This window comes from Eutrigla gurnardus (assembly GCF_963514095.1).
Source record: "Eutrigla gurnardus genome assembly, chromosome: 15".
NCBI lineage: Eukaryota > Metazoa > Chordata > Actinopteri > Perciformes > Triglidae > Eutrigla > Eutrigla gurnardus.
Window position 1 is genome coordinate 2,155,984 of NC_139938.1, and position 221,201 is coordinate 2,377,184.

At 42.4% G+C, this 221,201-nt stretch overlaps 16 protein-coding genes and 1 long non-coding RNA gene across 30 annotated transcripts; 6 read left to right on the forward strand and 11 right to left on the reverse strand.

The window, feature by feature from the left end:
* Positions 1-17,543: 17,543 nt before the first annotated feature.
* slc25a35 (solute carrier family 25 member 35) lies at positions 17,544-21,611 on the forward strand. The gene is made up of 5 exons (XM_084029458.1): positions 17,544-18,024; positions 18,131-18,196; positions 18,273-18,425; positions 19,454-19,588; positions 20,350-21,611. The coding sequence occupies exons 1-5, from the start codon at positions 17,653-17,655 to the stop codon at positions 20,518-20,520; spliced, it is 897 nt and encodes a 298-aa protein (XP_083885584.1). The 5' UTR covers positions 17,544-17,652; the 3' UTR covers positions 20,521-21,611.
* Positions 21,612-23,609: 1,998 nt separating this feature from the next.
* Positions 23,610-27,248, reverse strand: LOC311025602 (mannose-P-dolichol utilization defect 1 protein-like; the record flags this gene model as incomplete). The annotated part of the gene is made up of 7 exons (XM_084028575.1): positions 23,610-24,781; positions 24,860-24,970; positions 25,106-25,221; positions 25,869-25,954; positions 26,130-26,262; positions 26,971-27,036; positions 27,161-27,248. 7 exons carry the CDS (start codon positions 27,246-27,248, stop codon positions 24,659-24,661), a joined length of 723 nt encoding a protein of 240 aa, XP_083884701.1. The 3' UTR covers positions 23,610-24,658.
* A 1,035-nt stretch (positions 27,249-28,283) lies between these two features.
* LOC311025415 (transmembrane 4 L6 family member 1-like) lies at positions 28,284-31,525 on the forward strand. The gene is made up of 5 exons (XM_084028305.1): positions 28,284-28,349; positions 29,212-29,800; positions 30,360-30,425; positions 30,718-30,851; positions 30,939-31,525. The coding sequence occupies exons 2-5, from the start codon at positions 29,627-29,629 to the stop codon at positions 31,144-31,146; spliced, it is 582 nt and encodes a 193-aa protein (XP_083884431.1). The 5' UTR covers positions 28,284-28,349; positions 29,212-29,626; the 3' UTR covers positions 31,147-31,525.
* Positions 29,832-33,517, reverse strand: LOC311025417. Its single transcript, XR_014598376.1, has 5 exons — positions 32,591-33,517; positions 31,241-31,300; positions 30,952-31,109; positions 30,692-30,838; positions 29,832-30,455 (listed from the first exon to the last, which is right to left on the reverse strand). It is a non-coding gene; the product is annotated as an uncharacterized lncRNA (long non-coding RNA).
* A 137-nt stretch (positions 33,518-33,654) lies between these two features.
* Positions 33,655-36,610, forward strand: tm4sf21a (transmembrane 4 L six family member 21a). The gene is made up of 5 exons (XM_084028306.1): positions 33,655-33,970; positions 34,618-34,683; positions 35,383-35,516; positions 35,610-35,796; positions 35,877-36,610. Exons 1-5 carry the CDS (start codon positions 33,794-33,796, stop codon positions 35,883-35,885), a joined length of 573 nt encoding a protein of 190 aa, XP_083884432.1. The 5' UTR covers positions 33,655-33,793; the 3' UTR covers positions 35,886-36,610.
* A 136-nt stretch (positions 36,611-36,746) lies between these two features.
* slc25a15b (solute carrier family 25 member 15b) lies at positions 36,747-40,702 on the reverse strand. 2 transcript variants are annotated; one of them, XM_084028304.1, is made up of 7 exons: positions 40,442-40,702; positions 39,683-39,779; positions 39,137-39,395; positions 38,890-39,027; positions 38,048-38,223; positions 37,696-37,854; positions 36,747-37,581 (listed from the first exon to the last, which is right to left on the reverse strand). In XM_084028304.1, the coding sequence occupies exons 2-7, from the start codon at positions 39,735-39,737 to the stop codon at positions 37,460-37,462; spliced, it is 909 nt and encodes a 302-aa protein (XP_083884430.1). In that variant the 5' UTR covers positions 39,738-39,779; positions 40,442-40,702; the 3' UTR covers positions 36,747-37,459. The 2 variants fall into 2 exon arrangements, with proteins under 2 accessions (XP_083884430.1, XP_083884429.1); XM_084028303.1 differs by having other exon boundaries at positions 39,683-39,783.
* Positions 40,703-49,875: 9,173 nt separating this feature from the next.
* LOC311025290 (insulin receptor substrate 1-B) lies at positions 49,876-55,557 on the reverse strand (the record flags this gene model as incomplete). The annotated part of the gene is made up of 3 exons (XM_084028141.1): positions 55,180-55,557; positions 50,495-53,644; positions 49,876-49,886 (listed from the first exon to the last, which is right to left on the reverse strand). The coding sequence occupies exons 1-3, from the start codon at positions 55,526-55,528 to the stop codon at positions 49,876-49,878; spliced, it is 3,510 nt and encodes a 1,169-aa protein (XP_083884267.1). The 5' UTR covers positions 55,529-55,557.
* Positions 55,558-57,287: 1,730 nt separating this feature from the next.
* On the reverse strand, positions 57,288-68,713 carry gucy2d (guanylate cyclase 2D, retinal). Of its 3 annotated transcripts, none has more exons than XM_084029884.1 (19): positions 68,398-68,713; positions 66,354-67,358; positions 65,954-66,255; positions 65,462-65,834; positions 65,286-65,370; positions 65,073-65,181; positions 64,849-64,968; positions 64,657-64,737; positions 64,338-64,514; positions 64,098-64,254; positions 63,844-63,993; positions 63,290-63,438; positions 63,030-63,193; positions 62,125-62,317; positions 61,776-61,950; positions 61,128-61,226; positions 59,574-59,668; positions 59,402-59,484; positions 57,288-59,226 (listed from the first exon to the last, which is right to left on the reverse strand). In XM_084029884.1, exons 2-19 carry the CDS (start codon positions 67,192-67,194, stop codon positions 59,142-59,144), a joined length of 3,438 nt encoding a protein of 1,145 aa, XP_083886010.1. In that variant the 5' UTR covers positions 67,195-67,358; positions 68,398-68,713; the 3' UTR covers positions 57,288-59,141. The 3 variants fall into 3 exon arrangements, with proteins under 3 accessions (XP_083886010.1, XP_083886008.1, XP_083886009.1); XM_084029882.1 differs by having other exon boundaries at positions 65,073-65,184; positions 68,398-68,712; XM_084029883.1 differs by lacking the exon at positions 68,398-68,713 and adding an exon at positions 68,247-68,346 and having other exon boundaries at positions 65,073-65,184.
* A 17,576-nt stretch (positions 68,714-86,289) lies between these two features.
* hsd20b2 (hydroxysteroid (20-beta) dehydrogenase 2) lies at positions 86,290-184,647 on the forward strand. The gene is made up of 12 exons (XM_084029411.1): positions 86,290-86,468; positions 87,343-87,389; positions 87,569-87,644; positions 87,762-87,872; positions 88,566-88,633; positions 88,766-88,810; positions 88,950-88,984; positions 89,081-89,162; positions 89,293-89,358; positions 90,190-90,339; positions 90,430-90,533; positions 183,178-184,647. The coding sequence occupies exons 1-12, from the start codon at positions 86,318-86,320 to the stop codon at positions 183,200-183,202; spliced, it is 960 nt and encodes a 319-aa protein (XP_083885537.1). The 5' UTR covers positions 86,290-86,317; the 3' UTR covers positions 183,203-184,647.
* Positions 90,847-99,326, reverse strand: slc12a9 (solute carrier family 12 member 9). 3 transcript variants are annotated; one of them, XM_084029409.1, is made up of 15 exons: positions 99,092-99,326; positions 97,008-97,247; positions 96,731-96,865; positions 96,505-96,642; positions 96,111-96,413; positions 95,905-96,012; positions 95,604-95,715; positions 95,353-95,510; positions 95,195-95,277; positions 94,670-94,794; positions 94,062-94,254; positions 93,790-93,964; positions 92,925-93,071; positions 91,968-92,838; positions 90,847-91,450 (listed from the first exon to the last, which is right to left on the reverse strand). In XM_084029409.1, the coding sequence occupies exons 2-14, from the start codon at positions 97,210-97,212 to the stop codon at positions 91,997-91,999; spliced, it is 2,724 nt and encodes a 907-aa protein (XP_083885535.1). In that variant the 5' UTR covers positions 97,213-97,247; positions 99,092-99,326; the 3' UTR covers positions 90,847-91,450; positions 91,968-91,996. The 3 variants fall into 3 exon arrangements, with proteins under 3 accessions (XP_083885535.1, XP_083885534.1, XP_083885536.1); XM_084029408.1 differs by having other exon boundaries at positions 90,847-92,838; XM_084029410.1 differs by having other exon boundaries at positions 90,847-92,838; positions 97,008-97,178; positions 99,092-99,325.
* On the forward strand, positions 100,948-109,606 carry gnb2 (guanine nucleotide binding protein (G protein), beta polypeptide 2). The gene is made up of 10 exons (XM_084028354.1): positions 100,948-101,571; positions 103,338-103,417; positions 103,505-103,543; positions 104,638-104,744; positions 105,321-105,384; positions 105,596-105,758; positions 106,678-106,744; positions 106,821-107,022; positions 107,733-107,949; positions 108,397-109,606. Exons 2-10 carry the CDS (start codon positions 103,361-103,363, stop codon positions 108,501-108,503), a joined length of 1,023 nt encoding a protein of 340 aa, XP_083884480.1. The 5' UTR covers positions 100,948-101,571; positions 103,338-103,360; the 3' UTR covers positions 108,504-109,606.
* mink1 (misshapen-like kinase 1) lies at positions 113,242-144,707 on the reverse strand. 4 transcript variants are annotated; one of them, XM_084029198.1, is made up of 33 exons: positions 143,462-144,707; positions 136,628-136,693; positions 136,143-136,325; positions 135,939-136,049; positions 135,759-135,849; positions 135,523-135,653; positions 135,378-135,432; positions 134,092-134,170; positions 132,075-132,250; positions 131,919-131,988; positions 131,598-131,808; positions 127,235-127,342; positions 126,557-126,643; positions 124,580-124,618; positions 124,239-124,415; positions 123,968-124,138; positions 123,376-123,642; positions 122,853-122,932; positions 122,646-122,749; positions 122,459-122,550; positions 122,182-122,205; positions 121,544-121,695; positions 121,250-121,367; positions 119,698-119,814; positions 119,329-119,440; positions 118,831-118,980; positions 117,968-118,111; positions 117,409-117,543; positions 117,188-117,288; positions 116,913-117,062; positions 116,681-116,840; positions 116,435-116,574; positions 113,242-116,346 (listed from the first exon to the last, which is right to left on the reverse strand). In XM_084029198.1, the coding sequence occupies exons 1-33, from the start codon at positions 143,516-143,518 to the stop codon at positions 116,263-116,265; spliced, it is 3,942 nt and encodes a 1,313-aa protein (XP_083885324.1). In that variant the 5' UTR covers positions 143,519-144,707; the 3' UTR covers positions 113,242-116,262. The 4 variants fall into 4 exon arrangements, with proteins under 4 accessions (XP_083885324.1, XP_083885325.1, XP_083885326.1 ...); XM_084029199.1 differs by lacking the exon at positions 124,580-124,618 and having other exon boundaries at positions 143,462-144,705; XM_084029200.1 differs by lacking the exons at positions 122,182-122,205; positions 124,580-124,618 and having other exon boundaries at positions 143,462-144,705.
* Positions 145,262-161,372, reverse strand: pld2 (phospholipase D2). 4 transcript variants are annotated; one of them, XM_084029720.1, is made up of 24 exons: positions 161,250-161,372; positions 156,844-157,003; positions 156,629-156,756; positions 155,868-156,010; positions 155,653-155,746; positions 154,961-155,026; positions 154,819-154,877; positions 154,495-154,740; positions 154,242-154,385; positions 154,068-154,151; positions 153,887-153,965; positions 153,668-153,778; positions 153,365-153,574; positions 153,120-153,276; positions 152,907-153,025; positions 152,356-152,469; positions 150,531-150,635; positions 150,091-150,179; positions 149,837-149,950; positions 149,271-149,317; positions 148,884-149,018; positions 148,195-148,348; positions 147,821-147,938; positions 145,262-147,713 (listed from the first exon to the last, which is right to left on the reverse strand). In XM_084029720.1, the coding sequence occupies exons 2-24, from the start codon at positions 156,971-156,973 to the stop codon at positions 147,489-147,491; spliced, it is 2,871 nt and encodes a 956-aa protein (XP_083885846.1). In that variant the 5' UTR covers positions 156,974-157,003; positions 161,250-161,372; the 3' UTR covers positions 145,262-147,488. The 4 variants fall into 4 exon arrangements, with proteins under 4 accessions (XP_083885846.1, XP_083885845.1, XP_083885844.1 ...); XM_084029719.1 differs by lacking the exon at positions 161,250-161,372 and adding an exon at positions 160,621-160,778; XM_084029718.1 differs by lacking the exon at positions 161,250-161,372 and adding an exon at positions 160,617-160,755.
* chrne (cholinergic receptor, nicotinic, epsilon) lies at positions 162,855-170,377 on the reverse strand. The gene is made up of 12 exons (XM_084028839.1): positions 170,273-170,377; positions 166,726-166,859; positions 166,556-166,600; positions 166,285-166,394; positions 166,018-166,173; positions 165,765-165,865; positions 165,487-165,687; positions 164,918-165,032; positions 164,694-164,808; positions 164,412-164,619; positions 163,822-163,955; positions 162,855-163,698 (listed from the first exon to the last, which is right to left on the reverse strand). Exons 1-12 carry the CDS (start codon positions 170,337-170,339, stop codon positions 163,531-163,533), a joined length of 1,554 nt encoding a protein of 517 aa, XP_083884965.1. The 5' UTR covers positions 170,340-170,377; the 3' UTR covers positions 162,855-163,530.
* Positions 173,285-178,426, forward strand: gltpd2b (glycolipid transfer protein domain containing 2b). Its single transcript, XM_084028558.1, has 4 exons — positions 173,285-173,838; positions 176,324-176,382; positions 176,560-176,738; positions 176,859-178,426. Exons 1-4 carry the CDS (start codon positions 173,769-173,771, stop codon positions 177,478-177,480), a joined length of 930 nt encoding a protein of 309 aa, XP_083884684.1. The 5' UTR covers positions 173,285-173,768; the 3' UTR covers positions 177,481-178,426.
* A 103-nt stretch (positions 184,648-184,750) lies between the features above and the next one.
* On the reverse strand, positions 184,751-191,683 carry atp1b2b (ATPase Na+/K+ transporting subunit beta 2b). 2 transcript variants are annotated; one of them, XM_084029412.1, is made up of 8 exons: positions 191,333-191,683; positions 187,292-187,420; positions 187,090-187,197; positions 186,692-186,897; positions 186,366-186,425; positions 186,094-186,120; positions 185,777-185,872; positions 184,751-185,649 (listed from the first exon to the last, which is right to left on the reverse strand). In XM_084029412.1, exons 1-8 carry the CDS (start codon positions 191,418-191,420, stop codon positions 185,485-185,487), a joined length of 879 nt encoding a protein of 292 aa, XP_083885538.1. In that variant the 5' UTR covers positions 191,421-191,683; the 3' UTR covers positions 184,751-185,484. The 2 variants fall into 2 exon arrangements, with proteins under 2 accessions (XP_083885538.1, XP_083885539.1); XM_084029413.1 differs by lacking the exon at positions 186,094-186,120.
* Positions 191,684-192,554: 871 nt separating this feature from the next.
* On the reverse strand, positions 192,555-220,628 carry nyap1 (neuronal tyrosine phosphorylated phosphoinositide-3-kinase adaptor 1). 2 transcript variants are annotated; one of them, XM_084029402.1, is made up of 7 exons: positions 220,299-220,628; positions 205,594-205,841; positions 199,287-199,654; positions 197,274-199,208; positions 196,910-197,152; positions 195,846-195,952; positions 192,555-195,252 (listed from the first exon to the last, which is right to left on the reverse strand). In XM_084029402.1, the coding sequence occupies exons 2-7, from the start codon at positions 205,779-205,781 to the stop codon at positions 194,821-194,823; spliced, it is 3,273 nt and encodes a 1,090-aa protein (XP_083885528.1). In that variant the 5' UTR covers positions 205,782-205,841; positions 220,299-220,628; the 3' UTR covers positions 192,555-194,820. The 2 variants fall into 2 exon arrangements, with proteins under 2 accessions (XP_083885528.1, XP_083885529.1); XM_084029403.1 differs by lacking the exon at positions 220,299-220,628 and adding an exon at positions 219,504-219,608.
* Between the last annotated feature and the right edge of the window lie 573 nt (positions 220,629-221,201).

The window sequence follows — 221,201 nt, forward strand, 5'->3', positions numbered from 1 at the left end:
ATTGAACGCTTGGGAGTATTGATGGTTCCTCAATTCATACAGTTAAAGGGATGTTAATCCTATAGTTCAGCTGACGGCAGCAGGAAAGTAAATCTTAGATTCAAATTTAATTAGTCTGAATATATTTCCTATACATCACACCTCAAATGGGTTCTCTGTAAATTATTTAATTCCATTGTTTAAAAACACATCACTACTGCACATGGCCAGACAGATTCTGTCCTTAGTATTAGGCACTGGATCTATATTAAGATTAAAGCCCCAATCCACCCACCAGAGAGACCCATTAACTGACTGAGACCATTTGTTTAAGAGCATTGCACAGATTAATTGACAAGGTTGAGTAGTCAGTTTACTAATACCTGTTGTGACTTTATCTTTTGTTGTGTCTAGTAGCTGTGGCTGACTTGTATGATAGAAAAATGCTGGGGTTTTGTGAGGAGGTATTTTTAAGTATGACTGAAAACTGTTAAACCTGTTGTTTGGTTAAATTCATTAATTTAACGCAAAGAAACTGCTGTTCTCAAACGTTGGTCATATATGCTCTCTCCATCATGTCTGTCATGATAAATTTAGGTTAGTCTAGGTTAGATTACGTTACTACAGTGAGCGGCTAGAAGGAAGAGACTGTAGCAACAAACAAAGTGGTGCTCTGGAGGAGCAGGAATAAGTAGGCCAGCTATGCAACACATCGCACACTAATGAGGCAATGTATTCATTCTCAGTTCTATTCCTTGAGGTGTGATTGAAAAACAAGATACCAGCTGCAGACAGAGAATCATCTTTTTGAATGTAAGGCAGTAATGTGTCTGCTAGGACCATTTTTGGACTCGTCATGTCATGAAAGTCAGTACATCCTCTAAATCAAACCTGGAGATCGATAACAGACAGCTGCCAGAACCGATACCTATCAATACTGCACACTGCCAGTGTCCAGCAAGGTTGAGCCCATATAAATCCCCTGCATCATTAAATGCAAGAAACATAATAGATAGGCAACAGCACCGTTGAGCATAGGGTTAAAGAGTGGGAACAAGGTGGTGCAGATATAAAAAGCCTAAATCCATTTGCAGCACTGTTAGTTATTCTGTCTTGCAAGAATAGAATTCAGTCATAGTAATTATCTATCACAGGGGCAAGTTAATGAGTGACTCAGCATATTATTTGGCTTTATTGTGTTGTTGTGATGAGATGCAACAAAGGTCTAAAGCCACAATCGAACCAGGCGTGCTGTAAGTGGCATGCAATTTTAATCTCTTATTAGAGACCTCCAGGATGCACTGAGCTTTGTTTTCAAATATGATTTTACCAACCAGAGAAGCTGAGATGTTGTTAAAGTCAAACATAGATAATTCTGCTACGCAAAACAGCTATTTGAACATTATTACACTATGTAAAATGTACAATAAATTGTCTTTCACACAGAAATACATGTACTACACATACTAGTTTACATGTAGACTTTGGCATCAAATTTCTCAAATTTCACTGACTGCTTCGGATTTTAAATCATCAAAGCATCACAATCTCCATTATCCAAACCTTACAGTACACCATACTATTGTTAAAACAAGTCAACCAACCACACACATTCTAGTGATAAAAAATAAAACAAAAGCTTGGTGAATCCTATTAGTGGCAGATTAAGAAGCGGCTGGGAATAGAAACTAAATGCAGGGATTAGAGAAGAAGGCAGCAGAGCACTTCCACACTGCCCCCCAACCCGTCACCTCCCCACTCACTGGCACCCCAGGACCTGGCTAATGCCTTGACCCCCCCGAGAGTGCGTGTCAGTATGTGTGTGTGTGTAGTCAGTATGTATATTCTCTGGCTCCTTATTTATATGTTGAATACTCTATAAGACAATAGTCACATCCATTGTGGCACTCCCACCCTTTTCACCCTCAACATCTGTCAAATTATGGGGTGTTTAAATTTAAAGGAAATAAACACAGACAGGCCGACACCATGTGACCGATTGTGGTGTTGTATTGCTGACAAAGTGGTTAGATTTCCATGCAGTTTAAATAACCAAAATGTCATAGAATGGAAGCAGGAGCCACAAAGGGGTCTCGCCATCCAGGACAGGCATGGCAGCAATGTAGTCGATGACAATCTGTCTGTGGGAGTGGACAAGGGTGGGGGCTGGAGGGGGCAGGACCAGTGATGTCACAAGAGTCTGACAGTGGCAAATCGAGGGCAATCCTCCCCTTATTGTCGGTAGGAAGAGGCTCGGCTCAGTGTCTAATCGCCCCTCAATGGATCAGACAAACAATCCCCTGACCTACTATGATACAACCTACTGTACTCATCCTCCACATACACACACCCACGCACACACTAAAACACACTTGCAAGCTGAGCTGACCTACACCCCCACCAGCACCAACACCAACCTCACACACACACACCTCCACAGTGCTTTAAATGCCACACATACAAATCCACCCACTCACCGTGTGCATCTCAGTATTCAGCACACAAAATGGGTTGGTTGAACACCTACACTTAACTAGCCCGAGTGACGTACAATTGCCTTCCAGAGAGAAACCAAAACGGAGACAGAAAATAGGGAGCCTTTTGAGTCAAATGTTTTCCATACTCACACCTTCTACATGTATCAGATGTTCGCTCCAAATAGACTGCATTCAAACCTCCAACAAAACTGCTCATACAGTATCAGTAAAATAGGCAGGCAGACAGTGGGACAGATGTGGCACTATCTCCTCAAGGGTTAATCCACAAATACATGACAAAGAACAAACATTAATACCATGAATGATTTATATCCGTCATGCAGCCTTCATATTTTGACATGCATTACTCTCTGAAAACTAGTGCGATCAACAAAACCCAATACAACAGTGCTGCTGTTACGATCAGGATATTATTGCAATAGCTGGGCAACATAGCAGGGTTGTGTGGACACAACGAAAAGTGGAGTCAACGCAGATTTAATTATAGTATGTCAAATATTGGTATAAAAGATCCTCTGGATGTGTAACAAGGTATGACCTACATGGAGTGTAACCTTTTCAAACATGACAGCATGCTTTCTCTTAACTCAAAATAGGAAAGCAGGACATGGCAAGTGTGACAGTCCAGAAGAATAGAGCTTCTGAAAAAGGTTACAGTGAAAGGGAAGCATGAAAGTGGGGCACTGAGAAATGCCTCAAGGCAAAACCCCAGTTTCTTACTGAGCAGCGACACACATAAGTCAATCGCTCACTGCAGAGTGACACCGATGAAAATGGCAGGGCAGAGCCAGCAGCATGATAGGCAGCACCACCATCTCTTTCCGTCTCCGCCATCGCTCCTCCCCCTCATCATCCCCTCCCAGACGTGCTTCCCTTCACCCAGCTGGTCTGTTTGTCACAGCACCCATTAATCAGAGTGAGAGGAAAAGAGAAATAGAGCCCACAATCAGTGACCCGCAGAGAATTAAGCCTGTGCACATTAGCCAGACACACTGCCACCGTGCACCAGGGGAGTAGGGTAGACGCACACACAACCACACCCTGTAATGCCAAACAAAGGAGCCATCAGGCTTGCCATACTCTTGTCAAAAGTCACAGTATAATACATATTTACATAGTTTGGACAGGCTCCTCCAGTCCGCATGTCGAAGAGTCCTTGGGCAAGTCACTGAACCCCAATTTGTGTGAATGTGCATGAATGCGTTAGTTAGATCCTGCTGGGCAGGTGGCACCTTGCACAGCGGCCTCCGCCATCAGTGTGAATGTGTGTGTGAATGGGTGACAGTTGTGTACAACCCTTTGGTTTGGTCTGAAGACTAGAAAGGCACTATATAAATGCAAGTCCATTCATCTTTTAGCATTTCATTATGACTGTAAAGCAGCCAAGAGCTTCACATAAACAATTTTTAGTGGGTTCAAGCTGAGGTGGCACCTCTGTGTTGACTGCCTGTCGTACTCAGACGAATCAGGAGGGTGGGGAGGTAGATCCCAAAATGTATCGCACAAAGCCTGCGCCGCTAAACTGGCTGCATACAATGGAGGAGTCAGCAGAGAGTTGAGGCCAGCCGTTGGAGCCTTTCCTGTTTGCAGAGATGAGGCAGCCAGAAGCGTATATGCATCAGAGGCCCCTCCACAGGCTGCTGATCCTGGCCTGAATGCCCTGCTGAATAGGACAGCAGAGGTCCTTTGTTGACCTGTAGCATCACATTCATCAAATACTCGTGCTGCAAGCATGCCCTCCACACATGTACATAGAGATGTTACTTCGGTTTAAGGCACCAGTCCTTTATACCAAACAATGGTACACAATAAATGTCAAAGTATACACCTTATTTACATACAATCTGTAGAATACAACAATCACGGCAGATGTACCATTCCCTTCTGAAATTCATAGATATCTCTATATTCTTGGATAATTATTCAAAATCTGTTAAAATGTACAACTTTCTCATGAGTCAAAGAATGAGAAAAGCAGGATACATCACACCGAGGTACTACTATAGCCTTTGGCTACTCCACAATGAAGGAGCTTCTGATTTGTAACCAATATTCACTCTCCACATCATGTCCAAGCTGCACTTGAGCTGATTTATGAAATAGAAATTGAAATACTCCAGATACATAATTATCTTTTTTTTTCTACTGGCAATTCTGGCCCACCCACAGCATTAGCCTATTTGTAGTAGTTTTTTATCACCTTAAGATTCAGAATTGCCACATCGTGGACAAAGAATGGCAACCGTTATAGTGGTTGCTGCTCCTGTCTTTTCTCTATTGCTGAATGAGTCCTGAGCTTAGCCTATGCTTTGAAGTACATTTGGCTGGAAGTCAAAGGCGGCAGCATCAATCTCCAGGGCTGCCAGAAACCCAAATTAAAAACATCAGTGAATGAAATATTCATGCAGATCAGGCTAATCCACGTGGATTGATTCTTGCCATTTCAAAACTCACAAGAACAAGTGCAAACATCAGCACTGTCAGCATCCCTACAGGTCTGCTAGTGTGTGTGGTGATGCTGATGCATGGTTGATCAAAAGGCTACCTCAAACCATCTGTTGATCCCAACAAATCTAGCAACCCAACAAAGTCTATGTGCAGGTTTTTGACCTTTGTATAAGAGATGCTTTATTCTGGGTTTTTACTTCTTTTTTCCCCTTAGACTGTATCTGCCTTGCTGCTGGGGTTTGACATAGTGAATCAATATTGTTAATGCCATTTTGAGATAATTGGCATCAGCCAATTAACAATAAATGTATGCAGATACAGCCTTTTCAGTGTAGATGCTGTGGACATACAGTGGAGTTTTGCTGTCAATGTTTTTCTCTCTCAAAAACAAGGAGATGCTGCTATCTGCTGACAAATGCTGTTAAGTGCACTAAAACTGAACTGAATTGTGACTTAGGAGCGTTTATTTGGTCTTGAACACTAAAATACTGTAGTTAACAAATTTAAATTCAGTGTAGTCTATTGCAAAAGGGTTTAGATGCACCATACAACATACTGTACTTACTGAATAGTACATGAAGTATATAAGTAAATAAATCATATATGAAAACCGAACATGCTTCACAGTTGGTTGCTTGGCTATGTCCAACGCCTGGCTGCTGCCATTTGTGCCATTGCAATGCCCTTAGTATGTATCCCTCTCTACTTTTATGACATTATTAAAAAATGAGATGGCTGGACTGTCCTCTCCCTGAACCATTGAGCATTTAGCTGTGTGTGCAATTCCAACTTTGTATCACAATGTGCACTACTTCAATAATGATTATCAGGGAAAGCTGGACACACGCAATTTAAAGTATAGTATCCAAAAATAGTATGACAGAAACCTACATACCAACTATTTTTTCTGTGTGTATTTCTTTATGTTTCTATGGAATGTAAATGTTAAAGTATTTTTTTTAATGTTGATCATTGGCTGCTGTTTCATTATAGATGCAAGGTGATTTGACATTTATATTAATGACACAGCTGTCCTAAAAAAATGCATGCAGATGATTTGAAAGTTGTCTGGGACAGTTCAACTTATTTGACCTCAATTGGTTTTTAGATAAAAAAAATATATATAATTTTATATTACACAAAATATGCTATGTTTTTGATAGGAGTCATTTTGATGATCTACATACTGTGTTTCCTAGTTGATTTAAAGATGTTGTAATATTCATGCTGATGACCTACTTTTCTTTTTAAATAAATACTGCAGTATTGTCTAGTGAATGAAAATTTCTCCAGAATGTCAACTTCATATCTTGACAAACATATCTGAATTGATCCAACTTGTCCAAAATATTTGATAAACCCCACGGGTTGTAGTATTTTTGCTCCCCTTGAAGAACATGTTTTACAGAATAGTAAAAAAAGTTGTGTCCATTTTCTGTTCAAGAGTTAAAGCTCTCACACAGTTAAGGAAGGAGTGCAAAGTGCTTCCTCAATTGTTTATTTTTTTTTACACAGCACAGGGTACTCGTGCTAAAAGCACTGCTTTCAGGGGGTTTGCATTTAAAACAACTGTATGTGATGGAATGGTTAAATAATCGCAGGAAACTTTGCACTTTACTCCACAGACCTAAAAACAACATGAAATGAAGAACTGCACATGAAAAAGCAGCACTAGTTCAACAAGGCATATGCTGGGTTAGTGATATGGTTCATTGCAGCACAATGAAAGTGTGAATGGCAGGAACTGAAAAAAAAGGCTTGTTCAAGAGGGATTTTGAGAATCAGCACTATGGGGGGCCCACATTTAGAGCCCCATTCCATTGTTGAATGCTGTTCATCTAGCCAGCCAGCTAACAGCCATATCTCATCCGTCTATCATCACAACCCGTCTGTCTCGCCATCAAAAGGCTCCAGTTATTATCAACAAACACACTATATGCAGTGTAATACAAGGTTGTTGAGGCATTTATCGAGTTTGTTTATGTACATGTCCTTCCTGGAAACACCGTGCAGTGCTAACTGGATCAATACGCATTTTCTAATTATATAACACCCTGCAAATGAGTGCATATCTTCTAAAGCTGCAATGAATAACCATACAACCATACAAAACAAATGTAGTAGTGTTAATTCTGATTGGCCAGTATGAAAAACACCAAGCCACAGTTCCATGGAGAGCACCATGAACTGATAACAGGGATATATATATATATATATAGATATATATATATATATATATATATATATATATATATATATATAGATAGATAGATAGATAGATAGATAGATAGATAGATAGATAGATAGATAGATAGATAGATAGATAGATAGATAGGCAGATATTATCAGTTTGTTTGTCAAACACAATTAAATTTGTATTACTCCTCACAGGCAGATATAGTTTTGTGTGCGTGGCAGAATGTCCACATTGTCCTCATGTCTGATGTCTGGGTAAGTCATGAAAGAGACAAAGAAACACAAGAACTGCACAATAGCTAATAAATAATTTCAGTACACCGTATCTTTTTATGCACAATTACACAATGTTTCTTAGTAATCTCCCCATTTGGTATTTAGTCATATCACAGCAGGCCTCTGCAGCTAGAGTTCAGCCACAGCTCCTAAGGGACGTCATACATTATTAAACATACTGTTTATGGCCTGCTTCAACACCTTATGCTGCCTGCAGACAATGCTCCATGTGTATCATTTCAACAAGGTGAACAGAAAGGGGAAATTCATTGAGTCGCCCTCTGGTGGCACTCTCTCAAGCTTAATGAAACCAGACCTGGTTTCTCTGGGGGTTCTCTTCACACATGTTTAAAGTTCACCTACATGTGTGTTACTTTATTAAAAATGGCTGAACTGCGAATTATTTGAAAAAAGATATGTCCAATATATAATAGCATCTACTTTACAATGATTGTGACATGCAGTATGAGCAGGTGACATTGAAACAAGAATAATCAAAAACTCATTACTGCTGTGACAAAAATGTGGGGTTTACATTATACTCAATCTAATAACATAAGTAATATATAGAAATGATGTCACTTTTTAGCAGTAATCCAGCCTGTAACATCAGAAAAGGTAAAGATTTTATCTTTTATCCTGGCCTCAAAGGAAATGAGGAGGCATGGGGAGAAGGAGGAGGAATGAAACCTTGGCTTTCTAACTCTCGATGACTGTGATTTATTGCATTCAGCTTGCAATCAATGTGTAAATCAGTCACTGAATACATAGTTGGTTGACTGTACCGAGAAGCACTGACATAGGATGGCCATCCTGGGATGGAGAGGCCATAGGTGTAGGTCCACAGCCAAAGGTCTTACCAATAAACACTGATGCAAGTCAGTAAACCCTTCCACTTGGTGTTAGCCAGTGTATCCCTCTACTCCTTCACTACTGTACAGTTTTCTAGAATACAACCACTGCAAATAACGAAAATACATCATGGATGGTACATGCAATCGTTTACACAAAAACCTCAAATTCCAAACGACTCATCGAGTATAATGCTTTAAATTTAATTTCACTGCTATGCATGTGTTTCTGTCCCGTCATGATAACGTTTCAATGGGCAGATGTCTCCATGAAACATGTTTTTTCTACACGTGGTATCCGGCAAATGACAGATCTCAATATTGGTTAAATGCAGGAGGTATCGTCTTAAATTGCTTTATGTGGATGTAGCAAACCTTACACTTTTCAAAACAACTTGTTCACTGGCCTTCGCTCTCATTGACCTTTTTGCTTGTAAGCCAACCTTTAATATACTTTTTACTGATGCATCCCTGCTATGACTCACAGCCGAGGCCAGGCAGGCACGCAGTATAAATCTCAGTTCTATCATAACAGTGCCATATCTACATACAAAACACTGCAGCTTTACAAGAGGCCACCCTTAATGCTACCACTCTTCTCTTGGGTGAAATGCACATGGTGACCTGGCTAGCGGGCAGGCAACACACATCGGTTGGTTTAATACCAGATGTTGAGTCAAAGCTCCACCGCCTGCTTACAGAGCACGCAGATGAAATGTGGCTGCGTTTGACATCGGTTCAAACAAAGGCAAGAAGACACACGCAGAGGGATGGGTCCCAGGAACTTACGTGAGGGGCTGCAGTCGGATCCACTTATCCGACAGGCAGCTAACATGCCGGAATGATACACGAGTTTATTTGGATCAGGATCTCTTTCAGAATTTCAAAAATGGTATCGCCTACGAGGCGATAACGTGCGTTGTCTGTCGGCGTGATCAGCTAATAGCAGTGGCAAGCTAACAGCAGTCACCTGAATATCAGACTCCCATCTCCCATTAGCTTTGTTATTGGTGGGGTAGCCTACTGGTGGGGGGAATTAAAAAAAGACAACAAAAATAAAGTCACGCTTACCCCTTAGTTTGTCTTCTGTTGCCGAGGCTGTGGATAATATTACTACCGCGTCGCTATGTGCGATATTTCACCAGACATGGACGATATCTTCCTTTGCTAGCGTCGCGCGCGACTAAGCGAATTCGAATTTTAACCGTTAAAAAAATCCAGGTAAAACAGACAACGTCTTTCCGTCAAATCCGCATCCTCGGAAAAAATACCCCTTCCTCCGCGCTGCTACCGGTGCAGCGCGTTACGAAACCAACCCGGGCTTTTATATCTCGCTTTTACACACAAAAAAACGGTCGGTGGGGAAGAAGAAAAAGCGGCGACGAAGAGAGCCCGTTCAGAGGCAGGTACGAGACGGATATCCGCAGCAGCTTCTTCCCCCCGTGGCCGAGCATCCGAAGGGCCGTCCGTGCCTCACTCACACCCGCTCCCTGCACTCCCGTTCAACAGGGAGAAGAAAGGAAAAAAGTGGACGTGGTGGTGGTAGTTAGGGGGTGTGCGTAGGGAGGGTGTGTGGGTGGGTGGGTGTGTGGGTTTGGGTGCTGACCCTCCACGGTCACATGAGAAACGCGGTGCACATTTTCAGTATTCCCAACAATAACCGCACGGCTGAGAGAAGAAGATGCTCAGCCTCTCCTCTGTCTCTGGTGCTGTCCCTGGTGCTAAATCTGAAACCTCCACATACTGTTTGTATCTCAAAACGAGATTTTCCCTGCAACCAGTTATTTTATCTAATGAAGAAATTCCACAAATGCAAGTATGGGTAAATTCTAGCGTCCATTGAATGCATCACCATCAGCCCACATGGGGCTGCAGACCGCATTGAGCATCACGAGCAGCAGTCTCTGGTCCCCATAGCTGCACATTCTCCAATTAGCCCCTTTGTAACTGGCGAGGATACATTAAAATTGAATTAAAATGAATTTCCCCTGGTAGTTTATACAAATATATAGTGTATATCCTACTATATCCATACACCATACTACAGGATAACATGAAACACCTCACCCATATCAGCCCTGTTTACTGTTTAGTGACAAATCCTTTCTAGAAATCAAAAACCCACAAACACCACCATCTCAGTGTATTTTTCTTTCAGGTTTTTCTCCATTCATTTTAGCATTTTACCTCTGAGTACTGCCGTGGCACTAAATTATTCCTGAGACACCGTGCAGCACCTGGTTGGTGTGACATCAAGGAAGTCGTTGTGTTCTGGGTTATTTATAAAGCCCCAGAAGATTGTGATGCCAGAGACCCTCGAGACCAGTATTCTCCACTGTGCTTTTCTCTGTTGCACGGTATAGTAACGTGAGCACCGATTCGATGGTTCTTGCAGTCGAGTTAGAAAACATGCACAGCCTCTAGAGAGGGACTCATTCATGCGGGTGGTCTCTTGACAGGCACAAAGAAAGGCACCTAAACTCCAACACCTAAATTATATTTGTAGGCCTATTCGCTGTCTGCACTGTGTCCGTCTCTCTGTAGGGTGTGTATCTGTGAACATGGGTGGTGCTGAACCAACAAAGTGGAAGTGGCAAGGCTTTATGGGACGATGGGTCTCATAGACGGCTGAGCAGCTTGGAAAATAGCATGCTACTCATTATAAGCAGTTAGTGGTAATGAAAAAGCTCTGCTGTGTTGTTAGTGTGGTTCCAGTATTTTGCATTTTTGCTGCGGGTGTATTATTGTAGTTGAAGCTTTCCGGGTGGGCAGGATCTTTCCTATGCAGTTATGGCATCAACAGTTGATATTGATTTGCACTATAACACATTTGAGCAGATTTGTCACTGCTCAAAAATTTGTATTGGACTTGGACTGAGCACCTGAGTCAACAGTAAATTCAGTGGGGCTGTTGGACAGGTGAACTAAGTTGAGGGACCTTGTGCCTCAACGAGTACAGTCTTAGCGGTTATATTTACAAAAAACCTGATGTCTCTGATGAAGAGCTGTGGAGCAAGATCATTGCCAGCAATGCTGCTTAGTGGCCAGCAGATCAGGGTCGTTATGGGCATGTGAACGGGAGAAACTGTGGCTTTCCTAAAAGAGAATTGTGCTTAAAGAAACAACCCTGATTAAGCACCACCATGTTCACTGATTAAGTTAAGGTTGAGTAACGTCTTCAAAATATTTTTTAATTATACACCAACATGAGGCTTTGGGGATTTTGTTTTAAAGGACATTAATGACTTGTTTATACTGTCGTATGCATATGTATGTAACAACACTTTTCTTTTACCTTCATAACTTGGGGAGCTAATAACATTAATCAAGCCCTATTGTTCGAAACAATTGCCAGTTCTGTTCTTGTAAATGATTCATTGAAATCTGTAAAAACATCACGTACTAAGGGTATACTGACTTTCAACTATTGGCTGTCATAACCCTCCAACATAAGGTGATATAACCCAAACTTAAATCTTAAATCCAAACAACGCACTTAAAAAGTGGAAGATATTGCGACTATTATTTGTTAGCAAACAAGCACATTTGATTGTTATGGAGACCATACTCAGCAATATTTTGTTTAGTTGTTGGTATCATGATACATTTTGATAATACTTTTTTAACAAATTAATATAAAATTAGATTTATCTTTCATAATAATATTTGAAATGGGGACATCTCAAGATTATTTATAATTTACTTTTCAGTGAGACAGATTTTAATTCATGGCTGATATTTTATTTATGTAATTGTCTCATACCGTTATTTGATTGGCAGCCTCTAGCAAGACTGTCCAATAAAAGCCCTGTAGAATATTATCATGAGCGATTAAAATGAAAAACTCTACTCTTCAAAAGACATTTCCCTGACTTATGTTGGTCTGTAACAATCCCTTCTTTTTGGAATTGACTCAACTTCAGGTGGATTTAGATATGACTTTGTTTTAATGGTTAAGTGTAAAACCATCTACACAGGTGCATTACACCAGTGTTTAAGGTTAAACGAGAGACCCCAGGGATCCCTACATTTAGCTGTGGGTATATGTGATAGCGTGGACACACAACCTGTTTACGCCCTCGGCCCCTGTCCCCGGTCCCCATGTCCCCATGTCCCCAGTCCCACTGTCCCCTGTCCCTTGTCCACCTGCCCCCTGTCCCCAGTCCCCTGTCCCCTGGTCCTGTGTCCCCAGTGTCCCCCGTGTCCCCCTGTCCCCTGCCCCCAGTCCCCCTGTCCCCGGTCCCCAGCCCTGCTTACAGACCCACACCCCAGCAGAGAGCTCATCCACATTCCACCCTGACAAAGGGAAAGAGCTGAGTGAGGATATAAGGCTGCCACTGGCTGCCAGAGTGTGTCCAGCACAGTACTTTCTGCAGATTGCAGCAGTTTGAGCTAAACCCCCTCTCTGTCTGCTCACTATAGACAGGACCCGGGTGGGTGGGGTCACCATCAGTGTGTGCAGTGACCAGGGTGGAGTCGTGGGGGGCTTGTGTTTGGTAAAGTTGGTGTGACTTTATAGCTTCACAGCTGGGTGGACATGATCTCTATTATTTTCCCCCCCAAGCTCAATGTGACTGATATTCCCAGCTTTAAATCTGGATCGCATGACTCCAACCTGGGTAAACAAGGGGTTTCTGTTCCGACCTTCAATAAACCAGGGACGGACCCAAATGGAGAGAAGCACAATTCACAATGAACGTACATTAGCACTGGCATTCCTCCGATAGCTTTTACAGTTGCAGCCCCAAAGTTAAAGTTCGCTGCACTTCAAAGATGTACTTATTACCACAGGGTATATTACTTTAGATATGAACCCTGTTACAAAGAGCATAATTCATTCTGACATGCTTCACTGGAGCAGATGTGCTTCTACCCTGTAGTGCTGCCCTGATGGGTTTGTTTCCTTATTAGCAACAGCTCTGACGATGCTCTGATAGCAATTCCTTTTCCAAATTTGGCCAGGCATGGAAATCTTCCTTCTCTAATGCAGATGAGCTTTGCCTCTAATTGGCCTCAGAGAAGATGATTGTTGGAATTGTTTGTGACACTTAATCAGTGGATAAATCTTAAAACGGAAGAAACGTGTTATCAGCTGTATGCGGCCTATTTGTGCAGCACTGGCTCATGTAGAAAATCTCTAGATTTATTTGATCCATCAACCTGTATATCCAGGACTCCACAGAAACTGGTCAAAAGGCTTCCCAAGCACAAAGACAAAAGGACCTGTGAGAAAATGCTTTCCCTTTTCTGAATTCAACAGCAAACTATAGACTCAATTCAATCTTTATATGTGAAATATGCAAGTCATTACAAAATGTCATCCTTATCACCTATGTCATGTTTCTCCCCCAACTTCTAAAGTCAACCTAAGCTGTGTTCGCCCAATAAAAAAGAAGGTTTCCTAGCTGCAGCCAACAGCCACTGTGGGTCATCGTTGGGCCAATGCGACCTACTAAAAGATATTTATATCCCCCCAAACATTTTTTGAGTCATCTCCCAAGGACAACTAGGCTATTTCTGCATCAGTTCTTGCTCATCCTCTCTCTCTCTCCCTCTCTATCGTCCTTTTCTTATCTCTTCTTTTCCCTAAACTAGTTGCTGGAGGTCACCCCGTTTAAATTGATATAATAATTTGACAGAATGAAACCAGGACAGTGAGGCGCTGCGGTGCCAATACGGTGCAACGTGACTCCCTGAGCTCACGGGATGAGGATCATCTATCGAGGGAGACAGACAGCTTTGTGAGTGATTCTCTGGATGAGCACATCAGATCAGATGTTGCACATGCCGTTAACACGGATCACATGATAGCATGGTGGCCTCGTGAACATGTTGCATTGGAGCATTTGCAGGTGGAATATAATCAGCTTAAAAAAACACAACAGGTGTGGTAGCCAATCCACACACCTGCATGTAATTGTAATGGCTTAAAGCTCATTAATTGAGGCCACTGGGCTTTGTTTGCTGCTTTTTCATCCGTTTTGCACATTGCACAGTGCTGTGAGTGAACACGGTGTGGCGAAGATGCTCACTGACTTCATGAGATCTGTGTATATAGAGTATTATAGAATACATACAGTGCCTTCTGCAACGCCGCCCCCTCCAACTGAAACACATCACAGGCTGCACCAATCTGTCCACATTAAAAACACGTCTTAAAACTCACCTTTTAAGATCTGCTTTTGAAGTGTGACCAATGCTGCGTTTTTGTCTATTGCAAATTTGAGTACTATGAAAAATGCTCTATCAATAAAATTTGTTATTATTATTATTATCATATAAATATATATATATATATATATATATATATATATATATATATATAAATATGTCTGTGAATATGTGATATGATAAAACAGGTGGTCGTGTTGGAAAGGTCCGGAACATTTAATCCGTAATGGTTCTAGCTTTACAAAAAGGAACATCAGCACATTGGACCCCAACGATTAACCCCTAAAGGCATTTGCTTTTTAATACACGGATAAAACGTCTACTGTTCCTCCACAGCTTTGAAATAAAGAAAATGAGCATGGATTAGATGAGATTAGATTCAAATTCAGTACTGCACATGTACAAGCAGCTCCCTCTAGTGGCAGATCTTCTGCATCATTACACTCTTACATAGTGCTATGTGACTATTGATTTGTTTACGTGTGTGTTAGAAAATGTCAATGAGCATTTCTTGTGTAAAAGACACTGTAACGGTGCAGCAGGTTTATGTGTACTTGACAAACGGCCTGTGCTCACACAGCTATAATGTCTCCTCGTTGGCAATTTCCTTCTAATCTCAATTATGCTCCAATGGGCCGCAAAAACAGGCAGTTGAACAGGTTTATTGCTGTTTTAGGAATGATGCGTGCACACTGATGTCTAATTGGAAGGACATTGCAATAGTAAATGTTCTTCTTTTATCATCTTCAGTTCGCTTTCTAATCTTTCTAGAAGATGCGTGTAGGAGTTACATCGGCAACGATCATAAAACTACCCCATCATCCAAGAGTGGGTGAGGAACAAACCATCGCCGTCTCTGACTACCAGCAGGCAAAAACAGTGTTGTGTTCGATGAGTCCCATCTGAGACACAGATAAATGCCTCACTGTGTCATGGCTCATGGACTGTCTCAGCTGGAGTGTGAGCTCATCTGTTTTCTCCCGTGCCTTTTTATGGCCTTGTTTAGGGATAATTTGTTGATCCCAAACTATTTCTAATTCTATTGTGGATGTGATGAAATAATGAGGAACTGGAGAAAGAAGAAAGGGGTAAGAATACATTTATCTTTTTGTAGTATTATGTATACATGAGGCTGTCTTTCAATTCATGATAAAGAAACCCAATTGTCATTCATTTGCATATAAATAACCAGTTTGGTAGTACTTTCTATGACGACCATGTCAATAATGCATTACAAACATGTTCTAAAGCGTTATAATCAGCTCATAGCAGTAATGATTTATAACAACAATCATTACACATCATTCAGCATTTTATAATACGGTCAAGTATCATAATATCTCATAATTGCTGGTCACTTTTTTATTGCAAGGATGAATTTATAGTTCCCATTGTTTTAATAGGTTATACTCTTGTAATAATGCATTACAATCACGGCTGCATTATAATGTATATTGAATGAAAATTAAATGAATGTTATCAGCAGTCTGATCAAGAGGTCAGACGTATTCTGAATAATTTAAAGAATGTTACACATTATTGAAACAAAAATAATATAATGACAAAAAATGAATGTCTTCATATTTTGTATCAAATTCCAATATCTTTTCTTCCTGAAAAACAAAACTGACCCTTTGTGCTCTCATGTGCCACAACGTGACATTAAACAACTTTAACAAGCTTGGCAAAGGTTAGGAGAAATGTTAAAATGTTCATTTGTCCATATCACAGTTGTAGCTCTGGTGTGACAGCACATCCTTTAACCAGAAGGTTGTCAGTTCAATCCCTGGTTCCTGTCTGCATGTCTAAGTATCCTTAAGTGAGGTCAAATGTCATGCTTGTACCTGAATGTATGACTTGATATAAAGGTGTTTTTTTTTATTTATTTGCTATATATGCCCATAAAAAGGCAAACCGATCTCCATCATGGTTATCATTTTTTTGTAAAATAGTCAGTAGCGCTTAAATTGTTTATATGCTTATTCTAAATACACTCTAAGAAATAATAGATTTATTATTAATTAAATTCAGAATTTCTCATTTTCTTTAGTATTTGTGTTGGTGGACTTCATGACTGGTGTCATAACTAACACACTTAGAAACACTGAATCCTATGCAAAATAGGATGAACCATTAAAAAGCATACATTCTGTATTTATGAAACTCACATGTCAATACTGCAGGTTGCTCAGCGAATCAAACATGTTATCTTACATATTGAATGAACCACTCGGATTCCACTATGATGATCTGATAAAAAAGAAAAAGAAAAAAGAAATTGGCAATATGGCCGGCCATTCTTTTGTAGGCTACCATTGGCTAAGAAGACCAGCGTCAAACTACGTAACACGCTGTGGTACCAGTCTCCAAGGTGAGACGTTTACGGGACTGATAGAGAGTACGTCAAATACCAATATCGCCACACTACCGCGTGTAAATTATTCTTTACGTTGATATTTTATAAAAGTTTGAAAGAAAATGCTAAATTAAATGGCATGTCACACTTTATGATGTAGTGGTTGTTTTGGGAGGTTTAAGAGTTTCTGATAAATGTTTAAATCGTTGTTTCTAATGTGAAAATGATCAATAGCTCAGGGGAAGGTGACGTTACAAAAATAAAGCAATAGATAAAAACTGTCTAGTCATTTCCAGTTTCCTCTATTATCCACAACTGAGTGGAAAGCTGAGTTGGGATAACACACGTTGGAATATGGATACAAAGCGCTGGTGATATTAGAAACTCTGAACAATGCAATTGTTGCAATGGCATTTAAAGAGCAATGTCGGCTACGTCCTTACAACATTAGAAAACAATTTAAAAAATAGCTCAATTAAAAAATATGCCAATTTTCACACAGAGAAAAAATATCAATACACACATTAATAAATCAACTCCTATGAATGTTTCTGTCTTGATTCATTCGTATAGTACACCACCATTTTAACAGGCATGTAACGCTTACCAAAATGTTTCGTAATAACGAGTTTACGAGGAGCGTTTGAAGTACTCCAATGAGGCTGCGTCGTGATGCGTCGCGTCTCGTGTGTGTGTGTGTGTGTGTGTGTGTGTGTGTGTGTGTGTGTGTGTGTGTGTGTGTGTGTGTGTGTGTGTGTGTTCGTGTGTGTCTAGAATGTGGGAGGAGGAAAACCATTGGCAGGATTCCTCCAGTATGAGGACCGGGTCTGGCCGGTAGACCCGCAGCGGGCCTGAGTCTCCCTCGCCGGACAGTCGGATGGATTTCGTGCTGAGCGGGGCGGCGGCGTGCGGAGCCTGCCTGTTCACCAACCCACTGGAGGTCGTCAAAACGCGCATGCAGCTTCAGGGGGAGCTCAAGAGCCGGGGCTCCTACCAGGTCTACTACCGCAACGTGTTCCACGCTTTCTACACCATCGCTAAAGTGGACGGACTCGCCGGCTTACAGAAAGGACTGGCACCCGGACTCGTGTACCAGTTCGTCATGAACGGAGTCCGGCTCGGCTCGTACGCCGTCATCGAGTCGTCCGGATACATCCACACCAACGGGAGGGTCAACGCGGCCAAAACCACGTTAGCGGGGGCCGCGGCCGGAGTGGTGGGAGCCGTGATGGGGAGTCCTGTGTACTTGGTCAGTAGCTGGCTTGACGTCGTTTCCTTTGTACTGGTCCTTTAATGAAGCGTCACACCTCAAGGTGAGCTGTCAAAGTAAGCACAATGTCCCGTTTGATTGACAGGTGAAGACCCATCTGCAGAGTCAGGCTGCCTCCTCCATTGCAGTCGGACACCAGCACAAACACCAGGTAAGAGACGACCCTGGGCACGGGTTGACTGTGAGCAGAGCCATCCATGCCTTACATGTCTTCCTCTTCCTGCCAGGGGATGACCCACGCTCTGACGGCCATCTACAAGCAGCACGGCATTATGGGACTGTGGAGGGGCTCCAGTGCTGCTGTGCCCAGGGTCAGCGTGGGGTCGGCCGCTCAACTCTCCACCTTCTCCTCCTCCAAGGAGCTTGTGATCGACCTGCAGGTTGGTTTTCTTTACTGCTCCCAGAGAGGGTTGGCTGAGGTTTAAAATCAACATAAAATCATAGATTTAGTGGCAACGAATGGAAACGGCTGTTTCTCAGTCTTCCACTCCACATGCACGACAAGGCCCGCACTGTTAAATAATAAACATCTGCTTCGGAGGTGTGGCAAAACTCACATAGAGCTGCTATGATTGGTTGAGTTGAGTGAGTTGAGCTTTTCCTTGGCTTGTATGATAGTAAGCTGAATATGTTTGGGTTAAGCATAAAACAGGCAGTCCGAAGAAGTCACATTGGACTCTGAACCCGCGACTTGATCCAGATTCCAGACAATCTGATTGATTGAGAAAATCCCCAGCAGTTTCATCATGAAAACAATCATTAGTTGCACAGTAGAAGGGATCAATTGTAGTCAGTAGCTGCACACAGATTACAAAAGCACTGAAAGTCATTGTGGCGCTGAAAAAGCCTAGAAATCCGACACCTTTCATTGCCCCCCCCCCCCCCCCCCGTCTGGAAACATAGAACTAGTGCAGCAGTTAACAGCGTGACGGTGCTGCTGATCCAGCTCTCGTCAGAAAAAGTCTTTCATACTGAAAGCCAGAACTGTAACACATCATTGAACTGTATTCAATTGACTGGTCTGCAAAAGGTCTCTGGCTTAGTATCCGACCGGTTTGGAAATATTTAAACTGGCCCAACACTATGGGTGAGTGCAAGTAAAAAGTGCTTTGCTTTGTTTGATCTTTTTATGATTATTTATTGACGTATTACCATCCCTATGAATTCCTCCTCAGTGCTTATTAAAGTTTTTTTTTTTGTATACTTCGGTGTTCATCAGGTTCATATAGAAAACAGCTCTGACTGTAGCTACTGGAGAGCGTGTGTGTGTGTGTGTGTGAACACTAATAATAGTCATTCTTCCGTTCATCTGCATGTAGGACAGAGTTAGTGTGCTACATCCTTTCATTTCTTTCATACTGTATGGAGCCTCACATGTTGTTATGGTCCGGTATGTTCTTCCCCCAAGGTGTTCCCAAAGAACAGCTGGCTGGTGCCACTGAGCGCCGGCATGATCAGCAGTGTGGTGGTGGTGATGGCCATGACACCTTTTGATGTAGTGAGCACACGACTCTACAACCAGCCCGTGGATCATTTGGGCAAGGTGAGGAGAGAGACTGTGTGTGTGTGTGTGTGTGTGTGTGTGTGTGTGTGTGTGTGTGTGTGTGTCTTGTCTATTGGCTTCGGTGAGAGTTTGACTAACAGATGACTCACCCAGTCACCAGACAAGTTCTGGTTCATTCCTTTAAGGTGCCTGCCCATTGTCAAAAAGTCTCCAATGACTGCATCTCAGATGGCGTGTCAGATTAGTCTGAACTTGCTGCTCTGACTGTATGGTAGTTTTCATTGGGACTGGCGGGGTCCGCCATTGTTGACTGTATTTATCAAAACAACACCAAAGGTGTCGGCGTAAAATATGCAGTGTGGTCGCACTGGAGCCCGTAGAGAGAGCTATTCCCAATACAATATCTCATTTGAGGGTAAAACATGTATACACCTATGGTTTGAGTGTGTGCCTATTCACTAGCAACTAGTGCGTAACTTCCCAATCTTAGGCCACTGCCCGAAGCTCTGACCAAATTATCGGGGATCGGGTTGCATTGTGGGTAATGTAGGCACCAGATTTTAACAATGGAGAAGAATGAATGTGATAAAAAAAAAATATCAGTTTTGATCGTTTTCTTTTAAACGGTCTGTCTTGAGTCAAAGTGATAGAAGTGCACTGCTACAGCGACGGGGTATTCTTTAAGGATTATACCTCATAAGTAGCGACCGATAACAAAGAAGAGCTCAAACACTCATCATATCCAGCTGTGACAGTCAGCTGACCAATTCCAGGCTGAATGTCCTCATTTTATCTCATAGGGGCAGCTTTATAAAGGATTCCCTGACTGCTTCACCAAGACAATGAGGAAGGAGGGCTTGGTAGGACTCTACAAAGGTCTGGGAGCCTCTTATTTCCGGCTCGGCCCACACACCATTCTGTCTTTGTTCTTCTGGGATGAACTGCGCAAACTGTACCAGCAGGGCAGATAACACCTGGAAAATGGGGGACTCATTAAGCTCCTGAGTGCGTAGGTTAAATGAGTCTTCATTAAATAAGGATGCTATTGTGAGGTCAAAGAGAAAATAGGAGATAGCCTTATTTCTTAGTGGGAGAGAGACAGAGCAAAGGTAACATTTTTACACTCCAATAAGACAACTGTACATTCAGAAGGGTCATATGTGCACAGGTCGGATAATAATCTACACAGGGGTTTAGACAACCTTCGGGAGAAAGCATCCGTTGTGGATTGTGCCAACAGCAGAAATAAACGTAAATGACACTGGCAATAAAATTGCCCTCTGACTGTATTCACAGATTAGACTACCTCTGTGTTCTTCATGATTTTTGTTTGTAGCTTTTAAACAGGAGTACTGACACGTATGCTGGTACTTCAATGCATCTTAATTCCTTTATAACGCTATTTGTGTGTATAAAATAGATGAATAAAAATACAATTAGTCCTGAAAATGTTAACGTCCACGTAGTATTTCACTAGAGCCAAGTTTCCCCGGGTCTTTGAGCACCTTGTGGAGACAAGAAGCATATTAACATTACACAGGTGTGTTTAAAATTGCCTCCAAGAAATGAGGATTTGATTACAAATACATGTATTTTATGTCGCTGGTGGTTAACTAGCATCTGTTTCTGTTATATGAGATATGTTACGTTAAACCTACTTAAACTAAATAGTTTGTCATGACACACATGGTGAATGTACTGCAGCTTTAAGAACACATGTAACTTCCATAACACAACTCAGGAGACCTTCCGTACATTACTTTGCATTATGAAATTGTTTTCCTCTCCCCATATTGTTTTCATACTTTCAGAGCACCTTTTGTTTTCTTGAAGTTATGACACCTATTTGTACTGTGAACAATGTATGCAGTTATTTCTAGGAGTATTCTAGGGCACTGTACTGAACGGCAGTATCAACTGAAGCATTCATACTTTGAGAGAGATGGATCATAATTAAGGTGGATCAGACTAGATTACAATAGTTTTCCCCATATGACACTATGAGACATTATGTGAAAAGTTGCCGCGTTGAAATAAAAGCTCAAGCACTTCTAAACACAAATGACCTCATGACCCCTTGTTCACATCAAGCCAGACACCAAAAAGTACTACATACTGACTGAAACGCGAACCAGATTAGAAACCACACTGTGAGCAATTACAGATTAGAAGGACCCCTCAATCACATTCGTAATCAGAGGTGAAAAACATCAGCAGTTGCATTGTGCGAGCAACAGGCCCAGGAAACAGGAAATTGCTCGGTTCATTTGCATACGTTTCCAATGTAACGTCTCTGAGAATCTGTGTAGCATGAAACTGCATGACAGTTCTGGGAGTTGAGCTGTAATAATGACTGTTTCATCAATGTGTGACAGAATGCACTTCCTGTTATGGGTCGCTCATATTACTGTGCAATGACCCTGAAGGGCAAGCCTCAGACTTATGATTGAAACACATTGTGGCGTTACCTTGTTTCATATGAGCTGAATTGAATATGAAATAAAATCATTTTCTATCATATTATAATCAAACTTTAGTACTGAATCCTGCAGCTATTTGAATATTATTTTAGGCAGATGTGGTTTAGGTTCATTTCCTTAAGTTTACAAGAATTCAAAACAGACAGTTAGAGAACTGAAAGTGCAGCACTCCTGTGTTCTTGCAGAAGGATTTGAAAGTGCAGTTAAATATTGAAACAAGATTAAGAGCCTACAGTCATGTTGGCGGCTATATTTGTGCAAGTGAAGTACTCAACATGCTCACAATGACAACGCCCACACCTTGATGTTAAGTGATGCCATTGGCTATACATTATTGGAGCCCTAGCATGGCTAAAAATGAGATTATTCAAAGGTTAATACAATAACCCTTTACTTAAACCTGTATTTTGAGAAACTAGCTGTACATGGACGATAATTGTTCATTTTTAATGGCTAAATTTGTAGGTTGAATAAGCTTTCCTGAGATTGGGATTTTCTCTCTGTAGGAAGCAGGCATGTCTCGTGTTAGTGGGGCTATTATAGCACGGCCTGAGGCATGTGCACCTCCCATGCTGAACCGGTGAGCTGTGTGAGAATATAAACATCAACATAGCCTCTCAGGAGGAAATGGAGGAGTGTTGTGTGTTTCATGTACACACAGATAATGAGCAACTGTGCCGAAGGCCTTTTACAAGGTGACCTAAGCCGACGGCTTGTTCATTCATTTATTTTATCAACGTTTAGAGACAATAATTCACAGCATCATTCAATTCAGTTCACAGTGCAGTTCAACAGGTATTAAAACTGAGTAAATCCAAAAATGTGGAACAGGAAAAACCCACAAAGACATTTTTATTACAGCTGCTGAGCCATATCGCCGGTGTCTGTGTTAAATTGGGCAGAAACAACTATGAAACTGCCAGAACAAACAAGGTTAATGTGTCATTGGTGCACACGCTGTGCACCAGTCACCTCTGTGAAATGTTACCGAGCAACACTACGCTTTGTTCACGGCGGCTGGCATCGCTTGGTCTTATTGTGCACGGTGGAGGTGTGTTAAATACTAACGTCAAACACCTGGATGCTTGAGGAAGTTTAAAATGAAGTTACACTTTCTACACTCAGGTCCCAAAACAGTCCCTTTCATAAAGTGTAATAAAAATGTAATATATCCTATATATTTTTTTTTATATACTTTCACCGCATCAAATCTTTTTAACAACTTCAGACCTAATCATAGATACAACGTTCTTTATTATTTTCTAATATTTTTTTATGTTTTTATGCCCTTTTTGTCATAAGAACCCCTGATTTTTTTAATGGGAAAAAAACACAAAATATGCAATTTTTTCCAATAATGAGGTGCAAAGTGAAATATTTGGGATGGGGTTATTACAGCCTTGATTTGCCCGATAATTGATAGCAATATTGATTGATTATTTTCAATGAGAGTTTATTCACAAAAACTTACACTTGCTACCCTTCAGTCTCATAAAAATGTAATACATAAATATTTTTTTAAATTTTCACCGCATCAAATCTTTTCAACAACTTCACACCTAACCATAGATATGAAGTTCTGTTTTCCCTGTATTTTGAAGGCAGAGGCTTAGATCTATTTGGCATTCAAAGCATTAAAAAAGCATTATAATATGTCAGGAATACAGTACATGAAAAATAAGTGGTTATAATGGGAGTCAATGGTAGACGATAAAGAGTGTAGGCATTATGCATATCTCCTATTCTCTACCTTGCAAGAGAGGGGATCATGGAATTTGAAAAATAATAATAACAAACAAATCCTGACCAAGTTTCATACAATTAGCCTTAAAACTGACCAATATATTGAGAATCAAAGACATAAAATGAGCAGAATGTACACGTCAAGGGTTAAACACCTTCTATTTGGATGTTTGTACAACTCAACATGGTTTCACTACAAAACGTGTTGATTGAGCTTAATGTGGACGGGACTAGTTTGTCAGCCCAACTATTTATTCTAAATTGAAGGAACTTAGATTTATGTGCAAACAACTTAAGTTTCTAAGCCTAACGCCTAACGAAGATTTTACAGTAGACAGGTTACAAATTATTTTAAGTTGAGCCAGTTTCTTTTAAAGGCCTGAACCCTCAGGGACTAAACTAACGTTACCCGATAAAAGCTTTAACCAGCTTGTATCAGAACTGAGCAACTCCAAGGTTTCTGTGTAAATGTCAGAGTAACAAACAGGGTGTCAGGCTGTCATGCTCAGTAAACCTGAACCTCATCAAAACCCTGGATTAGAGATCTAGAATAATTCTGTCTGAAATTTAAGGAAGAATGATATGGCAGCTAACACCTGCAAGTGGCAAGTGACGTTGTGCTACCTCTGAGGCTTTAGTTATTCTTATTATACGAAATATTTTTTTATTCCCTTATAATATTAATGGGAAACAAACTGCAGATATGACGTTTAAAATAATTCAAAGGTGACAACAAGAGTTCACATGGTGTGTTTCAAAGTACAGCACACTGGCATATTTGTACAAAAAGACGCTGTAAACATTTCCTGCCGTGTCGCAGCTGTATGTAAGTTATTGATACGCCAACATTTTGCGCTGAGTGTTCGTTTGTCACCGTCCTCCGCCTCTACTCACTCTTCTTCTTAGCGGAGGCGGCGCTGCTCCCGTATCCGAGGACCTGGACCAGGAGGACACAGCTGAGGCCGGCCGACAGTGTGTGTGACAGAGGGGTGACCAAGCCTCCGGTCTCCTACGAGACAAGAAGCAGTTAGTCAAGTGCAAAATGTGCAGCTTTGTCTATGCTTGTGTGGAGCTCCTGACTGCATACCTGGAGAGACACAAAGGCAACACCTAGAGATCCTGCCCACGACAGCAACACGGACAGAGTGGACAGTTGACCCGTGTGGCCGCTACGGTAGTTAGTTCCAGCCTGGAGAGCCTGGAAACGACAAAGCCACCACATAAAACCTCTGTCCTCTGATAGATCTGCACTATTATCACCTCACAGCTCACATATCTTTGATTCATTGGAGAACAGCGGAGAAATGGCACAGATGAGTCACTGAGTTACTACCTTGCTTGCAATTAAAGCTGCCAAACTAGAAGCCTGCATCAGTGAGACGACTGCTGGGGCGGCATAGGAACCCAGAAGGAACATCACACCCCCGTAAGCCAGGAGGAACAGCATTCCTGCAGCATACGCATCAACACAAATGGATTCATTAGGAATTTTCTCTTTGAATAATCTCAACCTATATAATTATTAAACATCTATCAATGGGTTTCAACAGAAGCTTTTTGCCTCTGTGAGAAGTTTATGAGTTGAGAGGTAAAACACCACGGTGGTGTTTGACCAAAAATAGATGTGGAAGTGTCATTAGCTGATAAATCATTCTTTAGTTTAGTTTACAGTCGAGACATGAAGGAACGGAAATCGTTACCCAGGTCCAGCAGCCCGGAGAATAAATAACATTGCAGTGTCATAGCCAACAATAGACCTTGTAAATAGATAACAAATAACCTAAAGTCTAAATAAATAGAACATAGTTGAGAACCCAGCAGCATGTCCAAATTAAAGTGGAACTGTTTAAGGATTTGCCCTCTCAGCAGAGAGAAAAGGGGGAAGTGAACGTCATTTAGAGACATTGTCTTGGTCTTTTCATCGGACTTAATTCCTGTTGAGATGCTGTGTTACGACCTCAGAAACGTTGGATTGCAGTTGTGTGGGCCAAGAAGAAAAAAAAAAAAGGAAGGGGGCAAATACTTTTTCACAGCTCTGTATAAACATGATTTGGTACGTGAATTTGGGAAACAAATCTACAAGTATGTGTACAAACCTTTGAGGGTATCGCCACGATAATGCAGGATGAGGAAGATGATGGCTGCTGTCTGGGCCAAGGTGAAGAACCTCTCACACCAGGCGCTGTAGAGCAGGTCATGTAAAACACAAGCACACGTCTACTGTATCTGTATCTACTGTATGATCACAGAGAGTGTTGGCTGGGAAACAGAAGACTCAGTTACTACATCCCAAATCAAGAAGTACTGGGATTATGTAATATTATGAGGTAAAAAAGGATTCATGGTCTTATACGTACAAGAGCGGGAAGTTGTTGGCCACAGCGTAGACAACCGGACACGAGAAGGCATACAGCTGCAGCAGCACCGAGGTCAGACTCAGGCCGTCTGCTCTCCTTCTCCACAGGATCTTCAACAGCTGAGGTAGCTGTGCTGCAGCCGGGACACAACACGGTGTGAGTGGTTCAGATTAGCAACATGTAAACAATACGAGAAAAACACTGCACTTATAACCCACATGAAACTGTGTCATCTAGTTCACAAATCGTCCACAGAGTTACAGCAGGGCCTTCCCAACATTATTTGATCCCAAACTTTTTCTTCCAAAGTTTTAAATATGTCCAAAAATACACATTAATACAACATCTACTAAGCACAAATTATGTTCATTGTTGTGTCAATGTGAAATTGTGAAGTAGAAATGCCAATATAGAATCACAATATGTTCTATAAATATATGAATCTGTCAACAATTATTTTAATGACTTAGCATTGTAAATACAAAGTACCGTTATACATGGCACTATAAGCTGCACTACACATTATCACTGACCGGTTTAATAAGCAACACAATGTTATATGAGATGTTATAGGGGGTCCTTGGCCTGAAAGACGTTGAAGACCTCTGATCTGGTTCATTGACCTGCAGCAGAATGCAGATGTTTTGTGATCTCATCACTGGGCCTGGTGTTGCCATGGTGATCTTAAGTAGTCTACCCGCAGCACTTTAAAGTTCATCCTTTGATTACGTGGCTCACTCTGTTGTGCAGTGATCCAATCAATAATGATCAATCATTTGTGAGTGTTTCCTTGCTGCTGCTGTCACGTGATCAAAGCAGACGAAAGGTTCAGGCTTCTTACCCAGAAAAGCGTCCAGTAAGATCCAAATCCCGACGATCCGGTTCATGACAAACTTCATGCAAGGCACTGCGACACAAATTAACACTATTAAAACACGGACGTGTGCAAAAACCTGCAGCGAAGTAGCGCAGAGCACCATATCCCCCCGCACATCTGGAAATCTTCGTGCACGTTTACTCCACAAACTCACCGTGCATGTGGAAGCTGACGAAGATCTCTTGGTAACATTTTTCTGGCATGAAGGTGACCAGGAAGTCTCTGACCGGAGACGTGGCCATGGCGGGTCAGCTGTAGTGAGGAACAGGGGGAGTGGTTCCCCCATTTATACTGGAGGGTCGTCCTGTGATCTCTGTGGACCGGAAGTCCACCTAGTCTCTTTATTCTTTGTTGATAAATATATATATATATATATATATATATATATATATATATATATATATATATATATATATATATCGTTCCCCCCTTGGATTTTTTTAACGCAAATACTACACTAATACATTTTGGGGAGGAAAGTTATTCTAGTTATTTGTGTCTTTCTAAAAGTTTCATTCAAGTTAAAAAAAAAAAAAAAAAAAACTTTTTTAAATTAATCTTCCCAAGGATAAATCCCTCCAGAGCCAGGCCCAGGAGCCCAAAGTGCCAGGGCCCTGCACAGGCCGTCACCTACAAGGTGTCACTCAAAGAGACCAGGAAGAGACTCAAGATGACAACAAAGAAGCATAGAACAACTACAAAGAGACCCAAAAGGACTACGAACAGAAGAAAAACAACCACAAGGAGATTCAAAGCAGCTGCAAAGAGACTCACAACTATAAATACGGGGCTACAATCACACAAAGAGTCACAAAATGATTACGAAGTGACAAAAAAATCCCACAAAGAAACATCAAACCAATATAAAGAGATGTGAAATACTCCGTCCCCCTGTGGGGGCAAGTCATCATATCTGATGATGATACGCGCTGATGTGTGAAACTTTGTGCAGCAGGTGTGAAACGCTGCACGTCAATGACTTGCACTGAGAAATGTAAATATCAGAGGAAGGGAGTTTTAAAAAAACATGCAACAAATTCATATACTGTACTTCGGTGACGGTCTATTGAACTCATTATACCTCATTTTGAATGGGACTAGGGTTTGTAATTATTCGTTTTCAGATTCAGATTCCTTTATTAGTCCCCGAGGGCCAATTCAGTTTTACAGCCACTCCATCATTAAGGGTTAAAATGCATTAGTGTACAATGTTAAACAGTTAAAAAGTAATAAACAAACAGATAAGTAAGAGTAGCAGTCATTCATCACCCTGTATACAGATCTCTCTCTCTCTCTGTCATATAGCATCCCACACATGACCCAATCATCACTCACTCACTGCTGTGGTTATGTATTATATTCACTTCTGGTGTTGATTTCACAGTCTTACAGCAGAGGGAATAAATGGTATTCCATTTGTTTTCTGGACACCCCGTGTTTCCAGAGGGAACAGAGATTTTTGAGCAGACTCTTTTTGTCTTTCACAGATATTCCATTAAACAATTATATGAAAGAAAATGTGAACATACTCTCAATGAAGGTTTGATCAAATGTGCACAGAACTGTTTTACAGACACCAGAAGCGTTGAGCTTCCTCAGTAGGAATATTCTTTGGTTTGCTGGCTTGATAATGCTGTCAGTGTTCTCACTGGATTTAAGTTGTGGGTCAAACCCTGTGCCTAGGTAATTATGTGTTTGGACTATTTGAACATCTTCATTGTGTATTACACTAGGTTTTTGTTCATCGCTGTGTTTTCTTAAGTCTATAATTCATTATTTGGTTTTGGACCCATTTAAATCAAAGAGGCTGTCATCACACCATCTGTCAAATTCCATGAGGGCACTGTTATGGTCAGATTGGTTGCCCTGGAGGAGAGACAACAGGGCTGTGTCATCTGAAACTTCACCAGATAGTACAATGAAGAGCTTTGCTTCTTCTTCACGTTTTTAAAGGTCTGATGTAGTCTCATTACCATTCATGGTCTTCTTTTAATTACTTTTATCCTTGTGAAGTACTCTGTGATCTTGTTCAATGGAAGGTGCTATATCAAATTAACTTTACATAAACAGATGACAATTTCCATCTTTTAACAAGCTTAGTTAACAACCAGTTATTGAAGTCATTGATTTTCTTTCATGTGCGTTTCATGAATTTATTGCCAGTTTGATAAAATGTAAATGTAGACACCTTATTGAAATAGGTAGGTTCAGGAGTACTTCAGGTTTCAAATGATTGAAACACGTTTTCATGGTTTTTCGTGTGTCAATTGTGGCAACAAGTTAGATAAAAAGTGATGAAGTTATTGAAGTCCTTTATTGTCTCCTAGTTTAATGCATGATGAACAGTCAGATAAATTTAGACAGAGTAAAATGAGGCATACATACAGTATTGATTTATTCTCCCGCCTACTCAAGCAAGAGTAGAAAGTATGTTGGATTTAAATGACTCCATCATTTATAATTTACACCAAAGAAGTGACTCAGCATGTGTAACAAAGCTACATGTAACACCAGTTCACTCTGACGGAGGGGCTCCTCTGAGAAACAGGAAGGATGTGAGTAAAAACCAGATGAACAGTCAGACAGAGCTCAGTTTGTTCCTTTGCACTCAGACAGCAACATGTGTCCTGGAAAGTGTGCCCGCTGCATCGCTGCTGTTCTGCTGCCGTTGGCGCTCATATCCATCATCTGTAACATCGCGTTGTTCTTTCCTGGAGGGAACATCAAGTATGCCAAAGATGGACACATCACCGAGGAGGTGAAATACATGGGAGGACTCGTCGGAGGTTTCATGGTGAGTTGACTTTTACTGAAAGTTTATTGGGCTTCGAGTGCTCATCTCTTCTGTGTTGGGTCCTAATTGTTTGCTGTTGTTTTTTTTGCTTCAGTGGTAAAGATCTGTGATTCTCTTTATATAAAACACTTGCAATTGCAATATAAATCCAGTGTATTATTCATCAGTGCAGATTTGCACATTTGTAGATAAAGAAAAATCCCACACCATAAACCAAAAATGTTACAAAATGAGAGTAAAAGTAAATCCAAACAAAAGATAACTCAGTTTTTGTTTTCTTTTCTGTTGTCTTAATTACTGTGCTCCCTGCTGCCACCGACTGGCATGGGGGAGTATTACACCGGCGCTTAACAATTATGAATTATGTGCAGTGGCTATGTTTTTTTTTACCTATTAAGTGAAATTGAATAATTTAAAAAGAAAATCACTGCATAGTGTCATCACCACAAAATTGACACTCTTTCATCCGCCTGAAGCAAAAACTGAATGCTGAATTGTATAATTAGCTTTGAACATGTTTTACATCCAATTCCCTGTCATCTAATGTGTGCCGACGCAGGTGTTGGCCCCGGCAATTTACCTCAACTTCATTGTAGAGCGGGGCTGCTGTGGAAATCGCTTTGGGGTGAGTCCAATCAGACACTTCAGGTGCTCACTGAAAGATAATGGGAAAAGTAACAAGCAAGTCAGAGCACTGTTAGTTAAGATGATTTAGTCGAACTCTTATTTCTAAGGTCAAGATGAGAATGACAAAAAGGAAATATGTTGCATAACCGACATTGACTCTTGGGATAGGTATAATAATGGTTAGTTCTATAAAAAAAAAAAGATGAACCATGAACCAACGATATAAATTACCATCTAAAAAGATTTAACATCAAAATATCTGACCTTTGCTCATCCTCTCCCTTCTCCAGATGCTCATATCCATTGTGTTCGCTGCAGTGGGCGTGGCCGGGGCCCTGTACAGCATCTGTGTGTCACTGCTCGGCCTGCAGAACGGGCCCCTCTGCAAAGTGGTCCTGATTTGGACGACACCTTTTAAAAACAGGTGAAGCAGAGTAACTGTGTGGTGAGCTTTGTGTTTGTAAAGTCCTGAGCTGTCAGTCACACGCCTCCTCCTCCTCCTCCTCTGCAGAGACCACAGTTACCTGACCAACAACTCCTGGTGGGGAACATGCACGGAGCCCAAGAACATTGTGCAGTTCAACATCGGCTTGTTTGCTACTCTGCTGGCCACCAGCGGCCTGCAGCTGATTCTCTGTGCCTTCCAGATGATCAACGGGCTCTTCGGCTGCCTGTGTGGAACCTGCAGCAACAAAGGGGAAGGACGAGTTACAGCATGACTGTAGAGGTGGAAACAATCCTCACACAAGCTGGGCTGGTTCAGAGAATGTCAACTTTTCTTACCTTATTTCTTTTTTTTTTTTTTTTACTTACAGCTGTGAGCTCCTGACAGTTGACTGGCGCCCCCTGTTGGAGGACAGAGTAGTCTTCCTCCTGCATAAAATATTCACTTTGAAACGGTAGCTTTTTATATTTTTTGTGTGTATTTCATATTAATGCTGCATTCTAAACCAACACGGATATTTGAAATGTTTGCAATATATTAGGGTTTGTAACAGTGACACAATACAGAACAATAAAAGTTAAACATTTACAAAAAGAGTCCAAAAAGAGTGAATGAGTCCTTAAATCACAAGGAGTGGAATATAATATAAACAGCTGGCTGTGTTTGTTTCTGTTGAAATCTAAAGCTGCTGACTCTGAGAACTAGGGAAATGTTTTCAGTTTTGTAAGTAATCCCAATGAATTAGTGTATGCCACTTCACAATTTTAAAGTAGACGAGAAAATAAAAAGTCCCAGAAAAAATTACTTTCTGTCTATTTGTCCGTAAATATCTGTGGAAACAAAAATCAGAATACTTAAGTAATCCCTCGGGAAATTATACAGCTGCAGTTGCTCCATAACAGTCAGGAAGGAAAGAAAGAAAGAAAGAAAGAAAGAAAGAAAGAAAGAAAGAAAGAAAGAAAAGGCAAGGAAAAGAAAGAAAGAAAGAAAATAAAGAATAATGTTCTCATAAATAGATAAAGGGCCTATAGAAATAGTAATGTGCTGATACACATAAGTTAAGTCAAATAAGTACAAAAAGATTAAATAATGACACCAAATATATGCCTGTACATAATGTATTTATATAGAAACACTATACGGTACAGTAGTGAATCTGCTGTTGAGGTAGTAGTAGTATGTGTGTGTGTGTATATATATATAGAGAGAGAGAGAGAGAGAGAGAGAGAGAGAGAGAGAGAGAGAGAGAGAGAGAGAGAGTTTTCTTTACCTTACAGGAACCATAAGTTTCCAGTTAGGAGGATTATGACACCTGAAGAGTTGACTGGCGCCCCCTGTTGGAAGACTGGCAGGCTGCATCTGCATGAAACATTCACTTTGAGGTTGTTGTCTCTCTTAACAGATAGGAAGAATAAGAGTAGTACATACTAATACAATAGTAATACATAGTTATGATATACTATACATTGCTGATCCACTGACAAAGACCTGCGTCAGGCTTCATTATCTTTAATGTTGATTGTGAATGATCCGACATATGAATATCTGGCTGTTAGCAGGAAAGCCAACATGTTAGATGTTTGGAAGCTTCCATGTTATACATTCACCAGTTAACCATTTAGACCCTACAGGCCAGGAGAGAGCAAAGTATAGGCTGCCATGTACCGTCACAATCACGGCCCACATGCAGGGCAACAGGGTAAAAGCAGGATGCTTACCGCTACAGAATGCCCCGGCTTCCAGAAAGTGATCACCTTGGAGACGGGAGTCGTACGGCAGACTTTCTCTCAGCACCCAGAGCACCCACTTCTGTGGAAGGAACAGAAGTGAGTCAAACAAGTGTGCTGATGCATTCATTTTTAAAAAAGAACAATAACTTGCTCTGCTTGCAGTGGCATTTTATAATAAAAGTGTATTACCTGTTTATGTTGTTTTTGTTTAATCCTCACACAAGCCAATGCAGAATTAAATGTCTCATTATCCGGATTTGTTTGGGGGTAAAAGAAAATAGCACTAAAGAGAAATCCACATCCAGATGGGAACTTTTCCACATAATGTATTCTACATAAAATCATACACTGCTTTAAAATATCCTGTATCCTCCTACCTTACCACAGCATGTTTGAAATGGTTGAGAACCTGAGATCCACATGAAATAAAAAAAGGACATACTCTAAGTTATTCCAGAAGTGATGACTGAGGAGGATCGCTGCCTCGCCCCAGTTAAAAAAAATGATCATATTTTCTTTCAACATACTGTTATGTCAACATAAGCACGGTGAACAGCTCACTGGACAAAAATGTAGCCGGCTGTGTTTCATTGTCCACACTGTGGTCATTTACCAGTGTTATGTGGTCCATGTCAATGACACACTGTTCTTGCTTAATGCGCTGCCACAGGTCTGAAGTCCAACCGCTGTGATCCTGGAGCCACAATGTCAACACATCACCAGCATACAATAGGAGGCTGAAACACATCCCTCACAGTAGAGCTCTGCTTTCTCACAATCCATACCAACACGCTTTCACAGCACTTACTAATATTTCCACAGCAACCTACGAGAAGCTGATTTTGTTGGGCCCAGTCACTAAAGCAAACAAGTAGGCCAGAGAGATGTGACCATCAATAATTTGACTCAGATGACCTAAACCCAATCACATCTCAACAACACAAGCGTTGTCTCTCAAAGACACCACGGAATGAGTCACGTTGTTCCTCGGCCTATCACTCGGCTCTGTTTAAGCACGTTATCAGCTTGCCATTACACCTCCCACACCCTAACATCACTCTGTGCTTAGTTTCTGTTCCCTGTGCAAATACATTCCAGGTGCAACTTCTCCCTGAAAACAGGAAGGATCTGAGCTCAAACGCGCTGAAGAAGTGTTTTTTTCAGCAGTTTGTCAGGTTTCACTCCGACAGCATGTGTACTGGAAAGTGTTCCCGTTGCATTGCTGTTGCTCTCTACCCGTTGGCGCTCATATCCATCATCTGTAACATCGTGTTGTTCTTTCCTGGAGGGGACATCAAGTACGCCAAAGATGGACACATCACCGAGGAGGTGAAATACATGGGAGGACTCGTCGGAGGAGGTTTCATGGTGAGTGGTCTGTTATCTGTTCTCGATGGGTGTAACTCTGGACGCCGCTGTTTTTTCCTCAGAACAATGTTAGAAATGTGGTGTGAAATGTTGTATTTCAGTTTGTGGGATGATCTTGTGGAATGGTTTAAATTGTGAGATCAAACTAAGACGTAGCATTTTACAAAAAAAAAAAAAAAAAAAAAAAAAAAAAAAAAAAGGTACAAGAAAACAATATTTGACCAAGATAGAGGAGGACAACTGAGCCTGATTATTGGTCAAACAAAACCACAGAGAAATGTTGTAGGTAAATTATAGAATTGTACTGTTAATGTATTCAAGCAAACCTATTTGTTTTTGTTTTTTTATGACATGATGTAGAGTAGGGGCAGGATTTTATAAGCATTTTACTTCTGTCTGATCAATGTATTGGATTTATGAATCTGATTTATGTTTGTACTTCTTTTCTTTGACATTATGTTGAATGCTTGAGATAAATAAATAATAATGGTCATCTAATGACTTTAATAGCACTTGAAGAGGCATTCTGACTTAAGACTAATGTTTCCTGTCTTTTAACATATTCTACAAGCTTTCAGTCATCAAGACGACGTGACTGAATTGTTTTGACTAAATGTAATTGAATATTAACGACTGCATCGACACAGGTGCTGGTCCCAGCGCTGTACATCCACTGGACAGGGAAGCAGGGCTGCTGTGGGAATCGCTGTGGGGTGAGCCAGTCTGAACTACACATGCAAATGTTTCTGGTGCTCCGTGAAAGTCGAGGGCCGGTCTGGATGTAAATGATTAACATTGTTAGCTGCACAATTAAATTATCTACATCATTATCTACAGACAAACACTTCTCCATCGAAAGTTCATTTGAACTTCCTAAGTGGTCCGTAAACTGTAGAAATAGCAAGATAAAATAGAAACTTTTTTTCCCCTACACAGCATATGCCACAGTGTCTCATAATTAATACCGCAATAAAAGACGACATTAAAAAAATGGATTTTAGTTACATTCATATGCATGGTGCTGCATTTTTAAACCACTGTGCAACACATACAGTAGGTTATCTTTAGACAGATAAACTGCACTGTGCTAAATGATGACACCATCAACAGTGCACCTCTGGTTCTGCAGGAAATAAACACGCCTGACATTGAACAGGCTAGTTTGGTTTAGTCTGTAATAGGTTTTGTTAGTGTTGGGAAAACAGATCGACGGATGAAATGTGAGGAATTTTGAGGTGAAACAAATGACCCTGTCCCTCCTTAAATTCAAAATACCTCGTTTATCAACAGCATGACAAAAATGTACGTGGGAGGAGGGTAAGCATGGGCATGAATTCAGCATGAATGAATGATGTGTTCATCTGGGATGACAGAGATTTTTCTGACCTTTGCTCATCCTCTCCCTTCTCCAGATGTTCATATCCATTGTGTTCGCTGTAGTGGGCGTGGCCGGGGCCCTGTACAGCTTCATCGTGGCGGTGCTCGGCCTGCAGAACGGGCCCCTCTGCAAAGTGTTCCTGATTTGGAACACACCTTTTAAAAACGGGTGAAGCACGAGAGTAACTGTGTGGTGAGCTTTGTGTTTGTAAAGTCCTGAGCTGTCAGTCACACACCACCTCCTCCTCCTCCTCCTCTGCAGAGACCACAGTTACCTGACCAACAACACCTGGTGGGGAACATGCACGGAGCCCAAGAACATTGTGCAGTTCAACATCGGCTTGTTTGCTACTCTGCTGGCCACCAGCGGCCTGCAGCTGATTCTCTGTGCCGTCCAGATGATCAACGGGCTCTTCGGCTGCCTGTGTGGAACCTGCAGCAACAAAGGGGTAGGATGAGTTACAGCATCACTGTAGAGGTGGAAACAATCCTCACACAAGCCGTTTCATTTTCACGTTTTTACTTACAGGTGCTGTGACATCCTGACAGTAGACTGGCGCCCCCTGCTGGAGGACAGAGTAGTCTTCCTGCTGCATAAAAGAATCACTTTGAAACGGTAGATTTTTATACTTTGTGTGTATTTCATATTAATGCTTCATGCTGCAGTCTAAAACACAGATATCTGAAATGTTTGCAATGTATTATGGCATGTTGTAAAAATGGCACATTATTTGCAATAATTCATGCTAATTAGATGGCTAATTTGAAATAAATTGATTCTAAATATAATATGCTCATCCAGTTCCGTCATGTGACATGATATCTGGCTTAACACAATAATATTAACCTTTCGCTTTAATGTACGTTTCAGTTAAAATAATTGACCCCATGGGATAGACAGTAAAACAAAAAGCAGGCCAATGTATTTCTTCAATGACACCTTTAATGTAGGTTGTATTATGCAAATCATTCTGTGATAGACATCTATACAAACGGTTCAGTATTCAACTTGCTATCATTTTAAATTACCTACATTTCTCCATTAACATAGAAGGAATATGACAGGTTTCTGAATTGCCAACTACTAAGCACTTAAACATCTCTGCACGTGGAATGCAGCGTGCAAATGGCACATTTGATGAGGCAATTGATCCCATTGACTTTTACAGAACAATAAAAGTTACACATTCAAAAGAAAGCAAAATGTAGTAATTTCAAAGGCAGTCCGAATATAACATGTATACAAAAACAGTCAGTATGATCAAACAGCTGGTGGCTGTGTTTGTTTCCGTTGACTTCACTTAAGGCTGTTGAAAACTAAAGCTACTTACTCTGAGAACTAGGGAAATGTTTTCACTCTTTTTTTTTGTTTTGAATCACATTTTTTTTATTTTTTAAATCACTTAACGGAAACAAATTAAGATCCAGAACGGAGTTGCATACTTAGCTGCGAATGATTTTGTAACTGAAAACACAAGTAATCACATTTAATTAGTATATTCTACTTCACATCTAAATAAAATCTCCATGCATGGAGCTAAAATAAGGTTTTAAAGGAATAGTGTGATGGATTACACAGGGGAATACCCTTCCACTCACTCCTTCCTTTCCATGCCTGCAGGCAAATCCGTGGTAATGCCTTGCTCAGAGGCCATCCTCACCAAACCATGATTTTTGGAGCAGCTGGTGGTACCACGGCTTTGGTACACGCTGGCCCTTTAAGATTGTGCGCATTAAAACTAACCTTACAACCTTATGGAGTGTACCGTTTTGTTGAGGTAGACATAAAACAGTTAAGTGGAGTGTTAAAATGCCTCATAAAGAGGCGGGTAAAGGTTGCTCAATAGTGTGCTGCACATATATTCTTCTCATACATGTTGCATGTTGGCGTAGCATATTTTGGAGAGTTAAAAACAAACTATATCTAACTCTAAAAAATAAATTAATACAAGGATTTAAACGATGTCAGAGGTGTTGGTTAAAAACAGATGGAGTGTGGCAGTTTTGTGGGAAGATCCCACGCATGAAAAACTTCAACTGGAGTTTTGATGAGGTCATATGGCTACAATACTTCACTTCCAGTTCACCGCTCCTCCATTCATTGTGCATATTTTAGCTGTCAAACTGCTTCATCATGAGCTTACGGCTGACCTCATAACCCAGGAACAGCGCTCCGTTAGCGGGGAAGGTACGGACCATGGTGGGCGTCAGACCGGAGTAGAGCGCCCTCACGCCTAAACAAAGGAAGCAACAAAGATTAAGGTTCAGAGCAGGAATCTTGATTCCAAAGGCCAAACATCTCGGCTATAAACGATACAACAAAGGTAACGTCAAACTCTTGGACCTACCTTCAGTACGAGAGATGGTCATGAAGGTCTTGAAAAACCCTGCCTGTTTTCCCGTCATAGACATGACCTGGATACGAGACTTGACGCAGTCCATGGGATAGACAACCAGCCACAGACATGCCCCCCCGAAACCCCCGCTGAACACGATTGGAGCCACACCTTCAACATAAACAGTAACACAATCATCCATTACACCAGACGTGTGGGGGCGGGTGAAGGCAAATATACGTATAAATACATGAATGAAGAGGATTTGCTTATGTGTCAGACATCTTCAGTCGTAGCTGCTAAACCATATTTCCTTATTGAGGGGATGCTTTGTGATGGCGCAGGCAGAACATTGTACCAGTACCTATGTCATCTCTGTGACATTTCATGTAGTCTGCAAAGGTGGTGCGGCAGAGTTCATAGGCACCAAAGAAGCAGAAGTAACCAGGGACTTCTCTGGCGATGGTGGTGGTCAGGCCCTGGAAGAAGCCCTGCGCCCCCTCGTTCTTCATGATGGATCTCACCACCGACCACACTGTACTGCAAACAGAGAGGAGAGGGATAACAAAATCAGCTTTGGACTTGCACAGGCAAGCATTTATGTGGAAGTGTTTTAAATAGTAAGTTTTAAGCAAAGATGCATGTTTGGAAAGCCTATAATTACATCTATAAGACTTGGATGATATTGCACATATGAGAGTTTGTAAACCGATGTTTTGATATAATTTGTTTTTAAAACGTGGTCTCCAATTACTTCAATTCATCAAGAAGTTTTTTGATTCTCCATTAGCCATGGAGGCATGTGAGAAGGGCATGGGATCATATGAACATTTCATTAAATTATTATTAAATATTATTCTGGCCAAAAGGACTGCGATTCCAGATAGTCACAAAAATATGCCTAAAAAGCTTCAAATGCAAAACATAATGGAATCACATTTATTTAAGAAACTATTTTTTATTCACACACTAAGAGAAGAGGCTAAAAGAAACAGGTTACACAGAATGTTATAAAAGATCATTCCACATCTCAGAATCGAAAATCAATTCTCCCTTTTTCTTTTATAAGCAAAGATTAATGTAAAAAAATAATAAAAGATGATTGCAAATAGGTAGGTGACAAACAAAATTAATTTTGAGCTATCTGAATGTCATATAGAGAAAATTGCCCATACATTACCAAAAAATAATTTAAAAAACACTTACTTCTGGCTCTTAGCAATTTTGCCCGATGCCTCCATTTCATACATGGCTTGCAGCCGACACTTGACAAGCTCGGTGGGACAAAGTACTAGCGAGGAGAATATGGATGCAATGGAGCCAGCACAGGCTTTCTGCGTGTCACTGAGACGGGGGGGAAGGATGCACAGAAGACAGTGAGAGATCTTACATGTAGTCTCAGGGCAACGCTGGCGTCGTGTTCACAGGAAGGACATCCCAGCTATCTTCCTACCTCAGCGCAGCGTCGCTGTGCAGTCCAGCCGTGAAGCGGATGACCTGCTGGCAGAAGCCGTAGCTCATGAAGAGCACGGAGTTCTCAGCGATGTTGGCCATCAGCGCCGGCGTGGTGCCCTGATAGAGGCCACGCACACCCACTTGTTTGTATGTGGAGGAAACGCAGTGGATGAAGCCTCGGTACAGCGTAGGAAAGGTCTGCATCTTGACCTTTGCCGTGTCTAGAGGCTGTCCACTAAACACACATGCAGCTCCCCCTTGGAGGAAGACAGAGAGAAAATCAGTAATCCATAAAAACAGAGTCTGTCTGTTGCACAAAACTACAGGAAAATCAAAGCGAGGGCACGAAATATGAGCTACAAAGAGAAAAAAGAGGCTTGATGGGGGGCTGCACTCAGCTGAGCGGGATAAAGAGCCTGTGCAAACAGAGAGAAATGAGCCGGAAAAACACAGGGGTCATCAAAATCCCCTGCTCTCTTTGGTTAGTGGTGGGGGGAAATCAGTGCGATCGTATCATAGTGATTAGACATGATTTGATAGTTACCTATGGCTCCTGCAGAGAGGTCAATGAAGGCCTGGACGGCCGGGTGTGGGGCCATGGTGTCAGGGAAGGTTTCAGAAGAGCTTTCGGTTCGTCTCAGCTGCCTGGTAAAAAAAGACATTAATAAATGTCACTTTAACTCCCAACTCCACTCACAACATACACGGCTTCATTTTTAGAGTACTTTAATAACTGCACAGATACATAGAACATAATCAGTCAGAGGTTTCTTTAAATGCTACCCTGACACAGTGATGTGTCTTTTTCCACAACTCGGTTATAAAGTTCACGACAATAAAATGCATTTATGGCTACAGCAATGTGCAAGGGAAAGGTGTAGTTTCACTACAACTGACAATTGCAGTAACAGAAATTTAAAAAAGGGCAGCATTTTTAATTTTTAATAATTAAGAAAGCCATAATAATTAAAAGCAATGTATTGGGGCATTTTCAATATTTTTGACAATAGTGTCCTCAAAAACAATGTTTTCCCGTCTAAAAGCTCGGAGCTTTAGATGTTGTCAACTTCATTATACTTTAAACATATTTTAGACACCAATTAGGCTGACAGACATACACGCTCTAAGGCCGAAGTATAATGCAAGTTTCCCTTTGTGAGGAACATCAATTCACAATAGTCCTGAGAAAGTTAAAGTTACCAAAGTCACCCTTTCCTATAGGCGAATAATAGCGTATGCTTGTAAGCGCAAATGCTGACATGGATAAACAGGCAGTTATACATTCCAAAACACAAACCGTTACCGGGGTCGACGAGGTCACCTCGGCGCATCAATGTGTTGCTGCCGGTGAGGTTACCGTTGGAGTCCGTGTGCAACGTTAACGTACGCAACGTTGTCGAAAAGTAACGTCAACCGAGCGAGCTGCTGACCGAAGCTAACGTCGTCCCCGGCTGACCGCATGCTGACGTACGCCCCCCGGACCAAACATCCAGCGTTTATCGGGCTTTTATCTCATCACGGCGGCCGTGTTGACCGGCCATCGGCGATAATGGCGGCGCTGGGGAGGAGAAAGCGGAGAGGGTTTATTAGACACCCGTGAGGAAGAGCTCTCACTCCGCGCACGATCTAGATATGAAAACCACACTCGCGTCTCCACTCAGCCATCCTGCTCTGAACACTGGTGCCCAATATTGATGATCATCCTTTAGGCTTGAATTGACGCAACACTACACATTTAATAACATCTGTATATTGTGAGTAAGAAATCAGAAAACGTTGCAGTCAACCCCCCCCCCCCCCCAGAGTGATGCTCACAATATAGGATCTATGATACGAAGACGCTTCCGGTTCACGTTCAAAATAAGCTCTCCTCAGGCGATACACTGCTCCCTGCTGGTTGTTGTTGTTGTTGTTGTTAATTCATTCATTAGAAATATTTTAAACAACTTTGGACACAATACTGGAAATCATGTGTTGGTTTGTTGCTTTTAATATCGTGCGACTTTTTCACGCTTTTAAACACCTTCTCAAAATAATGACTTATTATTTCATATTAATGACTTATTATCTAATAATAATGATTAGTATCTCATAATAATGACTAAGTATCTCATAATAAAGGCTTATTATCTCAAAATAATGACTTATTATCTCATAATAATAACTTATTGCATAATAATGACTTAGTATCTCATAATAATGAGTTATTATCTCACAATAATGACTTAGTATCTCATAATAATGAAAAAATATCTCATAATAATGACTTAGTATCTCATAATAATGAGTTATTATCTCACAATAATGACTTAGTATCTCATAATAATGACTAAGTATCTCATAATAATGACTAATCTTTGCATAATGACTAAGTATCTCATAATAATGACTAATCTTTTCATAATGACTAAGTATCTCATACTTATGACTTATTATCTCATAATAATGACTTATTATCTCACAATAATGACTTAGTATCTCATATTAATGACTAAGTATCTCATAACAATGACTTAGTATCTCATAATAATGACAAAGTATCTCATAATGAGTTATTATCTCATATTAATTTTACTAATTATCTCAAAATAATGACTTATCTCATAATAATGACTTAGTATCTTCTAATAATGACTTACTTTCTCATAATAATGACTTAGTATCTCATAATAATGACTTAGTATCTCATAATAATGACAAAGTATCTCATAATGAGTTATTATCTCATATTAATTACTAATTATCTCAAAAATAATGACTTATCTCATAATAATGACTTAGTATCTCATAATAATTTCTTAGTATTTTATAATAATTACTTAGTATCTCAGAATAATTATTTAGTATCTCAGAATGACATACTACAGTGATTATTTTGAGGTATTAAGTCATTATTTTGAGAAAGTTTCTCATTATTTTGAGATACTAAGTCATTATTTTGAGAAGGTTTCTCTTTATTTTCTGACAGTGGCGGAAATGGGCTTCCATACCTGCCCCCTACAACAATCAGGAAAAAAACGTTGCTCCATAATGCATTTGGTTGAGTTTATAGTGAGCATGATTGTCTAACATTACTGTGCTGCAGGTTTAAATGCAGGTTAAAGGCCAGATTTGCTGATATCGATACCCATACTTTTTATAAGAAGCGACTTGTGTACGTAAGGGAGAGCGGTGTTTCATAATTTATCAGGGAATACTTAACCAGTTAGCTAAACCACACTACATCTTCATGAAAGGTGAAAGGTTTTTGAAGACATTTCACCCATCTGTCTAAATGCGTGTGCATGGTAGATCGTTCAGGGCTTGTGCCCTTTTCTTTCCATAAATCAGCATTTGGTTTGGAGCCATGAGAGGAGCCAAGTGACAGCATGGTTCTAACCAAGTGGGAAGTTCAGGTAGTTAACTTCTTGTAGGCTTGTTAATACTGTGGGGTCCTGAACTATTCACATGGGTGTGAATGGGCCCAGTTTAAGTTATATACTGTACAAACACCACCACAGGTTGATACCCATATTTTATATATAAAATAAAATAGGGTAGTCAAACAACACAAATATTACAAACCACCAAGTATGTTTTTGTTATTCACCTCTGAAATTAAATGCTGCCAAAATACCATCTGTTTAAACCGAGTGGCCTGGGATTAAATACATGTGCCCTCTGTCCACAGGCTTATCCTTAAAAACTCTGACCAGCGATGGCTTACAACAGTCTAGACTCACTTGACCACACGCTGCAACTTCTCATCGACGTGGACTTTTGAGTTCGACTTGCAGTCAATAAAAGACGCACACATTTCAATTTTCATATCACTTTGCCTTTTATCAAAAAAAAACATTGACGTTGTCTACATCACAGACAAGAATCATCAATATTCTGTTTTAAACAATTTCGCCATGAACAGAATGAACCCCATGCCCATCCCTCCCCTGGAGCAAACTCCTCTATACACAGTATACTTTACATACCTATAGTTCCTGTTCAGTCTTTTTGCATTTTTATCAAAGTAGTATCAATAGCTTTAAAATACATACAATACTCTTTCCATTGTAATTATAATCGCTATCCTGATTGTACATACAGTATCATTTCCCACAGTTAGAGTCTGACGAGCAATTTATGTGCCTCATTTTCCACACGTCGTCACAAAATATTCCAAAGAGACAACACAAGTCCCCGCGTTTTGTTCAACTTAAAAAAGGCTTGGCAGAGTTCGGATGATTTGTACAAGAGAAGCATTACCGTTCAGCCGCAAGCCATGAGAATGGAAACGCCTCAGAGCGCCTCACTTTTGAATTCACGATACATGAAATGATATTTACCCAAATCCAAGGCTTTGATTCATGCGCTCTTCCCGTCTGACGTCATTAATATCCTGAACCCTTCTCAGACTCTCCGAGGGGGCTTTACTGCCAACTGTTACGTCTGCCCAAAATCGAGATTATGAGGTACAGTCAGAGAATCTCAGTAATCCCCAATTAGAAGAGTTGCACTGAAGGAATAACAAAGAGATTATAAAAAAGATCACTTCAACAAAAGAGTAACACAAGTTACAAAAGTGGAACAAGTCCGTGTCGTTGTCTGGATCCGTTATACAAGAGTTTGGTAATAAAGGTCTCGGTGTTGAGCACAAGCTGTTGGCAGTAGTGGGCTGCGCTCAATCAACAGACACTTTTCATTTCACAGGATTAAAAACGGTGACCGATAAAATGAATTTTGTACAAAAACCAATTGAAACTTTGTATTAGTTTGGTGTCGCAGGTCAGAGATCACCGTAGACACTCCAGAAACACATCCTCTGTTCAGGAAATGTGGGCGGGAATCAGATACTAAAGAAACGCGTGGAAGACTTTTCCAGGAACTGTTTTTTAATTTCCAAGCAAACTCAAACATAAGCGACTGATGACGGGGAACCGGTAATGACAGCCAGGCACTTGAGTGTCCTCTCAGGTGTGAGGTCAGAGCAAATATCCAAACCTTTATACCTCTGGGTTTAAAACACTCAAATGTGTTGTTTTTTTATGTGCATCAGCGTGAGAGTGCATTTAAACATTGAATTTCTGCCGTAGGGTCAAAATGATTTAGTGAGCTAAATGAAAAACTCAATCTAAATGTGGGAAATCTACCAGTGTCATAAACAGACAAGAAAGCCGTCTCCGTTTGTACCCTGTATACACACACGTCCTGATTCCACGTAGTGATGTCACAGCGTGGCCAAACTCCAGTCAGAAACTACAAGTCCCACTATCTGAAGAAAAACACTTTCTTTTGGCCCCGTGGCCGTCCAAGTGAAAACGTTTCTTTTTCTTCTTTTTAAATCAGTCCTGTGACTGAATTTGTGTCTACTCTTTGAAACATATCTCTATAGTAGACGTTTGAATTGTTGTCAGACCTTTTTGTTTTTTTGGCAATTCGTTTGACAGCAGCAGAACGTTATCAGTAGAATGAATGAGAAAGTAACAAGCGCAAGCAGGATCCGTCTCATCGTTTCCACCGAGAGGAAGAGGAGAGAGACGAAGCCACTTATTCACCCCGTCTGGGCAATCTAATAAGATACTGTCAATACTGTTTGAGCCCCGGATCAGCTGTCACTGACCAGCATCTCCTTTCATGAGTGTGTTGGGGTTCAAAATACACTGCGACAAATTTTGTTTTCTGTCTAACACTGAGTAAGAAGTAGACAACTTATTTTATGTACAAGTCACTGGCAACGACTGGTTTCTTCTCGGCGTAAAAACAGGGAAAGTCGTTAAAAATAGGATTTGGCATTAAAATCTATACAACGTAGAATCCTCTTTGTTACATTTCAGTCTGCAAGCAATCTGCTGCAGTGTCCACTCATATTCAGCTCCAGACGGACGATGTCCAGTGGCAGGTTGTAAAAAAAAAGAAAAGAGAGAAGGTAGGGCCTGAAGTGGATCGGGGTCCCGGGGTGTGAAACGACCCAGAGAAAGAGAGCGTTTCTTTTTTGGCCAAGCCTCAGCTTGATGAAGCCAAACCAAAGAGCGAGGGAGTGCTTACATTGTGGCTGAAGTGTTAGGCACTGCAAAAAAATAAAACAAGATTTTGTTTTCCTCTTCTTGTTTCTGATCAACACAGTAAGGCAAATTGATTATGGCTGACTGAGAGCAATATAAGTGTCCGGTCCGTCTTCTGTAAAGTTCAACATATTCACAATTTAGACTCAGGAGAGAAACAACACTTCTTTTTTTCTTCTTTTTTTTCTATTTTCACAGCCCATTTTAAGATTACCTGTGTAAAAACAGCTACAATCAAAAATGAGGCACTTTATAAAAGAGTATATAGATATCTAGGCTATATAGTATGAATCATTATATGTATACTGTATATTTTATATACCATTTGAATGTGTCACTATATATTAGAATTGTGTTAACTGTTATGCAAATGAGGAGAACAGACTACAGTATGTACTATAGTTTCTGTCATTCTACTTGTGTACTGTAGTATATACTCTAGTATAATATACAGTTATTATAAAGCTCAGTTGCCAAAAAAAAGGGTTTATGCTTTGACGCAACGTTTCAAAATGCATTCATTTTAGATCTTATTTGGTCAGCATCAACTCAAACATTTATGTTGTCAATTATACAGGTCAAGTTTTAAAATTAAAATTAAATAAAAAAAATTGTTTATTATAGGGTAATTTGTATCCTATAATCTTAACACCAAATATTTGTGATTTCATATATGGGCTTTAGTTGGGGACTGTATTAGAGTGGTGGTGTAAATAGAGTTATACATAAAGAGTGGATAGAATATTCACTATTTTGGTGCGGTTGCCAAAAATATGTACATTATTCTGAGATACGAGTGGAGTGGAATTTTACTTTTTCATAAAATTAACAAATAACATTCAGCCCCCTCCCCAGCCCCGATAAGCTGTTTAAAAATGTTTCTTTTCCAAATGCAGCTTCTTACCAGGTCCCCTCAGCACATATCAGCGAGGACATTTACATACATACAATCTAATTATTGTCCTCACTGCGCGTTGGAGGCCAATTTGATTAAGCTGTTTACATGCACAGCGGAAGAATATTATGTTAATTTGGCCATTTTTATGCAATGTTGCATACTGTGATTCCTGAATTAATGCATTGTTGTTAAATGCACCTGCTTTGATCCAATGATTTCTCTTCTTTCTATTAAGTGCAGTTACTGAAGGGTTGAAGTGTTAGTGTATATGTAAATATGGCCATAATGTTAACAGAGGGGAGAGATGACTTTAAACTGCATTCACTGAATATCCTCAAATACCACTGAGATGCATCCACTGCTCCACTTGAGAATCAGCTGCTGGACGTGACCAGACATGTTTAGTTTGTGTGAAATCAAAGCTGGGGCTGAATAAACATGTATCCTGTGTAAAGCTTCAGGGATAAAACGTCTGTGTGTTCTGTGTAGGAAAATAAGGACAATATCCAACGGATAGAAAGAAAGCCATTGTTCTCGTCCCTCAACGACAACCTGCAGTGTGATGTCGCTTGCAGTGTGAAAATTAAATTGTAATCCTCCGACATCCTTTTAATGCACTTTTACACTCCTGTGGGATTCATAAAGATTGCAGAAGATGTGTGGGATTTACAAGCAACCACGTTCTTCTTGTGTGAAAACGTAAATATCGTTGTTAAATCCATAAACTGTACCTCAGAAATAAAACACATTTGAAGTCTGTCAGCAGCTCAAGAAAATAGGTCAAGAAGCATAAAGGCTTATTATTTTGGCAACTGTACATAATAAATGAAACATGTTAGCAGTGACAGCATATATGAGTGTATGGAAACTCTGCCGAGCTGCATTTTCTCCCATTTTGAGTCAAAATGACACCTGATGATCATTTAACTTAACACATTTTGGACAAAGGATGATTGTATAAAAACACAAACCTCAAAAGATTCAAGTTTGGGACCCAATAAGTAAAACGCTCCAGAATGGGGCGGAGATTGATTTACGGACCGATCAGTAGATTGGCTCATGCACCAAATCACGATTAAATTAAGATGCACAGATGGACATTTTATTGCCACGATGGCCACCTGAGAAGTCACGCACGTATCAAATTCTCATCCTTTACCGCCGTTAAGTTAAAGATGATCAAATGTCATCTTTGTTCAAAACTTTCCTCTTACCCTGTACGTGTGTGTGTGTGTGTGTGTGTGTGTGTGTGTGTGTGTGTGTGTGTGTGTGTGTGGCACACATTTGGTTGACAGAAAACAGCTGACGGGATGTGATGGGGTTTTCCAGGGTTTTCCAGGGTTTTCCAGGGTTTTCAGTGTTCAGTTGTGTTGTGGGAATAGATCGGGCCGCAATCTGGAATCAACAATCTGGAAGAAAAGAATCAAAAGCAGAGAGGATTTGAAATCACACACATAAAAATGTTCCCACCTCCTGGTAACAATACTTTGTGTTTTTTAAAAAGCTTTATCCATGATAACAGTTTACATGTGAATGTAATCATGCTTTGGCCTCCTGCTGGCTGCTTGGGGAGGATGTGACAGATTGGAGTCTCACCTACATGTTGCACATGCCAATATAATGTGTGTTTGCATCAGACTTATCAGTTCCTAGGAAGCAAACACTGCTGTAGTTCTGATCGTGTCAGCAAAATGAAGTAAATATCTGGCGTGTGATCAGTACCGCTGCTAGCCATTTTGGGGCCCTAGGATAATTCCTTTATGAGACTGTTTATATATATTAGGCAAAAACAGTTCATTTGCACAAATTGAGTCATGGGTACACATTTTTTAACAGAAAACGACGGGCCTGTTTATAACTTATTCATATATTCTTTGCAATTTAATAATGTAGTAATCATCATGACATTTTTTAATCAATCTTAATTTTGGAGGCCCCCGCCAGGTAGTTGGGGCCCTACACACTCTGCGTATGCAGAGCGGCGGCCCTGCGTGTGATCATCAGCTTGGAAGTACAACGATATGTATTTTCTCTTGGGGGTCTTCTCAGATGAGAAGGAAACTTTAATAAAGACCATCATTTGTACATAACGGGAAGCTCTGACTCAGGTGTTGATAAATCAGTGAGTCAGTCTGACCACTCCGTCCACTTTCAGAGTCTATTGATTGTCTGCGACCTCAACACAGTTCATAATGCTGTGTAAAAAAACAAGACATTTCCTTCAGTGTGTTCTTTGGTTTTTCGTGCAGATAAACATTATGACAATTTGATGCTGTTTCAAAGAGAGAAAAGATGCAGGCGGCCTGCTTCGCCTTCCTGCAGGAAGCTCATCAATAACTACTTATACTTCTCTTAGTGGCTGAAATAAAGCTAATTAACCATTTACAAACATCTGGGAACATCCTGTTACATCAGCGAATCACATCGCCGAGACAATAAAGTGCGTCAGGAGAGCCATGAAGTCTTCAGCCACATTTTTCACACGAACACTTTGCTCGTAACACAGATGTGACAAGGCAGCAATTAAAGCGCGGGGCGCAAATAAACATCTTTATCTAAATCCGGTATCCTAATAAACATTTTATTTGAGCGTCTAATTAAAAAGGGAATAAAACAGGTGGAGTAATGTAATAATAGCAATAATTATTTGAGTGTTAATTGGACATTCGAGAAGCCTGTTTATTTGCGGTTTCCTGTGCTGCAGTGCAGCAACAATCCTCCCTATATCAGGTTTCATGTGTTGAGATTAATTATTACAATATGGATGTGTGAGCAATGACATGACAGAGTAATGAGACTGTCAACGGAATGTAACAGAATGTCAACCGAGCCTCCTTTTGCTTCCTGTGCATGTTAAATGCATACATAAGCTATACTCAATTTAAATAATTAGGCAATTATTATGATTACACATGTGCATGTAGCGAGCGAGTAGCATAGCTGGATCAATCATTCAAATTTCGCATCGCCACTTCGAATAAATATGCTGCACAAGTTGTTTCTTCCATTTCATCCCCTGATTAATATTTATATTTATCTGTATTTACATTTGAAAAATATCCTGCTTTTTGCAGCTTTTATTTCTTGCCATGTGGATCTCTTCAGCGTCCACCCATCAAACAGTTTTACTTTAAACATGAAATCATGGTCACCTCGCCTGTGCGATGGAAGGGAAGCCTCGGCGTGTGAAGCCCTGCAGCCGACAGCGCACCCACCCACACATAAGCATAAACACCTGGCCCGTGTTCTCTCCCCTCCACCTCCATTTATGTGAAATGGCTCATTACCAGCAGACAAATCAATTGGCTTTGCCCTCTGAACACCCACTTGTGACAATAAGAGACTCTACAGAAACCCACAGCCTGCACACACAGCGCTGCCCTCAGCTCACAGCGAAGGGACGCGGCAGGATGAAAGGCGAAGGAGTGACTAAGACTCAGACATCAGTCTGTCTGTGGATTATGCACATCACATCAGCCAGACGACCAGGAATTATGTCCTCGTTATGTCCTTTCACATATTTATTTCACATTCACTTGTGCTTTTGAAATGATTGACAATTAGGGCCACATCTAATCATTATCTTCATTATCTATTAATCAGCTGACTATTTTATTAATTCAATTCATATAAGCCACAAATAATCTGTTTAGTATCAGGTTAAGAAAATCAGCAAATATTAGCAAATGAATCAATTTTTTTAATTCTCTGCTCGACAACTAATCGATACTAAAAATACAAATTATTTTAGCTCTAATGACATCACATGTTGAATTCATTCAATTCAATCAAATGAGGATTTTATGGAAATCCTAAGGGGGGATAGAGGGGATCAGAGAAGGGGGGAAACATCTCAATCGATTCAAATATCTCAATATTCAAATATTTCTTTTAGAATTTATGTCTAAGGAGGCATCGTCAAATCCCTCCCGTTGTATTAGACCATCAGTCCAAAAGCTGAAACTAGACCGTTGTTTGGCATTTTTGTTTGAAAAATAACTGAAATGATCATAAAATATTTGGAGATTAATTTCCCATCTATCAACTAATCACTGAAAATGTGCAATTTCCACACAAAGTAACGATGCAAACCCAACTGTCTCCAAATAGTCAAGAGTCAAACCGTCCAAAGTTAATCATGCTACTGAATGAAGACGAGGAATATAAGACATGCGAGTCCTTTCTGGTTGTGGACACCTGGGTGTTTCTTTACTTATGGAAATGTTCAATCTGAGAAATCAATAATTCTATCATTGTCTCCTAGTTGCGAAGCCCGAACTGACCCTACAACCCGATTGTCTACGAGCAGAATGAATGAAGGTGCGCCCTCATACCAGATGTCACAAACTATAATAGCATCTTGATATCTGAGAATGTTTGCTAGAGTAGATATTATAAGATGAGATGGGTTTGCACTCACCCTGCCCATCCTTTCTACTGCTCTGGTGTGCTCTCAGTTCTTCTGACTTGTAAAAATCAATACTGGCATACGTGTTGAGGCTGGAGCCCGCACTGCTGCCCATTGCGCTTCCTCCGATGTTGTAGCCGGTGGCGGCGGCGCCACGCTCCACTCCAGGTGGAGGGCTCTCCTTAAGGGCCAGGTCAAGGTCAATGTAGTTAAGGCCTTGTTCGGCAGATGAGGTGGAGGCTTGCGGCGGAGTTGTGGCAGGTAGACTAGCTGCCTGCCTGCTCTCCCACAGTGAGCAATCTAAACCGTGCCGATGGCTCGCTGCCTGGCTGCCCTCTGGGAAGATGGAGGTAGAGGAGGGTGGGTGGCGTGGTCGGGAGGGAGGGGAGTTAAACGTCTCTGAGCGGTGGCTCTGCCGTCCCTGCGGGTCCCCTCGGGCCAATCGGCCACTCCGCTCGGGAGACTTGAAGGACTTGACCGGGGAAAAAGCCAAGCCCGTCGCCTGCTCCATGGACAAGGGTTGACCGGGGTGGATGGCAGGCCTTGTTGAAATACTGGGATCTGAACCTTTGTTGTCCATAAATGGAGTAGCAGGGTCTGTTGACATTGCCGCCATCTTGACTTTTACTCTGTACCCGGCATTATTCCCCTCGGCTGCCAGAGGGGAGGACGTGCTGTGTTCATGCCGGGCCTTGGGGGCAACAGCTGGTGGGCTCTGTGGGGTGCTGAATGTGGATCTAAGGGGAGTCAGGGGCGTCGAGGTCTTCCCTAAATCCATGCTGACGTATTCGGCGGAGGTGGACAACGGAGCAGAGAAGCTGCGAGGAAGGTTGGCGGGATTATCGTGGCAGAGAATTGGTTGATTGATACGCCGGAGGGTTCCGTGGATCACGGGTTGCCCACGCTCGGAGCCTGAGCATCGACCGCCGCCGTACTTGTTGTCATCCTTGTACACAATACTGACATACTCACCGACGTTCTGGGACACCGATGGCAGCAGGGTCTCCTTCACCCTGGGCAGGGTGTTTGCTTTCGTCATGTCCGAAGACACGCTGAGGGGACGACCCCTCCGTTGTTGCTTCGGGCTCTTGCTACTGGATCCACGTTTCTGATGACGCCCTTCTTTTGTGCCCCCAAACTTGTATTCTGCCCCGGTCCTTACTAAACTCAACCCTCTCCCCACCGACATGGACTTGTCCTCCAGGCTCTCACTGCTGGCCGAGCTGGAGGAGAAGGAAGAGGAGGACATGGAGAGTTGACAGCCTCCTGCAGAGCCTGCTGCAGTCTTGTTCCTCTTGCTGTATCCCACTCCCCCTCCCCTCCCGGCACTGTCGTGCCCGCCGCTCTCCTTTCTTCCTTCCCCTTTGTTTAAGTCCTCCTCGAAGCGAGTATAGAGGGTGTGTTGATAAGCTCGCGGCAGGGAGAAGTAGGAGTTGAACATTTTTGGTTGCAGTTGGTGCTGTTCGGGGTGGGAGGGCGGTGTGCCGCAGGCGGAGCGGCTGCAGTCGGGCGAGATGTTCATGTAGTCGCTGGTGGCCCGGCTCTCCACGCTGGCCCCGCTGTCCCACATGGCCAGCGCGTGCAGGTCTGTGGAGCTGCTGCTGTTGGGGGACATGACCATGTAGCCCTCTGTGCTGGGCTGGCGGATGTGCTGCGGGGGGGACACGCTGTTGTTGGGGGTCATGGCCATGTACTCGTCATCTGCCCCGGGTTTAGCACTGGCGTCAGACATACCTATGGCGAGAGAGAGTGAGACAGGAGGAGACGTGACTCCAGGCAACATGGACATGTAGCCACTATCCACAGGTGCTCCACCCTCCACTTCTCTCTTGCTCTTGTCAGCCCTCTTCCTGTTTTTCCCTCCTGCATCAAGCTGCCCACCCCCAACCACAGGACCCCCTGAGCCACGGTGCTCGGCTCTCACTCGGTGAGCACTCTGCGACATGATTGCGTACTCTTCGTCTTCTTCATCATCTTCATCTTTTCTATGTGGGGTCAGTCGTTCGTGGGCAGCCAAAGGCAGGGAGGCCCTCTTACTCAACAGTCTGCGTTCTGCCTCTGACTCCCTGCTGGAGGAGCGGCGCAGGATGCGTCGGCCTTTTGGGCGATGATGAGAACCCAGGAGACCCTCCCGCTGTCCCATCACTATGTAGCTGGAGGAGCCTTCTCCGTGCGCGTGGTGTCCGGACAGACTGGGCACGAGCAGGGAGTGCTCCCCGGGACTGGAGCCATATTCGTCCGAGGAGCCGTAGTCACTCGGCGAACCCGAAACCGAAACTCTCTGAGAAACACGAGGGTAGGAGCAGATCGCCATCCCCCCCACCGCGGCCCCCACCAGTCCACACTCTGAGCCGTGGCCGGAGCTAGAGGACAGACTGGGCGCGGGGGAGGGGGCGGGGTTGGGCGTGTACCGTGCCAGGCTGAGGGTGATCTTAGCAGGAGTCGGGGCCCTGGTGGGTTTGGGCCTCAGCGTCGGCGTAGTCGAGCAGGACCCGTTGAGACTGGGGCTGGAGCTGGCCCACGTGCCTTTGGCACTAGCCCCGCCCTCCTCCGACCTGGCCCCGATGCTGGCGGTCCGCGCCCTCGGGAACCCGTGGCGTGACGTGGGCGACGTGCTCGTGCTGCTGCCCCCCGTCCCGGGCGTCTCCGTGCGGGCGCGCCTGGAGAAGCCCACCTGGCTCGGCGGCAGGTTCGGGTGATGTCGTCGGCTCGGGACGCTGATGGGGTTCGAGGCGGTGCCGCCTCCGCACGACGTCCCCACGGACTGGGACTTGCTGCGCTGTCGGAACTCCTCGCTGAGGGCCTTCATGGCCTCCAGCAGGGTCTCGTGCATGTGCTGGGCCACCACGGAGTCGTCCACCTGCATCCAGAACTCCCCGGGGCCCGTGATCGCCGATCGACCCACCTCGATGAAGAAGAAGTTCTCCGAGTGGCCGCAGCGGCGGACGTTCATCAGCTGCAGCACCACGGACGCCACGTCGGAGTTGAGCTTGACGAAGTTGACCGTCTTGTCGGTGAGGCACAGCCGGTAGATGCCCACGAGGTTCCGGGCGTGTCCGAGACCTTTGGGCCAGACCTTGACCTGCCACACTTCCTTGAAGGTCGGAACAGGAGACGGGGAGCTGCACTCTCCGCTGCTGCCATAGTCCTCCGGGGTTTTACCTGGAGACGAGAAGGAATACACAAATCAACAATTAATGCATTTGATAATGCTCCGTAAATCCACGTAAACACATGACCTGTTGGCATCAAAGCCAAAATGACAAACCTAGTGACACTAATAATAGTGATATCTCGCGTCACCAGATTGCCACACGCGTCTCCGCGGTGTCTGCCAAGCAACAGCGCCGCAGCTCATTCATCACCATCACTTTTAAGCGACACAGCTCCATAATTAATTACGTCGCGGGCGCTATAGAATACATCTACCGAAAAGCAGCGTGCTCCATTGTAAAATAATGAATCACGGTTCACTCCGAAGCCATTCACATGACAAATGAACACATTATAATTGTGCTTTCTCTCTCTCTCTCCACACAGTCACTGTTCTCTTCACTGTCGTGGTTTTTCTCCCATCCACAAGAATAATATGTCATTTTCTTTAGAGAAGACCAGCAATGAAAGCACTAGAATCTGATTTATGAATGTGTTTCAATCCCCATCTGTGTGTCCATAACAGGTTTACAGTCCAATGAAAGCACATTAGGCACCGTGTTTCTTTTTTACTGTGGCTATCCCTGCACATACAATCTCAACAAAATGGGGGTCTGTGTGCATCTACTCGGGGCTCCACAAATGAAAAAGCTGGGGCAAGCCCTTCAGTCTCCACTACCCGGGACGTAAAGGATCACAGAGGGTTGGGGGTGGTGGGGTGCTCGGCTCCCAGCGTTAAAGCAGAACAACGTAAACAACGAGGAGAACCAACAGAAACGCGCTTTGCAGCGAGAGCGCGCCGACGGTGCCTTCTCCTCCCCGACCAGCAGCGGGGACGCGGATGTAGGTTAGGCGGACGGCAGCCGGAGCCGTGCAGGAAAAACAAAAACACGGGCTCCGGCGGAGCGCAGCGCGATAGGCTACTACTATATGATGCATCCCTCGGATGGTTGCTATATGCCCACTGCGCCATGCAAGGAAAAAATACACACACACGCACACACACGGTCGCATGAAACGGAGGGCTGCATTTCACCCAGAAAAAAAGGGGCGATCGTCTAAATGTGATCACAGATGCGATGTAAATGCATTCTGCTGATGGGGAAATGATCCTGCAGCTCCTGACTGTATTAAACCGACGCGCATTGAGATTGTGCAGCACACAAACACAGCACATGCCGCCCATAGCAGGTCTATACCCCATCACTCTGATCCACCTGCCTCTTGGTTATAAAACACACACACCGTCCACATTGACTGATTTGTTTCAATGAAATGGCTGAAAAAAATGGAGCTGCAGCAACAAAAATACATATATGTATACACACACACACACACACACACACACACACACACACACACACACACACACACACACACACACACACACACACACACACACACACACACAATTGCAGCCAGTGATGTGCAATGAGCAAACCATGGCCGAGCCAAACAGTGTATGGAGAACAAACAGCCTCCAGGCAGGAGAGGCCCGATGCACAAGCAGACAGCGGGGATCACAGCACACTTCTCCGGCTTACAGTTGCACTGGAGGTCCAGCATCGCCTGGTACCACTCGTCCTGGACCTCCTCGCTGTCCGCAGCGATGGCAAAGCTCTCGCTGCGGGTGTAGAGGACGATCATGTGCTTGTTCTTGGAATCTGCCCGCTTGTTGATGTTGAAGCAAGTCTCCAGGCTCAGGACTTTCTTGGGCACAGGTGATTTACTGCGGAATTTCTTCTCGTTCTCGTAGTACTCGAGCCGAGCGGGACCGTGCTCCGAGGCCGCCCTCAGCACGAAGAACCGCCGGTGCATTGATTTATGCTTGCGGAGATAGCCGCTTTTCTGCACATCCTCGTAGTTCTGCGGCTCGGCTGCTTGGTTCTCCATGGCCGAGACAGGGCGATGAATATAAGCAACACTGATCTCAGGAGGAAAAAAAGCCCATGCGTGCTCCTTCGTTAATCCATTGCAACTACATCCCTCGTCCTCCCCGTGTCCACATTGAAGTATCCAGCATGTGTGCGACGGCTCGGGATGGGGAGAATCGGCCAAAACGCATGTTCTTGGTCTGGGATCATACTGTGAGTCCAGCAGCTGCCGGAGGAGGATCCGCGCACCGAGCGCGCACAGCGTCCACCGCTGCTGGTCCCGCAGCCCAGCCCAGTGCTGCCCGATCAGGTCCGACCACGGTGCGGTTAGTCTCCTCCACCTGTCTGAGGTTGCCCACACTCAGGCTATACCCAGCACCGCCAAGCTGGAGGGGAATAAACAGACAACTTCCGGTGAGGTTTTTCAAACTAAAACCAGTGGTTTGTGAGGGGGGGGGGGGGGTCTCAAGTCTCAATCCTCCTCCCTCACCGTGCTCCTCTAACGGCAGAGAGATATAACAGTTCACTTATGTTACAATCAACCCTGTAAACAACCATGCCCTGATATAAATCACACACACACATGGTAATGTAGTCACACACACACACACACACACACACACACACACACATACACATGGTAATGCATTTAGTTGGTTTATCTTTGATGCGAGTGGTTGTGGCACTTCAATGTAAAACGTAGTCTAATAGCCTCGGTTGTTCCTTATTATCAACCGCAGCTCCATGAGGTCACAATAAAACAATAAAAAAAACCCGAGGACACTAAGGTGTTTTGTTGCGACCGCTGTGCTTTTATTGTGAAAGCCAAGCTGCTGTTTCCGGTGTGCGCCTGCCTCTCTCTGGCTGACTTGACTGAGCTTCTGCTAGACTGGCACCTCCAGGCCAGTGCCAGTCAGATGCCAGGGGGGCTTCAGGACTGATGGGGTACACAGAGGAACACGGTGTTCACTTCGTCTGCGGTCACGTGGGCGATGGCCACCACGTTGTTTAATTCCGCGTTTATTTGGGAGGATTCAGCCCAGTGACTGTAGGAGACAGCAGGACAACTGCAGAACACAACATGCTGTAAGGTCAGGGCTTATGCAGCTATAGACCACCTAGGGTGGTAGCCTCCTGTTCAATGCATGCAGACATTAAACGCAGATATTTTACTCGTTTATTGGTTAACCTTTTAATGTGGACTGAGGTTTTATGATAATGTATGAGCCATATATAATATTCACTGACACATACTTATAAATAATAAAATAATGTATACCCCAAGCAAGAAAACACAACTGAAAACGGCGTTTCGAAGGAAAGTCTCTCCGCCTGTGGTTAAATCCCAGGGGTGTGATTGCACCACCAAAGTGCCAGAAAAGGTTTGGCATAGCAACCTGTCAAACTGATCAAATTGTTCTCATAGCAACCCCTTGTTATTGGCAGAAATAAGAATTGCTTTTTAGCTGGTCCACAAGGCACTGATGTCACTTGTAGATATTCCTGTTAGCAATACAGGCATGAACTGCATGATTGGGATAAAAATCATTTTAATCATTTTACAAATATTATCTGATCGCTGCACAGCTAAGACGTATGAAAAGTTTGAGAAAGGATCTTTTAGAGATATCATGAGCTAAAGAAGGACATCTGACACCAAAGGAAAACTATAATCTTATTTGACTTTATATATAAAAGTTAGTGTAAGATACACGGTGCAACTTAAATGGAACGAAAATAGCCTCATTACACATAGACTCAACATACACAATCTTCACTAAAACCATCATTTATTTACAGAAACACATTAAACAATACAATGCATTCAATTTTGTTGGCAAATTGATTAAGAATCTAGCAAATGTAGGTCCTACCTATTCAACAGAATAACTCCTTTTGTTCTTTAGATACCCATCAAAGAAGCACTCAGACAGATTTCCCAACCGTGTCTTTCATCTCGACCCAAAATCCTGCATTTCCTCATCATCAGCGGTTTAATGGCGCTCAAAGAGCGTGATGAACGTTTAATGGTGTGAAAGAATACACCGCAAGCAACCTGATAATCAAGTCTTCAGATGTCCATTTTTTTGGGTCTATGTTAGAAGGGGCGAGCAAGTGAGCTCCCAGGGAGAAAATGTCTGCAGACTGAAACGTTGGAGAAACATCACATCCTGACAATGCTTCGATATCGGTGCTGCAGCAGACAATTAGCGAGCCGACAGAGAGCGAGTGAACAATGCTGCTGTTCGCTTTTTTGAATGCACTGTGATTAAATCCTTGTTTGTTGCCATCTCCTTTTGTGTCATGGGCTTAGGGAACCCAAGGAGAAAGAAAAGCTCCACTAAAAAAGTCCCTAACCCTGCAGGACACAAAGACAAACTAACTATGTACACATTTACAGAATATACACATCCCCAAGCCAAAGAGAAGTGACTCAGAAGCCTCTGTCCTCCCCTTTTATAAGCATGCTTCCCCCATATGTTCTGTTAAATCCCCTGAGGTTGGGCATGGGAATGACTTAGAGAACATTTGTTCTCAGAGGACCTTCAGATACAGCCACTGTTTGGGCTCCCGGAGAGCCCAAAGAGAAAAATAATGGCTGAAAAACTCAGACACGGCCAGAAGTCTGCGATGCACACGGAAAGGCTGAAATCTGCTGAAACAAATCATCGGAGATAATAATTTCAGTCAATCGACTCAGACATTCTGCATATCGGCAGATATAATGTGCATCACAGAAATCAGGTCTTCTCATTGCCGTCCTATTAAGACCTTGTTAAGCACACAGCTGGACAGGACCTCCAGCCAGGCATGTAGCATGTTCCAGTAATAGGCTGCATGTCGTGGAGTCGTTAGTGAGCAGTAGTTTGGGTCTTGTTTGCATGTTGCATACATCTTCATGATTTGGTAGAAAATGTCAGCAAAGCAATACACACATTGTTAAAAAACAATATCAACGATATGATATATGTATCATGACATCACGAGGGAGAGAAACAGAACTGTAGATGCACATCATAAGTCGATCTTTCAAAGAACAATATCTTGTGGGTCCTTTGGCATTTTTCTGAAAATTATGCATCATTAAATGTTGGAATTGATTCATTATTTCCAGTTTTGCAGACGTTTTGGCCCAGATCATTTCCAGTACTCATCTTTATAATTACCACTGGAACAAGTCATCTCACCTACAATTTAGAGCATTTTTTTGTCTTTAAATACATTTAATGGAACTGAGTTAGAATGAAATAGACCTATCAGTCAAACCAACTCAAATAAGCCTATCACAGAAATGGTGATAAAATGTTGAGACCCAGAAGTCTAAATGATAAAAAAAAAAAAAAAAAGATTTATCTAATATTAAATGAACAGACGAGATGCCTTGTTTGATATATTTTGACCAATTTTTGGATCACATGGCTTCATTCATCAAATTTGTGACTAATGCTGCAGCATGAGCCACATCAGAGCTACTGAGCGTAAAAACAAATCAGGGTATTTTGTGATTGTTGCATGTTCAACTTTTCCTTGATGTACCTGTGTATTATTTCACTGGAAAAACAACGTTGATCTAGAAAGCATCACATTTTATCCTGGGACATCAGTAAAAAACAAACAAACAAAACAACAGCCTAGCCCATCTTCTTCTGCCGATCCAGGAATTTTTGTCTTCTGTCAGGAGGAATCTCGTCTAAAGCGATACCATGGTTGCCTCCCCTGTAATAGGAAATACAGTCGTTTATGTGCCGAGGCTCGAGCAGAACACGACATGCCCTTCATAAAGTCACTTGATTAACTAGAGTTGTGCAACAGTATGAATGAAGTGCAAACATTGAAATGGTGCAAATCTCACTTGTGCCTATGTTAAGGAGCAACAAAAGCATTCTCTTACCCATGAATGTCTGGAGGAATAGGCAGGGGCTTGTCGAAATCCTCTCTTCCTACCAACCAGAATGTGTTCTCAATCCCTTTTCCCTAAAAGTGAAGAACAATTCGCATTCATTAGCTATTACTACCATGCCACTGCTACTGTGGGCACATCATGGAGTTTTTATTAATTTTACCTTTAACTCTGTCATGCCTCTGGTTTGAATTTTGTATCCAAGCTTCAAGCTGTTCAGGACATCAACTGTGCTTTGGTTGACATGGATTCTGTAAGCTACGATAGAAAATACAGATAATCCTCAATCTCACACTGAAATGGCTTCACACGTGTAAAATCTGTGGCTTTGGAAGATTCTAAGGTTTAAAATGAGTGTATTGGGAAAGTCAGGCTGTCATTTTGGGATAAAGCCACTTGGTGGCAGTAGACTCTCCATTAATGCTGTGCTGCTAACAGCAAAAATAGCAAAAATACAGTAAATATGTGATTGTTCTACTTCGTAGAAGTATTTAGATGAGTTCCATAAAAATCCACACTGTGACAACATATTTATTATACCAGAATAGAAAGTAAACCTTCTCAGTGCAGTCAAATGTTCCTCGTCAGGGGTATACTAGTAGTTTTTTTAATGAATAATAATACTGCATCAATGTGTACGTCACATTTGAATCCTGTGGATGTTAAATGTTGTGATCATTTAAATCTTTAAGTTAAGTCACTTAACATTAGTATCTCAACATATTAAAGAACAATTCATGCTAAAAATCATCAGAAATATTCATTGTCAAAATCATCACATTTTGTAAAGTTTGTAAAAACTAAACACGGACCCATAGTGATGTTGGATATCAGTCTGATACCGACTCAAACAGCTGGATCAGGTATCGGTGACAATGTGCCAATCTGGTATATGTATGTATGTTATCTGGTAGATAACATTATTTTAATAAATAACAATTATAGAACATTTATGTATTTATTTGTTCCATTTCACAAAGTTAAGAGAGCAATGTTTAAGTCAAGCTTGAGGTTGCTTACACATAAGACAATGATCCATAAGAGATGATTATTAATTAAACATTGGTATCGGATCACACTTGGTATCGGTCTCTTCCTTAAGCCCAGGTAACGGATCAGGACTGAAAAAGTCGGATCAGCGCGTCCTGAGAAAAAACTAGTCACGAAAGCTGTCAGAAAAGTGTGGTGGAGTAAAAAGAAATATTTTCTTTAGAGACAAAGTGGAGTAGAACTATAACGATGCATAAAATGGAGATACTCTATGTAATACTATTGTACTTCAGTACAGTACTTAAGAGTACTTGGTTACATTTCACCATTGTAGTTTAGAAATAGCAAATCGGATTCCACTGATGAGTTTAAAGGTGGATGATTATTTTATTACAGCACGATCTCCGGTGAGCTCCGTCATGTGTGTCATTGTTAAACATAAGTAACGTGTACTTGGAAGTAAATACTTAAGTTCATACTTAATTTATACAGCAGGCAAACCTGGTTATTGATGTTGACTTTTACACTGAAACTTCAAATTGGCCTCTAATTCTGCTGATAGTCTTAAAGGATTAGTGAGGACTGCTCACTTAATGCCCTGTTGAGACTCAGCAGCATGCACATAAACTACACCTGTACACTCAAGCACTGTGTTGGTTGAAAACCCTTTGGAAAAAGGAGGAGAGGAGATGGTCGTGGTCTACGTTATGATGTGTTAGACACTCACGCAGCCCCGTGGACTCCATTCGAGATGCTGTGTTGACAGTGTCTCCAAACAGACAGTATCGAGGCATCGTGAGACCCACGACTCCGGCCACCACTGGGCCTGCAAACATAGCAAGCAAATACACACGTGTACACAACTATGACGCAACAATATTTCACAACATCATCCATTTTGTGTTAGATTTTGACATTGTGACATGTGACTGACTTTGAAGCTTCCTTCTCTTTCTAATTGACACATAATCTTTTTTCATTTCAGTAAACGTATGCATCATCATTCTACCAAAACGAGACATTGCCATTAGCACTTCTGTGTGCATAAAGAATTTCACTGAATAGAGTTAGAAATCCAAAGAATGCAGTGTGGTAATTGGATGACAGCGTTCTAAGTGGATAGCGTTTCACTGTTCCAGGAATAAGTTCCAGACAAGGATGAAGGAGGTAAAAATACCTCCTTACCTCAGCAGCTTGGGCTCCTGTATTCCTATTCCTCTGTGACACATTAACTTTTTATTTACATTTATTTCATGCCATATTACTCATTACACGTGTACATGACTCTTAATGTAAAGGACTTTCTGTTTGCAACAATACTAACATATACTGTATATCTAAATACGTAGAGAGCATTACAGCACAGAAAGCTCACCAGAGTGCAGGCCAATACGGATTCTGACCCTGAGTTCAGGCATGTGCCTCATCTTGAAGGTCCCAATGCAGTGGAGGATGTCCAGAGACATGTTGGCCATCTCAGCTGCATGACGGTTGCCGTTCCTGGTCGGGACCCCGGAGGCTACCATGTAGGCATCTCCGATAGTTTCCACCTAAATACAATGAAACACACAACACAATGTAAATGTGAAAATACCTAAAGACACAACCAATTTCAAAAATACAACAAGGGGTTATAAATGAGTAAAATAATACCTACCAGTGATGATGAACACGGTGTACCTACATAGAGGTGTTCATCATCACTGTTACAGAACAACACTCACCTTGTAGACATCATGCAGTCCAATGATAGCATCAAAGAGCGTGTAGAGGTCGTTGAGGAGGTCGACCACCTCGATGGGGTCGCTGAGAGCCGAGATGGTGGTGAAGCCCACGATGTCACTGAAGTACAGAGTGACCTCGCTGAAATGCTCGGGTTTGACGGGCTTGCCCGTCTTCAGCGCCTGAGCCACAGACCTGGAGGAGCAAGATGATGAGTGGAGGACACCGCTGAGGGGCTAAAGCAGAAACGGTAATCTTACCATTTCTTGGATTTCCTTTTTTCGGCGCAAACAAGATTTACAGGCTTTTAACTGCTGTCCCTTTTCTCAGCCCGTGAAAATGTTTGCCTCCCAAACTAATAATTACTGACATTACCACCAAGCAGGACATGGTGGCGAGCCAGATCTAAAGAAGGTTACAGTGTTGGTGGCTGCTGCAGGGGTGGTTAGGTTTGACTGCATCCACATTGTTGGTTTATCACACCAAATGTTCCCCAAAACGCTGAATGGCCATGTTTGGTGGAAAAAAATGAGACATGGTGAAATAAAGATGTAGATGAAAAATAAAGACTTTTTTTTTTGACTACTTGTGTTTCCCTGCTCAAGAGATGGCAACACTATTCGATAAGAATGAAGAACTTTTTCTCTGTGGCCTTCATTCACCTGCATTTTGGTCTCTACGTTTCCAGAGAATTATTAAGTTAAATCCTTGCTGAAGACCACATGCCACTACAGTAAGTCAGGGAGTCCCTGTCCATGACCTTTGACCTCCCTGAAGTAGTAAGAAGGAGCATCATTTAAGTATAATTTCCTGTTGCAATTGTGCTGCTCTACCAGCCTCCTGATGCTCTGACTAACAGCATCTCAGTTTCATTCCGACTCTCCTGTGTCAGATGCTGGACACTCACTTGGGCAACATCTGAGCCACCAGTTTGTCAGTCTTCTTCCTCTCCACCTCCAGCTCCTCGGTCCTCTCTCTAATCAGATCCTCCAAGTTGGAGGAGTACTGCTCCAACATGCGCAGCATAGAGTCAATGATGTTGGTCTTCTTCCCCTTGGTGATGTTCTTGAACTGTCAGGTGAAATGAACGGAGCGGGGATGTCATTTTTCAGGACAACATGTACGAAGGAGTTGATGTGGACCAACGCTGGTTTTCAGCATTTATACCTGTTTGAAGACTTCCTCAAAGGTTGGCCTCTTCTCTGGCTCTTCACTCCAGGACTGTTTCAAAACCTGTGTCACCTCCAGCGGGGACTCATCCAACGACAGCACAGGCCGACACAACGGAGGAGGATCTCTGACCTTGTTGATAATCTCTGATGTGTAGGCATACAGAAAAAGCAGACAAGATACTTTGGAATGAAAATGCATTTGTCTCTAATGTGATTTTGTCCACCCAATTTTGTCAAATAAACAGGTCAGTCATCAAAAAACCACACCTAGTGGAGAATTTTGAGCAATAATCCTAATATTTTTCATTTTATTCTCAGCTCAGCATGAACTGTTTTGGATTGAAAGTGGAGCGGAGAGCAAAAATAAATAGCTTATTATTTATCTTTACAGCATAAAGGACAGGATGGACGTATCAAAAAGCACCCGTGCAGATTAACAAAATAAAATAATAGATGAATAGATCTTTTGCACATGGCACGACATATTTCACTACATCAGTTTCCTTTCATGTTACCATCCTTCGGGGTTACTTATCCAATATCACTCACCCTTGGGAGGCATGTCCAGCATGCAGAAAGGTGAAGAACGAGAGATGACCTCCTGCCCAATGATGGAGAAGCTGTAGACATCTCCAGAGAAAGTGCCCCTCCTTCTCAGACTGGGGCTTCTCAGCAGCTCAGGAGCCGTCCAAAGTAGATCTTCATTTTTTTTTTTTAAAGTTGCACAACGATTAAATAATCAAATAATATTGATATGTACGAGCAAAGTCTCTAAATGAGTATGTGGATACACATGAACTCACCTTCTGGCTTTCCCCCCTCAGTATCAATGCCTTGGGCAATCAATAATTCATTGAACCCATAATCTGTCACCTTCAATACAAATCGCCCGTCCACCACACAGTTACGGGATTTGAGTCGTCCGTGGATGACGTCCCGATTGTGCAGGTACTTCATTCCCTGGTAAGTTTGAGGGAAAACACGTGAGCAAAGAGGAAAAGTGACAAGATGTGAAATGAAACGTGTCATATTGTCTCTCTTACCCGAATCAGATCCATTAACAGGGAAGACTTGAACATCCAGTCAAGACGCACTTCCTCGTTGGAGAGCAGATCCTCCAAGCTGCCCCTAGAGCAGTGCTCAGTCACGACAGCAAGGATCCCAGAGTCGCAGAACAGTCCCAGGAACAGATTGAGGTTCTCGTGCCTCATGTCTCTGAGCTGATTGGAAGACAATGGAAGCATCAAGGAACTTTATGTTGGAAGAGGAACATCAGTCAGGAACCAGACCAGTTTGTCTTTTGCATTTTCTGGGAACAATGGTAAGTCAGTGATTTTAATAATGACGCACACATTCACTTACCTTGACAAAGACAAACTCAGAGCTTCCATTGACACCCGATACAGATCCACCGGGGGCTTTCTTCAACCAAACCCAGTCACCCTGGGGCGTACGCAAACGAAACACAAAACAAACAGTCCTCGTGAAATCAGAAACCAAAAAAAAAAAAAAAATACAAACAGGAGATTAACAAACACGTCAGACTCGTCTCACCTCAAAAACAGCAACATTGGAGCTGTCCGGTGAGGAGGCCATGTAGCTTCGACCGGACACTGAGTGATGAGGCGTCTTCATATCGAGCTGGCTTTTCAGGATGCTCTCATCATTGATCTTCTGCTCACACACACAGTTCAATGAGGACACCTCCGTTTAAGAGTAGATCATCTTTTACAGGTCAAAAACATTCATACATCACATACTTGGCACACAGAACTGACCCGTTTGCTGATTTGAGTGTTGATGAAGACCAGGTCATCCAGGGTTAGCACTACCTTGGTTGTTCCACTGCTACCACCACCTCCAAAGCTGAACCCAATCCTGCCACTCCTCCTGGAACAAACAAAAACAAAGGAAAACAATGAATCTTTTTGAATGATCACACATGACTGCACTGGATGAGATATGATTCTTTGATACTCTGCTGTACATACTTTAAATTAATAAAGAAGTGAGCTCCAAATGCAATGAATGCAAACAACCCAAGGAGAAGGAAGAGCAACGTGACTGTATCCAGGCCTTTGGGATGGGAAGAAAAACACAAGGACAGTTTGAATGCACTGAATTATTCAGCGAGTCTATCTTTTTTTCCTGCAATGATTCTACTCACCTCCAGTACAGGCAAAGTATGGGCTAAACCAGCAGCTTGAGTCTGTGTAGGGCGTGCTGCCCGCAAAATGGATCGATTGGCCGAGGTATTTCAAGGTCCCGATCCCGCCAGATGTATGAGCGCCATCCAGAGTATGAGTGGGGTAGAGGGAGCTCCCAATGCCACTGTAGTCCAGCACTACATAGTGAGCCTGCATGCCTTCACCGTTCCTGCCGGCCCTCAAGGGCTGATTAAAGCCTTCGAATTCAAAGCCGCCCTTGTTGCTGCCCAAGATGTGACCAGTTACCCAGCGGCCTCCATTAGCGCGGACCTGCTCAGTAGCCATAGCTGTGTAGTACATCATGTTATAGATGGTGCCAAAGAATGGAGAAACCTAACAGAAGAGACAGTGATGTGATGATTTCATTCAAATGTTTATATAAGTGGCTTTTTTCTACACTTCTTTCAGATTTCTATTATGATTTATTATTGCAACACACGATAGAGTCTCACCTGCTCTGGTGGAGTGCTGCTGCGGATTTCATAGCTGTCCTGAGCGTCTTTGAAGGCCTCGTTGAAATTGCGTTCTCCGGAGTCCATAGTGATGGTGAGGACTCCGTCATAGGCTTTGCGCAGCTTGGTGTCATTGCCTAGTGAATAGTAGGTTGCATCCTTGTAGGGTAGTGAGTAGAGAAGGGTGTCGTAAGGGATGAACACGTAGCCACGGTCAATCATACGCATGGCCAAGGCTGTAGTCAGAAGCTGGTACTGGGCATGGCCACCAATCAGGACAGAAGGCATGCACATAATGATCACTGTGGAAAAAGGAGGGATTTAAATCAAATTCATTTGCATCATTGATGTGGAACAAAACAGTTCACATTTGTTGTTTTTGAACAGTCTTTGCTCTCACCTCTGACCCGGTCTGCCTCCCGCACTTTTATCAGGGCTCTACCAGGCCCATCCTTGTCGGGCTCCATAGTGACCACAGGGGTGACGGGCAGACCCAGGGCCCTCAGAGACGAGGCCAGCTCCTGTCCTGTTGCTTCCCACAAATCTGTCCCCTCTGAGATGATGGCCACATGGGCCCAACCAAAGTAGCGCAACACAGAGAAAAGTACATGGGAGGACAGTGGCAGCGGCCGCAGGAAGGTGGAATACATCTCTCCTTTATTCATGTTGGGTTTGAGGCAAGCCCAGGAGAGAATCCCAACATCCCACTCTTTTGCATACAAAGCAGCGGAGGAGCAGTAGCCTGGGTTGGCAGGGCCCAGGAAAACAGCACCATAACCATCCAGCTCAGCAAAGCGAGCGAGGGCGCGGGATGACTTGCAGTCCTCATTGATCAGCGTGTAGTCATACCAGTAGCCTTTATTGAGGTAGGGGTCCTTGTTTATGCGAGCAATAGCAAGGCGGGCTGCTAAGTCAGGGAGGGCTTTGGAGTATAAGATGTCACATGTCCAGGGTCCAACTAGAGCCACCTTGAAAGTGGTCGCCCAGGTTTGATAGGGCAGAAATGAGAGTATGAGTAAGGGCAGAAGAAGCCCACTCCCACACCAGCTCCTGGAGCGTTGCACACAGGACGATGGCAACTGTGGTTTGAATGATGAAGATTTAAACAGACTATATCTACTGCAACTGTTTGCAGCCACTGTCCGGGCATGTCCTTTTCTCTTCACTTTCACTGCGTCGTGCTGCCATCGTGGGTGGTAGGACAGGTTATGCAGAAAGCGAGGGTCTCTGTGACTCGCCATTCTCCTCACACAGCTATTCTGACGCTTCAGACACAGCAGGGGAGCAGAGCGTTAACGTGATTAGCGTGACAGTGAGTGTGTCCTTGGATAGGACTTTCCCTCTTGGCACCGAGCAGGCCTCTAGTCCAAAACTGGACGGACTACGAGACGACCCCAAGCCATCACTGTCTCCGGAAAATAAGAAAAAAAAGTTGAATTAGTGCGATCTGCTTCTGTGTTACAAGCAAGGGCACCTGGGCCCTTAATACGATCTCCAGGGTACAGACCCTGAGCTGAACTTGTATCTTCCTGAGCTGTATGGTTTAAGGGAATGTGATGTTGAATCTTATCAGCATCCATCTGTCTCACCGAGGACATGGTGATCACAGTGCCAGTGCTGTTCCTCGAAGAATTAATGGCATGTGTGTGGGAAGCTGATAAGCTCTGCCAGGTCCAGTTTAAAAATTCAAGTGCCAGGTGACACGGAGATCAATCTGGCCTTGGTGTCTCCATTTACTCCTCTCTCTCTATGTTCCCTGCTATTCTTTTCTGGATGATTCAGTCCTCTGACATCTAAACTTGTACTCGCTGCTGGAAATCTCAATTTTACGCCAGCTTTTTAAGGTTAAATTAGAAAAGACTGTGTTTCAGACAATTTTTTGGATCGTCAATTCTGACTTGGACTAACTTTAAAAATATTAAACATTAAAGTGCTTTAGACACCAAGATCTAAGCCTGGCAATATTTGCACAATCTTAAATGTGTTATATCCTACATGTAAACTTCCTGTGGCTTTGATTGCTTGCCTTCAAGCTGAAATGCAGCAGACATGCAGCGACCAACAAGCCCTCTGATGTGCCTAATACTGTCATTGGCTTATCAGTTTGTAATAGGTTAAGAGCAGCACTCACTAATATGTTAGCCTTGTTCTAAGACGCTGCTGAGAATAAGAAATTCATCAAACTATGATAATCCATCAAGACGCTTTTTACATTTCATGAACAGAACATTTTTTTCAAAAAACCTTTAAATGTATTCAGGACTTGGATAATCCTGTTATCCAACAGTCTCACCTTCACTGAGTAGCTCTGCTGGAAACCGATTTGAAGGAGGCTACAACGACACTGTATTATGGATGAATTGTTCACATTAACAAAAACTATATAACCCTTAATAGCGGTTAATAAATGGCAAAAAATAGGTTTAATGAAAAACAGCTCTGACCTGGAGCAGTTTGTCTACATTCTGTTGGAGCCTGTCGTTGAATCGCGCCATCCAAACTCCAGTCGGATTAAGTATACAGAAGTATACAGCAGGAGCAGTGGTCGGTGTCCTTTTATTGGGAAGCAATATCATGAGTAATCCAAATAGCATGGAAAATAAAAACAAATAAAAATCTAATTATGTCCTCTTGCATCCACGTCCTTAAAGACATGACTGAAAATTAAAGATCTCTTCATTTCCAGTCGTTGCTTTAGCTCTTGCTGGCCCTGTTTTGGACTGGGACCCACCCCAAACCACAGAGTAAGGGACAGAGAATGAGAAGAGGTGGCACCGCGGTCCAGCGTCTGGATTAGAAAAAAAGCTGGCAGAGCTGTGGAGAGGGTAACAGGTAAAAGAAAGGTAATGGGGGGAAGGACGGGCAAGCTTTGACTTCTCAGCCCTCTTTATCTTTTAATCCACACAAGTGTGGGAAGAGTGTGTGTGGGGGGAAGGGCTGGATGAGAAGAGGTATTCACTCTGGATCATTTACACAAAGTGCTGATGTAGCTTAGAACGTTTTTAAATGGCCTTAAACAAAAAGCTGAGCACCATAAGAAACGTAAAAAGCATACTATCTTGTGAGGAACTCATGGTTCATTTGCTGGTGTGACGGCTGAAGGTCATGGGAATAATTGATTGTGCCAGAACAGGAACACTTCACTCATCAAAACCCATGAACTTTGCCTTTGAAAGAACATCCCTCGGTCTCATGAAGTAATCAATAAACCGCCTCAAGTAAAACAGAACAAAGAGCAGCTTTGCAATGTTATTAATTGCACACGTCTCACCAATGGCTACCTTAAATTATACAATTGCATATACTGTATAATGACTTGAGTTTAGAATCCGGTGCAGTGATTAAGTCACCTGCATCTGTAGCCCCACATAACCCTGCTGCTGCAGCGCAAATCCTTCTGAGCCGTTCATTTATGCTCTTTGTTGTTCCCCTAGTCTTACTAGAGTAGCAAAAGATGCTAACTCTCTTCACATCTACACACACACATTAAAGCTTAGAGTGTAAGAATTTATTTTCCTCAATAAAACCTCACCAAGGATAAAACTATTCATGGTAAATAACAGTTATCTCACAGTGGCTTTAATTCCCCAGGTCGTTTCTTGATGCATCTGCTTCGTTTCCTCCCTCCCTGAATTTAGGCTTCAAATTCAGGACAAGACAAAAGTCACAGAGCAAAGGCATCTTACATACGGGGAGCAATCCTAATAAAGAAGTAAGACCTAGGAGCCGGAGACGAGGTTTGAAAATATCTTGTGATAAACTACTGAAAGTCTGCTGTTGCTCTTTTGACCTGGCAGCATATACAGTTCACTACAGCTGGAATGTAAGCCTATGGGGGGAGGGGGGTTAGGGTTGGAGATGTTTCTGGATTGGTTTTATGTTTTTATGTCATAAACCATACAGCAAACACATCCAGCATAGCTTCAGTTGAGCTTTAAGAAGATGGTCCCCAACATTTGGAAGTGTGACGATGTTTTTTTTTTGTTGACCAGTCTTGCACATTGATAGCGGCCTCGTTGAGGTAATCTGATTAGTCAGGTGAGGTTATACTAAACTGATCTGCTGCCTGCAAGCCTCTTAGTGACATGGCTAACGGCACTGACAGAGATCACTTCAAAGCAAGGTCAGACACATAGTTGAACCGGTTCAGCAAAGAACCAGCAACTGCAGAGGCAGCGACACTGCACAATACTGCCAGGAGGCCAGCTAGGACCTGTGACTTCTTCCAGGTTATTTATTCCTAAATGTGACTGACATATAGTCCAAACCAACAACCAGTCATGTAGGCAACACATGCAAAGTTAACTAGTCTTCAGTGTGTTTTTTCTAATCTCAATCTTTCCAAATGGACTAACTACATTTTAATATGACACACCGTCTTCAGAAGACAGTGTCATAGTCATAGACATGTGCTTGATCACATGACTCCACGATTTCTAAGTACATCTCTCCTGGAATTCTTTACTTTCTTTGGAAAAGCTACTTGTCGCAATTCATTAATCAAATAGTGAAAAAAAAACGTGGGCGGAGCGATAGAGAAGCTTAGACATCTGCCTCCTCCATGACCCCACTTAATTGATCAGGTGAATTCATTTGGCCGACATCACTCAGTCTTTCCAGGATCCATGTTCAGAGCTGAAGAAAGCAGCGAATCTTCCTTGAAAAGATAGGAAGTGTTATTTAAAGTTGCTTCAACTGTAAATTGTGTGTAAAACTGAGGCCACTATATGAACGACATAAGCATTTGGTATTTTGCACTACACTTTGGCACTTTATTTACATTCAAAGCACGTCTTAATCATTGAATCTAAACAGATGCATTATGAATTGTGATGTTAAAAGTATCAGTAGTTCATCTTTTGACTATAAATAGCAACTTTGGCAGACTCTGGATTTTCCGTTAACTGGGACAAGAGTGAGTTAATGCCAATCTCTATCGAAGTTGATATGACATATATACAGTTTACTCCTTTTAAAAACCTTCTACAAAAGAATTGGCATACTAAAGTTGAGCAACTTAAAAAAGTATACATTTTTGGAAGACTCTTCCTATTTCTCTTGTAGGAAATTAATGCAATTAAGATGATTGCGCTGCCACGCTTCCTACATCTTTTTCAGTCTCTTCCATGTTACATTGCCCAGTATTACTTTAAACAATTAGATTCAATTATTGTACCTTTTCTTTTGAACTACTAAGCCATCAGGAGCTCCATAAAACACCTGTGTAAACCTAAAAATGCTGGTGGCTTTGCTTTACCAAACTTTATAATGTATTGCTGGGCGGCTCATCTGTCTATACTTGCTTGGTGGAGGAAAGGCCCCCTGTCCTCTTCACACGCCTGCCTGCCTGGTTATGCTTAGAACGATCGCTATGTAACAAGACCTCCTTGCTAGCATTGCTCAACAGCTCCACCAAAATAAGGAAGGCACAGTCTAATAACAGCTTTGTAATCAATGGTACTATACGCACATGGGAGCTGATAAAACTACATATCAAAGCCCCGAGTGTATATATTGATACTCAAATCTGTGAAAATCACGCTTTCATACCTGGCCTAAATGATATTGCTTTTTCTGCTTGGAAACAGAAAGGGATTAATAACATAAATGATTGTATATGAGGGAAATTTTGCCTCATTCACACAGCTACAAGCCAAATATGGAATACCTGCCTCGGGTTTTTTCAGGTTTTTACAGATTACAGATTTTGTTAAAAATGTACCAAACTTTGAAGTTTTGAATAAACACAATGGTCTAGAGACTATTAATAGTCTGGACCCGGGCACTTGTGGGGCAATCTCTGTTTTCTATTGAATGCTTCATGATGGAGCTCCAGTGAATTCAGAAACTTATAAAAAAGCATGGGCAGACGAGTTGAATATGGAAATAACTGATGAGATTTGGGAAGATTGTCTACGAAATGTACAAAAGTGTTCAGTTAACACCAGACACAACCTAAAGTGCTCCACAGACTCCATTACTCGCAAGAAAAGCTACATAAATTTTACCCGGATGTCCCACCAACATGTAACCAATGTAAATCCTCGATAGGTACTCTAGCACATTCATTCTGGGCATGTAGTAAACTTCATTTATTTTGGAAATTTATTTTTCAAGGCTTTTGGTAAAAATCTGGCACCCAACCCTCTGGCTATTGTACAAAGTCTCACAAACAAGAATATGATCTTGTACCACTACCTACCGACCTATTTATTTTACTATTATTATTATATATTATTTCTGCTCTTCAATTCTGTCTATAGATACTCATTTTATGACCATGACATGTCGTTGTAATGCTTGATGTTCTTCTTCTACTTTCTTTTCTCTCTTCATTTTATGTATTTTTTTTTCTTTTTTCTCTTCATTGAAAATCAATAAACATATTTAAAAATAAAAGTATAGTAGTTGTTACTAATTAATATTATATTAGTATTACATTTCCATTTTATCTAGTATTTTATCATACTGGGCTGCACGGTGGTGTAGTGGGTAGCACTCTCGCCTCACAGCAAGAGGGTCCTGGGTTCGATTCCCGGGTCGGCCCGGGTTCCTTCTGTGTGGAGTTTGCATGTTCTCCCCGTGTAAGCGTGGGTTCTCTCCGGGTTCTCCGGCTTCCTCCCACAGTCCAAAGACATGCAGGATGGGGATAGGTTAATTGGTGACTCTAAATTGCCCGTAGGTGTGAATGTGAGTGTGAATGGTTGTTTGTCTCTACATGTTGGCCCTGTGATAGACTGGCGTCCTGTCCAGGGTGTACCCTGCCTTCGCCCAATGACAGCTGGGATCGGCTCCAGCCCCCCCGTGACCCTAAATACAGGATAAGCGGTAGAAAATGGATGGATGGATGGATTTTATCATACTTCAACACCAGTCAGAGAGTAATATTGTACTTTTTACTGCACTAAATGAATCTAAAACTTTGGGTTACTTTAAAGATTCAGATAAATACAAAATATACATTATATTAAATCATATTAAGTATTGATTAAACTACCCAGCAGTATATAGTCATTAAAATTAACTCCACCGTTACCAACAGTAACATTAAAGTGACACATTAAAGGTTAAAAAGGTGATTTTATTCAGAAACCCTTCCTGTTATATTACTTGAAATCCTTGTAACATACCGATAGCCATGAATAAATTAAATGCTCTGACATAAAACAATTAAAAAATGTAATCTGAAGCCGTGGCTGTAAAAACCCCGTCCAATCAAAAAAAGGCGGGCTGGAGAAAATGGCTGTGTCCGAAATCACTCCCTACTCCTTATAGAGTGCACTATGTAGGGAGTTCACTATTTTGTCCGATATTCATGTGTAGTGAGCATTTCTATTCCCGATATAGTGCACTCAAAGTTTCCCACAATGCATCGTGAAAAGTAGTTTACAACTGATGTTCTCTCGCCGAGCAAATTTTACCATCATGCATTGCGCTGAAGGGGAAATGGCAAATGGGGCGGAGAGAGCGGCCAAATGTGTTGTAAAAATGTAAGTAATTTATTAGTTTAACTTTTTTCAAAACGCTAGTTCATGTTAACAACATTGACCTAACTGGACACAGCTAGCGCTGCTGCTGGAGGGCCTTCGCTACCAGTTTTAGTCAGAAATTAACAAAGCAAAGTGCCGTTTGGAAGTATTTAGCATACAATCTCATATGCTAACGATGCTAAAGTAGTGGCGGAAAAAGGCGAGTTGCCAACGTGACCTGGTTACCAAAGTGGTGAAGCATCTTAAAGACCGACACCCTTCATGTCTTCATGCGTACATTCGAGAGTCAGTAAGGCTCCCGTTTCAACAACATTGAAGTTTAACGGTTAAGTATGTTAGGCTATCATGCGGCCACACGCTAGCGGCTGACGGCTAAAACCAGTAACGTAATGACGGAGCTGGGCAGCTAACGCCACCAGTCCTGTCCAGCTAATGTTAAGAGACGTTAATTTAACAAGATTGAACAATAACGTGTGTCTGAAAACTTAACCAGCTACTAAACAGAACCACATGCAGCCTGCTCTACCAACTCTGTTATTATGGTGCCATGACATCAGAAACACAGGAAATACACAGGACTGTAGCTGAATACATATAATATAAATTATATGTAAACACACCCCAAGTTATGTTACCGTGTTTTCTTTTTTACATGGATGAGGACTTTTTAAAAAAGTGTTATTGATGCTGTTTGTATTGTTCAAATATTTATTTAAAAAAAACTGCCTCTTCATTTCATTAATTTTCTCCCAGTGGTATCGAGTATTTTCCTAGGTATTGGTATCAACTTTCAAATTCTAGTATTGTGACAACCCTAGATGGGACACACATTTGTCAAAGTCCTATGTAGCTAGATTACATAAGTGTGACACATTAATAGTTGATAAATGTCAATTGTCAATGTCTTTTAATCTCTTAAGGGACCGACGACGATGACGGACGCCTGATCTGCCTGAGGAGAGAGAGGGATCACCTCTTCTCAGGGAAGCCGTTTGCCACTTCAGCTGGATGGGAGTGAGTCGTATCAAATTATTGAGATGGGGGAACTTATTTTGATGTGTATTCATAACGGCACTTTATCAGTTGACTACATTGCCGTCTATGGTCATTGTCAATGTTACAGATATATTCGTTGTTTTTCAGTATACTTCCTTCTTTTGACATTTTGTAGAGCTGTGCTGAAAGAGATGGGCCTTGCCAGCCTGGTAACTCCTGCTTGGGGGGCAAAGCAGTGGGAGAATCTCAAGAAAACATACAAGGTTTGGATCAACTGTAATTTTCACTATAGTCCTAGTTATTAGAAGCATATATGGAAGATCAGTTACTGCTCTCTTTGAGTATTTCCTTTACTGTATTCAGCTTGTGAAATGAAAACTACATGAGTTGTGCACTGAAAGTATTTTGTGTAAATTGCAATGTGTGCAGGAGCTCAGGAAGCCACCTAAAGGCAGTGGCACTGAATCAGGGGAGCCCACTGCTGGTTCATGGAAGTGATTCTCTCTTATGGATGAGGCAATAGGTGATAGGCCATCTATTCAGCCTCTGTGCCTCATTGCCTCAGCCTGGGGAGAGAACACTTCCATCAGTCAACCAGCATCCCCTGATTCAGTGCCATCAGAACCAGAGAGTCAGACCCCAGAACCAGGGAATCTACACTCACCGGCGACTTTATTAGGTACACCTTGCTAGTACCGAGTTGGACCCCCTTTTGCCTTCAGAACTGCCTTAATCCTTCGTGGCATAGATTCAACAAGGTACTGGAAACATACCTCAGAGAGTTTGGTCCATATTGACATGATAACACCACGCAGTTGCTGCAGATTTGTCGGCTGCACATCCATGATGCAAATCTCCCGTTCCACCACATCCCAAAGGTGCTCTATTGGATTGAAATCTGGTGAGTGGAGGCCATTTGAGTACAGTGAAATCATTGTCATGTTCAAGAAAACAGTCTGAGATGATTCTCACTTTATGACATGGTGCGTTATCCTGCTGGAAGTAGCCATCAGAAGATGGGTACACTGTGGTCATAAAGGGATGGACATGGTCAGCAACAATACTCAGGTAGGCTGTGGCGTTGACACAATGCTCAATTGGTACTAATGAGCCCAAAGTGTGCCAAGAAAATATCCCCCACACCATTACACCACCACCACCAGCCTGAACCGTTGATACAAGGCAGGATGGATCCATGCTTTCATGTTGTTGTGGTTATTTGAGTTACTGTTGCCTTTCTATCAGCTCGAACCAGTCTGGCCATTCTCCTCTGACCTCTGGCATCAACAAGGCATTTGCGCCCACAGAACTGCCGCTCACTGGATATTTTCTCTTTTTCAGACCATTCTCTGTAAACCCTAGAGATGGTTGTGCGTGAAAATCCCAGTAGATCAGCAGTTTCTGAAATACTCAGACCAGCCCGTCTGGCACCAACAACCATGCCACGTTCAAAGTCACTTAAATCACCTTTCTTCCCCATTCTGATGCTCGGTTTGAACTGCAGCAGAACGTCTTGACCATGTCTACATGCCTAAATGCATTGAGTTGCTGCCATGTGATTGGCTGATTAGAAATTTGCGTTAACGAGCAGTTGGACAGGTGTACAGTGCCTTGAAAAAGTATTCATACCCCTTGAACTTTTTCACATTTTGTCACTCTACAACCACAAACTTAAATGTATTTTATTGAGATTTTATGTGATAGACCAACACAAAGTAACACATAATTGTGAAATGGAACGAAAATGATACATGGTTTACAAAAATTTAAGCAAATAAAAATCTGAAAAGTGTGGTGTGCATTTGTATTCAGCCCCCTCTACTCTGATACCCCTAAATAAAATGCAGTCCAATCAGTTGCCTTCAGAAGTCACCTAATTAGTTAATAGAGTCCACCTGTGTGTAATTTAGTATCAGTATAAATACAACTGTTCTGTGAAGGCCTCAGTGCTTTGTTAGAGAACACTAGTCAACAAAGAGCATCATGAAGACCAAGGAACTCACCAGACAGGTCAGGGAAAAAGTTGTGGAGAAGTTTAAAGCAGGGTTAGGTTATAAAAAAATATCCAAAGCTTTGAACATCTCAAGGAGCACTGTTCAATCCATCATCCAAAAATGGAAGAAGTATGCCACAACTGCTAACCTACCAAGACATGGCCGTCCACCTAAACTGACAGACTGAGCGAGGAGAGCACTGGTGAGAGAAGCTGCCAAGAGGCCCATGTTCACTCTGGAGGAGTTGCAGAAATCCACAGCTCAGGTGGGAGAATCTGTCCACAGGACAACTATAAGTTGTGTACTCCACAAATCTGGCCTTTATGGAAGAGTAGCAAGAAGAAAGCCATTGTTGAAAAACAGACATAAGAAGTCCCGTTTGCAATTTGCCACAAGCCATGTTGGGGACACAGCAAACATGTGGAAGAAGTTGCTCTGGTCAGACGAGACCAAAGTTAAACTTTTTGGCCTGAATGCAAAGCGCTATGTGTGGCGGAAAAGTAACACTGCTCATCACCCTGAACACACCATCCCCACTGTGAAACATGGTGGTGGCAGCCTCATGCTGTGGGGATGCTTTTCTTCAGCAGGGACAGGGAAGCTGGTCAGAGTTGATGGGAGGATGGATGGAGCTAAATACAGGGCAATCCTGGAAGAAAACCTGTTGGAGGCTGCAAAAGACTTGAGACTGGGAAGGAGATTCACCTTCCAGCAAGACAATGACCCTAAACATACAGCCAGAGCTACAATGGAATGGTTTAGATCAAAGAATATTCATGTGTTAGAATGGCCCAGTCAAAGTCCGGACCTAAATCCAATTGAGAATCTCTGCAAGACTTGAAAGTTTCTGTTCACAGATGCTCTCCATCCAATCTGGTTGAGCTTGAGCTATTTTGCAAAGAAGAATGGGCAAAAAATTCAGTCTCTAGATGTGCAAAGCTGGTAGAGACATACCCCAAAAGACTTGCAGCTGTAATTGCAGCGAAAGGTGGCTCTACAAAGTATTGACACAGTTGGGATGAATACAAATGCACACCACACTTTTCAGATTTTTATTTGCTTAAATTTTTGTAAACCATGTATCATTTTCGTTCCACTTCACAATTATGTGTTACTTTGTGTTGGTCTATCACATAAAATCTCAATAAAATGCATTTAAGTTTGTGGTTGTAGAGTGACAAAATGTGAAGAAGTTCAAGGGGTATGAATACTTTTTCAAGGCACTATACCTAATAAAGTGGCCGGTGAGTGTAGGTCAGATGAGCCAGGGCCAGCAAAGAGGCAACGGCGTGATGCCGTGCTGGAGCTGTTGGAGAGGGCAGAGGAGAAGGCAGAAGAGAGGGCCAGGCGTGATGAGGCCAGGATACCTCAATTTATTAGAAAAGATTGTGGAGAAAATGTAAAAAAAAAAAAAAAGGAGAGAAATTTGATTGGTTGATGAATAAATGTTTTATGAAAAATGATCTGGGAGGACAAACTACTTTATCTATTTATATAGAAATTATACATGTCAACAATAACAATTACAACATTCTTAACTAACTAAATATACTATTTACAATGAAAGAAACTTAACCTGTGTGTGTGTGTGTAAAATTTAGAAAATGATCAATTATTGTGCTCCTGGAGAGCTTGAGGAGTGCTCGTAGATGCCAATAGCGCAGCTGCCATGCGCCCACGCAGCCGTTCCCCACACTGTGGGTCTGCCTGGACCTGACCCTCGCTGTCATTGGGCCCCAGCACCTCCTCCGTTGGCTCAAGGGTGTCCCCATCCCTGAGGCAGAAGTTGTGCAGAATGGCACAGCAAGCCACCACCTTGACAGCGAACTCGGGGCGCACTTCCAGGACTTTGAAGAACACCGATCGCCACCTGGTCTTCATCATGCCGAAGGCCCGTTCAATGACCTAGCGGGCCTTTGTGTGGTGCCTGTTGAACTGGGCTGCCACAGCACTCCTCACTGGCTCCTGGTATGGTGTAATGAGGGAGATGGGCTGCAGCATACATGGATATCCACCATCCCCCAGAATGCAGAAGCCCTCAGGTGGGTACAGTTGCTGTGTACAGTGGGCTGTTTTTCAGGACCCTGGAATCATGAAGTGATCCAGGGTACCCTACAAACAAATCTAGAAATATACACTTGTGGTCACATACGGCCTGCATTTGGATGGAATAAAATAATTTGCGATTAATATAACACTGGGCTTCTTCACTCAGGGGCTTGATCCGTACATGGCATCCATCGATGCTGCCCACGACCCTGGAAAACGCTGTAGAACCAGCCAGAGAAAAGCCAGCACCAGTTGCTTCGAGGTCATCTGGTGGTGAAAAGTGGATGACCCTGTTTTTGAGGTGAAGCACTCTCCCAGTGACCCGTGGGATGGCGAACACTCGAGCGACAAAGATGTTGCACTTGCCAGTCAAAATAAAAACACCAAGACCTCCAGATCATGACCCCAGCCATGATCAAAGGGAGAGCGCAGGATGGTCATCAGATGGCCAATGATGGGCCTGGAGAGGCGGAAGTCAGGTCGCAGGTCACTGTGGTCATCAAAATACATGACCAAGACGGGAACTTGGCAGTTCAATGAACAGTACCTGATAGGTGTGCCCACTGTAAATAAAGTGTATAAACAAATCAATAAAGATATTCAAACTGATAACATGTTGTGTGACTTAAAGCTATGTACAATATATCAAATCTCTGTTTTAATCATTTACTGTCAAGATTTTGCGATGTGTAAATAGCCCCAGTAGGGGGTGTAGTCTGACACAATTAACCATTAACAGAGTTCAGAAACATGTATGTTCATATGTATTATAAATTTAAATACTAGGATCATCTTCATCTATTCACGTACACTTTGACGAGGTCTTGCTACTCTAGCAAGAGCTAGATGCCTCACATTTCTCTCTCTGGCCCTCCACTATGGAGTTAGATTTGTGTCTTTATTACATGCGAGAAAATAAATGATCTGAGAGAAAAAAAAATTTTGAGAGAAAAAATTATCACACTGATAGCAAAAAAGCATTTGATGAGAGAAAAAAAAATATTTGAGAGAAAAAGTTTTCATACCAATAGCAAAAGATAATATTTGAGACTAAAAAAAGTTTTGAGAAAAAGTATTTTCTCATAGAACATAAAAAAAATATACATTTTTAAAATTATTTCTGAGAAAAAAAAAATCTCTCTCAAAATATTTTTTTTTGCTATCAGTGTGAACACATTTTCTCTCAAAACGTTTTTCTTCTTGCTCTCAAAACCTTTGCTCTCGAAGCAAATTCTTACTCTCGTGTCAGGATTTTGCTATCGTGTCAGGATTTTGCTCTGGCCGTGAAAATGATGTCAGGGGCGGGGCCATGTTCCTATTGGCCGGTCGGGTGAGCCCCGTCTTGGGAGTGAACTGAATCATTACGCCATTGTCGATTCACAGGCATGGGCTGTGTTTGAAATGCCATACTAAAGTACTGCCTACTACATACTCAACGTGTATGTACTGCATACTGCCTACTAAATGAACGTTTGAGTATGCTGCTGTTCACATGGAAGTTTACACATATCATACTACATTTTTTTTAGTTTTTTAACTTTATTGACATCTCGTCCTCATCTTCTCTCATGTGACTGAATCGATTACATTAGCGGTTCTAGCTCCCGTTTAATGGAAAGTACTTATCAAAATATAAAGCATGATTATTATTACACTTAATTAAATATTTCTAAATATTTTTAAGTCAAATTACAATTGTCAAATGTTTTCTACAGTTTATATGCGCGCTCCCATGCTTTCCCTCTTTCTTCCTCTTACCTGAGTAGCTTCTTCACTCGCCATCGATCGCGACTATTAAGCAGCTTTTATCGATCATTAATCGTCCGTTCGTATTATACCTCTGACCACGGAACACCAGCAACCTTCACTGCGGAGACGACGGAGGTAATCTGCCCGTCGGAGGAGCTACATTATTCACATGCACATGGAATTTGGATTTCCCTCTGAAGTAAGTAATATGACTTATCTGGTTTAAATACGTTCCTTTATTATTTGATTATCAATAGATGTGCATATGCATGCATGAACAAATGTAGGCTACATGTAGGCTAATATAAGTGGTTTTAATAATATCATGTATGAGTTTGGTGTGATTAAAAATAAACAAGTACAAGCAAGTGGGATATTAGTGAATAATTTATTAGACAAATAATCCATGTTATATATACAGGTTGTAATACGTGTATGAAAAGAATAAGTAGTTTATCAACAAATGAATAGGAAAGCATTCAGAATAAATGTAATATCTGATGTTTTCTGTTACAGGTTGGTGCCAGACGGCTGTACTGCAGGTCAATCCTCCTGTTCCCCCGATGGGCCTCTACTTCGGGAAGGGGATTTAAGGAAGGACTTCTGTCTTTCAAGGTGTTCCACGGAGAACCTCGACCACTGCTTACTCCTGGGACATCCTCAGAGGCTCGTAGCTGCAGTGTCTGCTCCAAATGTCCAGATCCCTGTGTTGCAGGAACATGATTATTGTTGAGGTTTTATTTGTGTTTATCAGTAGTGCAGTTTATAAGTAATACCACACAGTAGTTCTTACAGACAAATGTTAAATGTTTTACGATTATTAGGTTGTGTACAAATCTAAATAATAAATATCTGAATATATATACGATTGTTGACTCCTGTTTTGGCCTGCAGGTCTATTTCCCTCCTGCTCTGGAGGAGAGACCCTGCTGCAGTGGTTGGCATCATGGCTGAGGAGATGGGGTGTAGTGGAGTAATAGCAGGTCTTTGCTCCATCACCTCATCCATGACAGCAAACACTTCCAGTGTGCAGCAGTGACCTCTCCTCCCTCAGTGCTGACACCGTCAGTTCCTATAAACATCAAATACATACATACAAACACTTATTGTAATCATTGTTTAGATCAACTATTAACCACTAGTCATATATTAGAATATGGACAGTAATACTGTTCCACATGGGATAAACTTAATGGACTCTGATGTTTTAACACATTGTAGATATTACCCAGCACTGACTTTGCCTGATTATTAATAAGAAAGACAACTTCATTCATGTTCAACAGAACGTTTCAGGTAGACATCTCAGGAAAGCAGTACATCTCCCATCTATATACGCTGGTGTTCAACCTTATATCATTGAGTAGCTAAATATGCACCAGTAGTAGTTAAGCCCTGCATATGAGAATTATAACATTTAACACCACATTTTTTAAGTGAAGCCTCTCAGAGCAGCATTCCTCCTGCCGGTGAACGTCTCCTCATCGTTCCCTCCACTGAATGAGGCGCTCGGTGCCTGCATCCGTCCCTTTAACGAACGGTGCACCGCGTTATTTACCACCGTTAGTAAATATATAACCACGGTTTAACATAAGCACTATATTCTTAGTTAACGTCGGTAAAAACGGCACATTTGCCGCTTTGGTTACGCTCGCTAACCTCTATGGTAAATTACCGTCTGTAGGCTAGCCGGCTGGCAGGACCTTCGATTCGTAACGTTAACGTACAATTCCAACAACAATAAAGTAACGTTCATTATCAATACGATTTAAAAGTCAGCTGGAAACATAAAAATCGTGTTACAGTATACTTACATGTGTACGCGGTTTGTGTCGGGCTGTCGCCAGAATCACCGCAATCGTCCGCCATTATCCAAAACTTTTCAGAAGTCAGACGAGCCGCAATGCATTTTGGGGAAGTTGAGTAGATCTCCCAAGACGGGGCTCACCCGACCGGCCAATAGGAACATGGCCCCGCCCCTGACATCATTTTCACGGCCAGAGCAAAATCCTGACACGATAGCAAAATCCTGACACGAGAGCAAGAAATTGCTTCGAGAGCAAAGGTTTTGAGAGCGAGAAGAAAAACGTTTTGAGAAAAAATGTGTTCACACTGATAGCAAAAAAAAAATATTTTGAGAGAGATTTTTTTTTTCTCAGAAATAATTTTAAAAAATTATATTTTTTTATGTTCTATGAGAAAATACTTTCTCTCAAAACTTTTTTTAGTCTCAAATATTATTATCTTTTGCTATTGGTATGAAAACTTTTTCTCTCAAATATTTTTTTTTCTCTCATCAAATGCTTTTTTGCTATCAGTGTGATAATTTTTTCTCTCAAACCTTTTTTTTCTCTCTCAGATCATTTATTTTCTCGCATGTAATAAAGACACAAATCTAACTCCATACTCCTCAACAACGGTCAGAACAAAAAAAGGTCACAATTATTTTTGGATCCATTATAGATCAAAACGCTCGAAAGAGGTTGAATGAATCCTTTGTTTATGTTGGCGGGGACGTACAGTGGGATCTGACACGTATTAATTACGCGTCAAGAATGACGTCAAAGGCGCCGAAAGAAATGCGAGTAGTGTCCGAAAGTGTTTTTTCATTTTGCCGATGAGTCCACTATAGTGTCCTACATAGAACTCCCATATAGGGAGTAGGGAATGATTTCGGACACAGCAAATATTTGGACAGCCAACATGTCTCTAAACATTAACTTCCAGATTGCCACACTCTGCTGCTCTTGGGCACTCGTTTGGCGTTCTGGGTGAGCAGCTTTGAACAGAGGAACGAAAAGGGCGGGACTTTTTTAGTTCTGCGATGCGTTCAAAGTCAAAGTCTCTGTGGTTTCCTACTCAACCTTTAATGCGTCAATAATTATAACACAATAATATAATATATATTTTCCTCAGTGTTTATTTTTACATTTAGAATTTTAATTTTATTTTGATAATTGCCTTAATTTTGTACTTTTACTTGAGTGATATTTTGAATGCAGGACTTACTTTTTAGATGTCTCTTTCTCTCTCTCTCCCTTGTCCACCTACAACCATGATAAAGAGAAATGTAGCCAACAATCCAAAAGGATTATTTTTTCCCACCTGGACCTTTTCACTCTCCCCATTAACCCTCTTCTCTTCCCGCTGTGCCCGTCGGTCCTCAGCACTAACCCTCAGTGCTGAGTGACTCTCAGGCACTCAGAGGCATCTTGAGTAACCAGGTCACGATTTCTGGAAAGAGACATTGCTGTTGAGCTTTTTCAGCTACACGGCTCCATTATATTTGAGAGAAGGCGCACATCTCTACGGTCGATATCTCCGGCCATCGGTAACTCACACCAAAACAATCTTATTGATCAACAGAACTACAGGTAAGAATTTTGATTTTGGGATGAACTGACCCTTTTAGTTGTACTTCATATTGTCTGTGGAATTTATGCTCACCCGAATACTAGAATGCTCTCAAATGTTTTGACATTTAAATATGGATAAAGGAAAAACCACAAATGCAGAATTACGTTTGCACATTAACTCAACTGAGAAGGTATCCCATCGTAGATATTGTATCCGTCTCTCAAATCCTGGTCCAGCTGTGGCCTTTTAGGGGGCTGCAGCACCATCTGGTGGTTGATCCGATACCCGAACAACAGAGAGAAAGACGACTTATTGACTGCAGGCACTAATTTGTACGACCTTTTATGCTCACGTATCCATTTATTCTAAGCTTGCAGTAGCAGCTGGCTGTGAAGAAGGAAAGTCATCAGAAAAAACTTAAAATGCTTGCGAGTGCAATTTTAACAACAATAATAAAAGGCATTCAAACTAGATTTGGGATGTTTCCCCATTGGTCATCTAGTCTTAGAATAATCCCTCTCTGCCTCTCCTGGTTAATACGAGTGAAATATTGTGTCATCTATACAGTCATATTTTGTTACTTAGAGAGCATCTTGCATTGGGATCACACCCAGCACAATACCAAATTGAACCAGGGGCATAAAGTAGTAGTATCAGACAGAGAGACTGATAAGCTGAAAACAATTCACCAACAAAAAAAGTATAGGATTCTGAAGTGAAGCAGGGATCACTATATACAGAAGAAATATATAATTAATGTAAATATATTGTAAATTTTATCATTTCACCCCAGATTGACATTTACCTAAATGCTATGTGAATATACAAATTGAGGTCTAATTGGTCCGTTAGGAACAAGGAATATTAGGCCACCGTTTTCACATATAATCCAAACTATAAGAGCTTATTTACATCTGCTGGGCAAATCAGAGGCTTGGCGAATGTCTTATGTCTCTTCTTCAATTCACCAGCAAAATTCAGAGTGAATTTAGCTTTAATTAAAGTAAATATTTAGTCAGTCAATCAGTCAGTGGTATAACGGAGTGCTCCACTAAGTTTGTGAGTGCAGCTCTACTTAATCTTCCACCTACAGTGAACCACAATGAATAGTAAAATATTTACTTTTTTCGAAAGATAAGCAGCTTTCTCCCATCACTTGGTTAACAGGGTCAAACATGCATCTACAACTGGAATATGAGGACTATCTAAAACATTTATCGCTCAGACATTTAATCAAAAGCATTTACAATTTATCCATGTATGGACGCAGATTTTACATGAATGGGTAAGACTGTTTCTGCTGACGTTGAGGCCAGACAGATTGTAGCTGCAGCAAATACACAACTATTTGTTTTATCTCTGCTGTAACTACTAGAGGGGTCAAAGTTTTGTTTTGGACTTTTGTGATAAAATGCAAATGCTATTTCTATGACATATTATTTTGATTGATTGCAACATGACCCAGTTCTTAAAAGGAGCGCTCCACCATATAATCACTCTCGAGGGAGCTCTCCAAAGCCTGAGAAAATAATCTTGATGATGTCATCAGGGTTATATCATCTTGGGCTTGTAGACTATACTGTAAATTCATAATCTCAACACAGTTTTACAAACTGGGGCAATGGAGTTACAAGATACAATAATTTATCAGAAAGGAAGGGTTTAACGAAAGACTTTATCAAGATGCATTATGGGAAGCGCTTCATTAGCTGTTCTAAAACTTAATAAAAGCTTTTAGAACGTACTGCTGTGTTTTATTATATTGTAAAAGAATAAATGATATCAACCTCATCTCTGCAAATAATTCAACAATTCCGTCAATTGTTTGTACTTATAGTGATAAATTATTGGCATTTGAGTAAAAACCCCTTTATATTGAGACTGAGTCCAGGTTCGGTTAACTTTTCCCTGATTTCAGGCTGGTGCCCCGTTTTTATTAATTATATTAATAATCCTATTTATGTCAATAGTTCTTTTGATATTAATAATGATCTATTAATAACCGAATCTGCTCCTGCTAGCACCCCAACAAAAAATTCTGTCTCTCTTGAACTGTCAAACGTGCTTAAATCGCTGGAGTATCATTTAAAAAGTAAATTTCTTGTTTTGGTGATTCTTTTTATTAAATATGCATGCAGGAATATTTGGAACTGCCAATAGTCTAGAAATCATATATTAGGCAATTTCTTAACTTGCATTGAGTTTAAGTTTTGACTAATCTGAGGAAGACGAGCATTGTTTTCCAGGCAAACGAAAGTTATAACAACTGTACAGAATACCTGAGAAAAAGCCCTCATAATAATAATAATAATAATAATAATAATAATAATAATAATCATCATCATCATCTGAACACAATACATTGTATAACATACAAAGTTCTCAGATGATCACAAAGTAGCAACACTGGGAGCAGTAGACGTGGACCTTTCTGCAACATTTTTTAACAGAAAATGATGCTCCATCTTTGACTTTTTGTCAATTTTTAAAAAATTGTTCCCTCAGTTCTGTCTGCAAGGAGTTTTGAAAGCTTCAGGTGCATCATGCAGCTCCAGGGTAGGCCTATTTGTTGTCTGCCAAGTTTACAGCAGTCTAACAGCAGCACAGGGTGGAGCAGTGTGGGAGGAGTATAGTACATAAACACATTTCTAATTTGCTCACATAAAAGACTAACCTTATAAAATGTGTCTGTCAAGGAAACCGCATTCAGTCAAGAGCTCTGCTGCAAAATGTCATTCACTGGTGTGCTGGCCATTGTTGGGGGATTAACGGTCGTCTACCACCTGCTGAAACTGGCCTGGAGATGTTGGGGTGGATTCAGACAGTTCTTTTTGTCGGAGCTTTGGCATGTGAATTTAAGGACATATGGGCAATGGGCAGGTAATGTAAAAGGAAATGTACTTGTTTTTATACAAGTTGCTTTTATAGATTAACAAAATGTTTACAGCGTCAGAATTACAGTTTAAGATGACTTATTTGTCAATTCACCACACATGGTTGCATGATGACATGTATTGTATAGTAAGTTGTATAGTAACTTGTATTAAACACAGGCTGAACTACTTTCAACTTACAGCTAATGAAGCTTTCACTGACTACATATGTTCAGTTCTGATGCAGGTGGAGGATATAAATCGTATTAAAGAATGTAATTTAGTGTGCAACAGAGTGCAGACAGTTAAGATGTGGGAATAGTTGGACTTTCTAGCAACACTAACTTCCGTCAGTAGCACTTGGATTCCTTTCTGTGATGCAGTTTGATAAGGGACGTGATAAGTTGTCGCATTCCTACATAATGGTACATTTCTGTAGCTTTGCTGCAAACATTTCAATCATCTATATACACATCAACTTCAAGTCAATGTCCCATATCCTGTTAAGTTTATGCAGTTTTCTGTCCACTCATGACACTCTGGATTCCAAAAATTATACACAAAGGAAGAAGAAAAGAAGCTCCTTTGAACAGAAAGCTCTATTGTTGGGCCAGGGTGTCGGTGGGCCACGACGTTTCCTCTGAGCAGGGACCTTCTCTCTCAAATGGGAGGGGAGGTCGTTTATCCATGCCAAGAGCTATGACAGCTACATGCCATGCAAGTGTTGAGAGGTCCAATTCAGCAGCTATGGGTCTGCCCCAAAATTTTGTCATGACTTGATAACTGTGTGAAACAAATGGACATAGATTTTAATAATTCTAAAATTATGTAAAATATCAAATTGATTCACCTTACATATCTGTGCTTTCTCCTTTGTGCAGTTGTCACGGGTGCCACATCTGGCATTGGCAAAGCTTATGCCTGTGAGGTGAGTCTCCAATTTCCTTCTACAACAATATCTCTCCATTTTGGGGTCCAAATTTCAAGTGGGGGGCAAGACCGTAGATATTTGTTGAGCTGGTTTAGATTAAGGGTTTCTGATCTCACCAAATGCTGCTGTTGGTTAAAAGAGAAACAAACCTGTGTGTCTTGCTTGTCTCCTCCTAGCTGGCGCACAGAGGTCTGGATGTTGTTTTGGTTAGCAGATCTGATGACAAGCTTCAAAAGATTGCAAAAGAGATAGGTGAGTGAAGCGGAAATAATACTGTTTAACTACTGCCGTTTTCCAATTTCAGAGAAAACACATTTGTCTTTTCATGTGCATATCCAGAAATAATAATGTATTCCTCTGCTTCTTCAGAGGATGAGTATGGACGAAAGACTCGCACCATCCAAGTTGACTTCACAGAAGGTCAAAGTATCTACTCTGCTATAGCTGAAGAACTACGGGGACTGGAGATTGGGATTCTGGGTAAGCACAAGCAAGGCACTGGGAAGTTATTCAGATACTTTATAAATGAGAAATATTGCCACCAATTTTTGTAGAAAAGTCTAGCAACTTGAAAAAAAAAGGTGGCTTGTGGCACTGTGTGATTACAGAAACAGTTCACCATTGTGCAAGAGTTAGATGAGAAGAAAGATAACATTCTCATGTTTGTATAGTAAATATGAAGCTACAGCTAAAGACGGCTTAGTTTGGCATACAAACTAGAAACAGGAGGAACCAGCTAGTCTAGATCTGTCCAAAGTTAAAAGTATAATAATAATCCACCTACCCGCCCAATCACCACATGCAGATGTCTGCCACGCCAAAGCGTAGCAAAAGTCATACGTAGAAAGACAGCCAATTGAGAGTCCTGCCGAGTTGTAAGTGATGTCTGTATTTCCAGCTCTTTGAGGAAAATACATTTTAGTCATTAATATCTATGTAGGTATCTACAGATTTGTTATATATTGACAAATATATGTAAGAATTTACAGATCTATGTATGCCCTTACATTTGTTTACGCATGCAAATTTCTCCTGAACCTTGCCAGACCAAAATGAGCAATGCAGAAAATATGTGCAGACTCTGATGGGCCAAATAGTTTCAGGGAAAAAGAGTTAACCATTGACATAATACAATATTAACAAAGGTTGTTTGTGCCTTTGTAACCCACACAGTTAACAATGTAGGAATGACCTATTCCGATCATTTTGCCTATTTCTTGGATATACCAGATGCTGAACAGGTAATACTTGGATCTTAAATGTCATTTTCTGAGGGCAATGGATGTCATATTTTTACTAACTCAGGGCGTTTGAGGTCCTGCTTATCGCCAATGTACACCTCACAGTTTGCCTTTTGTGTTTCTTCTGACTAGAAAATCACTCAGATTATCAACTGTAACATGCTGTCAGTCACTCAGGTAAATTATCTATGGGATTATTTAATGTCTGGTTGTGTGATTATGAAGTCACCTTTTCCACTTTATTGGAACACAGTTTTGTATTTTTTGTTAATTGCTACTGCTGCATAAAATCATGATGTATATTTTCTTCACTCAGATGACCAGAGTGGTTCTTCAAGGAATGGTTGAAAGGTATTATCACAAACATCTAGAGGTTAATGGTTAATATAAGTAATGAAAATATAGGATGCCGTCATGGATGTCTGTCTTCTTTTATCTCCTTCCTAGAGGGACAGGGCTGATCATCAATATCTCCTCTGAAGTGGGCACCCGTCCGCATCCTTTGCTGTCCCTTTATTCTGCCACTAAGGTACTTTCTCATCCATTTGTTCAAAACCACCCTGACCGCTCACATGGTCACCGAATAGTGCACCATTTCATGGCAGCTACCACCACACACACTGCTTGTTTTGTGACTTTACCTTTCTTGTTTATTTCAGATTTTTGTGATATATTTCTCCAAGTGTCTGCATGCTGAGTACAAGTCGAAGGGAATTAGTGTTCAGGTAAAGTATGTGCTACTTGAGTTATTCACTTGTACTGCTACAAAAACGGATCTTATAAAGTCAATGTTGTCTATCAGTTAGCCCTCAAAGTCATTGTTTTAAATAATCCCGCTGGGCACATACCTGTCCTCCTCAGTTTGTTCTGCGCCATCCAGTAGCCATGTTTGCTCTGCGAAGGAAGCCACGTTGTCCTGCTGCTTTTGTATTTGTTGATCCTCTCAGGAATATGCCTGAAATCCTGAAACCCTGCTCTTCTTGATTAAGTAACGACATCCCGTCCGAATAACGCACACCGGACGTAGAAGACGCAAAAGCAGCGTTGTCTCTGGCAAGTTAACGTAGCAGTTAGCCACTTCCGCCCAGGGACAACCACTTACCTTATTACGTTTTCTGTTTTTTTAACAGAATTTTGGTCAATGTCAGTAGCGTCTGGTGGGCGTTATCTTCTTTAAAAACACCAGAAACCTCTGCCAACTGCTAGCAAAGTAGCAAACACCCGATCAAATCGCAGCGCGAGCGCGTCGATCGGCGCATGCGCGTTGTAGTTTTCCCACACGGAGCACTTGACGTTGGAAACTGACGTTAAATAAAAAAAAACCCCATCAACAACCGAGGATGCCATGCAAACATCCAGAGTAATTAATTTATAAATTATTCATTTCTGCTGCAGCACATGATGCTTTGATCTCTTACCGCTGTGAAAGAAAGATGCAATCAAGGTTTCTGTGTGTGCGGCCAAAGAAAGTGTGTTTTATTGGTTGACCAAACAGGCAGGAATGTTTTTCAGAATCAATGCTCAACGCATAATCACTTTGCCCCCCCCCCCCCCAGTGCGTGGCCCCCCACTTGGTGTCCACCAACATGACGAAGAACATGTCAGTCAACTGGTTTGTGAAGAGGGCTTCGGAGTTCGCCCATGAGGCCTTGAACACTGTGGGTCACTCTAGCTACACCAGCGGCTGTCTGTCCCACGCGCTGCAGGTCAGAGGGGTCAGCATCCATGATCTTTTACAAACTGTCAGCTGCTGCCACATCTTAACGTCTCTCCTTCTCTTTCCTGTCATCTTACAGAACGTGGCTCTCACAGTACTCCTGCCGGACTGGTTTCGAATGTCACCATTCTTACTAAGAAAGATGCGAAACATGGCAAAAGCCAGTCCATTTGATACAAGTGTGTGCAAGACAAAGGAGAAGCTTTGTCAAAAGGAGGAGTAATGAGCCTGCATCTGCACAGAAGCTGAAGTTCTTACGGACAATGAATGTCGACTTTTACAGCTGAATGTAGGCTTTATCATAGATTATCTCCACTGCTCAGATACCTTAAATGTGTTTAATATAGCGAAATCATTGCTCTATTTTGCACGTTTTCTCATTTGCTTGAATTTTGTATTTATTTATGTTTAATCTATGTAGCTATTCGGCATAACAGTTTCTTTATATAGTGTCTATTAATAATTGTACTATTAAACATGACACATACAGACAATATGTATTGCATTTATGCACTCTTTTAAATACAGATTTTCTGTTAAGATTTTACAATATTACAAAGATACTGATGCACATTACATTTGGCATACATTTTCAACTATGACACACAGCAGTTTAATATGTATATCTGCAGCAATGGTCGCTAGCATCCCTTCAGGCTTTTCAATGACACAACTCAAGATGAAACACGCCAAAAGGTCCATGTGAGTGCTGCAAAACTATAAAACAAAACATGACAAGAAAGCAATAATATTATAATCTGCATTTTGTGCTATAAATATGGTGAATGACTGCAATTGGTCCGAACTGAGACCAGATTAGAGTGGACCTCTATAGTAACCACCAGTATAACCATTTTTGGCACCCTTTTAACAGTCTGCATTATATAGCATATAATCCCAGTATATATTTTTCAAGTCAGCACGTACAACAGCAACACATGCTGTTCATCATTCTGAGGTCAAATGTAAACTATTCCATTTGTGAAGACGAGATGTACATTTAACAGAAAAAAAGTTTGTGCATGGTAAACAAAAGTCAGAAGTCAATTAGGCTCAGAAACAAAACAAAAAGTCTTTGGATAACCTGGTCCAACAGATATCTGAAAATGTAGGAAAAAGAAAGCAGAACTTTAACACAAAACCATTTGGAAACTGTACCTTGAAAATATGTTTTACCGTGGTCAATTGTCATCACAAAACCATCATTTCTTCCCTGAAATTATAAATAGACATTTCTATATTCAATGTCCTAGAAAACCCGTATTGCTCCAAACAAATTGTGTTGTTATTTTTGACATTTTAATTTCTGTCTCATGTGAAAGGCCTAAAGATAATGCAGAGCTTATATCAACATAAATCACAAAAGTCTGTATTTCCCCCATTTCTTGGCTCAATCAACAAGCCAGCTCAAGTGTATGCAAATAGGAAAATATCCTATTTAAATGCAAAAACGGCGTATGCACTCGACTGTGGTCCTTTGTTAGCTTGAGTAAAACAATAAAAGAAGCTTAATTTCGGTGAATATCTAGTAACTGGTGCTACATACTGTAACTTAGCATCCACTTTTCTTTATGTGAGGTGTTATTTTTTTTAAATGTAACCAGAGATTAAACTTACACAGATAAGACTGCTGCACCTACACATGCTCACAGATCAGTGTACGTGACCGGGGTAACACCGTGAATCAGGAGCGTTGGCCCCAAACTGTTGGTCACTGCCTCCACCTGAGCCAAGTACTGCTGAGCCTGGCTGCAGTGAGCAGTGGGTCGAGGTAAATACAGGAAGCGGACAGCGGCTTGCGCGCTGTGCTCCATCAACATAGAGTTAACTGCGGACAAGAAGCCCTCGGACAGGGCTTGTGTTGGCTCTGCAGGAGGCTCCCCGTCTGGCTGGACGTGATGCTGCACCACAGAGTCCCACGGCACAATCTTTATCGAAGCCCTGATCCTCAGCTTCCTCAGCAGCTCTCGGAACGATTCTTCGTTCACCACCCAGCCCTGGTCGCTGGACTCGGTCTCCACATTCAGGAAGATCCTCATTCTCGCATGGCGCCATCTGTTGGACATGTTGAGCACACAGGCCATCTGCAGCAGGAAGAGGCTGCACACATCCTCATAATCCCGGCTGCCCGGCTGGAGCAGGTTGAGAGGCCACACGTCTATTGTCCGCTCCGACCCGTCCACCTTGCTATCTTTACCCTCTCCCTCTAACTGGAAGAAATAGCGGGCAAGGCACACGTTCTTATTCATTTTAATGGCATCAGAAAGGATCCCTACATACTCCTCTGGTGATAGCCAGCGTGGGCTCTCAACGTGTCGGACTGGGGGGAAATGGGCTTGTAGTGAAGGCAAATCCACCCCAAAATTATATTCGCCTTCGCTCCCCTGTCCCACGGAAGAGTCACAGAATGCAGAATCTTGTAGGAAGAAGTCCTCAGGGGTGCAGCTGTCATAGAAACCCAGGATCAGTGTGTTGGGCTTCATGCCGCCTTGTGGAGGGAAACAGAAGTGCAGATAAAGCAACCATCATCATGGTGAATGTGGGCATGTCGGGATGAGAGAAACCAGAACATACCCAGGCCTGTGATGCGCAGCAGATGCTGTGTTCCCTGTCTGACGGAGGGAGACAGGGTCAGGTCTACAAAGGCCTTCACCCCAAGTTTGTCAACTAGGCTCAACCAGAAGTTGTACTGCTGCTGAATCGGGTCTGATGGCAGAGAGTCTGGAACACAGGAGGGTACAGTTTAGAACGAAAAAGAACTAACTTCAGCTGTCAGATGTATACGATCAGATAGAATGCAGTACGTAAAACTACAATATTTTACTTTCAACAACACAAATAAATTATCTAATCGCATTGTTTGTAGACTTTGCAATGTATCCTAATGGTCACCGAGGTCAGTGAATGAAAGAAAGAATATGTCGGCATCCGCCGTTCTATCTACTTTGGGTACATCACACAATATATTTTCCCACAGTTTGAAAAGGAGATGTGCATATTTGGCTAAATACCCAAGGAACTAGACTTTTGGTGGAATTAGATAATGTCTGGTTTATACTCGCAGGACCGATGCAACAATGATACAGAGGAAACTTATTATCTTATTAAAAATGCAAGAGGAGCAGCAGATGGAAAGTGAAAGCCCCTGAGCTAGTCTTCCATGATAGTGCCTGTGGACTTCAGGGAGGCCTTTCAGATATGTTACACAACTACAATGATATGCAACCTACTTTAATATTTCCTGCTCACTCTGTTCATGTGCTCGCAGATGAAACGAGGAAAATAAACCCCATGATACCACGTTGATTGAAAACGTGGGTTAAAAAGGTGTCCAAACGCATGAAAGGCCAAAAGGTGAGTTTCACGTGGCTACACAAAGATAAGAATAATGTAATACTGTTAGCTGCAGATGGCCATCACAGACCATCCAGAGAATTACCCAGATCTCCCAGCTGCACGTGGCCCAGCACGTACAGCCCGCCCTTCTTCAGCTGGTTGACAAACAGGATGAGCTGACAGGAGGAGCGAGGGTTGGCCACCATTAACAACATCTGCGGCCTCCAGAACTTCACGTGCTCTTTCCTCACGTCCAGCATCAACAGATACTTGCGCACCTAAACCCAAAGGAAGACGATATTGATGACACACTATAGCGCTGTCTCTTTATGTGTGTGTGTGTGTGTGTGTGTGTGTGCGTGTGTGTCCAGCTACCTGGTGGAAAATGAGAGCCTGGCTAATGTAGCCCCAGCTGCTGGTGGACGATCTGTAGTGGAGGAAAAGCAGCAGCACTAACAGCAGGACGATGCTGCCTGAGGAGTACACAGGGTTAATGACGAACATCATCACCAAACAGCTCAGGATGCCCAGCAGGCAGGTGTGCCAGGAGAAGAGCTGGAAGGTCGGTCTGGTAAAACACAGAGACAAAGATATGAGGCTGCCGGACACGTGAGAAACATAAGCAGAGACAATAAAATACATGATGGTAATAAATCAAAGTGAGGCAGATAAGGTTTTTAATCTGTATGGTGGTAATTGCCTGTACTCTCTAAAAGAAGACACTGAACTGCCATTGAGCAATTTCAGATTTTTTTCTTACTTCACGGGTCTGAAATTACAGCAACACTCAATGATGACACTGTGGATAATTAACAACTATTTCAGCACTGAAAGCCTAAAACATGTCCTTCTTAGGCAGCATTTAAACTGTGATATTTTATTGCAACAGTAAGGGTTTTCATTTGCAGTTTTATTCTGAAAGTTTCCACTTCAATTTTTGGATTTCTTAAATTTTCCTTTAGTAGCGATTGATCTTTTACTACCTGAAATTTGGTGCCGACGCCCACTCAAGAGCCAAACAGGCCAGGTCAACCGCAGCGTAGGCAAGCAAGTAGAAAACAGTCACCAAACTTGCTATAGCATTGAGCTGGCCTGCAAAAACCACACACTGAAACACAGACAGATAGAGAAGCAGTGATACCGATATCAGAAATCAGTCCAATGATGCCACAAATAGCTGGATCGTATCATTAACAACAGGCCGATCTGGTATCGGATACCATCATTTTAATAAAAAAAAACAATTCTGTCATTTTCTATGGGTGTTTTAATTGTTACCGTTTGTTTTACAAAGTTAGGAAAGCAATAGTTAAGTCAAACCTGATGTTGCCTTACACATAAACAAATGATCCCAGTCACTTCCACACACTGAGGCATACAGATTATTAATTGAACACCAGTGTCTGATCAGTATTGGTACTGGGACTGAAAAAGGGGGGTCAGTGCATTCCTGCTTAGGACATTCATTCTGAAAATATGAGACTGCACGCCGCAATAACTCTGCTCACCTGTGCCAGAGCCCAGGTGTACAGCACGGCCACCCACGGATTCCCTGAGCTTGATGTGATGGTAGCTGGGGCCAATGGCAAACCTGTGAGGGAAAATCAAGTTTCTTAGAAAACAACTGAAGAAGACAGTGATATGATGAGAGAAAAAGAGGCCCTACCAAAGAGGTGATCCAGAGCAAGAGCATGGAGGATGCGGGACGCTCCGATCATGGTGCACATCGCAGCCGACAGAGAGGCGCAGAAGATCCCGATGGTGACAAACGGCGGCCAGATGTTTATTCTCTGGAGGAACCCATAATCCTGAATCAGTAAGGTCCTAAAGAAAAACAAACAAAAGGGCAACTTATTTGTTTTTTGATCTCTATGCAAGTATTCATATCAGCCAACACTATTAGGGACCATTCCAGACCTGTCACACATAGCGCTGACCAAGATGAAGAGGAGGACGTAGACTGTGAAAGAGTAAAAGACGGCGGCGATGGTGCCTTTAGGGATGGCGATGCTCGGCGCCTTCAGATCCCCTTCAGATCAGACATGTGCAGTGAGAAACAAACATCAGGTTTCGCATGTTTGTGTGCATGAACACATCTCTTGTTTGTCATCGTTCTGCATAACAACATGCAAATCAAAGGTAAAAGTAGCAGGGGCATTATGGGACAGCAACTTTGCTCCAATATGATCACACATGCAGGACAAAAGGCTTTTTTCACCTGACATGTTGGCTCCGGCCATAACCCCAGTGCAGCTGGTGAACAGGATGGCGAACACGCTGGAAAAAGTCATGACGGTGTTGGTGCTGTAGTCCAAAGAGTAACCAGCTGCAACGACAGAAATGTGGAATAGCAAAACTTTTTAATAGATTTGCTTGCAAATATACTTTCACATCCTGTCTAACACCAAACGCTCCATCACTCACAGCCCAGGTTGTTCCTCAGAGTGGTAATGCTCAAGCCTGTGTAGCTGGCGTTGTAGCGGAGGCTCTGGTTGCCAGATCCCTTGTGGGTTATGACAAAATCACGAGGTTTGACCACCAGGGAACTGATGAAGATGGACAGCAAGGACACGGTGATCACCAGCAGGATGACGAAGGCGGTGCGCGAGTAGACGTGGGCGCCCACCAGACACACCAGCAGACACAGCAGGAGGATCACCGAGGAGTACAGCAACGTGTACCAGTAACCCTGAGGAAGCACTCGCACTCCCGCGGACACGGGCGAATCTGAAAGAGACGAAAACTCAGAATCCTGTGGGATGGGTAGTAGCTGAAGTAGGTCATTTATTTAGCTCAAAACGGGAACCAAAATCCTTACCGGGATCTTTACCGAATACATCAAGTATCGCCTCCACAAGACCAAGAACATACTCTCCACACGCACACACTTTGGCCAGGAAGAACATCAACCCGATGCTTCCTCCAAACTCTGGGCCCAGAGATCTGCTGATCATGTCTGGTCACATGGAGTTAAGATTGATACTTGACACTGAAAAGGCAAGATGAAGTTACACTTGATACAAACGCTTGCTCTCTCAGGATACAGTAGGCTCCACCACCTTGTATTGCACCATTAGTGGAAATGGCACAAATGGACAGTATTGTAAGAGATACAATGGTGTAGGCTACAAACAGCATTAAAAAGCCCTGTAACAGCCCCGCATGACCGACCACAAACCCTGCAAAAGAGATGACGTCAGCGTTAGTCACAGCACAATGACTCGGTTATATTGTAAGGGAGTCACACAAGCGCCCACTGTCTACAACTAAAAACAGCTTTTGGTTTCTCCTGATCTCGTCCTCGCACTCGCATCTACTCACCGCTTCTCAGGAACAGCACGATGCTGAACATGGAGAGGATGGTCGGCACCATCACCCCGAAAAAAGTATTCAGCTGTCGCGGGTCTTTCCGAGGCGTTCCGGAGGCGGATCCGGAGGTGGTGTCCAGCTCCACGCTGCATGCTGCTGCGGTCACGGCCATGCCGCAGACCCCTGAGGTGATCAGAGGGGTGCGTTCGTTTGACATGTTGGTGAGAAGAGCCCGAGGCCAGTGTGCTTAGCCTGGGAAAACAAAAATCTACTAGTGACAAGACAAAACGTCTAACGTGCTTGTAAGTCACTGACCTGCGAACAGCTGGCAATATTTGTTTAGAGAGGAAAGTTTTGCTTTAGTTTTTTTTTGTTTACATTTGTCATCATTAAGTCCAACAGACAAATATCCCCCAGTTGTCCATTTGTGCACACAGTCCACTTTAAAGTCCAATGTGTGTTCTTCTAATCCCGTTTTTATAAAGAGGGAGACCATTAAATAGTGTGTATTGATGTATTGTTCTCCGTTTCTAATCAAATTAACCAACAAGTCACAAGCACACATTGTAATCTCACACCCATAAACACACTGATGTTTTTAAACATTTGCCGTACTTCCCTACAAGTTAACGTCGTCATGTGCAAAGTAGCACATGCACACGCTCTGCCTCGTGAATGCTTCCAGACTCACATGAACAAACTTTGAAGAGGAAAAACACTCAGATTCAGTGGCTCACTCAACACAAGCATCTAACTATCTAACAATTGGGTGCTGACCTGGCCAATCTACGTGACCCAGTCACTTCTCATCTCTGCTGCACAATACCGCAAAAACCGAGCGCTGAGACGCCACAGACAGTCTGGTAGTTCAGTTCTTCATGGAAGCTGCTGCTCACACCTCAGGGCGGTATGTGCAGTCACCTGATTCGCAGCCGCTCGTCTGTTTTTACATGCAGCTCAAAGCGAACGTCTCTGCTGAGCATGCCCCTCTGTGCACAGGTGACCTGGCAGGTTGTCTGTCTCCCAGCAGCGTTCAACTTCCTCCAGTCTTTCTCAAGGAGGCAGTTTTTTTCCTTTTGTCCCTGAAGCCCAAGTCCCTTCAACAACACCGCTCTGTGCAAAATATAGTCAGCTACAGGAATCACATGATGGGAAACCCCAACTATGACAGAGGTTTCACACCACAAAACATGATGGGACATGAAGGGACATCATCTCCTCATTGTTATAGACATCACGCCCAGTTGCTTATTCTTTTCTACCTAAGATTTGCACATTATTGAGAGAGAAGAGCTGAAACAATCAGTCCATTAATCGGTTAATTCATTACTTGGTGTCTATTGTGACAATCGATTAATCATATATATATATATATATATATATATATATATATATATATACACACACACACACACACACACACACACATACATATATATGCTTATTTCAAGAAAAAAAGTAAAAAAACTCACTGGTTCCAGCTGCTCAGCCATGCAATTTGAAGATATTAATTAATTGATTATTCCAGAGAGTAATGGATGGATTGATCTGTCTTGTAAATAATAACTTGTGCAGAACAATTTGACAGATTAAAACACTTTTTTAAAACACTTTAGTGGAATGGCTTTTGCAAGACATTGGCACAGTTTGAGTCAAATACATCTAATGAGGTATCAGCCTATACCATCATAGGGAACTGACTGAAATAGGGAAGTTGTGTTTTCTATGAAACATATGCTGTCGGCCACTGATGCAAAGATGTCGATCTGTTAGCTCCTTTATGGTCGTCGATGCTGGACGAGCCTGGTGCTGATGCTCTGCAGGACGCTGCTAGTGGTCTAAAGAGGCCGTCCACTTCAGTCGGTTACCAAAATAAAGCACCGTTTCCGTCACAGGAGTGACTGCGCAGCATTAAAACTGAACGTTGTTTAGGCGGAGTGAGGTAAAACATGTTGGCGAAGTTATTAGCAGCAGCATCCTGGGTAAATGTTTGTTTCCGTTTCGCCGGCGGCTCATGATTGAAGCTCCTTCAGCGTGTCACTCAAACGCATCACCCCACCGGCCAAGTGTCCTACCCACGAAACACTCAAACTTACCTCCCGAACCTCCGCCAGACACCGTTTCACTTCCTGCTTCTTCCCGTGGCCCACCGCCTCGGCTCCGCGGGTCTCGGCGCTATGTTTGTCGAGGAGGACGTCCCGGGTCAGACGCGCGGTGGCCAGTCGGACGTGAGTGCGGCAGGCCGGTGGACATGTCGCGACTGAGCTGTCACGGGAGTTGGCCGCCGTTGAAATGTGCGCTGCCCAATAACAACAGAGCAGCCATGGCAGCCTCGCCCCCTGTTATTTGTTCAAAAGTGTCACGGGAGAACAGAAAACGCCCATGTGACTACCAAAAAGGGGGAGGGCAAAAAACACCACACATTTGAGCAAAGCTGCTGGTCTAAACGTGACCACGCCCCTTATTTGAACTCAAAGGTGACGTCACCAATAAAGTATTAACCTCAAATAAATGCAGCCTGATTTCAGAGGTTTATCTGTTGTATGCACGAAGAAGAGAAAAAAACATCAACTTGAATGCAGTACAAAATAAAGTTATACTGTGGACCGGACTGTAATGGCCCTGTTCAACACTAGGGGTCACTGTTGCGACGGAGATGACGTCCATAAATAGAAAGAGGATCATTATGTGGCGGGACTAACCTGTCATGTAAGGTTTTCATTAAAATAATGGATCTCTTTCTCAGAAGAAAAAAACTGAAAGAGCTCAAATCCACTCTGTATCCACTCAAAACAAACCAGCACTGAAAACGACCAGGGAGATAAATGTGGGGATTGTGTGGTGTTAGAGGATGTTAACAAGGGCAGTACTGCCCTTGTTAACATCCAGTACTGACTGTAAAATTTCAGTCATGCAGCATCTCCGCAATCTTATTTTACAAGCTGCATGACAAATGGTTTTCAAGGCTCATGCTCATGTCTTATGATATATGTTTGTTTAAAAGGCAATGCATTGTTTTCTGGGTAAAAATAAAACATGTAACTAGAGAAATAGAGATAGGCTAATTCAGTGTGGATTAACTCAATTTTACTTGTGTAATTTTAGCTCCAGAAATGGCATTTGCATCGCAAAGAACAGGCAGGCAGGCAGGCAGGCAGGCAGGCAGATAGACAGACAGACAGACAGACAGGCAACAGGCAGACAGACAGACAGATAGATAGATAGATAGATAGATAGATAGATAGATAGATAGATAGATAGATAGATAGATAGATAGATAGATAGATAGATAGATAGATAGATAGATAGATAGATAGATAGATAGAGTGCTGAGTGATTATAGCATATTCATAGAACTTCTGAATCACACTTGAATCCAATTTATTTCACACATCCCATTCAATGAGCCACAGACTCCCTAACTGGATCAGTGTCAGCAGAGTAGAGCTACACTGCAAAGTGGGACCCATGTAAAACCATGATGTATATACACCTTCCTCGAGGTGCTGCACCCTGCAACCACGAAACGATCATGATTAAAACATGTCATGTTGTAGGGACCCCATGCACTGATACACAAAAACAAAAACGGACGAGTCCACGTGAGGAGAAAAAGGATCTCAAAATTGCAGAGGGATCCGATCAGAGGGGGGGTCATGGGATTTATTAGTATTTAAGAGATGGGTGTGGTTGAAACATGCTTCATGCCCGGATTTGAGGATTCTTCTGCAAGCGCCCACCGCGTGATCTGGTTGCCTGTTTCTGAATGATGATACTCAGAAAAAAAAAAAAAAAAAAAAAAAAAAAAAACAGGAACCGTGTGGATAAGTGACCGAGAGGCAGGGCCGCCTCTCACGATACTGGGAGAAAACCCACGCAGTCGGTCTTGTATGTGATGGGCTGGTTTCCTTGCAGCCATACGGGTCTTTAATGCCATTATTGTGTGCATGAGGCTGGTTTCACTCAGTAGCTCGCTGCTGGCTCGGAGGCGGCTGTCCTGATGAAGTGTCGGCAGAGGGAGGAGGAAACCAGAGAGAGAGGAAGGAAACGAGGATAGCGTCACGAAAAGCAGAATCGGAGTAAAACGGACCGGATAGTGACGGCTATTTAACGGACGCGCTCGATGCGGCCCGAGGACCCGGTTGAATTGTGATTGTTTACGTCGTGCTGGACAAATATGTTTTTGTTTACCGGTCGGGCGTAAAAAAAAAAGAGGGGGGAAACATTTCGAGGAGGAAACGGCAACACAGCAGCAGCAGCAGATTTCATCTTTCTTTTCTCAGGAGGCTCCACTAAAGCGGTGACATGGAAATGTGTGTAGCCCTCCTCCGCCTGCCTGCTCGCTGAAGGACCTTTTTTTGTGGAAACTAAATAATCGTGACACACAAGGAGCTAAGTGGATCTCGGTTGTTGTTGTGTGTGTTTTTGAATGAGTGAAAAAGACATATAGTTGTTAATCCTCCGCGGGATTTGTCTTCGGGGACGTCGGGAGAAGAAGAAGAAGAAGAAGAAGAAGAAGAAGAAGAAGAAGAAGAAGAAGAAGAAGAAGCAGCAACATCGTCGGGAGAATTAACAGGTAGCCACCCATTATCAAACGCTGTGACAGCAGCTGTAGGCCAGCCTATTGAGCGTAAGATGGCTGGGGCATGATGAAGATGATGATGAGGGTGATGATGATGATGATGATGTGCAGCCTATTCGTGGCATCGTTTTTTCGACTCAAGTCGTTTAGCTACATCCGCATTTTAGGAGCTCAGCATCTGAAACGAGATGTGGCCAAGGCCTCCATCAGCCATCTCCGCTGATCAATATGTGATGCGTTCACGGGCCTGCCTTCTCATTTGAATGCACTGGGAATCGAAACGCTTGCGGACGGTGAAATAATGAGAGAAAAAGAGAAAAAAAAACGATGAAGTGCATCCTGTATTTGTGTGAATCTGGCAGTCTTTCTGCGGCGGAGCTCCACAGGGCCTTTATGGGGCTCCGCTCACATTCACGTTGACTGTCAGACATGCAGCGGCCGAGGGGCTGCACTCTCCTCCGGGCTCAGATGTGGCCATGCCATGTTGGTGTAGCTCCACATCAGAGGGGTGGGGCAAGTCACACTTTGGCATCATGTTCTTTGCATTTCTCTCTCTCTCTCTCTCTCTCTCTCTCTCTCTCTCTCTCTCTCTCTCTCTCTCTCTCTCTCTCTCTCTCTTGCTCTCTCTGATAAATATGTTCAGGCACGGACATGTTTTATTCTAACGTTGTCCTTCCTCCTCCTCATCATGAGGGAGGTAGACTCTTGTCTGGCCATGCATCGGTGCAGGTGGAGTCTGTAGGCTGTGATGTGTGTGTGTGTGTGTGTCCATGGGTATGACTTCATCACAATTCTGCTCGCCCTCTAGTCGATGTTCGCAGGCGACGAGAAAAATGCATCCGAGCATCTGGCTGGACCCATCCAGGCCTGATCTCTGATGCACCCCCCCCCCAGCTTTTCTCCTCATCATTGGCTAAATGAGCAGCTGTGCCAGGAGACCGAGACCCATGATGCACCCCTTTTGGCTTCCATTAGTGCCGTGTGATCCATCTGGTCGCAGGTCCCTCCAGGGAACAGTGACCTACTGTAGCTAATTGCTCTTCCTTTGCAGTATGCAGTGTATGCATGTTTGCTGTGGATTTGAATTGCTGCACGGATGCAAATAGAAGCTCCCTGTTTGGGAAGCGGTTTGAATGTGTAACTGTGCTCCTATCTGGAGCAGGAAATGCTGCTTCCTACTGAAAGCATATTGTGATGCACCGTGTGTGTGTGTGTGACCCCGGTTGGCCCATAGCTAAATGATAATTCTCCTGCCATGTTCATTTTCCAAAACCACAGTGCCTCAGATGACATAAAGATGACTGTGTCCAGCAGAAGCACAAGTTCCAACTTGATTCGCAAGTGCATAGTGTAACAAGTTCCCTCGGCTTAAAAGGGAGTGTTCGCTATCTGCTGCCTGGTCGCGATGCTGGCTGCTCGATAGCAGCTTAGTCATTACAGATTATTCTCCTCAGTTAAACCAGGCATGGTTGCACAGCCATAAACAGATTACAAGGTTTTTTCTCACTGTGGGCTTCAGTAAACCGTAGAGATTAAAATGCTTTCATTTATTTAATTATTTTATTACGAGCAGTATTTTAAGTACATTATTTTAATTAATTGATTCATTTTTGATTAACATTTGTTTGATCATGCAAGCATGCCATTATGCTAACCCCCAATAGGCCTCATTTATATGCATCGACAGTCATTTCTTATCAATTATAAGATGACACTTGGAAATAAGAGTCTGACAGTGGAAGTTTTTCCATGACCAACAGGTGACGGCTCAGACAAATCCAAAATGAGTGAGCTGGAGCAGCTTCGCCAGGAGGCCGAGCAGCTTAGGAACCAGATACGAGTAAGTCAAATGTCCTTATCTTTCAGTTTTCATCTACTGATATATTTAGATGCTGTGTAATGTCTTGATTTTTTCCATGTCCATTAGGATGCCAGGAAAGCATGTGGAGATTCAACCCTGACACAGGTAAGTTCCACTGAATTTCCCAATTGGTAAGATACATAGATATAATATGTCTATACATGTTTAGTGATAACCATCCCTTTGGTGACCATAGCTATGGAAACATAACATCCTGGGAGAAAGCTGACATGTTTTTGCATCCTAGGATTTTTTTTTTTTCACAGTAGTAGCTGCTTGAAATATTTTTTAAATCAAACCTACTGCACAGTTTGGGGAAAATAGATTATTTATTGATGTTTTTGTACCCAGTTTCCCTCACATGATCATCAGCAGCATATATATGGTGGTTTGCCTTTTTTTGGTGATGCTTTTTACATTACTTTCATAAAATCAGAAACTGCTCTTCTGAAAATGTTCAATGACCTCATCAACTCTACTGACACTGGAGCCCTGAATGTCCTCCTGGATCTGAGTGAGCCGTCGCCAACATCCTGCTCTCCAGACTTGAAGGCCTCGCTATCAAACACCCTGCACTCAGCTGGCTCTGATCCTACCTCGCCAACACACCACACTTCATTTCCCTACACAATTCCTCCTCCGTCACATCCACAGTCACACAAGGTGTTCCTCAAGGCTTTGTCCTCGGCCCACTCCTCTTAGTCATCTACATAGTCACTCTCAGTCAGATTATCCTCCATTTCAACGTGGACACTCATTGCAATGGCGATGACACCATGATATACCTCAGCACAGTCCCCCCCAACAACCCACCCCCTCCCACACTGACTCCTGACCGGATGGACAAAATGTTCTCAAACTCAACAGCAACAAAACTGAACTCCTCCTCACCGACTCCAAGTCCACCCTCAGCAAAATGCACCAAAAGGTCAAATCCCCCTAATTGTCTTCCATCTTGATTCTTGCAACTCCTCTACGGCATCAGTGCTAGCTCCATCAACAGACTCCAACTGGTCCAGAACGCATCTGCCAGACTTCTAGCACACACCAAATACTGGCACCACATCACTCCAGTCCCCACCGGATCAACTACAAACTCCTACGGCTTCCCGAGGAACATCCCATCACAAAGTTATCAATAACAAAGGGTGAATTTCATGAGAACTGATTCTGTGATGAACGTCTCCTCGCTCACCTAGATAACTGCTGGTCTGGATCCTGTGGGGCGGATTCAGATGCGGACGAGGCGCACCCTCCGGGGCCACCTGGCCAAGATCTACGCCATGCACTGGGGCACTGACTCAAAGTGAGTCTACGCCGTAGTTTGACATGTTATGTCGTTGACTTCGATTGTGACTGGTGCTGTGCATCAATTATGGCTCCATACGATAGCAACTTTACGTGGGATAAAACCCCAGATAACCCATTATGGAACAAACATCTTTGCCTAATAACACCGTGCTGTGTGATTAGTGCTAATTCGCAAATGTTAGCATGCTAACATGCTAAAATAAGATGAGCATTATACCTGCTTCACATCAGCATGTTAGCATTGCCACTGTGACAGTATGCTAACCTGATAATAAGAGCCAAACGACGCATCCAAACGTGTCCCTTTAAAACATGTTTGGAGCAGTTTTATGTACAGAACTGAATTGTATGTACTCAAATACTCTAACCCTCCAAGTGTGCGTTCTGACATATTTATTTATGTAATGTTCTACCTGTATTACTAGTAGACTAGTCACAGTGGGCGTCCGGTATGTTGGTTTCAAATGAGTCGAAAGTAGTAATTAATTCAGAAAAAGCTTAGCAGAAACTAATGTCTATTGTCCATCGACAGATTAAGTATGAGATTAAGTTTGATGGTTTGTCTCCACAGGCTTCTGGTTAGTGCCTCTCAAGATGGGAAATTGATCATCTGGGACAGCTACACCACTAACAAGGTAAAGTCAGCCGGGTTCTTCTTCTCATCGGCTGGTAAAAAGTCAAAATTGGCCTCCGTGGTCGACTCATGATGGCTTCCATTTCTGTGATTTATTCTCACAATTTCAGTGGCATTAGCAGCGGATTGTCAGTGTTAATGCTAACCTGTTATCTGCATTGGGTTTCCTTCTAGTCCAAAAAGTGAAATGTTGCCTCCGAATACCTTCCTAGATACACGCCATCCCCTTGCGCTCCTCCTGGGTGATGACCTGTGCGTACGCCCCCTCTGGGAACTACGTGGCATGCGGTGGCCTGGACAACATCTGCTCCATCTACTGCTTGAAGACTCGAGAGGGCAACGTCCGGGTCAGCAGGGAGCTGCCCGGCCACACAGGTCGGAGAACGTCGCCTCTCAGCCGCTTCCGCTTTCAGGTTCAGTCAAACTGATGAGGTGTTTCAGGCGAGCGTGCAGCAGTCACCCCCCCTTTTCCTCGTGGGACTGCTCCGCTCCCAAACCCCTAAACAATGAAGATTTCATTTGCATAGTTAATTAATCGCAGGGTAGCGCCTGTCTTAATGAGCTGAGACATCAACTCCGGTCTGCGAGTCTCCGCTTTGTGACAGTGTAGCTACTGTGCTGCTGCATGACATTTGAGAAAAAAAAGAAGAAAAAAAAAAGGGCTGCAACTTAATATCAAGACGTCTCCATTGTGAATCCACAGCAATTAGCTGTATGAGCAGCGGCGAGTGCTTTATAGACTCTTTTGCTCAGGTTTTAGCCTCTCAGGCTAAACAGTCTTACTTTAAGGGCGGATGGGTGCTTTTTTTTTATTGGGCCGAGAAGAACGCCACAGGCACTGCTACTCCTCCGGACATTTTTGGGGTCATATAAATCAATTGACCTGTGAATATTCTCCCCCAAAAAAGCTAGAATTGACCATTAATTTAAAGTGCAGTGCAAATATATTGTTATTATCATGAGGTATCCTGTGTCTGTCACCGTCGACACAATGGATAGCTCAATAACCTCCTCCATCATGAATTGTTATCCGCCAGATCAATATAAATGTATATAAATGCAGGAAATGGCATTGGCATCGCCTCTGCCCGCGTTCTAATGTTTTGCACAATCAGTGTACGGTTACAATAATAATCCTATTTAGTGCCTATTGTATTACAGTGGACACTAATAATGCCACTTTACTATCACCTGATCTCAAATAGTCATCCACATGTGTATATGTGCAGATCTCCATCTTGATGTGCAACTTTCTTCCAGTTCCCCAGCAAACACCTGTGCTGTGTTTCCTCAGGTTACCTGTCATGTTGCCGTTTCATCGACGACAATCAAATCATCACCAGTTCAGGAGACACCACATGGTGAGCCGCAGAGATCATGTAACAAACACGTATTTCCCCTCCGAGTTGTGTCTTAACTCCGTGCTCTCTGCCCCAGTGCACTGTGGGACATCGAGACGAGTCAGCAGACCACGGTTTTCTCGGGCCACAGCGGTGACGTCATGAGTCTGTCCCTGTCACCCGACCTCCGCACCTTTGTGTCAGGAGCCTGCGACGCCTCGGTCAAACTGTGGGACATCAGGGACAGCATGTGCCGGCAGACCTTCACGGGCCACGAGTCGGACATCAACGCCATCTGTGTGAGTGCTCAGGGCCTCGTGATCCCATCAGGATCTGGGATTGCAGTTTAAAGGGGAGCCTATAGTTTGTCTTACTACTACTTAGTACTACTTCTACTAAAACAGTTGCATATTTTCTAAAAGGATAAATAATATAGTGAATATAGGATTTTATCTCTAAATGTGCCTTTGCTAGTAGATAGTAGAACACATTTTGGCTCAACACATGTAATCCCAAAAACTAATGTGAATGTTACAAAAGGACCAGTTCTGGAGGTCTATGAACCGACTGGTTTAAACTGTGGCAGTGCATCCCTCCTGTAACGTCTAATACACAATCAACAGAGCAGCACCAGGATTTGTCTCGGTGACGTCACATGCTGTCTTGTCTCCAGCTTTGGGGGGGATTTAAACGGGGAGCACGCTGGGGGATTAACAAGATTATCAATTAACACCATATCTGAACATCCTGTATGAGTCCGACGGAGTCTGAGTCCGGACTGGCGCCCACACAGGTCACATCTAAACGGTGACTCGGTATTAAAACGTGGTGATCAGATTCAGCAGATAGAGACACCAGCAGCCAATGAAGACCCAGTTTTCTGTCACGTGGGGAACAGGGAACTCCTGCACAGCATCACCTCCTTGTCATGTCTTGTTAAGAGTACCTTGAAAGAGCTGCATCCACACTTCCTGCTCCTCATCCATCTTCCCTCCATGTTCCTCCTCAGTTCTTTCCCAACGGCAGCGCCTTTGCCACAGGCTCGGACGACGCCACCTGCAGGCTGTTTGACCTGCGTGCAGACCAGGAGCTCAGCCTCTACTGCCATGACAACATCATCTGTGGCATCACCTCTGTGGCTTTCTCACGCTCTGGCCGCTTGCTGCTGGCTGGCTACGATGACTTTAACTGTAACATCTGGGATGCCATGAAGGGAGACAGAGCAGGTCAGTGGACCCAAGGATGATCTTCATCGTGAAGTTGTATATAAATAACGCTACGTTATACGATGCACATGTCACTGACTGTGAGACTTGGTTAAACTGGATTTCATGGTATGCACATGAATTGAGATTTATAACCGATTACAATGTAAAACCATCCTGATGTGGGTTTACACAACTTGAATCATTGCCAGTTTAAGTTTACTTACGAGTCATTTTTGGGGGAAAGAGAGCTCCGTGCCAGACCGAATTAATAAATGTTTTTTTTAAAGTACATTCGGTCAAACGGCCCACCCTGTGTTGCAAGTTAAGGCTTTAATAAACACAAGGTCGCTGTGTTCTGTGTGTGTGTGTTGTGTTTTTATTTAAAAGAAAGTTTCAGCACAGTCTGGAGAGCAAAACATTTTAAAGTAACAAGTCTTCTTTTGTTCGTCCCCGTCCCCCCTGCAGGGGTCCTGGCTGGCCATGACAATCGTGTGAGCTGTCTGGGTGTGACGGATGACGGCATGGCGGTGAGCACCGGGTCCTGGGACAGCTTCCTTAAGATCTGGAACTGAGCCACGCACATGAGCCGCAAACACACACACACGCGCACACACACACACACACACACACACACACACACACACACACACACACACACACACACACACACACACACACACACACACACACACACGTACGTCCAACAGACAGACACCGCTCACAGTTTGCACCCTGTATTCACTGTATGTAAGATTCAACAGACAAACTGCAACATTGTACTGTACATAATATATATGACTTAGGTATGAGTTTACACACACACACACACACACACACGCACACACTAGCTGATTTAAGTACAGTACCACACACATAATCTGTAAAATGTAGAAAATGTGACAAAATCCAGTTGATTCTTCAACTGCTCAAATAAAAAAATAAAAAAAACACAAATGCCACTATTACCTGAAGCCTTTTAACACGTCTGACACGCTCATTCACACAACACACACACACGTTTTCCTGAGAGACACTGCTCCTCCAGTTAAAACAGGGGAGAAGATGTTATTGGACAATTCTGTCTTTGTTTACAATGAAGTCCAAACTGCACTTCAGACAAACATTTTCTGTACTCTTTTGTCTCGGTACCACATGTATCTCGGCGATGCTAATGTGAAGGAAGAAAGTTGTGGAAAGAGAATTATTTGAGTCCATTAACACTGAAAAAAAGAAAGAAAAGCCCCAACCCACTGACAGACAGGATGAGCCGATGATCGACAGAGTCCAAGGAAAATATTAACTCTTATTTTCATCTGGCTCTAAACATCATGTAATCACTGTTTTTATAGATATGTTCCCCCACATACAGTAAATCTGCTTTTACGTTTTAGTTTCTATTTTGTTTTTGTTTTTTTACACTTATTTTATTCATGTTCTCCCTGTGTGCCTCAGATACACTTTAAGGATTATTAATAGAGAATATTGATAAAGTTAATTAACAAAAAAAAGAAGAGATCTGAGATTCAAGAGATGGGTGAAGAAATAAAAACATTATAAGACGCATCTTAATTAAGCAGGAGCCAATATTCATACTTTGACTTCGTCAATGTATTATCTGGACGTTACGATGGTATAATTGTACATAATATTAATAAATAGCCTCTCCTGCCAGCTATTGTGGTTTCTTTTCTTTGAAGCACTGTTTCTCTATTTGGAAGGTGATCAATCGATGGAAAATAAGTGTCTTCTGGTGCAGTTCAACTGGTATACGACTTTGAAATGGGTTTGTTGTGCTACCCATTAAACACATACATTGACTTTTAAATGACTAATAGTATACTTTCTAAATGGCCTAGATACATTTCAGCACAAACTCTGGTGTGGTATTCTTATCATTGAAAACGGGGATCCTTCAAGAATGAAATAAAATTTGAAAGAATGAAATTTTGATCAGTGATTTCTTTTTTAAAGCGATCTAAAATATAAATGAGTATAATAAAAACTGTATAACAGAATCAACAAAATACAAAGTGTTAACACCTGTCAGGAGATGGGTAGTTATAGTTAAAACAAAGTAACACAACTGAAGCATCACAATGTTAAAATATCACCTTGAATGCTATGAATCAGTCGTGCTCCATGAATCTACGGTAGGGGAAAAAATCACCTGTACTTAGGTTGCATCAATGTTATCTGTTACTCATTACTCGTTGTTCAGGTGGGGAAGGTTAGCTGTCACACTGAAACGTTTCATACAGGAAGAGGGACTGAAGTGTTTTTACATCCGGCCACCAGGGGGTGCTGCAGCTTACTCCGCATTTCAGGTTCGCTAAAGGATGACGAGGGGTTTATTACAAAATAAAAAATCACGTGTTCGGCAATTAATGAAACCCTTTGATGGCATGTCTGTGAATATTGAACTGTTTTCTGTCCTGCGGACATTTTGGATCTTGAAGTCTTTGACGTCGTGTTTTGTGTCACACAAATCCAGGGACAACAGGTCCAAGCAGATTTGAGCACCATCATGTGGTTTAACAGCGGTATATACATTTGACATATTCACTGCTATATAGTTAAAAGCCCATTACAAACCCACACAGGTCATCTTTATTATCGTCCTGCCTGAAAAGGTGCTTGATTGCCATCTCCTTGTATTGTTGTTGCACATTTATCACTTAGTAGTACAAGGAAGTCCGGTGACCTCGGGTCATTCGCCCGAGCAAAGACCTGATGGAGGTGTGCAGGGCCTCGAAAAGGTATGGAAACAATTATTTGAAGAAAATGAAACTAGACCAATGGGATTAAGGTATTTTATTTTTCAAACAATTCTGTATTAAGACATGAATTCATTCAACACAATCTTTTGAAATTTTAAAGTTTATCAGTCTATGAAATACAATCTGGATTGAACCTCTCACAAGTAACACAGACGCGCGCACACACTAAAACATTGCAAAGATGTTTACCGTTAAAAAAAAAGTCATTGAAAAATGATAATAGATATTGTAGTTCTGTTTTAGAGCTCCCCAAGATTGATCTGCCTCGCTCCCAGCTACAGCTGCTAATCCATTCGTATGTTATTGATTAGAAGTTTAAGCCATGAGAGCCTCATTAGAATATTACCCATCATCCATCCGTTTGAAATTGTAAAGGCAGTTTCTGGGATTTTGTTATAGCGAAAACAAGAACAAGCATCCTAACAGGTGATTGTGTTACAGCGACAGAGAGAAGCAGTTATTCCTCGCAATTAGAAAACAAAGTAAAAGTACAGAACAACTTCTGGAACGAGCGAAACACAAACCAGCCGACATTCAGTCTGCCAAAAGGCCACTGAAGGATCCTGTCCTGGAGGTCACACCCAGATGGACAGCCACAGGGGTTTATTTGTTCAAATGCTCGTATTGCTCGGTAAGAAATGTGGTCTGAGAGAGACGAGCTTCTACACATCCGGCCGATCAACTCAGCGGTGCCTCGTTCTTTGTGACGACAGACTCGATGCGTCTTGGCTGTTCAGAGTCATATTAGATAAAGTCAGCAATCATATCCGTCCACGCTCACGGTCAGACTGACACTAAACGTGAATCGTTGTGAGGTTCATTTCAAAGCTGTTGGCACAAAATAAAAAAAGCACAACTTTACACCTTAAGGCCCTTTTTTAGGGGAATCACAGAGCAGAGCTACTTTTATGTAACAAACACGACCCATTCTTAATAATTCTGCTGCATGAAATTAGACAAGATTAATATTCGGAAGTGATGGCCTCGATTAAATCGATGACATACTGTATTAAGTCAACCAAAAGGACACGTAGATATTCATCTTTTTTGAGCTTGCTGTGCGATAACTTCTCTTGTGGTAAAATAAGGGATTTACATTTACTTGCAATGCAAAAACTGCAGTCGACACAAATCCAGACAATAAAGGCAATTAAATAAAGATGCTATGGTGTCTTGTTTTTACTATTTAACTGTAAATTAAGTAGTTTGATGGGCCTCACTACTCTTGTGCTCCTAGCTGAAGTAGAAATACTTAAGTATTCCAAGTAAATGTTGGATTATACAACATGAGTGTGTGTTAGAAGGAGTGCTCCGCTGATTTTACACATCAAAGTCTGTTTCAGTTTCATTGTCAGTAAGTGCACCGACTGATGTTACCAGGCAACACCTGAGATGCTGCACACAAAATGGCAGAGGAAATGTCTGACCATCGCTGTGTTGAGTGTCTGTAACGCTGGAGTGGTGCCCCAAACATTAAACGTAAAAATTCATAAAAAAAGGATTGAAATCGAAGAATAACATTATTTGTCCATGCATTATTTCCCCCCTGTAAAAATCTGGTGACTACATTACCCACAATGCAACTCGAGTGACGACCGTAGCTCTGAGCCGCGAGTCTCAAGCAGAGATGAGGAGCGGGACACAGAGGTCCGGGAAGCTCACTTCTTTCTAACTGGACGCCTCCAGATCTTTTTCCATCGTCAAATCTGTATCGACGCCGGCTCAGGACACATCACATGAGGTCATTCCTCAGACTTCACACAACTCCCACAAAAGGTTGTTCACATATGCAGTAGAACTTCATGAGACCTGTAAACATACTTTGATGTGTAAAGTCAGTAAAAAAGCTTAAAAATTAAGTTGCCAAGAAATTGTCTTTATTCTGTAATTGTCACTAAATGATCGCTGCAATTTTCACTTAGTAAATGCTGCCGTTTTTTTAGATACAATACCAAAGCCAAGAGCCAATAACCTCAAGTGAAGGGTCATGACGGCCCTCCACGTCACCGCTGCTACGTGATGTTCCCATCACCACCTGAGCATCAACAGCCCGGCGAGCCCACACAGAGATCCATCTGAGTGTGGATCACAGCCAGGTCCACTCTTCAGTCACCAGAAGACACGTTATTTCACGTCTAGAGAGCTCAACAGAAATGCTGCTGCTAGTGACAGTCTACAAACACACAGCTGTCTCACTATAACTACTCAGACCGACTACACACCGACCAGTTTGACTCTACTGACTGTAGAGTGATGAGAAAAAAACAAAAACTCCATCTCTCTGTTATAGCTTTGATATCACTGCCTTAAAATACATTGTGCTTTGATTAATAGAGCAGTACACATTTTCATATAAATACAAATCTGTCTCTTAGATGTACATTCACTTTGATTTCTCAATATAGACTAATTTACATATTTTATAAAATAGGCATTTCAGAATATATCAAGCTACTTTTCCCCCACTACGAGATCACACAATCAACATAATTTAAGAATAAGCTTTTCCTCATCTTTGCTGCAAGAATCTACATTTTCTGAGCAGACATCACACGCAGAGTTGAATTTGATCCGTGAACCAAGTACTAAGTTTTCTCTACAAACAGGTTTCAGACGTATGGCTTTCACTAGACTGGCTTTCACTACAAGTAGATCCTTTACATGTTACACTGGATTCATTGGACACGTGTTGACTTCATCGTTATTGCAACTTTCTGAATGGATTATCTGTCTGATGATTATTTTCAGTTATTGTACCTGGTGCCAAAAAAAAAAAAGCATTTCAAGTCCATCTATGGGATATTCAGGATTTGACTTAAGTGCACTTAAGTGGCACAGGGCATACAACATATTCTAATTGTGCCTCTACTTTCAAGTAAGAGACAAGTATGTGTAAGTGTGTGCGTGTGTGTGGGGGCTCCTAACCCGTCCTTAAACCTCTCGCCTTCCCAACTCCAAGGCACTGCTTTAACTGTAAACATGGCAGATTGATGAAGTAAATTAGGGTTTGACCATCAAAAGCACTCCAGAGCACCTGGTGGACTGGAATTGTGACATTTGAAATCAAAGTCATGGCACATAACAGATATTCAAGGATAAAAACACATTCGCAAAAAGGGGAAAGCAACTTTGATACAGTACTATACTCTATTTCAATGGCTTACATGCACACCGAGCATCTGCTCCAAATATATCTGTAAATGTGTATTTACTCAAGTGAAAGTGCTTTCCATGCACATTTTGTTTTATAATCTCACCACAAAACTCACAATCCATTTATATAATCTTTGATTAAACACCCTCCGCTCTGACCATATACTGCTTTCTTAGATTTTTTTTCTGCCTGCATGAAAAAAAATTATATTCTGAGCGACTTTTAGCAGACTTTCCCACTGATCACTAAGCCAAGATTCCTTTCATAATAACTAAAAGCTTTTTTTTTTGTTGCACCAAAACTGAGTTATTCTCAAATTAACATGTCAGCTTGTACTTATAAGCAGGTGAACTAACTGTAAAATGTAGACACTTTCCCAACAACTCCATGCTGAGAAGAAGCCGATGAGAGTGAAGATAAAACATCTTGAATGTAAAATGTCCACCTGTTGATACCAGAGTGCTGTAGAAGCACAGTGGTGTTGTAACACCAGGTCACATGAATCACTGAACAAAAAGCTTGATTCATGCGTTGGCCGACCCACATCTACTTCCTCATCCCGCTGCCTCATACTTCTACCGCACTGCCTGGTGTACGAGAGCACACCCTTTCTGTTCTCATGCAGCCGCCTGAACAACACAGTTAACGCCCAGCAAAACAGATCTATGCACCACAAACACACAGTCACATGAACATCTACAGGAAATCCTAAGCAGCTATTTAAGCACGAGAACATAATATTAGTAACAGTTACAGAAAGGAATATGGGCTAGTGATCTGTAGGAAGAGTTTCTACTCAAATCTTCATAGTCGCCATTTATGCAATATTTGCTCTAGATTCATACCGCTGTTGCAGAATATGCTGTGAACTTTGGCAGAATGTATAGATAGAAAATATATTAAGTCTCATGTTTTCCCGCCGTCTTCTCCAAAGTGCCTGATGAGGTGGAGCCCTCTGTGGGATTGCAGAGTCACCCCTGCATTAAATCTTTCCACTGGCCTATGACGAATAACTCAACTGTACCACACTAAGCTGTTCTCTGCAAACACGTCTAAACAAAAGAAAGATACACGCAAACTAAATAGTCTGAGAACTGAAATATAATACAGTAGAGTAGATCACTGTGGTAGGAGGTGAAAGGACCACGGAAATGATCTCCCTTAATCACTATAATGTCTTTTCACGTTTCTCCAACATCCTCCTTAACTAACAACCCCCCTTAACTCCCCAACACTACCAGCCAAACCCCCCTTCAAACAAAGACTCCACAGATTAGCATATATTGCAATATAATGGCAATATAATTACAGTTAAATTAAGAATACCAGTAGGCTAATATCAATACAGAATCACTACATATAAATAACAATTTTTTGTATTTTCTATGAAAACAAAATGTTTAGATACAAGCCCGAAGAGTCAAATAATGAACGGCTTCACCTAAACCATAGAAAAAAGGCAAAGCAGGAGATTTCACATTACTGATTCTGAGTACGGCACATTTATGCGACTCCTGATTGGTTTCATGATTTCTTCATTTTTAAACTGAAATCTATTTTGCTTCAGACGCATTCAAGGCTTACTTGCTGTGATTAAAATCATTCGCCAGTCAGGCCAGAAAAAGTGAGTGAAAGCCAGACTTCAGGTTACTCTCCACTATACATAACTAAAAATACTTCAACAAGCTACTTTGTCCTGACTTTAATATCCCTTTGTAATATATATATATATATATTTTTTTTTACTAAATCCTTCCTTTAAACCACCCTGAAATTGTGGGAGCCCCAAAACATTGGGGACCCACGAGCCACAGCAGATGGGCGATCCAGCATCATGTTATTTGATGACCAACACACTGACTGGAGGATATATAAGAGGCCTGCAAGGATTCAGATATACGTGTAAGGTGCTACCTATTTACAGCTTCAACATACAGTATTGGTAAATAATGCCTTCTTCAGAGCGTACTGTATAACCATCGAGGAATGTTTTCTTAACATACTTCACAATTAACTAAATAGTTAGGACAGAACACGGGCCCACCAAGTAAAGTAAAGACAGGAATATTTACAGTACAATAGATGCTTTTAACATTTGGAGCTCATTAGTGAGTTTTCATGATGATTCCAGGGGCAATGTGATCAGGGGGGCCTCTGCAGGAAGTGTGTTGAGGAGTGTACATGTAGGCTGGAATGGACTGAAAGACTGTGTGTGTGTGTGTGTGTGTGTGTGTGTGTGTGTGTGTGTGTGTGTGTGTGTGTGTGTGTGTGTGTGTGTGTGTGTGTGTGTGTGAGTGAGCTGGAGAGTAAGGGGGGAGAGTTGTTTGTGATTGTGAGGATTTTGGATGCGCTTCCTTCCCGAACCCTGCTGGGCTCCACACACTGACCAGAGCAGCTCCTTCACCAGTTCATGATGCAATTTCTGTTCAGTGTCATGAAGTACACCTGGCTGCTGCCTCCAGATCGCACCGATGCAAAGAACACCTGAGGACCAGCAGAGACATAAGCATGGCTTTACATCCAGTGGCAGGTCGTGGCCTCCTACACTTAAAGGTGTTTGCATGTCTCTTACCTTGTCGTTTCTCTCACAAAGGAACTTCAGCCTCTGAGCTCTTTTGTGCATGAAGACACCGTCCAGGTGGCCAGTCTCCACAGAACGGATCTCAATGGCCTTTTCTCCCCATCCCATGATCTGATTTGAGCAGATGTGAGCTGCGAGGCAAAATGTAGCATTAGTACAAAGCAAGCTAGCTGATTAGTCAGTACAGATGCATCCACTTTGATGTTCATATGGATGTTTTTGGGATTTGACTCGCACCAACAGATGTGGGCATCTCGCCCCACTGCAGCACCACGTCTTTAATGATGCGCCCATAGGTGTTCACGTAGACGCCCTCGTCTTCGTAGCATAGCAGCATCTCCATGCCGTCCGAGCTGGGCAGGAACACGATTGCATGCGGCGTCACGTGGCTCTGGATCTGTTGGAGATGAAAACAAAGGGATGACTTCATCTTCCACAAACACGGCTGTCTGACAGCTGTGCAACTTACATGAACGGGGATATAAATGTCATAGTTGTTTCCGGAGTCCACGTCGATGGCATGGAAGCCAGCGCAGGAACCGTAAATGACCTTCAACCTCTGACCCTCCTCCACTGTCAGGTCGACCAGGACAGGCCTGTGTGGCAGGTCTGCAAAAGACTGGTGAGAAGCAGCGGAGGGGGTTTGGGAGCAGAAAGTGAGTGTGAGTAGATCATCGACTCGAATGCTCTTCTGGTTGACTGACCTCACTGATCCGCTCGTACTGTAGGAAAGGAGATACTTACCTTGAAGGCCATGAATTTGTGATAAGGTTTGGGAGCCCAAGCATACACCTCCACCGCATTCTTCAAAGCAATCACCAGGAACTTTATCCTCTCATATTTCACTAGATAGAACAACCACAAGGCCATCTGACATCAGATCCTTTTAATCAATAATTCATGTGCCAAATGCATTCATGAGAATTTTGCTGGAGTAGGATAAACAGCCGTCATCTGGCACTCACCAACTTTGTAGTGCACACAGCCTTCCATCTCCCCCACAGTGGTCCAGCCCTGCTTCTTCTCCACCTCAGGGTCATTGTGGAGGATCTTGTTCCTCAGCCAGGCCAGGTAGTAGACACGCACCTTGTTTTTCTTGCCTAATGGACAGGGTGGCAGGTTAGGTACTAAAGAGACTAATCAGAATTAGGTTTAAATATTGATGGATCTTATGAAGATTTGCAGACGATACACAGAATCTATATCTAGTTAAAAAACTAGATCTCGTCTGTCTTTGGTTCTCATAATATTATCATATCTAACCTAAAAGGATGTTTCATAGACTGCAGTTACTGGAAAACATTTCTAAACTGTGCAAACACAGCATTTTTCTGTATATTATTATTAACATTACTAATGATTCATTCTCAAAGTATTATGAGTAAATATCTGATAAAAGCATCTGTAAACATCAACAGCTTTCCTGTGAAGCACAATTTGTTATCCATCTGTTGCATCCCATTAAAGACAGTCAAGTAGGGACAGCTTTAACCAGCCGTAGTGATGGTGAGCAGCAGTAATGACCTGATATGGTGATGAGCAGGTTGAGGCCCTCTAGGACGTCCATCTGTTGGAACCTGCGGGAGTTGATGAGCGGGTAAACTTTGCCTTGACCACTGCGGTCCAGCAGCTTCAACCCATTCTCCGTGCCCACCAACAGGTTCACACCTGGGGAAACACACATGCACAAAACAGCAGCTATTTCATTTGACATAAAATGATAGTACCTGTAACGTAGATTATTATTATTCTCCCAACAGCCAGCAGATACAATTGTTTCGTCAATATACCTGTGTTAACTCTTTGAAGTCTTTTATGCTTTCATTTTCCATCATCATTTCCACATCATAACCTGCAGGTTATGCATAACCTACTGTACCGTTAAGATTTAACGGGACTTTGAACGTCATATTGCTGACGCATCATAATAATATAAATACACTGCTAAGTGCAATTTAGGGACATTTCAAGTGTATGCATTAGTCACAGGTTGACATTTATTTATATTTTCATTGCCATGTTGTTTTCGGTTCAGCACCTGCTTTGGAAATGAGTGACTAAAGATGGTGCTTATGGAAAACAGCTTGAGAGAAGAGGCTGGAAGAACAGGAATCAATTTGATTGTAATTATTGTCACACTATGCTTTGTTAGTTTTGGTCAGATTTTTGACCTGACAAATGAGTTCTTTGTCGGGATGTTGAGCCAGAGATAAGAAGGGTTGAAATAACATGCGGTACCAATAATCTAACTGAATTTCTTTGTTTTCAACCCCAGTCTGGGCACTTTAAAGATAAACATATTTTGAGTAGTGAGTTGGTTTAAGGGCTTTACTGTTGTTTGGTGTTCATCTCTTGCATTTACACTCAAATATTGAAGCTGTTCTCACCCCAGAGAGCAGCACACAGGATCTCAGAGTTGAACCTCTTCTTGTACTTGCGGATCTCAGGTGTGTCATTGGGGGGGCGGGTGTTGGTAGGGTTAACATTCACCATGGATCCTTTCCTCACCTCCATCTTCAGCTGCTCAAACCTGGAACCTAAACAGGGAGGCCACAATGGATTGAGGAAGGAAAACACAAACCAGTGCAACATGGTAGAAGGTTTGGAACTAGACACAAATCTCCCAGTCCTCCTCTTAATTAGGAAATTAAACTAGTACATTACCAAATGTTTAAAGAATAATGTTACAATGTAATGGAAATATTCTCACATCATGAAAAAAAATATCATTTAATTCCCAATTTTTCTTTATTTTACAACAAACAATGTTGAAGGAGAAGGTAGTGAATACTTTGCAATCAGCCGTTGCTTCCTTGCTTGATGTTAAAAAAACAAAGTCCAGGCTGATGTCCTTCAAGATGAAGTCTGAGAAGCTTCTGACTTACCACCGACAGATATGTTGTCCCCTGTAACTCCTGGTGACTGGTACATGCCAAGATCCACAAAGGTGGTGAAAGAGGACTTGCCAGATGCTTTCACCAGACCTCTGGACTGATACTAGTGGAGCAGAAAGGGTTGTACAGTGTTGTTTATGTTAACATCAAGTCTGGGGAAATTGCATTATGTGCTCACAGTATGTGGCATTAAAACAGCAGTTTTCAGACCTTTATTTTTGACGATATATCCACTAAGATTGTCATGAAATGTAATGTGTTACGGGTGGATGTCATGGTTGGAAAGATGGCAGCTAGGGAACACATACAAAATAAACTAGGAATTTAGGACTGATATATTTAGCAACAGTAAAGACTTACATCATAGACAGAGTCCTTCCCAGGGGAGGAGTGAGTGGCTGAATCAGTGGGGGAGTGAGAGGGCTGCACCACATCTGGCAGGTTAGTGTAACCATTATGGCTCCGCTTCTCTGGGGTCTTTCAGGTAACACACACACACACACACACACACACACACACACACACACATTAGATATCACACACACACAACACACAACACACACACACACACACACACACACACACACACACACACACACACACACACACACACACACACACACACACACACACACACACACACACACACACACACACACACACACACACACACACACACACACGTATTAGATATCACACACACACGTATTAGATATCACCAATGACAGATTTGGATCTAGGCTAATCTGCTGCACCAATTACTGTGATATGACCCATATGATTGGCACACCACAGTTCCTACAAGAAGTTCAGTTCTGACCAGACTTCCTTTACAGATGCCAAATACAAGATTTAGAGCGTATCTATCGCCTCTGCACCGTTCTGAAAATGGCCCCGCCTTAGCCAGCGGCTCTGCTAACAGCTCACACTGGAGACTGAGCTCTACACCTCTGCGTTGACGGCTGAGACCATCTCACAATACTGCGGGAAGGTGCTGGATCTCTGAATGAAAGCTGCTTATGGCACGCTTCACACTGCTGAGGTCTGCCTGCTCTCTGTGCCTGTCTGTCAGGCCTGGAGTCGTGTGTGCACTGTCCACACGAGGAATATAAACACACACACACGCTGCTGTAATGACACGAGTGCTGGCTGCATACGCCCCTCTGCTCACGGTAGTCCCACGGGGACGTAAATGTAGGGCTGCCACTGTTCCAAGAGGATGCAGCTACATTCACTGATGCTCCTTTGAAGACTTGCTTTAATAAAATGCCCGGCAATATTATAAATCCACACACATATTTGATGCTTATTTCATATTCAAATGCATAATAACACACAAAACTACTCAATTTACAAATTCAACTCACAATGAGCAACATGCCAAGATGTATGCAGTCTGAATCATATTGCTCTCTCTCCTCTCCTCTCTTTGTTGGCCCATAAAACATGTTTTGAAAGTTTTTAATTGACAAACATAGTAACTAATACTCTGTCTGTCTATGTGTTTAACAGACATACGTTCTCATGGTTAACTTTGGTCTGATCCTGTGAGCTTTGCAGCAGCGTTTCTTTCTTCACACTGAAGCTGTGGCTACATAACTTTATGGTCTACTGGTAGCACACTTACCACTGTATTGTATCTGTGCTTCCTCCAGGATCAATTTACTCCTGAATGCTTTTTGAAGATTTTTTTGCTATCAAACTTCATTAAGGTGCACGGCAAATGGATGCAGGTACTTTTTCTTCATTTGGTCAGTTACGTTTGTGAATATAATTAAACATAATAAAACAGAACAACAAAATGGACCAAGTGCCTGTCTCACAGTTTTGTAATATTCTTTGACATGTATTGCGTTGATTTTCATTGAGTCAAAATACATTTCCAGCATCATTATGTGCACAGATGACTCACCCTCTGTACCAGCATGGTCTGATCCCCATAGCCTCCAGCCTGCTCTCCCTCTCCCACCTCGCCTTCGTCTTCGTGAACCACCATGGTGTTAACTGAATCAGTGTCAGCGTCCCTGTGACTGAAATCAATAGAGGAATAGAAATCAAATATGACATAAGACCCCAGGCTTGATAGTGGAAAAGAGAATTGAACGATTTCATTCAAAGTCTTGAATATTTACCAGGAAGAAAACGTAACAAATAAAAACAATGATTTCTTTCCTGAATCGTTAGTATTAGTAGGTGTTCGTGTTACCGATCTGTGGGGCTTTCTTCCTCCTCGGCTCCCTCGCCGCTCTCACTCTCCTCACTGCTCTCGCTGCTCTCCGAAGAAGAGGAGTAATCATTGGCCTTGACTGGGGGCCTTGGCTGCTCCTCAGCACGCTCCTTGGCAAAGAGGCCATGGTCCTGCACACACATACACCACCATGTACTTTAAGAATGCATAAAAAAATATGGTGAACACGATCTCAGCTATCAAAGAAAGCAAACAACACAACAGTGATATATGCAATGCTAATATTAAAGACAGTCCAAACACAACGGAAGGGCTCGCCAGGAGGATGGGCTCAGAAACAGTCCCAATTTAAGTCCAGACTCAGAACTCCCAATTCTCTCAGAATTCAGAGCGTACCACCTGGTGATATTTTGGGAATATTTTGAGGCATGGTTACAAGGCCTGCGTTGAGTGTAGGATGTTAACATAGTAACAGAAAAAAAGTGCCAACACATTAAAAAAAAAGCCTGTACGTAAAGATTGGAATTTCATTCACATGATTCATCCCATAAACAAAAACAGCGTAGAGCATGCAATTCATTCTAGAAAAACATGTAGATGCAAACTCATGCATGAACACAGCAGTGCATAACACACAAAGACAGAAGGATACTAACCTCCCCTATAGCTCTCTTGTAACTCTGCACAATTAAGGTAAAGTCAACAAACGGGGATCGAGAAGAGGAGAAACATGAAGGGACACAGCAGAAGTGTGGAGCATATAAACGAAAGGTAGTGTGAGGAGAAAACCTTGAGTTATTACACTATACGTCCGTTTAAAAAAAACTATATTATGTGTTGCATGCATACCTACATTAATGTTAACACTAGTTTTATAAGGAGGGGATACTTGAAAGACAGCCAATACAATGTCTGTTGGAAAGAACCACTTACAGCAGGGCGACCGGGGCGGGAGGAGGTGCGAGACTCCCCTGGCTTATGACGGCTATCATGGGAGAGGACGGGCGAATCCATTTTGGAGGAACCTGCGAATAATGATGTTGTAGAGTGTAGTTACAATTCTGAAATCAGACCAACTGCAAAGTGTGCAGAGAAATAGCACTGGGGAGACGGGACTCACTGAGGATGCGATGCCTCTCTAGAGAGCCGGTCTGGGGCAGATTGGCTATGATGCTCATACTGTCTCCTCTCTCCCAGCGATCATTGCGGCTGAGATCTGGATTGCTGCCGTGAGGATAAAAATCAGTTATCTGAAGTCTATCTACCAGCATTTAGCAGGCACTAATTTAAGGAAAGATCTGATCAATCATTTGGCTGTCCTCAGTACCTGGCTCTTACTGGATGCCTTATACTAGAGGTCAGGTTGGTGTTGAGAGCTGTGGCAATAGATGCTGTCCTTTGTGGAATCTGAGGACAGAAACATTATTGTTGTAGATGTTTTGTTGAGTTTTAAACCCCAATACCCCCAAATAAACAGCAATTCCCTAAAAAGGTTGTTTTGTCTTCAAGCAGCCTTTGATGCACAAAAAATACACTGAAGATTTGAATTGCTTTAACCACCTTTAAAAGTTATTGACAAATGTAAGCAAAAGGGTAGAATTTTAGTCACCACTAAAGGCAGGTCAAAGACAGATCAATGGAAAAACGGTTTGATCCACCTGCTTTTTCCAACAGGTCCAACAGGCTTTTTATATTTCTTAAAATTGAGACCTTTTAAAGTCAGTTTACTACCTATAGTTCAGCTAACACAATATTTGTGTGTTGATATGAGATTCTGGTTAAAATAAACTGGGGTTATGTTTTGGGTTTGTACACCTACTGCTGAGTCAAAATCAGTCACAAGATCTCACCTTGGGTGGGAGTTCCACATCTGGCAGGCGGATCCAGGGGCCGCGATCCTCTCCGATTTGGTGTGCCTGTGGTGCCGGGATTTCAGAAGTGGGGTCTGAGTTTTGGCGCACCAGCTCTCTAGAGTGGATGGGGCGGGGTAAGGGGGTAAGGGAGGGATCCTGGGTGGGGAATGCGGACATGGTCTTAGTGGGCTGGTCACAGAGGGACTGAGAACGAGGGACAGGAGCAGCATAAGGCTTCAGTGGGACCAAGTGAGCCATCTGGAACTGCAGAGGACAGGAGGAGCAGCAGCAGCACACCAGGAGGGAGGAGCAGCAGAGTGGAAGGAAGATAGTTGGAGAAGCAGACCGAGGTGGAGAAGAATGAAGGTTGTGTTTGTATTTCAAGGAGATATTGTATGTAGGGACAAAGTGATCACAGATGTGTGGAGAGGGAAAGGAGGGTAAAGAAGAAAAGAAGTCATAAATTAAGTAGCCTAGATGAGGTGTAAAGGGTAAAGCAGCTAACAAATTAGGGGCAGGAAGGTATAAGCAGTTTGTATCATGTGTTGTTTTTCTAGAAAGTGTATTTTAAACACTTGCAAGCACCCACCTTTCCCTGCCCCCCTTGGGGTTCAACAGGCCTCTGCATTGGTGGGGTCTGAGCAGACTGGACCACTCCTGATTGGCTGATTGAGTCAGAGCGCGACTGGATGGCAGTGTCCGAAACAGTGGTGCAGATTTTGGGTGAGCCCTGTCTGTTGAGCTTACTTCGCTCCTCCACCTGAAATAAGGACAGTGAAAGAAGCGTGCATTTTTCCGGTCAGTGTTTGGTAGTTTGACTGTGGTGTGTAAGCTGCTTCACATGTAGATAACAATGCTACCTCGCGGGCCCAGGTGGGTTTGTTGTTGGGCTCCAGGTTTTTGTTATAGTGGTAGAGCTGGGGCTTCTTTTCTTGCTGCTGTTGTTGCAGAGACACAAGGTAGGCATGCTCCTGCTGCAGCTGCCTCTGCAATCGCTCTGACTGACGCTGTTCCTCCAGCTGCTTGCGCTTATACTCCTGAACAAAAAAAAAAAAAAAAAAAACTGCAGTCAAGCCGTTGCTTGCCTCAGACTGAACAGGTTTGCATTATCCCACATCAAAAGAATATTGATTGTATCGTCAACAAAACCTTTTTGTGCTGTATATTAACAGACAGTGTAAAAGTGACTCAGCTGACTTACTGTATTTTCATTGTGACTTGTAGGCACAGGTCTCCAAGCCTTTTGGTGGCCACCACATTTAAAAGGATATAAGCACATTGCTTCTTATAACAGCAGATTAGATTTCCATTCTCAATGAAATGTCTTGCATACATTAACATTTGATAAACAATCATAGGTACACAATATAAAAATGGACTTTCTACTAAAGCTAAATGCTTGTTGTGTTTGTTATGTTTAACTGCTTTTTCCATTACAACTCTCAATGAGCAAAGCAAAGCAGTCGATTTACGATCTTCATTCTGACGCTCAGGTATGGCCCACATGTTGTGTTCAGTGTGGAGTAAGTGGAAGGAGGAGACTGTGGGTACAAACGAGCTAAAAGCCTTTTAAAATGCCACTGTGGTATTCCTCCACAGAGAGAAGAACCAGCCTGGCAGCTAGTGTGAACGCCTCACCCAGGTGCTTCCCTGTGTAGGAGGAGACTTGAGTAGACCAAGGACACAACGGAGGGATTACACCCTCAGGGAGACTGTGTAAGCTCCTGTGGAAATGGACATCTAGACTGCCCTCCGTTACCTGATGCCACCCTGACACAGATATGGAGCTACTGTGCAACACATATTTAAAAAAAAAATGAATTCCCTCCACACCTACAACAGTTTTGATTCTCATTTTGTTTGAGGCAAGGCCAGTAATTTTAGCATTTATATTGTAGATCATAGAATGATGACATTCTTTCATGAAAGATAATTTGGACAACAGACCAATTAAGCAGAGGACCTAACTCTCTGTTGTGCACATCTAATGGTAGCTTAATTATCTTGAAATGTACTTACCAGTAGTCCCTATTGAAATATAGCAGCAGGGAAGATCTGAATATATATTTAGAACACCTTTTATCAAGTAAATTGTGGCTGACTCCACACATTCCTGCACCTACCCATCAAAGCTGCTCAGCAGGTCCTCTATGTTTGTGGCTTTTGTTTGATTTCATTGAGGTTATCAAATTATATTTGATTCACCTGCTACCATCTTCATTACATAAACAATGAATTATGGGAAGGCTATTGCTGTGAACCAGCATGTCTGTTGTGTAGTCCTACAATTCCAACTGTGGCTATAATGCCAAACTTGCCTCACAGCACTGTTCCTGGGACTGTGCTACCCTTGAGCATGGCACTGAACCCTCATAATGACTCCAGGGCCACTGTCCTGCGGCTGAACCTGTGCTCTATGAAGATATACATATATCACTTGTAACTTAGGAGGGGATATGTGTTGAATTATCTCATTGCCTCATAGATGAAGTAGTGAAAGAGAACAAAGAGCTGACACTACAGCCCAATCCAGAAGACAGCGACTCCTATACTCCACGGAAGCGAGCTAAAACAAAGATGCCAAGGGCGTGGCAGTGCAAGCCAGATACAAAGACTAATCAACTGAAATCTGCCCAATACGGCCCTTAAAATCTAGGTCAGTGCATGCCTTTTCAAGACTTGCAGTATTCTACATTCTCTGTAATATGTATCATATCTACATCAAGGTGCTGCACATCGAGAACACAGAACTGCTTATTTTGTTACAAAAACAAGAAGAGCTAGTAGGAACTTATTGTAAAAGTATTCAGCTGCCTTTTACTCCACGTAAAGCCTCAACCCCAAACACAAGCAGATGTAACACTGCAGTGTTTGTTTTGGCAAAGCACTGCAACACTGTTTTTCCTTATCCAAATCCAGGGTCTGAGGATAGAGGGTGGTGTTTGCTGTACAATTTATAAAACCCCTGAGGCCATTTGCTGTTTTGTGATACTGGGTTATATGAATAATATTGACTTGACAAAAAGAGAAACAAGCCATATTGTTGTGAGGACAGATTGAATGTTTTTCAGTGCTGATTAATAAATCTCCTTTACTGATGAGGTAGTGTAACCAAAAGGACATGGAAACCGTTGCATTCAAAACAAGACATTATAAAGAAGTAGTGAGGACTAGTTACCATAAGCAGTGCTTGCTCCTGAAGCAACTGCTGCTGAAGGATTTCTAACTGCCGCTGCTCTTCTTCTAACTTATGTCTGATAAACTCCTGAGGAAAGGTAATGGAAGGAATGAGAGGCATTAAGGGGGAAAAAATTATATAGTATATAGACGATAAAAGCACATAACGGTTATGTAATCTCATTCCATTAAACAGACAGCGTGTTTTTCTGAAAAGAAATCAACAATTCTAACACTGAATTTTATTGGCTAAACCTGAACCATCCCTGTTAGATGTCCTAAGAGACACATACAAGTTACCATAACATCAATGTTGAGCACTACATAGAGATTGTGATCAAGCACTCGATTAAGAACAATTAAAATATTTAGCAGTACATTGTGGCTGTTGTAAGGGACCGTACTAACATAATGTGAGTATCTGGCACCGCGGGGTGATGATGCGATGATGCCAGACTTGTGTTACTGAGGGTAGACTGGAAACGGAGCACAAGAGACGCAGAGAGCTCACCCACAGAAAACTCATCTCTGAATAAATACACTAATTTAGACCCTTGCTGCTATGGCAACCCACTCATGGAATTTCACCACCAGAGCAACTTGCAGTGTTGCCGGTGGACACACCCACACTTGCCACCGATTGGCTGATTGCAGCCCCACGTCTGCTGCGGTTGGTTACCTGCTCCCTCTCAGCCAGCCTTCTATCTTCCTCCCGTCTCATATCGTCAAGTCTCCGATGGGGACCCTTTTCTTGCTGCCTCACCATCTCTCGCTCCTTTCTCTGTTGCTGGGAGAGAAGGGTGACAGCAAAAAGAGAAATGAGCACACAGGCTACGTTGGCACAGGGGAATTCATAATGGATAGCCTGCTTATAAGCAAACCCTCCCTTGTTTTTTTTGTACAAAGAGCTGGAAAAATAAATAAAGGGAGAGGGAATGCAGGGCAGAGAACAGAGGATGTGACACACACACACACACACCACACACACCTATAATAGTAGAGTTCAACTATACATTAATGCAGTGAAATCATGTTTGTATTTTCGTTTAGCTTCAATACAACTAGCTTGTTAGCTAGCCTGCAAAATTATTTAACTAAAGTCAAATTCCTTGAATATTCACACATACTTGGGGAATGAAGGTGATTTTGAACACGTGTGCCCTCCAACGCGGGTTCACAGCCTCATAACAGGCAGATTAGTGGAGTTAGTGAAGAGAAAGTCTCAGGGCCTGTCCACACGAAAACGTTTTCAGTGCATAAACGCAGAAGTCTTGTGCGTTTCGCCCTGCCGTTCATACACGACGCTGAAGTTGGCTTCCGATTCGCCAGCCTCCGATTCGGCACTTAAGGGGAAAGTTAAGGGGAAAATAACTCATTGTGCAGTGCGACTGTTTGTCCACTGATTGACTGTTTTTTGTGACACTTCTTGATGTGAAAACTTTTTAGACATTTTAGGTAAGACATCAGCTTTGCCTGACACCTACTATTGTATCTGTGAAACTTTTATTTTATTTGTGAAAATGCTAAAGGGGAGATTTTGCCGTTTGACCATTTATTTGTGAAAATGCAATAAAGGCACATTATATTGTTTTTCCAGCATGTAGACCTCATTAGACCAGGTTTTCACAAATAGAATAAAGGTTTCACAAATCAGAAACTGTGTTTTTATGAATCTTCAAGGTCTGTAGATGAATCCAGTCCAGATTTGAGAAGTCTAGGCACAGTGGTTTTGGATCTGGACCTGGTCTAATGAGGTCTACATGCTGGAAAAACAGTATAATGTGCCTTTATTGCATTTTCACAAATAGAATAAAGGTTTCACAAATCAGAGACTGTGTTTTTATGAATCTTCGGGGTCTGCACATTAATCCAGTCATGATTTGAGAGGTGTAGGCACAGTGGTTTTGGATCTGGACCTGGTCTACTGTGGTCTACATGCTGGAAAAACAGTATAATGTGCCTTAATTGCATTTTCACAAATAGAATAAAGGTTTCACTAATCAGAGACTGTGTTTTTATGAATCTTCAAGGTCTGTAGATTAATCCAGTCCAGATTTGAGAGGTCTAGGTACAGTGGTTTTTGATCTGGACCTGGTCTAATATGGTCTACATGCTGAAAAAACAGTGAATTGTGTCTTATTGCATTTTCACAAATAGAATAAAGGTTTCACAAATCAGAAACTGTGTTTTTATGAATCTTCAAGGTCTGTAGATCAATCCAGTCCAGATTTGAGAGGTCTAGGCACAGTGGTTTTGGATCTGGACCTGGTCTAATGAGGTCTTGGTATAAAACAAAAACGGCAAAATCTCCCCTTTAGCATTTTCACAAATTAAATAAAAGTTTCACAGATACAATAGTAGGTGTCAGGCAAAGCTGATGTCTTACCTAAAATGTCTAAAAAGTTTTCACATCAAGAAGTGTCACAAAAAACAGTCAATCAGTAGACAAACAGTCGCACTGCACAATGAGTTAATTTCCCCTCAACTTTCCCCTTAAGTGCCGAATCGGAGGCTGGCGAATCGGAAGCCAACTTCAGCCTCGTCGTCCATACTAATCCGGCGTTTTCGCGGCGTGAAAACGCACTTTTTTGAAACCAGCTCTCAGGGTGGAAAAGAAAAAAACGGCACCCCTCCGTTTCGTGTTCGTTTTCGTGTAGACGGCGAAAACAAATACGCTGACGTCATCGGCCCGCCCCTCGACCCTCGAGCCTGACTTCTTCCCCCGCGACATCTCATAACAACAACAACAACGGCGGCCTCCGTGCTCGTAGCAGATATTCTGTTCGTCTGTACGACGGCGTATCAGGGCCGCTGTATGAAAAAAAACGGAGCCGAGAGAGGGGGGCGATATTCCGGGAAAAAAGTCGCAGATATGCTACTTTATTACGATGCTAACAAACAACCGCTAGCTAACTTCCCATGAATGTAGGCATTTATTTGTCTAATTAATCCATCTCAACCTGTGACAACGCCTCGTCAAGGTCCTTAGGGTGACGGCTGTTGGTGCTTATTGTTGATTTTATTTATATGGGACAAATTGTCATCTTATGGGTGTTTATTGATCGGGTGGTCCTGGCGGAGATTAGCCGTAACTCTCACGTGTTGCCATAGCAATGGCAAACATCCGGTCAAGCTCCGTCTCTTCTTCTGCGTTTTTGTAGCAGAAACAGCGCCGCATAAGGGCCTGGAATACGTACTACAGCGCGCTGAATCGTTTTCAGTGGATTCGTCTGGATGCGGATTTTCTTGAAACAACGCCAAGGCAAAACGGAGAAAAAAAGTTTGTTTTGCTTCGTCTGGACGGCCCCTCAAACTTGGGCCACTTGAACAACTTACTCATTTCCATACTCATTAAGGGTAAAACTACCTTTTCATTATTTCCATGCATTATAAAACTTCAAACTCAAAAACATCTTACTCTTGGTTACAAAATCATCTCACTCGGGGCGAATGTTTGGAGAATTAATAATTCATACTTTCCTATCAAGGAGCTGGACTTTCCCTCACCTAAAGTAATTTCACTCTATTCCCCACTGTTTACTTATTTATAAATAATCTCCCTCTATTCTCCACTGTTTACCCATTAATTCAACTATGTATGTTAGTGAACAACATGTTGAAAATGTTCTGTTGCCAGCCTTTTCTCCAGTCCTGGCAACTAGTTTTTTAGAAATGGAGGCTTTGACAGAATTTTTTTATGGATAAGTTAAGTTTACCGGTGTGTTTTACATGTAGAGCAAAAGGACACATTTTCAAATGTTTAAGTCTAAACAATTCAAACATGTTTTATTTTTCATCACTTATGTTAATTGATAGATATACATTCAGTATCCATCCATCCATTGTCTACCGCTTATCCTGTATTCAGGGTCGCAGCGGGGCTGGAGCCGATCCCAGCTGTCATTGGGCGAAGGCAGGGTATACCCTGGACAGGTCGCCAGTCTATCACAGGGCCAGCATGTAGAGACAAACAACCATTCACACTCACATTCACACCTACGGGCAATTTAGAGTCACCAATCAGCCTATCCCCTACATTCAGTATATTACATAACAAAAGTTTAGTGGGCTGATGATAGAAGGCAGATCATAACTGCTGTGCATTTATGACCAAAGCTAGCAATGGCAAACCAAATATTTAATAAAAAGCCAATTACAAGGGCAAGAGCAAGTTGTTACATGGCTGAAGTACAAAGACACAAGCAGACCCATTACAGTGGATCATGATATTTTCGTTGCTTGGTACAGTTTTGTTTTGAATCTAAAATGTCCCTGCTGTTGCCTTTGGTCAAATGTGCAAGATAAACATTAGTTATATAATGTCAAAAATATTGGTTTGCCCCATCCCTGACAAAATCGGATTGGTTTATATTTTCTATATATTGGAATTAATCAAAACCAGCATCAAAGAAGACAGAACGTGATGATAAAGTGCATGTCAGTCGTGAACATTTGGAGTTAGTGTAACCCAACTAAAATGTTTTCATTGTCTGAAGTAGAGGTATTGTATTGTTTATGTACAGATGGTACTTCACTTCAAAGATAACTTTACCTATGTCCCAAAAACACACCTACGTTTTGTACACTTTGCATCAATATCTCTCCGTTCATAGTTAGTGAACTTTCAAATCCTTTTTTCTAATGATGTGCTTTTCATGACCAGTGCCGAGTTTATGCAGCATTAATTCATCACCCAGCATTGGCTGCAGTATTGCACCTATCTTAGACAATAATGGAATGTAAAGTGTTGTGTCAAAAACTTGACAGTAACCAGAAGAAAGAAAGTTACAATGAAAACGCATTAGAATTTTAGACAACCTAAGATATTTTTAAAGACACTAAAAAAATGTCAAGTTGTAATTTTAGAAAGGGTTATGTACAACACATAACTTAGAGGTAAGAGTATTTCTTAACTTTTGAGAGTCATGCTAGCTCCCCGTCTTTACACTAAGCAGAGAGTATCATCCCATTGCTCTAGCATCATATTTAGCACAGACTAGTATTATTCTGTTTGAAGGTAAAATGACTTGGTTGATTATCACCTCTTCAAGTCGGCGACGCTGTTCCTTCTGCTCTTCGATGCGTTTCTGTCGGTCATGTAACAGCTGCCTCTTGTGTTCCTCGGGGTCCCGACGCTGAGCGGCCAGCTGGGCCTGCTGCCTCTTGTGAGCCTCTGAGCGCTCTTTGTTCTCCTGCTGCAGACGCTGGAAGTCCCGCCTCAAGGTGGACTCACCGGGTACATTGAGGATTGAACTGATGACCGAAATGACAGATTATGAGGGGGCTGATTTTGGGGACAATCATTTGCATGGACAACACAAGTCAAGGATTTATACTCATTGGACAGAGAATATAAATAGCACCTTGACTCTCGGTCATCTCCACGATTTTCATCCTCTTCATCACTACCGCTGTACTCATACTCAGTTTCTTCTATCAGACAAATTAGCATGAAAGGGAAGTGAAATTTACATGTAAATACATTGTGGCATAGTGAGCTTACGATCTCATTTGCTTACCTTTCTCTCCCCTTTTCTTGCGTGTACGGTCAATATGGTCTTTGAGCTGAATTCGGACCTGGCGCTCAGTGGGCTGGTCCCTGATGAAGGAGTGCTTGAGAAGCTGCTCTGTGGACGGGCGGCTGGTATATGTCTTCACAAGACAGCCCTCTATAAAGTCAATGAATTTCTTGGACCTGGGAGGAATGGGAAGGTTAGAGGGAGACAAACTAGTGAGGGAGATTGGGAGGGTGGGGAGGCATGAAACAGTTGGCAGCTGGGCCGTTATTACCCAGAAGAGAGATTGAAGTGGGACAAAGTCTGTCTTTAGCCCCTTTAACATGTCCAGCATTTTCTAGGGTAAATAATTTGTGACATTTCATGAAATCTCCTTTTCTTACTCAAGTGTGAATTAAAGCCATGAAGGATGACAATTCAAATCCACAGTCTTGTGTGACACTGACAAGAAATGTGCACTGACCCAATTCATTCTGCAAAGTCTTCACAAAATGATCTGACTGACTGAGAGGGGAGTAGCTGCAGTTACCGGTAGTGTGCAGTGCATTATATCCTTATTACCTGAGAAACTTACTTCTAATTTTTATCTGAAACTGCAACTAAAGCTACATCTATGAGATGATTGACCTCATAGATGTAGCTTTAGTTTTTTTTTTATAAAACTGTAACTAAAGCTACATCTATTAGGTCAATAATAAACACAGAAATAAAGCGTTCATGCAAATGTGTGTCCATCCCTTACTTATATTTTTGTATTATGCATAATTGTTCGTCTGGGTAACACAATTCTGACTGACTGCTTCTTTAGGATTATAAAAACATTGTGGAAGCAACATTGCATTCTCAATGCAGTGGGACCATAAACTATTAAATGGGTCTATTAACAAGCAAAAGGAACAGTCATAGGAGCAAAAAAACAGGGTAGGAGAAAGAACATGGCAAATTAGTTTAAACACCTTCAGCTTCTCATCTTGCTCACAATAATATTCCTCACGATACTGGGACAATGAAACCTGAGCAAATAACAGCTTTCCCAAATGTCTTTCCCCAATTGAAGGACAAATGCACCCAAAGTAACTTTGCACAACATCTCATTTGAGAAATTTTCCAGTAATTTTGCATCACTTCTTGTACAAATAGCATTCTTTCCATTGAGTGCTGTTGTTGTTAAGTGTGTTTATATGCATTTAAAATAAATAGTTCAGCTTCACTTTGCTTTATAACGGGGAACTGTAGCTGATCTACGGCGGCTTCAAAGCCACTTAAAAAAAATACAGTCACTTTTAACCCACACAACACAGGAGTTGTTGGTCTACTGATGCATCAATCGGTTTGTTTGTGTTATTGGGCAACTTTGGTGAAATCAAACAAACCCCTTTAAAACACTAATGTCACACAATAACCCAAACAAACTAACACTGATAGAGGCAGACCAACAGCTCCTATGTTCAAAGGAGTCCACTGACTTTGAAGAGAGCATAGATGGATACAATGGCTTCAGTTCCCTGTTGGCAATGGCTGGCAATGTGAAGCTATGACAATATTGAAAATATAGTGTACATTTAAATTGGTATTGATTTTTTATTATTTTTTATGTGGGCCTTGTTTTAGTCGGCCAGAATGTGTCTGGCTGCTGCCCTCGTCCACAGCAGCGCATTGCTAATCTCCCTGGCTGGTACTCTCTCTTCTATCTACTGTAGATAATACACTGACTATGGATACAACCCCACTTCAAAAAACCCAATCTATCACTTTAACCTGGGTGTCGTTACTCTGCAGTAACCTGCTTTCTCAAACATCAAGTAAACTGAGCAACCACATTACTGCAGTGCATGGAAATGTGCTCTCCTGCAATGACCTGATTTTTCCCCTTTTTGGTACACCACCTTTACTCTTCAGTCTGCCTTTGGAAAAATATTAAGGTATAGAGGGGTTGAAGCACATTTTGATATCATATGAAAGGCGCACATCTATGACATGACATTATGTAATTAATATGGCCGTATTGTTTATAACTCACCATTTTTTGGATTTAAGTTTTGGAGGGGGGTTCCTTGGAATCAGGAAGAGGGCTCTCATCGGGTGCATGTCACACAAGGCTGCAGAAACAGGGAGTTCTTAGGTATTATTAAATATCTTACCCACACTGAGAATTACAGGAAAAAGAAGGAAAAAGTAACAAGAGACTACATTTTATGTTAAACAGAGTATCATATTCTCCCACAACTGGTAGTTTGTAAATAATACTAGCCACCATTACACATATTCTCTGTATCCTCAAACACGGTTACAGCTGCTGTTATCCAATCTTTCCTGGTGCCTCGGGCTTATTGTTACATTGAATGTAAGAGCAAGGACTGTGAGTCATTGTGTTCCCAGCGTAGGTAGGTAGCTAAACCTGACTGGTTAGCTTCACTGTTTCACAGTAAATAGGCTTTTGTATGGCAGTCTTTTGGACATATGCAACATGACTGAGACAGCCTAAAACAGGAAGAAAATGTTATTTCAGCATTTAAAAAAGGGCTACATTAAAAGAGAGGGGTCACAGCTATACTGATAGTGTGTGCTTCATATAACATATGTTTAACATGTACTTGACATAATATTTAAGCAAAATTCTTATTTATTCAGCAGGCTTCCAAGGTTTATTTTCATTTAAAGGAATGGATCCCCCACTGACGGGATGTTGGTAGTTCTGTCAACATCCTGTCTGTGGGAATGATCGAGTTACACACTGCCGTGCCATTGGGTGTTTTATTAAATACCTGGCGTGGACTGTTCCGTTTGTTTAGGCCTTTGGCTGATCAATTGTATGGACAGTCTAATCAGTAATGAGACTGTTGGAGTGAGTAAGTACACACTTCATAATTTACAGAGGTGCATCAACTTCAGCTTGACGGTTGGCCAGTACGCCTTATGCCGTTCGCAGCATCCATGTGGTTTATCAGCATTTAGCTTTCAGAACTTTATTTTGTGTAAGTTTACCACAGCTGCGATTAATTATACAAACATTTTAGCCGCTACTCTGAAGTGAGATTTCCTTTGCTTCTTAGTCAGGTTTGACAGCAAACCTCTAGGCAGACATATCTCCCCGCTTAGCAGATCAGAGGGATCTGTGCAATCAGCCTCCACAGGCCTACTGCCAGCTCACGACTGTACTACCTTGATCACAGTGAGTCAGCTGTCCAGCTGAAGACACAGACAACAAGGCTGAATATGCAAGACACTCATTCATGAGGTCTTTTAGAATGGGCTTCAAGACGACAAGAAATAGTCCACAGGGATGCTTGATGTGTGTTCACTTACGAGGAGCTCCCTCTGCCATCTCAATGGCTGTGATCCCCAAGGACCAGATATCACTCTGAAACACACAAGGGACCATGTCAGTCTCTTTCAAATGCTTCCACGGCATAGTGTTCACACACATACACAAACACAATGCTGCCGTTACCCTGTAGTCATAGGTGGAGTCAGGGTTCTCATCACAGGCAATAACCTCAGGTGCCATCCAGTAAGGAGTGCCGATGAACGTGTTCCTACGGCCAACAGTCCTGTCCAACTGAGCGCTCACCCCAAAATCAACTGAAGGTGGACAAAGGAATCAGAGGAAAGGATATGACATGATGAGTGACAGCACATAACCTACTTTTACACTTTTGGCCAAAAACTTCAGAGCATTCAACGTACCAAGTTTGACCTCAGCATTTTCCGTGAGCAGCACATTCTGGCCCTTGATGTCTCTGTGGATAACTTTATGGGCGTGAAGGTGAGAAAGGCCCTGCGCACATATAGAGAAGTTAAAATTGATCCATAAGGGGTAACCTCTGTCGCAGACCTGATTTGACTGGTGGGACTCTGATTTCTCACCCTTAGGATCTCTCTGCAGATGTAAGCAATCCAGTCCTCCTTTAGAGAGCTGCCCTTAGTGTTCTTCACCAGGTCAGTCACAGATCCTGCACCGCAAAACTCCATCACCAGCTACATACAGATAAATGCAAACGTGAGTTAGTGATTAGAATCAATGAGGCATGCTGCTATAAAATCATCAGCCGGGTACAAAGGTAGACAGACCCAGAGTTGGTCATCATGTCCCGGCGGACTCTTCTTGACAAAGGCACCGTAGTACGTGGCTATGTTGCGGTGGTGGCTGTATTTTTTCAGCATGTTGATTTCAGCTTTGATCTCCTCCTCTTCCTCCTCCGTAACATCCATCACCTTGATGGCAGCCAGCTGGCCCGTCTTCACGTGACGGCCCTGACAAGTTGCATCATCATAACAGTGGTCATTAAGTTGGAAAAATAACCCGGGACGCCATGTTTCAGAAACGGTTTGAATTTTGCCCATAATGTTGGGCTAATTGCATAGCAGCAAAATAAACCTGCTTGTAATCTGAGAAATTAACGCACAGAACATTTAATAAAGAGTAGGCAAAGATTGTTATTTGTAGCCAGTTTTATAGCAACTTATCACACAAAGGAAAACTTAATGTATTAAATAACTCATTCTCCAAAAAGATTTCTACAACATTCAGATACAATATAGGCATCATGTCTCACCTTGTACACCTGCCCATATGTCCCATTGCCGACAACCTCGACCAGCTCAAAGATTCCTGCTGGATCCTATTGGAGACATTAGCAGATTCATAAGTCATACAACATGCAGATTCATGTGTCATCCTTGGTGTGCTTATCATAAGTTTTTTTTTTTTATTCAAAAAGCTCCAAATAAAAACAGGGTTTAAATAAAATAAACTGCAATTTGTTATGCTTTTTTTGTTCTTGCAAATTTGAGAGCAAAATTAACAACACGACGCTCAATGCAGGCCAAATCTATTTTAGTTCTAAGTGGGTGAAGCTTTCTTTGTTCTTCTTTGAATCCTACACATCTACACTTCAATGCCGACCTTAAGTGGAGGTCGTATTTCATGTTGTTACACTCATGTTTCCTCAGTAAAGAGTCAGCACCTGTTCTAGTAACTCCTGCAATCTGTCTTCAGATATGTTGGCACAAAGGCTGAATTAAGACATCTAAATACAAAACACTGTTGAGGACGGAAAATAAAACAGGCCTTCATAAGTTTGCAAGCATTTTTTCCTGTCATTTTAATTTCATGCCTTAAAAGAACACTCAAGATTAATTCTGGAATGATAATAGATACGGTAATTATACATCAGAAAAACGTATTTAGAAACATTTTCCTGTGCATCAAAGTGAGTACAACTGCAGACCTATAGACTTCATACAGGAACACTGAGATAAACACACACAAAGGATAAAAGGCCCATGCAGAAAAGAAACCATACATAAAACAACCAAAATGTGTCTTCTGTGTGTACACCACAGCTAATTTAAATCCAACATATAAATTCCATATTTCCTAACAAATCGTCTGAACTCAATCATCCTAACCACCCACTCACATACTCACTACCCACCCACAAGACTTTTCATGGAGGAAACAGACAAGCAGATGCACTAAATATTGATACTAGATCAGATATACAAAGATCAATTTATCATTGACATACATCTGGCAATTTCCTGATTTGTTAATTTTAAGTTTCAATGCAGTGAACAATTTCTACTGACACCAAGGGTGCTTTTACTTAATTATGCAACCCCCTCCCCCAAGAGACAAGGGAATATGACAAGCAGTTCCACTTTCATGCAATTTCAATATGGCTTTAAGAAGATGTGTGGGTGGTTAGACTGCTGCTTTGGGTTTAGAATGTACAGCATGACCTATCCTGCTTTCATCTGTTTCCAGTGATGGATTTTCTGCCTTAAACAAGGAGGAGCAAAATTCCTTTGAGACAGGAAACATTTATGGAAAAAATAGCATCTATACTTATGAACGATTGGACAGTAAAACCGGGAAATGACCACACATTTGATGGGAAAACACATAGCTCAAATGATGACATAAACATACCAGACATATTTTGAAGCATGTTATGACACTATGGAGCGGCAACTGTGACGTAAAGAGGGAGGCAAAGAAATGATGGTATAGAGGAGAATAATGAGTGGGTGGCAAAGCAGAGGCGGTAGCTTCGCCCACAAGAGTGGGATGAGAGGAACAGAGTGATAGAAGGGGAAGGGTACAGTTATCTGCAAGGATTAGCACCAACAGCACACAGTTAAACAATTTGTCGGCGATGATTGCAAAATAAGGTAAGGAAGCAGTAAAACTACAGGGTAACTGGAGGACATATCTACAGTCAGTCTGCTATTATAAAAAAAGTTGCTCTGATAGTTCTTGTGGATATGTTGTTTTATTAAATTGTAAACACAATGTATTGGAAAACCTCAAGGAACTAAGCAATGCATTTTTCCAAATATCAACCTCAGTTCAACAGGATATAAACTCTAAAAGACACGAGTAATAGTCCATTGGGAAGTTGACCACACATTTCCTGAGGAGTGTGAACTGAGCTGTCAGAGGAAGTCCTTTTTATAAAGCCTGTCCTATCTGTGGTTACACAGCTGCAACAACAATATAAATCACAACTCAAACACGCATCATCAATACCATTACAGAACAACTTTCAAGTTCACCTTAAGTGTATTTAAATGGCTTTCTTCATACTTAAATTGTGAAATACTGTTTCACATTCAACAAACACATCCTAAGAAATTGGAAATTCCTTAGCAACCTCACATAATTTGCACACCAGTTGTGGATAAACAATATATTTTTTTTAATTTATCAAAACTGCCAATGTTGGATTATGCGATGGGCCCGGTGTCATTCTACTATGTGGGCTACATCCATCCAGTGAGAGAATATCCACTAGTTACTATCTTAAAATCAATGCATGTGATGACAATGTGAATTAATCATCACAATGCGTAAAAAATGCATGGAAAAAGATGTAAAAGGTAGTTGACATTATAGCCCGACCGATAAAGGATTTTGAAGGCCGATACCGATACAAATGTTTGTCAATTTAAAAATCCGATATTCCAATATATCGGCCGATATTTTTTATTTTTTTATTTCAGAAACGCGTAACAAAACATTAACAGATTTCCCTAACATTAGTCATTTGTAGTTATTTATGAGTCTTCACTAAAATAATATGATAATGCTGCTTGGATCATCAAAAATATATTAAAGTTCTGATAAATAAAATGTATAAAAATACAAACTTAAGATATAAAATGTAAAGTCCTTTGAACAAAAACACAATAACAACAACAACAACAACAACAACAAAACACAAAGTTACCAGTATTAAAAGACTTGAGGGGTATTCCATCAAACTCGCTAAGTGCAAAGCCGGGCTAATTTCGATAAGCCTCGCTACCTTTAGCGAGAGTTGCGTTCCATCAACATGACTTGAGGGACTCTCCGCTAAGTAACCATGGGAATTTATCCGACCAAACTAGCCTGCTCCGGGGCAGGCTAAACATCAGGCTTACTTTAGCGGGGGTTTCAGAGAAGTCCGTCTGTCGGAAACAACTGTACCAGCAGAAGGTTCCGCCAAGTCTAGTCCTCGTGATTTCATCACGTGAAAGACCAAAAGTTACATATATGAAGTACAAACTATATTTGCATCAAGTGTCTAAGAATACATGCTTGCAATTAAAAAATATGAATAAATCATTTATTTCCTGAACACCGACTATCTAAATACATATCTATTTCTTGTGTTGCTAGTCTCCCAGTTGGGTGAGTGGTGATGCACCTGCCCCCAGGTGCAGGCAGTCCGTGTTCACATCCCGGCCAGGACGTCTTACAAATAATTTTTTTTTGATTGCATAATTCTCTGTAGATCAGAGAATTAGACCAACATTTTACTTTAACTATGATAAATATGTCATACAATTTCCCCAGAACCCAAATATAACTTGCAAAAACATGATAGATATAATAGCATGTTATAGATCCCAATGACAAAGGCATTGCTGCATGCAATTTTCAGCCACATAAATTCCTTTCAGGTGAGTTCATTAATAGGTTCATTGAATGTATTCATTAAATTGTTGAGATAAATGAGTTGGTCAATGTAGATGCATTTACTAGGCCTATCAAAAAAAAGAGAGAGAAAGAGAGAGAGAGAGAGAGAGAGAGAGAGAGAGAGAGAGAGAGAGAGAGAGAGAGAGAGAGAGAGAGAGAGAGAGAGAGAGAGAGAGTTCCGGCCAAAGAAAGAAAAAGAGACGACTATGGACGGGAATTGAACCGTGGGCGGCCGCATGTACAGTCGGCGCGTTACCTCTACACTATCCTCACATTAGAGAAAACGTAGTCAGTGTTATATTAGAGCATGTTACTCTTAACGGTACTTCCGTATTTAATCGCTCGGCAATTCTTGCCCAAGCAGCCTCGCGATTTTTATTTATCACTACAGTATTCCCTTTATTGGTTATGATGGATTTGTACTCCTCATACAGTTCCATCAATAATTTTTGCTCTGGTCTTTTCTGCCATTTTCTCGATGATTCGACATTCACGGTTCTGGGCTGGCTTTATATCCCGTGAACGTGCGTAACACAAGACAACGTTAGCCTGGCTTGAATAAGCCTCAACAAGGCGCGGCTGAAATGCGTTAATGGAACGGGTTTAGCCGCAAGTGGAAGTTGGCGTTAGTTCTAACCAGGCTTAACCAGGTAAGCGCCGCTTTAATTAGCGAGTTTGATGGAATACCCCTCTGGTTAGCTTCATCAATATAACTTCGAACAAGACTGGAGAAAAATTCTGTTAAGTTCTATAAGGCTGTTTCATCCGTTTTTATTTTATTTTTTAAAATATTCATTTATTGGCATTTATAAATGCCGATACCGATAGTTTGGAAAATGCCTAATATCGGCCGATATATCGGTCGGGCTCTAGTTGACATTTTTAAACATTTTATATCAGACGTGTAATTTTTACTGATGTTAACAATAAAGCTTTCTAAAGTGCAAAACCAATTACCAAACCAATTTTGTTTTTAATCATACTTATGTAAGGTTATTTATGACAAGCATAGCTGTTTCACAGCACCAAAATAAAATCACAAGACTAAATTTCTCATGAGTTTTATTTCCAGAGGGCTGGTTTTCCTGAACAATCAGTATCCAATATCCACCTCAGCCTACGAAGGTTTGAAAATGAAAAAAGCATAGAAGTCGCTTTACAATAGTATTAAATTACCCACAAAAAACCCTCCAGGTGAAATTCAATCATAATTTGTGTTGGAGCAAGACTGTGTCACTTTGATTGTCTAAAAGTGTACCTCACTACGCCACATGCAACCTGTTATCCTGTGTTATTGACATTGGAACAAACTGTTACACCACAGATGATTAGCTGTTGCCAGCGTATAGTTGACTGCCACTATGTAGCCTAATGTTGGAGTCCTTGTGTACTCTAGAAAAACGCTGTCATTGAGACATTTTCATTGAGTTTTTTCTCCTCTAGTAGCGATATGGAGCTGTCTTTTTCTTTGAGTGGGTCCCAGTTTTGTTTATCTCGTGCCTGTGCACAAGAACGCACATGCATGCGCACACGTACACGGGTGTCGTGTTCCACTTCCTGCCAATGGCTTCACACTATTCAACTAATCAACAGGTGGCAGTAACACCCAAGATATGCAGCATGAGTCAACAAAGGTGGGGAAGAAGAGGACTGCTAGCTAGTAAACAATGTAGGATTCAAAACACTAAAAAGAAAAAATACTGTTGCATGTTTTATAAGGAAGGAAATGCATTAAACTCATTTGTTGGAGCTCAAAGCTACACAATGCCTTTTGGCAAGTAAAGCTTAACGCAAACATAACTATTGTTTGTTTACAAGAAAAATCCACAGGACACCACTAAATAGTCAGTTAACCCAAATCACAAAAATAGGTTCACACTTATCGATAGTGGTAGCTGGCCATGCAGATTTTGGTGTTTTTAGTTTGTTTCTGCCACCGTTATGCAATGGAGGTAATTGGATTTAATTCACGTTGTTCAAACTCACTAACTTCACTTTCCAACAAGAACAACAACTGAATGGTCAGTGCTCCAACAAACATTACTCCAATTTACTGGACCATACCAGGCCACAAATTACAGTGCAATTTTACAGAAAGCCACTGAAAATGGGCCAAAATCATCATAACAAAACACATTGAGATTCTTTTGAGACCGATAATCACATTCCTGAATTGAATTAAGGGATTATATCTCGTTAAAATCTATAAAAAAAATTCAAATAATATGGCAATCTTCTCTTTCTAGACAGATGTATTAAAAGGAGCTGGGTCAGTTCTAACAACGTGCTGGGATGTGGGAACATTTGATTCTAAGGTGGGCCCTTGTTCAAAGTCAGGGAGAGAGGTAACACGGGAACAAACAAGCCAGGATTTCAATAAACTACCCCGATCTCCTGTTAAACCCCCTAAATCTGGGAAAGCTAAACTGATGCAGAGTTTCTGCTATTTTCGGAGGGCACATGAAACCCTCTAAATTGAATTTTCCTCTGGGATATATTTTAATAGTTTGTATGTAAAATGTTTTCATTTTAATCAATAACATGGAGCCAGATGCACATTCCGAGTAGCCTTTGGTCATTTTAATGCAACCTAAAGTGAAAACTATGATTCTGTTAAAAACCTGCACCTGAAGATGAGACTGAAATATATATTTTCAAAAAAAAAAAAAAAAAAAAAAAAAAAAAAATTTGAATCCAAATACAAATACAAATACAAATTTGACACTTTAAAAAGGTTGCATGCATCTCAAGGGAGTTTTACAACTGTGGTTATAATCATTTCTAGTCTTTTTTGTCTGGTAAAGGGGTTCTAATGTTGGAGGAGCTGGTGGATCTTTTAAGACTGAGGCCTTCAAGGTGGACCATCTTGTTAACACATGTTGCATTAAATACATATACAGTCTTATTAAAATGCTGCCAGTAATACAGACCAAACTAAACCAAAAGACCAGCAACAAAACTCACAAGGAAATTGTTAGACGATTTGCCATTCAACATGTAATCAATGAATGTCAGGCTCTCCAAAAATTAATCATTTAATTTAAACAAAATAGTTCAGATGTGGTAGTTGGGGGAAAAAAAACAGGGCCCAATAACTACACCATAATCTCAAAGTGTAGGTCAGGTGATTTTGTAGTCCGGGAAACAGGAGCAGACGTGACTCTCATGTTGTTATTAACACACTAATCAACTGTGAGTCAAGGCTGGAAGGTCGCTGCTTTATTGGGTGCAGAGGGAGAGAATATCTTTGACACCAAAACATCACGGCTGCCTGCAGCAACACGGGGCCAATGGATGTTTAGTCCACCTGAACTTTGTTGCGTGGGAGGCAAACCGACCACTCCGGTTCGTCATATGACATAACATCTAATGAGTCCGTCTGCCGTGAGCCTACATGAATACTTTGTATAATAACAATACTCACCCTCAGCGCTGCGAGGTCTATGTCATCCAGGCTTCGTGTGGGGGCGTTTTCAGACATGGCTGGCGAAACTTAGGAGCTCTGCTACCAAGTTAGCTATTTGACAAGAAGCACTCGGGGGGGTTGAGTGGCTGCGAAAACGAGCTTGAAGCGGCCGCTTCTCTGCCGATGAAATCTAACGAACTGGGCTCGTTACGGTGAAACGGAACGACACGGTAGCACCGAGACTAGCACACACATCGCAGGCAGCGCTGCCACAGACGCACCCAGCTGGCTAGCTCACGTCAACTCCGACCGACAGCTAGAATCTTCCCCGCAGTTGTTGTTTTCTACTGAATTTAATTTTAACACATTTAACTCGAAAAGAGAGATTTCAACAAGCTGGCGACGTCACCGTTAGCCGGTCATCGTCCTGACAACTGGCAGCTTTTCTATACGATGCACCTCCACTGTTGTTGAACACCTTGCTGCGTTCATTTTGACGATAACTGACATCCAGCTAATGTTGTATCTGATGCAATAATGCGAGTCACGGGAGAAACAATAAACACCGGAGAGGACTGTCGTGCCGCGGAACCATTCCTCGTTACGCCGTTGAAGTAGAAAACAACATTAACGGCTTCGCGGCGCAATGTTTTTTTTTTTTTTTTTTGATGGCGTCCGGGTCCGTCCGCACCGCACCAGAACCCGCTGTCAGGCTCAATACCAGCCCCAAAGATACGTCCTCCCCACAAAAATCGAGACAAGTGAGGGGAATTAAAATAACGGCCTCGTTTGAAACACGATTCTCTGCGCCTGCAGTTGTCAAAGTTGTTAACACGACTTAAAATACGGCTCGGTTCCTACCGGAGCGCACGTCCGTCCGAACACCGAGTCAGGTGCGATCAATCTAACGTTAACCGGCTAGCTAACGTAGCTAAGCTAGTCGGCTAAATAGTCTTTTCCAGAATAAACTTTCCCTCCTCATCCATTTTCTGTGTTGACAGTCGCGCCTAGCACTGCCAACCTCCCGAGGAAAGCGCAGACAGGCAGCCAGGCACTACTTTCTCTCGCCAGCCGACGCCGTAATACTTGTAAACTGGGGGCCCTCGGCTCTGTAAAGTTACGCGTCGCTTTCGCTCTCCTGCGTCCCAATTTTATGAACTTGTAGTTTCGTTTCAAACGCGGTGCAGTTTCCAAAAAGCGGCCACAGCCAAACTTGTTATTTCGCCATGTTTTGCTTCCCGAGTGCTCCCTCCCACTCGCAGCCTCGTTGTAGTCTTGCGGGCTTGTAGCGACGATTGGCTGCACACAACACTCCTCAAGTGTTTCTCCCCGTGTGGCTACGGTGCTTCATCAGGGACAAATTACCTGGAAATGACAGTGGACCTCATCTTACACAGCTGCCCCGTCTGCCCTGCACTTTTCCACAAAGACAAACCTACATTTATCTTCAACAGGTCATGATGCTTGTCAATAATGCATGACTCACTTCCACATCTGTCCACCAAGAGTTAAACAAGAAATACAATCTGGGATGCCTAAAAACCTGAGGCTATTTTATGGCAATAACCCGGGATTGCATTTGGTGCTTTATTGAACATTTCAGTATTCACATAGAAACGTAATAACGTAATAATCATTTCAGTTTCTGTGTCCAGTCTTGAAATTGCTCATTATTTGATACAAGAACAGCAAAATATTGACTTACACGTACAAAAAAACAGTTCATGATCATATACAGAACATGGGAAGTTTGCCTTTTTGATTTGATTATGAATTTGTTGAACTGCTGTTGAAGAGAGATAGATATTCACTTTGAAATTCCATATAAAACAAGTTTATTAAGGAAACAAGATAAGTAGCACGCCTTAAAGTACAAGTTGTTCATAATTGTAGTTGAATATATATTATATATCTACCCCTGAGTGTTAATAAACTAACTCTAAGGCAATCAGCTAACTACAGGTTTGCATACACAAAATGTTTTCACATGGTGACTGTAATAAACAGCTTCTGTTAGTACTATATTCATAAAATGGATTGTTAATGCTGGATGTTAGACCAATACAAAATATAATTCATGATAGAAAGAGTATAAGGTCACTTCTAAGTACATCACAAACATTTCAGCATAATCTTTAAAAAAAGTATACCCCTCAAACCAACCGTTTTGTGCTAAAGAGGCTAGCAAATCCCCAGCTTTTAGTGTGCTAGAGCCCATAGTGGCTTTATAATGTATTCCAAATGGAAGTGTGAATCGTTGTGAAGTCAGTGATGCACCATTTCTCTATACAGATGTGTTGCTTGGCTTCTCTGTGAAAGGTGCTTCATGTAGAGGCACGGCAGCGTCATGTGAGACATTTGTCATCTGTAGGTTTCACAGACCCATTTGCACTGAAACCACCTCGGTAGTGTTGTTGACAAAAGGTTTTGTACAGTGTGTCATTTTTACTGTCATGCACTTCAATCCATCACTCCAATTCTCCATTAACATCCCCCCCCCCCCCCCCATTAAAAAGCTTCACATATTGCCTACAGTCTGTTTCCTCGATATGATACAGGTGCTTTGCAGACTTACTTGACAACTTGGCAAGACTCTCAAGCCATGTGAGAAACCTTCAAACACGTACACATTGGTTCCCTCTCCGAGTTCTCAATCTCAGGTTACAGAGATTGCTAATTTTCCTCTCACCTTGGTCAAACTCCTGTTCTGTCACCGATGTCTCACAGCTAAGGAAAACATGCATCGCATTTTGTTATTTCATAAAAGTGGCCCAAGTCCTGTTTTTCCGCATGAGGAAGACAGCAAGTTCTGCTGAATTCATTTCCATATCAGTCAACACAATGCGGATGCTACATTATTGTCCAGTGCAAAACTTGCTCAACAGTAGGCATTCAGTGGCTAATGGCTCAGTAAAGAGCATTAACAGGCAAATCTCTTGGTGGTGTAAGACTAAACGTAGCACTTGATGTTGCCCCCTGGGAAGTGCAACATGAATGAAAGCCACATTACGTCACAACAGTCACAGTTGCTATGGCTAAATGTAATGTCCCAAAATAAAAGCGTGGTGCGTGTAAATTAAAAAAAGGGTGTGCAGGAAATGTTATGGCACCTGGACACAGAATTGTGGAGCTCACATGGAAATAGCTGAAGCGAATGGTGGAATGTTTTGTTCTGTTCTGCTTATAACGTTGCGTAATGTTGAAATAATAATTCACTTTGGTTGTCATGGTGATTCAACAATTAGCTGTAAATCAACCTAACACCCTTCAATTATACCGTCCTTTTCTGTCCCTCCAACAGTTTTCCCACCTGATCTTTTGTCCGAAAATATAAAAATTACTTCCACAGAATAGAAGGTAATACGTCTTTTGACCTTCTATTTTACAATACACCAACCTGATCAGTTTCCCCTCTTATCAGTACTCTCCATTTTCTACCCTATCCAGTTTTTATTTCAGCTACAATCCAGTCATCTCTTTATATCCGTCACCATAACAACCACAAATGTTCTGACAGATTTGCTGGCACTGCAGTGAGAGGTGAAGCCTCATAGAGAGCGAGAGCGAGAGAGAGCGAGAGAGAGAGAAAGAGACTCCCACCCACCCAAAAAGCTTGCACCAATAAATGTACACTATGTTCCCAGATCATGTGAGATGCTTGGTTTTCAATGCAACCTCGCCATCCTTCCCTGACTCATACATTCATTTACGTGTGCTTAACAGCAGCACAGCCCTGCAGTTCAGACTGTACTGTAGTGTGAGTTATGAGCCGCTGTCATTATGAACAAACTGGCCAGTTAGTCTACTGTTGTAAATTATGAGAACATCTACATGTCAGTGGTAATATTCAGACTCACTGTCAGTCAAAAAGGCGAAAAAAAAAAAACGTCAGTGATGAACAAATAAATTGTGTTGATGGCTTTTCCACACCTTTGCTGTGTTGTAAAGACTTGAGAGTACTGTGCTGAACATGAGAAACTACAAGGCGGCACATGTGGTACAGCAGCCCCTTAGCTGTAGTGGTCTGATGTGGGCTCAGCTGCGGTTATGTCCACAGCTCCACAGGAGCCATGCCTTCTTTAGTGGCCAGTGGAGGCATCAGGTTCTCCTCACACAGGAACCTCAGGGGGAAGTGGACCAGCAGCCCTCGGACGGCCTTCAGCTCCTCGACGGCCTGCTCAGGGTCTGTGTCGCACAGGCGCTCCTGGCTGGTGTACTCCTTCAGCTCTCGCATGTTGTGGACTTTGTTGTGGGGCAGGCATTTGAAGACCTGTCATAGACCAAACAAAGGGGGGTATGAAATCTGAAACTACACATTGCTACTGTGGAGTCAAAATATAATGATTTATGAAATAACATAACTTATCTAATTTATACCTTGTCATAGATGGTGACATTCAGTTTAGCAGCTGCATTCCAGTGCAAGAAGAAGAAATCATCACTGATTGGATCATCAATATTGATACTGGGGTCTGAAGAAGCTCCAACAAGAACGCTGGTAGGGAAAATACATAACGGCTAACCATTAAGTAAGCACAAAGGTTATTTTAATGTTACAATACTGTTTAAAGTTCTTGAGCAACTGTAAAAACATGGACAATAAGGGGAATTATTACTATTTTATTCACAAAATTGTCATCTAATAATAATAATAATAATAATAATAAAAGTAATCATATATAAAGGTGTTAACCGTTCATGGTCATACATAAACAGAATGTAATTTCAGGGGTTACATATTGCATCCTGACCTGAAGCACTCTTTCCGCAGAGCGAGTGCGAGGGGTCCCGCCTGGTACTCCTGGCCTCCCATGGTGGAGAGGACCCGCTCCTCATCTTCCACAAACACGGCCATCTCACTGTCTCTGCTGCCCAGCATGCTGCGGTCATTGATGTTGGCTGATGCTGGAACACATGTGGAAAGGATTAACACTCTGCATTAAAAACAAAATTACAAGAGAAAATATTTAACATTGTGGCTCAGCGAGACAAAATTGCAAATGGCAAATCCCTTTAAAACCATTTTATAGTGATGTAATTACAGAATGTTATTACTTAGAATGACATTCTGAAATAATAGTATCAAAAATTTGATTTGACTTGGTCCAATTACATTTTTTTTTAAGATTTTAACTTAAAAGTCTACTGAAATGTTTTTTTAATAAATGATAAAATCTCAAAATAAGATGTTATTATTATTAAAGCTTTTCAACATCCAAACCTTACACTTACACTTGCTCTGGTTATCCCCGGGCCACTGTGCTTTAGTCCACCTTAGGAGGAAGTTATACTTACATAGTAGATAGTATACTAAATATTAAATATGATTTCTAAATAAATACACTACAGCTAAAACAAATTAAAATACACTGTAGTTCTGTCACTCAATGATAGCTCCAGGGCAGAATATGTATCTGTCTTTGTGCTGCTGGTGACTCACCAATGATGTAGCAGCGGTCATCAGCAATGAGTGTCTTGCTGTGAACATAGATTAGCTCTGTGACAAGCGACTGGCAGAGCTGGGAATGTGTTCTCAGGCCGCAGAGTGTGATGTACTCCGTCCACAGGTCCTCAACTGGGGGGGCAGACCACAATCACATTATTCATAAGACATAATAAAAACAATGAAAATGTATTAAGAAACTCACATCGACTCATAAAATGGATGTGAAAAGAAGAAGTCGAGGATGAAAATGGAGACTGGTGGGCAGATACCTAGCACCAGTAGCTTCAGTTTAAAGGAGCAACAACAAGAGAAAAAAAGAATTATGTTAGAGAGGAAACAGGTGGGATTTTATGATGAAAGCAAATGAGTGACAAAACTCACCCTCACTAAGTCTTGACAGGATGGAGTGCTCCCCTCGGCACATGGTCCTAGGACATTCATTATCCATTAATAATATACAATAATGTCACAATAAATAAGAAGAAATAATGATACAATAACCTTGCAGGGTCCCTTCACATCTCAGCCTGCCAAATTCAATGATATAATAATTTAATTATTTTATCCATCCACTGAGAAAAGGAAGTGGTGAAACAGCTACTTCTTATTCTGTTACACACAACAGTCAAAGTATTTTCCCAATTCAATTTGAACAAACCCTCATTGTTTGCATTTAATATATACGTCTATTAGCACTATATAAGCTACATTTATTAAACAAACAGAGGCCTCGATGAAACCGGTGATCCACATCATTTTAGCAGTCAGAGAGCTGAGGAAAATCTATATCAACTACAACTCTACGTGATTGGAAACACGATTCTCGTGATTCTCTGAGTCAGATGGAAGTTCAGGGGCTGTGTTTCCCTCCGGCTCTTGTATGTTCTAATGCTTATTCTGGCCGGTGGGCTGAGTGCAGAATGATAACCGGAGGAAAAGGTTCTCACCTGTAAGTGAAGTGCAGAATAGCTTGGATGGCATTTCCACCTCCAGCGCCGATGTCTCCCTCGAATCCAGGAAGCAAAGGAATCACTACAAACACCCTGTACTTCTTCTGCTCTCTGCAGTAAGACACAATGCCAACACGTGCAAAGTATTTTACTATTCAAACATTAGTACAAATGGGCTATTCCTTCCACTCATATTTCTATTCTACGTTATGATTTATAAGTGTCACATAAATGGCACATTCAAACCGGACCTGTGCGCACGCAAGATCCTGTTCACAATTGCATCACCGATCCCATTATGGACGTCCTTCCCATCAGCACAGCTGATGAAGAACTGGTTCTGAGGGCAGAAAGAAGGCAGATGGTGGCTCGGTATGAGGTGAGGGCTAAAAACAGGTAGGAAGCTGGCACGGACGGGAGCTGGCCATAATTATTTCATGATTTAGAAACACACTAGCTTCAGAATCTCTCGGTTGGCGGGGGAAATTAAGGAGTCAAACGGTATGTAAATAAATTAGAATCACACGCTGAAACATAAAGGGAGGCCAATCTATATCGACTAATAGATGTATTTCTATAGAACCCATTCTTACGTGTTGCCACTAAAACCACACAACCACCAATCTTGAAGAAGCACCGATGAACATGATCAGTCTATGCTATCAGGTCCATACGTATTAGTCTGCATTACCTCGATGTAGATGTAGTGCTCGCTGTTTTCAATGATGTGGATGTAGGCATTCATGATCGAGTTCTCACAGGTTCCCGTAGACCAACGGTGGGCAGAGCGCAACACCTGAAGAAAAAGACACGTCAGTCCATGCCTGCTGTCACCACCTCACCTTTAACATCCAAGTGTAGCACAATAATTACAGAGAATAGATGAAAATATATAGTAATAAGAAAAGAGATCAGAATGCATCTCCCTGGTTTTCACATTTAAAACCCTCCGTCCTTTATAGTAAGGCACCATCAGATCTTAAAGGGCTCGTAGTACCTGGTCCACCCTACAGAACACTCATGTCTCCAGAGTAGAATGAGAGCCTTCAGCCATCAGGCTCCCCTCCTGTGAAACCAGCTCCCGATTTCAGTCTGTGAGGCCATTTAAGAGCAGGCTTAAGAGTTCCCTTTCTGATAAGGCTTATAGTTGGGGCTGGCTCAGGCTTGCCGGGGGACTTCCTATGATACACTGACCTCCTCTCTCCTCTCCCTCTCCATCTGTATCATGTCCCATTAATGCATGCCACTAACTTGACTTCTTCCCGGGAGTCTTTGTGCTTTCTCGCCTTGCAGGAGCAGCAGGACCTGCTGCCATGGCCCTTCTCAACACCCACTGCTGCTATCATTACTTAGTCATAGTCCAATTATGCAACTATTTCTAATTTATTATTATAATTATCTTTCTATTACATCCTCTGCTGCTGTTATTATTAGTAGCAATCATTTTCTTGTAGTTATATTATGGGGACTCTCTATTAGCTCTACAGCATTCACACAGAATGAGAGAAGTGAGGTACCGTCCCTGAAAGCTGAATACAGGACCAACAAAACCTGGTCAGAAAGCTTGGCTATGTTAGAGAGCAAGGGTTAGGGTTACAGGCCACCGCCCACCATAGAAGAAGAAAATACACACAGCAAAAGCTGTTGTTACCGAACACTCTGTCTGAACACAATAGCACAGAGCAAGAATGATAGCCTCTGTCATGCCAGTTGTGTTGCTAATGCTGGCGTTTTGTCATAATCTGGACCACATCTCCCATGAAGCCTGTTGCAAATGGGATGCTTCCTCTGTATTTGGCAGTGCATATGTTTTCTCTGGCTTTAGCGAACAGGATAAACACGTTGGAAGTGATTTTCTTTCACAGGCTTTACTCTTGTTCCACCATCTGCACAAAAAAACCTCTATATACTCTAGTGGCTCTTCAAAAGCCAGTACAGTGTCGCTTTTGTTGTACTGTAAAGAAATCCATTTGACTTCCTGCTAGATCTTGGTGTCTCACAATGTAAAATGCAGCGTAGAAGCCAGCAGGGGCCTTCAATCCAATTGACAATGGCCTTCTTTTATTCAAGTGATTACATTCCACTAGTTTCCCAGAGTAATATGAGGATGCCCAGCAGCATGTTTTCTCTTATGCACAATATGGGAATTTACTGTGATCTCTGAAAAGAAATAAAAACTGTTTCATGTAAAATACATCACATGGGAGTAGTATTTGTATACGAGACTGTGTGTGTGTGTGTGTGTGTGTGTGTGTAATAAGCACTATATATCTTCCACAGGTCACTGTGTGTGCTAAAACGATGTGGTTTCATATCCTCAAGACCTTTTCAAAGTCTGTTTAAACATTTTATTCCGTTGGTTCAGTACATTTAGCTAATATAACAGCACTAACAGAGCTCTATATCTATTAATTAATTCAAACATCACATAGCATGGACATTGACTGTTTCAGATATTTGTTCCTAACAACTTTTTGCACAGGTTTTAAACAGACAGTGACTTGGTGCACAAATACCTGCACTTTGGCCTTGCTGGATCCGGGCACAGTGAAGGAGAGTGAGTCAGCAGTGGAGTTAGATTTAGGAAGAAGGTAAGGATAGAAGTCGTCCTTGTATTTGTTTTTGAAGATCTAGAGAAGACAAAACAAATGGATAAGTGCCAGATTTTTGACCTTCGTGCCGATCGTGTTTTCTACAGAAGTCTTGTTTAAAACAAAAGTAAGATTAGGTTTATTTTGCCACTTACTATCCGGTCATATCGTTGTAGTTGTGACTAATAAAGCCAAGAGGTTAGCGTAGCATGGCATGGTATTTCAATAGGACCTCAGTAACATAACTCACAGATTGTTTTAGGTCTATATGACGGCTTTAGAAACAAATTACACAAATGAAATAACTTACAGTTACATATGGGTTCAAGCCATCTGAAGCTTATATATGTGTGGATATTATTTGAAAAGCTTATCCTCCAGTCCAGTAAGGTGATGAGGATGTGTATAATACTATGCTAATGTCAAAATAAAACACAAGTAGATTTCAAATGACAAAGCTTTGCTGTGAGTCTGACCTTGGTGAAGTTCCAGCGCTGGATGAAGTGGCGGGCTACATCCCTGGCAGCTTGGCAATGAACAGCTGCAGACAGATCACGCCACGGCATGCGAGGAACCTGAGTGCGGTCGATGTTATCTGAAAAAAATATCAAAAGCAATCCTCTCAGCTCGCTGTTCTCAGAGCCTCTCAACGTGTTTCTGTACGTACGGTATGGAGGGAGATTTGATACCTTCAAACGGTCTGTCGAGTTGGGTCCAGTCTTTCCTGATAAAGTTGCTGTAGTCTTTGCCGAGCCACAGTTTAGTGTTGCCAGTCAGATCACCGGGGTCCTGCTCTACCTGCTCATCCGGTTCAGGTGATTTTGGACCATCAGCCACGCCGTTGTCCTATTTAGCAGAGGGATTTAATAGAGTCGGCTTTGACATGTTGAAAGCACATTCCTGTGAACACAATCATGCCTGATCAGTTTCTTACTCCTGCATCTCCTTTGGGCTCCTCTTCGGTTTCTCCGGTGTGCGTTTCTGTCAAGCCCAGGTCGGTTAGGCTGTACTGGCTGGTATCCCACCTCCCAAACGCCAGGTCGATCCCCCCGACAAAGGCTACCGATTGGTCAATGGCCACCATCTTTTCATGGTGAGCCCACAGGAACACCACAGACGACACGTGGTCAGGATGTCGCATTACCTGCCAGCCAACAGGGGTTTAGGTTGGTGTTCGAACAGGAAATGAGGCCTTTGGTACTCGTGTTTATCAAATGACGTAGAAGAGGTGACCAACCTTGATGTTTGGGTGCAAATTCATAAGAGTCCTCTTGCTGTGCTCACTATTGATGCCGAGTGCCATCTCCACCTCTTTGTACAACAGGACACACACTTTGACTCCTTGTTGCTGAGGGAAAAAGTTCAAGATGAGGTGAGGCCATCAGTACAGGTAATGTGAAATCAGAAAATGATTCAAATTGAATAAGGGAGGAGACAAGATAGAAAGAATCCCTACTGCTTTGCGTTTGAGTATCTCATCCAGGCGCCAGTAGTTATCAGTTGCTGGTCTCTTCAGGAACACTTCAGGGCTGAGCCTGACAGAAAGTCACATTATTCACATACACACACATTAGAAATACACTTCATATGTAGCTAAGATGTTTAAAAATCAGATTCCAGGTATTAGTGACACTTACCACCAATCTGTGATGAAGATCTCCTCCTTGGCGTGTTCAAGAGCGTCAGCCAGGTCGGCGAGGTAACCACTTCCATTCACATACCTTCAAACAATGTCCACAGCCATACATTTTAGCAAATGAGGACGAAATGCGAAGACAGATTGTTGTAAAAAGGAAGAATACACATCTGACCATTTCGTGAGCGTGTTCTCCCGTGGTGGAGCAAACCCCTCGAAGCGTTGCACTTTGAGAAAGTCGGAGCTTTCTGCCAGCCGGTTGATTTCATGGCTCCACCAATGGGCCTGTCTATAGCTGCAGCATTTGATGATCAGACTCCTGAGCAAAGGCAGACAGACCACACATGTATCACAAACATCACCTCGGGCATGAATATATGCAGCATGCTGAAGCTCTCGGTACATAGGCAAACACACGGCTGACCTACCGAGTAAAGTTCTCAATGCAGACACCGTATTTGGTGTCCGTGTAAGCACGGCCCACTTTGACTTTAAACTCAGGGTCGAACAGTAAAACAAAGTTGATGCGGCCGTTATCTCGGTTCATGTACATCAGGAAGGAGTCTTTCACCACCAGCCAGCGCCGCGACCAGCGGAAACAGAACTGATGATGGCCAATGCAGTTCAGGCCTTGGATCCGGTGACCCCCTGACCTCTTGAAGATGGGTCCCTCCCTGAGAGAAGTTGACACAGTTCATCTCTGTCACACACTTAGTCATTAACCTCACTTTCCCTTTTTTTTTTTTGCTTACAGGCCTTTGGGTCCGAGATCCGTGATGAAGGAGAGAGCGCCGACAGAGAGGAATTCCAGCTGTAAAAACAAGCAGATGAGAAGGTGGCATCAAGCTGCATGACATCCACTTTGTATGTGTGTCTTTATTTAGAAGCCTTTACCATGCTGTGGTCATTCCTACAAAACGCGTTATCCAGCAGACCATTCAGGTACTCCTCCAGGTATTTCTGAAAAGAAAAGCAAGTAAGTAAATACGTAATAAGTGTGTGTATGTGTGTATATATACAGGGTCGCCCATAAAGTTAAGGAAGGACTAATTTGCAAATGTCTTGTCTTTAACAGCGCCAAACAAATGTTATGCAGGAATTAATTTCACCTGGGTGATTGGGAAACATAATGTAATCAGTGCATCTGGCCAACAGTGATTGCATTAAAATAGGAATAAACAGAGGATTGTGTCTGAAAACAAAATATTCCAACTTTATAGTTAACAGTGTATGTATGTTTGTGTATGTATGCAATATATATATATATATACACATATATATATACACATATATATATATATATATATATATATATATATATATATATATATATATATATATATATATATATATATATATATATATATATATATATATGTATGTATGTATGTATGTATATGTATGTATATATAATCAGATGTTCCAATCACTTCCATGGCCACAGGTGTATAAAAGCAAGCACGTTGTTAATAGAGAACATGGCCAATCTTCCCCTTTGAATAAGATAGATAATAGGGTAAGAGAGATTTTAAAACCATTTATGTACTCTATATACAAAAAATGGGTCCGGTTGGTTTGCTTGATACCATTTTGCTGGAGGTCCTCCTGGTCCGTTCAGTCCCATGTAGGCTTGGCATTTCCTCTGACATGGCTCTCAGCTGCTGCCTCTCCTTTGCAAATCTGTGTGGGGAATTTGAATTTTAATTTGAATCTGTCCGTAAAAACTTGATTGCAGGTCTCTCAGAGGGAGAGGTTGATTTGCATGATTAAAACACACATCGTGTGTGGATGGTGCACCGACCTTGCCAGAGGCAGCAGGTGAAGCATCATCTTGTGCTTGTAAAGGTCTCGGTGCAGCTCCTGGAAGTGCTTGTACTTTCTCTTCACTGTCCAGTGGAAGGGGCCATGTGTTAGCCGCACTGTGTACAGTGTGCCTACATGAACCTGCAGGGATGTTTTGCAATAATGTACATAAGCATGATGGTGTAAAATGGAAAAAATGCAGCATGTGGTACTTCTCTTGTAGAAATGTAGTGTAAAAGTTCAAGGAGAGAAGACTTTGGATGTGCAACAGTTATAAAGTGAGCTCCTGATGACTCAAATAAACTGTTAAATGAGGCCTGGACTTTTAGAGGACCCAGCAGTAAATCCAGGCCTCCCGGAAACACTCACTTCCTCAAAGACTCTTGTCAGTATACTCACCTGGTCTACCTGCTGACATTGTATTTACACTCAACACAAAGCAGCTCACCTTGTAACTTACAACCCACCTCTCTATCTGAACAACACCAGGCTAATATAACAGCTGAGACTGCTGGCTTAAAACAAACATATCACATAATGTCTGTATGGTAAAGTACAGTCATGTTTAAGTGGAGGGCGTTTTCAGCCATTGAAATCACACTGAAATCTGATATTAAAAAGTAGGCGTGTCCTGAGTTGGTCTACCGGGAATAATGTGTGCTTTAACGTTAAGCTTTCTATAAATACTAGCATTTTTTAAACAACAACCAAAAGAAAAAAATGACATTATTTTCCACATATAATTTAAAACAGATGTACCTTGGAGCGAGTAGTGTATTTCTCTGTGTTGTCCACTCTGCAGGTGACAGGTATACCAGGAATTAAGTAAGGCACACCCTCCTCTTTGATTTCAGGAAGATGGTGCACCACAAGGAAAGGACGGCCTTCTGCGATTTGTTAGATAAGAACATTTTTAATAAAAGTCTATCATTAACAGTTAAATGGGTTTATAAAAAGGGACATTTTTTTCTTACCACTGCTGGACATGAGGCCATCCATCTCGTCTGGACTCAGACCGTGGATGTCATGAGAATACCGCCTCCTGGCCACGATTTGGGCTGCGGAGCTTTGAACCACTGGCTCGATCACATCTGTACTGGCCATCGCGCTGTTGTTGCAAGTGCCAGCTTGCTCCTGGTACAAAGACAAAATAAAAGGAGTTTTACACTTACAGTCCAGAGTGAGCGCACTTCCTCACCCCATAACATGCACTACAGGGCCGTGTACGGCAAAACTACAATCAATCAATTGTGACACTGAGAGCAATCTACAGCAGAAGTCATAAGCTTGAGGTTCACATTTCATCAGCTCAAAAATGAACCATTCAGTGCATACAATATTTTGCAGGCAGCATCTTTTGTTAAAAAAAAGGGTAATTCCACAAACTGCAAGTTTGTGGTTTAAGCTGTATTAATTACATAAACAAAAGTAGTTCAGTGAAGTTAAGAACTTTTATCAAAGGTTCAATTATATGGAAAGTAGTAGTTGTATTAATTAGTGATAGTACCAGTAATATCGGTTACATTAGATCTACTGAGTAGCAAAAGAAACACTAATGGAAGTAATGCAGCAGCAGTAATATGGGTGAACCAGTACCAGTCAGTGTAGCAACATAGCTATTATGTGTGGAGACGGTATCTGAAGAGTCAGTGAAATAATCTGACCGCACAAGCAGGTTACTGCAGTGAGTCTAAGCCTTGAGGAGAGTGACTGAACCGCGACATAGGAGAAGTCTAAGACACAGCTACCAGTGGGAGAAAGGGTGTGTGAGAACCCTTTTGTATCGTGTGGGTGAATGCCTTTGAACGGCTGAATGTTTCCTGGACAACAGGGCATGGGTTGGCATGTGTGTGTGTGTGTGTGTGTGTGTGTGTGTGTGTGTGTGGAGAAGAGAGAGAGTGTTTCGGAATGAAGATAAGAATGAATCCTCAAAGAAACACATCTAAATTCTACTAAAACAGAGCAAATCTTCATCTACGACGTTTTGATTCCATGAAATTTAGAAACTGTTGCAACTTTAAGACGCGTTACTATGTTGTCTTGTTTACTATGATTAAATTTGGCGTTATCTCTGAACTTGCTCTGTTTTGCTTCTTCTTTTTCACTATAAAAGACTCAAGTAGTGGCAATAAAAAAATAAAGGACAATGTATAGCTGCAATAAAACAATAAATCCTGGGATCGTTGATCTTTGTTTTTTTTTCTGTAACAGTAACAAATGGTGCTTGAGTTCTGATAAGAATCTCTTACGTATTGCTTTGTTATCTCAGTTGATCATTCATAACAGATATCATACCTTAACTAGGTGATGAAGACTCATTAAGCTGTAACAACATTCTTCTGGGCTTCCATCATTTCATGAATAACTTCATTCAGATCGATCTGCACCAGATTTGGCTGTGATTCCCATGAGAAGAGAGAGCCATTTGTAAACGTCTCCCAAGCTTTTTTGTTCACTAATACTGGATCTTTTATAAGGTCACTCAGCCATGTAAGTTAACGTTAAACCCTGTCATCTATAATCACGTCCAACTGTTTGTTGAGAATATAATATTGTGCCAAAAAAACTCTGGTGAAAGGATCTTTTTTTCCTCTGATCAGTCTTTACCACCAGATGAAAAGCCAGCTCATACTTGCCACCAAGCATACCTAATGTGCTCTAAGCTCTGTCATGTGCACGAGAGAATTATCTGAATATAACTTCCTTTTAAGGCCGAAAGGCTAGTGTTGACGTGACCTGATTTTCTTGTTTTTATTTGTTGGAATTGAGGCTACCTACCTAAATAAAACATGCTGTGAATCCCACAAGGACATATTCTATTTAAGTAGTAATTAAGAATAAACCAAAGTTAACAATAGACAACAACTAGGAACAAACAAGCATGTACGTGTTGTGCATGCTTGTTTGTTTGTTGGTTTGGTGTAATGTTTTGTGGTTAGAGTGTAGAGGTTTTCAAAAATAGCCTATAGTTTCAAAGATAGTTCTGACACAATCAGAAAAAAAAGTAATTTCTTGCGGCGATGCATCTAGCCTCACCTCACACCGATCTAACATAATAATAACACATCAGTTTTACATAGTGCTTTTTCAGATGCTCAATGACCCTTTCACAATAGCAAATAAATCAAACAAAACAAACGTAAACTCAGAACTGCAGCAATCTAATATTGTGAGCGCCTGTCAACGTCAATGATCTGGAGGAAGTAATGTAGTAACACTCGATTGCATCCTTCATAACATTGCAAGTATTATTAAAAGCTCAGTGTAGATGGGCATTTTCCCTGCTTCTCTCAAGTGTGTGATTATCTCACCTTTGTTGAAGGAAAAACAATCCAGATTCATCTGAACTGAATAATTACAGACCAATATCCGATTCAATTTGAAAGCTTTGTAAACAAACAACTGCATGAAAACCACAGGAGTATTTTGGATTCTGATCTCATTTTTGAATATTACGTCACCAAAACCAACTGAACAATGTTTTCTCTCTCAGAACCGGTTCATGCCTTCATCTCAAGCATGTTAAGACTATACTGTAACGCTCGATTTGAAAGATAATCAATCCAGTCAGTAAGAAAGCTCCAGCTCATATGAAATGCAGCAGCAAGAGAACCCTTAAATGTACACAAGAACTTTAACATATTACTGCAGTACTTCATTGGTTCACCATCAAAATCCTGCTAATAGTCTTTAAAGCACTTAATGGTTTGGCTGGTGTTGTGTGTGTGTACGGGGGTTTCTATTCAACTGTGTTGATGTTATGGTTTTTATTGCTGTGTGGTTGGGTGTATGCTTGTGTACACAAAAAATATATTATAATTATATATATATATAATTATAATTGATTTTTTTTGTTGACATGTCTTAACATAAATGAATATGATTTGTTTCATTAATTCTTCTGCCTGAAGTACAATATAATCCTAAATTATAAAATGTTAGTTAATTAAATAAATTGTACCTCAGGCATAGCTAATTCCTCTGTCAACCACAAATAATGATGTTCCCTGTTGTAGGGGAAAGTTGCGTTGTTACATAACTTACCTCATCTTTGAGAAAGGACACATTCTGAGCCAAACCTACAGAGCCAGCCTCTGTAATGTGCAACCAAAGATGTGTCACACATTCCTATGTGACTAAAACAACAGTGCTGACTCAGGCAACTGGTGAACATCCGATTTTCACAAATGTGCCCCATTGTCGCCTAAAATAGGGATTGTTCGTGGCGGATTCATCGTGTCACCACATTTTAACCATCAGTGCAGCAAGCTTTGAACGCAAGTTAGGAGACAGTACTTCCTCACTGTGTTGATGGGAGTTTAGATAAAGGTGGTAACCTGTGTGAGGACACATTCTCATTAGTTTACACTAATATATGTGTGGTGCACTTCCTTAACGCCCTCCACCGATGAAACAGCGTCGCTATGCGCTAGTTTAAGTCTTTGCACACCGAGGTTGATCCGTTTTCCGAGGCTGTAAATGCTGAAGGCGAACTTCTGTCGCCTCCACCCATACACACACAACACGTTTTTTCCTACTGCGCCGTATTCCACACAAACTCTCCGTTTACAAAACTGCGCCACAAATATCACCTTGCGAACATGGTAATAACGCAGGTTAATGACGCAGGTTATCACCACGTTACACCGAACAGGCTGGTTACGGGGTATTCGTGGCTCGGTGGCGTGAAATCCGCAGCTGGACCATCCAACATGGCAACACAGCTCAGGCCTACAAACATACTTACTCACACTTCAAATCCCGCAGAGACCGGCACGCACACAGCTACTCCACACGGACACGGTCACACGGATGAAAACGGACAAACGGGACGTCGTTTGAAGTCTGTTTTCTCACACTGAGTTCATTAGTAGTCTCCGTAGGTGATGCACACTTTAGTCCCTCCCATATGGAGTCCAGTGAGATGGAGAAGGAAAAGGGAAATGTCAGAAAACATGGCAAAAAAGGTCTGTTTCTGCTCATTTTAAACCAGATTTAATTAAATCACAATGCAATCTGTGTGCTTGTGTAGATAGATGAAGAAAGCATGAAGGGAGTGGTCTCCCACTGAGATGACATGGACTAAAAGGACGAGGAGACAAGTCCTGACTGGATGCCGCCGGGACTTATTGATATTCGACATAATCACGGAACGTGCCACGGAGACTTCCGGTTAGCATTTTCAAAATTAAAAGCTTGCTAGCGAATATCCGACACTGAAATTGGCGTCTAAACACAACACTCACTGTTTATAATTAAATTTAAGATCGATTCTATAGAGGGTGATTTTCATGAACTTCTGGGAGTAAACTCCAATAAAAACATTTTTAAACCGTCACAAGCGTTGGAAGCTTTTAACTTTGTAGAAACGTGGACTTACCGGAAGTACATGTCGTGTCAGCCCGACTGAAGTTTCCCACAACACTTTGGTCTATTTGAAATAACCAGCAAAAGACAGGCTTCTCTGTGAATTCTTATTTACCCGAAACGTTAAACGGTTGGAATTATTACGTATTCGTCCGCGCGCACACAGCTTGATAAATGTGTTTCGTCTACGTCACCACGTACTTGTTCCGGCAAACCACACCCTTGTCAAGACTGCTGGTGAAGTTAAAATCACTACCAGAGATGTAGAATCACAGAATGTCTGCTCTTTGATTGCCTTACTACTAAATAAATAATACCGGTATGTCTTTTTTTCTCCCTCCGGAGGTTTCTCCCATTTCGCCCCTTATTTGACAACATAATAATAAAATAATTTGTAAATGATAAAATAGTTTTTGAGATGTTTCCCCGTTCCCCTTGGTGAGCTTGTGGGCCTGTGAATTCAATGAGGTGATGTTGTAGTCCTACAAACAGGAACATTTTGATGGGGCTGACTGGCAAAATAATCAGATATAAATCTAAATACTGATGACAGCTTGAGACCCTTTTGATAACTTACAATTAGACTAGTTATGAACCTTGGTCGCTGGGATGTTACTGGCCATCTTCTTTAGTGCAGTACATTTTCACACCACATGGAGGCGTCCAACCACACATACACCAAAAGTCTAAAGTAATTCACAGCAGGGCGTCAGGGCTGAGAGACAAACAAAGTAAATAGTCTTAAAATCCTGATTTCATGAATAAATCAGGATTTTAAGACTATTAACGTTGTTTGTTAAGCATCAGTTGATGCATACTAAATACAAAATAATATAACCTGATTACAAATCCAACCTGATGCAATGAGTTTATGCCTTCGTTTTCACACAACACTAATTAGAATATATCCCTCAAATATCCACAGATGGAACTTGATCACAACTGGACATAAAGAGAACGGACATGATGAACTTGACATATGACATGTTAGCTCTCCATTATAATTGAACTTTTCAGTTTTACATCATATCTACACTTTCAGCTGAACGTACGGAATTTTGAACATCCCTAAAGAACAGCAGCAGACATACACAATGTATATTTACCCACAATGCTGCTGTCACAGCTTATTATCATCTTCTCTCTTTGCTGAGATGCACGTGGGCTGATGTAGCCTATGAAGTACATGCACAACTAATTTGACATTAAATTCAAGATTGTAATAAATTGATTAAGCAAGTCACGATGCACAAAATAAAAGGTTTATTTAAAAAACATGGCACAGTGAATCAAGACAATGTCCCTCTGAGCCATCTACCCCTAACAAGACAAGTCATAATAAGGCTTCGTTTAGAGTTGGCTGGCATACATGCACAGGTTCTCCACATATAAGACATAGTACATGCAGGGAAACATATCCAGACTTTGTCAGGTGTGTTTTGCAGTGTGATACGTTGATCATTCTGAAAGGTGGACAACTTTATTGCTATTTTGGAATCCAGTTTGAATTCCTCCACAGTCCAAATGGCTCCATGTAATACAGTACATAATGCTGTTGTGGATTTGATTTGAAAGGTTCTTCGCTGCAGAAATAACTTCTTCTATAATTATAATTATAATAATTTTCTTCTTTTAAATCATTACATAATGCTGGAGAAGGCTGAATGTGACATCGTTGATATTGTTTATTTTTAAGCACCCAGGTGGTGCATCTCTTGGTGGGCAGGACATTTAGTTGTTATATAGTTGTTTGTTGTATGTACAATTTTTCTTTATTTTAAGTACATGCTCATTGTATTTTGGGCTTGTTAACATTTCCAAATAAAAATAATAATAATAAACAACAACAAGAACAACAACTTCCTCTGTAATTTTCTTCAAGTACACCTCTGACCCGAAGTCTGAACTTGCTGAAGACAAATATTAGTTATGATTGATGATGATGATTATGTTGATGATTTAAAGCATCCCCTTTTTTAAAACTAGACCCGGTTCACCCATTTAATGTATGCATCCAAAGAACTTACACTAAGATGAAGAACTTGGTTCTAACGAAGTTGCAAGTTTGAATGAAAGCCCTCAGCTGCCTGACAAGTGTTCACATAGATAAGTCTGAGCTGTAAACACGAAAACACAGACAGGTTTGTCATTATATCTCCGTTATTAAATTCCTGCTAACTCAACCCTGAATCTGAGCCCGGGACTCAATGAGCAAGGCTGCTTAGCCTTAAAGACAGCACGAGGCACAGTGACCCTTGGAAAGGTTTCATCAGAGCAGATGGATTTCGGTTATTTTAACTCGGGACATATTTTTTGGTCTGCCCAGGAAATGGAAATTCAGGCGCCTGGTTGAAATGTCCTGTTAAGAAGATCCAGACTGTGCCGATGATAAAGAGGAGCATGGCAGCCCAGAAACACACCTTGTCGATCATCTTCCCAATCAAGACCCAGCTTTCAATTTCCTGGATTTGGAAATAAAGTAAATATAGATCAAATAACTATGATATCAGTTGGCCAAAGACAATTATTAACATTTAATCAAAAAAAATGTTCATACACTTGGCACAGTTTAAAGTAACACTCACAGATCCAATGTTGTTTTGTTGTCTCGTACTCTCAGCAATGAAGTTGCAGGCGTCCACACATTGCTTGATCTCGGGTGCAGCTTGGGCCAAACTCTTATACAGGTTGGCCGTGCTGCTGATGTCCATATTGTCCACTAGAGACAGAGTCAGACAACAACATTACCCCAAGGCACACACTGATTGACATCTTTTACGCTGATGAGGCAAAAATAAAAACAAAACGCTTGTAATACATAAAAAATATCTGACATAATATGAATAAATGTGATACAAACTTCAGAAATGTATCATGATATTTATATAAACTAAAGTTACCGCCTTACAGTTGTGCAGGTGTCCATGTCTGTCCAAAATATCATCACTTCACGATTTCTTGTTAGACATTAGTGTGAAATTGTCATAATTAGCGGATACATTTTTCAGTGAAATCACATGGACATTCTAATCTGTTCATCCTGGAGTCCAGGTGGACGTAAGTGTCAAAGACGAAGAAAAATCTTTCCAGGCGTTGCTGAAATATTGCTTTCAGGAGAATGGGCATCCCCAAAACATAGTGACAGAAATCAGAGTTGTAAAGATAGACATCTTACCAATGGATCGTGTGAGCCCATGCTTATCTCTCTGTTTGTCAAACATCATTTCACTGCGCGGTTGTTTCAGTACATATTCCTCTGCTCTCTGCATGAGGCCAAACGAGCTGCGCCGGCGCTCCCTCACTCCGTTCACTTCATTCGTCACCTCGCTGTCATCCACGAGCGGAGCCATGCCCAGGAAGCGAGGGACCATTTCTAAGAACACCTGCAGGAGGCAGACGAGTAGTCAAAACAGAATTTGAACTGACATGTTGGCTGCATTGCAGGTCGGCTGCTTACATGCTTGATGGTGTTGGACATGGTGTGAGTGCTGGGGCTACGCAGGGAGAAGTTCAGCACCACAATTTGATTTGTGGCAATGAGAGTAGTGACAGACATGACGAAGATCAGGTATCTGCAGGAGACAAAGAGAAGATATGTGTTGGGAGAGGAGGCTCAAACTGTGTGGATAGAAAGGGAGGAAATAGCCAGCAGGGGGCAGCAGAGAACACACACTGACTCACTTGCCGATGAGAGGGACAGAGAGAGATGTCTCAGGGACCTTCTGGGCAATAAGGAAGAGGAAGACGGTCTGAGCCAGCAGGACAGAGATGGCAACAGTCAACTTCTGTCCCCCAGCTGTGAAAGAGACAACCGAGACTTATGAGACAGAAGACCATGCCATACTTTCAATACATTCCCTGCGCTCAGGTAATTTATATGGAGCAAATAATGTTACGTAGCATATTTTAAAATGATTTGATCAACATTAGTTGTGATGTAACACAATAACACCTGGCCTCAGTTAGAGAAAAGAATAAAACAATACACTGAAAACAAAAACCACAGTGTTTTCTTAATACCTTTTCTGACATCATACATATGTACTTACTACTATGCTTACTTACTATACTTACTCAATTTTAATGCTTGTATAAGAAAGCCAATAAAAAAGCTACTTCTAAATTATGGTCATTTTTATTATGGCCAGAGCTACGAGAATAATTACAATTTTGTACTTAACATTTTGAGACTGTATTTTATAAAATTCCTGCAATGTCACTGTAGGGAATGAGACGATGGCTTTGCTGACCTTGTGCAGGTAGGAAGTAGGCCAGCACCACCAGCGAGGAGATGAGGGAGCAGGGCAGGATGATGTTGATGATGTAGAAGAGGGGCTTCCTTTGGATGACCAGATTGAACAAGATCTCCTGATACTCCAGGTCATCTGGGGAATACCGTTCGTTGATCATCTTCCTGCCTGGACGATGGACGATGGCCCACTCGCCATTCTCTGAGGGGTGAACACATAATAAGCGGGAGATATTGCATGTTTGCAATATCGGAGTATTGGATGTGGATCCACCGCACCTGTGAAAGCCTCGGGGTCGATGTCAACCCACTCAATAGTCTCGCCCGTATACCCAAAAGCCAAGATGAGGTCCACTTCATTGGCACTGTACGTCTGGGACCTTGGCGTCGTGGAGGTGAGGACAGAACAGAAAATAGTTGTAACCTGAATGTAACTTCAGTTCTACACGTGCGTAGCCCTCAAATGGGATTTAATCTATCCGAGTTCCACATGCAAAATAAAACAATATATATACAATTAATTGTACCACACCTGAATGCCAGCGTGCAGTTTTGATAATCGAATGGGAAGTAGGTGATCTCAATGGCACAAGTGCTGCGATAGATAGCAGGAGGCAGCCAGTACATCCAGCCAGTGTTGCTGATCAACACGTTGGCGTAGTAAGCCACGTCGAACTTGCCGTCGATGCTGCAGAGATCGAGGGTAAAGAACAGAAACAGTTGACGGTGGACAAGATGATGCAAGACACTGCAGGAAGGCAAAAATGCATGATGTGGCTCCTCATTGTTATTGCCTTACTTGTTCTCAAGGACAATGTCGGGGAGCCAAACAGTTCTGCATGGGACGCGAATAACATCGATGCCATAATAGTGGGATGTGTTCCAGGAGAGGCGATAATCAGTCCATTGCTGTAGATGACATTTGAGAGAAAGGTCACTGGTATCAAATAAAACGAGACACAACAGAGGGCTCAATAAGTGTGATGGTCAGAGTCCGCTATGCCAAATGAAGCTTCCTCCAGGATTTGTACAAACAACGCAAAAAAAGTACAAAGCGAGAGAAAACTCACAATCTCAATCCACACGTTGGTCATGAGCGTCTCCTCCTTTTCATTCTGTGGTAAAAGGGAAGAAGCCGTGTGAATATCTGCGCTGCAGATGTTGATCATGCCCTGCTAAGTTACTACGCCGGTGACTAAACGGCCATTCAAGTGGTCGTGTTTGAAATGTGAGCTCTCACCAAGGAGATTAGGTTCGTGAGGGTCAGCTTGATCTGAATCTCCAGCTTGTCTTCAGGATGAACAACCGGGCGAATATTCTTGTTGTAGCCTTTGAACAAGTCGCTGATCAGCTTGGACTCCTCATTACACTGAACTGCTTGAAAACATGAGAGAAATGGAGTGAGTTGATTGCCTGTGTGTTGGGCTTATGTCTGATTAATATTTGATGACTGGAGGGAGAGAAACATCTGAAATAGTTGCCAGTCTGAATCTAATGCATTTTTTATATAAATGTTGTGGAATTTCAAATGCATTTTTGAAGATTTTATGGTCAAAATGGTCTGAATGTCTCGCTGTGTGGGTGCATCCGAGAGATGAGCTATCGTATGAAGAGGTCCCCATAGCAACCCGGAGGAGGGACCCCCTATTGCATATTGTATACAATTGTGCCTCTTATTAAACTGGTCAATAATTGTGTGTAGTGCAGCTCATACTGCCAGGTATAAGAGTACTTTGTAATGATGTATGTTTACAATGGTAAGTCATTAAAATAATAATTGTTGACAGATTCATATATTTACAGAGCATATTTTTATTCTATATTGGCATTTCTACTCCACAATTTCCCCTCATAACATTGAATAAATAATAAATAATTTTTGGACATAATTAGAGTTTTGGAAGTAAAAAGCTTGGGATCAAATCATTTCGGGACCACGTGTAGTAACTCTGCAGTCTTCTGGTCACCATGCTCACTTAATGGTGGTTTACCCATCACTGCACTCCTTGGCTATATTTCAGTATAAACTTGAAGAGAGACTAAGGCAGAGGTTATTTCCAACACATTGCCTCTTCCCTCCCAGCTGTCGCTATCCAAAGCTCAGATTACACAGCAGCTGGGGAACTCTAAACCAGGACACATTTAAGTCACACTCAGGTCATCGACAATAATCATCAATACCATCATTAGGCAGAATGTAACTACATACTACAAGGAGGTAAAGATGTCGTCCCCCGTGATCAATTTGTTCCCAGTGCAGTCAGACACAAACACCTCACATATGCTTCAGCTGGATCATAACCTCCCATGGGACTATCTGTGTAGTAGCAGTGTAATGACAGTAGTGAGATGTCTCACTATTGATGTCTCCCTCCAGTTGTTAATGATTAGATATTGTTAAGTATTACACCTAATAAAAAAAAGTGTCATTCCTGTGTATTTCATCACTTAGGCCAACATCCCAGAGTTTGTAAACAGAGTCATAGTACTTCCTCCAATTTCATAACACAACACAACAAAGGAATTGGGTAAAGAGAAAGGAAGTTGACGGCCTACTAAAATCAGGATTTTTGATTTTTGATTATTGCGTAAAATAAGCCCTGTGGCAACAAATGTATGATAATTACATGTTTCTTTCAGAAAGATAAAGTTAAAAAATGGACAGCACTTTTATGATTTTTGAAGCGTGAATGCAAATGGCTAACCTTAGGCTTTAAACGAACTACATGTACACAAGTCGCCGTGATGATGTTTTTGTCTCATTTAGCAACTTGTTAGCAACCGGCTTTTTTAAGACACTCAAAAGCTTCAAAGTTCCCAAAAAGTGTATTTACTGAGATATATCATAGATGTAAAAATGTGAAACTGTCTTCAGCTTGTGTTAACCACAGCACTTAAAAAGTTACCCAATCAAAAAACCCCATCGACTTTGAGACGACAGAACCAGAATTACCAGAACATTATCTTGGTTAGTCACGTGGATACAAAGTACGGTCGATGTTTGACATCTATGATTCGGTCACTTTCTGCAGCTGCAGGGAGAGAGATGCTGGCAAAGCCTGCAGGTGATGAATGGATGCGGAGCTGATCAAAGTGGTCAAATAGTTTGGATATCCCAGAACTTTGGCTGAGGAAATCACGAGACAGCAGTAGCTGAGCATGAAAACATGTTTGTGATTTGGCTGAGATGACCCCTTTAAGGTAGAAGGCAGCACAACAGGTCAGAACAACACGGCAACACAGGTAAACATTACAACACCACTGTTTGACTGGGGGAAAGGCAAGCCAAGCTCCCTGTTTGACCATGTGCCATAGGAGTATTTAGCCCATTTTTAGGGGTGCTTCAAGACCCTTAAATTGAGTCCCAACACCCTGAAAAAATATTGTACAGATAAATGCAAAATAATAACAGTCATGTTGTTTTTTTTGAAGGCAAGTCCGTGTTTGACAAGCTTAAACATGGTCAAAAAACCATAGACAGTACCTATGGTTTAACAAAAATACAACTGAGATCAGTCCAGACTCTCCGGCTTGTTAGCAGTCAGTTGCATTTCAGTCCACTACGCATCATGGGACTGCAGCGGTTAGCAATGTTGCCTCACAGCAGGGAGGTCCCAGGTTCGAATCCTGGTCCCAGGTCCTTTTCTGTGTTGAGTTTGCATGTTCTCTGTACTTGGTTTCCTCCGGGTGCTCCGGTTCCTCCCATCATCAAAAACGTGTTAGGAATCAGGTCAGGTTGGCCCATAGTGGCCAGTTCACCTTATAGTGTGATCATCACAACTGGATGAGCACCGAAGGAGAAGAGTTCATTCCTAATATCATAACTAGTATCACACCTTAAATGAGTTAATCCATATCAAGATTGGAATTAGAGCAAACAGCTGATAACAACCTCAACCCAAGTTAATTTCAAGTTTAGCATCCCACAGTGATAACGTCAACTTGATAAGTACATTGCAACGACACTGTTCATATCTGAAAGGGTGTAAAAAGCTTGTCCGGGACAAAGTCTACATCGTCTTATTTCTAGTATCCTAACGTATACTTTAAAGAAGAGTTGAGCAGTGTGGGACACCAATCCAACAGCACTGTTCCCAAACTCTTCCTGTGATATTCAAGAAATGCCGTAACCATGTCAGACCAATAATATCAAGACTCTACATTTCAGGTTTTGTTGTGTCCATGCTAACACCTTGTCACCGAGGAATTGTTTAACCATTCCTCCTCCTGACCTCGGCCAATGAGATGGGCAGGAGGATTTGCCCACAGCTGTTGTGAGCAACTCATCATACCTTTCCCCTCCCGAGTGGGATTTGCAGATTTTTAAAACTTCCATCACATCCAGGCTTTCACTCCTGCTTCCACTGCAGCTGCAGCCTGTTCTGGCCTGTTGTTACCCTCCTGTTGCAGAAGCCCATCTGTACCAAGCAGGACGCTGTACACGAAGCACAGACGACCCTCTGCCTCACTTCACTGATTATACTCAAAGGAATATTCAATCACGGGACAGGTTATGGAACAGAGGGATCTGTGTGGACATCAGCATCGATACATAAAAGTATAACACCAAAATGCGTTGTATGGTTTGTATTGTAAGCCAGATTTTACACAAAGTCGAAGATATATCAAGTTATATATATTTATAAATATTACGTTTTCAGAGGTTGTAAAGTATGGAGCGTTTTCTCTGGCATGCCCATCAACGTATAGCGTTTTAGCGTTGGTTGTCTCTCTGAACACTGATTTTCTGCCCCGCACACGATGTGCCAAACGTCTGCGCCACTTACCCTGAACCATTAGTGTCCCAAGTGTCGTTAAAACTCCAAAAACTATCCAAAACCTGCAAGCTTCCATCCTGTTCCCGAGACCCCTCCACCGCACTGCACTGTATTTAAATAATATGTTTGAGAGAGAGAGAGTGAAGACGGAGAGGAAGAGCCCTAAACCCCCCCACCCAACGTCCTGACTGTCGCCCACCCCGGCTGTTGCCATGCACGACTCCGATTACACAGCAGCTGGGAAACACTAAACCGGGACTTCAAGTCACACTGCGGTCACCCACAATAATCATCATCCTGATCATTAGACAAACTATCTGAGATGATGCCAGTTGTATGAAAGCATTATTTGAAAATATTTTACATTATGCCGTTAAGCTCCTATATGCCTATACACCGTTTTGGATAATAGCAGCTTTATCTTGATATTTGTCATATATTGGAGGATTACTATGATTGTTTCTTTTTTATGGGAAAATCCCCAACAACACATTTTCATAGTGATGCTGACTTCTTGTATTTGTCCTGCATTTGTGTGAAACTTGTGTCTTAATAGAAAGAATGTAGTTAGAGCAAAGAAAACAGCAGCAAAATGTACACCCTGCAGGAAGGCCTGCTCTTGCCCTGCCATGTGTTCGGGTATATTAATACATCCAGCCTTGTCACTTTAACTGGCGGGGTGTCTGCAGACCACAGTGTGGCGGGGTTAGAGGGCTGGAGGAGGACAATGCTCATAAAACCCCACAAACATGGACGTGGAAATGCTGATTGAGGATCGTGCTACAAAGGGAAACTCTCAAAAGCACAAAACAGACAATCAAGACGTTTCACTTATTTCAAATCCAGGGATTAAACTTGCTCTTATAATTAGTACGGTGCGTAATATAAGTAGGTGTCACTCCGCAGAGACAAGGGCAACACACTGATTTTTGGAATGTGCCATGTGAGTTGCACAGTATGTGATGTCCTTCTAAATATACAGTTAGGGAAACAGAGATGAGTTTCTTTAAGGTAACTGGAGCCTCCAGAAGGCGGATTGTGTGTCTCACACTAAGTTCAGTTCAGTTCAGTGCTGAGAGACAGAGGAAGAGCTGGATCAGTCAGGCCTCCAAGGCATCCTGTTCACAGAGCTGAGCAGATCGTATGCATTTGAGATTCAGCCAATCATGGGTGAATTAAATAAAAGGTAAGATAAGAATTAAGATAAAGGAAAATTCCAGCAATATGTCAGATTAGTGTTTTCCCAGTTCTCCCAGTCTGGAGTCCAATGTTTGCTCTTGTTTAATTCTTCTGTACAGTTGAAGCCAAGATGTTTTTCTCCTAACTCCACCTAACTATCTCAAATAAACTGACACTGAGGACCTCCTGGACAAATTTCCGACAGATTTTTTTTAACAGCTATAAAAAAAAAGCCACATCCATAAAGCCACATTGACAAAAGTTTTTTTGGGGTTGAAATAATGTGGTTGGATCAAGACCTGTATTTGAATACAATCCAAATACAAATACAATTTTGAATGCTTGTTTCAATTTGAAACTTCAGGGTACCTCCGCCCCCGAGCCACTAGAGGTCACACCCACAAAAATCAATAACAATAATGTTCCATGAACCTCTGCACTACTTCCATTATGTTCAACCATCCCGCTCCGGAGATGTGCGTTCTACTTCCATTTAAAAGCAAAGAAAACATGCGTTTTGACTTCCCAGCCGTGTTTCTCTATCTGTGTGCAAGCTAGTGGAAAATCCAGTGTGATTTTATCTGACAATGACAAAATACCTCTTTGTCGCTCTTCTGAACCATAAGGTCATAAATACCGCTTGCTTAAATCTAATAAGCTCTGTCCAATCCATGCTCATCGTGTCAAGCATAGACTGACTGTTTTTTTTGGCCGGACAAAAACATACATTTTAAGAGACTATATCTATTTTCAAATGAACATTATTTTATCAGAGCATTTAATCTGAGATCACCAGCCACATGAAGTCAAAACAAGCTTTCTGAAGGGTCACATGTTCGGGGATTCACAGTCTCCCCTTTCAGAGGGGATCATTCATTGGTTGAACGGAGTAAAAGCCCCATGACTGGCCCCTCCCAGCCAAGTAATTAATGCCCCTGCTCTCACTTTTTTCTCTCTTTCTTCCCGCTCCTCCGCTGCAAAATACCATTGTTAAGTCCCTCTTCATGAGCACACATGTGGTTTGGCTTGAGTGTGGAGTTCACTGTCTGCCCCCACCCCCCCACCAGCAGCAACAGCAAACCTAGTGATAGGGAGCAATCAGTGGGTTTCCCATGATTATCACTATCGGAGGTGATAATCATGGGAACACCCTATCACCACATCCATCCTCCTGATTTACTGGCTCACACTTTAGACTCCAACAATTTGATGACATCTCCAAATAATCAGCATTAAGAAATGCAACATGATATATTATTGAATATGAATAACATTCTGTAAATAAGGCGATAAGGGAAAGGACATTAGATGTTTTTTTCTTCTGCAAAATGGTTCCTTTTTCCTTGCTCCCACTATGTTTTGTGCAACTGCAGATGTCTTTGTCCTACCTAGAATTAGATTAGCATGAATAGACATCTTTGTTCATTTTGCCATCTCAGCTAGGATAAGCTTGGTTAGACTTTGTCATTCATTGACAAACGTGGATTTGGTATCACATGGCTCTCTGGTCAGCCACTGGAAGCAGACGAATTGATCACAGCTATAAGGTTTACTCTAGGTTGCAATGATATAAATATTAAGAGTGTGTGTGTGTGTGGGGGGGGGGGGGGGGTACACAGAGTTCTCATGTGTTTCACGTTATACCCTCATTCAAACCAAGTGAAATGGGTGTCAGCTGTGTAATGTGTGGTGGCTGTGTTGGTGCTCTTAATGGTGTGTGTGTGAATGAGTTATAGAGAGAGAGGGAGAGAGAAAGAGCGGGGGGGAGGGCGGTGGTGGTGGGAGGAGAAGACAGGAGAGGAGAGGGAGCAAGTGCTTCCTCTGACCAGGAATACAGCGCATACATAGGAGGTGAATCTGGAGGGAGGGGGGTTCCTGGCAGACAAGCAGCGTTGGCTCTGCATTATCAGCCAGCGGCTGAACGCTCGGCTGATCTCTGGACCCTCAGATTGAGCAACGCAACAAGAGACGGAGCAGCTTCAGGATCAGTCAGAAACAAAGGCAGGACAGAGGAAAAGACGTGACTCAAGAGGAAAACAAGAAAAGAAGGCAGACACGAGTGAGAGCAGCTGGCTGTTGTGAAAGAGAGCCAATACCTCTGTGAGGTACGATGGTGGAGAGAACTTCTTATTTAAGGTTCTGGGGAGGAGTATGAAAGATTTGCAAGGACAGAGAGGGGGGTCAGAGGCAGGGGTCCGGCAGGCGGTAATCGTGGTGACAGCCAGTGCAAGGGGACAGGAACTCATGTGAGACACAGAGGAATTAAACTACAGGGAAAAAGAGAAGGGACCGAGAGGGACCGGCAGACCCGAAACTGGACTTCAGCATGGGTGTGAAGAGCAAGGCTGCTGCTGCTATCTTAGTCCTGCTGCTGTTCCTCGGCTCCCTGTGGCTCCGTGAGTATTTCTCCCTCTGTGTATTTGTGTGTGTGTGTGTGTGTGTGTGTGTTAGTGAGTATGTGTGGTTCCTACTTTGTGCTAATAATCTATACAATCCCTCCCTTGTTTGAAATGCATGTGCTCTTTACAAGGAATGTGTCACATGGCGTGCTGGCAGCTGAATCAAGCCACGCCACTTTCTTGCTCACTCTTCATGCTCAAAAATCCTTCAGCAACATAACAGAAGTATTTCTGTGTGTGATTTGACATGTTTTTGAAGTGTGTTTTTATATGACTGTGACTAAAAATACCTATATATATATATATATATATATATATATATATAGAGAGAGAGAGAGAGAGAGAGAGAGAGAGAGAGAGAGAGAGAGAGAGAGAGAGAGAGACGATGTTGTCGATGGAGAAACAAAAACGAAACTAAGTCTTATGTATTGTATTGTAGGAATCTTTGTCCTAAGTATGCTAAAATAATAAACTATTTTATTTTGGCTTTAAATTGGATAGTATTACAATATAAATAATGGAACATAAGAAAAAGAAAATCTATATAATTTGTATAGAAACTTTAATGGTTCCTTCCCATTTTGATCCAAAAGTCAACGTAAATATGAATAAAACATACCAATATTTATTTTATATGGTGAACAATCTGGTAAGGATCGCAACAATGTCCAATGGGATCATGTGATCATTTCACCAGCTTGGATTAGGACTGAATTTGAGAGACTTGAGTGAGATTTGCGCTGAAAGAAAAGTTCTGTTGGAAGCACAAACAGCCAGCTCTGCATCCTCATAGAAACTCCTTCAGGAAACTGAAATTTAGACACAGCTCTTAGTTTGAGACAAACATCGCTGTGGACATATGGCCACGTCGACAGAAGGTCACTGTCAAGTTAGAGAGACACCAGGGAGTTTGGTCGTTCAGTGAGGCTAGGCTAACTAGCCAAGCTGTCTGACAGGAAGCTCAGTTGTTCATGAGAGTCTTTTGGGGGCTTGATGTGTGTCGTCTCGAGTCTTGGAGCCAGAAGGTCCCAAATAAAACCGAGGAATCGTTTGACTTCCGTAAACTGACTGCAATATGCAACAGTTTGTCACAAAGTATGAGGGAATAGGCCTGCTGTGTATCAGTGTGACAGATTTTCCTACCATACATTTGAGTATAATAATGCTGAGTATGGATCTTTGTGGAGGCGTGTAAGAGAATTCGACAGGGTCCAAAATTAATCCCAGCGACTTGTCTTGTTCACATGATGAGTGCTGAGGAAGTCAGCAATTATAATCAAAGGGTTGTTTTTGTCGCAGGCTGGAATGAACTAAACATTAAAAGTCAACATCACGACCTGGTGTCCAAAGGATGTTATTTACTGCTTTGTTTTATTAGCTGCCTGTCTTTGTGCCATATGCCACGATCTAAAAAAGTATCCAAAAAAACTCAGCCCGGTGTTGCCAACTCATTTACGATGAGAAAGAGAGTTGCCAGGTCGGTGACCCTAACTAGCCCCTCCCTTTAGGTGACACGTAAACAATAAACAAGCAACTAGATAGCTAGATAGACCGGCAGGTCGGCTGATCCCGGGACAGCCACAGTAACTTTGCTATTTTGTCAGAGCAACTGATTTATTGACATCGGGATGGAGAGAATTTTAACAAATATAACAACAAACTAAATTTTAAAATGCATTATGCACCCTACTATATTTAACTGGAAATAATCAAGAAAGTAAAAATCAATCAAATCAGAAATAGTCCGCCTTCTTTGTCGGTTTCTGTTGAGAACAGCATGACAGATCGGTTACGACAGTGATGCGTATTACTGTAATGAGCCATTATAAAACTATATGCTTTCAACCTATTTAAAGCGGCGATAATCATACTTTATATGTGATAAAACACATCAAATGACAATGTAAGAATAAAAAAAAGGGGGTCACTAATAGCGATGAACCCTCGGAGAATTATCACCTGAATCTGCAGCTCATCTCAGCTTTATGGAGCTTTATGAGCTGCGGCTCACTTAACGGTTTCGGTTCTCTCACTGCTCTCATAAGCTGCAGCAAAAACAAACAAACATATCAGGGCTTTTAGCAGCTAAAGAGCCAGATATTTCCATCAGGAGTCGGTAGAGATGTACCACAGATCTAAAAGAGTAAATGTTTGAATTAACTTCATCAGGTGGCAGAAACACGACGCCAAATGATTTAATAATGTTGCTATGTCTGCTAGATGTTTAAATAAGCAACTGTTTGCTAACAAGTGTTCACAACTTGTTTCCTCTACCCCCAAATGGCCCCAAAAAACAGTTATTGCAGGTTTAACATGCAGAAATCCCATTGACCCATAAAACCTTTAAATATCTTACTTTGATGTGTTGAATGTATGTTTGCACAACGTCCTCCTGTTGCAGTTTTTTCAGAGAAAAAAAAACGTCTCTGCAAACAAATTAACTTAAGTTCCTCTTGTTTCTCTTCACAACCTCTCCCTGCAGAGGGAGGTCTGGATTACCACTGGGATTCGTGCTTAAAAGGTTATAATCAGGAGAACACGGTAAGAGGAGACGGGTTATGAAGCACTTCTTCACTTATTACATTTCCTCCATAAGGTTGGATCTTGTGAAGCAGATGGCTAATTTGAATGCCGTGAATCACTTCCGCTATTTTCTCCCTCTTTGCCCGCTGCCAAATCGCCGCCCACTCTCACACGCCGCCCATCCCCCACCGTCAGCTTCACCAGCTGTACAACAGCAGCGGGGCCGACGGGGCCGAGGGCCCTCGGCTCATCGAGGGGTGCCCTGGTCAGAAATTCCAGGTGTCACTGCTGCTCTCCCACCTGCTGGGGGCGCCGGCCTACACCTCCGACGTTCTGCTGCAGCCGTATCTGTCCAGCTGGGACGAGCTTGTGAGGTAAGACGATCAGATGAAGGTAGAATTAGTTTACAGCCGCTAGAAAGGATGAAGTCATACATGTTTTTATGGGATAAGCTGGACTCTGATGATTCATCCTGCTCTGTGTTACTCCTCCAGGTTTATGGAAGCGCTGGGCCCGATGGTGGGACTAATATCTAAAGAGATAGAAAGCAAGACCGGTATAATCCGTGAGCTGGCCCTGTTGGCAGAAGGGAACCCTGAAGCAGAGCTGGGCCCAGATATACACTCAATAAACAGTGAGAACACTGAGGCCGGCACAAGTGATAACAATGAGGAGGCCTCACAGCGCGTCGGGGCTTATCACTCAGTGCGCTCCATGATCTGGGTGGAGCTGAACCGAGGAGTGGTGGACTTCAACCACCAGACGGACTCCGGATGCCGGACTCTTCTGCGTCTGCATCGCGCTCTGCTTTGGTTGAAGCTCTTCCTGGAGAAGCTGGCGGAGACGCCGGTGGCCGGCCGGCTGAGGAGCCCCTCGGAGCTCTGTCGCGAGGCCTACCAGAACACCCTGGCCAACCACCACACCTGGTTCGTCCGCAGGGCCGCCGAGCTGGCCTTCATCGCCATGCCGGATCGGGGTTTCTTCTTCAAGCTGGTGTGTGTGCAGAGCCAGGAGGAGCTGAGCATGCTGCTGAACAGAGTGGTTCAGGCCATCGGAGGGGTTTATGATAGGACGCAGAAAGCCCTGGAAGAAAACAACATGCTGGACTTGCCATAGAAAACAGGGGCGATCAGACTCCACCATATTTGCACTGTCCTCGCAGCTTCCTGGGCATCACACAGGAATGTCTTGCTGCAAACACAAGGTGTTAACTTCTCAAGGAAACTGACTCGTGCCATACTGTCCCTCCCAACCAAAGTGCTGCATCAACAATCAACTGATACTGAAAGTTAGTTTGCTTTCTGCCAGTGGACTTTCCTCATCATATTTTATTAGATCATGGCTCGCCTTCAGGTATTTTTAAGACAGCTGATGCATTCAGGCTATGGCTAAACAATGAATTATTTCAGGTGCACTTAATAACAGAAACACCTATTGCAGCATTTGTTAAGCCTATAATGTTATTGCGAATGTGTCACAGGAGTGTTTGTATGGATTGCAGTTCATGTTTGTGCCTAACCCCAACCATATGTGATTCTTTTTTTAATATTTACAATTCCATTGAAATGACAGCTAATTTAATTGTAACTAATGCTTGGTGACTTAGTATGCTCCCTCCAAAGGTGACTTGCTCTAAATGCCTTGTAGCCTTTCAATCCAGGACCAATCTATCCTGATCAAAGAGGTATTACAGACAAAAGAATCAACATGCGCTGTAACAAAGGACTATGAGGCGCTTCACAGCGACTTGTGTGAGTGCGGAGAATTAATTTCTCTGTTTTGTACATTTTTATATCATGTTCAGTATGATTAAATGTGTAAAAAAAAGCGAGAATTCAGGTCGCTATTTTCTGACTAGTCTGGACATGTAATGTAATAACCTTGACATTTAAATGCCACTGAACTGTGTAATGTTAGCCATCATCCAGCAGAGGTTCCAGTGCTCTGATGCAGAGTAATCCTCACTTTCCCATCATCCCTGTGGATATAATCTGCTCTGTGTGACACTACTACCTGGAACTAGGGTTGCAAAGGGGCGGAAAATTCCCAGTAAATTTCCGGAAAGTTTCCGGTAAATTTCCACGGGAACTTAAGATAGGGAATTTGAAATATTCCATATTTGGAAACTTTCCATGGGAATAATGGGAATTATGGGAATTAATGGGAATTTAGGGGAACTAACTTGGAATATATTATATCCAAGCAAAAATTGAACAGAAGTCATAAGAAAACATCCATACAAAATGTTTTCAACAGATATTTCAACAGATTTATTTGAAAGTAGAACAGAACATGTTTTAATTAGTTGTTTCATGGGTGAAGTCAAAAACAGGAATGCTAGGTTCAATATATCATCTCCCAACCCCACTCATTCAAAAATGGAATGGAATGTTCCCGTTCATTGTCTATGTAAGAAGCCGTGCAATGCCGTCACGGAGCGGTGAATTTCGAGAGACGGAGCGCCGCTGCCCGCAAGCAATCGAAAATCTTTTAAACTGACCGTTGTCGATCTAAATTAAAGACAGATTCAGCAACTGCATAGCTTATTTCTCGCCTAACATGAGCACAGAGGGGAGGGGTGTGTGTGTGTGTGTGTGTGGGGGGGGCGGTGCTTTTCAAACCTTTCAAATCGTAGACTAGAGCTGTAATAAATATATTTCCCCATAATAGCATCAAAACTTACTTCACTTTGTTTAGTCCAGAAGCTCAAATATGTGCCTTCAATAGTCTTTGTGCTTCAGGCTCAAAAGTGTGGTCCAGTCTTCTAGTGATCTTCTGTACATGTGATGGAGGCATGCACAGTGCCAGTAGGGGGCGTGGTCTCAATAGCCTGCACTAAGAAGTGTGCTCTGTGCATGTGGTTGAGGAATGGCATGGATATTCAAGTGTATTTGAATGGCATCTGTTTGTTTTAGTCAAGATTATGCTACAAAATAACTCTCCTCAGCTTTATTTAAGTCCCCTTTGAAGACCCAACCATCAATTTTAAAAATTCCAAGTTTATTCCTGTTTATTCCCATTATTTCCAATTAATTCCCATAATTTCCCATGTAAAGTTTCCACTTTTGAAAACTTTCCTGGAATTTTGCAACCCTACCTGGAACACATCTAAGGAAATTATGACGTTTTTGAACCCAAAAACAAAGGTTTCCCCTCACAATAGCATTTTGTTTCTAAGAAAGGTTTGGATGTTACTGCTTAAATATAAGAAAAGGTCCTGATCTGAAGAACCTCGAAGGGTTGCAGATTTTTCAGGATACTAAGATCTAGAATGTGTGTGTATCAGAAAGTATAGCATGTGGAAGTGTTAATCACATGGCGCTACTCTTGATTGGACTATTTTAAACCCACAATTACCTCTAAGGCCAACGTAATCCTGACTCTGTCCCTTTTCTCTGACTGTGCTCTCTCTTTCTGAGGAGGAGACGGTGAAGAAAGAGAGATAAGGATTGAGCCTGAAGCCTCCGAGTGAACAGGAGACAGCAGCTGGTTAAAGGTCAGAGAGCGGAAGGACACTTCGGCTGTAATCTTGTCAAGCAGTTGGCGGGCAGACTATTGTACGGCACCCGGAAAAAGAAGAAAAAACAAACTCAAACAGAATGCACACATTTCTGAGCTGGACTCGATGGATATTTATGATTATGAACAACGATCTGTTCTACTGGAACACCACCAGGACTCTAATCTGTGACCTTTAAACTGTGATGTGTGTAGGAGGATGACGACGTGTTGCTGGCAGTATTTCTGCTACAAATTCACTTCCTCTCGATACTCTTGTGAAAATAAAGTGCAGAGATTGTCATTCACTCACACATTAGAACATAACCTCTACTCTTTTTGGTTTTACCTTTTACTAGTGTACATGTATGTCTGCACAGCTCCGTATTCAGTGGGGATTATGGTGAATGAGATTACATTTGATTACATCACCTGGCGCTACGTTTGACACTGGCTGGTTTCCTTTTCTGCCCACTTCTGCCGTTTTACATTTTACTACATTTTGATTCATAATAAGCCGCGATGAATGATAAATGATCCACATAGGCAATATGGTCATTCCACTTAACAAGGTGCAATGCGTAAGATCTGATCACATGTTCCAAACAAACAAAAGGTCAACATTTCACCTCCATACTGGGTCCATACCATCTCAATTTGCAGTCCTCAGTTAAATTGAAGAAAGAAAATCAACTAACAGCAGGGCAGGAATATGCAAAATGACACCAAACTGCTGACATGCTGAGAGCCGTGAGAGAATCTTCACGTGTGCCGTGTTTGATGATTTGCTGCCACTCACTGTGTACACTGATAGTTTATTTATTTGATTAAATCCAAAGTGGCAGAAACGAGAACTCGTATTTTCAGGGATCAGACCATGAAAGATCAGATTAGAGCTAACTGCTAACTGAAGGTGTGTCTAGAGCTGCCACCTGCTCTCCTCCATGTTGTCATTTCTTGTTTCTGCCACTCTGAATTTAATGAAAATGTCGAGGCATCCTGTGCCTTAAAGGATTGACAAGGTCAGCTCTACTTCTCTGGCCTCTCATGTTGGACTGAGGGCAGACTAGATGCTTAAGTCTAGCGCCTCCCCAGATACAAGTGGTATTACAAGATAAAACGAGTTCACTGTCTCATGAAGTTTGGTGATATTATAGTGATACTCAGCTGGTCTCAGCGTCCCTTTGGGTCAGGATCCTGCAGGTGGTCCGGAAGGTTCTCTCTCTATGCCCGTCTAGCGGCAGATATGACAGCTGGGAGGAGGAGGAGGAGGAGGAGGAGGAGGAGGAGCTGTTTCCAGTTCTGGTTCAGTTTGAAACTGTTAAGTTTCTGTTCATTTTGGGTTTTTTTCTTCCTCCAAAGACACTGAAATAATTGGAACACTGTTATATGATCAATACATAAAAGTGTGTCTACACTTTAAAATAAATGTAAATAGGATGGTTGACTAGCTGGTTAGCATGCTCATTTCAGTAGATATCTCTGCAACACAAGGCTACATAGATGCCATTCACATGACGTCAACATCAATTCTCCACATGCAGATCAAATATCTTAAACATCGCAGCTTTAAAGGAATACTTAACGCACAAAGTTACCATTTTACTCACCACACGTTAGCTTGAATTCCTGAAGAAAAGCCTCCACAGCAAACTGAGAATGAAAACAGCTTTTACTTCAATGCCAGAAGGACTGGAGTTTAAATCCAGGTTTAACAACAGAAAAACGATATTAAAATCATTTTAGAAGCTGTGACACAACTTTTAAACAGTTTTATCCAAGCCTCGTTTATCCAGCGGCTCGTCCGAAACACGCCTTTTCACCAAAATATTACTAATGGCGCAGACGGGCGTCGCGCATGCGCAAACACGAGACGGCAGTGAGGAGGTGTTTTAAATAAGAAGACTGAGAAGAAGAAGAGATGTTTGGGAAGGGATTTTCAAAATCAAGGATTTAAATCTTCTCTCATCCTCTGATGACACCAATGATGACCAAGAGGCAAAAAAACGAAGTGAGAGCCTGAGTTCCCTTAAATGACATTTATTTATTTCTCTATCTTGGTTTGCAGTAAACATGAGCAAAATATACATACAGTAAGAGCAAAAAATAAAGATCCAGAATAGAATAATCATCCTTTTGGGGACAAGAGTATCTGAACACATTTCATAGATTTCGTTCTTGAACTATCCTTACACCACAGTCAATAGGCAACCGTACGATTTAAGACGCAGGGGTTAGGTGGAGAAAATTAGATTTGTTGAAATGATTCCTTGTTTAAAACATTAACAGGTGACTCTCTGACGTTTGTTCTGAAAAGTTCCTGAAGGTTTTGCACTTGAAAGTTCCTTGAACGCTCTTTCTGATGTATTCACCATCAATTTACTGTCAACGACTATGTTTGATACAATAGATCACAATGTTCAATGAACCTTCATCACAAGCATTATGAGCTCAATTTAAAAGTAGAAAGGACTCAAACCATGAAAACAACAACCTCCCAACCAATGCCTACATTTTGCCATTTGTTTGTTCAGTTAAATGCAGAAACCTACCAGGTGGCTTCCACGACATGATACAATCCAAGCTTATACATTCTCTCCTCTTTACAAGAAAATAACAATAAAAATACTCTTTTATAAATAAAACACTTTTTTTAATATTATTCCATCATGATAATAATGCACGCTGGCAAACTTGCCTGACTGCATCTACCTGCACGTTCTTTCCTATCTCTTCTTTGCTTTTGATGATACACTGATTCAGTTACAGCCGTTTTATTCAATACATCACACAGCCCCACAAGAAATAAATGTATTGCTTTTTGAAGACATCTCCAAATTATCATAGAAAAATAAACAACAACAGATAAATGGAGATAACGGGAAATAACATTCTGTGACACTGGGGAACAACACTGTCTGTCCACCAGGAGGCACTGTTATGTTGGAGTGAAACGTTCCTTTTGTGCGTATTATTATTATTATTATTATATAAGAGTAGGCCTTTTAATAACGCAGGGTCTTATGCCCTCCACCCGGATCCCACAGTATCTCTCTGCTGAGGATGCGTCAGTGCAGCACAAATAAATCAAATTTAAACTGTCATGAAGATCTTTGGTTGAAGAACGACTCTCCACATGCACATGAGTGAAACAAGAATGGCCAATTAGGTGATGGAGCAAAACATTTTTATTTGCCATGTTGTGATTTAAAGGGTTTGATCAATTCAAGAACGTCTGGGGTAAAATAGGCATGAATGTGTTAAAAAATAAGAGAACCTTGCTTTATCCATTTTGATTTAGGCGTTTGATACGAGGAGGAGGAGCCACAAAGTCGAGTAAAGAAGTTGAGCGTGCCTGCTCCGGATTAGTTGACCAGATTAAGAGATTACAGAGAAATTAAGTAAGTGTTGCAGGAATGCCAGAGGAGAAATACATATGAACTGCTCAGTGGACGGTCACCAAAAGCAAAAAAAAAAAAAAAAAGAGCAGATTACTGTTAGGGCACATCCTTCATTACCAATAACCCTTTAGATATAGATCAGATAATTGCATCAGATCTTACTGTCCTTCTGCGTCCTGTCCTGCTCAGATAATGATGTCCCATTTAGACCACCGTGAGACATTTGGAGAGGAACACATTGCTCTGAGAGAAATTAAGTGGTGGAGTCGAGCCAGACCTTAATGTGAGCGAACAGATGCTTGTGTTCCACATTTGCTGTGATGGCAAGGCAGGATCACAGTCTCATTGGTGGGATTTCGAAGCCGTGCCAAAGCAATGTGAGTTTAAAAGACTCCACAGAGTCACTCAGGTGTCTGTTGGACTGCACAATGAATGCACGTGAAGTTAACAGCACCAAACTCCAGCCTCATCTATGCCTCATCTACAGGCTCAAACTGGTTGTCAACAGAATACTACAAGAAAACAACAACTTAAAATGAGGAAAGAAAATTCCCTTTCAATGTAAATAGAAATAGCAAATCTCCAGTTTTGTTCATTTCCTACAGGACTATTAAGCAAAACTACCACCTCACATATTCAAGACTCTAGTCACCATTAAAATAATATGTAAACTAACCATTTGATATCCAGGATGATAATGAGTATGAATGGGACAAACACAAACCTTCTACATCCTCCAAAACTGTACATGGATCAATTCAAAGCACACTTCCAGTGTGAATCAATACAAAAAACCACAATGGCATCTATTTCTGATACACATGAAATAGATGCAATACACCCAAAAAAAGAGAGGAAAAAAAGCGAAATATTTGTTCAAATGACTTTAAAATTGAGAGTTGGTTTAGCTTTAGGGATGAAATGATAGACGCAGTGACAGTGGAGGAGTGGAACGTCATCGTGCAGCAGGAGGGTCATTTATGTTGTTTTCATTTGATATTCAGGTGGTTGGTTGGCAGTCAGGAAGCTTAAGTTCTAGCCGTTGGATGATTGGTAGGTTGTCAAACTGAGGTGATAACATGACTGACTTGTCATTTCATAATTCATAATTCATCAGAAACCCAAATATCAAGCACGTCTGTTTCGTAAGCTGGCCAAACAACCAGTGTGAATATCAGCCGAAGAATGGACTGGGGCATTCATAATGTATGCCACTTAATGAATATTGCACATTGCATGCAACTTCCCGACCTACAGTATGAAACGGGACCTGTGAATGGAGCACACACACACACACACACACACACACACACACACACACACACACACACACACACACACACACACACACACGCACGCACACACACACACACACACACGCACACACACACACACACACACACACACACACACACACACACACACACACACACACACACACACACACTTAAAGGTTTTGACCTCTACTGTAACTCCTGTTTTTTGGGGGAGATGCCTATCTTACAGTACGTTGTTATGGAAACACACACACTTGCTGCGTGTAAGGTTTAGTAGATTACAGTGTGGCCCCTCCTGGTGGTCAGTGGTTTAACATAACCTTATTTCACACTTAGCAGAGAGGTGGGACATAGGGGCCTCCTGCCCTCATAGCACACTAAAGACAATACACACATGCAAAATGGCTTCATCTCTGCATCCATCCATCAAGATATATGTGAGTCTGTTGGATTTTTCTTTTAAGTGCAACAAAATAGACATACTGATATAAGGTTATGATACCGTATAAATACTGTAGATATACACATTTTGTATTGTAAATTGTGTATATTGGTATATAGAGGGGTACTCTATAAGGAGGCAGCAGGAGGGGAGCAGCAATTAAGTGTTAATGTTGCTGATCCTTGCAAACTTTGAAAACACGTGTTCACATCCTTTATATCCCCTAGTTTGTCATGCAGTATAAATAGACGTCACCTCAAACTAATTTACAGAAAAGAATTTGTCCCAAAGCTCACAGACAGAAATAATGACAGAATTACCACCCTTTTATTCTTGCCCCCATCTCGCCACACAGCTGGACAAACAATTTCCCCCAAAGGTTTTGGGGTTTGTAAACAAATCCTACAAAGGGTGTGAATACTGAGATTTGTTTCTGTGTATGTGCAATGTTGCAGAGAATGAAGAAAGTAGTTTTCAGGAGAGGAAAAAAAAAACGGTCAACCTAGTTAATGTTGATCCTCAGCTTGAAAGACACTCTTCCAGCATACTTGTCTCTTTCAGTTCCAATGGGAATGTTGTTGGCGTTGATCTTGCACTCGATGTTGACATCTTGATTGGTAGTAATGTTAAGGAACTTGACGGCAACCAGAGGCTGAGAGTAGTTCACCTGCAACAAACAGATCATCTTTGAACACAGGAAGTGATGCATTCTATAATACAACCTCTAGCTGCTTACTTATTGGAGACAATATTTGCCAAATTAAGTAATATTTCCCTTTCAAACACAATCTTACCTGAGCTTTCTTGCCATAGTAAGGGTAGTACATAAGGTTGAAAGTGCCATTTGGAGGGAAGTACAGCAATTCTCCAATTTTGTCAGTGTCTTCTCTCTGCGGGTGTCAAACAACTTCATGACTTAAAACCACTTCATACATGTAGAACGATACATCGATCTTCTTTTCTTTACATCTAATTCCTATTGTCTGCTTCAGCAGTCTATTGAATGCGAACAACATAATGTCGATAGACATATATCTAAAATCTATACTAGTACTATGCATGTTTTAACATAATTTAAAGTCTAACAGCACAGGCTCCATCCCGTTCTTACCCATTGATCTTTGCCAACTCTGTATCTCTGAGAGTGAGCAAACAATGGAACACAATGTTGGGGAAAAAAGAAAAAATGACATATAGGTGATGTACATGATGAAGTGGCATGCAAAACAGATGTGAAACGTGACAAGCACAGACATTAAAGGGAGTGGAAAGGAGCAGTAGGTGGCATATTGCAGATGAGAGTGAGGCACAATAGCTGTGAATGGGCTGAAATCCAAATTGTTATGGTACGCCTTTCATTGTGAAAGGCAAAAAGGGGATTACCTTTGCACCACAGGTGACAAACGGAGCCTGTCCATCCTTTCCTGGCAGCATCCCAATCACCTGGTGAGACAGAAAGACAGCACTATTCTCATTTCACTCTTATTCAAACACAGAGATATGGAGAATCGGGTTTAAAATTGATAAAAGACATGCCGGAAAAATGAAAGAGAAATGCAATAACCAAAGACCACAATCTTCATACTGACTGTGTTATATATTTTTACTGGTATACTCTTTCCCTTATTCCCAACCAGTTTCATTATCTCAGTCACTTCACGTCTCCTAGCAACACCATCCCTCTCCCTTCCCCTTATTCTCTCTCATACCCGATTCAGCTTGATGATGATGCATGGCTTGCCGTCATGGTAACCATAGTAACGATCATTGATTCCAGAGCAGTCCTCCAGAATGGTGCGGTTGAACTGACAAGAGCGCTTGGGATTGTTCTTCACATCGCCGCTGTCCTCCTGCAGGAAGTACTGGTCTGGGGTGCACGCGTTATTCTTCTCAGCCTGGACAGAGTTGTTGTAGGCTGCAGCGGGAGAGAGCGAGGTTGGGGTTTATTTTGTTTGCGAGGGCTTATGATTCAACTAAAACCCTGCTGCAAGGCAATCTCCTACCTCTATATCTTATTAGGTAAAAACAATTCATTCGAGATCGTTGGGATAATCCACAGCAGTAAGCTTTTTCAGTCACTATACGAGCGGCCCAGAGTCAGACTTACGTGACAGGAACTTGTCCAGGGCCTGAGCGTATGTGTCCCAGCTCTCAGTGTTCCGGATGTCATAGACAATCTCATAGGCCTCATCTGCTTTGGGTCGGATCACCATGCCTGTGAGGGACAAGTGATAAGCAAGGGGTTCACGACACGGCGCCACACGGGCCGCGACCCGCGTTCCCGGAGCTGGTATCATTAGTAACCGCACCTGGTGTGGAGAGCCTGTCCTGCCAGGTTGGTTTGTGTTCATCCAAGGTCTGCAGCATTACATACATGGTGAGGGCAAACAAGCCGGCGAGGAAGATGTAGAAAACTACATAGAAGAGAAGAATGAGACCTGCAGACAGAGAGAGGAGGGAGCTGTATCAGCTGTATGCAATATCAGATACATATGGAGTATTATCACGGATCAAATATTCAGCTCAATAGACCTTATTCCTTCTGTACATATCATGGAATAAATCAAGAGCATATTTATTATTAATTTAACAGTGTACAAAAGTCTCACGATATATTAATAATAACAATGTACTAAAATGATACTATATCCAAATCTATAGCCTAGAGACAAACTCTTCAATCTAAACTGATTTTTAAACACCTGGGACTTTGTAGTTACTAGCATACATTGGCTAAGAACTAAATGGTAATGTGTTACATTTTGCTTCAAAGAGGCGCTTTGTGCAGGAACAGCCTTCTAGCTTAATTATGCATTGACATTTTCACAAATGTTCTCTTTGGCAATGTTTACTGCATGCAGACTTCTGGTGGAGGTGCATTACAATGAAAGGTTTTTGATTAATGTATGAAGGCTACATTTGAATAACGTCGGCCACTTTTGGCAGTCCATACTTCATAATTACCGTAATGCACATTTTTAAGTAGGAATAATCTTACATCTGTGCAGATAATGAAATCAGTTCATTTTAATTAAATGTTGCTGCAGCGTCGTGTCTGTCTGGTCACTTTCTGACCAATAATGTTCACAGGAGGCCAGTTAATCCTCATTAAACCCAACTAGAGGCGATTCATTCCATCTGCCTCTCTCACTCACACATGAGCAAACATCATTTAAAGATGATACAAATATAATAGTATCACCATAAGATAACTGAAGATGCATAAAATAATAACCAACGTGGTCAATAGAATCAATGAATTGGTCTAAACAGGATGTTTATGGTTGCTTTCCTCACATTGCTGCATCCTGAAACCACAACTGAAAGGCTCGTCTCCGATCAATTTCATTATAGAGTTTCCCCGTCCACACAGGGGGAGGAACGATGACAGAGGGGGACACAGGAGGAGGGAGGACAAGGAGCCCCTGGAGACCAGGCTACAGGGTCAGGAGATTACAGGCCATCATAGACGAGGCCTGTTTCACGAACAGCGTAAGAAGACCATAGTGATAATGTTTCATGGTCTGCAACTATACCATGTGATGTTTCCTACTCGGAGGGTTCGACTGCTTTTGAAGCAGCTGTTTTTTCTCCCATCGCAGACATTTCTGTCAAAAACATCAATAGCTTCTTCTATGGCACATCCCTCATTTTGAGCATCGACACCTGAGGCCCGTGTTGTGTAGCAACGCAGTGCCCTGACCCAAGTGCCTCTGCTGCATGGCCCCCAGCGTGGAGCTCACTCAGCAGCCACAGCAGCTGCCTCCCCCCACAGCCAGCTTTACAGGAATCCATAACGAAATGTCAAGGGGAAGCTGCTCCACAGGGAGCAATTACAGAGGGGTACCGTGATGATTTAGAGCTTGCATGCATGTTTTTGTCACCCCATTGTTTGTGGAATTATTGGAATCCAAGGTGAAACGAACGGCTGAGTAAGATGGCTGTGAGCGTCCCCGTCTGTTGCCTGGAAAAGACCCGAGCCGAGTCATTAAATATCTACAGAGCCTGACCCGGAACGAGCCAGAGGCACTACAGTGAGAGAGAGAGGCTTCAGAGATAAGATGTGACACAACAAAAAGGTTTGAGTGTTTTTCTCTGACATCCGTAGGGGAGGTTGTGCAAAACCGCAAATATGACACCACCCAGGGGAGAGTGGGTGTGCACATGTGCAGATGGGGGTCAAGCGTGCAGCAGGGTGGCTTTCCCCCTGGCAAAGAGAGTGTTGGGTTCACATTCTGCACACTCAGTCCATGCCGATGATGGACAGCGAAGCCTCTCTCTTCACCCTGGTTTTATTTGCAGACGGCGGTTGAAAGCAGCGAACAAAAGGCCGGGCTGGGATGGAGCAGCATCCTGTTCTTTATCCAGTAACGATGGAGGTGTCTCTTCTCTTTCAGGATTAATTCGGAGGACACCCTGCTCAATAGCTTTGAAAATGGTGTTCAAACAGACCTCTGAACTAAAAATGAAATGTTCTGGAGAAAGAATAGAAAGAATAGCTTTTCATTTGGAATCTTATACAAAGACCAGTATCACTGTTTCGTTTCCTATCAGGCCCTTTTAGGCTCCTTTCCTATGTAACAGTAAGAGCCTTTTGTTGTTTTTGGAAGTGAGAGGCGCAGAACACTTAATAGTCCTATTTGAAGCAGAGCTAGTTGTTTGACCGTGTTTGCCTGGCGTCAGCTGGTGGCAATGTAACATAAAAATTGCAGGACTGTTCTATTTTATCAAGGCTATTTCCATATCATTAGAGCTATTTACACAAAACAGAACACACAGGCAAGTGTTCTGCGTTTCATCCTCAAAGGAGCCTTTGATCTAATGCTCTGCACGTACATTATACTGCATAATTATGAGTGTGAACAACACATTTTAAAAGGACTGGCAACCTGACGGGTGTGTTTTTTGCCTTTCTTTCAGGGCATGTTGAGATAAATTGGGAAAGAAAATGGACGCAGTCAAACAAGCGGACGTAGAGGTGCATTAACGTATGCATCATGAGGAGAATGAGAAAGTGCTGAGGTGAAATGCCAAGTTTAACAGACCCATGTAGTGGCCGACTACAGAAATAGCCTAATTAACAAGCCTTAGAGAGCACAGCTTAAAAAGGCCACCAGACCGTAAAGCACCTGGGACACACTGAGCTGGATTAAGTCGCTGCGGGAAGATTCCAGCGAAGGAAGCTAAAGTCAATGATTCTCAATGTTGCACTAATAGTAAATCATGATCACCAGAATACCACTGCAACTAAAATCCCCATCAGCATGAGTCCAACCACAAACATGAAACTTCCGTGCCGTCGAGATAATGTCTCCGGTGTAAAGATCAAAAAATAATCTAAATTCCTGAAAGTGGTTTACTTTCCTAGATCCTACCCCCTGAATTGATACCTCCCCCATCAGCCAATGAAGTCATTAGATTAGGATTAAATCCCTCACTGATTTACACTCACTGGGAGGGGCCGGGTTGGAGGTGATACAAATAGCTTTTGGCCCTCGGCTTTACCCAGATTAAAAATGCTCCAATGTCATTAGAACAGAGCCATATGTGCCCTATCATTTCATGAATCTTTGAAATAGTTGCAGGCTGGTTGCACAGCAGAAAGGAGGACAGTATGTGACAGTGTTCCTGTATTACACAGGGGGCTGGGATTGGATCTTCCTTCAGAATCTCAGGGGAGGAAAAGCCTGAAAATGAATGACATCATGTTGAACACTCATTAGAAAAAGCAGCAGATTTAAATACTATATATATATATATATATATATATATATATATATATATATATATATATATATATATATATATATATATATATATATATATATATTGCTTAACATCAGCAACCCCTGGGGGGAAAGAAAAGCCTTATCCGCAGCAGAATAATTCGTGTTAACGCTAGCTGACGCTGTCTCGTTGCTTCCAAAGAGAGGAGTTGACGATGTGCAGGTTGCAACAGAGTGCAACCTGTCTCGGCAGTGTTGCAGCAATCTGGCTAATCCGAATGTAAAATAAGATCATATGCCTCCACCCTTATGGTGAGCTGCACTGCGCACTGAAAGCAGTGCCATAAATTAATAAATAAAGACAGAAACTAGGCAGGAGGATTTTCTCTCTGTCCTCCTTCCGCCGGCTTGGTGCCGCATTCCGGTTCAGCACCAGGCTGGAGTGGACAGCGACAGCCGGCTCAGGACCTGAACACAAGGGAAATGTGCTCCGACGTGTGTCGGGGTGAACACGGTATTACAGTAACACAGGGCTCCTACTGTAGTTTGGCTGAAGGCTTCAGAGACATGACAGGGACCTGTTACAGAGCCGAGCCATTTGCTGCAGTGCTGGACGGTACTCACCCCAGCTGCTAGCCGTCCTGCCCAGGAACTCCCTCGTCCTCGGGTTCCATATATATTCCTTCCATCCGCTTTCTCCATCCTTTGCCATTTTGTCATAAAAGTTTGGAGCCCAAAGCTTGAAGGAACGCGCTCTGGTTGAATGATTCGGCAGGAATGAACAGCAGAGAGACAGAGACCTACTGTACCGCCGCGGCTATAGAAGAAGGAGCTGGAATTCAACGGCTCTACTTAAACGCTCAGACGAATGAATGGGAATAAAAGTGAAAAGGCGACTGTATCTGATAAGAGAGAGATGGATAGTAAGATGCAGCGCTCCTTCACTCCAGCTAGTATCTGCCCTCCCCCCCAGCTCTTGTCTGCATGCCGCAGAGTTTTGATGAGTGGTGCAGAAATCTAGTGATACTGCGGTAAAGCACCCCCGCCCTCTCCGTGTCCATCTCCATCCGCGGCACAGCTTCTCCCGCCCCCTTCCTCCCGCCTGGCCAATCAGCTGCGCCGCACCCCCCTTCCTCGCATGAGCGACAAACACCAGAGCAAATCGTGTGCCTGCTGAAGGCGTCCTATTATTGGCTCCGGGCCAATCGTCACGTCCTCCCCAAAAGAAGAAATAACAATATATCCCTGTGATATTCCTAAAGGAGTCTAAAGTGTCTGCAGTTCCCAGGGATAAGTCGTAGCCCCATTGGTGTGTTTATTTATCTATCTGCTTCATAGTATAATCATACAGGGATGTTGCTGTTGGTGGATTATTTGCAATAAATGAGAAATAGATTGTTAATATATTAATGTAGGTACTGTGATATTAACTTCCACCTCACCATGTCGGATTTGAATGAGAATCTTCTGAAACTCATTAATTATGCATTTGGCCTTTTTAGCATTGGTTGCAAGTTGAAGTAAAAGAAGTTGTATCTTAATATTCAGATGCACGATTTGCCACAATAATAATTAATCAGTTAATATTAGAAATCCAAACTAAGAAGGCAGTTAAAGTCCGATGAATTTCCATCGTTTGCTTGTTTGTAAGCGGTGACTGTGGTATTCTGCATGATGCCACACCAGCAGCGGTGGAGAGTGAAGGTAGCGCCCCCACATGGACACCGAGGGTGTTGCACCACCTGCTGCAGAAGTGCAGTGGGAACATAATGTCCGCCTGCCCGCCATCTCCACTGGAAAAAAACAACACGAGGCATGACAACATGCACAACTCCCGTTTGTTGAGTAAAGTTCATTATATAAAATTTATTTTTAATGACAATATCAATGCAAATATAGCACTACAGTGATTTCCAAGGTACACCGTATCTTACCATATCAATATAGTATGGCACTCGTATAATGGCCACTGTTTTAGAAGACACACAAAACCAACAGTTTCCGTAAACTATTTTTGAAATGATACCTAGGGTTCCATATCAGTCTGTGAAAAGGAATCATAGTAAGGTGATTTACTTGGAGTTGGGCACAATAGTCAGTATCATTGGGACATCTTCAGTGTAAGGAATCTCTGCATGCATTGCACTTGCCCATTTCCTCCAACCTGACCTGTGTTTGTTTGAAAATGGTACTCAGTAAGCTTGAAAAAACCTGGACCCTCAAACACGAGCAGGTGGGAACTCAAACCAACAAAAAGGCCAAGCAGTGACTCTCGAACATTTAGATAGGTCTTCTTTTCACTGGGTGTACTGTACTGTACAGCTTGGTTCTAACTATCATTAAAACGACAACCACCAAGAGACATTCAAGTGCCTTAATACTATTACAGAAGGGCTCACTCTTCAAGGTACAAACTTCATTTCACGTGGCTTTCAGAAATTAAACAAATATGTTACAATAATCACTATATTAATAATGTTTCTCATGGCAACACCATGTAGTTGAGTGAACAAGACCAGTAGTTCAAGATAGCAGCAAAGTATTAAAAAAAGGTCAAGACAATGAGCTGTGGAAATCTGTACACAAATAAAAATGAATGTAGAAAAAAAAGGATATAAATAAAACACAGCTTAAAGGGAGTCTTGCATAAATTTAAATAAACAACTGTTGGACTGTGCCTTTCTTTAGAGGGCTTACTGTTTATTAGTAGAACTATAAGTAATGCATGGACCGGCTGCAGCAGATAAAGTACTTAATTCTTTTAGAAAAAACGAGTGAACAAAGTTATGTTTATACAGTATATGCTACATAATATGTATTGATTACAAGTATGAAAATGGAAATAATTGCTACATTTTCAATACAGTTGTACATATCTATTTACAGTACATTAGGGTTTTAATTTCTCCTAAGCGTATACCATGTTTTGTGCAGATTGTTCCAGCATTCTGTTTGAGGTGATCAATACTCACAGTCTTATCAGTTGCACCGTATTGTACAGTCTGTGTTGATGGGCATCAGTGTGTGGTGGAACAATCACTAATGTGCAACTGTGGGTAAGCATGAGCAATGACGTTTCTGTACCACCTATATTTGGCTGGACTGCACACAGTACCTGTCGCACCACCTTTTCTACTGACCCCCCCCCCCAGGCGATATATTCATCTTTTTTATACAACCACGTGTTATCATAGTGAAGATCTGCTGCATGTAAAAGTCTGACATGATCATCTCTACACATATTCTTTTACAATACTGTATGTCTATTGTGACATGCAGAGAATGACACAGTAAATATGACTTCTTCAAGTCTTAGATATGTATGTTAGGCTAGTTGACACAAGTGTTTAAATTATGTTGCTCCAGCATCGGGAGCATATTGCTATAAAATTGCAGAAACGTTGAGAAATTAAATAGATTTACATTACAAATATGCAAACAGATACGGTAGGTAGCTTTTACTCCTCGGTGATGATTATTTGCATCCACAATGACAATCTATTGATACCAAGACATCTCGTACGCATTCACGATTTCAAGAAACGCCTCAATAACGTATCAAAGAGTCTCACCCACAGAGCGCTTTCTATGCAAGTTGGACAACTTTGTGTTGGAGAAAATATATGATCCCTTTATGTCTCAAGTAATCAGGAGGAAATTTGGCAACACCAATCTAAGAAAACACCCCACCCATTATTAGGACCGTGTCTTCATGTTGTGGCAATAATACTGGCGTTTTGTGGCAAAAAAATCATTGGCAATTAGAACACATCAAGAAGGACATAGTATAGAGCAAGTACAAATCACCCAGGTAAGAGATTTATTTAGTCTGATTGTAATAATTCCTTTCTTCACCTCTTATATCATCTTTTTTGTGTTTTTTTGTTTTTTTTGTGTGTAACCAAACGAGTTCAAAGTCTCCAGTAACCTTTGTGAATGTTCTCAGATCAGTTTATCACACAATGAGACCAAAACTCTCCCGTTCGTCTGCGGTAATTGTATGTTCCAGTTACTAAACCCTTTTCCTCTCTTATTAAATGTTCAACCATCTTCGACTCCTCTGTGTGTTTCGTGTCTCTTCAGTGCTGTACTCACTGGCCTGTCTTTCCACCTCAGATAGCCGTGTCCCACACCACGGCCTGCGGCCTCTGGCAGGGTGGCGTGCCAGTCTTACGGGGCTCAGGTGTCCGTCTCCAGCTAGGGAGGATGGGCATGCTGTCCTGCTTGCACAGGCTTTTGTCAGGGCGCCTATGGGCCTTGATCTCTTTGCACAGGCAGCGTTTACGCTCAATGACTTCCAGCAGCTTGCCGTCTCTCTGGCTCTGCGTTGCGGACGGGGTGGTGCCCCCGCTGACAGGAGGCTGTCCCTGTGCCAGCTGGGCGAGCTGCTGGAACTGCAACTGCAGGTGGTGCTGTTGCTGAAGCTGCTGGAGCTGCTGCTTTAACTGCAGCTGCTGCTGGTGGAGCTGAAGCTGCTGCTGTTGCCGGGACACACCGGGACTGCTGGGACTGCAGGGCACTTGAGGCTGGGCGAGACCGTGCAGCTGAAAGCATTGGAAAAAAGCCCAGTGAATATATGTGGCATTTGATGACATTCCAGTGTTTACCTTTCTGTGTAAACTGCATTATCACTGCAGTGCTGTCTGCAGTGACAAGCCAATCCTAGCACATGCAGAGCAAAATTGCAGTTCCTCTGGACAACCACAAGGATGCAGCGCTGCTTCATCTATCACAGGTTGAGGGAGGGTCAACCAGCCGCATGAAGACAGTCTCTGCAGCACGCTCAAACTGCGTCATTACTTGCTATGCAGCCAGAATCTGGGCAAAAATATGCTGCTAGAAGACTGCAGCTCATCGCTCCAAACCACAGTACAGCATGTTCTCTCATCCACTATTCTCTCGCATTTTCTGATTACATATCAGCCTACGTCATACACCTTTGCAGCTCAAATTCTTTTGAGGCAGGCCAGGCCTTATTCTGCTCAGTGGGCATATCTACCCGCTATAAATAGATCTGCAGGAGCACAGTCTCTAGCAGGGGGGGAGTAATAATAAGACCAATATTAATGTTCACTCCATACTCCACCATGAATGAAGTTAATAGAGTTGAAAGTTATATGGGTGGGTGTATATTAACCTGATTCAGGGCCTCTCGTGCTGGTAGGCTGCTCTGTCTCTGGACGTCTCCTCCTCCCACCTGTCTCACTCCAGCAGCAGAGGAGGAGCGGCCCAGCCGCCCCACTTCTGTAAAGAATCAGAATTAACATTGTATGGCTGCTAATGAGAACACTGGGATACAACTTTTCATTTTTAACACACGAGCTGCGAAAGTCGAACTCCGCTCACGTGAGTTGAGACAGAACTTTTGTACATTGTGTGCTCATTATACTTTAAGCTACAAGGAAATTACAAACTAAACTTCTACCGATGGAGCACCACATTAACACAGATATTTATTCCTGTAATGCTCTGTCACGGTTTGTCTCTTGGCTGGACATCTCACATTACTTGTAAACAGATTTCCCTTCAATTTATCGAAACAGGGACGCAGAATTTAATTTTGGTGGTGATCCTAATCTGTACTTTACACTATTCAACAATTATTGTTTATCCAGACTTAGGCAAAATATGATTCTGATTCAATGTTCTAGAGAAATAGGATAACAGTGATGTAATTGAGTGAAACTGAAATCTGATAGCAGACAGCGTTGGCGGGGTTTGCACCGTCTGATTGCTTTATCTTGTAATATCACTTTACTTTTCTGTCTAAAAAGAGTGTACCCTATCTGCACATGTACTTAGCTCATACAACTAAACTCAATTGAACTATAACATGTTTTAAAAAACTGTGTTTGTCACAATGTATATCGTAAACAACATGAAATGGGGCCAGCGCTCATGAATGCATGTGTGCAGGGATGTGGGCCTGTTTATGGATCACTTATTTTATTGGATCTGCTTCAAGATAAGTTTTGGATTCTCAAAGTAAGCAGCGTCTTTGAGTGCAGATGCAAAGAAACTGACAAAGAGACACCGAGCTTCAAGGCTAACTTCAGTACAAGAGGATGCAATGGAGGCAGAGTCTCTGATTCTTCCATAACAGAGCTGGCCCGCGTAAACCTGCTGCTAGTTTCTTTCTAAATAGGATGTTGTGGTTAGAGGCTATGACTTAAAGGTTATGACCACAAAGTGTTTGCTTACCTCCATTGCGACAGGCAGGGAAGGTTTGGCAGGGAAGAGGCAGACCAACTCTGGGCAGGGCTCTGAAACCCGGGCTGCTATCCACACCAGCCAGGGACTCACTGTGACCAAGCGCCCTGCTGGAGGATCCACCCAAGTGGACTGGGATGAGCGAGTGGCCCCCTCGAGACCCCATGCCGAGGTCCTCCTTATCCATCCTTAATAGGGCATCGGCACTGCCATTCCATGCACGGCCTTCATCCTCTGAGACGGGAAGGAACAGAAAGAATATTTGACAGTGTTTAACTTGATATTACTTCAAAAGCCTGATTTCTTTCCAATACAGGATCAGCAGTCTGTATTCAATTGGTGACCTCTGACTTACTCTCTGTTTCTCTGCTCCCATGGCTGAAGGACAATTTCCTTTGCATAGGCCAGTAAGATCCCTCATCCGCAGCTAAGCTGGCACTGCTGTCCCAGGGCATGAAGCCAACTTTCGAATGGAGGGAAGAAGACCCTCCGTTGCTCTTGAATGCCCCCTCACCTACACCGGTGAGACTTGAGGGCTGCTGCAGAGATGGTGTATGAGAACTTCCTCTCAGGCTCTCGTAAGCCGGCGGTCTTCTGAAGCCGCCGGAGGGGTAGGTCCACAGCAGGGGGCTGTCTGAGGAGGGAGGCTTGTACGCTGGCAGGCCATGCGGAGTGTGAGAGCGAAGATGGGGCCGAGAATGAGGACGCTGGGACGAGGATAATGGCGTAGGGGTTGAGCTGGAGCTGCTTTGAGATGTGGAGGGCATGTGTTCCAGCTGCAAAGAGTACAGTCCTCCATCCCTGTCCCTGTCCCGGTCCCTGTCTCTCTCCTTTTCCCTATCTCTATCCCTGTCTTTCTCCTTGTCTCTTTCCCTGTCTCTTTCTCTACCCCTATCCCTATCTCGGTCCCTGTCCCTATCCCGGTCCCTGTCCCTATCTCGGTCCCTGTCCCGGTCCCTGTCTCTATCTCGGTCCCTGTCCCTATCTCGGTCTCGGTCCCTGTCCCTGTCTTTCTCCTTGTCTCTTTCCCTGTCTCTGTCTCTACCCCTGTCCCTGTCCCTATCTTTGTCTCGGTCCCTATCTTTGTCCCTGTCTCTGTCCCTGTCTCTGTCTCTGTCCCTGTCTCTGTCCTTATCCCTATCCCTATCTCCTTTATCAGACTTCAAGAGGAAGCTTACAGATTTGCCTTCCCTGCCTGTACTCGAGGTTTGGGTCTGGACCGTGGTCTGGTTCTGAGAGCTGCTCTTGAGCGGAGCGGGAGAGTCTCCTCTCTCTGGCTTGCGATAGTGATGGTAGTGCGAGGGGCGATGGTGAGGGTGGTGGTGGTGATGGGAGAAAGGGGAGGTGGATTTAGAGGAGGGAGGCAGGGGTGTGGAGTGGCTCCTGGCTCTGAGTCCAGGAGCAGGGCCTAACTGGGCGTCTCTGCTGTGTTTGTCCTGCTGGGATGCACTTCCCCCCGATGACTCCTTGGAGCCCAACGCGGGAACATTCGAAGAAGTCGAGGAGGAGGTGCTGGCTTGGGTGGTCACGCTGGATGTTTGGGTTCCCATTTTAGCAGAAGCAGACTTATTTTGCACCCCGACGCCGCTGGAGGCTGCTGCTGGCTGAGGGAAGGCAAGCAGCGGGGGCCGGTGTTGAAGAAGATTGGGGAAAGGGGCTGGGATCTTCGTGTTGGACTCGTTCTCGGATTTTCCCCCTTGCAGCAGGTAGGGAGTAGGAGCGCGTGGCGTGTGCGGACTGGTGGAGAGGACCTGGGGGACAGGGGTGGAGGACGCAGAGGATGGCAGAGGAGACGAGTGGGAAATGGACACGGTGGCTTTGGGTTTGGAGTACGATGGAGAGGAAGAGGAGGGGCGCGGGAGGGAGGAGGAGCTGCTGGAGGAGGAAGGGGTGACATGGAAGTGTTTCGAGGTTTTCAGTTTCTCGTGTTTGGTAGGGAGGTGTCTCTGGGACTCTCTGTCCTCGTGCAGCGGGTATTTCATCTCCTCATAGATGGCCTCACTCTGGTCTGAGTCAGAGTCAGGCGTGGTGGCCACGGGGGTGACAGGGTGGGGGGTGGCGGTCTGGCTGTCTCTGGTGAACACTTGGCCCACCATTTCTATGTAGACCGGCTCATCCTCCCCGTCTCCTGTCTGATTCTGAGAGTCTGCCTGGAAAGGCAAGGATGTGGCAGAAGGAGGCACACGTGGAGGGAGAGGTTCAAAGGAAAGCTGGGTGCTGGGACTTCTCTTGGGCTTTAAAGGAGGCACCTTCCTCCCTCCGATGTCTCCGGAGTCAGACTTCTTCATGGCTGTAGGAGGGGGGAAAATGCATGTCAAGAAAAATTATTTTCTCTGCAGAATATGCACCTGAAAACAACATGTCTCACCATTTTTCTTCTCTGAGTGTTTGGATTGTGAGTGAGAGGACGTGAGAGGTGGCGGCGTATCAATAAATCCTCTGCCGTCAGTGGACGAGGAGCTGAGGCGAGTGCTGGGATGGCGTTTGGGTTTGGCCGGGGGGCAGCGGCCACCGTGTTGTGATTGGGTGTCAGAGTAATCTCCGTTTTCCAAACCTGTATCCCCGGCACCGACGGCGTGGCAGGACTGCGAGCGCGGAGCCATGGCGGAGGCACAAGAATGAGGGGACAGGTCCTGGGAGGCCGGCATGGTCATGAAACCCATCCGGAAGTGCCGGCGGAAAGAAGCCAAGTCTCTGACTTTGCCCACAGTAGCTGAGGGGTCGTTTTGGTTGGAGCTGGGGTTGGGAAATGGGGGGGGGGGAGAAAATATTGAAGCATGAAGAAATCATAGTTAAGTGCAAAAACATTCATGTCCTCATCTGTACGTTAACCTCCTTCTTTCCTCACTCTCTCTTTGGTCTTCAAACGTTGCCTTTGCGATAAAGTAATGCTTGCAGGGCTTTCACTGCACAAGGAAAGCCCTGGAGGCTCCTCCATTTTTCACATTCACATATCTTTCCATCTGAATTCCTCCACATCTGCTTCCTCCTCAAACACATCCAATTAGGAAATCAATTCCCCTGTCAAAAACAAAGTACTCCTCGTGTACACTGCACTGCTGGAATCCCCTAATTCTGTGTATCTTTATATCCTCAGCCCACATCTGTAGTCTGCCCTCATGCCAAAAGCATTTAATCCGTTTCCATGGGAACTGTTGTGACTTTCATGTTTAATCTGAAATCATCAATGACACAAGCTTTTGTACAGCAAATAGAACTGACAAAGAGAAAAATCTCCAAACTGATCAATAGGTGGAATTGCGTTCTCTTTTTTTGGCTAACTGTGAAATTCTTTATTTATGTTTATCTTTATTTTAATTCTTTATTTATTATTTTCACACCAGACCCACAAAAATTAGGTAACAAATAATCAGAATAAACTCAGTTTGAAGTCGAGCACAGTTCAGCATCAGTGTCAGCGCCTCAAGTTGTTGACATAAAACTGTGAGCTGTGATGCCCTGCTGAGTTCACCAAAGGCTTTACAAAATGGCTTCTGATAGCCTCTCTGCTTATGAGATAGGTGCTGCAATGGAGTAGTGTCTCCTGGGGCATTATATGCTGCTTCACCCCACAGCAACACAAGATCACTCCCCGGCTTTCTAGCCAACTTCAGTCCAACAATGTAACAGTACCTTTGCCTCTACAGGCGTTTGCTTAACAAGACTACAGGAGTTACTGTACGTCGCATTCATGGTGGAAATCCCATCACAAGGAAGATATTAGAATTTACTGCAGCAATGCGGTGATGAGTCTTATTCCAGGTCTCCGCCACAGGGCGCACATCTGGATATCCACATCTGTGTGCACACGTTTGAGGCTGCAAGAAACTGTGTTGCTGCGTGTTTAATTAAACAGCTCGAATGCATGATTGTTCTGTGTGAAAGTGAATGGGGGGGACACATGACTACGGGTCACACGGTGCTCTCTTTTAGATCAGTTGGGATCCCTGTGAGGCAGCGAAGCACAGGAGAAGACAATTGGAGCTTACAATTCACCGTCGACATTGCAAGCTGCAGAAGACGAAGCGAGGCTCATCGTGGAGAACACAGAGGCTCCTATCTCCCCTCGTCAAATCACCGTGTGAGGCAGCGTGTGTGCCTGAATGTGTGTTTTTAATGCGTGTAGCGTAGCAACAAAGTGTGTTTGTATCTGTCCGAGTACGTTTGTGCCCTTGAAGGCCTGCAGAGACGTACTTGTGACTCCTCACCATCGACACAGATACTACAGGGCCAAAATTAGCCCCGAGCAGAGGTTGAGCACCTCCTTCTGCTTTTTTCCCCCATTCTTTTCTTACTTCTTCCGAGAGCAGAAGAAGCTCTCTTCAAACTGAGACCAAACAGAAGTATGTGGACTCTCACCTCTATTTGCTTCTCTTTCTTTGTGAGCCTAAACTACAGTTAATGGTCACTTAGAGTAGCAGTTTGGCATTGTGGGAAATACACATATTTCCCAAGCTGAGCAAGAGTCAACCTAAACATTTAGGTACTATATGTACATATTGTACCAGTAGGATATATACAGTATGTTGGTTGTAAACAATACAACAAGGAACAACAACAATAAGTGAGGCTGTTTCTGTAAATTCTAAACAATGATGCATATCGTACAAATATGCTAGAATAGATTGCTTTATATACATGACATATTCACAGTGAATTTAATTCACAGTTTTCTTTAATTGTGCCTTTTCTACAGTAAGAACAGAGTTTTGGGCTCCGCTGTTTAAATGACTGTATCAGAGGATGAGTTGAAACCGGATCATTCAGGACAGTGAAGTAGCTCTTGTTAATTACTGGTATGATCTGATTGATTTTTTAAAATGATAAATAGAGCTTAACAGTAACGATTAATCAATAGGAAATGTTTCAGTTTTTCTCCTCCAGTCTTGATTTTTTCAGTTGCATCTGTCTGCATGAATAACAAATGTTACAGCTTACTCAAGAGCGAAACACGGCGAGGCCAGTCAAACTGGATGAGGTCAGACGTTATAGTCCTCTGTCGCCTTTTGAATGAGACCTTTGGCAGATTTATCTTAGGACAGACTCTTGAATGTCCCCTCCCCTCCCCTCCCCCCTCAGAGTGGGAGATATTCCCAAAAGCTTTTAAGACTGTGGTGATAAAGCTTCTGCTGAAATCCAGTTTAGATCATTCTGCCCCCAGCAGCTACCGTCCTATTTCTCATTTACCTTTTCAGGGCAAAGTTTAAGAGTTGGTTATGTTTAAATAGCTGAATGAGATTATCTGTAAAAAAAATAAATACAAAAAATGATGGGTTAAGGTTGAGCGGCTGACATTGTGTGCGTAGCCGTCCTCATTCTGTTGGACCTTAGTGACATATCTGACACAATACATGACACTTTAATTGATTGCCTTGAGTTATGTGCTGTCTCGAGTGCGACTTCAAACTAATTTGATTTTTATTCTGCCAAAATTATATAAAAATCTAAACTGTCTGGTGGTTTGACTCAAAGCAATAAAGCCCAAGATATGTGTATTGATTCTTGTTGTAGTATTTGCCAACCTGTGACACACAGTTGGTGCCCCTCAAGCAAACGAAAATAAGTTTCCATTTATCTTCATCACCACTACATGCCCACAATGAATAACCACACAGATAACAACTTCTGGAAGCTTCCGCAAAAAGAAAATACTTGTCTTTGTCTGCCCTGAACTCATGTTATGTTCGACTTTGTTTTATTTGTGCCACAAAGACTCTTTTTCTCCGTTTACGAGGCCATGCTGACATAATGAGCAATACTTTAGTGTTTTGTTGCCATGGTGGCAGCAATAGATTGTATTCATATGAAAACTGAATGAGCTCAAGTCATTCACAATGTTTTTAAAGGCCTGAATGTGCTTTGAACCACGTGCTTAAGATGCTATGGATAACAAACGCCTGTCTTATGTGGTTTGATGTGGCGATGAAAGAGACGTAACAGGGATGTGAGTCTTTGATGCAGGACACGTTTCAGGTCAACACGTTGATGCAAGTGGAACTTTATAGATTCCCATGTCTAGTCTCTCTTTTACATGTTAACAACTAAATGAACTCCATCTATTTAACCTGGTCCCATGTTCATACTGACAGATGAGTTCAATAAATCAATGTATCCATACAGGAAAGTTTCCCTCCTGATATAACTGAAGTCATGACTTTGGGCCCGAGGACACACGTTGTCTCTGTTGTCCTAACTCTCAACAAGAAGCTGCATTGTCTCCTGGAATTAAAAATATTTCCAAATCTGCATTTTTTTTTACAAAACAGGACAGTCTGTTCTTCCCTGCATCGGTCCATGTTACTGTTTCACTTTAACCCTGTACAAAATCCACCTCCTAGAAAACTGATTAGTTATTCATCCATGCTTGGCTTTGAACTACATATGGTCATAAAACAACTTTGAACATGAATCATGAATTCTGGAAATTGGGGTCTGAAAAAGATTCCATCAATGATTCATTCATAGCCGATCTATTTATCTACTATTTTATATCTTCAATGTTCCACCATTTATTCACCTTTAATCAACTTAATGTTTAATTAAAAAATAATGTATTTGTCCATAATTTGATAATATATCCCTTGGCATTGAGCAATCTTTTCATTCGCCTTTCATCCATCCCTCAAATTGTCTAATTGAATATCAATGACTGATTTGCTTTAAAGGTAATTGAAGGGTTTTTATTATGTTTGCATACACAGTGGAGGTAACAGGCTCCACCTATACAGTTCATTCACATCTGCCTCATAATTCAGTGTGAGAATTAATGAAACCTGGCAGAAAGGTTTTCATCACTACCTGGAATAGTCTGTCTCCTATTGAAACTCACCTATCTACCATTCACTTCCTCCACAGCCGTCTCTACTTTGCAAAATGTGATTTCTCTCCTGAGGGCTGCGATCTCAGACTGTCTACCGGTACCCTTCATTCTCTCCCCCTTGTCCCTCCTCCACCTGCTCCACCTCCTCCACCTCACTCCCAGCAGCTCTGCCTCCTGTGTGGTTTCATCCCCGACCCTGTCCTGTCCGTAATCATCACTGGTCATGTCCTGCTTCTCACCTCTGCTTGCTCTGGCAAAGCTGGGCTCTGCTTTCATCGCTCATCATGTCCCGCTGTCCTACTTGCTGCCCTACACCTCCACCGGCTCGACGTTGCCGTGACGTTGATCTCCGCTGCCAAAACGAGGGCCTCCGACTACTGCTGTGAGTCACAAAGCACCGGACGACGCTGCTAAACAAACTGAGTTGTTGTCCTTGATGCCCCCCCTCCCCCTCTCCTCTGCGACTTTGGTGAATTATAGGTGAGTCACATTTGAACAGTGCGTCTCTGCTCTGTCCCCGAAACGCACTCCGTTATGAGATGGCTCATATGTGGCTCAGAGTGGGATGCTGCTGACGCACGGTTTCTCCAGTCTTCTAGAACATTTGAATCGGTTTGTTTTGATGCCTCGGTGTCTTTAAAATACATTAAAAATGCCAATTATATCAGTATAAAAGATTCAGTTGTAAGTGTTATCATTATTATTATTATTATTAGTGACAACACCAGCACTTAGTGTGTGTTGTGATTTATTTTGATTACTCTTCACTTCTGCTGGAAGACATCCAAAGAGAGAAGATGGACTGTGTTGTATTGGTGAAGAAATTAGAGCCCTGGAAACTAACACGCTGCACTTTGTTTGACAACAACTCTTCAATCCCACTGAAACAGCGCTGGCAGGCTGTGGGGGGAGAAGGACTCAGATTCTATCAGTACTAAACTAACAATACTATGAATCTCCATTATAAGTAAAAGTACAAATCATCAACAAAATGTACTTTACAAAAGTAAGTGTACAAAATAATGTTATAGTGTCATATATGACATTGTTAACATGGATGCATCAATGCAGCATTTCACTGTTGCAGCTGTGTAACACGATTCATTTGGGAGGTTGAGACGAGATGATTAATGAAGCTACATAAATATATGCTTGTGCTGTGTTTTAGCTGTGGAGTATTGTAGTGGAGTAGATGAAATACGTGGCATGAATTTAAAATACTTGAGTAAATCCCGAGTAATCGTATTTACTTTCCACCACTGCTGGCAGGCTGACTTTTTAACGACTGCACTTCCTGTTCGTTCTTCGATAAAAACTCAAAACAGGCTTCTAATTCACTGCTTTGTTGGAAAACTGTACAGGATGTTATGCATTAGATGCACTTTTGGCGAGCTACACATTTCCGTCTTCACTATATAAAAAACAAACTTTTATCTTTGACTTCTTCTCGTAGCTGTGAATATAAACAAATGGTCTGTCTAAAGCGTAAAGGTTAGACTCTCTGATGAAAGTGTGGAAAGACAAAATAATCAGGTGTGTATTGAGACAAATTAACTCTTTCATTTTATTGTTCAAATGGGTTTCGGCCCCCTTTTTCGCCCCGTGACATTTCGGATGACATTATAATGGTTTATCTCATCTACAGAACATATTAAGTTCATTATGAAGTTCGGCTATGCAAATTTGTCCAAGACCTTTCAGGCGAAACCCCTGTGACTTCACGTACTGTGCTTGGAATTAAGATTTTGAAATTAAACCCATTCATGCCGGCTAAGAGGTTTAGATCCCCACTGAACTGAACTCTAATGTAATCCCATATATGCAAAGCTCCCGTGCTCCGTGCTCATCCCCTCACCTCTTTTTACTTCCCTCTTGGTCCCTCTGCCTCCAGTCCAAACGGCTCTTACGATACAGCAGGTTCATGTCGCTGCGCGGTCGCTCCTCCTCGCAGCCAATCACAGCGCAGTGCAGCCGCTTGCTTCGCCTCTCTATGTCACGCAGGAAATGCTCGACTGCCACATCCTGGGCAGAGCCAGAGCTCATGGTATAGAAGAAGCCTCGGGAGAACGGGACGTATGTCACAAGCGGCCTCCTCCAACTCACCTAAACAAGAGGAAACAAGGGCTCATTAATCATTAACACATGTTTAACAGCAGCCAGTCTACATGCTGACTAGATCACTCAACGGTGACTCATTGAGATGTGACACCCAAACAATCAAATCACTGGCAGAACTTTCAGGGAGTTGTAGCTTCTCATCCTTTAACTGGCAGCCTTCACAAGCAGAGGCACGGCAACGCATGGTGACGGAGGTTTGTTTACCTCCAACCTCCAGTGTATCACATGGAAACTATTTATACTTTCATTATCCAGTTATGAATATTTGAGTAAGCATGGTAACTCAGCTGCGGAGCGTCTCTGGCTGCGGGCCCTGGGATGGCCTAGCTAAGCCCCTCTGCTAGCCAGACGCTAATGCGGTTTGTCATATGTAGCGCATGCACAGCATCCTCCGCACGCTCGCCCTATGAGAAGTCAGGCCTGTTGTGGGGCAGATATCCGACGGTGTTTTCACGTTGGAGAATGTGAGTGTGCAACGCGGTTGGCTAAGAAAAGCGCAGCTGTCAGCTGATGCATGTTTCCAGTGTTTTTCCATCATAAATAGCAACGGTATGGATGTTTTTTTTTGAGTGGTGGACAGCGTGGCATTATGATTGGTGCATCTGTCATCGGCCTGCTATGAGTTGAACAGCGTTGTTGGTGCACCTGTCACTTCATATGAGATGCATTAAGCGAAGCTTCACATATTGTGTTTCCAACACTGTTGGTTAGTAGTTTTAAGGGGAGCGCACTGCCAGCTGTACTAGCTCACACAGTAGGAAACAGTAAAATACTACAAAACGTGTGATCTCTACCCCATACTGTTTGTGCATTCACAACAATGAAAACGGCATGTGAATCCAATTTAACGAGCTCTGCATTGACACAAGATATGAGTCGCATGAGAAAGGCATGAAAATAATACGTGGCATTTACACTTTTCCAAGCTCTTGTAAACCGGGCGGTGCGTATTCAGGATCACTCCAACAGCCATCGCCACATCCTCGCTGCCATCTCTCACCATGAAGACAAAAACACAACAAAAAGTGGGAGCATCAGGCCCGGTCACCTGGTCCAGGCGGCATGTTGAGCCGCGTAGCCGAGTGTGATTCTTTTGTCACGGCCCGCTGTGTCATCCAGCGTGGCTACTGCTATTCTTGTACCCGGCCGCCCTCGCCACAACCTCGACCACTGCTGCTGCCATGCTTGCTGACTCAATGTTAATTAGGTTAGGGAGTTGTGACTGTAGGTTGGGCTATTGTTAACTGGAGCTTTGCTTTGGGATTCCAGGATTTGGCAGCCCCGCAATTGCTGCATTACATGCCGTGGGTTGGTGTGCAATTAGCCGCGCTACAAGAACCGGGAGAACTTCGTCTTCAAAGCGGGAAACATGAGAAAACATGGAGTGCACTCATAGTGGTTGGCTGTGGTCAATCCCTGAAGTCACTTTTTCCCTCCAGTTTTAATCACTCTGCTGCAGATTTTAAGATTTACTCGATTTTAAGATTTACTTGTGCTATGTGTCTTTTTAAAATTTTTCATTTTTGATTTTCTTTGAAAGGTGCCCTCTAAAATAAAATGAATTATTTTTATTAATACTTTGGATCCCAAATAAATTCAGAGCATTTAGCAAGTTGTTCTCGGAGCATCTGCAGGCTTGGGAGTCGCTTGAATTCCTCTCATTAGATCCAGGAGGCAGATGGAGCCACGTTTCATTTCACTGGACCAGCATGCAACGCTGCAGACTAAGCATTCATGCACATAAGCAAACAGATCACACATACGCTAATCCTCCATACATGCTAAGCGCATGCATCCACACAGGGCGTTCACACGGTGTATGCACACGGGAGGCGGCCGGTGTTGAGTGTGGGTTAAGGATGGCACAGAATTCTGATCGTTATCAAAGGAACATTTTTGAAATGCAAAACATCTGAAATCTTTGGGTGGAAGAGAGAGTGAAGTTATGAGTGAAATGTTATGCAGTTGGCTTTGCACAATGGCGTCTTCTGTCTAAAGTGTTTTTGCCACTGAATTTAACACTTCTGGAACGCTTTGTGCTGCAACCCTCTGCCCTCCAGCCTCCACCTCAGCAAGTGGCCCCGTAGTGTTTCTGCATCTCACTGTGAGTGAGGCAGCAACGCTGCAGAGCCGAGGGACACATCCCTGCTCTGGCCCGGCCTCCACACAGAGGGCAATATTCCTACCAAACACATTCAATTACATAGTGATTACAGAAGAAGCATTCACAAGATATATTTGCCTTTTGCGAAGCTGATTGAATATAAGCAATTGGATTGAGCGGGGAGATGGTACAGAACATCTTGTTTATTATAGATGCCATGTTCTTGCAAACATCCAGCCCGAGGGGGTTTGTGTTTGCATCCCTTTAAGGCTGAATTATTTAGCAGATTAGTACCAATTGAACTTTCTAACTAAGTATGTGACAGTAAGTGAGGTATAGGGGGATATATGGGGGATATACTGTATGTCCACGCATGTTTACATCTCATGACCTGGGATAATGCTCGAGTTGATTTCATTTTCCAGCCATTTCTGCCCACCGCTGCACACCCACAGCCACACGGTACACCACAGCCACCGCACTTCAGCCAGACACGCTGCTGCAGCTCAGCCAGAGAAACAAACCGAGAGAGAGGATGAGAGAGGAAGCAGGAGCGAAACGTTCAAGAGGGGAATGAGCAGCACGAGAGATCGAGGCATCGGGACAGAGAGAGAGCGAGAGAGAGACGGTAGGGAAAGCCAATAAATAGAGAGTCACTAAGGGCTCAACCAGGCCGATGATAAATATGATTAGGTGGAGAAAAAAAACGTAAAACTGGAGACAGGCTGATGGCAGGGAATATCAGGAAACGTGAGAGTGGAGGGAACCAGCAAATGGAGGCGAGGAAGAGAGGATGGAAAAACAGTGAAAGGCAGCCAGACTACAAGAATGGGGGAGGGAGGTGAAATCAAGCCTCTCACACTAGTCGCTGTGTGTGGTCTCCTAGCAACACTGTCAGCCATGCATCTCTTCCTTACCTACTGAATATGCAACAAAGAGGGACGTCAGCCTCGTCATACGTGATGATCCCTGGGTTAAACTTCACAGCCTCTCATACCTGCCCCCCAGTAACAATATACCTCATGTATCTTAAATGGAGATAGCATCTGTTTCCAATAGCAACCATACAACCTTGCCGCTTCCCACCGTGCTGAGGTACACACCGCACACACTCTCCAGACCATACAAAGGCTGCTACTTAGACATAAGTACTCTTTACGAAATTGGAAGTCTGACAAATACACTCAAAGGAACAACATGACATTTTTTATTGATTGCTTTTAAATGCTTTCAGGGTTGATTTGAATAATTTTCTTTGTCAGCTGAACCCCCTCCCCTCAGTCTCCCCTCAGTCTGGATATGAGAAGACAGTTATTAAACATGAAAAGCAGGTATAGGTGTCCGCAGCATGGCAATATTTCATGGCCTGTCACAGTGGCAAGGAGGGCCTTGAAGTGAAATAGATATTAACACAAGCTTAAAATATGTATAATGTATTAAATATTAAGATTGGAATAATAAAACAGGAGCCCCATGAAATCACACCTGGTTCTTCTCCAGAAACTGGTTGTGATCACTGATCTACGGACTAATGCTCACGTATGGCTCGTCAAACACCGACTTCCACAAAACAATGAGCTGCTAAAACGTTTCCAGCCACTTAATGGAACAAATGTTTAGAGCAGAGGCTCATGTGATGTGACGTGACGCGTCATCTCATAAACCATTAAGAGAGGTGGACAAAGTGAAACCAACTTTCAGATGATAAATATTTACCCGTTCTGAGAACTAAGGTCCGCAGAGGATTCATCTGCTTCCTCATTTTGAACATCTGGCTGGTATCTACTTTTCACATTCAAATGCACAACTGATACTTTTCACCTTTTAGAGGCACATCTGGACTGTGATTATGGGATTGATTTAAGCTGCGTCGTAATAGAGGGGGAAATAATGTTAACACAGATGAGAACGTTGATAGGACCCTCAATTCAGTGCAGTGAATGTTAAGATAAAGCTCGTTAGCTTAGCTTTGCACAAAGACTGGAAGCAAGGTGAAAGAATTAGCCTGTTGTGTCCAGAGGTAACCAGCATCTCTGAAGCTCACCAATTAATAGTTACATCGCTTTTGTTTCCTGTGTAAGAAAAAAAAAGAAAAACAGAAGTGGTGCCAAACTATTTCTTGGACAGGTGGAGTAACTTCCTGGAGTATCCACGAGTTGCCTAGCAACCGTATAGTGATGGCAACACTTTGTTATTTGTCGATGAAACAAACAAGATGTTTTGTGTTGATTAGTGAGCTTAGAGGTGCTGGATTTGTCTAGACATCTAGACAGAGTCGGCCTTTGTGCTAAGCTAACGGGCTAATCTTCTCATCTAACTATCTGCTAGAAAGAGAAGAACGTGACAAAGTGCATATTCCAAAAGTTAACTGGTGACAAAGTACAAACAAAATTGCCAGATGTCTCCCAACTGCCGTTTCACACGGTTGACATTTAGCAGAAGTGCTCTAGTGTGGGCAGGACATCCCATCTGAACAAGGGAACACTGACACACTCCAACCTTTCATGACATCATCACATATGCAGTGTAGAGTTCGCCGATTGTGTCATGACCCACTTGTTGTCCACACAGCATTTTAAAGGACACATGAGTTCCTCCGGTCAAGAATATAGAAAGGAAATGAAGCGTGAAATAAGCAATCATCCTGTTAATTGACGGAATCTCCATTTTACTTAATATAAATGACTTTCTCCACAGTGTAATGCTAATGTCTGTTTGGGGGTCTAAAGGAGTCCCTGTCCATCTGGAGTGCTTAGTTTGGCCGAGCGAAAAATTATCATTGACCTTAACTTAATTAAACATACCTTTGGCACATGTAGTTCCTCCCAAAGAGAAAGTAAAGCGTTTAAAAGTGGTAAGGTCAGGAATGCCGCTCATATTGCACGTGCAGATTTAGAGACATGTCAGTCGTTAAACCAGATTTCCTGGAAAGCTTGTGCTCCGCCAGATCGACCTGCAGGTCACAAAACGCTTTCAAGCATCTACTGCTTCGTGAGCTTTTACAAGCTAGTTAGGACAAATACAAAATCAATCCCACCCATCCCCAGCAACAAAACAGTCACCTGAGGTAAAACCTGCTGGAAAATCCAACAACCATCCAGACACTCCTGGTGGATTGACCTCATTTCTGTTTGTAATTGCTACTACGGGACCCTCGTGTCTTGTTTTCCCTCACTCTCGCCCGCTCTAGGCCAATCTCCTAAAATGTTTCATATACTGGATATTCTCATCCGTGCAGCAGGCACGAAGGCATTGTGTGAATTTTTAATAAAGGGGAAAAACTGGGGGCAGATATTTTTTACGTGCAAATTGAGCCTAATTAATATGTATTTTTGAAGTATGTCTGTTGTAAGTTAGAAAATTTGATTATTGAAATAACTGCCTCATTGTGCATCACTTAACCAGAAGTCACTATTTTCATCCTTTGGGGTATGTGGGGCTCTTTGCTGCCAGAGCATTGCCTCTTCTTCTCTTCATCTACCGCTGTTGGTTGCTGATTGCTCAACAATATTGCATTGTGCAGTAAAATGCCTGTGGCTGATGAGAATGGACAGGAGGAGGAGGAGGAGGAGGAGGAGGAGGAGGAGGAGGAAGATGTAGAGGCTGATGTATCACTCCAGGCCAAAGATGGAAGGCACATGAGAGGCGTAGAGGAATTTTGCAGAATTTTTCTCTTGACCTCTTTCTGATGTTTTGATCACAAAATAATAATACAAAAATAATAACTTCAGTATTGTGTAAGTACGGTCACATGGAATACATGAGACCAGAACGTCACGTTCTTTTTGGGGTCAAAACCCCAAATACACTCACTTCAATAAACATGCACAAGACACTTTGCACTCTTTGGAGTTCCTCAGCGTTGTACAACCTGAGTGAACCGCTAAATCTTTCATGGGCTGCAACCAAAAATACCCGACAAAGAAAAAAAACCTTTTTGTGTTCCCCCTTGCCCTGCGCTACCAAGACACAGCCCTGAGCCACAACAAACACGTGGAGATGTTCAGTGTTTAGTCCCATGTCTGCACCTTTCCTGCCAACAAATGAATGCACTCTTGTAGCGTGTGAGCATAAGTAAACATCTGTATTATGTGTGGATCAAGAACAGTTCAAAAAGGGAAGAGCTGCAGTTACAAAGTGTGATCTGCTACTAAAAAAGTTCATAAAAAATCAAACAGAACACAACAGTCATGATTAGCTCTCCGGACTAAAAGGTGGTCCGTGAACGACCTCCCAATCCCCCCTTCCCACCTCAGCGTGCCCTTGCCTTCATCGTCTTCTGCTGGAATCTGCAGTAACCAAGGTGACCCACTGCACTTAGCATACACCGACACAGCTTGCAGATTCACGAGCCCTTACACCGGACATGTTTTCATTTAGTCCACGTTGTTTACTTTCTTTCTTTTGCACACGCATAAGCATAACGCACAACACGCCGCAGAAAAAGGAGAAGCCCCATGCGGAGGGAGACAAAGAGATGAGATGAAGATCGGGACAATGAAATGAGAAGCCCAGAATGTGTGAGCACCGTCACTAGATGTGGTATGACACAAAGAGTGCAAAATCACAGTGTTAGTTGGTTTTCTGCAGGGTTCCCTTTAAAATAATCTGCTTTACAGAGATATTATTCGACAATGTACGCAAGTGAACTCTCCTGTCCATCACATCCCAAAAAAAGAGACATCATATACAAAGAGAGAGTCTCTATTTTGTTTGCTCTTTGTATTCGGCTGCTCAAACCCAGACTGTGAGGTATAGCGCTGCAGGGAGTGAGAACTTAAAAAACCCCTCCATGCTCGCGCTCGTGCACGAGGGGAAGAGCTCCACTCTGCAGCTGCACACGCTTCACTGAGCCAGCATCCCTCTCCAACCAAGATCGGACTTTTTTTTAGATGTGGATTACACAGCACTATTGCCTGACTCCTCCTTAGTTTGTTCCAAGTCTTTTTTTTTTTTTAAATATATTCATTTGTTTTTAAATACTGATCATTAAAAAAAACAGTGTCTGTAAGATATGAGTGATGATACATGTTTAACACTAAATCTTTCCACAGTACATGATGTTCTTATCTCTTATGGAAGTGAGAAATGTCCTGTCCGCTCTGATGCTCTACACAACAACATGGATGATCTCTCCAATCAAAGCTGAAACTATTTTATGATTCCAGAGCATCTAAACTTCATGGGCATACTCACTGATTTGAATTACACAGTTTTGAGGTATTTGATTCACCTATATATATATGTGTGTGTGTGTGTGTCTGTGTGTGTGTGTGTGTGTGTGTGTGTGTGTGTGTGTGTGTGTGTGTGTGTGTGTAAAAAACATCATAGCCCTCAGGCGGCCTCTGCCCCGGCAAGACAAACCTCATACAGTATTCAGCAACAATTAAGCAAAGCCCGCTAGCCCAAAGCAAAACAGGGATCAGCTGAACATCACTGTAAACTAGACGTATGATTTGCCTCCCGGCAGCTTGAAATGGACTTGACTCATATCTCAGAAGAGCTAGTACATTTAAATTTTAAATCGCCTTATTTTTTTCATCCCTCGTTTGCAGTGCAATATCTAGATAGAGGCTGAAGAATGAAAAAATGGACATGGGACTATGGTAATTGGTATCTAAAAACCAAATCAAACCCCAACAGACTTGTTCCAATAAGTCACGGAGATAATATTATGATAAACCTGCTAGTACATCTCCTGAGCTGCCTTTGAAAGATGGAGCAGCAGCAGCGTTGGTGTGATTAGCGAAGCCAGGTATAGGCCACAAGTGGTCTTCCAACATTTGAATCAGCCTACTCCTTGTGCTCAAAATCCTCTGATAAGCGAGTCATAGCGTAGGTTGCACACACACACACACACACACACACACACACACGGCTCTCCCACTCATTCATCTCATTACATACAAATCATGTCTCTCATGGCCCGGTTGTTTGCATCCCACAGTGTTCACCAGCATGACAGTAACTCATCAGAATAGATTTTGCAAAGACATTTTGATGCACAGAAAAATAAAGCGTTTGAGTGACCAAGCTAATCTCTGGTAAAGCACACGCTTTTTTTTCCTGTGAATAAAATCACATCAGATGCTTTTTGAAGAGCTGTTGAAAATCACTAAGTCAGACATGTCTAAGAGCATTTGAGGGGTTGTGCTGCAAAAGCTGAAGAGCAAGAGAGGTGGTAATATATATATATATATATATATATATATATATATATATATATATATATACAGGCTCGTTGGCCTTACAGGTGTGATTGGCAGGTTTTCAGCTCGAGTCTCACTTGAGCGATTCCTATTCCTGTCATTCCTGCTGTTCGCTGCACTGGCGGTGATGAAATGAAAAGGCACTAACTGGGGCGAACGGCAGGTGATGGTAGATGTGTGATACGGGCAGTGTTTTCTTATATGTTGTACTTCCCAAAATAGCAGATCCCCGACTTTAACCAGATGATTACGTGTGGCTGATGGAGAGACTTTCTTTGGCCCAAGTGACTCCAAATGAGAGCGTAACACTGGTACAGTCTCACCTCTGCAACCGCGTAATTGTTTTCGATGCACCAATGTTCTCGGCACATTGCTGGGAGATGGCATTGGTAATTGGCCAGTAATTGTGTAGTAAAAGGGCCATTTTGAAACAAATCAGTCAGATTTTCAACCTAATTTAGCCGAGATTGAAACCTATTCCAGGGCTTATAATAAAGAAAATGCAATTAAAATACTTGCTAAACAGGAATCGATATCGATTCTATCAAAGACAACAAAGATGAGATTTAAAGAAGGTGATCTTCAACCATTCAATCTCCAAAATCTTTGCATTTGAAATCTGTGAGGAGAAGCCGGCCAATCAGCTGGGATTCTCTTCAGCACAAATGAAGATTGCCCTGACATTTACTACACATACTTATGTCGTCCTGCCTTCAGATTTACATTTTCTCGTCACTGTGTGCACTCACCTATTTCACACACAGTTGTCCAAAGCTGAATTTTGCCGGTGACCTTTACGAATGTCTCAGAGATGAATTACCGCCCTGAGATACTTCCATCATGATGCTCCACATCAGTTTCAGATCCATGAGGTGACATGTTTGTGGAATATATAAACGTTTTCCGCTGTTTGCAACACACAAAGCTGCCAGAAAAATAACATACGACTGCCTCCTAATGATTTACTGAACATTAGTCAAGGTCTTTTGAAGGTCTTTAGGACAAATGCAGCGCATTAATGAGAAAGGGGACATTAACACAACACTCAAAACCACTTTAGACCTATGCAGGAACATGTATAATTCAAAGATAGAGCCACAACATGCTCCGCTAGTAATTCCACATCTTGCCAATTACTGTTCTCACGTAATGACGCTGAAATGACTTTGCTAAGGGCTTCTTGACCAGAAAAAGAAGGAAAAGACAAAACGGCACACAAACATTTGTCCACATATTTGCTTTCTGTCCCAAATCCCCCCATGTTCATCCATGTGGAAGAGTCTGGGTACAGATAGATAGGTGGTGATTAACATGGCTGGAGACTGGGACCTCTGTGCCAACAAGAGACTTTATTTATTTTTGCATGGTATCATGCAAATGGCTTTGAAAGGTTTAATGAGAAGAAAACAGAGGGGAAATGAACAAAGATGAGTTGCCTCAAGGAAATCATTACCACACATCATTACTCTTGACTACACACAGCATTGAAGACTGGATGCTGCAAGATGCATACAGTCCAGAAAGAAAGCGCTTAGAAGGGAGCGTGTAATTGGCCGTCGCTGCCGTCCTCCACTCAGACAAGGGCCACGCATGTCTACGTCATTTTAACGTGTGGAGCACCCAGCAGAGCCAACGACATCCCAAATAAAGCATGAGACGTCAGTGGACATTTGTAGAGCAAGTGGGTGCAGGGGAGTCCATATAAAATGTTGAATGTTTTCCTTCAGCACCTGAATCTGGTGCATCACTTTCAAAAAATAGAAAGCTATCAGACAAAAAATTACAACAATTCCCCAAGGAGAGCAGGCAATCTGGATGCCTATGATAAACATTTAGAGAGGAGGAGTTGAGTGTGGAGACGCAGCTGAAAAAGTCTAATGGGATTCAATTCTGTTTGTTTTCCCCCCTTCTCCCTCCTTTACTGGACAGCCATGAGTAAAGAGACAGGAGAGATGGAAGACAAAGGGGGGATGACATCCGACAACGTCCATGCAGGATTTGTACCCAGGACATCACAGGTAAATGGCATGCCCTTTAATCAAGCAGCCAGCAGAGAGAACCTTTACACCTTTGGACCCATTTATAACACAAAAAGTTGACTTGCTCCACAAGAAACACAGAGCTTCACGTTGATGAGAGCTCATTCAGCAACACGTGCTGTTACAGTACATTCTTGTTAATACACAATACAAAATCAGGTGGTTTAGGTACTTTAATCAATTTGGCCTACATTAGTGCCGGCTTCAGATTAAAGGGGCGTGCCACCTGTTTTCAGTCGGTGAAAACACGCCTCTCTTTTAGGAGCTTTTTCAAAGTCTGAGAAAATAACCCTGATGATGTCATAGTGATGTCCATGTGTCAGCTAAGCTTGGCCTTACACAAAACCATAACATACAGCCTGTTACAACCGGGGTGCATGTAGTTTACCAGGAAGGGAGCGTCGAACAAAGAGATGCTACTGAGTGCATTGTGGGAAGTGTAGGCCCCTTGCATGTCTCCCAGCATGGAAGGGTAGTAAACGCTGCTCCACTCTTCTTCTTCTGCTTGACACGTAATGCAATATTCTCACTTCTTAGAAACAAAAACACACACCAGCTTTTAACTCCCTTTCAATTAGAAGTGTTATACGTAAATTAAATAGCAAGATACAACACCACTCGGAGAAGTCTAGCGCTTTATCAATAGAATAACCAGCCGATAAAAAAACACACCTGACACTCAACCAACACCTCCGTCATATATACAATTCAACATCTACACACACACAAGAGGAATAATACAAACTTTACTCAAAGTCACAGAGTCTCTTCTCAACCGTTTCCCACCAGCACTTACACAGATGTCAACAGCATCTTTAGTATGACTGGAGTGACTGCAGCTAGTCATTATCCTCATTATAAATTCATCTGATTATTTTTAGGCTGTTTGTTTGGTCGGTCTGTAAAATGGTAAATGGTAAAATGGTAAATGGCCTCATTTATATAGCGCTTTTGTCCAAAGCGTTTCACCCATTCATTCACACACCGACGGCGGACGCAGGGCGACAGCTCGTCAGGAGCAATCAGGGTGAGGTGTCTTGCTCAGGGACACCAGGCACTCAGCTAGGAGGAGCCGGGGATCAAACCGGCAATCTTGCGGTTACAAGCCAACCCGCTCTACCTCCTGCTAAACCCCCCCTAAAATGTCAGAAGAATTTGAGGAGAGTTACATCTTTAAACGTCTTGTTTTGTCCCAACCTCAAGGTTATACAGTAAAACAATAGTTCATATAATAGTGATATATGTGACTATTATAGAAGACAAACAGAAACACAAAATCCCCCCATTTTAAAAGCTGGAAAAAGAGAGCATTGTTTCACTATTTCTGCTTGAAAGATGACAATTATCTAAATATTATTTTTCTATCAATAAACAGATAAATTAATTGACTAATCCTTTCAGCTCTACTGGGCTATTCAATCACTTTTACCCGAGTGTTATTTACTCAGCATGAAAGCACCGGGGGAAGTGAAGCAGAGTGATGGGAGAGAAAAACTGTGGTTCCATCCAGAACCACTAGAGGCAAACTTTGACTGCCTCTTCTATAGAAAGTCTTCTCATAGTAAACAAAACAAATCCCTTCTCAGAACGAAGAACCAGAAATGTCTCCTTCGTGCTGATCGCTGAAATGTGCACACACATACACACACACACACACACACACACATACACACACACACACACACACACACGCACGCACACACACACACACACACACACACACACACACACACACACACACACACACACACACAGCCAGAATCACAGTTTATAAATCCTTAATTTTTCAACTGATGGCAGTCACTCACATGGCTTATGTGCTGCCGTGGAAACAGCCTCCCTCCCTCATTTCTGATGCCGTCGCCCTCTGACAGAGCTGAGAGAATCAAGATGGTGAAACCACAGATGGAAGAAGTACCTGCACCTCCAAAGCACACCAAAGCTTAACGCGTCTACAGTGGTATTGATTTTGAAATACCTGCACGACTGGCCAGTAGTAGCCATTTATATTACTTTTACCAACCTATTGACCCGCTTGCTGCTCAAACACTAGGGAAACAATCTGTTTGGGTGCTTCAACAATCCCACCGCAACAAAAGAAAAATCCATTACTGCTCATCCAGACAGGGGGATCCACTCGACAAGAGGAATGGGCTTAAAATGTCTGCATCCGCCACGTCTGTCACACATCCATCAGTCCCCCTTGCTCCCCATCAGACCCTCTCCTCTGTGGCCCTGTGTGGGCCTTCCCTCGTCCTCTCTGGCTCCAAGATATTTCTGCATTCAATCTTCCAAACGGAATTGCTCATCCTTCCTGGAATCAGACATGATGCACGCCAGCTTTCAGAGCGACTGAATCCTGCACTTTATGGAGAAACACTCAAATGTAGTGAGAATCCTCTCCCATTAATTGAAAACATGGGTCACTTTTTTATTCTTTCTATAAATACATTGCAATCTCTGCCCAATTTCATTAGCCAAAATATCTATATTTTAAAAGGCCTTATATCCTGATGTAGCAGGATAAATCCTCATAAACTAAACGTTTCCAATAGAACATATTCAATTTGTTTGTGAGCTTCCACGTAACACTTGCCATTTCCTGATTTGATCACATTTCTGGAGTGAATCAGGGATGGCCAGGCGAGCAGCGACAGTTAACGGCAGGTTGTGCAGACCCGGTTCTCCACACACTGAGCAGTATGTGTGGCTCACAGACTGCACTCACTGACCCCGAATACACAGCTGCTCTAAACCCTCCCGCTCTCCTCTGCCTGGACCAAAGAGCGCTGAAACCAAACAGCAGAAGAGACGGATTCTGTTTATCTGTGTATGTTAGCATTCTGGCAAGACGTAAAGGAATATTCATACTCCAAGGTGAACTAGACTGTGCATTGGTTTAATGTTCATTTCTGTGTATATTTCAGGCAGAGTGGAGTATCAACCATGCTGGTGCATCATCCCTCAGGAAAACAACCATCATACTATTTCAAGATTCACAATGTCTGTAATATTCAGTGGCATTTGCAGTTTCTGGGATATTTGCACCGAGTCGGTGCTTTGACTGCTAAATTCAATAACATGTCTCTGATTCTTCCAAGTCACATTGGACGAGAGAATAAAGCCGGTCAGGTACAGAATAAACAACTATAAGCAACGTTTTCATGTTAGCATAGTCATAACTACATACTGATATTTCTTTAAAGGGGGATGGCGGAGTAGCAATCTCCCAGCCAGAGGAATGCTCGTTTTGAGAGGCTGTCACGCCCGGGGAGAAAAAAGGGTGTTCACTAACCTTAATTTCACGTTTAATTGGCGAGCCCTGCTACCCTTTTTGGATCAGAACGGATCTAAGGTTGGATGCTGCGACAGTTTATCGGCTGTCATCGGATTTCCCGCTTTAAAAACACATGTGATGCTCTGCTTCCATCCAGACGCCTCATCTCCCGCATCTCAAACACGCGCCATCACACACCCTCACCTGGCTGCGCGCGCGCGCACACGCACGCACCGCCACGCGTGTTCACAATCACAGCAACCAGCCGCCCATTCACACACGCGCGCGCACGCGGACCCCGCTATGTGTGCTCGTATTCTCCGTAAACACGCAGATGTTTTTCCACCGTGGCCTCGCGCGCCGACGTGGTCTCCCATTAATAACACCGTGCACGCTCCGGCATCACCAGTCAGCTGACGGCTTGTTTTTGGGTGAAATATTTATAAGGGTCTTGTCACGACTGGAGGTAAAAGGCGGGCTGCGGGTCCCGGTGCGCGGCCGTCCCGCCGTATCTCCCCGTCTCTCGTGTTTGGTTGTTGGGGCTCAAATGAAGGCCTGAGATCCGCCGTGAACGGGCTGCGAGGCTTCAAGGTTGAATAATGGGGCTCGTGAGAACGCGGCGGCTCGCTGTCAACCGCGACATTGGACGCGTAATCATGAAAAGCAGGCCCGCGAGTCTCCACCGCAATACAACATCATATTGTCTGCCGCTAATTCGGCTGTGACAGCTGGCTGTGCGGGCTGCGTGATGTAAGCAAGTGATGCGGTGATTTATGGAGCAAAACATGGTATGAAGGAAGGTGTGATACGTACCGTAGTAACCGGGGAGCCTTGCGGCTGGCGCAGAGGCAGACGGTGGCGATATCCAGTTGCCCAGGCTCGTAAAAAATCAGACAACAACAACACCACGCCGGTTGTTGATGACACAGCTGTCTTGGTAGACGGGAGGGGAGGAAGGAAAAAAACCTTTACCCAGAAGTGTCAATTGTGGTGGAAATGAAAAATCAGTTCTTCAGACGCATTTCACCGGACTGACGCGTTTCTCTTGACGCGTAAGGTCTTCCATTTTTATGATAAACAGCGCGCCGTAGCCCGCTGCCGAGGCTCGGTGGAGGCTGGCCGGTACGGGATCTGATCCACATCCATGATGCGATTCAATGCGACGTTACGAAAAGACAACAGTCGGGTTAAACGTCATCCTCGCATGCTTCGAAAAAAGCATCCTCCGCCAGAGTAACATGTTTGTTCACAGCTCGGGCATGAACAGGGGGAGGGAAAAAATAACCCCCCCAAAAAAACAGGAATGCGCAGATATCAGCGCGCTGCGATGGTTCAAGCGCTGGGCATCCTCGCTGAGTATTTGCATCCGTATTAATATTCATACAGTACTTCCTGAGAGCGGACCAGTGGTTGTTTATAGAAGAAGAGAGGAGGGGGGGGGGGGCATCCGAGGTGGCTTTTTGAGTCCAACCGCGACGAGAGGCTGTTATCTCTTTGGCTGTTATCAGTCGACCCAAAATGAAATTTCCCTTCACGACTCACATTTAGCAGAAGGATTCAGCTGCAGACTCATTCAAACTAATGTCCGGGTGGATTCTTCTTAAAGTAGAAAAAGCTGGACTTTATTATCAGCGTACAGAAAAACAAAGCAATATTCGTTGTATATACTGAATATTAAAGGAGTTTTGTAGTGATGGAACAGGGAGATCAAATAGT

What these genes read in the sequence shown, in the direction of transcription:
- slc25a35 (XM_084029458.1), top strand. Translation starts at nt 17,653, where the DNA reads ATGGATTTCGTGCTGAGCGGGGCGGCGGCGTGCGGAGCCTGCCTGTTC. An exon ending in GACACCAGCACAAACACCAG is followed by an intron (nt 18,197 to 18,272) that starts GTAAGAGACGAC and finishes TCTTCCTGCCAG; the next exon opens with GGGATGACCCACGCTCTGAC. An exon ending in CCGTGGATCATTTGGGCAAG is followed by an intron (nt 19,589 to 20,349) that starts GTGAGGAGAGAG and finishes TTTATCTCATAG; the next exon opens with GGGCAGCTTTATAAAGGATT.
- LOC311025415 (XM_084028305.1), top strand. Translation starts at nt 29,627, where the DNA reads ATGTGTCCTGGAAAGTGTGCCCGCTGCATCGCTGCTGTTCTGCTGCCG. An exon ending in GACTCGTCGGAGGTTTCATG is followed by an intron (nt 29,801 to 30,359) that starts GTGAGTTGACTT and finishes GTGCCGACGCAG; the next exon opens with GTGTTGGCCCCGGCAATTTA. An exon ending in GCTGTGGAAATCGCTTTGGG is followed by an intron (nt 30,426 to 30,717) that starts GTGAGTCCAATC and finishes TCCCTTCTCCAG; the next exon opens with ATGCTCATATCCATTGTGTT.
- tm4sf21a (XM_084028306.1), top strand. Translation starts at nt 33,794, where the DNA reads ATGTGTACTGGAAAGTGTTCCCGTTGCATTGCTGTTGCTCTCTACCCG. An exon ending in TCGTCGGAGGAGGTTTCATG is followed by an intron (nt 33,971 to 34,617) that starts GTGAGTGGTCTG and finishes GCATCGACACAG; the next exon opens with GTGCTGGTCCCAGCGCTGTA. An exon ending in GCTGTGGGAATCGCTGTGGG is followed by an intron (nt 34,684 to 35,382) that starts GTGAGCCAGTCT and finishes TCCCTTCTCCAG; the next exon opens with ATGTTCATATCCATTGTGTT.
- slc25a15b (XM_084028304.1), bottom strand. Translation starts at nt 39,737, where the DNA reads ATGGCCCCACACCCGGCCGTCCAGGCCTTCATTGACCTCTCTGCAGGA. An exon ending in AAAATTGCTAAGAGCCAGAA is followed by an intron (nt 38,224 to 38,889) that starts GTAAGTGTTTTT and finishes CTCTGTTTGCAG; the next exon opens with TACAGTGTGGTCGGTGGTGA. An exon ending in ATGTCACAGAGATGACATAG is followed by an intron (nt 37,855 to 38,047) that starts GTACTGGTACAA and finishes TTTATGTTGAAG; the next exon opens with GTGTGGCTCCAATCGTGTTC.
- gucy2d (XM_084029882.1), bottom strand. Translation starts at nt 67,194, where the DNA reads ATGGCGAGTCACAGAGACCCTCGCTTTCTGCATAACCTGTCCTACCAC. An exon ending in GTGGCTCAGATGTTGCCCAA is followed by an intron (nt 62,318 to 63,029) that starts GTGAGTGTCCAG and finishes TTGCTCCTCCAG; the next exon opens with GTCTGTGGCTCAGGCGCTGA. An exon ending in GACTGCATGATGTCTACAAG is followed by an intron (nt 61,951 to 62,124) that starts GTGAGTGTTGTT and finishes CATTGTATTTAG; the next exon opens with GTGGAAACTATCGGAGATGC.
- hsd20b2 (XM_084029411.1), top strand. Translation starts at nt 86,318, where the DNA reads ATGTCATTCACTGGTGTGCTGGCCATTGTTGGGGGATTAACGGTCGTC. An exon ending in GCAAAGCTTATGCCTGTGAG is followed by an intron (nt 87,390 to 87,568) that starts GTGAGTCTCCAA and finishes GTCTCCTCCTAG; the next exon opens with CTGGCGCACAGAGGTCTGGA. An exon ending in AGTCCATTTGATACAAGTGT is followed by an intron (nt 90,534 to 183,177) that starts GTGCAAGACAAA and finishes GTTTGATACGAG; the next exon opens with GAGGAGGAGCCACAAAGTCG.
- slc12a9 (XM_084029409.1), bottom strand. Translation starts at nt 97,212, where the DNA reads ATGTCAAACGAACGCACCCCTCTGATCACCTCAGGGGTCTGCGGCATG. An exon ending in TGCTCTGGATCACCTCTTTG is followed by an intron (nt 95,278 to 95,352) that starts GTAGGGCCTCTT and finishes TTTCCCTCACAG; the next exon opens with GTTTGCCATTGGCCCCAGCT. An exon ending in AGGCTCTCATTTTCCACCAG is followed by an intron (nt 93,965 to 94,061) that starts GTAGCTGGACAC and finishes CTTTGGGTTTAG; the next exon opens with GTGCGCAAGTATCTGTTGAT.
- gnb2 (XM_084028354.1), top strand. Translation starts at nt 103,361, where the DNA reads ATGAGTGAGCTGGAGCAGCTTCGCCAGGAGGCCGAGCAGCTTAGGAAC. An exon ending in AGTTCAGGAGACACCACATG is followed by an intron (nt 106,745 to 106,820) that starts GTGAGCCGCAGA and finishes TCTCTGCCCCAG; the next exon opens with TGCACTGTGGGACATCGAGA. An exon ending in CGGACATCAACGCCATCTGT is followed by an intron (nt 107,023 to 107,732) that starts GTGAGTGCTCAG and finishes GTTCCTCCTCAG; the next exon opens with TTCTTTCCCAACGGCAGCGC.
- mink1 (XM_084029197.1), bottom strand. Translation starts at nt 143,518, where the DNA reads ATGTCTGAAAACGCCCCCACACGAAGCCTGGATGACATAGACCTCGCA. An exon ending in CCCAAGGGGGGCAGGGAAAG is followed by an intron (nt 123,643 to 123,967) that starts GTGGGTGCTTGC and finishes TGTCCTCTGCAG; the next exon opens with TTCCAGATGGCTCACTTGGT. An exon ending in GAAGAAAGCCCCACAGATCG is followed by an intron (nt 121,368 to 121,543) that starts GTAACACGAACA and finishes TATTGATTTCAG; the next exon opens with TCACAGGGACGCTGACACTG.
- pld2 (XM_084029720.1), bottom strand. Translation starts at nt 156,973, where the DNA reads ATGGCCAGTACAGATGTGATCGAGCCAGTGGTTCAAAGCTCCGCAGCC. An exon ending in AGATACTCAAACGCAAAGCA is followed by an intron (nt 153,779 to 153,886) that starts GTAGGGATTCTT and finishes TTTTTCCCTCAG; the next exon opens with CAACAAGGAGTCAAAGTGTG. An exon ending in AGCACTACATCTACATCGAG is followed by an intron (nt 150,180 to 150,530) that starts GTAATGCAGACT and finishes TTCTGCCCTCAG; the next exon opens with AACCAGTTCTTCATCAGCTG.
- chrne (XM_084028839.1), bottom strand. Translation starts at nt 170,339, where the DNA reads ATGGAAGCTTGCAGGTTTTGGATAGTTTTTGGAGTTTTAACGACACTT. An exon ending in TCACGAACCTAATCTCCTTG is followed by an intron (nt 166,601 to 166,725) that starts GTGAGAGCTCAC and finishes CTTTTACCACAG; the next exon opens with AATGAAAAGGAGGAGACGCT. An exon ending in TGTCCAACACCATCAAGCAT is followed by an intron (nt 164,620 to 164,693) that starts GTAAGCAGCCGA and finishes TGCCTCCTGCAG; the next exon opens with GTGTTCTTAGAAATGGTCCC.
- gltpd2b (XM_084028558.1), top strand. Translation starts at nt 173,769, where the DNA reads ATGGGTGTGAAGAGCAAGGCTGCTGCTGCTATCTTAGTCCTGCTGCTG. An exon ending in GTTATAATCAGGAGAACACG is followed by an intron (nt 176,383 to 176,559) that starts GTAAGAGGAGAC and finishes CCCCACCGTCAG; the next exon opens with CTTCACCAGCTGTACAACAG. An exon ending in AGCTGGGACGAGCTTGTGAG is followed by an intron (nt 176,739 to 176,858) that starts GTAAGACGATCA and finishes TTACTCCTCCAG; the next exon opens with GTTTATGGAAGCGCTGGGCC.
- atp1b2b (XM_084029412.1), bottom strand. Translation starts at nt 191,420, where the DNA reads ATGGCAAAGGATGGAGAAAGCGGATGGAAGGAATATATATGGAACCCG. An exon ending in GGACAGGCTCTCCACACCAG is followed by an intron (nt 187,198 to 187,291) that starts GTGCGGTTACTA and finishes TGTCCCTCACAG; the next exon opens with GCATGGTGATCCGACCCAAA. An exon ending in TTGTCACCTGTGGTGCAAAG is followed by an intron (nt 186,121 to 186,365) that starts GTAATCCCCTTT and finishes GCTCACTCTCAG; the next exon opens with AGATACAGAGTTGGCAAAGA.
- nyap1 (XM_084029402.1), bottom strand. Translation starts at nt 205,781, where the DNA reads ATGAGCTCTGGCTCTGCCCAGGATGTGGCAGTCGAGCATTTCCTGCGT. An exon ending in TGGGAGCAGAGAAACAGAGA is followed by an intron (nt 197,153 to 197,273) that starts GTAAGTCAGAGG and finishes TTCCCGTCTCAG; the next exon opens with AGGATGAAGGCCGTGCATGG. An exon ending in CACGAGAGGCCCTGAATCAG is followed by an intron (nt 195,253 to 195,845) that starts GTTAATATACAC and finishes CAATGCTTTCAG; the next exon opens with CTGCACGGTCTCGCCCAGCC.